A 288,358-nucleotide genomic window follows, 5' to 3' on the forward strand; every position below is an offset into this window, starting at 1 on the left:
AGCTAGCTTAGTAGCATAGCTATACCTATAAATGCAGACTCTCACAGATAAAGGGGACTTTTGACCCTACTAGTCAGTGAATAACAATTAGGACAGATTCTGGTCCTAGTGGCAGTAAATCTGGAATAAATCCACTGAATTCATTGAAACTTCAGCAGATTTACAGTAGCATAGACTGTTTTCACATATTCAGTTGTGGTACTGCAGGCTTACATTGATATAATCATATATCTTGTGTCCATTTCATTTGGAGAGAGGAAACTACAGACAACTAGAGTCAGCATCACTCACCGCCTCCTGAGACTCCCCGTAAAAGCTCCAGAACAGACATGACTTTACCAGTGAAGGTTAAGCAAACCTGCATTGTCATTCTAAACAATGCCTCCCCGCATGCTACTGAGCCATGCCGATGCAGTCAATTGCAATAACATCTTACATTTCTGTAGTACCTTTCATCCCAAAGCAGCCAGCGAGAGATCCAGTTTAGAGGTGTTGGTGGAATGCTTTGACTCTGCTTTGCTGCACAGGAGCTTATTCATTAAAGATATTTTCAAAATTGGCACTTGCAGCCTTGTTCTGCTTGCTACTGCTGGAAAGCCCTTTCCTGGAGCCCACGCAGCTCAGTCTGGAGCTCTGGGCTACAACATCACCCACTGACCACCAAGCAAACACCTCCAGCTGAAGTTGTGAATGAATGTGAAAGGCTGTCAGAGAACAGCCACACTTTGCAGGCGATAATCAGACAAATCTCACTGCTTGCGCTATACTGTGAGGCATAAGGTGGGTCATGAATCTCAAAACAATGGATAAATGGCCTGACCTATCGAATATGAAATTGGAAGAAGCACATGCAGAGACCCAGCCTAAGAGAGAATCCAGGTCAGATGGAGGCCAGGCAAAAGCTGTGCATTTTCGTCATGTTGCATTCTCAGATGATGCCATGACTATATCTAACATGGAGAGGAAAATCTTCCATGTAGGATCTGACTCTCCTCTGCCTCCACTTTTGGTAATAGCTCTCATGACACTGAAGGCAGAATAGCATTTAAGTGAATTTGATAACTAACTCTGGAAATAAGGGAATTAGACCCATTAGTAAATCTTTTCACCTCAGAACCTAGACAAACAGGATCAAATTGCTATCTGGTGTAATCTAATTGAATTCCATGGATTTACAACCACAGACAAATTTTAGCCAATAAAGAGAAGAATATAAATGTTTTATTCTGACATTTGTGACATCATAAAGTTAATATAGCTGTGCAATGAAGGGAAGATTTCTGAGCACATTTGTCTAATTTAAGTCTCATTTATAATGGAAAGTAATTAAATACATTCCATGAAATTGGAGAAAGCAGAAGAGAATGCTGAAGAATGTCACTTCACTTGTGGGACAGAGATGTACTTTGTTGTTTCCTGCTGTTTATCTCTTGCTCTGCAAGCAGGAGTTCCCATTTATGTTCAGCTATCAGCTGCCAACTTAGAGCCCACTGGAAGATGCATATCATTTCCAGAAGGATTTTAATAAACACCACCGCTGGAGAGACATTTCACACTTGGCAGTTCATCTGTCAGAGCAAGAGATAACTTCAAATTATTTCTGTGACCATTCTGAAAGTATTTGTGGAAGGAGGCTAACACCAAGAAGACAGTACTTAGGGAGTACTCACTGGTTTCGTTATGGAAGAGCACAGTTCAGCAAGCTCAGGGGTGACATTTGTCTTACCATTGATTTGCTACGCCAAGATCATCAGGCCAGTTGAAGAAACTGGAAATAACACTTCCTTGCAATGAACAGCACAGTGCTACTAACAGCATCCCACGGCTCTGGGGTGTCACTGCCAAACGTCTCCTAACCATATCATGGCAGGCAGAGCATCTGCAGGGGGAGATAGACCCAGACAACTGCTTGCATCGCACAGAGAAGTTGAAGGCGTCCTTCAGCCTCCATAGGATCCTGCCTCTGGGGCAGTGTCGGAGTGATAGCCTTCTGTTTCTCTAAGAAGCTCTGGAAGTTGCTGAAGATGCTCCAGCTTAAGGCCATAAGGTTCGTGCATGAACCCAGTGGGGAAATGTGGGAGCACTCACTCAAGCACTGCCTGTGTCCCTCCGGACTGTGCTCCCACTGCCTTGTTTGTCTGGCAATGTTCCTCTCCCCGCATTTTCCCATCTCTCCATCACCTTCCTCCACTTCTTGGATAAAAGGGAGAACAGGATGATAGCAAATTGGAAAAATAGGATGTCTGACTCGCAAGCAGGCAGCGAAGCTGAGGTAAGTACAGGTCTTGCAGCCTCTTCCCAGTGGAGAGGCAAAGGAACGGGGAAAGGAGCACATATAGAGAGTCAGGAAAGGTGTGCGTGTAAGCAGTGTATCTAAGGGAAGACATGACTGAGAGGCTCTTTCTCCTGAAGCCCTCTGGCAGAAGCTCCTGGCAGCTTTCCCCACAGCATAGCACTCCTTCAGCAGTTTTCCCCGCAGCGTGGCACTGCAACCTGCTCCGGGTCGGGCACGGGAGCAAGGCAGCTGCCTTCGCCTGGGATCGTGTACTGCAGCCCCAGGCAGCTGCTCTGAATTTTGGATCTGGTGCTGGGGAGTAGAGGTGAGAGCAGGGAAAGGAGCAGAGTGCTGGCCTAGCTTGGGTCCTCTCCTGGAGTGGGTTTATTCCTGGCGTGTATTCTTTGCATTTGGGTTTGTTTACACAAGGAGCCCAGCGGTGCTGAGCAGAGTGTCAGTGTATCTAACAGTTTTGCCCTGGTTTTAGCTAAATTGAGTAAGTGTGTCCTCTCTGACCAGGATTTGCCTTTATTTATGAAGGACTTAATGTTGAGAATGGGAGAAAGGAGTCCACCTGGATGCCCTGCAGCCACGTAGTTTTGATTTAGGAAGTAGAAGGTTGCTGGGATTTTTTTTCACACCTTACTCTCTGCTCACAACCCTGGCCAGTGTAACTGCTCCAAGCACACCGTGTCCACTCATCCAGCTTTCTTCTCAGTGCTCCTCAGTGCAGCACTGCAAGGCTGTAGCAGTTCTTGCGAAATGGGAGCTCTGTAATTCTGGACACATATCCCGGAGAGTTTATTCCTTCTCTGCTGGTGGCCACAGATGTGACTACATCATTACATTGCAAATTCACTTCTCCCAGCTACTACCAGCTGGTAACTACCTCGTATGGGGTCACACACACCACGCTGAGAAATACAGCTCTTCTCACTCCAACACCACTTTGACAGCAAGGATGTTGTGACTTTTCTGCTCTATAAAAACCAATCTTCCCATTAGCTTCCCTAGATTATGAAACTTTTTCCTGGGCACTTCTATCAGACTTGCTCCCTTCTACCAAGAGTTCATGTGGAATGCATATGAAATATGTATTTGGAAGGCCGATGAAGGTATGACAAAGCTGGAGGCTACTGAGCAATGTCTGCTTCTGTGAAATGTGAACCAATTGTATTTTTTGCCCTATAGCTAAACGTAGCCTTGAACCTCACTGACTGCTAGAAAGGTGAAGCGCAGGGTCATTGAACACGTTAAGGTCAGCAAACTGCAACAAATCAGGCTCAAAGGTGAGGGTGGTTTTGCCTGCCTTCTTTAAACCTAGGTGCTAACCATGCTGAAATGCAACTTTATTATGTAGCTTGGCAAGATTTCAGTGATTTTATTGAAAGGGCATTTTGTTATGTTTATTAGATTTGTCAAAAAGGCATTTTATGGTGTTTATGAGATAGCATATAAATTTATGAAACTTTAACATTTTTGTCAAAAATAGCCTTTACTGAAAATCAAATAATGCAAGTAGTAAAACCTCCCATCAGACAAATCCAGGCAAAACTTTCAATCAAGCAAGGCACAGACTCATCCATGGAACAATCTGTGAAATACTGTCAATGAAACCTGTGCTGTAAAGCAGTAGGAAGCAGTAGGAAGGAAGGAGCTTCTGGCTCGTATTTCGGGAACCGTACTGCTGTCCATAATAAGCACTTGTCCCTCTGGGCTCCAGAGCACAGGTGGCTGGGGTTGACATACTGCGCAGGAATGGGCCACAAGCACATCCTCCACCAGCTCTCTGCTTCTGTCTCCACTCCAGAAGCCTCTTCTGCAGGTTTTTTCCTTTGTTGCTGTTGTTGCTTTTCATTTTCTGCTGGTCATTTCTGTCTCTCTCCCCCCACTCCCCGCCCCCCCCCCCCGCCCCTTTTAAGTAAAAACTGCCTTGTATTTCCGCTCAGAGAGCTCCCTTCTGCTCCACATTGCTTTCCTTTGTTCCTCCTCCGCAATACCAAGACAATGGGAAACACTTGATGTCTTCCCTCTTCTTTCTTTCTTAGGAGGTCACTCTGACAATTGATACTGTCCTCCTTCTTGGAGACTGTGACGTGGTAGCAAGACAGGCCAAGGAGCTGATTAAGTCATTACCGTATCAGCTGGGATCTCTGTAGCAGCCATGACACTTCCAAAATGATGATTTTGGAATGCCATTCCCAAGACTCTTGCCCAGGCAGGGGAATGGTTAGCAACAATAAAATGCTTCCCCTTTGCAAAGGAGCCCTAAAAAGTTGGGAGGGTGGTGGGATGAGAGGCATTGGGAGGTTAGGCAGGAGAAATCCATGTAGTAAAGAGCTGGAAGAAGAGCAGGGATTGGGAGGGAATGCAGTCAGTCCTGCATGTGTGTTGAGGCAGGCTGTCCTTATGCTGGAGGAGTTCACCCTGGCATGAATAAGGCCCAGAAGGGCAGAGAAAGGAGCTATTTGAAAAGCAGAGGACAGACGTGGAAGATATGGTCACTTCATGCGGCAGAACAGTCCTCTCACAGATGTAGCATCGCTTCGCCAACAACTTTTCTGGACCTGCTTTGTCTTGCACTCTTGGTGAGACGCTGCAGTGCTGCTTTTGCTTCCTGTTCTCTGTTATTTCACTAGGGGACACATTCAAAGCACAATGCCAAGCAAGCTCCTGCAATAACCTTAACAGACCTAAGCTCTGATGATGCTAAGAGTGTGACTGTGACCAGACAAGAGGTATTTAATCTCCTTCCATTTCCACACATATTATTGTGGAAGATGCGGCTCATAAAATGCCATGGGATCTGAAAGCTGATAGTGTCCATCAAATAGCAAAATGCTTGTTTGTTGTCCAAACTCTCCCTAGCTGAAGTATCAGTAGACTTGGATGCCTCTCTTAAGCATTTATCTATCTGAAAGTGCTGCACTGTCATTAGTTTGATTGGGGTGGAGGCATGTGCTGCAGTGGTTAGCCTGGATAGTGTGAAAATGCAAAAGACTGGGAGAACTGGGATGTTGAGTAAGTGATGGTGTGCAATTACTATGCAAATTTTAGGGCAGTAATCATCACCAAACAAAACTTCCCTGGTATGGATGCTGCTTTCAGCAAACAGCATCAAAATGGGAGTTACAAGCCAAATAGATTGGAGAAACTGCTTAACTCTTGTTGGCCTAAAATAACATCCATTGCAGGGTTTACAGAACACATTTGTGTGCCTTCACTTATCCTTCTCTCTATAACCCCAAGATGCACCTGAACATAAAGTCTGCTATCACCGCCTTGAGAACCCTCTTTCTGCAGCGGTACAGCAAGTTTATGCTGTGTTTAGGGAGCATCTTTGCCTGGGTCTGCCCTGGCTTTTTGCACAGGGAAAAGATCCTGGATTTACAGGAATTTTCTATTCCTGCAGCCCTAGCTAAGTTGGGACAAGTCTCCTCTTTGCCACCAGCATAGGCCACAGCCTGCACACCACATTCTGCACCAAATATCAGACCCAAAACCCTGGAGAAGAAATAGGTACATGGACATTGCCAGAGACATTGTTTACAACCTTGGGGTTTTTTTTCCCCCATTTTTGCCAGAGTTTCATTCCTTCCTTATTGCGATGAGCTATATCCTAAGCAGATCCTTCTCCACTGATTCATTTTAGTATATACTCCTATATCTCCAGGTCACTCCAGGCAAGTCTGAACAGCCTGCTTTCCCCAGGTTTATGATGACCTATGACTTCTGGATGACCCCTCATGTATGCTGGACAAGGAGGTTGAGAGGCATGACATAGTATATGAGATTTTGAGAGGGTGTTTTCACAGGCTAGTTTTGGGTACACACACCACTAGCTGAATCCCACTAGCTTGACCCTTGATCCGGTGAGAGCCTACAGGTAAGCAGATGAATCAACCCTGGCATGAAGCAATATCATATGGGACATCAGCAAGAGGCCAAGCAGAAAAGTTCAAAGTATAGATGGTCCACACAAAACTTAATACACTGTAGCTCATCCAAAGATTTTCACATAAGCCATTTTTTAAATGAATCCAGTCTATGAAAAGTGAACATTGACCTGCTGTAGTTCACTGTGTGAATTCAAAGCGTTTCAGGTTTGTAAGAAGAAGGTAGTACAAAAGCACAAATAGAACAGGGCGGCCATTAGATAGCATTTGTCATGTGGCTGCAAACAACTGAGGAAAGTGTATGAGCAGCACATACAGGAGATCCACAAAAGAAAGGACGATCAGAAGGAATGCTAAAGCTTCTTCCTCTTAAGAATTTATTTAACCCACTGACTGCTTGTTTGTTTAATTCAAGATACAAGATTACTGAAAGGCCTCCATGGTTCTTGTACAATATATTGAGGACACCTTAACTCAGCGCTTTGGGCTGGTATCCTTTGGACTGAATGTGATCTTGGCATAATCCCAGTGCCTTCCACCAAGATGCACCCCCAGTGCTGATTTTGCCCTCTTTCGTTGAGGCCACATCACTGCACTTGGCAGTTATGAAAGAAGTGTATGACATAGAAATGAAATAGAAAGAAAGGTATGACTGCAGCTTCATTAATTTTACTTCAGTCTGAATAAACTTGGAAAGGTTTCTAGGCAAGGTTTTGAAGTGAAGGAATATTAAGCCACCATTTTTTTTAAATCTATCAACACTGACCCTGATTTAATATTTTCTGTATCACTCCAAACCCCAGGGTTCATAGCTGATCTGACAGGACTTTCAGAGGAGGCAATCCGAGCACTTCAAGGTCACAAAGGTGTTGGAAACCAGATGTCTGTAATATCTGGATGTTGTTAACAGTTCAGAAGAGTTTTTCTCCATTAGCAACCTCACTTTGTCTGTGGTAACCTGATATCAATTACCTTACCAAAGAGAATTTGCTTCAGACATAAAGGTGGCTGTTGCCATAACCGGTGAAGACCTGAGATCCACCGATGTTTGGAGCATCGTTTACTGTGGGAACATCTCTACTGCACTGTGCTTTAGGGCCTTTAGAAACAAATCAACAGGGATGGAGAAAAAGGAAGGCTCTGAGGGGGTCAATCAGCCCTCCCCAGTGCAGCTTGCATGCCTCATGATGGGACCAGAGTATCTGTCAGCTCGGTCTCACTTTCCCCTTCCTTCCGCCTGTGCTGCCCCAGACACTTTTGCATCCTTTCCCCAGCGCAAATCCTCTGCCTGTATGCCACCAAGCCCTTGATGCTCCTGTAAAATATGCAGAATGAGTACGTGAGAGACTGGATGGGCTCCTAAGTGTTCCCTGGGCCGGCAGCTCGAAGCAGAGCAGCTTGTAGCTGAACAGATGGCTGCGTTCAAAATACCTGGGCTCCCCGGAGCCAGGGGCTTGAGTCCCAGCAGGGCCGATTCAGCTAGCCATTCCCAGTTGCTTAACTGCCCTCCACGTTATCTTTCTGTCTCTAACGCTCTAGATAAGACCTTCACATCGTGAGGCCGTGCCTGGTTAGTATGCCTGCAATACGTTTTGTAGCACTCTTGGTGAAAGCCGGGTTTTCCCCAGTGGTTTTGGGTAATGTTTGCACCAGGAATGATCCAAATATCTAACTGGCGGGAATCCTAGACCTGCTGGGGAGTAAATTTCCTGGGGAGGTATTCAGTAGATAAGATATTCTGCCATGGATATATCAATATTTACAATTTCTAGGACCAAATCTGGAGTCTCTTACTGAATAATTGGAAGAACTCACACATATTTTGACAGTGCTAAGTAAGCACTTTGGGCCTCAACTTTAATTTATAATGTGCTTTGGGATTAAAGGTGTCCTATAAATGTAAGATTATTATTAATAACAATATCATTGAAAGTCCCAAAACAGTGAGCTAGGAATAGATACAGGGTATTCTGCATGCTTGTTAAACCAAACATAACCATGCCAGGAGACCGAGTTATTCTTGCCTTTTATTAGAATGAAGCAGAGAAGCAGTATGAACAAATATGATTAAAAAGATTCTCTGGATTAAATGTACCCCTGATTGCTCTTGCAAGCCAGATATCAAATTTTGTGCTGTTTTCCAGAGGTTGATTTTTACTCCTCAGTCTTCATCTGATTCTACAGTCAGCATTACTTCAAGCTTATTACATTTGTAACAGGATACAAATACAGCACCATTAATTTAATTTTATTTACATTTCAGAGTTATTCAGCTGGAATAAATTGAACACAATTTGATTGAAACTGTCCTGCAGGACTGACTTTAAGCACATTTAACAAGAGTGCTTTATAAATAATGGCAGCATTCAGTACACAAAAGACACCCTCTTGGACTGGAGGATTTGCAGGAGCCATTAGCAGATGAGGGAAAAGCAGCATTGCCAAGAACAGAGCTAAACCGAACACTTCTGCTCTGGAGCCCACTTTTCACTGCATGCATCTTCAGAAGAGACCTCAGCTGCAGAGCATGATGACCTTCCATGTACAGCTCCTACAGAAAGCAGTTGCTAACTTGGGTGTTTCACTAGCACAAAAGCATCAGGACTCAAACTGTTCAAGTGAACCTTGATAGAAAAGGAATGGGCAATATCAACGCTTGTTTTGCAGTGGCCCTTAGAAATCCTAGTCAATGTTGGAGCAGCTGTTCTAAAGACACTTTGCAGAACCAAAAGACCATCCCTACCTTCCAGATGTGAGTATCTAAAAGGCAGTGGATGTATCTGGGCAGACAGGGCAGTGGATAGGATGAATGGACTCCTGTTTGCCAGTACCATGGGAAGTGGCCAAACCACTGTCAAGCTCTCCACAGGCAGCATAGTAAAGGAGGGTTTTCAACAGAGATTTGGAAAGATAATGAGGGTCTTTCGCGGCTCTTTACCAAGATTCCTCCCAATAACAGCAAGGAAAAAAGCACAGAAGTGTTTCTATAAAAATGTTAACAAGTGAGAAATAGAGACTGACAGAATGATGAGAAGGGAAACGACATTGTCATAGCAAAGGAGAGCTCTTTGGCAGGGTGGGAAGGGCCTTGACAGGGAAGATAAATAGCTTGTGTTTGATGGAGTAAAGAAGAGGAATGTAGTAGAGAAGAGCAAAGAATGTGTAAAATCCTCAAACTGATGGATTAGGAGGATGATCTTTACAGCAGTATTTTGCAGGGATGTGCACAGACTGAAATTACACTTGGCAAGACCAAAGAGAAGGGTGTTTCAGTAATCAAAATGCAAGACAACTGAATTTTAGCCAGGTTAGATAAGGCCTCCTGATGTTTTTAAATGGGAAGGCTAGGCTACTACCAGCATCTTTCCTATCTTGCCTGGAAGTGAAAGGAAGAGTTTTGAAGCATTTTCTCCTTCTGATTATGATTAATTTTTACCTGCATGTGTTTTGTTCCAGCTTCTGACAGCCTGCAGCATCCATGAGACAAGCCCATTCACAGGTGTGGGAGAAGGACATGCTCTCAAAAGCTGTAGGTCGTGAGGTCTTTGGTGTCCTGCCACCTGTCCAACTGATCTCGTGTAAGCCCTGCAGGAGAGTTTGAAGGTGTCACTGTTAGGACAGGTAAGTGAGATTTGTTAGTGCCAATTTGGTGGTGCTTAATAGGTGGGCAATCCAGGTCAACCCCCTTATGGAGCTAGCAGAAGAAAAAAGGCATTCTGTTTCAGACTGCTGGGATTTTTGCGATCTGTCACAGCAAGACGTCTGATTATGAAGAACCGGAATTGCCGTGCCATGCCAAACAAATGGACCATATAGTTTAATAATCCCACTGTGACAGTGCCTGGTGAAAAGCTTCAGATTAAGTACAGGGAACCTAGCAGAAGACAAGTAGGAAATGACTTGCCAACAGGGGAAGTTTCTTTTTAATTCTTATCAGTTAGCAACTAGCCTAGGCCCTGAAGCAAGAGGGTTTATATCCTTTCATAACAAAAGAAAATATGTATTCTATTTAATGAGAACATCCCCAATTACATTATCCATATAAATGTCTAATCCTTTTTTTTTAAATCCTACTAATCTCTTAAGCTTAATGTTATCTTATGGGAATGAGCTAATTAGGCATTGCATAAAATCTATTTTCTTTTAACAGTTTTATATTTGCTGCCTTTATTTCCATTGAACGTCCCTTTGTCCTTGTATTCTGGGAGGGTGAATAGGAGCATCTATTTTTCCTTCTTTCCACCACCTACATTCTCCACATCACAGTCAGGGACCTCCTCTCCGACAGACAGCTTTCAGTGTTTCCACACCTTCCCTATTTGAACACCATATTCATGTCGTTTTGCCACTTGTATCCAGGAGCCTTATTCAGTATCCTTACCAAAACAGGAAGCCAGAGCAGGGCAAGAAGATTGTGCCATTGAATTTAACAAGGGCATTACCACGATTGCAGACTGGTTTGCCCCACACTCTAGGCAGATTAACATTATTTGCATGTGTGATCATCCCGTTATGCCTTCCCAAGGTGTTACAGCTCAAGCAAAACCCGGTGACGTGCCCGGGTACCCCCCATCACCCCTTCCGGAGGTGCTGCCCCGTGCCTGCCAGCGTGGGAATGGGCCACCGGCCACCGCCTGCTCCTGTGGGTTGCCTCTGCCATTGCTCCACCTCCTCTAGATGTGAGGAGACTCCGTGGCAGTGTCAGATCCACCTCTTACCCCTCACTTTCCCTTCCCTTTTCCACACAGTTAAACAGTGGCCATAGCAGGGATTGAGGAGGTGTCTTGCTGCCAATCTTTATCAACTTAAAAACTGATCTCTTATTTCTATGTTTTGTTTCCAGCCCTTTTGTAGGTGTTTGATGGCTCCTCCTCTCACCTTTTACCCACCTTGCCTTTTTAACAGTATCTTGGTAGGGGGTTTTGATATGTGTTTTTAAACAACCAAATAAAATTTCACAATTTGTTCACATCCTATATAACCCTGCAGTGGTGCTGGAGTCATGATAGTAAAGCTGAGTTCTTGCTAGAATATAAAGAGCCTGTATGGAGCAGAATATAGAAATCGTGAAGGATTTCTATATTCTGGACTCAGTACAGCATTTCTTCTGGCTCTCATCCAAACTTCTCTACATTGATTTTTTTTTTCTGAGCTTATACAGGAAGCCAAACAACCTTTTCATTGAACCCAAAAGTAAACTGATCACAAGCCAAAGATGAGTCCTCTCTCTGCAGCTATCTGAACCATTACAGAGGCATTGTTGAGTGTGCCTTTATTTTTCTGGTTTTAATCTGCAGTGTGCTGACAGCCCCAGAAAGATCCTTCTTAATGGACTTTAATAGCAATGCGGCACTAAACTTATATAGCACCTGCCACACCAAGGCATCCCAGTAGACTTCCCAAATAATAGAGTTTAAAGCTTCTGCTTTCATGAGCCAAAGGGAAGGCTCAAGAGAGCAAAATTAAGTTTGGGTTTTAAAATATTGACAAGCTTGACATTATTAATTTCAAGAGGTGAACTCATCACTGCTGGAATGGATTGCAGGGGAGAAACCAGGGGAGGATCAGCAGAGACAGCATTGATCAACTTACAACCACACACCTGGATGGGAACCCAGGAACGAAAACCTTTGTTCAATGTGCAACAGTTGCATGTTTACAGGTGCTTAAGCCACTATAATTAAAATAAGTCATCCAGAAAAGCGACAGGAAGTCTGAAGTCAGGCTTGCTGTATGTAATTCTGAGCTTTCATGCAGTACCTTCTGTACAACAGTCTCAAAGCATTCTGCAACTATTAACGGGTTATGCCTCCCTGGTAGAAAAAGCATTATAGCTATTGCAAACCAAGACACATAAAGATCAAATGATCTGTGCAAATGAATTCATAGTAGTACTAATAGCAGAAACCCAGGAGCTCTGGTTCTCAGATTCCTCATCTACCCCTTAGACAAAGCAGCTTTCTGAAACTCCAAGAGGCCAATGTGTCACATGCATGACTTCTCTTTCAGCTTGGTCCTAATCCTGAGAATGGTTATATATGTGTTAAGGCTACTATAATGTTAATAATTGTAGCCTTTAACTAGTGTAACACAGGTGTCATTTCCTTTTATCAGCAGGATTTCATGCTTTTAAAGCCAAGGAAGCCGAACCAAACGTTGTGTTCCCTGAGCTGTCCAGTCTTTCAGCAATAAATGAAACAAGTTGGAATCATCTTGCAGACGACCTGAAACAAGAATACCCAGAGATGCTGAAATGTTTAGAACATTCATGAACACAGTTTAACAGATCCTGGTAGGAGATTTTACCTCTTTTTAATAGAATAGGAAACCTATTCCTTAGCTATCCGCACGAACCGATGAAAGCTGCTTCTAAACTGTGGCTGCAAAGTTCAAGACAGGTCATACTTTCCAATAGGAAGTAGGGCACATGCTTTCTGAACATTACAACCAATATATACTTTTTGGTTCCATATCTTTAGAAGTTAAACGCATCTTCAAATGATTACAGCTATCTTCTTATTCTCAAGTTACTTATCACATGTCTAATAAATCTGTGAGCACCAATCAGTGCATCAGGCTACAAGTTCCCATTTGAAACTCCTAAAATATTTTTTTTATAATGGCAATAAATGATTTTGATTCAGACAGCATAAGTAACTGCAGCTTATAGATATTATGCAGAACTGAGCTTTGAAATAAGGCATTTTTATTTCTCTGCTCTAAGATTGCCCTCCTTGATTTTCAAACCATTCTCACACATTTTGCTGCCAGGCAAAAGGTGACATGTAAAATAAGCTGTTGGAAGGAAAGGGTATGACTGAGCAAAACGTATGCAAAAAAAAAAAAAAAAAAAGCCAAAAGAGCTTTTCTCGGAAAGAGAAAGTTTATAACCAAACTCAAGCAGAGGAAAAAAACTCAAGCAGTGGTCTGGGGATTCAAACTACTCTTATCACCCAATATATGAACTCCATCCTTCCCCAAGGTCATTCTCTCCTTCTGCCTCCTAAGAATCCTATTTACAATCCTTTTTTTGAGTGACTTTTGAAGGTGTGAGGCAGGACATAGCTCTGACTGAGGTTTGTCTGGCTAGGAACCAATTAGTGCCCTGCACCTAATCCCCAAATCTGCAGCATAACTTCCCTTCACCTATGGACAGAGCATCTGACTCTGGAAACCAAACTGCTAAACCAGTGCCCTTGGGCTCTCCTACAGTTGTTTGGTGTCAGGAGAATTCAGCTGGGTAAATCAGATAACAGATATCAAAGGCCCAGTTCTGTCGCTTTAAGAAAATACAGGACCACTGTCAGTGCTGTCCAATGAGGGACGTATTTCTCTGGGTTAACCAGACCCAAAATATGAAGTATTAGTGCTAGTTCCTTCCAGCATTGAGATGGGGAAATGATGAAGAGATGTGTTATTCTAAATGCCTAAGCACCACAGAGGCACAGCATAAAACATGAGGCACGCTGCATGGCAGAGCTCCCCTTGGCTCATGCATCAGCCTGCACAAGCTGGGAAACAGACAGTAAAAAAGCTGCATGCTATCTTTCCTGCCATCACATCCAAAGCTGGTGCAAATCGTCATCAAGAACAGCTGATGCTGACACTTGGTAAAGGAGGAAATCAGTCTAGGATGGGTCATGGACACTCAAAAGGATCAGACAGCAGAAGTGACAAAGAAAACTCACAGGTTTTGTACAGACTGACGTGTATAATTGGGTGGCCCTTCCTGAGAGATGCTGCCACCCAGGCAGGGGGTTTGGTGGGGGACTGAGAAGCAGGTTTTGCTCTTTGCAGCTTGAGGGAGGAGAACAGATGCTCACAGATTCTCTGGGGAAGAGCTGAGCTTTTTCTTATGTTTTATCCAGGGTTGGCACAGCATGGGAGGGCAAGAGAGGGGAGGAGGAGTTTAGTAAGTGGGTACTTTATACCAGGTTTTTAAGTGATTTTATACATGTAGAGAATTTCATGTGTTTCATTCGGGAGCCCAGTGCTGCTGGGGACTGTCAAAATACAAACCACCAGGGCAGTTCTGCCACGATAAAGTTACCAGCCAGGAACAGGGAGCGCAGAACAGATCAATATATAATGTGGGCGTCATCGGCAAACCACCTGCTTAACCGATGTCTAACAGCCTGTCTCCAGAAATAGACTACCTGAGACAAACACGGGTGTAAGAGATTCTGCAGTAAATGATTAGGGATTGCGCTACAGCTGACTACTGATGCTTCGTCTCTCATCCGTTTTTGTACCGCCTCACCTATGGCTGCAGTCTTCATGCATTTTACTTCAAACTTTATTTCCATTCTCCTGAAGAAAAGCTAGCCTCAGACCTCTCACAGGGGTATAAATTAGAGCCTGGGTTTCAGTGTAAGCTGAACCCAAACTGGACACAGCTGAAACCTACAGAGCAGAGTTTAATTTTAGTAGTCCTTCAATGCCACCACGTCTCCTAAGCCTGTATTTTCCAGCTTCTCTGTTGCCCCTCCTTCTCCAGCTTACTAGAAGCCACCTGCTTGTTTCTAGCAAAGCTGAAACCCAAAATATCACAACATGCTTCATTTCTTCACCGCTCAGCTCTTGTCAACAGCCTGAAAAGATACTACCTGAACGGGCTGCTCACTGGGCTGAGTGCTCAGCCCTGGGTGCTCACTGGCGAGAGAAGGGGAAAGAACGTGGTTTGGGGAGACACACTGACACCTGCATGAGAACAGCCATGACAGACTGGCAAATCAAAGGCTTGGGAAGATGGATGTCCTGGATCAGGGCAGATTACATACAATTAGATCATCTCAGTATTTGCTTTACAAGGCAAAGTACTGCAGCAGAAGAGGGGCCACGAGGGTTGTTCCGCAGCAAGGTGGCTGACAAGGCACACGGTCAAGTGTTGGTACGGGGTCAAAGAGAAGAGAGAACAGAGTACCTTGGGAGAGACCTTGGCAACAGGAAGACCAAAAAAGCAGGAACAGACCTTGGGACAGATTGTGCGATTAAGTGGAGCTGGAGATAATTGTATTTTAAAGATCTCCTGGGGAATGGGCTCAGAATAGAAGTAGCAGCAGGGCTGGATCTGTAGCTACGTAGCTAGCTATTGCCACATTTGTTAGCATGCAGAAGGAAATGGAGAACCGTGGACTATGTGGGTAAATTTCTTTTTAGCAGGTCAGTGCAGAGTTAGACAGATGTGCCAACACTACTGGTGTAACATTGTCCCACACAGGCTGTTATAAGTCCCAGGGCTGTACTAAATGAAACTGTTGACAGGAATACTAGTCTCCAGAGGTTAGTTGCTCACAGCCTGCTGTTTGGGAATAACAAAGGAAGCTGGAGAAGAGATAATTTTTTAACTATCTTCTGGTATCTCAGTTCAGCACCACCTGGATGTTCACCTCAATTATTCCTTATTTCTGACTGGATGCTTCCCATTTTTTTACAGAGGAGAGACTTGCTGCAAGCTGTGGTATTCATAAGCAGGATAAATGTCCAACAGCTGCCAGCTAGCTCTCCCCATTCATTCATGTGATGATCAGTCAACAGATGCTGAAGTCTCCCCTTGGAACAAATAGATGGTTTTCTATCAAAACCCCAAGAAAAGTTATTCACTCCCTGGTTTAGAGGTCTACAGGAAAATGCCATTCATGCAGGGTTTCCCTAGGCTGGAGAAGCAGTAGAACAGCTGTGGCAATGGGCCCTACATCTGATTGCCTTAACATTTCAAGCTACTCTCCTTGCCTTTTTTCCCCCTAGATTTGTTTAATGAAACCATTTGAAACCATGACAATAGCATAGGTGTGGCTGCTGCTGGTAACCAGGCTACTAATATCTTTTGAATAGGCTAAGCAATTAAACGTAGGCATGCCTAGCAAGCAGAAATACTAACTTGTGGCCATGCCATGCTGTAGGACTTAAAATAGGATTTTCTTTCTCTGCACAAAAAATAACATGCCCTTTCATTGTTTTGATAGGACTTGCCACCTCAGCCTGGGTCGGGCAGCTGTTCCGACCTTTCAGCAAGGGATTTGTGATGCAGGAAGAGGGATGCAAACAAATTCAGAGGGAACGAGGTGCAAGGCAGAAAGTGGCTTCGTACACGTGCCTGAGTACCAGGAGGGTGAGAGGGACAGGGAGAGAGCAGAGAGGAGCAGCGGGAGTGGGGAGTGGGGACAGGGAGAGAGGAGACAGGAGAAGCAGGGACAGGGAGGTACACAGTACATAGGGTGTGAACAGAGGAAACAGGACAAACAGCAGCAGCAGGAGCTTGAGTAGCTTGTCACTTAAATGACCGTCAAATGAAAACCCCAGCTACAGCACTTGTGACAGCTCCACCTCCCACTGCAGCAGCCAAGCACATCCTGCGAAGTGCCTGAGAGTGGGTGATGCTGATGGAGAATTCCACTCAAACAGGCAAAAGATGCTATTCACTGCCCTGTCACCCTCTGTCGCCACAGGAGCAGACCAGGCATCCTGCAGCCCCAGTGAAACACCGCTTGCTGTCCCGGGTCCTTTCACACCAGATGTACTTTTCTGCTTCATTGGTTAGATCAGACAGTAGATCTGTACATATACACTGCAGAAAGAAGCAAAAATAAGGAAGTTGTATACAAGGCTTGCAATGAAACATCAAAGTCATTTTTATAAGTATTAAAAAAAAGGGTAATGTCTTCTCAGCCCTTGACAGCTGTATGCAGCATCACATCCCCCCATCGCGGCATCACAGAGGGCACCCCGAGATGTCGATCATGAGGACACAGGTCGCCCCTTTGACACTTCAGTCCAGCCACGGTGCGGATGAGTGCCTTTGCTGGCTGCGTGTGTGCAAACTAGCAAGGCTTCGAACCATTTGCTGGAGAGGTCTCCTGATCTCACAGATGTTGTGCAGATGCACTGTGCTGCAGTAAATATGAGCTGCATCCAGTGGGCTTTGCAGGTAGCGTGGCCATGCCTTCAGCGCACCAGATGTGCGCATCAGCACCAGCTCAGCATCTATAAACTGCCTGCTCCCAGGTGCTTTGATTTCGGCATTTAACTTCTTGAACCAGAGCAGCGCGGTCTTCTCTTCTTTAAAAAGGGATACTCTTGCAGTATATGCAGCGCAGGGTCCCTTGTCTGGTTGCTGTAGCCCTTTTTCCCCATGCAGCCAAGGACCAGGTGAAAGACCCTGGATGTGAAAGCAGCTATCTCCCTCTCTGCAATAAATCAGCGTGGCCAGGAAGTGCCGGGGTAGAAGCAAGAGGGTCACAGTGTGCGGCCTTCCCTCGGGGCCCAAAGTAGGGAGGTGACGTGCTCATCCCAGAAATGCAGGGACTGCTAAGAATGAGTAATGACTATCAGTGAGTAATGGCTATCAACACCTACTCCTAATCATGCTGTCTGGAGGACCTGTGTCACCTCCTCAAGTGAATGAACTCACGGTTAAGGAGACCCTCCTACTAATTGCAGGTAACAACAGTACTTCACTAATAAGCACAGTCAGCTCACACCTCAGAGCTGTTGTCTGTAAGTTGCCTTTGCAGGTAGACATTCCTGGATAGGGGTTTTCAAGCTTTTCTTTGAAACCAGGAAAGCAGAAAGCTTTCGTCCCCGGAGAACTGATTAGAAATAGGCCTACACTGACATGGTCTTAATCCAGCCTTGACTATGAATAACAGAATAGGAAAACAAAGCAGTTTGTCCCAGATCCCATTTCGAGGTGTTAAAGAGAAACTGTCACATTGCTTCAGAAATAGATGCTATTACAGACAAAGCCACTGTGCCAGCTTTTCCCTTATCCTCCTTAAATATCTCACGTCCCTGTTAACCACTGCTGGGGAGGTTAATAAAGGACTGAGTAAACTCAGCAGGCAATACAAATGACAGTCCCAGCAACACTGACCAGCTTCAAGAGGCTAATTGCGACAGTTCGGGCTTGAGGATCCCTGCTCAGAAGTCTCTCAGTTTTTGTATTGCTTCCCAAGAAGCTGATACCTTCCCTTTTCCTATCCTCCTGCTACTCTTTTCTCCATTGCTATGGTTTCTGCCTGTGGTATTTCACTGAACTATTTTCAGGTTGTTAACCATTGACCTGTCCCCACGTTCACCTCCTCCTGTCTCCTCCTGTCAGCAGCCTTCGAGATGAACCCTGTAACCTGTCCCTCTGTTGAAAAGTTGTCTGTAAAATGTAATAATCCTCCTGAAACCCATTTGCAAACCCAAATAGTGACTCATCCTCTCTCTCCTACATGGGGCAGGGGTGGTTAGACATACATGATCATCCAGTGTTTCATTCCTGTGCCAGCACTCAGCTCCAAACCTGAGGGTGGGTATTCACACTGGTCTTCTGGCCAGTCTCTTACTCCGCTCATATTCTCAGTTGTCCTACAAATCCACCTATTTGTAGCCCATACAGGCCAGACGCCCTGCTGAAGTCAAAGATGGTTTTGGGAAGCTAGAAGAGACCATCTATGTACTTGGGGTGTGTGTTAGATGCTATGCAATCTAGGATGGAGAGTCGAAAAAACTTTGAGACAAGGCTTGCCATGCCTGCTGCTGCAGGAAGGAAAAGGAGGGCTGCTGCTTGTGCTATGGGGACACATCAGCCCCCCCATGAGTGGTCCCACACCGTACAGTCCATCCCTCTCTCCGCACCAGTGATAGCATCAGCAGAGCTGTGCAGGAACAAAATAAGGACCAGCAGCTGGAGTCTCACAGTGGCTCACACTGTGGGCATCAGGCTCAGGCGCTGCAGCTTGTCTCTCATCCAGTCTGCTCTCCACTTTCTGTCTCCTCTACAACTAGAGCGGTGTTGCACAACAAAATTTCTTTCTCTTGCAGCTGAGCCAACATTTCTCCCCATGCCTGGTATCTTGTCAGAAGCTTCTCCCTAACCACTGCTTCATTTCCAGATTCCTGGTCCTAACTCTCTCAGTTCCCTGGAAATCATTCTTTCACAGTTTGCTGCTCTGGTTTCTTATCTACTGCTTTGCTCTCTAGGTTGTCCTCAAGTTTCTTGCCTGACTTTGAAATAAAATGGAGTATCCTGGCTTCAGCAGTACTCTGTTAAAGCAAAATGCTTTGCAGCTTGACAGAAGGATACACAAAGACCCCCTGCTGTGTTTCTAAGGAAAATTCAAAACCTCAGCATTCTCCTTACCTTCAAAGAGCACCATCTTCTCACCCTCTAGCCTGTACCCCAGCTCCTCCAAACTGGAGTTGCAGCTTTCCCCTTGGGGTAAAAGCCTCCTTCAGATCTCAGCGTTTCCAGCCCGGGGAGAGGAGAGCAGAGCACACTGCAGTGGGTGTGTTACTGAAGGAGGCAGGACAGGACTCTCCAGCAGCCCCTCACCAACTCTCCTTCTCTTCCTCCCTCTTCAGCCTCTGTCCGAGGCTGGTGGCTGCTGCCCTGGCCTGGGGAGGACCAAGCTGCTCAAGGCCACCACCTCCTCCAACCTTTCCTGCTTGTATTCTGCCATCCTCTCGATGTAATGGGCAGAGTGGGAAATTTTGGGGCTCGCTGGCAAGCTGGAAGGGTAGCTCCCAGCCCGGGGTCAGAAGGTGGCACAGATTTAACAGAGTGGGGCAGAAGTTTTGAGCACCACCACGAGCACTGGTCAGCCCAGCAGATGCTCCTGCGTCGCGTGACAGCTGTGGTTGACCGCACAGCATCCCTGCCCGCCAGCCTGCAAGTCCACCCGGAGTCTGCCCAGCCATTTGCAGCCAACAGCTGGGGAGATGTTTCTCAGAGGAGCTCATCTGAAAGGGGACTGAGCGCAAATGTGGCAGCTCAATCCTACGGCACGAAGGAAAGCCGTCAGCGTGCACATAGCAGGGGAAACTGTGCCACGGGTACAACTGTTAACACTTTAAACTTGTTTTATAACAGCGCCAGACAAATTTGAAACAGCTGCTCTGTATGCTCTTCATTTCCAGCGGCAATGTCTTTTTTTTTTTTTTTATTTGCTGTAAAAGAAATTGGTGCTGCTGCTGTTTACAGAATTACCCAAGCTGCACTTACGACTTCTAAGCTCTGATCTTGCTGTGATCACATGGATACCATAAACGGCAAGATCAGGGTTTGCTCTGCTAACGTCGGTGCCGCAGCCCTGAAAAAACTAAATGTTGGATACGTTATGGAGGGCAGCAAGGGAGAACTGTCGGCTCCCATTTCACATTTTCTAAGACCTTTTGTCATTGAACTACCGAATACTTTCTCATGCCGCTGAGCAATTAAGCCTCCCTGACACTGAAGCGTTTATGAAGGAATCACTCCTCATCTCAGCCACGCTCAGAAACACCAGGTCAGAAGTCAGAGAATTGATAAACCTATTGAGGTGCCTGGAAATAACGTTCAGCTGCCAAGTCCCCGGTCTGACATCAGAGCAGTGGAGGAAAGAGCAGAAATAGCTTATATTCAAACAGATTGCCAGGGGCAGGCACCTTCCAGTCTAATGAAGGTTGGACTGGTTTATACTTATACAAGATGGGGATTTTATTATGCTTGTTTATCTGCGGTACTGTAGGACCCAGAAGACCTAGGTGCAGACAAGGTCCCTTTGTGCTAGGCCTTACAAAAATGCTGAAAAGAAGCCAGATAAAGAAAACAGAGGAAATATATAAATATCACTGATCTAGCTTTCCATGTAACCATATTTTTTTGGCCTAGGCTCCTTTGTTAAATGGAAGGACAAGTGTAGCGCTTTATTTATTTTTAACTCTGTAATTTATAAACCAAGTAGTAGCATCAAAGATGATTTGGGAACGCCACTGTTAGGTGAACCTGGACCCTGGGGCAGAGGCGGCAGTCTCGGGGTTGCTAAAGGAGCACCCAAGCACGAGCTCTGCAGGAGGGCACAGACTCTGCATCGGTTGCTATATTGGGAGTTGAGCGACGTGAATGCTATTACTAGATCTGCAGGTGCCTTCTTGTGTGACCCTGGGCAGCCTATTTCACTTTCCAAGGCTGCTCTCCTCCTGGTAAAACTGCTGTAACAATGCTTACCTTTTTAAAAAAAAAAAGTGCTTGGAGATCATTTGCTAAAAAGAGCTTTCAAAGGCTAAGAATGGTCTTTGCTGAGTCTGCTATCCACCATCAGGAAATGCCTAGCACAATGTGATCATCATTACACATTCATAAGTCTCCTGGTTTATAATAATAATAAAAGTCTCGGCTTATGTAGAACATCTGCAGGTTTATTTTTCTGTGAGTGATTTCAGGATTAGTCACTGTCACATCTGTGTGGGTCACTACCCACTTTTGTTTTCTAGGCATCCTCTCTCCTTTTATTAAATCAAACCTAATGTTTTGATATTTTTTATTTTAAATACTTTACCTGGCAATTTTAGACTAGCCTAGAATGTTTGTTTAATTGCACTCTATTTTTTGCATTTGTGCTTTTCTCAAAGTGCCCTGGATTACATAAGGGGCAAGAAGGGGAAGTAATACGTGTTTGAAATAAATAAAAGTAGTATTAATAATAATTGCCTCTGGGTTAGTCATATACATGCAAATTGCAAATGGCTGTGTTAAGAGTTTTCTCTTTCACCTTGGACCCTCCATCCAGCCATTAATTGCGAAGAAATGGCACTCTAACAGTAATAATAACAACAGCAATTCCTCATTTCTAAAAATGTCATCCAATAAAGATTCATTTACCAGACTGCCCATGAGATTATTATCGTTTCCATTTCAGAAACTGAGGCACAGAGAGACTTAAAATAACCAGGAGAAGAATGTCAAAGTCCTGACTCCAAATTCTGCGCTGTAACTATTTAAACTTGTCCTTTAGCATTCAAATGTTTATGTTTTAAAAAGACATAGCTACGAAAACCTTCTAATCTACATAAATCATAAGCTGATAATTCATGGCTGGTTAAATTTTTTATTTTTGTTTGCTTTGTCAACACAACCAATGTTGAGAGCCAAGATGAACTCAGCTTGCCTTCTTTAATCTGGAGACTTCCTTCAAGCAGCCAAGAAAACCGGAGTCGGATTAATTGAGGCCCAAGCCAGAGGCGAAGGTGCGGGCATTTCTCTCTTCAGACTGCTTGCATTGACACCTAACTTAAACTAAATGAATAAGCAAATCTTGAGGCATTCAGCTGGATCACACCCTACTATGCCAGGTGCATACAAAACCCACAGTATGATTTTCAAATGTCGAAAGTGAGATGAGCTATGCATCGAAGAGCAGGCATTTGAAAGCCTGGCAGCCTTGGTCCCGATTCAGCCAGTCTCAGGCACGGTTCAGTCGCCTTTTCCGGGGTCACGTCTGTGTTGCTGACTTGCTGCAGGTTAACATCTTCATGGTCTGCAGCCTAAGCCCCGGGCTCTAGCGAATCATCATAATTGTTCACCTTTATCGCTAGCTATGACTATAGCTCAGACGTGTCCTCTCCACTGCCCTTTCCCACACGCTCATTTTTCAGCCTCAATACAAGGTTTAACAAGGATGATCTTCCAGAAGAGAAGATTTCACTAAGAATATCTGCCTGCTGGAGAGGAATAAAAAGTGGTGATTATTTCAATCAGTTCAAGAGTCTCTCTAACAGATTGGCACCACATGAGTCACTTTTATCATTTTATGGTAATTTAGATCTCAAGATGAGAAGGGAGATGTACAATACTTGTGACATTCTCCACCTGCTCCACTTTATGGTTCTGCACATGTATCTCAATCGGGCAATCATGTTTATACCAAAATAAACAACCCCCAAATGTTCTGATTATATACAGGTACAACCTTTTCTAGTATATCTGGGGGAAAAAAACCCAAAAAACGACTTGAGAAACAATAGTATGTAATTGTTGCTTCTAAATCTGGTGGAGTTTTGCCTCCTGATCCTGTAGGTCTGTTGCCTCATCTAATTCTGCAATGGGGCCCTGCTGAGAATGAGCAGAAGCACCTCAGTGAGAGGTAAAAATCAGATTCCACCATGAGAACATTTTCCATATATGTCCTAAGTGTTTCTCCCCTTAGAAACATCTCTTTTACATCTGTTACTAAACTCCATGTGTCCTGCTGGCAAATACCTTCCATTTTTCTTTATAACTTTAAATATGGACGTATGGTTGTGATCTCTCCCCAAATGCAATTGTTCCCTGGTCAAACTGTAAACATTACATTTTTAAAGTATTTCAGTGTCTGTAGGCTGCATTTTGGTTGCTCTTCTCTGCATTCTCTCTGATTTGTCTGCAAAAAGATGCTTGGAGAAGAGCTGCAGGACCACTAGAGTCTCATTAAGAAGGATTACCACCTTCCTCATCTATTTCATCCATTTGGATATGTAGAACTAAAATGACATCAGCTATTTCTGTTGTCATACAGTTAAACTGTTGCCCACTAGTCCTCTTCTGATGTCACTGTTTTTTAAGTTACCTTCCTACTACCAGGCAGGCTTTTCTTCATCCCAAGGCGTGTTTACAACACGCATTTGCTTCCCAAGGCTGAAACATGCTTTGCCATATCTGGACCATATGACGACTTTCTGCATATGAATATTCCCAGCCCTATCCAACTAACACCCTGCATATGCTTCTTAAGTGCTGTTTATCCATTTGTCTCTGGATGCTTATACATTAGTTTAGAAAGCATCCAGGGCTTGGACTCTGGATCAAAAAAAGCTAGAGAAAATGCCAGTCAGTACCGAAACTCCTCAGGGAGCCAGAGGCCTGGCTCAGCAGGAGATCTGTTGGAGGAAGAGCCCACACGCTGAACAGAGGTGTGATGCCCTGTTCATGACTACGTTCATTTTAGATCAGCTGAACCAATTTTCTCTCTGCCAGTCTCCAAAGCAGCATCGCACACTGGTACTTCCCCTTGCTGCCACGCTGCACTACAAAAGCACACTTTCTGGTGGTTGCACATGGATGAATATCCATTATATGAACGGTGACGAGTGGTGTTCCTCGGGGGTCGGTACTGGGACCAGCGCCGTGCAACATCTTTGTCGGCGACATGGACAGTGGGATCAAGTGCACCCTCAGCAAGTTTGCTGATGACACCAAGCTGTGTGGTGTGGTCGACACGCTGGAGGGAAGAGATGCCATCCAGAGGGACCTTGACAGGCTGGAGAGGTGGGCCCGTGTGAACCCCATGAAGTTCAACAAGGCCAAGTGCAAGGTCCTGCACGTGGGTCGGCGCAATCCCAAGCACAGCTACAGGCTGGGTGGAGAATGGATTGAGAGCAGCCCTGAGGAGAAGGACTTGGGGGTGTTGGTGGACAAGCAGCTCAACATGACCCAGAAGTGTGTGCTTGCAGCCCAGAAAGCCAACCGTGTCCTGGGCTGCATCAAAAGAGGCGTGACCAGCAGGTCGAGGGAGGTGATCCTGCCCCTCTACTCTGCTCTGGTGAGACCCCACCTGGAGTACTGCATCCAGCTCTGGGGGCCCCAGTACAGGAGAGACATGGAGCTGTTGGAGAGAGTCCAGAGGAGGGCCACAAAGCTGATCAGAGGGCTGGAGCACCTCTCCTATGAGGACAGGCTGAGAGAGTTGGGGTTGTTCAGCCTGGAGAAGAGAAGGCTCCAGGGAGATCTAATTGCGGCTTTCCAGTACCTGAAGGGGCCTACAGGAAAGATGGTGAGGGACTGTTTATCAGGGGGGAGTGTAGTGACAGGACAAGGGGTAATGGGTTTAAGCTGAAGGAGGGTCGATTTAGAATTAGATGTTAGAAAGAAATTCTTTACTGTGGGGGTGGTGAGGCACTGGAACAGGTTGCCCAAAGAGGCTTTGGAGGCCCCATCCCTGGAAGTGTTTAAGACCAGGTTGGATGAGGCTTTGGGCAATGTGGTCTAGTGGAGGGTGTCCCTGCCCGCAGCAGGGGTTTGGAACTAGATGATCTTTGAGGTCCCTTCCAACCCAAACCATTCTATGATTCTGTGATATGAGTAAAAGAAACAGGACAAATCAAAACATTAAAAGGTTTAGAAAAGCACATATAGATTAAGATCACTGCACTAAATTTTCAGGAAACAACACTGAATGCATACATCAGTAATTCAAGTTCTGTGTTGTTCAAACAAGGTAGAAAATACCACAATTATATGAAAACAGTGTCGCACAAGTCATACTTTAAAAAAAAAAAAGACCAAATATATTATTATAAACATATGGCATGACAGCCTCAAAGCACACATGCTCCCTCTTCTCTGTCCTATAGTATTCAAATGTACTGTAATCCTCAAGATTTCCCCCCCCTATTATTTCTCCTTAGGGCATTAGTAGCAGGCAGTGTTAGAGTTGTTCATTGTCATCATGCTTATTAAGTAATAATGCTTCATGTAATAACATTATCCCTAAACTCACGCTTTTCTTGTTTAACTTTGGAGTGAATTACCACACTACTGCAGGGTTTTTAAAAATCTGGACTGCTCGGAAAACTAGAATTTTGACTATCCCAATGTAACTTTTCAAATAAACCTTTCTTGATTTTGTAACGACACAAGTACTGAGCAGAGATAGTGCTTCTCCACGACATCTCTAATACTTGAAAGCTAACTCAGCATGACCTCACTGTAGTAGCAAATAAGGACATACAAACTATCAAATCCTCTTTAAAAAAGCCAGTATGTGCTCCTTATCTGAGAAGAATTTACAGCCTCTAGTAGCAGCACAGGTAGCCAGCACATAAGAGACAATTTTAATTTTCAGTTGACTTACTGGCTTAAAGGGCTGAGTTAATGAGGCCAGGGCTATTTTGTTCAAGTACTCACTCCTCTTGGTGCACTCAGCAGTGCTGCCTCAGCAGCGAGGCTCCTCCAGGAAAAAGCTGTGCCAAGAGGAAGCTCTCATGCTTCAGCACACAGGGTGGTACGCAGCCACAGACACTTTAAAGCGGGCTGGCAGTCGGACCGGTTAATGTGTCAATGAAAACTCTCCACACACGTCCCATCTCCATTGTACGTCGGTCTTACACTCAGTAACGTTACTGCAGTCAAAGTCACTGCTGAGGAACAGCAGCAACTAGTTGAGCTACTGAAACAGTAACAGCCCGCTTGATGCATCAACAGGGAGTCAGGTAACCCCAAACTTGATAAAACAACCGTTATTAGTAAACCCAGTCACAAACCAGTCTCTTCAAAATAAGCCTGTTTACATGATTTCAATTAAATTCTAACTTTTTATTAAAAAGTTTTAAGTATGTATGTGCACTGTTACTGCTTTTTTCTCAGTCATGAATTAATTTGATATAAAATTCTTTAAGAAGGTATTTCAAGTCAAAAGGTCATCGGCAGAATTACTTAGTTGTTCACAAAGACGTACATACTCTGGACTTTATTAAGGGTGTTTATTATTTTCAAATTTAAATAACCTTAAGTGCAAAGCAGAAATCAAAGCGTAAGGTGGGTAACAGCACCCCAGGAAGATATCAAAATTTCACTTTCATTATTGCCACACCAGTATTTTTCCACATAGCATTTTTCACTTGGATCAAAAAGCAATTTCTAGCAGGGGGTCAGCAGTATTTCCACTTCACAGATAAAACCCAGGGTACAGCCAGTGCAAGGCTGTAACTTGCTCAAGGCCATTTGCTAAACCCGTACCAGAAGCACAACCCCCATTACTCAACCTTCAAGTCCAGATGCTGGAAATTCCCCTCTCCTTTCCTGTCCGTCACAGGGCAGCAGCCAGTAACCGCCTGTGCACCGTGCCAGCTGTGCGCTTCCCTGCTTGCCATACCCTACCCTCTTGCAGGTCCCTTTCTCTGGGGCCAAAACACGAGGGCCAAGGTGGCCCCCTTCTCCCGGCTTCAGCCAGCCCTCAGCTCAGTGTCCTCAGGCAGCGAGAGTTGTTTACCGCAGGCAAAGGAACCCCCCCGTACTTCACACACCCAACCGATTTTATTTCGTACTGAGGGAAACCGCGGACACACACCTACGGAGTAAGCAGGAACGAGAAGACGGAGCGGCGCCCTCTGAGCCCTGCCCGGCCTCCAGGCCTCCCTCCCAGCTATCAGGGGAGAGGCCTACCTAGCACAGAAGCAAACGGAGCCCACGGGGAACGAGGCCCGGTCCACCCCTCCGCCTCCCGCCGGAGTCCCTCAGGGGCGGCCACCCACCAGGGAGAGACCCCGAGTGCGCACAGGCCGCCCACCTCCCGACACACCGGGCTGGCAACAACCAGCCCCTCTCGGCGAGGCAGCTCCCGGTCGAGAGCCTGAGCCCCGGCCGCAGCGGCTCGTACAGGTCCCAGCCCACGAGGATAGAGGGGTGCGGACACCCCCGGCCCCGGGCACCGCGGAAACTGCCCCCGGGGACCCGCTCGCCACCGACCAACTTCCGTGTCCAGAGCCCTCCGCGCATGCGCGGTCAGCACGGGCACACCCCCCCGGTCTTCCCTGGCTGTACCACTATGTGCCTAACGCGTGGGTAGGGGCAAAAGAGGGCGGCGGCTCCAGGTAGCTCTGCAGGTCTCAGCCCCCACCAAGCCTCCTCACAGAGGAGTCAGTTCCCTTCTCGAGTTCATGGGTGCTTTCCGAACTTGCTTCTCTCCTAGTTCCCGCCCCCCATCTAACGCAACTCCCCCCAGGGATGCGCTATGGTATATGCCACTCCCAGCTGATCTGGTGGCTTGCCGAAACCATCCCGCTCAGGACAGGGGGAAGCAAGGAACCGGAGGAAGGCGGGGGGGGATGCATTGTTGAGTCAGGGGCCGAGCGGCGGGGGAGGGCGGGCGCGCCCCGCTGCGACAGCGGGGTCGTCACAGAAACCGGCGGGCGGGAGGGGCCGCCGCAGAGAGCTCCGCGTCGCGTCCCCGCTCCCCTGCGGGCCCGGCCGGTAGGGCGCGGCCGCCCCCCTCCCGCGCCCTCCCCTCCACCGCCTCCCCAGTGGTCGCGCCCGGCTCCAGCTGACCGGCCTGGAATCCCGGCTGGGAGCCCCGCGCCCCCCCCGCCCGCCGCTGCCGCCGCCCCGTGCACCGGCCCCACCATGGGAGACGCCGGCAGCGAGCGCAGCAAGGCGCCCAGCCTGCCACCGCGCTGCCCCTGCGGCTTCTGGGGGTAAGCGAGGCCCGAGGGCGAGGAGGGGGCTGGGCTGGAGCCGGCTTGGCCTGGCCTGGCCCGGCGCGGGGAGGAAGGGGGGCGGGCGGCGAGGCGAAGGGCAAGGCGGCGGGGGGCCGTGGCCGGACGGGGCCCGGGCTTCGCCTGGCGAGCAGGCTGGTCGGCCGGGGCGCCGGGCCAGGTCGTAGCCCTGAGCTCGGGCCTGTCACGGGGGCCGAGCCTGCAGCTTGCCCCGGGGCGGGGGCGGCCGCTGTCCCCTGCCGGGCGGGCCGCAGAGGGTGCCCGCTGGGGGAGAGGGGTGTCCCCGTGCCTCCCGGCGTGTGGCGGGGTGTGCCGCGTCCCGGGGGGCCCGGGCGGGGGTGGCGGTGCCTCCTGGCGTGGAGGCAGTGGGTGACCCCGGCGGGGGGAGGTGGCTGCGTTGCCCGCGGGGGGGTGAGGGGGGGCGGGGAGGGCCGGCCTGGCTGCGAGCGACGGCCTCGCCGGCCTCCCCCGCCGCTGGGGCACCTCGGCGGCGGCCTTCCCGGCAGCTCGGCGGGGGGAGGCCTGCTCGCTTCCCCGGGCACGCGGGTTTCCTGGGGAGCGGCTGTCCTTCCTTTGGGGCTGCGAGGTGGCAGGCGGCTGCGGGCTGCGCTCCGGGGCCTGCCTTTAGCTCCTCATAGGCGCAGATGAGTAATGCGGGCCCCTGGCTGCCCGGCTCGGTGTCCTGGAGCGCGGTGCCTGACACATCCCTGCCCTGCGCCCGGGAACGGGGAGCTCTCGCTGCTGGTCATGCAGGGCAGGTCAGCTCAGGGCAGGATAACTAATGAAGGAAAAAATGCTAAGGACAAAAATATACTTTTTTTTTCTCCACCTTACAAAGGCAGGGAGGTTCATAATAGATAAGGTCTTTGTTAGCTGTTGGCTGATCTCCTTTTAGAAAGAAGGAAGTAGGGTTATTCCTGTTTGCCAAAGGTGGGAAAAAAGTAAGCCTCTTCCTTGCTAAACCCCTTTTACCTCTAAAGTCATGTCTGCTGAAGATGTTTCCATTCTTGATTATGTTTTTTTAAAAAAAATAAGATGTATCATGGCAGGTGATATACTGGCAGATACACATGATCATAAAGTGCCTTTAATGTATATCACAGAAATGTTAGTCTCTAATGTTCTTATTTATGGAAAGTTCAAAGAATATGTGACTAAATGGACTTTTGAGGGCCCACCTGAGATTTACACTTGTCTGTGATTGTACCTTCTTGGGATTTATGTCACACAATTTAAGGTACTCTGGGGGAGTAGAGGCTGAGAGGAAAGAGATGCAGTAAGAGTGATTTAGTGATGTCACTGTACATTTGGTTGGTTTATTGGAGTGGCAGCATTTTAAATGAAATCCTATTTTTGAGTTATGAGAGAAGCCTGAGCTGCAACAAATGCCATGGCCCTGCTGGGAGTGATCTTGCAAGACAGATTATAAATATACAGTAAATTATTTTGTTTATTTTGTTTTGTTAGGCTCCCTTATTTGGAACTCATGCTTTCTGTAATGTAGTGGAAAGCAAGTTGCTGCTATCTCTAATGTAATGTACTGACTTCTGTAACATGATACTGATGTGAAAGGAGAGTTGCAGAAAGTTGGAAGTAAACTTTTTCGTTGGGCTGAACTTCTTGGCTAGTTCAGCATGTTGTGATAATGAGAAGAAAATCTGGTGCTTTGTGTTCAAGGTTCTGTTTAATGGTGACAGGAGGCTCTCAAGAAAACCAATTGCCTTTAAAGCTGTTACTTTTTTTTTAACATACGTTTCCCTTGGACAAGCAGCTATCCAAATGAGTGGTATTTTCTTTTTTTTTTTTTTCTTTTTCCTTAGGGTGGCATCCATGCAGTAGTGTTTCTTGTAAGATATTTTTGAAAGACAGCACTGTGGAAAAACTCACTTTCTCCACCAATACAGTGAATAAATTAATCTGTTTTTCAGTTTCTTTAAGTGTCTGCCAAGTACACAGTGGCAAACTACATATCTATTTTTTCACTTAAAAACTCCAAACAAAACCCAACAAAAACCAAAACTGTGCTGTCAGCTTCTGGAGTTTGATGATTTGTTGTACTTCTCAGTCCTGGAGGAACTTAAGTCTCTTCTTGTCCTTATTTACGTAGGCCTTGCTAGTGCTTGAAAAGATTGGCTGGTAAATCTGTGCAGACATGCCCTTCTCATGAAGTTGCATTGGCCAGAGTACTTAAGGGGTCACAGTTTTATACCAGCTTTCTGAAGAAAGTAAATCAGATGCATATAAGACTTTTTGATGTTGTGAAGTTGGAATTCTGCTGCTCTAGATGTCACCTAGGATTATTGCTAGCAACATGTCTTAAGACAGCGTCTTATCTGTGACTTTTACATGACTTCTATATGTCTGTCAAGTCATATTTTGGAATAACAGGGCCATATTTGCCCTTTATCTGCAGGACATTTAACGCTACAGAAAGTTCTGAAACTTGCAATTTAATGTACTAGTTTCCATGAAATTTGTAATTAATGTAGAGGAATAGTGTTGCTTTATGTTTCCTGGTTCCTATCAGTCCAGTGGTTGAAAATCCTTTTATGGTTGTTCTTGAGTGAGCCCAAACCATGTAGGTAGCAGAACAGTCCAGTGTCAGTGGGTCAAACAGTAGGATCTAGATTTTGCCAAGTATAAAAAAATGGTGATTTTTTTTTTTTATTTTATGTAATGCTTAGCCAGGACTGTTTGCAGTAAGATATACACTTTCTGCAGTAATCCACAAAGATAGGAAACATTAAGGAAAATACTGAAAGAAGCATTAAATTGAAGTGAGCTGCAGGTCTCTGGGCTAAAACTTGCCTATTGGTGAACAGTGATAAAAGTAGCTCCTGAGGTGCATGTTGATAGTGGTGGCATGCAAAGAGATTACAGGAGAAGACTAGTATGTACTGTTGCATTAAAGTTGGAGGAGTTCTTTTAAAATGCTTGGTTTTATATTAGAAATTCAGACCCTGTAGGTTTCAGGAATCTCTAGTGACTGGAAAACTACTAAACTCTTGATGTTTCAAGATCTAAGAGACTGAAAAATGAACAGCTGAAAGAAGGGAGTTGAGTGAGACTGTTCGGAACTTCTGAAACATCTGCTTAAGGTCAACAGCTAACATTTCCTTACCTTTTGTTGAAGATCACAGAATCCGTCCTTAAATCTTTTGCAGACTTGCCCTTCTTTTTGGAATGTCCAGTTTGTCATTTCTGCTCAAGTAAAGTTCAAATGGAGCACTGAGGTGATCTGTATATTTTACAAAATCATTTCAGTTACCCAGATAATCTTAATTGGGGAAACCTCATCTGTATTCATGTTATTTACGAAAAAGTCACATGACTTATCGTTTGGAAATGTTTTGCCCCCCTTTCTTTCTATTTTTATATCTTAAACTTCAGTCAGTTGCAACTATCTTGCTTTTTATTGGAATAGTGTTAGTGTACAAGGGTTGGAAAGGGTGCAGTATGCAAGTTGTTATTTTAGGTCACTTCATCTAGAGTTTATGCTGTGCTTAACTACTTCTCATTCTCATGATCTGGAAAAATTCTTTCTTCTTTTCCTGATTAACAGACCATGTAATGTTTGGGGGGGGTTTGTTGATATTTTGGGGTTTTTTTCTTCTTAGATTAGTGGATTTCAGAAACCTCTTTCACTTTATGGCATATATAAAGTCTTCAGCTCTAACTTAATAAATACATGAAAATATTACTATATGTATATATTGCAGTTAAGCCATTTTGCTGATTAGAGATGAGGCATAATCCTTTAATGTTGGCAGTTCCCCATTGGGTTTTAAAGGACTCCACAAAGGTTTTGCTCATGTATAGCTCATCAAAGGGCCGGGGCTTTTACTATTAAGCAGTTATATGCATAGATGAGACTTGTAAGCTAAAATACTCCTTGGCTTGGTAGAAGCATATATTATGAAGGACTATGTCAGAGAGGGTAATACTTTTACAATTCTATTTGTACTGTACTGACTGCTGCTTATTTTTCTTATGGTCCAGACTGATACCATTGCATTCAGTGCCTTAGGACCAGAAAAGGAGGAAATATGTTAATGGCCATAAAACAAATGAATTCCATTCTTGAAATGGTGGCAGCCAGCAGGAAGTTGATTGAAAACACAGTATGATTAGTTTCATCTCATCTTATTTCTGGCAACTATAAGGTACTGTAGTCAGCTAAAACTGATGGCAATATTGTTTAAGAACACGCCAGCAGGGATTTTGCAGGATGTTACCATTTGTTCTGCCTTTCTCTGACACTGCATGCCTCATATGTGTGATGAGACATTGTGCCCCAAGCATTCTGTGCAGGCCCAATCCGGAGTTTGTTTCTGAGTCTGGATTTTCCAGTCACTTATGTATCATCAGGTCCCTGCCATGCCAATCTGGCTCTTTTCTCAATTTTGTTTACTAAAATTAAACATTTGATCAAATGATGACTCATTTAACATAAGCATGATTAGTTTGTGACTGTATATCACCAAAGCTTGCTTTTAGTTTCTAAACAAATAATGACACACTCTCTCTCTCTCTTTCTCTATGCCATTAAGAAGCCTGTTCTCTGGCTAGTCTTTCCCTTCTTTTTCATGTGATTACAGCTGTTCATTCTGTATGAACTCTCAGTGACTGTCCTTTTAATAAATACTTTCTAATCTCATAGGCTGTGTAGGTCATCGTGAATGCATAATACCTTAATAAACTTAATTTTGCTTTAACCGCTGTTGAAACCTCACATAGATGTTCCTAAATGAGGCTTGAGTAAACTGTTGAAATATGTACCTTTCCCTCTGAGAGTTAGTTTTCACTGGGCTTGTATCATGCAGTTACTTAGCCAGGCTTTCACTTACTGGAGCTTTGGATCAGATGCTAGAATAAGCAATGAGTTTGTTGGTTTATGCGAGACAGTGTATTCACTACCAAATAGGTTATTGTTTATTAGACCTCAGAAGTAACTGGGGTCTTTGAGTGAATAGTGAGCAGTAAGGATCAAATAAGGTGCTTTGGGATTCCTGTGTGTGGGTAGTGCTGTATGAGGAGCAGGGTTTCTCTGCAGTTATTGATGATCAGAAATGTCAGTTATTCCCTTTGAAGTGATAAATTGATTCAAATCAATAAATTATGCTTATTTTTTAGGACAGCTAATTCTTACTACCTTGTACAAGACCTAAACCATTTTTTGTAAGATAAAAGCTTGTTTGCTTTTATTTATTACAAATGTTTATAGGCCATCTATCACAGGAAACTGTAGTTGGTTTTAATCAATTAATTAGTTTGCTTGCCGTGGTCCTTGTACTCTGTTTTGGTCTTAGGTTAAGACTAGAAATACCTGAATATTGTATTATTGTATATGTTATGCATGAACTTATTTAATACTATGCCAAATCCTTGGGTAAAATAACTGGAAGCAGTTTGTAGTTAAAGCCATCATTAACTGCTGTAACACATCTGCTAGTGTGTTACACAAATAGAAGTGACATTTAACTGACAAAGAGTCTGATGAGGAATTGATTTATTTACAAGTTTTCCTAGGAAGTGCTACAGAGGATGATAACAGGCATTGGAGAGACACTGAAATTCTTTGCTTGGATCTTAATTTTAGAAGATATTGAGAATTATGAGACATGAGAAACTTCTGTGTGAGGGGAGAAATTGGAATTTGTCATGTTCCCTGCTTGAATAAGGATATGCAGAGTAAAGAATGATAAATTGTGAAGTTCTTGTGATTTCCCTCAGTTATAATACAACTGGAAAAGCATCTCAACTAGTGTCAAAAGATACAATTTTTTTTTTCACTTTTCTATACAGTGAGCAATTGCCTCTTGCAACCACAGTTGCAAGGTACCACACTTTGGATCAGAGCTGTTTGCTGCAGAAGCTTACCTTTAGGAATAGGGGTTATTGGCATTCAAAGTAAAAGCAGATGAACTGGATTTAATACTTTAACTGTAATAGGCTCTTTTCTAGGAATGTGAAAACAGTGCTTTCTTTTGCAGTACTTAATAGAATAGACAAAACAGAAAGCAGATTTTGTTATTTAATGAAAAACAGCTGTTCTGGATCAGACCAAAGATGCATCCAGCCTGTTTCTGATTTGAGTGATAAGTGATGCCGAGGGAAGAAGCATAAGGACAGCGCAAGCATGCAGTGATGCTTATCTTGGTATACCTCCTTTGCTTCTGGCAGTCTGACATAAGGTTGTCCTCTGTTTTATAGACTTATGGCTTAGTACTTCTTACCTATTTTTTTATGAATTTGCATAATGACTTGATGAATCCATATGTACTCTTGACCCTCACACCATCCTGCAGCAAGTAGTTCCATAATTAAACCATTCTTTTTATGGAAAAAAAAGTAATGGATTTTGTTTTCTTTAATCTTGCTGTGTGATAATTCTAAGGAGTGAATGAACTCAAACAGCTGGTGTATGAGGGTGTTTCGCTTGAGAAGATCCAAAAATAGGCCTGTCTGATTAAAAATGTCTGTTAACTTCTTCAGTGAAGCCAGAATTTGAGAAAACAAACATAAAATTATTCAAAATCTTTATATATAATGTTTTAGAAATATATTCTAATTGTAGATGAATGCAGTGCTCATTATAGACAGACGTATCCAGCACCTTTTAATCTAACTGTAACTTTCCTGTTGGTCTGAATGAAATTCCATGTCATGCTTGCTGCTCCTACAAGTGGAACTAACGGGAGAGAGGTAGATTGTGTACTGCTTTTTGAAGCTTGGAGGACTTAAAAGTTACTGTGTCTATGTCACCTCCCAGGTTTCTTTCAGTCTTCCTGTCAGTACCTTTTCGTGTCTTTTGTAAACTGTGATTAGTTGAAGGTATTGCGATTTGGACATGCTAATGATTATTCCAGTTAGTGTACGAAATTTCTGTCTTAACGCTAAACAGTTAAATGTTCAGCTGTTGTATGGTAGCGTAGATATGTTGTGCTTTGTATATTGCCTCATTCATTGAACAAGCTGTGGGTTCTCAGAAATAGGTATCAGTTGTAAGGAAATCCTGCAGCTGTTCTTAACTGTGTAAATTTTAACCACTTCAACATCAAACTTCCACAGAAGTGGTAATGTTATTGCTGAATGTTGGGCTTGGAGGGCCTGGAGAGCATGTTGGGCTTGGAGAGCTGTTGAAGTGTTGAAATGATGGAAGCATCATGACTCGGCTCAGTATTTACTTTAAGGTGTTGAAGTCATTGATGGAAGGCTTTAACTTCAGAGAATGATTCTTGATGGATATATTCATTGGAGATGCTTGGTTTTGACTTGAGTATTTTCACTAACATGCTGTGCCAATTATTATTGGATTTTAAAATTATTTTAAATTAGAAGTTGTACACATAAATACACAGGCCTCTTTAGAGGCAGTTGGTGAGAGTGATGAATGTGATATATTTTCTCAGCAAAATATTGCTTATATTCTCTGAAGTTTAAAATGTCACTGTTCTCTATCTCCCCAAATATGCAACCTTGACTGACTTGGTATCTGTTACTTGTGTTCTCGCAAATGTCTTGTGAATGTTTTTGGACAGCGTTTGATCTTGATTATGGTGAAACCCTTATTTGGATTTTGGAGATAAACTTCATATTCAGTTTAGGCAGGTAAATTACATTGATGTGTTCTGCCTTTTTCCTCTCCTCTTTTGCTCAAATGGCAAAACTCCTTCCTGTCTAGTCAGTATAGGCAGGGCTCGCTAGCACGAGGTCCCTTCTCTGTTTTTGGAAGAAGAATTAAAAACCAGGCAGTAGCTGCAACATGAATTGACTTCTCTAGATGCCAGATTTATGAAGGAACTCAGGTCAGAGTATTTGCAGATATTAGAAAGGCATCTTCTCGGGACACTGGTGAGGAGACTAAATACAGCAAATGCAAAATGATTCTGAAAAACACTTTCTGAAAAGGAGACCTTTGTTTGGATGACCACAATCAATGGTTTCAGACCATAGAGATGATGTTAACATACAGTAGAAGTGGGTTGGTATTTTTAGATTCTGCAAAAATGCCCAACCATTATCTTATAATTTCAGATTTTGAAGTAACACTGTTGGTTTAATTTTTTTTTATAATAGGGATGGATCATTTATTTGAATTGGGAGAATTTTATATGCTTAAGGAGTGTGGGATTTAAACTTAAACATTTTTTAAACACATTTTGCTGAACTCTTGTAACCTGGACGTCAAACAGTGTATTGTAATACCTAGCTCCATTCACTGCAAATTATTCTTTACCTGTACTCAGGAAAACTTATTAAATGAAGAGTTTTGGTATTCCATGAATTGAAGAATGAAGACATTTGCAGATGCGTGTTTAATTTCTCTGTCAATAGCATCTGAGTAGTATCATTGTGGTAAGAGCAGTACTTGCCTGTACAGAGAAGCTGTATTAGGAAATTGTTGATGGATTTTTATGTTTAACCTGTTCTCTGGGATCTTCCCTGCAGCAAGGACCACTGCACTATGTTATTTATGAAAGAATTATAGGTATCCTGTTCACTTCCTGCTGTTTAATCTGGCCACCATATGCATGCTCTGAACTTGAACAATGTAGGTCAATGGAAGATAAATTTCATTTTCTAAATGTTGTAGTATTTTTATTAGTGGTTTAAAAAAATATTTTTAACATTATTTTCATTGGCATTATGTCCTTTAATAAATGTACTTTGGCTAGTGTTGGGTTTCCAGTGTTTATTTGGTGTAAATTAAAGAGACCAACTGCAAGTAATGAAAAATTTTGAATGGAGATAAAACCTGGTTTTCCTAAAATAATTTTAATAAGCAGTCAGATAAACTGAGAGAAAAAGAGGTTGTTTGATGATTACTGTCTTTAGTTTCTAGTTCTTTAGTCTATGTAGTATCTGATGCTGGGTGAGTTGTTTAATTTGAGGGTCAGTTTTAGTAATGTATATATTTAACTTCTGCTTGTGTGAATGTAGAAGTCCTACTTAATTCCTAAGCGCCTAAGGAAAGGGGAAAAGAAAGGAGCATAGTACTAGATTGGAAGCAGTGGTTTTTTTTTTTTTTTTTTTTAAAAAAAGGCTAGTTTCATGATAACCTCCTACTTGTGCATTTAGAAAAGCAGAATTCAAAGTCATGTCCTCATTGACTTAATTGCTAAAACACAACTGGCCTTCACAATATGACTATTACTGAGATCAGCCCTGTCGCCATAACAGCAGCATTTTGATCTCTAATTATATGGTGTTAGAGGTGTCTCATAGGAACATGCATATATATGAAGTAGGTAAAATGCTGTAATTTAGCAAGAGTCCCTCAGTATTGGAAACTGTATTGTCCTTCTAACTGTTGATGAGATGCTATTTTGGTCCAAGATGCTGTCAATGTTAAGGAGTCAAGGTTTTTGAGTAATATTAGATATTTGTTAAAGAAAAGTTTCAAAGACAAATAATTGATTTTATCAATGAAAGGCATTTTTGCTGGAGGAAGGTGAATCTTAGGTCAGGTATTGCTGACACCCGTTTGCAAGAAGAGGCATTACTGTCAGATGCAGTAATGCTTGTTCATTGTTTAATGTCCTAGTGTTACTTTTTTTTTTGTAATCTCCTTCAGTGAACTAATGGACAACAATGGTTTCTAAAACTGTCTGTGTGTGAACAAATGTTTGCTTATTCATGCAGATAGGTTTCAGGTGTTGCCCTGAATTGTTAACATGTTAATCAATTTAAAATCTAATAACTTCTATTTTTAGAATCAACTTTTGACTCATCCTGTACAGTGAAGTACAGGATGAGTGAAAGCATTTTTAACATTGTATACTTCCATAATAAAAGTTGCCTCCAATTTTATTTTGCAAGCATGTTAGTGTAATTATTCAGTTTGTAATAGGACAAATAATATACGGAAAGCATCTCAATTTGATTTTTAAAAATGCTCAAAATTTTAGAAGATTTGAAATACAGTCATTCTTTGAGGCAGCTGAAATCTTGGGGGGGTGTTATTTTTACACACATGTGGATGGACAGTCAGCTGTGCTGTAACTGATAAAGAGCTTTTAGGATTAATCCATATATACTCAGTAACTTCTCTAGGTATTAACTAATTTTTGAGCTTTCAAAATAGAGCAATTATCAATAGTATTTGAATATTTCAAATATCTTTTCTCGGTATTGGGGCTTTGTGATTAATACTTCATTGCAAAGTAATTGAAATTAAACTTACCTTGAAAATAATTAACTTAAGATGGAGCAAATTGACTTCTCATTTGATTTGAGGAATTGGACTAACTCTGCTGCTTGTAACTCCTGGTGTTGTCAAATACATGGAGTGTTTGTGATACTTCTACCATGCTTGTTTTAGAGTATATTTCTTTTCCAGAGTTAGTTAGATGTTAGAAATGAAGTGTTGAATGGCACTATATATTATTCTCTTCTTTTCTCTGTAGACACTGGGCAAGTTCCTGTTTTAACTTTCTGCTCAGCTACCGCGATTCCAAATACATAGACGTTGTTCCTCTAATGCTGAATTTTTTTTTATACATCTTACATTTATTACAAGAGTTTAGAAACTATAAACCTATAAAGATAAGAATGGTAGGATGTTCCTTTTTTTAATAAAGTCCTCTTTTTGGCTTTTAAGTTTGGAGAGGATTTATTATTACTTTGGCCACTGATGTGCTGTGTAACAGTTGGTCCTTGCTTTTCCCTTAAGCATGTTTTCTTTCATAAATGAATCATATATCACTCTTCATTTAATTCCAGAGTGTTTTTGGAGCCTTGAATCAAAGGCTTGGTAGCAAGGAATATTTACAACTTCTCCAGCTCTGTCCTTTAGAGAGATGTGTTTGTTTGAAATCAGAACTTGCTCTAGGACAATATTGACCCATTGACATGTTGTTTCCAAGGATGCTTTTATGTAGAAGGAAGTGTTTGTGGTGGGTGGAGGAAGTCTCTTTCAATCAGGACAGTTGCTATGCAATTAGAAGAGCAAGAACCGCCTGCATTACACATCTGGAAGTCTCAGGTGGTTTCGCAGCACTCTCTTGATGAAGATAGGACCCCATTATTATCCATTATTCTGTGATGCAGTCTCTCCTTTGACTATTAATGTTCTCGTGTGACTAATTCAGGAACGACTAGAAATCTTTCTGGTGAATAATTAACACTTCCTGTCCTGCTGAAGTGGCTTGTAAAGACAGATTCAAAAGGTAAAAGCAAAACACAGTCATGTATATTGTTAGATAGTAAACTAAACTGGTGCTACGTCATTCTTTCAAAATAAACTAAAATACTGGAGATTCCATTGCTTGCTGGCATAATGAGAACTCTAGCATTACCGGTTAGAATTCAGTTGCCTGAGCTGACATGTCTTCTGAAGTGCATCTGAAATTCAGATAACTGAAATTACTGGTTGCTTTTGAAAGTGCTGTAATTGGAAACCCAAACTAAACAGAACTAGACCAGGGCTTTGAGAAACTTAAACCTACAGCTTTCAGAGGTTGCTGTAATTTTGGTTTCTTTTTTGTGTGTGTGTCTTCAGATCAGGTTCTCAGCACATTGTTAGATGCCATTGAGATGGGAAGTGATTTAGCTGCTTTCTTACTAATGTTCTTTTTGTCCTTATTTTAGTTTGCTGATTTAGTATTGGGTTTCTGACTTCTGTTAGCAATATGTTTGTTGCAAACTTTAATACAGAAGTGCTTTTAAGTAGTCTTTATGTTGTGTTGGAAATGTTGAAAGTGTGTTTGGGTTTTTAAAAATTTATTTTTATATATATACACACACAGAACTTTAATTCTGTATCAAAAGTTGCAAAGAAATTGTGAAAACTGAAGTGGCTTCTTCTGAAGCACTCATATAGATGGGTTGTGTAGCTCATGACTGACTAGCACAGAAGAATGACGTGTATCAATTTTCAGGATGAAAACAGCTATGAAAGAAACGTTTTCTGTTCGAACATGACTTTGACTAGCTATTCTAATAGTATCTTTCCTGATATGAATGTCATAAAAGTAAAATTAGAGATGATCTTTTTTTTTTTTTTTGTAGTTATTTTTGAGGACTACTTAAGGCCACTCAACCAATAAATACTTTAGTCAATTTATGGTCCAAATGGATTTGTACTCTTTTTCAGGTTATGTAGTAAGATTGTGACACAAACAGGACCTCCAAAGACTTGTGTTCTTTGGGTGTCTGAAGGCAGTAGGAGAAGGGGGAAAGGGAAATGGTGTACCTGATCCTCATCTTGGGGTTTATTATTAGCTGGTTAATCAGCAGGGCTTTCCTTTCTTCTGCTTAGCTTTATTGTCCCTTATCATCTATGCAGGACAAATTCAGAAGGTAGATGTTGCATTTTTAGTAGCAGAACTGAGTACCTAGTTTGGAAAAAGTAGACCAGCTTGTGCAGACGCAGGCTTTTGTTCAGTATATGGGAAAGCTGCTCTACTTCTTCTACATATATACCCAGGTATTACCTCTGTCTCCAGAATCAGTTTTGCCTGTATCCTTAGGCCATCATGGCTGCAACAAAGCTACCACTAAGACCTGAAAGATACGTGTCTTCTACCAGCTAGCTGGACAGATGGGCTGTATTAATGTTTCTATATGTTTGTTTTCAGCTGTTAATTTGTGGATATTGTTCAAAAACTCCTGTTTCTGCTAAAATCATATAGCATGATATCTAGCAAACACTGAATGTGGTATTATCCTTACCACAAAAGATATAACTGCTAGTTCAAATTGTACTGTCTAAAGATGGATACAGATGTGTTTAATTTGCTTTGATTCTAGTTGAATTGGACGAGTGTAAACACTTTCTTTGAAAGAGTATAGATAGCATTTTACCTTCCTGTAACAGAATGCAAATATCTACATAAATTGACTTGAGAAAAATGATGCTTGGGTAGCTAAAGACCCAAGATTTTCATCTGCCAGTCTACTGTTTGCAGGGGGTAGGGTGTTACAGTATTGGGAAGTAAGGGGGCAAGAAAATAATGTACATGAAGTTCATAGTTTACATAGCTGCTATTCATTAGTTTCATAGTTGGAGATACCTTTTTTCTTTGTACCTACCACTTAATTTCCCAGACTGCTGTAGTGCTTTGGTGAAAGTAGAGAGTGAGAGAAGGTTGTGTCGTCCTCTTTCAGAAGGGGCTTTCCACAGGTAAAAGATGCAGCTGAAGAAGGTGCAGAGATGTATGATTAAAGGCTTAAAGTCAAGAAGAATTATGGAAATACTAATTTTTCTTTCTTTTATTTTTCTTGGAGACTAGAGAGGACTGAAGAGTTATGGGCTGATACTGCTGCTTGCTTTCTTAATTTTTAAAACTGCTTTTAACTCCTGCTTCTAGTTAGGATTCAGTGTTAATTTGACATAGTTAACGAAGCAGTAGACTTGCAGTTTGCAGCTGCGGGCTGTCACAGTGGTTAGGTAGTTAAAACTTGCTTGTTCTCTTTGTGTACTGAGAAGGTTACACATAGCTTGGATGAGAGCTCAGGATGAGGTAACATTACGGGGCTCATTTTTATTACCTACGGTTAATGATCACTCTGTGCTTGGTTACTGTGCCTTTGCCTAAGATTACCTTCAGAAATGTGTAAAAAGCAGATCTAACGAAAGAGCCTTTGCTGTTTGCTCTGCATGCATGTGAATGAAATATTTAACTTGGCCCTGATTTCCCACTGTCTGAATTAGATGAAATAAGCGTACTGATTGTGATTTATCCCTTCAGTCTCGATTAGTAGAGAAAAATAAGAAGTTGAGGCTTGTTCCCATGCTTTCTCTGTGTTATTTCAAAATAGGAAAATGATGAGGATAACATAATGGTTTCTGTGAGCACTGTGATACCCTTGTTTTTGTTCATGTAAATAAATCTAGGCTGTCTAACACTTACAAAACAGTAAAAGCTGCCTTGTGAAAATGACAACTGTGAAGATTACAGTTTGCGTTTGCATTAATCTGGATCACTGAAGATGGAGAAGCCAAAATACCAGTCTGTGTAAAGGTTTCCTTCTCCTGTCACGGGATGAAGGATGTGGGATGAAGGATTGTTTTTTCACTAGATGTTTAAAACCCTTGAACTTTAAAGCGAAACGTGCAAGCTGAATTCTTTCTGCCCTGGTAATTGAAATGCGATTGCCTGAGACCTGGGAAGTGTGCTGTGTGAAATAGGAGAAAGGCACAATGGATTAAGTAGGGGGTCTCATCCCAACGTTACGTCTGGCACCCTTTCTGGAAAGTGCTATTCTCTGCTCTGTCATCTGCTGAACGGCACGTGCAGCGGCTCGTTTCTCACGGCTAGATGACCAGTACTAACTTCGTGGAGAAAAAGGAGCTACCTGTACAGCTGGTCCATACTGCCCTCTGCAGTAGTTGCAGTCTGTCTTAGGGGTCTTTCGTCTGAACGGTGGTGGAATAAGAGCTCCTGACAGTGAGCTTTCAAGGCACAACATGAGAAAGGCTATCGTAAACGTCTACACTCGGGAATTAATTTAGACTGTGGCAAAAACTTTGAAGGAGGTGGGAAAGGGAGAAGGCAAAGGACGTTCATATTTTGATTATTCCTTTAGTTTTCTTGTTACCTTTTCTTCTAAGTCCTCACAAGTAGAAAAGAAAAACTAGGTATTTTTATTTTTGTCAGAGAATAACATTTAACAGTTTTGGGTGACCTTGTTCTCTCTGTCCTCCAGCCATTAAATTTAAGATATGCTGTTCTTGCATAAAGTCTACAGTTATAAATGTATAAGGAAAATGTCAAGTGGCTAGGCACAAAATTTGATCTGTCGTCTTAATTATGTAGACACTGCAAACTTCTCCATGTACTGCTTAAAACTCTTTAGAAAAAACACTCGCTGCTTATGTGCAATTTTACTATGACAAAGCAAGGTACACACTATAGAATGGTAAATACCAAAACTTCCAACAATTTTACTGTAGATGTTGAGGGAGTAGGTAGCACACTGGAGGGTAATGTTTAGATCCCGATAATTTATTTACTTAAAACAGGCTGCTAATGGACTTTATGTAGTTCAGAAGAGTAAGCTAGTGCTTGTCTTGAATTAATTGTATGAATTAACAGAACTTGCATGTTTAAAAGGCAAAAGTGGACTGATGTAGATCAAGTTAGTTAAATTTGGGAGTTTAGATTCACGGGTCACTGATTAACTCAACAGATTGGTTATGTCAAAGTTGTTTCCAAACAAGACTTATTGCTGTTGATAGCACGTTTGATTATTAAGCTAAACACTTAACTAACCCCCCTGTGATTTAGCATGCAGAGTGTTTACTTAGTTGCATTTCTCATTAGTTAGCTGCTGAGAGGAGATGAGATTAGCAGGTTTTATTTATGTTTTGGCAGATTATTGTATAACACTTTCTTGTGCTGCTGCACTGCTAAGATTATAAAATTAATAGGAAATGCTTTGTTGTTTTTTTCTTAAAAAAAGCCTTCTACTTGGTTCTTTAAGATTTACATGATTTGTTGTTATTTGTAAGTGCTAGCCATGTATATCCTGCTTTGCAGAGCTGCCACAGAGAGACTGAAATGCAAGAAAAATAAATTTTTCATTAGAACTTTGATTTTACTAGTTCTAAATTTGGAACAGCAATCATATGAAAATATTTATTTGTACTTTAGAGACACAAAGAGCCCCCTAAACTGGAAAAGATAATTTGTCAAGTTGATGTTATGTGAAATTGTCAACCGTTAATAAATCAGAGTGTTCTGCACTAGAATAGTTCAAAATCCCAAAATGGAATTACTTCCCAAAGTAATTGGGTAAAAGAGCAGTGTGATACCACATAGACTGGGAAATACCTGTGGTTAGTAGAGGCACAAATGAGTTCAGCTACAAAAGTGTAGTTATAAAGTTGGGGAAAATGCATAGGAGACTGAAAACCAAGTTATTTGTTTTCTTACTGCAAACATAAACAGAGATTTATGAATGGAAGATGTGTATGGGGAATGCTGAGTTCTCTCCACTGGGTATGTCACTTGCTACTTAAAGGAGCAAAATTTGAATGATGACTTGGTGAAAGCAGCGCGCAGGGTTGGTCGTACACTGTACAACCTGTGGGTAGTCATTTGGATTAAATTCCAGAGGAAGTGCAGAACAGTGTTGGAGTGGATGGGTACTGTCAAATGCTAGCTTTAGGGGACAAACAGTAAGAAAGGACCCAAACTTTGTTTTACCCCTCATATGTCATTAAGAGGAGTGAGGATGATCCTGGAATGTGTAAGGCTGAAAGATTTGTGAAGAAAATAGCTAAAACTTGCTTCTACACCTTGGAGCATGAAAATGAAAAAAAGAAAAAGTTACATGGATAGAGATCATGAATCAAGGGACATTTTCAGCCTAGGGAGTATTACAGTGTCAGCTTCCTGGCTTTCTCTCAGTGAGTGAGATTGTTTAGCCTTTTTGTACACTTTCAAATATTGAAAAGCTTAAGACTGAATTAAATCCACCTGAATTCTGATCATGTAACATAGGGTCTAATGTATTTTTTTTCCTTGTGAAAGTTGAGTTTTGATTTATTTACTGGGAAGGCCTAGTTAGAGAAGCCCCAAAAGTAACATGATCGGGTTAAAACCAAAAAGAACTCTTTATCTTTCATGGGTAACAAGGCAAACATAGTTCTTGTAACTGAGTGTCCTTCACTGGAAGTCCAAATATAATAAATGATTTCCAAGCATCTGAATGACTTGTGTGTCAAATCCCACTGACACTCAGGAGCCTTTGAAAATGTTACGTTACCGTCCATAGTTATGTAACGTGATCAAACAGTGAATGTAGGCTTGTAGGCGTTCAAAGCCAAAAATGTGGTAAATACCTTAGTGGGGTGATTTAGTTCAGTAGCAGAGTCAGCATTTGATAGACTTGTGCATGACTTCACTTAAGTGCATTTAAAATGCAGTTGTGTAGTCCTTTTCTTTTATAAAGCATATATATGTTTAATATTGCAGCAGTTTTTAAAAACTTTGAAATGAGTTACATGTTGGAATAAATAATATAGTTTTACATTCTAATGTTTTCCCCAACTGACAGGATAACAGAACGAAACCTGTTGTATATTTAATGTGTAGTTTGCATTCAGTCTTGGGAGTAAAATTTGAGAACATTCAAATGAAGGAAAGCCATAAACTAGGATAACTAATCATAGTCTGTCCATAGTTTGCACATGTGAAAATGAGTCATAAATACATGGTGACTTACTAGTATTTTAAATATCAATATGAAATGTTTTTCTATGGCTGTGGACAGAAATGTAATTATTTTAATCGTAGATGTACAATAATTATTTAATTTCATAAGGCAGTTGGACTTCTTACTGGTTGTGTGTTTAATTACTGGCAGGAATCATCTCGTGAGTTAAAAAAAAAATATTTTCCCCATTAGTAAGATGCATCACTCCACAGTCATTTGTTGTCGTTTCTGCTCGCAAACTGTTTTGGGAGAAATACATTCTCAGCATTATGTTCACATTCTATTTATGAGTGTTTCTTTGACAGATTTTGTAGCAGCATACCTAATTTTTGTGTCATTTGACCTATTTCCAAGCAGTTTTGAGTTGGAAATTACTTCAGATATTTGTTGAGCTTCAAAAATCTGTAGTCACTTTTCTCTGTAAAAGTTGCAGATTTGTTGCATGAGTATGTTTAGAGCCTGCAAAATGGTCTATCTACAAGTTTGAGGGAAAAATTTGGAAATTCTGTATTTAGTAGGTATGTTCTCTTGTTGCATTTTAACTTCTGTACAAGTTTCTCTGCAGACTCAATGTGCAATATGTTTAAGTATCTCATGGAAACTTTCTCCTATCCTTAACCCCTCTCCTTGTGCCTTAGACTGTGTGCTGTGACAGCATGAGGGGAGTCCTGGTAGCCAGGGGATTTTTCCTGAACAGGGCAATCAAGTAAACTGCTTGAAGTAGGGAACAAGACAGAATTATTGAACACACTGACTAGGGGAGGGTGACGATGGTAATGGAAAAAAGGTGCTTAAAATACAACTTAAGTTCAGGTATCCTGAATCAGCAGATTCTGAAATTCACATACTTTCCTGTTAAATTCAGAGGAGAGGTGGAAGGGCAATAGATGGTTAACCTTTGATGCTGTGAACTTAAAAGTAGTTTGGAATATTTGTACTTTTATCACAAGTCTTTGACATAATAAACAGTTGACACATGCACCCAAAAAAGCCCCCTTAGTTTCAGTGAGATGTGGATGCCTGCACTGAGTAAGAAATAGTCCCTTAGTCCAGCCAAGCAGTAAGCTCTTAACATTCCAGGGTGTGATGTTTGATACAGTACAGTTTCAAAAGCCTCAGTAACTTGGAAGATGAGTCCGTAATGAAGAAAATGCATTATTCCATCCACACAAGTTCCACTTTTGTAATTACACGCAATATCGATAGAATGTAAAGCTTTTTTATAGAGACGGTTGATGTTTTTAGAGGTTCTGCTTTCCTCTAACCAACCTTTGAATTATTTGAGATGCTTTATGAAATCATACAGCTTTTTTTGTATTATATACCATAAATGCCGGAAATACAGCTACAATCACTGACCTTCGGCTGTATAGTGGTAAGATAAAAATTTTCAAAACCTTTGGGCTGGATACATAAAGGGCATTGCTTTGTACATCAGGGAAACTTCACTTAAGAGTGAAAACCAGAGTATTCATCTGGTTAGTCCAATTCATAGGCTTTTAAAAAAAACAAAAAACAAACCACACCCACCATGTAATACTTTTTTGTTCCAACTGAAAATGATGACTCAAAATAAGAGCTCACCTTTAAGGAACAAAACAAGGAAAGACAGATACCACAGTCTGTCCCATTGGCAGCTGAGAGGAAGGAAGCGGTTTGTTCAAAAACTTCCCCCCCCCCCCCCCCCCCCGATCATTCTGTCACTATTATTGAGGAGGCTTCTGCACCTTCTTGTGTGCTCTGGGATGAAATGTTCATAGTGTATTACAGAAACAGAGCATGTTTCACGAGCCATAAATTGATGATACTAACAGTATCCTTATATTCTGTAAATATACACACATATATATATATGACTTTTATTGAAGCCATGGGCCTTAGTACTTTCTTCTTAGCTCAAACATTTAATCTGTACAATTGACTTAAGCAAAGAAGCTGTGTTATCTTTTTATAAACTTTAGGATATAGAGAAACAAAATTTGGTCATTTCTTGTGTGATGCATAGAAAATTAAAAGCTTTATCAGTGTCTAGCAATTCAGATAATTCTAATTCTCAGATGACTCACAAATTAAATTTTGAGGAAAATTTAATCCTGAAGAATGAAGCTTCAGGCAGTTGAAAAGTCTGAGGTCTTCACTTATGTTTTTAAAAAGGGACTGCTAAAAGAGAGTATATCTCCTGCTTTTTTCCCTGTTGTTTTAACCTTTATAGAGACACTTAAAGGCTTTGGAATTTGTTTTATCAATAGAGCTGTTGGGACTGTCAAACCACTTCTTTGCTTCTGTTGAATTTAATATAGTCTCAAGAGCAGAAGTGGGAGCTCTCGCAAACCTTTACTGAGGGAGCAGGAAGTAAATTGAAATATACAGTATTGTTCACTTTCCCATTGCTCAAGCATTTTGTGAATGACTCTCTTATTCTATTTGAATAGATTAAATATTCATGTTTGGTTTCCTGCATTTTTTTTTTTTTGGTGATAATACCTCCCAATGTGCTTATTCTCTTACCTTCTGATTTGCTGGCTCTTACGCTGAATAGAGAAGTGAGGAAAAAATAGCCCAGAACTCTTGTAATGTAGTGTAAAAAGGAGGCAAATAAATACATTTTTGTGTAGATTACTCCTATTTTATTTACTGGAGAAATTTGCTGGGTTATTTTGCATATGTGATACTGAATCCTGTAATAAGATAAGTTATAAGAGTTATCTTGTTTCTTTTAATATAGTATTCAGCATTTCCCCTTCTATGAATAATGTACAAGACCACCACATCAATAAATGTGTTTCGTTGCTATGTACTACTGATAGGTTTTAGTTGTGGGGTTTTTTTTTTTTTAATTACTATTCAAAAGTCAGGCTGTATGGGGAAAGATATGTGAAAGGTATCTGTTCGTCTCCCCGATCCTTTCTGCTCTTCCCTGGGTACAGATGCTCATACTGGAATGTAAGGGATGAATTTTCAGGCATACTGCAGTTGAGCATGCGGAAGAGAGAACAGTTCTTGATCACAGTCAGAAACAAAACAATTGAGGCATCTGACAAAGTCCCCACCACTTTGGATATTTTAACTAAGAATTTTTTATTGGGATAGCTAGATATATTAACTACCCAATCTTGAATATTTGGGAATGAAATGCTGTTGGTTTTGGAATTTTGAGAAATATAGTTTTTTAATAATATATTTTGAAGAGGTATTGAGAAATGAAAGATGAAAAAAAAAAGATAAACTCAGAATAATCTAGCATAAAAATGCCAGTGCAGCTCCATAAGAAGCAAACTGTTGTCTGTTAGATCCAATTCGTCACTGGTGCTGTTTGTCTGGTTTGTTTTTTGTGTACTGTGGTCATTCTATTTCAGTGCCTATGGAAGATACCGCATGCTTTTGACTTCTTGTTCAATGCAGTGACTGTAGTAGTGACTATGTAGCTGTGAAAGAGAAGGGAAAGATTTTATTTGCCTATATAAAAGAACAAAAGAAAAGCATTTATTTACATAATTTATATATTATAACTCAAAATACTTTTGTTTAATTGTATCCTTTTGTTTTGATTGTTTAATTATTTGCATAGAAAGTTAAATATGCAGGCATACATACAGTCAACTTTCATATTACAGAAAGTTTAGTCTTTTATCAGGTGTTTATTTTCAAGACTGAGTTTTCTCTGTGGAAGAAATTAATAAACACACACTTGTAATATATCATTTCTATTCAGTGAGTCAGGTGCATGTTATCTTGGATTAACATGTGATAAATGAAAATACCAAAGACCAGAATACTGTCCACTAAAAGAATGCATAGGATGATCTTCATCCTGTTTTTGAAGCAGCTTTACTAATACTTCAATGTTCTGTATTTGAACTAAATCGTATTGTTAGAATTACAGAAAGACAAGTATCTAGACCTATGGGCTAACCATAGTTAATGAGAATACTGAAGAAAATAACTTAGTATTTGCTGTTAGAGATGGGCAGGTTTTAAATCTGTATTTTGCAAGTAACTTTCCCTCTCCTGGAATTGGTGTGGAGCATTTAAAGTGCTTTTTTATTTTCCTGAAAAAACTTGAGGTTTTTGCTAATTCTGTTGTATTTGCTCTTGGAGATCAGACATTTGCATTCAGAATGCTTAAAAAAGCAAGACATTGACACCATGGAGCATTACATTGTTTTAAAGGTGTTTCTTATTTTATGCCACACAAATTCTGGATGCTATGGCTGTGATGTGATTTGGACTCAGGATGTTTATTTCAGTGATGCTATACTATTAATGTGTAGTTGTTTAGTCCAGTTAAATGTATTTGAAGCATTTTTCTATTCAAGGTAAAATTTAGAAGAGTTTTGAAATATCTGGATAAAGTGCAGCTGTTCCTCTTGGGCACATGAGTCATAGGATTTGAGGGAAGCAGCACGTTTATTTGCAGTCCAGTTGCTGAACTCTGCCACATCATTGAGTCATTAACTTTCCAGCATCTTTTACTTGGAAAGAGAATGGACTTTATCAGTGTGCCCTGAGCCAAGCTCACGTCTCAGAAATCACATTGAAAATGTAGGGGGGACGGTTGAGGTTTTCAGATGTTAAAATATCCTTTGTAGGCTTAATGCTTTAATCATGGCTTTACAAAAAAACCCCAAACCCTAACCAAAAAACCCCAAACAAACCAATTCTAAAGGAAAAATATCCTTTAGGTATCCTGAAGAATGTGCTGAGTGTATGAATCACAAGTGATAGGGAAGGCAGAGATTCTTCTCAGAGGCAGCAGGAAGAGAAACAAGAATAATAATGTACTACATGCTTTCTTGTGTAAAGGGTTCAAAATTTACATGGTTTGCAATGTTTGCCCTGCTAGTCGGTCTTTCAAGCACTTCCATTTCATTCTGGGTTTCTTGACTTAACTGTGCAGATTCCCCCCACCTCCTTTGGCATTTGTCTTTTAACGTGATGACTTGGGATGGTTTATAGAGCATCCGTCATTTCTAACAAGCGAAGGGTCTGAGGGCTAAAGGTAGTTTTCATGGCCAGCATCCACTGTGTCTTAGAAGCTCCTTAGAAAGCAATGTTACACCAAACACTTCCCTGAAAAGAAGATGCTGCTTTGATATAAACTATTAATGGCGCTGTAGGTAACAACTTATCATGTCATCTTTCACTGAACTAATAATGGTTGGTGTGTGGCTTCTTTTGTATTTATTTGCTTGTGTTTGTGCCTAGGTGCACAGTTAGGGAGAAAAAATCCCACCTTCTTCTAGGTGCAGATTAATATCTTTCATTGTGTAAGTCTTTCTGTTTCTCATTATCAGCCTAACTCTTGGTTATAGTGGGGGTTTTTTGGGTTTGTTTGGGTTTTTTTGAGGGCTTGTTTGCCTTTTTTAGGCAGTGTTGCCAAACATTTATGTTTGTATTGGTTTGTTCCTGAACTCTGTTGTTGTAAATTTTACCTGTTTATTTTTTTTTCCAGGCACTTCAGAAGTTGAATGTTTAACACAAACATCTTGAGGGAATTGTTTATAAGCAGTTTTATGCTGGTTAGAAATGCTATGGTCCTTGGAATTATGCTGAACTCTGGCTTTGTGGTAGAAAAAATAGAAGTTACATATGAGAGGAGATCTGAAGTCTAAATATCCCAAGTGTTCTTCTAGGCCAAAACTTTGTGTAAGATGTTAGTGCAAATATTATTTTATAACATTGATGCAGTATAGCAAGTGAGTGTCACTCTGTTTCTTTGCTCTGGGATGTTTTTTGAGGCTGAGAGTCTCTGCTCGTTGCCTGAGAGATGCAAAATTTGGTACAGACTTCTACCTGAGAGCAGTTAGGAAGTTGACCAGAATGTCTGGATGACAAAGATAGGCATTCAAACCTGCTTGTGCCACCAGCAGGATAGTTCTGGATTGTTGAAATACAACTGACAGAATTCTGTCAGAAAGGACCTTAGTGTTTTTGCACTGATTATGATGAATTAACCATGGTTTATTTAGCTTCTAAAAGTGACTTTTTCTGTATTTTTTTTCTATTTTTCTTTCTCTCTCTTCCTTTTTCTTGTCTTATTTCCCCCCCCCCCCCCCCCCTCCATTGTACAGGTAGCGCTGAAATGCTTTCTGCCAGTATAGGAGGATCTGCTTTTAGGGATGTTTTGTTTAAATAGTTAACTGGCAGGTTGCTCCTAGTGTAGACATATCCTTGATATGACTCATTTCAAATTCCTGAAGGAAGAGCTGAAGTACTTTTATTCTCTAGAACAGTATCATGAGACGTGGCTACAATTTCCCAGCTGGGAACTGAAAATGACTGTGTGTAGTCAGGTGTAGAGGCAGCACTGACCGAAGTAAGGGCTGTGTTGCTTCCTGACTGTACAATTGGGTACAAGGATAGCTGGGATGGAAGAAAGTTAATTTCCTACAGTGATCCTCCAGCTAACCTTTTGAAGATTTTACTGAAACCATGGGGAGGAAAGGGGAGGAGGAAAAACACCTCTTAAATGGGGAGGAGGAAAAACGCCTGCTAACTTCCATGCTGGTAGCTTCTTTTAGACGAGGAACCAGGAGATGCACAAGTCCATGGGACCTGGTGAGATGTATCCATGGGCCCTGAGGAAACTGGTGGATGATGTTGCTAAGCCACTATCCATCGTATTTGAGGGGTCATGGCAGTCCAGTGAAGTTCCCACTGACTGGAGAAGGGGAAACATAACCTCTATTTTTTAAAAAGGGAAAGAAGAAAGACCATGGGGACCTACAGGCTGGTCAGTCTCCCCTCTGTGGTTGGCAAGATCATGAAGCAGACCCTCCTGGAGACTATGCTAAAGGCACATGGAAAATAAGGAGGTGATTGGTGACAGCCAACATGGCTTCATTAAGGGCAAATCGTGTCTAACAAATTTGATGGCCTTCTACAGTGGGGTTACAGCATTGGTGGGTAAGGGAAGAGCAGCTGATGTCATCTACCTGGACTTGTGCAAGGCATTTGACACTGTCCCGCACGACATCCTTGTCTCTAAATTGGAGAGACATGGATTTGATGGATGGACCACTCGATGGACAAGGAATTGGTTGGATGGTTGCACTCAAAGAATTGTGGTCAACGGCTCGATGTCCAAGTGGAGACCAGTGACAAGTGGCATTCCTCAGGAGTTGCTATTGGGACTGACACTGTTTAAAATCTTTGTCAGTGATATGGACAGTGGGATCGAGTGCACCCTCAGCAGGTTTGCTGATGACACCAAGCTGTGTGGTGTGGTAGACACGCTGGAGGGAAGGGATGCCATCCAGAGGGACCTTAAAATGCATGAGAGGTGGGCCTGTGCGAACCGCACTGTATTTGAAAAATGACCTCATGAAGTTTGGCAAGGCCAAGTGCAAGGTCCTGCACGTGGGTTGGGGCAATCCCAAGCACAGCTACAGGCTGGGTGGAGAATGGATTGAGAGCAGCCCTGAGGAGAAGGACTTGGGGGTGTTGGTGGACAAGCAGCTCAACATGACCCAGAAGTGTGTGCTTGCAGCCCAGAAAGCCAACCGTATCCTGGGCTGCATCAAAAGAGGCGTGACCAGCAGGTCGAGGGAAGTGATCCTGCCCCTCTACTCCGCTCTTGTGAGACCCCACCTGGAGTACTGCATCCAGCTCTGGAGTCCCCAACATAAGAAGGACATGGAGCTGTTGGAATGAGTCCAGAGGAGGTCCACGAAGATGACCAGAGGGCTGGAGCACCTCTCCTGTGCAGACAGGCTGAGAGAGTTGGGATTGTTGAGCCTGGAGAAGAGAAGGCTCCGTGAGACCTTCTAGCAGCCTTCTGGTACCTAAAGGGGCCTACAAGAAAGCTGGAGAGGGACTGCTGACAAGGGCCTGGAGCGATAGGACAAGGGGTAATGGCCTTAAGCGGAAGGAGGAGAGATTTAGATGAGCTATTAGCAAGAAACTCTTCACTGTGAGAGTGGTGAGGCACTGGAACAGGTTGCCCAGAGAAGCTGTGGATGCCCCATCCCTGGAAGTGTTCAAGGCCAGACTGGATGGGGCTTTGGGCAACCTCGTCTAGTGGAGGGTGTCCCTGCCTGTGGCAGGGGGGTTGGAACTAGATGATCTCTGAGGTTCCTTCCAACCCAAACCTTTCTATGATTCTGTGTGTGTTTATGAACAGTGTGATGAGATAGGATTGCAGGCACCTTGTCAAAACTCTTCAACTGCTTTTCAAGTAGTGCTGTAATTCTACCGTAGCCTGCAATTCCAGATAGGTTCGATAAGGAAGGAGTGCAAAGAACTGTAAAACTGAGATTGTTACTCATTCAGGAGAATACACTGTTATTGCTGCTTTTTGTGGTGGCTTAGGGAGGTCTAGACAAGTGAGGTATCCTGCTGGACAACTTGCTCATTATTGAGTAGGCTGTAGCTCCCTACCAGTCCTGAAACAGTGATGCGTTATTGCTCTGTCCCAGGGATACTCTTTCCTCTTCTTTCTGTCATCTTTATTTCTGAACCTAGCTTTCTGTGCTTTAACTCATAGAAATGAATATTCAGAATAATTCTTGGGAGTTCTGACTCCTCCTGTCACATCTTTTGTATATAGTGTGCCTTCAATTGCTTTCTCTCTCTGTAGTTAGGGTGGTCAACACTTCAAACTCCTTTTTGCTTGTGTAATGTTTGACTTGTTAGGCATTAAAAATAGATCTCTACAACAAAGGGTGTATCTTATAATTTTTATATTCTGCTAGCTTTTGAGAGAACATTTATGGCACAGTACTTAAACCAGACTTTGTTAGTGTGTTTTGTTAATACTACGCAACAGCTTTTTTTTTTTTAACCGGTTACTAAATTGTCCTTGTAAATGTTATTTAACGTGCATACAACAGACAAGGTCTTTGAAATACTTCGCAGCGCTTTTTTTTTTTTTTAATGTCTCATTCAAAAGTTCTCACCATTCTAGTCCATTATAATGCCAGACATTTAAACTATTTTTTTGCCAGAGAAAAATAACTTTGATTAAAAAAAGAAAAATGCTTCTCTATGTTTTTGCATAGAGAAGAGACAAACTGGGCTTAAACTGAGCAAGAATTAAAAGTTTTCCTATTTAGTAAGCTACATGTAGCTGTGCAGGTCAGGAAGTATTGGGATAGGTTTCCTGGGGAGGTTTGGTAGATAATTAGCCATGCCTTTAAGTCAGGGGATAAAATGGATACTTTCTTGAGGTTTCTTCCAGCTTCTTTTTTCTAAGAATGTTCTAGTATTTAGTATATATTACTGACCCTATGGTAAAAGGAGTAACACAAATGGAATAGGCTTTTGAATGATGCTTATCAACAGAGTATTAGAGTGTCTGATCTGAAGAAAAAGATAAAGTTGATATGATTTCATATTGTAGATCTGAAGATGATGATTGTCATAGGGCAATGTTAGTTATTACCTGCAGTGCATGCAACTAATAATGTCCTTGAGGAATTGGTGGAAGGTGGGCAGATCAGAACTTTCAAAATTTATTCCTACTTTTCTGTTAAAGACCTCTTGGACTTGTATTAATACTTAGCATTTCAACCTTTTTACTGTCCTTTAAATGGTAGGCTACACATCTTTTTGAAAAAGACTTTGAAGACTTGCAGAGGAATGTTTGGTAGAGGATTCTGCTGCTGAGAGTTTTAAAGAAAGTGTAGAGACATGTATTTATGGAAATATGAAGCATTTAGCTTTGACTGGAGGGCAACAACTTTGTAAGCTAAGATAGAAACCCAATTGAATCTAAGTTCTTAAAACCTGTCTTACCTAGTTTAGATGCGTTGGATTCTTTGCAGTTTATTGTATGAATTGTTGGAGAAGGCTTTAAACTGAAACTCTTATCAGTGCTTTTGTGTCAGAGCCCATGATATGTTTTGTAAGAGTAAGGAGCTACTTCGCTGTGTGTTTTCCCCTCTTCTGTGGTTGTGCTCTTCTCTGGCCTTATTGTCAGCAAAGCACTTCTGTGTCTTTGTATAGTTAAAACATAAAATGTGCTTCAGCCATAGAGTTTTAAAAGAATGCTTTAGTGTAGCCATTGAAAAAAATAAGATACAGCTACTTTATTGGGATGCATCAGCATATCTTTTGAGTGTTGAAAACTGCCAGAAGGGCATTGCACTGGTACACAGTGCTGTGCATAAAGTTTACTCTCCGTTTCATTTCAAATTGAGGTCAGAATGATGAGGTCCTTAGGAACGTGGGACTCACTAACTGAAACATAATTTTCAGCAGCTTACCAAAAATCTTGAAGTGATAAGCAACACTTAAATTGTTTGTGGTGAAAATCAGGAGTACAAACCCAGAATACTCATATATTTTCCAAGCAAAAAACTCTGTAGTAGTAGTAGTAATAAAACCTTACTAATAACGCTTTTCTAATTGAACTATAATTCTTATCACTGAGTATACAGATATAGAAAAGCTGATGAAATAGAGGATATTGACTGCATTTGTGGGATACACAATTTCAGATTTTATTTCACTTAAAAATCTGAGTGTATGTGAATATTTCTGATTGCCAAGTTCTCTATAGGTCCACCTGCACTTGACATGTTCCACTTCTGCCCTTTTATTTGAAAAGAATTTGGCATACATCATTCTTGAAGAATAACTGAGCTACCTCAGCTTAAAACTATGAATAATTGTTTAAACTGTCCAAAAAACCTTGCCTGTATCCCATTAGCAAGACCATAAATTAAGGAGGAACTATAAATATCAAATATGCAGCATATATGAAATCAATGAGGTGACTTCTGATTTAGAAAAGTAAAATTACTTTCTCCAGAAGCTAGTGTATAGGATATAAAGAACTTTCAAAGGACGATTGAGGGTCTTAGTAGCACAATCTAATTAACCTCCTTCCTGTACAAGGTGAAGTGTTATATGCTGTAAGCAGATGATGAAAAGTGTAAGGGAAATACAGAACTGGATCAATTGTCTTTTAATGATAAATAATCCTTCTAGTCTGGTTGGATGAAAGTAAACATATGTGGGCTATGGTTTTGCTTTTGCCGTGTGCCAGGATTCAGCTCAGAGTGAATTCTTCCGCGGAGTTATAAACCCTTGCAAATTGCTTTATAATGGAAATGGTGACAGGCTATTAAGTACAGTAGTATAAATGCATTGATTTAACATATGTACAGTTGTCCTAAGTTGCCAAATACATGAAACAGTATGTGCTGAATGTATAGGGAGGAGGCTTCTTTGTATTTTTATCTAATTAATGACAAGATTCATATTATGTTAATGTTTCCTAAACATACAGCCCCTGACAATACTGGACCGGTATCATTCAGGGACTAAGGCACATTTGTACTATAGTGACACTGCAATCCCGCTCCAATTGTTATACTGGAAAGGGACCAAGAAGCATTTAATATGATGCGTTTAATCACCAGTACAATTACAGTGTCACTGAAGCAGATATGTTTGCCTACTACCAAGTCAGAGGTACTTCTGAATCATAAAGAATCATTACTAGATATGCTGGCAAACCTTGTTCCCAGTAAAAATGCAGAATCTGGAATTTTGCAATCTTACTTAATTAGCAACTGTGGCTTAAATATCTTTCAAATTGAATGCCAAATGCATGCTATATGAAAGCATTTTTTTCCCTCCAAATTCATTATTCTTCCATCCTCAAAAGAGAGCCAAACAAAAATTATTTTCAGGAGGGGCTCTTATTCTGGTGGTTTTTTCAAGCATTGAGAATATACACCTATGCTAGAATCGTTACTTATTTTTACTCTGGTGCAGCTGCACAATTCTGGCTATTGGTGGGGATTTGCATTAATAATGCTAGTTCACTATTACCTTAAAAACTGTAGGAGACCTAATACAGATCAAACTGAGCATTTTGTATTGCCCTTTGGCACTTGCGTGGCTTTAAGCTAGTATTAGTTTTCAGCATTTCTGGTTCGTGGAGTTTTTTTCTTTTTTTTTTTTTTTTTTTTCTTCTTAAAGATGGGAAGCGCCTGACAATCTGCTGGAAAATGTAGGCTTTTGTTAGAAAACCTTCAGTTTTTATTAGGCATGCCTATATTAATTTCTTGGCAGAAAATTGTTTACGTTGGGGAGGCTGAGATCAGGTTAATTTCTGTACACTTCAACTGTCTTCAGATATGCAAAATTTCCACATGTAATTTGTTCTTGAACCTTCAGATTGAGATTGTCTTTTTCGGATTCTGGCTATTCTGATCAACTATTGTACATCTAACAGTCTTATCTTTGAGATTTACGGCTAGAATATCAACTTCATTCTCCAGATGTGGTTTTGTATTGGTAAAATCATTCACTGGGAGAGGAGGAAGGAGAAACAAACTTTCAGTGAAGACAGAATAGAATGGGCATTGATTTGAATGGTACCTCATGATGGTATACTGCCAAATGGCAAGAAAGAAAAGGAATAATTAGTAGATAGGGCATAAATTTGAGTACATAATTTTCAGTGCGTTTAGTGGGTTATATAAGGCCACACCTTCAGAAGAATGTACTGGAAGTAACATGAAAATGGAATCAGGGAAGCAAGCATAGGGGCTGAATAAGAATCTTAGTTCTTTAGTTTTATTAATTAGTTACGTATCAATAAATGGGATTTGATGTATGTTATTTTTGATACTTAGTGCCTCTCACTGGCTCTCACTTTGCATTATTTATCTTTAACTGGAGATGCAGATGTTGATCTCACTGAAGTTAAGCCCTTGCAGTGGTCTGCATGTGCTGCATCTATCTGAAGGCTCAAATAGGTTTTCTTGCTCTGGAGGTTTGTAGGCACAACAGTGCAAGTAAGGGATGATAGCTTGAATAGCCTCAAATACATTTTTTATTTTTATCCTTATATGTGATTGATTTATTGCTTAAAGTATAAATATGTTATAACTTCCAGAATTTCCCATTTCTGTAAATTTCTTCCTCTTTCAAAGTCCCTATGTCATCGTTACTATTTTCATGCCTCTGTTGTTAAGGGAGTGTTTTTTTTTTTTTTTCCTTTGACAGTGGAAGCACTTTTAATACCTACACTTGTTTCAGACCAAGCCCCCGGGGAGTTGTTGCATGCAATCATTCTGTAGCCTCTGGGGTTTTCCAGCTGGCTTGAAGTATCCTCTGCCTTTAACTTGCTCTGCCACTTGACCTTCTGAGCTTGCTTCACCTTGTGGTTTCCAATCTGCATAATAATTTTGTGTCACCCTTTAGTTAAATGGTTTCTTTTTGACAGATGGAAGTACCTTCAAGTAGGGTTTAACTTTATATTCTGCCTCGGAGATAATACCATTCTATTTGACTTGATTTATACATAAATATGAATGTCTTTCTGAATACCAGGTTAAATTATGTACAAGTGGAGCTTGTAAATTACCCGTATAAAACTGACTTTCTAGGGATATTGTACGTAGGGAATATATATTATAATAATTCTGGATTAGGTGTAGTTAAGCACAAAGCTGACTTTTATGAGGGAAATCTGGGAATTACCTTAATATGAACAGTTACAAACCGTGTGATTTGATAACTGATTCATAAGCATGTCCAGTATCCCCAACCTACTGATTCATAAGCATGTCCAGTATCCCCAACCTAACTGCAGCAGAAGTGGGTAGAAATGTTGGGTGTCAGCCCAAAGACTTGTAGTCTACAACATGCAATTTTCATTGCCAGGACCGACTTTGAACTGTAGGTCCACTGTGCCTTATTCACCTTTACACTCATCATTTTACTGTATGTTCCTAGAAATCTGAAATGTATTGCTTTCCCTAAAAGTCACCTGCTATAAGTAGAGTTGGCCGCTGTGACCATCTCTTTCCTATTAAGTGGAAGGAAGGGAGGCTGTGTCATGACCAGGACTGTTTGATGCTTTAGAGCTTTAAGTGTTTCAAATAAAATTACCTCAATAAATAGCAGATACTGCAGATATATGTTATATTTGAAAAGGCTATCAAGAGCAAAGAAATTTTATATTTTGGTGTTCCTGGCTGGCAGTAGGAGTTTCTGGTGAATGCTGGAGTCACTGGGAAGCATTTAATGTAAAACAGTGATGTGGTTAACAAGACTTACTTCATCGAGAAAACAGTAATATGCAGGTTTGCTCAATTTTAGAAGTCTGCTGAGAGAACCCTTGTTTGCTGTAAAGAGGAAATCCTAGCAATGAGAGGAGGGATTTGCAGTGTAACAAAGAGCCGTCAAACATATTTTACTTGACAGACATTGCCATGAGTCTCAGACAATACCTAGTAAGTTTGACATACGTAAACTGCTTAATGTATTTTCTTCGTAAAATTTTTCCTCTGATTAAATATTGTGCTTTCAAAAAGGGGCTGATTGTTGTTCTCTAATAAAAAAATGCCATTTTCTTAGGTCTAGTTTAATGTTGATGGATCTACATTGATATTAGTGACTGTATAAAAGAAACTAAAAGATAGGGGAAAAAACCACTCAAAGTTGAGATCCTCAGACTGACTTGGATGCCTTAAAAAAGCGTATAAAAGAATCAGAGAGAAAGTGGTCCTTGAAACTGTAACAGTGAATTGAAGTTACTGAGCTCAAAATCCCTTGTCCAATAGCACTGTCCTTTCAGAAAAGCTGACTTTTTTGTTATGAGTAAATGGCAGCCTTTTTTCTTTTTTCACATAGCTGTATGTTGTGTGTGTGTGCTTTCCATTGTTGGTGTACTGATAAGTAAATATTATATGAGGCTTTGGATTGATATTTAACAGCTGAGATGGTTGATTATACCACTGAAAACATTTGTCATTGCCCGTTCCAATGTCATCAATATGAACCATCTGAACTCTGCCTTTCTTTTTCTTTGCTGCCCCTGGGGTTTAATGGCTTTGCAGAGAAGCTCCTGCCTGGCATATTGAGCTGCTCCAGAAGGTCTAACCCATAAGCAGTGAGTACTGAGCTGCAGCACACTAATGCTGTAGGTGTTGACTCACCATGCTGTTTTTAATTGCAGTTCTTTTGAAGGTAGATAATCTGTGCAGACTGTCAACATAGATATTGAATCTTTGGATGTATACCAATTTGATGATGTATTTGTATGGCTACATATGCTGTTCCGTTTTTCTTTTCCTGGGAATTAACTTTTCTTCTGTGCACATATTGTTTGCATTTAAAACTAGCTTTCATGTGTCTGTGGCTCTTGCTATAGCTGGCAAATGCTTATGTCTCATATCTGCAGTGAACTATGTTGTTCTAGAATTCTTGAGCCTGATGTATACCAGCTTTCAAATGTGCATGAATTGAAAAGCATCTGTAATGTTTTGATGTGACTAATATGATTGACTAAGTCTGGATTTACTTTGTTACTGGAAAGTTATTCAAAATATCCATTTGCAAACTCGGGCAGGGGGGAATCTATAATTCTGATAGGTGTGTTCATTTGTGATATAATTGCTTGGAAAATATTGTCAAAATTTTTGTCTTGAGATAATAAGTAGTTTTGGTTTTTATAATTTGTATGTTGTAAGATGCAGATATCATCTCATAATTCAATCCATGTTTGGCTAGAAATTTACCAAAACAAATATTTTGGTAATATCAGTTATTTTTGTGTATACATATTTCTAAAGATAAAGACGCAATTAATTTGGCTAAATGGTATTTTCCAGCTAGAGGCTGCTCTGAGGAGACAAAAAGGTCTTGTGGGCATGGAGAGTTTTGGTACAGCCTTGCCTGTCAGTATGTATTTTCAGACCTGTCAGGACAGTGTTAATGCTTATATGTAATAGTGGAGCTGATTCAGGAATGATGAACGAATCAAATATTGGGCAGTGTGCACAGAAACTGGGTTCCTCTTACCTAAAGACATTTCAACACTTGGAGAACTTTTGAGAATATTCTCCAGCTCATATTGCAAAGGAGGTATTGTGATGTTAGAAGAGAACTTTTTGTAAACTGGGAGAAACTTATTCTCCCAAAGTATATTGCTTTGGGTAGTTTCTTGGTAGCCCCAGAGAGGTCTATAGCCTTAATTTTATTTTTTCTTTTGGTGCGCCTACTGACTTTCTTTACGAGGGTGAACACTTGTGGCATAATTGCACAAACACTTTGGAGACATCTGGGAGGCTTAAGATATTGCTGTCGTTCTCCAGCTGTTTTTGTCTCAGCTGAAGGTTGCTGCCCTCGAAGTTGAGCCACACTAATGGATCATATGAGCTATCCTACGCCATGTCAGTGCAAAGTCAGCCAGGTTATTTTAAATTATTGCTGGATGCAGCTGAGGGTAGTAATGAACAGCTTGAGGTAATAACTTCTTAAGCCGTTCCAGCTAGACTTCCAAGAGCACATCTGTCTGTGTCCTTATAAGTGCAATACTTTAATCTCTCTATTGCTGTACTGTATTCAGGATTTGTCAGGACCGCAGAGCTGTTGCCAAGGGGAGTCCAATATTCAAGTGGAATGTATTGGCTCTTCCTGTCTATCATTATTATCATATTGCAACAGAAAGATCTGAATGATGGGTGTGTAACATACACTGAATGATAAAGTAAGCTTATTTTCATATATGAGGTATATGTGTGGAAGTGATGTTTTGGAAGCTCTTTAAATTGGATAGTTTGCCATATAAAGTCTCTTCCCCCTGCCCCTGTTCCTAGTTCAGCCACTTCTAGCCACTTACCTTCAATTCCTAGCCATTTAAGTTCTTACCCTCTCTGTACCCTTGCTTCATTCCCTCAAAAAACTTCCCTGTATTGATTAGAAATATAATGAATTTTTTAGCTCTATTTTTTTTTTATTTTTGCCCCAGGTCCAGCAAGACTATGAATCTCTGTTCCAAATGCTTTGCTGGTAAGTGCAGTAAAAGGTTTTGTGTTTTTGTTAGATTATCGAAACCACGTTGTTGGCGTCTCCTTTAGGATTTGTGCATGGGTTTCTCTTCCTTCAGTGTGTATGCGTAATCGGGTTTTCCTCACTTTGGTGCTTCGTTTATTTACTAATCAAGAACGTCTTCTGTAAATGTACCAATCAAGAACGTCTTCTGTAAATGTACCAATCAAACCTTGTTCTTGAAGTTTATGGAATTCTGGAACACCCTTGAACTACAGGGCTCCTCTGTCAGCACAGCTCTTATATGGATGATGTGGCTTTCAAAATGCATAAGTTTGAATTGTAATTTGGAATTTTGTATGGTTTATTTTGTAATAATCTCTGAAATATAGTATGGATAAAAAATGGAAAAGTCGATATAGAACAGCTCTTGTTCCATTTCTTTTTAACTTGCAGCCCTTGAACACTAAACCATTAGTAGCTCATCAGCAGGCTAATTCTAATTGCTACATATTATTTTCTTATTGCAAGGTCGTTACTACTGTGTAAAATGTTAGGAATTGCTATTGACCTTTTCTTCTTAGCATCTTCTAGCTTTGCCTTTCTGATTATTTAGTATTGTAAACTTATTTTTTTAACGGTAACTAAAGTGCTGTCATAGTTCATGATTTTTAATTTCTCTTGGGGGAACAGATACAATATTAAAAAGTTGAGAATTTTTTTTAAACTATTTATTTATTTTTACAAAAAATATATTTTGACTTGTAACTTTCAGATGTTGGGTTCAGCATCACTTCATTAAACAAACACATGGGAAGTAAAGATTGTCAAAGGCTGTTCAGCAAAATGTTGCATGTGTTTCTTTGGCTGTTTTCCAAAGTCATGGATCACCAGAAAGGGTATATTGAAGAAAGTGCAAGTCCTTTATTGTACTCTTTCCCTACTGACCACAGTCAGAAACAAGCTCCTAGGTCTTTGATTTGGCTAAGTGCAACTGTTATGTTCATATTAGCACTATAAACCTCTTTTTGTGTACCTCAGAAATGTGGATTTTCTGGTTCTGAGATATCAAAATGGCCCATCCCTCATATTCTGAGTTAACAGAGTACCCAAGACTTCACAGCCAGCAGACAAGATATTAAGCAAAGCATTTTTTTATTTTGGTTTTACTGGGGGGTTTTCTGTTGTTTTGTTTGTTTTTAACAAGAAGAAAAAAAATCTTGGCTTTTATTCTGTAATTCTCCTGAAATGCCATTACCTCCAATCAAGTTCATTTTTTTTCTGTTGTAAAAATACAAGATGATATCTAAATATTTGTGTGATTTGGGGTGGGGAAGCTTACGTTTTAAAAATTTTCAAGACTTTCCTTGCAGCCTGTTGATTTTAATGAAATAAGACTTTTGAAGAGTTTGAGTAACTTAAAAAGCTACTGCTAGTTAGAACAAAGCCAAGTATTGTGGAAAAAGGCAAATTTACTCTTATCTTTTTAGAGCTTAACTATGGTTCCTTCAACAAGTATTGTAGAAATAACCAGTTCTGTTTGAGTAGTAACTCAAAACCTCTCAATGTCAGTATTCCAACATAAGGTTTTTTCTTTCTTTTTTTTTTTGGTAATGTTACTGAAAGATTTTTAGCATATTTTTTATGCTGGGTTTCCAGCCACAGTATTGAAATAGAAAGATGTATACACTTGTTTCTGTAAATTGAACCACCACAGTTAGCAAGATTTTAGGCAAGTAAGCTGTTAAAAGGTGTTTTTCACCATTCCAGGTGCTCCAAAGGTACGATGTGAAAAAAGTTCCTTTTGTTTCTCTTTTAATACGGCAAGTTGTTAATTCAAATGTATTGAAGCAGATTTGTATGCGAGGGAAAATTGGGAGTTGTTATTTCTCTTGACCGTCCTTTCCTTTCTCTTTTATTTTAGAAAAAAGAAATCCACACAACGAAAAAGGTTAGTAACTTTGTTAAATGACTGGGGTTTGGTTTGGGGTTTTTTTAGAGGGAAGGGATAGAATCCAGTCTTCCTATTTTTTTAAAAAAATAATTTCAGACACACAGTATCAAAGTCCCTTACATTTGTGTAAGTATTATCTTTTCATATAGGTCAGGGGAGAAGGACAACATGTCAGCAAGAGGCGAAAACATTGTTGGGTTTACATTGCAATATGAGTTATTATGTGGAACCTTCCTATCTTTATTGGGTTTTCAGCTTTCTGAACTATGTACTAGTTTGTAAATACATGATCATGAGCTCTTCTTTGCTTCTGCCCTTCCTCCCTCCCTCATCCACTGGAAAAAACGGTCATAGTCTGATGCCTGTGATGTTAATTAGCACAGAAATGGAGCAAAGGACAATGGTCAGGGGCTGTCAGTTTGCCTTCTTGTTTGACCAACTGCTTGTGATTTCTAAATTTATTATCAAGATAAGTTCACTGAATTTTCACTCCTATTTGTCCAAAGATGAAAAAAAAAATCCAGTAAAAGCAACCAGATTATGTAGCAGGGAGACTGGAATTCCTTGCTTTGGCTATCTTTGTACATTTTCTTGTATTGAACCTGGCAATACTTTTCACAGGTTATTCTAGAGATTGAGTTGTTCAGCTTTCTATGGCAAGAGCGTGCTGGATACTACACAGATACGTGCAGCCCTTTGCCTAGGAGAGCCCAATGTTTTGACCCAAATCTAGAAGGTTCATTGAGTTCTTCTGTACAACCATAAATCTGCTGTTCGTTTGTCACAGGCTACTTCTTGGCTTGCACATAAAGGTTGACAAATACTGCAGAGGAGCTCTAAGTTAGCTATCCTCTTCAGCCCTTTTTGCCTCCTCTTCACCTGATCTGCCTCTTCCAAGAAGGAATACCTGACTTGTTTTATTTAAGGCTTGTAGAAGCAGCAGGCTCTGAAATGTTCAAGAGTCTCCCTGAAATAGTTTCAAGTTAATTGTACTTCTGCAAAGTACTTTACAACATTCTGTCTCCAATTCAGTGCTGACCACATGCTCTCAATGCCTCAAAGTCTCCAGATACAGTACAAGTGTAATCCTACATATTAAATTGCTTCAAATAAATTTGCTCTTTGGATGGTTAAGGCCCAGTTGCTTCAGACTACTTGCACATCCAGAATACAAATGCAATAAAGTGTGTGAGGGTTTTAATCAGAATATAGGTTGGTAAGTGGAAAAAATGCAAATTATGGCCAGAGTGTCTCCCTTAGTGACACCACATCTTTCGCTAATACCACAGCCTCTCTTCTTTCAGTATGGTAAACTGTGAGATCTGAATCATTAAAATACAGGACAGTGATGAGTGAAATTTTTCAAAAGTACTCTTTATTAATCTATCTTTGCTCCCGTTAGGTTTATGGAAGTTTTAATATCAACTTCAGATAGGGACACTGAGTGCTTTTGAAAAGCCACTTTTACAAAGTAGGCTCTTTCAGGCAGGAATTCTACAGGCATTCACAGAAACAACACCTGGTACCTCAAGAAATCAATTTTAATTGGAACCTCTGGGAACAGTCACAGAGCAAACTATTACAGAGTAAGAACAAATATTTAAATACAGAAAACGGTAAAACTAGAGTTTCTACTCAAACCACCCCAAAAGAATGCAGTCTGCCTTTAATCCATTTGATTGTCAGTCTAGAAAGTTGAGTTTGTGTTATGGCGCTATCAGCATTGGAAAGAGGGGTGCAGGAAATGGATTTTAGCTTTTTCAGTAGTATGTGAAGCTGAAGGTAAGTGCAGCACTGGATGGTTTCGTGGAGAGATGCGTTTAGGAAACTGGAAGAAGGTAAAATGATGATTAGAATGTTCATGGATTTGTGAATCAATTTCATTGCCCTTCTGTCTGAAGGTGTAATTGAAACATCTAGAAGTGAGTGTCCATCTCTTAATGTATCTATGCAATGTTTATTTCATGTTCTGTGAAGCACTAGATCAACGTCACTGAATTTGAGAAAATACTTCAACCATATAACCCAAGAATTCTGAGTTTTAGGGACCTTGACTCTTCAGTTTTATTTTTAGTTTGAAATCAAACATATTTTTTTTACATGCTGGTATCTTGATGAGTAAAAATTATAGATTTTTTTTTTTAATCTCCATCTATCAAGTAGGAAATCAGTATTGTTGTAACCACATAGGTATTTTCAATACTGATGCTTAGTTCTATGCCAGATTATGAAATTTTGTAACTTCAATAGTATCTTTTATTCTCCTGAATTTAAAAGCTCTGATAAGGGGGGGGGGGGGGGGGGAAATCGACACTATTCTATATATCATCTGATTCTGGAAGTATCAGATTATTTGCTATTCTGTTTCCTGAACTCAGATGTATGACTGTAGAGTTATTATATGCTTTTGTGCATCTTAACCTTCTGTTTTGTTGAGCAGACCTTTATTTTGTCATGGCTAAGTCACACACAGTTTTCTGAGCTTACAGAATCGGGGGTTTTATGTGACTCAGAGTCACTTGAATTTCCTCTTCTCTCAGCCTTTGTAAATCGTGGGAGCTATTTAGAATGCTGCCTTGTCTGTCAGTAATAACACCTACTGTAAGCATGAGCTGGCAAAAATCAGCGCTCCTGCCTAAATAGATTTTGCTGTTAATCAGCTGCTAACTTGATCCTTAGTCGAGCTTTCAGCTTGCTTACTGGAAAGCATTTCAACACGTGCATCTTGCATGTTGCTAGTTCAGATTTTGTTATCTTTGCTTTATCCTGTTGTATGATAAATGATAAATTATGCTTTATTCAGCCCTTCTGTTTTTCATAAAGTTTTCATTCCTAAATGAATGATTAAAAATCTGTTAGGTTTGTATTTTCCATGTCCTTGTAATTTCTGATGTGAATCCACATTTGCTAGAAAAGCAGCAAGCATTTTCTAAAGTTTGAAAACAGCAGCAAGTGCTAGTTTTCTTTATCTGTACTCAAAATGTTTCTTTTTCAGTATGGTATTCCCTTTGTTGGCTCCTAATGGAAACCGGTGCCTCAATTTGTTGCTTCATTAGGCTAGAATTTGTTGCTGTATTCATGTCTGCCTTTGTATTTTGAAGTACATGGACTGCTTGCTACAAAAAACAGCGCTCACTGGCTAGCACTTGAAAGTAGTTGAGCTTCATCTTCAACTTTTATTACACAGTGGGGCTTGCAGCTAAATAATTCTTTGGGAGATTGTACAGCTGGTTACAGTGGCAACAAAGATATTGCAAATTTCTAGAACTCCTACTAATAAAGAGCTATAACATTCCAGATAAAAACATAAATATTGTTTGGCATACATTGAATTTCTTTTACTCTATGCCCAAAGAATTTTTAAAAAGAGGAAGCTGGTATGGAGAAGATGTCTTAGCATAATTAGTAAACTTGAAAAGGTGAGATGTGTGCTAAGCTTGAGAAAGACAATCACCATGAAAAGGAATTAAGAAAAAAAAATTGGATAAATTACTTTAGTTGGGTTTCACTTATAAATAAGCTTGATTTGTACTCCTCACCCCAAAGATTCTTTTTACTGTGTAGGCATGCATTATTCTGCAGCTTTAAAAAAAAAAAAAGTGAAGATCAGAGTAATAGCTCTGTTTGGGTTGTTAGAACTGCGTAATGTTTTGTAGAAGGATTGGGAAAGGATTTATATGGTTTTTTAGTTGATTCCTTTTCCTCTAACCTGTCTTAAGATTTTGGAGGAGAAATACAGATTAATAGAAAATGAGTTTATTCAAGTATAGTTGTATTATCTAAGCTTAGGACTAATTGTTTTCTTTCTGTCCAAAATAGTACCATCAACCAAATTATCGAGCATATTTTTGCTGCGTGTTCCTAGTACTCAGTATATTCAGGCAAATTGGAAATACGAGAGAGAAGGATACCTGAAGCTTTCTAGGCTTGCTGGAGTTTTAAGAGTTAAACAGAGATCACATTTTGAGTGAATATAGTATTATTTGAAGGGTCCACTTTTTTCTCTGTCTATGCTGTCATGGCATGGAAGCTGTGGAGTACAGGGCTCCTATGTTCCTTTGTGGCAATACTGATAGGATTTTGCTATGCATTATATAGAAAGGCACTAAAGGATGCCATGTGGAAGAGACAGCCCTCATCTGCTTGGGACCTGGCTGTGTGAAGGCGTTGTGTGCACAGCAGTGCTACGTAGGGTGTCAGTAGGGCCAATGGCTCAGCTGCTGGTTCAATTTGCTCAATTATTTTCTCTTTTTTCCTCCTCCTTCAGCTTCCCCCACATAGAATAATGGAAAGGGCAAGCACTGATGGGGGACAAACTCATGAAGTATTTCTATTTCTGTACAATTATTAGTGGAAGAAAGAGAATTTCTTTCACAGCTGGCACTCAAATGTTGTCTATTGAGATAGGACAGGTTTTTTCTTTTGCTTTTCTTCTTTCTGGCTACTACTAACTTCAAGTTAGTGGGGCTTTTTTCAGAAACATTTTCACCAACACAGTCTAGGAAAATTGAATGCCTTTTAATTAAGATCTTTAACATTTTACAGTCAATCAATCTTATCAGCAGGCTATCCTGTAGAACATTAGTGGCTATTTCATTGGATTGCATCTTGATAAATTCAGTCTAGTAGTCTGGGGCTCATTTGTTAAAAATAGAAATTAAACTCAAACAAAAATATGACCTCTTCTCAGTACTGGGTACCTGAAAAGACTGCCAAATAGTCTTCATTTAGTTTTTTCTTCTGTTTTGACAAGTCATCACTGATATTTTTCCATATGATTGCTTTTTGTTATCTCAGGCAATTGCCAGTCCCATAGTCCAGATTGATCTACAAGCAAAGAGCAGAGCTCAGCCCTTTTTTCCTCTCAGACTTGCATTATTTTTAGTTTTTCATAGCTCTGTTTTCTAGTATGTTTTCTTCTTTATGGTAAAGCCAGTTTCTTTCTGTTTTGTTAATATCTTGTTCACCTTCTAACTCATAACCTTTCCAAATGACTCATTGAAACACCAGCCGTAATTTAGTCTCTTGTGTGTAGGTTCTCTGATGATGTAAAAAAAAAAAAATATGTTTAGAAATATGACTTAATTGCCATGATGTTTGCACATTGCCAGCATGAAAGCAGTGTTACCTATTTAGAATGTGCAACCCACAGGTTTAATTTATTAAACTTTCTTGTAACTCCATTCTCCTATAAATGTGTGCATAAGATGAGAGGGAATGTTTTTCTTTTTTTTTTTTTTCCATTTAGCAATTTGCTTGATATATAGAAAAGTCTGTGCTCTGTTTTGTGTATTTGCTCGTTTGGAAACCTTCTATAGTTTATAGAGACACTAGTGATTTGTTCCTCAGCCTCCCTGTGGAGTTTGTTCCATATTACAATCTAATTCCATGTCCGTGTCGTGCACTCCTGAGCTGTTAATTTGTACATTTCGATGCAGTTTGTTTCATCGTGTTTTTGTAATCCAAACTGAATGTAACGAGCTATGTGCTTTGGGGACCCAGCCTTGCCTTGCCAATTAGAACAAGTGGTTACTGAGAGAGAGCATGTTTTAAATAAAACATGGCACCTCTGCGTGGGACCGGCAGCCTTCGGGGAATAAAAGAGGATATTTAACTCTTTCTCTCTGAGAAGAGAGGTCAGTATCAGTGAGCACATTTTAGAAACATTCATCTCATTCCTTTGAGAAGTATGATGCAAATTCATGTTTCATCTTGCAAATAAAATTTAGTTTGTCATTGGAGATGTGTTATGCAGTACTGCATGCGGAGTATTTAGGAACACAGGAGGATAGCTGTTGAGTTGACTGCATGTTTTCTAGGATTCTAATCGCTAATGCCACATAAAAATTGTACAGGACTAGCAGCTAACCTTTCTCTTTCCCCTTGTACTGCTACCCAAGAGGTTGAGATAGGACAGGAGGAGTGTCAGGTGGTAAGAGCTATTTTCAAAATGTATTTTGCAAGGGAAGGAATCAAGAAGCAACACTTATTTAACCATAAGTAAGGACTCATTGTTATTCTACCAGTTTGAGGTAACTAGGAGAGGGTACCTCTATGACCATCAGCATTTGTGATTGTTGCAGAAATTATCCAGCATTTTACTGGTCTTTACACTAACTCAACTTCCTGGTGAATTCAAGCAAGACACAACAACGATTTTAGAAGTTAACTCTACTTTGCAATTCTTTCTTGCATTCGAGCCCCAAAATTTCCTTTCCTCTTTCTTCACTCTAACTTGCGTGTTCTACATGCTTGTGCATCTTCAAAGGGCAGAATTTACTGTCCACCAAAAACCTTCAGTTAAGGACACTGAGAAAGAAGTTAGGTGAAGAGTCATGGTGATTGACTCAGACAACATTTCAACAGTCCTTGCACATACACAAGCAAGGCAAGACCAAGAAAAATCTCCCTTGTGAAAACCTTTTAACTCAGCATCTAGGTGTAAGGGAAGTACGGCTGTTAGGTAAGCAGGTGTACAGGACAAACGTAATCTGGATAATAGAACAAAATGTAACTGATGACTTTTCAGTTGTTTCTCCATTTTATATGGAAGGAATGTGATCTAGCAGCGAGACAGCTAGCTAGGAACTTGAGACCCAGTTTCCTTTTCCCAGTCAATGAGCATTTCTTTGTGATACTAGACAAGTTGCTTTTTTTGTCTTCCACTTCCGTTCCTCATCAGTTACTGAGAGATGATAATATTTCCCTGCTTCACTGGAATGTTTGTGAAGATAAAATATGTATGATGTTCAGTACAGTAACAGTGGTTATCTAAGGAGCTGAGATAAATATAGAGCCCTAACTTGGGAAACAAAAGGAACAATATCTTTATTTTCCTTTTCCAAATCAGGCTGGAATTAAGCATGCCATTAGCTTGTATAATATTAAAATGGAAATTGGCTGTCTTCAAAGTCAGTCAAGGCTCTCAGGCTGAGTAAATTGCCCAAACTCTGGGACAGAAGCTTGATCCTTTGGTTGTATGTAATGCAGATTCAACCCCCTCCCACTCCCCCTCCCCCCCCCCCCCCTCTAGCATAGTGTTAGTGATAGTGCAGAAAATTAGCATAAAAAAATAGTGTCTGATCTTATGGAGGAGGAATTTCACAAAATTGGTAATTAAGTTGATTTTGTCTGTTTATACTTTCACACCCATATGCTCTCAAGCCCCAAAATTCATGTCTGAGTACTCCGGCCAACATCACCTGTTTGTGACGTGGAGAACAAGGAGTTCTCGCTATTGAGCCTTCACTGTGCTGACAAGCTGATTTTGGACTTGCCTTTTATAGCCTTGAGGAAGGGATGCTGTGAGGGGGACCTTTTGCTTCTTTATTTTGTCTTAGCCCTTGTAAGTCATAGGCAAAATTCTGGAATTTCAGCTCTCTTCTTTCCAGTATGTGGCTATTCTACAAGTTCAGTTCTGTTCATCATCTTCTTGACACTTTATGTTTAGTTCTGTTTGCTTCTCTTAATTTGAATGAAATCACATTATGCTGTTGCAATTAATGCATACCATTTCTTTTAAACCTTTTAATGCTGTTTCTTCTGGAGCCTGCAAACATTCCAGTCATTCTTTATTCATACCAGTCTTCATATATCTATTATAAATCTTGTATGTTCTCACAAAGTTAGTCACCAGAGGGCAAACTGCTCATGCAGGTTTAGTCAATACAACTATAAATTTATTGTGCGTTTTTTTTTTTTAAAAAAACACCATTGTCTATGAGTGAGTTTACATGTGGTATTAATTAGATGGAAAGTGAAAAGTACAATGACTTTCTTCAGAGATGTAAAAGTATTTTACATTGAATGAGAGGGAATTTCTAAAAGTTAACATCTACACTGTTGGGCTAATTTGCAAACTTTGGGGAAAAATAATCCCTCTTTAGATATTTTTTTTTCTTGTGATCACATGAAAATATCACTTAATTATTAGTCAGGGAGAATAATAGTAGGCTAAAATATTTTCCAGCAGGAATCTGACTTTAATGTTAATTGTAAGCAGATGAATCTCTGTAATGGCAGAGGAGCGAAGGGGGTATCTTACGCTGGAGATCTCTAAGCCTGCAGGACTGTAGATAAGGCCTTTCTTGAAAAGATACCCAAAATATTTGCATCTCTAGTAACTGAACATGTAAGATTTTGTTCCTTTCCTTTGCAGGAAGCATAGACTGTTGACTGAATCTGGCACTGAAGATTTAGAAAATTACAAGACAGGTTATGGTGCCATAATAATTAATCCAATCTGTGTGTATGCATCATAACTGTCTTTTAATTATGCTAAAAGGATCAAAGAGTACAAGAAAGCATGACATTACTGGCCTAATCTCCTGGTTTAAATCACAGGTCGTTAAATATCATCTAGGTAAGCTCTGTTTGCTGAAAATGTCTCCTTTCAACAGATACCCTGTCCTGATGTGAAGACACTGAGGGTTCTGCATGCACCACAGGCATTAGTATGTCTAATTAATAACCTCCCTCACTATTAAGTAAGAAATAAGGTACATGTTTTTAATTGCAACACTATAGGGATATTTCCACAGAATTGTACTCTCCTTCATTGTACTGAATAGGAAGCAATATAAGGCATGTTGTCATGCCCTGTATCTTCTTACTACAGCATTTGCACATTGACCTGAATAGAGAATAATTATTTTCTTTATGGAATTTCTTTAGAGAGCTAATTAACCCCCTAGTGCTTCAAGAAAATAAGTAATTTACCATCTTGACATTTCTGTGAGTCGAGGTGGTGATATTTGTCTTCGCTATACATAGATAAGGATCTAAAGCACAAATGTCAAACATCCACAGATACTGGACATCAACTTTGAGAAGCCTTGGGACTGTAGTCCTTTCTTAATCTCCCTCTCCCAAAGCATATAATTTTATGATGCCTCAAACATTGAAAGTATAGATCTCCCTACCTTTATGGAACTGCAAGGGTATTGAATGCTTCTGCTAGTGAGGACCCAGGAATACCTATTTGAACATCCTGAAAATAAATGAGTTGGGGGAACTTAAAAAAGTCACATAGGAATTCTGTGGCAGAGACAGTGGGTGGAATTTAGTTTTCTCTGATCTCTCTTCAGAATTTTCCTGGGGGTTAAAACTAAGTCAAGAGTCTCTAGCAGGAAGGGGCTTTGCTTTCTATAAAATTCTGATTGCACGTTTTGAACTTCTTTCATTCTCTCCAGTAAACAAGTTAAGGGTCCTCTAAAAGAGAAGTTCTGTGATTGTTTGCATGCGTTGTGAAAATAATTTAAAATAAGTTGGTCACAAATGCTCTCAGTTGTGATCAGAAGTGCTGAAGCTGAATGAGTAGTCTTCTGTGAGAGTCCACCTTCTGAGTTTGCTCTTTTCGTGTTGCAGTGAGAAAAGAGCAAGGTAGCTCTACTAATGGTCTTCAGAGCATCATGCAAGATTTCTCTCTCTCCTTTACATCAAGTCTTCTCATGGGACAAATTTGGAGACGCTAGCTTGTATATTTTTAACTACTAATGTTACCCACAACATAGCTGTTTCTTACTTGAATAAGTGAACACATAAATCTAATGACGAGCAACGTTAATGAACTTAGTGTATAAGGAGGAAACCTTGGAGCTTTCTGAACTTTATTCTGTATTTATGTACATTCATGTACATAAGCAATTCAGCAAAATTGGCAGCATTTGTATTTGATCTCAGTTCCAAAGTAACAGGAGCTTTGATATTTTGGGATTGTGTCATTTCTGCCCCTGACCTATGGAAAGGTCCCATGTAAATGGAGAGCACGTTATGAACAGCCAATAGATGTCTTGGGGGCTTGTAAACATTAGAAATGATCAAAGTAAACTTGTGCATCCCAAATACTTTAGGATTGCTCAAAGTGGACTTGGTATTCACTTGCTTCCAGTTAAATTCTCTGTATCTGAGGTGAAAGTTGTTTACAGTGAGCTAAATCAGCAGTAAAAGACGCATTTCTTCATTGGTAATTGTATAAGTTACAGGCTTTGCTCTCTTAACCAAAGGTTGTGGTTTTTTGCCTTCTGCCTGTTATTTTACTTCAGAGTAGGGAAGAAAAAACAACCCTCCATCACTTTAGCTGGTGTTTGTAGAGGTAAATACCAGAGTCTGGCTCATTTCTAGGCTGAAAATGGAATATATTTTGCTATCTACCATTGTGTTTTTTCACGATGTTTAGTATAGTGTTACTGCTCTTAATAGACAAGCTTTTGTTCACCTCTGTTGACGTGTCCTGCCCTGCAATATGTGAAGAAATAGAAAGCTGATCCCAGCATAGGTGAGTGCACTCTTTCACTATGACATTTTCTGTGCCTCAGCAAAGTCCATGCATCACTTCAAGTCTTCAGTGGAACTGCTGTCTACTGAGGAGCTTTAAACAGCAATTTAAAAGCTAAATTTTGACAACACTGACTCCTTTTTTTTTTTTTTTTTTAATGAGACTCAGTAGTATCTAGAGAAAACTGTGATAGATATAAATAATTCTAGAAATGCAGAAGCCTTTAATGGGTGTTGACATCTACCCAGTTGACAAAGGTGAGCTAATGACTAGAAATATCTCAAATATTAGTCTTTATTCTGTTAGTGTCTGTAATTATTATATTAAAAGTTAAATTTACTGTATGACAGGAAACTTTTAACTGTAAGGGTTTAATTAAAGATAAACAAGCAGTCACTTGTTTTGATAATAAGCACATGAAAATCATGGCTGATGCATAACTGCTGCTAGTCAGAGGTAACTAGATGGGTTCCAATATGAATAACTTTTTTTTTTAATTGGGGTCTTGAATCTATGAACAACTGAACTGACAAAAAGAGGGACTCTGAATCTAAAATCAAGGTGGCTAGCAGTATTCTCCAAATAAATATATCTGGTAGCTATGGATAGAAGTAGGTCTCCAGTGCATTTCAGTCCATCTTTTTTTTTTTTTTTTTTTTTTTTCCTTCTTCATCTTGGTGTGCCTTAGTTGGGGGAAAATATACAGGAATATTCATCAAAAAGGTTTAGAAATGCAGAGTGCTGGAAGCTTTTGTAACAGAACCTGTTTTCTTGGTGGTAACCAAAAGAGCTTTTTTGATGTAAAGGTCAGATTTCATGTATTTGTTACCACTTGAGCTCTTTTTGACAGAATGAAAGCTATTTTGCTCTTGATTTATAAGATATTTACTGTGATTTAGTACTGCATAAACATCTGACATTGTGAGCAACTCTGTGTTCTGCTGACCATGACCTAGTAAATGGTGAGAGGAATTTTAAGGTATTTATTGGGGCCTTTTCTGTAGGTACTGTAGCAAAGTGCAGAATGTCCATTTACAGGAGAGCAGAAGTAATTGTTTTGTTTTTAACTTGAAACCGTTTTCTCTTCCACACAGCAAGCTGCAATAAGTAATTCCCTGTAGAGAAAGAATGAATAGTCAGTTGTGACTCTTCCCATACACACACACCTGAGAAATTAAATTATACCTTAACCTACAGGGAAGGAAAACTTGTGGCTCACTCACTTTTGACTTTTGAAAATGTTGTCAGTAGGACTTAAGAGTGCATCTCCTTTTAGGAGACTTCAGAAAATAATCCAAGTACTAAACCTTGTATGCTATTATGGCAGCTTGTTCTATAGTTAGGCATACCAAGGTTTCAAATGAGAGTCTAGATGCTTTTTTTTAAAAAAAAAAAAAAAAAATAGTTAAGCAGATAATCTTATTGGTGTGATGACACATAATTTATATAAAATCAAGTTGCAGATGACTTCTGTGAAGAACAAGAACAGTTTGTAACCCTTTCTGCACTCTAGTAAAATTGATTAGAATCCTTTTCATGGATACTATAAGTATTTAGTTAAGAAGAAAAACTCTGAGGTTTCTAGAGGTTTCAAAATTTGAAACAGATTTTTGATATGTTTACCCATTATAAATGTGTGTGTGGATGGCATTTCAAGGCTTGTGTTATCAAGCAGAAGTCTTGTGTCTTCTTAGACTATGCTTGAGTAATGCCAGATTGAATGCTCTTGTTTAAATAGGTTTTTAAAATATTATTCTTCAGTGTGTAGAAAAGTACTGAATTTCTTTAGAATTTCTCTTCCCTACGGTGTTGCTCTATGAGAGTCAGTAGTAAAGATCTCTTGATCTGTACCATATTTTTTTGTGTGTCTACATATTTAGTGGGGAAATAAGCTAAAATATTAGTCTGTGTTTATATAAGTATACATGCATTTTTATAAGTATATATGCTCTCTCTAGATAGGTGCACTATATTTTATGTAAACTCTCTGAAGTTACTTTTTACTCTGAATTGTATGTTAAATATTTCCCATTATTAAGTTACTTCACTTTGTAGAACTTTAACTTGTCGCATTCCTAATCAAAATAATCCTTCAGAAATTGACCTCGGTGACGTGCCAGACCCCATGTATGTTCTTTTGAATCAACTAGCTTTTACCTCCCAGATGCTACAAAGGAGCAGATGAGGCATGAAGTTATAGAAGTCAGTGGCTAAGCACTTGTATGGAAATACTAAACTAAGCTACCTCTTGATAGAGTAACCTCTTCTGGAAGTGCAGAGAAACTATTTTATTAATTTTTGTTTCTTTTAATTATTTTAATGGTTAACATGAAATTGTGAAACAGTAAGAATGACAATTAGCTTCCTGGCCTCTTTGCTCTAACGTGTAAACAGAGGTGTTGGGAAGGAATATCATGCAGGATGGGACATTCTGAAGCAGTCATTTTTGCTAACAGTAGTAGCACCTCTAAATAAATACAAAGCATGTCTTAAAAAAAAAAAAGGCATTTTATTTAATCAAGTAATCAATTTTAAATTCCTGTATTTGTGAAGTTTCTATTAAATTCCACTTTGTATTCAGATATATTCCTAAACTATGAATAGACAAATAAGCTAGCAAACAAGAAATGCCTGACAAAACAGGACAAATACTAAGCTTAATTATTTTGTAAATAGGTGTAGATATCCTTTAGATTTTTAGTTAACAACAAGTGTTAAATTTCATGTTTAAATGTGAACAGTGACTGAGAATTAGTCTTTAAACTTGATCACCAATTTATAAAACATTTTGGTTTAAATCAGCCTTTAGTGAAACAGGATTAGAATAACATTTACTAAGTTTAAAAATCTGACAATTCTTTCTAAAACTGCCAGATTAGAACCTATTTCTTCCATTTCTCCTTTCCTAGTGAAATTATAAGGAATTCAGGGCCTGAACATTGAAGAAAAGCATAAGCTAGCATGACATTGAATTATTGAGTAGGTGAAGAAATCCTGTGTTTTGTTCTGCATTCTCCACCAAGTCTGAGGATGAGTAGCTGTAGAACCTGTGTAAGCATCTAACTGCAAGGGTGGAGATGTCTGCTGGTTTCTACCCAATCTTCCTTTTTTGCTTAGCCGAAAGGAATTCAGCGTGCCTCGGCTTTTAGACTCTCAGTGGAAGCCTTTAGCATGCATCTTGGCACGTGTCTGGATCACCTTCTACCCTCTTTGGTTCCCCATTCTCTGAAAGGCTAAGGGATGGGTAGGGGGGGAAGTTACAGTGGCATGGCATTTACTGTGTCCAAAACCTTGACTTTTTTTTTTTTTCCCCCCTACCTTGTATTAGAAAACTTTTTTTCCCTTTTATATTGTGCCTTTTATCATGTACAGCAAAAGGCTGTGTTCTAGTAGACATGTGGGCACCTTTACAAAACACTAATTCGTGTGTAACTGGGTTAACGAAGGGAAAGTTTCCTGACTTTTGACTGTACCGCAGTTTACAGTTGGAGTGTGGTTGAGTGAAACTAGTAGCAAATTACTGTCATGGCTTTTTTGGCCTGTGCTGTTCTGGCTCTATAAGTACAACCTTCTTTGCTAAAACCTTTCTATGGTAGCATTTAATATCATTTATTAAATATAGAGGCTTAATATTGAGTTGAATTTCGTGGTTAACTGCAACTCATTTTCTGCCCTTTGCTCAAGGGAAAGCAAGTAGGAGGCTTCCTGCCTCTCTTCCTGGTTTTACTGCTGATTAGGGAAACTGAGACTATAAAAGTTGGCTCTTTTTCTGCTATATAAGTTTGTGCAGCAAGGTATTAACAATCTTTCAGTTGTGCCCTGGTCTATTAGCAGGAATATACAGTGGTACAAGAATGAATTTGTTGAAAATTTTATGTCTCCATGACCTATTGTAGAACATTTGCCTGCTGCAGTGTTATTAAGTAATTTTTCATCTCCTCTTAAATTAACGTTGACGTTCTATTACTGCATTTGTTCGTGTCTTCAGATTGGAACATAAAGGAAAAAATCTTATTGCTGGAATATTAAAATTAATTGTTTGATAAGCAGTACTTTGTTTGAAGTAGAATTCTTCTGGAAAGGTGATAATGTAAGATCAATCTCTGCTTTAGATTTGCTTTCATGTATGAAAAAGTGCTTTTGGAGCATTGAAGGCATCAGGAGAATGCAGGAGGTAAGGATGAGTTGAAATCACAGTGAGAAAGGACAAAACTGCAGAAGAAGAGATACCCGCGTCTGGCCATGCCAGTGTTGCAAGGGATAGTAACTCTTCAGAGAGTTCTGCCTGTAATGAGCATTATAATAATGCCTTTTCAATAACTATTTGCTGTTTGGTGATGTGAATCTCATGTGATGTACAGAGAGGTGGGAAAGCTGTTTGAAATTAAATGTTAGTCCTGGTCGTTCAGGCTTTATTGTTTGCTTTGAAAAGAGCTTTTTTGCAAAACTGGGTGCAGGTTTGGAGCAGGCATGTTTGGAACTGGCATTTTACAAATGCTTTCACTATAGAGTTTCATTGATTCAACTTGGGTCAACCCCAACTATAAGTTATTGATAAGGAATTTCTGTTCACCTGTGGAAGACAAATTATCTTTATAATCCAGTTTCTATTTAATACTTTTATCAAAATTTCAGAATACTCTAGATGAAGCCTTTGCTTTTAACTTTAGGAAAGAGATCCATAGAGATAGAGCTGGAGCGCTCAGCATAAGCAGTAAGAGGTTGGGGTTGGGGAATTAGAAAGAAATTCTTTGTTTTTCTTTTAAGATAATTTCACCACCTTACTTGGAGACTTACAGGCCTTCAAACAAAGCTTAGGCACAAATGTAGGTGAGCTGGTATTTGACAGAAGTGGTGGAGCACAGACTTGTGCCAAGAGGGATGATGTGTGCAAGGAAAACTCTCAACGCTCTCACAAAAAAGAGATGAATGGCAAATAATTCACTAATTAACAGCCCTAGACAGAAGCACTCAATTTTCTGAGACACACTTTTGAAATCGGTCATTTCAGAAGCTCTTATATTCATTAGGCAAGTGATGATTTGCTTTTACTATTTTTGCATTTGTGTGGGTTTTTTCTTTCTCCTGGTGGGATGGCCCAGCAACATGTGATAGCTGATGAAGAAGAAAATTGTCTTCAGTCTGTTCTGTGGGACAGTTGTGTTTTTCCAGGAGTTTTTCTAGTATCTTGTCTTTCACTTGCTTTCTTGTAGAGTGGTAGTAGAATCACATAAGGTGTATATTTTAACACATTTGGTTAATGTCTTCAAATTATGTTCATCTGGCTCAGATAGAAAAATAAAACCAATATAAAGTAGCTTTCAATAGTTTTGTGCCTAAAACATCTTAAATTGGTGCAAACTGCTGGTTAAATTAGTAATGCACTGGCTGGAGAGGTAGGTTGAGATATGAAAGTTAGAGTTAGCTTCTTTCTTCTGACCCACGTTGCTGAAATTTAGACCACAAAAGGGATAGTTGGAAACTTCTCTGCCAAAAGTCTGAGTTGTGTGTCTCATCTGGTGGGACTGACTCTTCCTGTAATGGCATTTATGAAGAAGAAAGCTTTGGTTTGTCGGAAGCCATAAACTGGTGAAGTAAAACCAGTTTGATCACCTAGTCTGTGGGCAGAAGATACAGGATTTCTGATCTATTTCTGGCATGTGATGTGAACTACAGAAATTGCTTTGAGGATAAAAGGCAAATAAGTTAATGGAATTGCTTCATCTTTACACAGAACAAAGGAAAAATGCTCATTTCCCCGATGTAAACCAAATGAGATACCAAGAGGAACTGAAATACATATACTTAAAATCTGAGTATTGCTCTGCAAGAAAATAGCATTTTTTCCTCTTTTCATGTCAAACACCATATTTTTGCACTTGAGCTTGATTTGGTTCTAGAGGCTTTTAGAAAGTTTATAAAATAAGAACATTAGATTTGTGCAAACGTTAGCTTACCAAAAAAAGTGCAAGACACGAGTGTGAGCTTTCTAGGATTAAAATAAGTAAGGGTAACACTGATTTTTTTTTTTATTTTATTTTTAAATCTTCCTCCTTCCTTTTGAGAAGTGAGAGCTTCATAAGATGTTGGATATAGCTTGCCTCCCAATAGATGTAAAGAATTTGAGGCATACCTCACTTGAAAGCTGCCTTTTTTTCAAGTATTCTTACAGTGCTCTCAGTCTAACTTAGCTTTTTCTAGCTTGGCCTCATAGGCTACAATTCCTGCCTTAGCCAGAGTGTGCTCATGATTGGTCTCAACTCAGAATGAATTGGTTTTTGGTTGGTTTTTTTAAGATTTGTGTGAAAGTTCAAATTATTTAGTTTGGTCTACAGAAATGTATGGAAAAAAATGGGGGATCTGTTTGAACAGAAAAAACCCCTCATTTAATGAGGGACTGCGTTTGGGATCTCTGTGTTCCAGACAACAATGGTTTGTGCTGCCACCCACCAGGTCTACAGGTGTCTGCTGGAAACAGTTCCCTTACACAAGACAGTCTTTTGTTGTGTCCCTGTCCTCCCACTTTTTTTTTTTTTTTTTGTGGGAAGATGAGTGATAGATACGCATCTGTCAGTGCAGTAATACCTTACAGAGTGCAGGACAAGAAGGTTAAAGGAAAGCATCTGTATCTGCGATAGCTTTCTGAGAAGCAGTTTTAATCCCTAGGGTGTGATACATTACCTGTCTTGTATGATCAGTGGTAAGTGTTCCTTACAAATCAGGCATTCTGTGGTAACCTCTTTAAATTCTTGAAATCAAACCCACAGTGTTCAAGAAATGTAAAACCAATATTATGAAACTTCTCTAAGAAACAGATCTGCATTAAAATGTTAAGTGGCATACTCCTAGTGTTTTTCACCGAGAGAAAATAAGTGAAACATTAACAGTTTTTATTCTTTGTTAACGTGATAAGTCATTTGTGATAACGCTTCTCCCTTCTCCCTGTCATCTTTTTCCATGTAGGTATAAATGGTAAATGTGAGCTGCATTTTTGAAGCGGTTTTCTGCATCTGTGCTGTCTGGTGTTTAAATTGATTGGGCCTTTTCTTTTAACTCTTATAATGAGGTTTCAAAACTGGTTTAGTTTCTGTTCAAGGCTTTCAGATATGTTCCTGCTTGAAATCTACTGGGCTATGAGTAGAGTAAATATTTTTTCCTATATGTATGCTTATTACTTTTCCAAAGGAACTAAAAATGAATCTTAACTCTAACCTGGCAATATTGTACGTGAGTGATATTGGACTCTTCCATGATTAAAAATTTAGGGTAAGGTTAAGTTACTAGGTACTGACAGACAAATTGTGAAAGGTGTAGTAGCTAACTGGATGAGAGTCCATAGAGAAAATACACTCACTTTTGAAAATTTTTAATATTTAATTTTTCTTTTTGTTCTGGCTCCTGGGTACAGTTGGGGGGAAATCACAGCTGTAGCTTTTCTTCTGCCAGTAGCCAGTGAAGTGGCTATGCAGAGCTCTATCTGTAGGACAGAAGAGATAAGAAAAGTGTGCAAAATATAGAAATATAGAAAAGTTTGAGAATTCATATTGAATCTTAAGATTCAGTCTAAACATCTTAACAAAAATCTGAGTTGCTGTTTGTTTACAGTATGCCAGTATGTCAAATTTCTTGAAAGCCCTAAATAATAGTGCTGTACTCATGTGGAGTCGGCAGCTGGGTTGGAAAATCACACCACTCCTTTGGAACTCATCAAAGCTATTCAGTAATTAGTAAATTTAAAAATAATTGAGCCTGCATGAGTGGGTGGTACCATGTGATACCACTGGAGATGAAATGTTATTAGCAAGCCTGAAAAAATTCTAGCACTCCCTAGTGCTCTAGTCACTGTAATAAATCTGCTAGATGGTCTTCAGTGAAAACAACAATAAAAACTGGATGCTAATTCCAATTTTGTTTTACAATGACAATTGCATTTATGGAATTTTGTTGTGTGGATTTTCTACTATTTGGGCAATTGGCATTGTTATTTCCATGTGCTTCAGTCAAAACCAGAGCTGTGTACTGTACAAGTAAAAGTGATGATGCACAGTCTGAGCTCAAGTACGACAGCTAGGAGATAAAGGCAATGTACTGGGGAGGCAAAGGCCACCGGGAAGAGGAACATGCAGACAGGGTTCTTGCAGTGGGAAAAGTCCTGTATTTCTTGAAATCCCCTGTTCCATGTCAGTGGCAAAAACTTCCATGCATAATAAAATTCCGAATGTTGGATTTTAAGTTGAATTATTAAAGTTGTTTTCTAATTTTTAAAAAAATTAGTATATTTAATAAATCAAAGCTACATTTACATTTTTAGTGGAAAACATAGAAGAAATTTTTACCTAGCTTGTGTCTGCTGTGGAACATAAATAACTGAATTATGTTTACTTTTGGAGTTCAGAGGCACAGAGTAGACTTCCTTTAACATTGAAAGGGGGAGAGAGGACAGGTGCTTCATTGGAGCTCAGTTCGTGGAGTCACCTTGCTTCCAGACCGTTCTTTTCATCGGCATAGCTCAATGACCATTGATCTTCTCTTAGATTGTGATTCTGGACAAGTAACACGGAGAAGGGAAATACATAACTGAAGAGAGTGTGGAGAAAGGAGAAGATTTCTTTTTGAAAGGATGAGTTCTCTTTTTTTTCCTCTCAAGGTGGAGCTCATGTGGGCTTTTAAGGGAAGTTTCCTGCATGGTACAAGAGACCAAGATGAGTTTTGATGACAAATGTGTGCTTGCTTTGAAATACCACCTTACAAAGAGCTGCCTCTTTGTAAATGGAGGTAGCATTTTCTCTCTTCCTTTTTAACTTCCGTTGTCATACAGAGGAACAATTTATGAAAAATGTGAGTGCAGGTTAAAGAAAGTCACAGAACTCACTGAAGACTCTGCAATGGATGCAGGATTTTTACTCATGAGGTAAAACCTGGAATGTTGTGAACAAAAGCAGTCAGCTAATGCTCCTGAAGTATTTAGGCATGTACACATCAGATTATTTTTTTTTCTTGATCAGATGGCCCCATAGCTAGCACATTTTGGATTTAAAAAGAAACTTCCCTTTACTTACTTTCTGAACAGTAGGTCCTTTAGTAAGTGTTCAAATTTTCTTGCGTTCACCAAAGCAAGGAGTTGTCAGAGCAATGGAAGTGCAGGACTCCATATAGGTGGCACTGGGGAAGGGCGCTCTGCCTGAGGCTGCAAAAGCCACGCTTGTCCTGTGAAACCATGGAGGTTGCAATAGCTTCTGGAAACACTGAAGGTGGCAAGCCATTGAAACTGTTGCCCTTTTTTTCTTCTTAAGGCACAGTGTATTGTGGTGGGTTTTTTTTTTTAACTCTGAGAGCAACTTCTTTCCGAAGACTGTTCATTTGGCATGATTTGATAAAATAGATTTCTTTCTGGTTTTCAAAGATATTAGACTGTTGTGGCTGGCTTAGGAGAGATAAGGAAGAGTGCATGCATGTTTGTACATACATTTATTTATATTTGTTTCCCTCACAGTTATATAGAGATGTTTTCAAACCCTTTTTCCCCCTCTGTTTTGGCTATATTTCCATAGAAATAAGTGACAATTATCCCAATTTCAGTAGAAAGAGGAAATACTCCTCATTTCAAGTTTCATTCCTTGACTGAAGATACTCTCTGTTCTAGAGTAAATACTGGAACATTTTCTTCTTGTTACCTGTTGTTTTGCATTGCAGTAATGAGAATGTTTTATCACTAAAATACCTTTTCATCTGCTTTCTAACTTACTTCTAACAACATATATGAAACACTTGACAGAATAACAGAATGTGTTTATAGTTCAAGTCTTACTGGAATTCCAGTGTTTTTTTTTCTCCTGGCAAAAGGCTCATCAAATGTGTTTGTGTATGCAGCTGTTTGAAAAGGGAGGGGAAAATGTGTTGAGCATGGCCTGAAATTGCATCCTCTGCTACTTCAGCAGTTCTAAAAGAAAATCTCTCTCTTGCTGCTAGTGAAATAAGAATTGATCAGCTACATTGGATGTGACAGTGAATGAATGGGCGAGTGAGAGGTGAAAACAGAAAAGGGAAGGTGACAGCATCATAATACTGGAGACATTTGTAAAAGAATATTAGGTCTATTGATGCACTGTCCTGTGTCAGAGCCATAGTGGAAGCTATTGACTCTTGCACGGATTCTATTAACCAGATTTTTCTCAATTTAGGAAGCTTTTCAGTAAGATTTAATTTGTTAACCTGATACAGACCTTTGCCTCTGTTGAATTGGTGTAAGGAAATTAATTTGTATCAGATGCTTTATTCAGAGTTTTAGTTCAAGTTCTTGGAAATTAATCTCTATTTCAGTTGCCTTAGGCAAATCAAACTAAAAATTTCTGCAGTGAGTTCTGTTTGGCGCTGTCTCTAGCATGTGTTTATTCTGCGATGTGTGAGCATACATCTTAGCTGCTAACAAGTTTTCTCTTCTGGAAGGTATGATGATAATATAACTAATAATTAATAATTCATAATATAACTAAAACTGTGCATTTTACTTTTTAGCAGCAAATTAAAAGATAAACTTACACTACATTTGTAGCATTTGAGTCTTACTCTTAACTGTGCTAACAAAAATGAATGTGTGGTTAATATTAAGTATATCTATAAAATATTTTCTGTGTGAAGAGAATGTATGTTTTTGAGGACCAGAGATTCTTATATATACATTTGCTTTAATTTATCAGTTGCCATACCCTAGTATTGAATGTAGAATATGGGATAGAATGCCTTTTGATATGAAGTGTTAACATGCAAATCATTTGCTTTGGTGAAAGCCTTCAAATCTTACACTTCCACTCCATATGCTTCTAGTGCTTGTCAATATTACAAGACAAAAATGAGAGTTAGCTTCTAGTGTAATTGATGTGAAACAAAAAAATACATAAAATTCCGTTTTAACAGGGGAGTGTATATAAACAAAAGGGGAACAAGTTACAATTCATGAGAGAAATTAAACAATATTAAATGGTGTCCTTGAGAAAAATCCAGAGACATTATTTAAAATGAACTCTCTGTCAATACTAAAGCATTTGGATATTTCTTTTTTTTTGGTACTGTTGTCTTTTGTTATGGAATATTGTAAGAATTACAAATACTCTTGCCTGAAGTGTTTCAAGTGTGTCTATCTGTATTTAAATATCTACAGAATAATGCTTCCAAGCTATTAGAAGCCCTTCATGTTCATATTCTACCCAGCAAGAGTGCAGGTGCTCTCCTAATTCTCTGTGGCATTGCATGTTCTTCTAGAAGATACTGTGTTCCAGCATAGCTACTTGTCTGCCCCAAACATTGTGTTTTCATAGTGCCCTGGACTGCTAATTGTGTTGGCTCGAATGTGGCATTTTCTAATGAATTTACCTCCTTGGTATGGGTTTTTGTTTCATACATAGTTCTCCTTATTGTAAAGCCGGAAGTTAATTAAGCAATGTGATTAACATCTGTTATGGGTGGTTTGTTCGTTCTTTCCCCAAGGTAATCCTGTAGGGCTGTTATTAAATATGTTATTTTATTCTCTGCTCTATATTTACGCTAGTGAAAGCCAGATCACCAAAGTATACCTTGTCTTTAAGAAGATAGTGATGATATTTGCATTGGTTTCAGTTTGTGTAGGAATTCATTACGCAGACTTGAATTGACTGTGGGGAAGAGTTTGTGCTATGCAGTTGTGCCTTAGGCAATTCGTGGTGTGTTGGTTCACTGCATGGTTCTCTTCACATGCCTTCTAGTACCATGTTGGCAGATAACTGGGTTTCACAAAGGTAAGGTCTGAGATCTCACCTGTATTTCCTCTCTGAGAAGCCAGTACGGAGGTATGGACAGGTTTTAGGTACTACTCGCAGTATGATGATGACTGCTGTATTGTATTCAGAACTAGTTGTAGTTCCCTGAGGGTTTGGGCTATCAACATTGCTGTAGAGCATCCAGGGTATGACAAAGCTGAATGTAGTTGAGGCCAGATCATCGCCATCTGATGGGATGCAGCCTCCCCTAATGCAGCCATTTCTTAGAGATCATATTTACTTGTAGGTGTTGGTATATAGATTATTGTCTCCTGTAAGTTGCCAATAAGAGGTCATCCTTGATTTTCACGGATGCTGTTGATTTGATATTCTATATGGTGCCCAAATCTTTTGTTTGTTTCTATTCTTATACAGTAGCATCAGGAATAGAGTCTTAGTACTGCCAGACAGCTCTTTCAGCAATTAATGAGAACTGCTTGGCACAGAGAGGGATTCTTCATCATTGATCAGACTGCTGCATATTTCACAGAATCACAGAAGGGTTGAGGTTGGAAGGGACCTCTGGAGATCATCTGTTCCGACCCCTCCTGCCCAAGCAGGGCCATCTAAAGCCTGTTGCCCAGGACCACATCCAGATGGCTTCTGAATATCTCCAAGGATGGAGACTTCGGAACCTGCCTGGGCAACCTGTGCCACTGCTCGGTCACCGTCCCAGTGAAAAAGTGTTTCCTGATATTCAGATGGAGCTTCCTGTGTTTCAGTTTGTGCCTGTTGCCCATATTTGAAGGAATGTGGATGTCAGGGCAGGAGCAGGATGAGCAAGTGGTCTAAATAAGTATAGTTGCTATTACAAAATAAATATTTGTGCAGAAGGAGGAAAAGTATAGTTAGATTTTTAATTGTTCAGGTTGCTTCAAGGAATATTTATTGCTTCCTTGGGCTGCTGCGTGTTGAAGCCATTATGTGGAAAGAACAGCGTTTTCAAAGTTCTGTTAGCTTTGATATGGCCATGTATCTAAATGCATAAAGGTATACCAACCAAATCTATCACTGAATCTTCTTTCTGTGCTGCATAGCAGTATTCCTTTTCACCTGACTTGTGTCTTAATGCTTAGTCAAGCAAAAGCGTAGTTCCTGGTTGATGAAAAAATTGTCATTTCTTGAGGGTTCAGATGTTAAAGGCCAAATGATAGGAAGCACAGGAGAATTTGTCTTCATACCTCCTAAAATGCAGTTATTTAAAGCAGGAGTAATTTTACTTGAAGGTTTTAATAATAATGAACAGCTTTTCATCCTCTATACTATTTACAGGGATCTGAATACATTAAATCAAATAATTAGGCTAGCTGTAATGATGGATTTCAGAAGTCACCTCAATTTACATACAATTAGTGTGATATACATAGTTAATAAGTTGTAGCTTGCCATAAGGCAAGCAATTACTTTTGGTAAAATCAGGATTTGATCAAGTTCTCAGTATTTTAATTTTTCCTGGCAGAGGATAAAAAACAGTGGCTCAGTATTGTGTATTGTCATTTCCAGGAGCTATTGAAGCATGTTTATAAGAAGAGGCAAAAGTTGTTGTGTAAATTGTATACAACAGGCACAGATAGCACCAGTGTAAAACAGTACTTCAGCCTTTTTCTCTCCTCCTTGTGCTGACCAGGATTTTCAGTTCCTGGGTTCACGCTACTGTTTTATAGTACCTTAATGTGCCACTGTGCTTTTTTCTATTACCCATTAACTCCATGGTGTTTGTCGTAAAGAAACAGTAAGGTGGATGACTGACACTCTCCAGCTCACCTACTAAAGATGTAACTGTAACATTTGACACTAGAAGAACAGCTAATATCATTTTAGCTTTGTATTTGAATGGCTTTGAGCGAGAATGTATCGTGCCCTAGAGAAAGGTCAAGTTAATCCTCTGCATTGTGGATACTAAGTAATTTATATAGTGTTTCCAGTAGAAAAGCAGTTTAATGGACCTGCAGGTAATGTTTAATAACTGAGAATGTAAGTTAAATTGACCATCTGTTACATGTCTCTGCACTTGCTGTAACAGCGTGTGAGATAGTGGAGAAATTTCACACTCCTTTTGTTTCAGATTGTTCTAATTGTTTCTTTTTCATGCAAAGCATGAAAAGGCTCTTGCAATTAAGAGAATGCCCTCTCTAAATTAAATGTAAACCTAGAGATTTAATCAAACTCATTTCCAAAGTACATTCACTCCTCTTCAGTGATATGCCTTGAAGGGATGGTATGTAACTTCATAACTGAGTTGAAACAGGACGTCGTTGCAAATGGTGCCTTTGAGGTGCTTACTGAGTTGCCTCTGTCTCATTCCTGGACTGATTTGCATTGGTTAGCAGATTACAGTTTGTACTGGATTGTTTTACTTGGATAGTTGCATAATAACTTGCACAATTCTTCAAAATCCTGGTAATTTGCCTTTACATGTGATTTTTATTTATTTATTTAAGTCCTGTGTTTGAGGTAACAGGACTAACTAGAGATTCTCAGAAGAAATCAACAGGAGAGAGAATTCAGAAGAATTTTGTCCACATACAGAATACGATGATGAAGGTGTTAATTTTGGAGGCTCTAAATAATTAGAAAGTGGTGCCATCCCTTGGTAATTCTTGTGTTCCTCAATGGACAGCAGAAAGGTTGCACCATATGCTAAGGGAATAAATAGCGCTTCCTCATTATGAGAAGCTGTAGCATCTCAATGTCAGCTAATTTGAAAAATGTCCAGAATGAAGTCATGCACCATAAATGAGAGCCCTCTTGAGAAGGTGATTGCTAACTGTAATACAAGAACACTTTTTAAAAATCAAAGTTACTTCAGGGATCAACATGTGAGTTGAAAAGTGCCCTCAAGCTGACATATATTGGAGGGGAAATCAATGTTTTAGCTACAAAGACTCTTTGGAAGTGTTATCAAAATAGCGTTCATTTCTTCAGTGTACCTAGAATTAAATGGAAACCTGTCCATATATATATGCTATGAGCATAGTTCATCTTACCCAATGTTGAACCTGAGTCATTAATGGTTCAAACACATGCAAGTGAAGTATATAAGGGGTTGGTATGTACAGAAGCTAGCTTTGGCATAAATATGAATTGAATTTTCAGTAATGTTTCTTTTTTATTAACTATCTATGTGGTTTTAAGTGCTTTATAACTGAGAAAATAATGTCTTATTAGGAACTAAGCATGCATTTTCTGTTATTCTGTATCAAGGAATTAGGAGAGGGGAAAACAACAAAAAACCCCCAAAGCACGCATTCTTGGTTGAAGTATTAAATAATAACAGTTCTTATGAACTGTTTTAACCTAGTTTTAAATTGCTCAGATAATGAGTGAACTGGCTGTACAATATAGAAAACTGCTCCCAAATCAATTAAATGTCACCTGTATTTAGTTCAGTAGCACTGCAATCGTGGGAAGGAAATATTTTTAAAACACATTGCTGGTTTTGGGTGAGCAAAATAAAGGTACTTTTTTTTTTTTTTTTTTTTTTTTGGAAGGTGTCTTTTAGAGGTTTCTTTCAGAATGAAGCATTGCTTATACTGCTTGATTTACTAGAGCAAAGATTATCAACCCCTTAAGGTAAATTTGCTATTGATTGTTTCACACTTGTTATCAAAAGTTTCCTTTACTGTACATTAATGTCACACTAACAGAAATGAGTGGAAAGTAGCTGCATCCGTGCCTTCCAGAGCTATGGACAACCGTCATTGCTATGACAATTCTTATTGTTCATTTGAGTATTTTTATATAATGCCATAGGGAAAATATTTGCTGATGTCCAGTGTGCAAATGACAAAAGCAGTGCCCTATATGGTCTCTCTCGCACACACTAGTATCTGTTACTTATAGATTTCACAATCCATCTCTATGGAGTGTTATTCTTTCCAAAACACAGCCATATATCTGTTGACAACAGTATTTATCTCCCAGCTCACCAAATGCAGGTCAAATACACTGCGATTTGTAATAACAGGTGAAACGATACAACATTTTTAAATCTCTATTTTACATCTGTTGTTTTTGCAGCAACCTGCCAAAACAGGTTTCTGTGCTTTGAGACCTCTGTTGTGGTCCTGTAAACTTGTAATTCCATTTAGGAAATCCCAGCTTTGTCATCTGTCGCCACGCTTCCTACTACTAATGTGACAAATATTTGGATGGTTAACAAAAGCTTTTCAGCTGCACTGCTTTCCTTACTTGAATTTTTGATTTTGTGTTATGCTGGTTGCCAATACATTTCACCAACTATGAATAATAAACAAATCCTAAAAGTCCTATCACTGCTAAAGAACGTATGTACTGTATACTTTAGATCCCAAAGTTTTCTCCCAGAAAGCATAGTTTATAACTTGAGTGACAGCCAGCACTGGACTTTGTTCTAGTATGCTAATTAATATGCATATGGTCAAGAGATTTATCTTGTTGTTTTCATTACTAGCTACTAATTCTCTTGCTTCTCGTATGTCTTCTCGTGGCTTTTCCTTGCTCTTGGATAGTGTGGGAGTTTTTTGAGAGCAGGAATGACCTTCCAGTTAAGGAGCTAGATATGTCTTGGGTTCTGCTGTAATCTACACAGTGTTTATCTGCTAATTCCCACTACTCTGTCATAATTGTTTAAAAATACTTTTTGTTGACCAGATCTATTAGAGTTTGTATTGATACCTGGGACACATGGTTTGATTCCTTCCATTCTGACTTCCATCATGTGACATAGTCAGGATTGTGTGTTGAGCTCAGGTAAAAACATAGTTATAATAACGGCAGTACTGCACCATACCTAGTGAGAATATGCTTGGGTATCCCAGGTTGGTTGAATGGCAGTTGAATGAGGACTGCGGCTGTGGCTTATTACTCATGTGGACATGGGAAAAACAGAGGGAGGTCTTTCTCACTGTTCTGGATATAAGGAAAATAAAAAGCAAATGTTTACTATAGTGCTTCTAAATCTAAAGAAATAGGTTTGATCCAGATGCAGAATAGTTCAATAATTGTGAACTTTATTTTTAGAACAGTGGGTAACACTTTTTAAAGCAACCAAAACAATAGAGTACTTTTGAGAAATATAACCCGTTAGCCTTGTGCATGAAATAGTTCTGAAGTTCCACTTACACGAGTTTGTGTATATTAGTTTTCAATACGATAAATTAGATTGAGGGCAAATAGTAGAGACTTCTGTTGTGGGTTTTGTGGACAAGCAGATAGGAGTAATGGAAAAATAAGCTGGTTTTCCTGCTTGGCATTCATTTAGTTAGGCTGTATTCCCATTGTAGAGCTACTCCAGCTGGTATTTGAAGTCGGTTATTAGTGTGCCCAGCCAGCCAGCCATGTATTTGGTGCTTTTAAAATATAGTCTTGAAAGCTTGATCTGCTTAGTTCCACTATATCAGTGTTCCTGGTTTTGGAAACACTGAACTGCCTCTCTTCACTGTGTGTGTAGAGGGATTCAAGATAAATTCTGAAATGTATATTTATTCTTAAGGCTTTTCTATTGTCTCTTGACAATGTGGAAGCAATAGGAGGAAAACCAAATTCCACATCTTTGTAGCTATTGCCTAAACTGAAGGGAAGAACGGAAAATCACAGAACCTCTCAGACGCTGTGGAGGTTACTGCTCAGATTTCTCCTAGTTTTGTCCTTTGAGTTGGACAGACGACAGGATACAGGTTTCTCAGCAGAGAGCGAAGCAACACTATGATGTGTTCATTTTTTTTATCTCAAAGATAAAACCATCCTGTACAGACATAATGTTATGTTTCAGGTTACGACTTTTTCTGTAAATCACTTTTAGAAGGCCTATACTGTCTACTGATTTAATAGCTGCTTTTATCTAGTATCTGTCCTCTCTAAACTTAATTTTTCTGATTTTTGTTTTAATTTTGGACATTATCTTACATGTCATGTAGAATTAGACAAATGGTGGTATGGATTGCTTTGTTAGACTTTTATGTATTTCGTTGCTCTTTCCCATTCTTACCTGCTGAATAGTAACTGTGCTTTCAAGAAGCGCTTAAGCTATTGAGTTGTCCAGTCTGCTCTTTAGATTTGTCAGCCTTGTTTTTGTTTTGTCAAGTTTGTTGACATTTGGGCCAATCTTGCTTCCCTCCCCCTGCCCCCACCCCCCAGTAGCTGGTTCCAGGTTCAGTGTTGGGAAGTTTCATCTGAAGCTGTACATGATTAAGCTTTCTGTGTTTGGATGAATGAAGTCAAGCTAGCTTAAATTTAACTCAAACTTTAAGTTACACTTTATAGAATTCTACGAGCAATATGAACTGGTATGGGTAAACCAAATTAGAAAGCCTGACTTGCTGTTTCCCTCTGCTGGTTTGGCTCTTTTGGCCACACAGTAGACTGAGCTGGGGGAAAAATAACCCGTCAAAACCCAAACACCTGGATGAGTCTGTATTTCAGTATATTTTACCACCTCACAAATAGCTTTGAGACAACAAGAGAAGGGGCAATTACACATGGGTCAGAATGGGTGGATAGTGGAAATTGAGTTAATTACAAACTAAGGATATAGTGTCAAATTGTCTGAAAGTCAGTTTAGGAGGAGCTAGAGATGTCTTACTTTTGTCATCTCTGCATCCTAGAAAAAAAGGAATCAATGCTAATGACATGTTCTAACATGTTTTGGACCAGGCAATGCTTAGAGATGCCTTCCAACCAAAGTAATACAGTAGTGAAAAACAGAAGATAAAAATAAATTTCTGAATTTCCTTCATTATTGCTGAGAGGAATTCAGGACTATCATGGAAATGGCTGCACTGAGACTGCATTCAGAACCTTGTCTGGAGTGGGAGGTTTCCAGGACTTTTACTAAGAAAAGGAGCAAAAATATTATCTAGAGTGCAAAATGCACAACCATCTAATAACTGATAGCAAAAGGAGGCTTATTTTTGACCCTTGTTGGCAACTGATTTCCCTCTGGAGCATGAGGGTTTTATTTATAATTTATTCTTTTAGATAGAAGCATTGCCAGTGTTGTGTCTCTTAAATCTTTCTAAAGTGCTGGCTCCCCTGTACCTCTGGCAAAGGCATGCATGGTTACAAAGAAAGGAATTTTGTCCTTTAGCTAAAAAAATGGAAGAAGGGATATTTTGTGGAAGATGTGTGGCTGATTTTAGAATGTTTGTTTCAAATACTTAACTGTGTCAGAGAGGCAGTAATACTTGCTTATAATTTGTAGAGTTATTTCTGAATGAAAAGTATATTGAAAGTCTTATTTGAGACTGTCATACCAAAGGATAAAGAAAGGCATTCTAAAGTTTTGCTATTAGAAAGCTGATTGAGCTGCATGGAGAGAGGAGAGGAAAGGTGTATGGTGTTGATGTACTATCTCCAAGTTATAGCACTGTTCATGGGTGTAATTTAGGAAAACATTCCCATAAAGCTACCAAAGCAAAGATAACTAAGTTACCGGATTTTGCAAACAGGTTCAAACACCCAGAATGTGACTGCTCTGAAAATTGTCACTGCTTGCTCTACAGATACATGAAACTGAAGCCAGGATTTCAAGTACGTTTCTTCTGCAATTGATACAGTTCCAAGGACTCCATGTTTTTTGTTCCCTTCTCAGTGTTGCTCCCCAAGTTCTGTTGCGTAGCTGGACTGGGAACAGCTGTAGGTCAGCCGTGATGCTGAGCAGAGTGAAAAAAATTGACAACAAAAATGTGCTTGTTCTGATGTGTGAGGTTCTTTGGGATGAGAAGTGCTGTTGTATTTTTTCCAAATTCAGATCAGTTTTCTAGTGTGGTTCATCACACGGTAATATCGGTACAGCTGCAGGTGCAGTGTAGGATGGTCAGCTGAGGAATATGCAGGGAAAGGTGCTTAAACTGATGCAGCTGTTAGAAGTTTTTCTGAACTGTGGTGTGTTTCTCCAAGATGAAATTTTTAAATGATGTAGTCATCTTGATTTGGATACATTTTTGTTGGAAAGCGCTTGGAGTATTTTGCATTGGACAAAATTTCAGACTTTTGACTCATGTAGATAATTGGGTGGGATAGGTTTAGTGTTTGGTGGTTTTTCTTGTTGTTTTTCCAGTTTGAGGAATAAAATAATCCTCAAGTAGAGATTAAATGAACTGTATTTGAAAAATGACCTCATGAAATTCAACAAGGCCAAGTGCAAGGTCCTGCACATGGGTTGGGGCAATCCCAAGCACAGCTACAGGCTGGGTGGAGAATGGATTGAGAGCAGCCCTAAGGAGAAGGACTTGGGGGTGTTGGTGGACAAGCAGCTCAACATGACCCAGAAGTGTGTGCTTGCAGCCCAGAAAGCCAACCGTGTCCTGGTGTGACCAGCAGGTTGAGGGAAGTGATTCTCTCCCTTTACTCTACTCTCGTGAGACCCCACCTGGAGTACTGCATCCAGCTCTGGAGTCCCCAACATAAGAAGGAGATTGGAGTGAGCCCAGAGGAGGTCCACAAAGATGACCAGAGGGCTGGAGCACCTCTCCTATGAGGACAGGCTGAGAGAGTTGGGGTTGTTGAGCCTGTAGAAGAGAAGGCTCCGTGAGACCTTCTAGCAGCCTTCTGGTACCTAAAGGGGCCTACAAGAAAGCTGGAGAGGGACTGCTGACAAGGGCCTGGAGTGGAAGGGTAATGGCCTTAAGCGGAAGGAGGGGAGATTTAGATATTAGGAAGAAACTCTTCACTGTGAGAGTGGTGAGGCACTGGAACAGGTTGCCCAGAGAAGCTGTGGATGCCCCCTCCCTGGAAGTGTTCAAGGCCAGGTTGGATGGGGCTTTGGGCAACCTGGTCTGGTGGAGGGTGTCCCTGCCCATGGCAGGGGGGTTGGAACTAGATGGTCTTTAAGGTCCTTTCCAACCCAAACCATTCTGTGATTCTATGAATTTTAAAAAGTGAAGGGGGGGTTATTTTTGCGAATGGTGTGACCTTTTTTTTTTTTTTAATGTCAGCACTTAAAACACTTTTCTTTTTCTTAATGTTACGTAAGAAGGGAGTATGGCAAGGCTTACTATTAGCTGCATAATTCTAAAACTTCAGGGAATGCTGTCTATTTATACCATTATAATATTTGAGGGTTTATAGACCAGTGGTGTAGTTAGATCTCTTATCTAAGTCACCACAAAGACGGAATCCCACAGAAATGTTGCAGAAGACTTAGAACTTGTGATTTCATTACAATATGTGAAGCACGCTGTAATATCCCAAATATACTTTCTGCAGCCTTGCCTCTGCATGTTCTGCTTTGTTTACTTGGTATGGTAGAACAGCAGCCCTGCCCTGTTTGGGCTGCTAATTATTACTGCAGCATGAAGAGATAAAGAATTGTTTTTTTCTTATTTAAGCATGTAGTATGAGTGTTTTGTTTTGGTTTTGTTTTTTAATCATTGTTGGTAGGTCTTTCTCTTTATTTCCCAATGCCAGTAGTTGGTACAAGTCAATATACTGGTTTGCTTTTCTGTCAGTGATTACAATAGGTCTGACAGTGATTGAGGTTTGAATTTTGAAATGGTCTCAATGTGAGAGACTATCATTTCTATTACAGCCACGTTCTGAAGCGTCTGAAGAAAACATGATATGGTGGCAGTGTTATTAACATGAAAATCTCCTTTTAACTCAAGCAAGTCTGTGATACGCTCTATCCAGGGAGCTTACAGATCTGTACAAAAGCATTTGCAAAGCAGAGGTGACGGTTTGTGCACTGAAGCAACAAGGCTAAATAAAATGACTTATGAAATTAAAATCTGCCATCTCCTTAAAGAAATGCATCTTCTCGTTTTCCCTCTCCCAACCTTTCCAGTCTTACATTGTCCAGATTGCTGTGGGTCTCTCTGTTAAATGAGCTTTGTATCTCTCAGTTAATTTTCTGCCAGCATCACTTTAGGCTGATGACTGTGGGTGTTTGTGTATCCATTAAGCACGCTGCCAGGACATGTCCACCACTTGCCACCTCTCCCATTAAGCGGCTGTCAGCAGGTTTACAAAGCTGCTTTCTTGCTTTGCATTAATTGCTGCAACTCACTAGATGCAGTGAAAAACGCCTATAAAGAGAGAACACAGAGTTTGCCTTGAAATTTCTAAAGGTAAATAGAAATGCCATGAGCAGTTAAGTCAGATTTCATATATGATCATATCAATATGATTAGAAGGAAAGAAGTGTCACTTTTTCTTTTTTCAGCTAACCTTTCTCCTTGAGCTCCCACCCCCGTAAGGAAAATACTGCAAATCTAAACAAGTGCATGTCAGCAGATTCTTAGATGAGACTGTCTCACTGAAGTTGTATATAATCCCATGCTGAGATTTACAATTGGTTCTGAAATGAAAATCTGTTAGAATTAGATCAAACATTATCCTAGCTGAGATAAGCAGTGTGGGGAAGATTAATGATTTGTCCATGAAAATCAGTATATAGTAGAGTTATCAGTGTAAGGCTTTGCAAGAGGCGTACTAAACTGGAGAAGGAGTGCTAGGTTAATTTGGTGGGCTGCAGCTAGTTCACTGCATATTAATATGGTATATTTTTGCAGAATACGAAATTCTGATTCTAGTTCTGAAGACAAAGAAGCTTCTTTTGGATTAAAATTTCTTTAGTACTATTGGCAGCAGTAAAAGCAATAATAAATAATAAAGTAATAAAGTAATGAGTTTGTATATCCAGGCTTGTATTAAAACATTCAGTGTGGAAATCTATGGTGAACGTGCACAGAAGGCCAGTGGAAGACATGGGAAAACTTAAGTGTATTGGCTGGAAGTGTGAAGTTGAATCTAAAGATTTGGTATCTCTGAGAAATTTAATGTGATGCTTTACTTAACCTTATGCTCAGTGACTTCAGACTTTTAATTCATTTTAATTTAACTTTCCTGAGCATCCTTTGTAAGTGACTTCTCAGAGAAAATAATTTTGCTGATGAGTTTGCAAGCTAATTTGATAAGATCAGCGTATGGAAAAAAGTGAAAAGAGACTTGGCTGAAGTGACTTGCGCAACATCACCCCAGAAGTCAGTGTTGGAGAGCAGAATAGCTCCGAAGTGCTTTGATATAAATATGTATCCTCTACAATGGATGGTGCAGCCTGCTAAAAATGGCTACAGTAATTGTTCTTCTATTCATTCTTCTATTCATTCCTCTTTCTATGTCTTCTCACACTCTGCAGGACCATGAGTTTTTCACCCAGTGATGTTCTCTTTGGAATCTGTGTTCTTTATACTCCTTGCTGAGTATCATTGAATTGGTCTTTTGAGGGCTGTTCAGTGTTGCTTTTCAAGCAGCCAACTAAGGCTTCTATTGAATGATCAGATGCCTCTCCTGCCAGACCTGCTAGGGGTAAGCTTTCTGCTTCCACTGGTCACGGCATACTGGTGAAATAAGCAATTTTGAAAGATGATTAAGATCTGCAATACCTTCTCTCGGTAATTTGTGTGTTCTGTGGTTTATCCCTATGCAGTATTTCTTTCTACCCAATGTTTCTATGCTGCGTACAAATACAGGTATAAAAACCTAATCCTGGTGTAGGACTAAAATCAGCTTTGTCACCAGATGTGTTCTATTCTTAGTAGTTTCTAGGCCTCTTGAAGATACCAGTATAAAACCACATTAATCATCTGCCTTAAATATTTTGAGTTCCTTTCTGCTCTTCAGTAATCACTGCATTGTTGCTCATAAAAAGTTTTGGTGAAAATTCACGCAGTTGCCCTCACTGTGCTGTAAGACGCACTTAATTTCCAGAGTCATTGTCGCTTTCACAGAGGAAAAGAAAAAAACCACCCCTGCCTTTTAAACATGTAATTGTTCTTAAAAAATCTGATGTCTCCTTTTTCCACCTACTCCTCCCATTCTAGTGGGACTTGCTCTCTTAACAGAAAATAAATACGATCTCTTGGGTTTTCTGTAATTTTTCATAATTCTTGGTGCTTTTACCCGTTAAACATGGCTGGTGATTTGTTTCTAGCCTCTGAGGAAGCTCATAGTTTAATGGGTGAAACATGATAGGTAATGAAGAAAAATGTTTTGCTGCATGCACCAATTTTGAGAATTGAATGTTATGTACTCAGATTTTGATAAGAGTGAAAAAGGACCTCTAAATTTTGTTGGACATGCTTAAAAATTCTGTTGTGCTCTACTCCCCTATAATTAAAAAAACCACCCCAAACATACAACAAACCAACAAAAAAGCACACAAAAACCCTTTAAAAATGCTAACTTTCAACTTTCCCATTTTCTGCTTCACATTTTCCTGTAAACTGGTATTGCATTACCTTTTTCCTGGTTTATATTTCCTCACAAAGTCTTTGGGGTGCCTACTATTCAATCTTGTCCAGCATTAGTTAGAATTAAATCAGTTCTAAGGCACATTTGTATGACCTTTTATTTTATACAGGCTTCTTTACGGCGTATCACTATATATTTTGAGCATTTTCCAACAGTGCTGAAAAAAGTATGATATTTTCATGCTGATGATTCACTTGTCCTTTTACCTGGAGTAAAATCATGTGCGGGCAACGTAAGTGTTGTTTATTTGAAAGGTTTCAGGGAAGGGAAGGGACTGGGCAGGTGAAAGGATATATATGTATGTTACGTGTTAGAAGGGATAAAATCCATACTTTGTGTATGTAGCGGAATGAAACGAGCTGGTAGTGGTTCCTTGTTCCTGAGGGAGTTCAATGCAGATTTTTGGTGAACAATGCTGTCTCCATTACAGCTATCTGATTTTTTTTTTTTTTAATAATAAAAAGTATTCTGTTACTCCAGAGATCTGTCAGCCACAATGTCAGTGCCATCTCTTGCAGAACGCCTTTAAAGGTGGACGTTTTGAATATGATCCCAACAGTTCTGGAAGCTATAAGAGTAATAAAGATTGATTTAATCCCACAACACCCTCTGGTGTTTGAGCAGATGTACCTATTGTGTATCCACAACTATGTTCCGGTGTATGCGTAGAACATGTACACGCAACCACAACCAGGACTGTTTTCCACTGAGATGGAAAAAAGTCTTCTGGCCAGTAGAAAATGACAGCCATAGTAAGTGTTGTTTCCCATTGATGAAGTTCCCTGGAGGTGAAAGCAGAGCTCTTTTAAATGCAATCAAATTGTCCATTAGGAACAGAAAAGTCACATTTCCAAACTTGACTTTTAGATTTCTTTAAAGATGACAGGACGCACTGGTTTGTAGTCATTTAGGGTCTCTAACTTTTATTTTTCCTTTTAGTGTGGAGATATATAGATAGATATATAGATGTGTACTCACTAATTAGGGTATTATCTAGGGACTTAACTCTATAAAGTTATGTTAAACTTGGTATAGTAGCAGAAAGAAATGCAAGTAGGAAAAGAAAAAGATCCGAAGATGTGGGATTAGTTTGGAATTTCCCACAAATGGCTCTACTACTCTGAACAAAGTTATTTAGTTTTTCGACTTAGGGCTCATTTGTAAAATGTGTATTATGAGGAATCAGTGCCATTTAAATATCTGGGATGGAATTTCAGGTCTGAGTACCATGTAATCAAAAATAGAGTGGTCCTTGCACAAGACAGTGTACCATCTCAACAAACAGGAAAAAACCCAGTTTCAATATTTTCCTGTATTCCAAACCTTTATTTCTGGCCCTGTACACTGAAGGTTGATATATGTTAGCTACGTGGAGATCGCATCATATGTTCAGAATGTCACTGGGGCTTGAGGAGAATTTTGAACTCTGGAAGCTTTATGCAAGAGGGGTTAAGACTTTCTAACACATAGGTATAAATAGCAAACCATCAAATTACAAGTATGTTAATCAAAAATCTTTGAGACTCTAGCACAGAGAAGCAAGATACTTCACAAGTACAAGGACTTGTTGCAAAGTTGAAAGGTACTAACTCAAGTTAAACCTGTCTGTGTTTAGGTGCTTGTAACAGAAATCTGATGAATGTTTAACAGAGGTTTGACACAGATCCATGTATTTACTGATTGTAACTTGGAAATTGATGGTCAGATCTGAAAGCAAAGTATTGACTCCAAATGTCAGACACGTTCAGTAACTTGTCAGTTCTGAGGATTTTATCAGCATAATCACAGTATTTGTGTGTTTTCCAAATTGCTTTTCTTCCCCTTTCCTCCTTTTTCATCAGACCATAACTCATAATTCACCAAGTGCTGTGAACATGTTATGGCTATGTTAAATGTGAATGTCAGAAGATGTTCTGAATAGTTAAGTTGCTTTCAAATTTCAAAAATCTGCAAGTAAACAGTGTAAATGATGAAGCAATGAGTGGCAACCAAGAAGTTACTTTGAGTTCTTTTGAGTCTGGTACAGTGAAGAGGGAAAAAAATAAATTCATTTTGGAGGCATGTTTTTCCTTAACATCTTAAAAGTGTCAAGCAGAGTTCTTTGCCACACAGTATCTCCTAAAGCATGTTTTTTGTATATAGAAACATTTTGAAATAATTTTTTTATCCTTATAATTAAGCATATAAAATATCAATGAACATACAAAAGATTAAAATCCCAGTGGAATCCTGTAGCTAACTCAATGTATGCAATATTAGGTGGAGCCACAGAAAATAAAGTTTTGAAGAAAACCTGTTTTTCACAGCTGACTGCCTTTGCAGGTGTAAAATGTTAATATTTCTACAAAAGACTGCTCTTTGCAGTGGGGACTATACAACCAGTATGGATACCCGAGGGGAAAGGTTCCTAATCAGTGAAAGTAAGATGTCATGAAGTCAGCATAAACAATTCAAGTAGTAGAAGCTTCTGAAGCCAAATGTAAATTGCTGCTCTTTTGCACTTCTTCATTGCTCTGGCTTCTTTTCACTTCTGTGGAAAAATTCAAGTTTTGCATTTGAGTATGAACTTGGATTTTAAAAAGGGCAGAGTAGCATCTCTTGTAATTCTAGCTCACGTATTTACTAAGACAGTATAATTTGACAGTATAGTGTGCATCACAGTCTCTGATAATAACTGCCTGTCATGGTACTGGATTAAAATAACTTGATGTTTTTTGGGTTTCAGGGATATTTTTTTTTTTGGTCTTTTTCCAACATGTTGATTAGAAGAAGCAATGTTATACCAGCTAGAGAGCCCAGTAATTGTTACCTTCTTGCTCAGTAAAGCCCTAATTAGGGTGAATGAACATGGAAAATAGATACTAAAATACAGTAGACAAAGGTAATACTGTGCCACAAGAGAAAAGCTTTCTTCATTGTGACCAAATTCTGACATATTTAAAATATTAAGAGGATTAAATGGGCAAATTAAATAGTTCTGCTCTCACGCACCATTTACATTTGAAAAGGACGACTCTGGTAGAGCTCATACGATGTGTCCCAGCCTGCTTAAAATCTCTGCAGGGACAGCAAAGAAGAGAATGAACCTACAGGATCTCCTTACAAAAGTTTTCTTGCTAAATCATTTTTAGGAGAGCAGCAGATATGCATAAATTTAAGAGAGATTTATTGATGCATTTTGCTTTAAAGTGAACTAAACAAACTAAATGGCTTTTGTGGGTAGTTTAGTGAGTGCTTTTTATATATATGTATATATATACACACCACTAATAATTTTGAATCTTAATTAACCTAGAACTATTTAGTGCTTTCTTAAAGATGACAAATGAGTATTTTTTTAAATAAAAGCAGTATGTAAATTGCATGCTGTTATTGCAATGTCTCATCGTGAGGCCCATTCTGGTTTTTATTTTCTGATAAAATTATTTTCAAGTGCATGATACCTCATGGTATAGCTAATTACTTGGTATAGCTAATTACTCTCTATTTATTCTCTCTGCTCTCATTATATTTAGTTGTTGAACAGCACTTTAAATGAATATAATATTTAGGTTGCACTTACAGTTTTAGTTGGGAAAAAATACTTGAAGTTGCTATCACATGGCTGCTTTTCCATTTGTATCCACAAATTTCTAATAGATGAATAATTGAATTATGGAGTAATCTGGTGGGTTTTTTTAAAGAAACTGCATAAGGTATTGGTACATATTCTGGACATTTTCAAGAATAGTGACTGTTCTTAAGTGGATACATATATATTCTAGTGTTGTTTATTTTTCTGATGTGACTTCTACTACTTTAGCTTAGACAGTATTTCCAAAAATCTGTTTGCAGCTGCATACAGAATAGATGTTGTCTTTTGCCTAAACAAGGCATGTAACCTCTGTTCAAGAATTTCAGAGATTCCCAGTTGTGGACTTCCTACTTCTGACTCCTTCTGGAAAACTGAGCGAGCGTAGGTCCCGAGCACAGGAGCTTGGAGGAACTTCTACACATCAGCAATAGGTCCATGACATAAACCGCTATGGACAATTTTTCTTCTCTTGCAGTATAAAATAACTTGTAACTTTGTCAGTAAGACAAAAATCTGTAAACTAGTGTAGCTTGGCATTTTGGGATCAGTTTCATTTGAACTTCGATTAGACAGTCATTTTGTATGAGAGTAGAGCGCTGTGGTTCCAACTTCTATTTTTAAAAGCAGGTGTTTTTGAAGATATTTTAGTACTAATCAGGCATCCAGGTGGGAAGCTACAGTTTTCTGTTCTTCACCGCATGAGATTTGATGAAAGCCTTTGTCTGCTGTCATTGGGTAACTAATGAAGATGATAGAAACTATTTTCTCAGCATCAGAATAGCAAGCTAAGATTTATTTCCTTAAAGAAACTATGAAAATGAGTTCGGAATAGCAGAGGGATATCTCTGTACCTTTACTGAACTTCCAGATCTTCCTAAACATGACACTGTCAGCATCCTCTGCTTCTGGGAGGATTCAGGTGCATTAGGACTGCTTTGCATTTGCCTCGTGTTAGCATGTTTTGCTAATAGAGCATGTTAAGAATAAAGTAACTCTTGCTTCTGTCCTTGTTTTTTTTCCCTTGTACTTGATAGCAAAAGTAAGAGAATGACTAAAGAAAAAAAAAGTAGAATTATGCTCAAGTGAGAAGACAATACAAATATGACTAACAATAGTCTTAACTTCCTTTTTGTAGAATATCTTTAAGACATCATTTACTTGGGGATATTATCAAAAAGGAGGGAAAAAAAAAAAAGTTGCAGGAAGTGTCCATCAGTCCAAGATCTAATACTGACTCCCTAAAAATAAGACATGAAAAGAAGACATCTATCGCTAAGATAAAATACCTTTTGCAGCACTGAAAGAAGTCCAGTAGGCAGGTAATGCAGGGAATTGTAAACATGAGTCTTGAATCTAGAAGCTGGTGACACATCATTCATGGGCATGTACAACTACCACTCTCCACTGACCCATGCCTGCCTTGACATTTAGCATGAATTAAGCAGAAAGCTTGAGAATCCAGCATTGCAATGAATTTGACAGACAAGCCTGTTCTAGCAGCCTTTGTGACTGAAACAAGTTTAAAAAAATCATTACTTTTCTGCTACTTAATTTTGGTGTGAAAACTAGTCTGAAGAGTCCTAAGAGTAGTGCCATGTCTTCAACATGGACTGCTGCAGATTTTCAGACTGATGCAGTTATTCTGATGGCATTGCAAATCAATATCACTGTGCAATTTTCTTGTAAAGCAAGTTTGACGGGAAATACAGACTGTGTAAATCGTCTTTTAAAATGACCAGAGAACATAAGTTTCATGTTTCTAAAACTACTTTTTTGAGGGAGTGTGGAGAAGGGAACCGATTTCAGGTTTGATAAGCAAGAATAGAAGCTCTAGAACCAGAAAGTGGTAATTTTTCCATACATCACGATAAGCTACTTCAGGGCCCTCTGGAAAAGGAGGACAAAAGTCAGGGACTGAAAAGCTCTTGATGTCAGCCATGGCATTACTTTATTTGAATTTATGATAGTAGCTTTGCTGTTTGCAAAATAACAGGCTACTTCGGTATTGTGTAATATTTATAAAGATGTTATAAGCCCTGTTTCTTTCCAGAAGGACTGGGTAAGCTCTTTTTCAGAAATAATTTTAAAAAAACAGGTTTTCATTTGTCTAGAAGAGTCAGTATGATTAAGCAAGATATAAATGGCAAACCTTACAATTTGCAAGCAAAATGACTAATCCCAGAATATTCCTATTAATTGATGTGAGTTCTTCACACAGTGTATTCCTAACTATATTCTTTCTTTGCTGATTTCTTTTCCTCTTTCCTCAGCTGCATTCTCTTTACAGTGTTGCTTGTTCTCTTCAAACTGTTTCCTGTGCACAAGTGAACAATTCCTAAATAATTCATGAAATGGAATAAAAGAATGTCTGTACAGGCCCAGCCAAAGCTATGACTAGCCAGCACCCTGTCATCAGTAGTGGCCAAGAGTACCAGACTAGAAAACAGGGCAAACTGTTTTCAAAACTTCTAAAAATACTCACCAAAAAGCCCCCTTCCTAAACTTGAAATGAATTTAGGCTTCCTGACTTTCATGCATCTCCAGCATGAAACTGGGCAAGTGGCTTAATTTTCTTCATACACAGCTCTTCCCTATTTCTAAAGGCAGTTGGATATCCTTACAAAGTGATTATGAAAATGTCGCAAACAGCATTGAAAATGTATTTGCAAATACTGAAGAGATTACTCAACAATAAACACAAACTTTACCTTCAGACATATAACATGGGAGAGACATTTTTCACTCTAAATGGCATACAGTTCAATATAAAGCAGCTAGACATAATCCAGCTGAACATACTATAGAAGCTTGGACTTCATCTGTCACCTCTGCCACTATGGTCTCTTTTGGGGCACTGATTTATTTGTCTTTGTTTTTCAAAAATTCTTTTAAATTTGCAAATTTAAATCTACTAGTTCAAGCAGCATCACAACCAGAACTTGCTTTGCTGGTAATTTAATAAAGCAGAATTTGACTTGGGACAGACCAGGCAAAGCAGAAATAGCACAGCTGTTAGTGTAAATGTCTGCAAAATACAAAAATGAGTGTTCTGCCTAAAATGAAATATGAGGTATTGAAATCTTGTAATTGAAAGTTGAGCTTCTGTTTATCCCAGATGCCCCTGACATGTTCTAATATGGCCTGGGGAACTTGGAAATGAAGGAATAAGTAAGAAGCCAGACCAGTGTCGCAGTCAAGATTGAATTATGTTCTGAACTGGGAAGTGGAGGAGATTGTAGATTGAAGTTCCAGAGTGTGTCGCAGAGGTCACAAATTAATTAGCAAGGGAGCATGCTGATGGAATTGAATACATGGGTTTCATATCAGAGTGTTTGTAGTGCTAACGTGTTCTTAGTCACTGCTGAACTTGCCAGGCAGAAGATAGGGCATAACCAGGAGCACTCTTGGATCTTTGTGAAATCAAGTGCAGGAGACTTGCAGATGAAACAAGATTTAAGATTCAAATTTTCAATCTTAACTGGATTTGAGTTCCTGTGCAATACCAGTGCAGTTAACATGCAAGTCTACAAATTAATTTCTTGGTTAAAATCTTGGAGAAAACATACATCAACTTGGAATTTAGTTCTAGGAAAAAACCCTCATGCATTATGCTGTGGATTGATGTAATCATGAGAAATACCTCAATTTTACTCCTGTTTTCCATTGAGCTGACGCTATTGTTTGCCAGAAATCTTAATGTATTAATGTTCACAGAAACATTGGACAAGTAAAAGAGAAATGTTCCTTAAAGTTGACTTTTAGAATTTCTAATGCAGCCCATTTTTTATTTAAATAAACACATAAAACATTTTTGTGTGTGTTTGTAAATAGTGTTTCTAGAGATAACCCAAGCCCATAGTATGAATAAAAGTAATGGTTCTAGTGTTCCTTTCCCATGTAGAAAAAAATTCCTTTTTCTTCCATTTTGGCCTGGACTAAATATATTTCTTTTGTTGAAGTTTATTGTGTATATATAGGCATAAAATATATCTAGTGTTGTATCTGTCACTATGGTCCTACTATATGATTATGAGAATAAAATCCATCCTTCAGAAGAACAACTTCTGAAGTTGTTTGCCTCAGATATTTTAACATACAGACAATTAGGCAGCATTAAAATGTTACCTATATTTGAAGTGATACACACAGGAAACCCTAATGCTGTCTCTCATCTATGTTTGTATTTGCTGCTGTTTTGAATCTTGCAGGAATTAGCTGTTCAGCTCTGTAGTGTAGGAGCATAAAATTCTCCTTTTTCAAACACAAGGGGGTTGTTTTTTATTCCTTACATGTGCAGATAGGTGGAATCATTTTAAAGCAAGATGGCTGGGTTGTGGGACAGGTTTTTTTTTTTCCATGCATAGCTGCATTGCCCGCTGTAGTCAACAGAGGCAAGTAAGTATTTCAAGAGAGTGATTTAGGCACTTTATATTGCAGTAGTTTTTCTCTTTATGCTGGCACTCTGAATCTTTTTCCAGAGGTGTCTGCCTCTGTCCCCTCACACTTGTGCACAAATCAAATGCCTGCAGGTAGACGTTGTTGGCACCACTCCTTTGTCTTTTAGGAAACTGTGCTACTGGTTATTCCCACAAATTTATACAGCAGAATTTACCAAGGATGAAATGACATCAGTCATGCTTCTGCAACTCCCTCTCTTTTTGTCCTATTTAAGTTATGTATCTTTCAGTTCAGCAGATCATCAAACTTGATTCATGCAAGATAGCAAGGTGATGCCACTTCACTTTTTTTTTCCCTACTGAAGGAAGTAGTAGTAGTTTCAGTTTTGGAAAAAAAATGTGTAATGGTCCCCAGTCATATGGAGGATAAGCATTTTTATTGTCTTTGTGTTATGGGTCAGAAAGAGGATAAAGAGCAGGGGTTTTGTTGATTGTTTGAGATGGAAATGATGGATTAGTTACCAAGTTGCTTCTGTTAAATAGAAGATCAAATTTGTCATAGCAGTAATTAGCCTAAAGTGGATATACATAACAAGAGACTCTTCAAAGCGTCTTTACAGAAAGAAGGAAGCTTGTTCCCTACTGATGATGATTAAATAGCATAGAAATCAATGTGCAGGGAAGGAAGTTTTTGGAAAATGCAATATAATAGAACACCTCCCTCTGGCGGCAGACGTTGCATAGTTTAATCTGCTGAATCACACCGAACTGGAAGCTTCATGGAAGGGGATGCCTCTTAGACTGCCCCTGAAGAACGAGCAGATTTTTTTAAAGATAATTGAATTGCATATAGGGTTTCCTGCCACTCCAGCTATTTGAGTATGCTGGGGGAGGGTTGGGCTGCTTGACCCAGTTTATTCTGAGTTTGTCCATTAATGAAATTTTTCTGCTGCCCTCCCCTCTTGCAGCTGGAATTGGTTGCATTTTGCCATTTTTTGCTGGGCTGTAAGGGTAGGCTCTATAGATGTGTTTTCCTTAAGCAGGTAATCAGAACAGCATGCATGAAACAGCTAATAGCTTCTAGCAATCATGTGTCTCTTTCTGCAAATTTATTCGTCCTTTAGTTTATTCATATTTAGTTGTTTGATCTGAATTTTATGTGCTGGTCCTCAGTTAGTTTCCAAAGTAATGCCTGTAATTACTTGTACTTGAAACACAATTAGCCACCCTAACTGGAGGAGAAAGGTGGTTGTTAACTGTTTATCTTGTAATTTATTAATACCAAGAAACAGGTAATTTCTAAGATTTTCTCTATAAGCTTTTCAGGGGTGGGTTCAATCTATCAGTCTAGAGAATGTGAGCTCCTGAAGAGGCTATATAATTGTTATTTCTAGCTCTGTTTGAGCATAACAAATAATTCTTGAAAGGATGCTTTCAAATGCTTCTTGAAAGCATATTGTAGTTCCTTGCTTTTCATGACCGTTGCACTTCAGAAGGTGAAACAAACTAGCTGAATCTGTGAGAATAACATTTTTCATCCTTGTTTTCATTTCTGTTTAGTAAGCATTTTAGGATGATTTTTCCTGTTGTTCTTTTGGAGCATAACAAAAACAACTCTTCTCCCCCAGCCTAGGTTGAACACTGAAAACAGTTTTTGGGTTTTTTTGTATGTCTTTAATAGAAGAACCTGTGAAACCTTGTAAATATTCTCTAAGGCTCTAGCTGAGAAGCAAAACAGCTGGGGCCTTTCTGTGCGTAGGAGTCCTAATTCCATGGCCGTGACACTTGAACTCGTAGGAACAAAACTTGGAATGTGGAGGACTGGCCATAGAATCTATTTTCATGTGCAGGATCCCAACGTTACCAGCATTTAATTAATGTTTTGTTCAAGGTCAGCACATTGCTGCTTTGATTTAGAGATGGATGCTTTGCTAGTGGAGACTCCCATTTAAGGGATTCCAGATCTGTTATGCCCAGTAACAACCATTTACAACCCAGAGCTCTGGACTAGCACTGGTGAAAGGCTAATTTTCTCATCTCCGGTAACTTGCAGGTGGTAGCACAAGAAGTCAGATCACATCAAATCACAAATTGTAGATGTGAGAAACAAAAGGATCATTTTTGTGTTATGTTTTTTTGTTTATTGCACTTTCTCTTTATTTCCATATTAAGCCATAGACAAGAGTATGTGTTTTTAGCTGGTTTCAGCAGTGATCCTCCAGCACTGACAGGCAGAAGGATCACTTCATCATCACAAGAGATACTTTAAGTTCACACGTATTTGCTATATAGAAATAAGTGACTTGAGGAGAAGTGTATTTATCTATCTTTTCCACTGGGGGGACAAGAATGCATCATTCCGAGGAGAGTAGTTTTCCCATTCCTTTTCCTTTTCTACAGTTCTTTTAATGTAAAGGAACCAGAGAAGTATCTAAGTATTGAAATAGTCATCATTTGTAAGAAAAACCATTGAAAAAAAAAATCCATAAGCTTTAGATATGAACTCACTAGATGACTTATTTTTGCAGCCATTTTATGCTGATTTCAAATTTTGATATGTGCTCCAGCTATTTTCTTTGGGATTAATTGGCTAATAATGAAAATGCATGTTGCCATTGACTTGAATTCAACATTTCTACCATCTTCTTCTAGAAGACAATTTTAATAAGTAGGGAAAAAAAATATTGTTTTTATTAACTCAGAACTTCAGCATGTTTTGTTGCTCACGCAAAGGCCTAAGCAATATTTATTTTAGGTAGGCAGTTCTTTGATATCTCTGCATATTCATATTTTTTGTTCCTAGAAGACTGTAAAGGAAATACATATGTTTCAAGTTTGCTGAAAATAACAAGAGGTGCTTAAGTTAGGATTGGGTTTCTGAGCCATAGTGTTGCATAGTCAGAATTTCATATAACGCAGTGGTTTTCAGCAACCACATGTAGGGAGAGGTTGCTGTGTTCGACCTTTTTGATTCATAAATCTAGATCAGCTTTCCTTTCCATGGTCCTTGAACTTCTGCAGTTTTTTGTTGACATGTTGAACACTGTTCTTGTGCATTTCTGTGTGATTACAGAGTAGGATGGAGAGGATGGTAAGTGGGAGAGTACAGCTACTCCCTTAAGCTCCTGGACTCCTTTGGGAAGTTAGTAAAATGTGGAGCTTGAAGGTAAGGCACAAAGGCGTCAGATGAGTTTCCAGTGAGCTCTCTCACTTGTGTGATTAAAATGTGACCTGGGTTTTTTCATATTATCATAGACTATTGCAGTCACAAACTACTCATATAAACTCCAACTATGGCAAAGGTTTTGCCCACCCCCGCAACTGAGGACTGTCTGACTTGAAGTTTCCTCTCCACACTTTTCGCTAGCTACTGCATGTGAAAGGCAGATATTTATTACAAGAACCATCAGATTCCAGTAAGGTTGGGAAGAGTGGGAAGGAGCTCAGCCCTTACGCTTCACCTCGCCGTTCATTGCTTCGATGGTAAAACCGAAATAGTGATAAAATACTAAATCTTCCTCACAGACACACATTTCAGAGGGTTGGGTTGGCTGTGGGAAAGTGAGGCCGGGAAATAGGAGTGCTTGCTCTCCCTTCTCTTCCAGAACGGTCTTTAGCTCTGCCTCTGGGCTGTTCAGAGGAGACTGGGGAAAGGAGTCTGATAAAGGAGTAATTCTGAGGGATGTTTTAGAGTTTCGGTAACGGTAGTTATTAAGGTGCCTTACCTGGAGATGAGGGAGAGGGAGCTGATGAGGGGTTTGTGGGTTAGTACTAGAAAGATTTAATTTACCGTAGAGGCCTTTTATCCCTTGGGAGAATCCTGACGATTTATAGTATAGTCAAATATTTGGGAATGCTTGAACTATAAATGTGAATATTATTGACAGAAAATGAGGCAAACATTCACTTTAATTGGAACCACATAAATTAGACTGGAGAAATTAATTAAAAAATAATAGACATGTGCTTTGAAATTGGAGGCTTCTCTCTAGGTATTGCAAAGGGCATGATAAGGTGACTTAAAAGATAGCTCCAGTACAAGAAAAGCTAATTGAAACATTTCTTTTATTAAAACAATATTAGTTCCTACGTGCCTGGTGAATGAAGTGTCCAGAATAAATATGAATGGTAATTAAATTCTATTTCTATCAATTAACAGTCCCCTTTTCAAGATCTCTCATTTATTACAACAGCACCTCTTGAAGTTCATTTCATTAGTTTACTTCGTATGACTCGCTGCTGTTGCAAAGTGCTTGGTTTATGGCTTTATGGATCAGATTTTTTTCATCAAAATGAATGTTTCTCCCCCTTTAGGAGCATAAATTTTTATATATCATCGCTCTGTGAATTTAATTTGAAATAGCACATTTCTTATTAATTTGTTTAGTTGCATAAAGGGGTGCTACTACTAAAAGAATTCTAGAGATAGATACAGAAGTGTTGGGGAGTGATAGAGCTGCATTTTTTGTAGGTTGTGTGCTCCTTTAATCAATTCTAAACTTACACTTTTGAGTTTTTTCTAGAATTTTGTCTTGTCTGTTTTTGAATGCTCATGTAACAGGTTTTCCAAGTCTTATTTTAGAATAAATTCTGGAGATCACAGCTGCTTAGATGTTTTCCCCAGGCACTTTTTTTAAACTCGCCTATATTTAATTCTGTTATACCTCCACTGTTGTATTGCCCTCAGATCATGTTAAATGATTGTTCTTCTTAAGTGCCAAATGGATATAGCTGCAGCCTCTTAGATTTACAGTCTAATTCCATAACTTTATATCAGCTTACTTTTCCTGGCTGTTGGGTACCTGAATTTCTCTTCTTGTTTCTCCCTAGAGTTGGTCAAATTATTGTCATTGCCATCTTTTGCAGCGGCAGCATGTAAGAAGCTGTGGCAAGCTGCCCACTCGGTGTTTGACTAGCGGTCTGTTTTGATAGATGTTCTTCCTAATATAATTGGATATTATTGAAAATATCATTGAAAAATAAAATATTTCTTGCAACCATGATCAAGGACCGGTTGCTTTGTTTTCCACTGCTTGTTTAAAGTTCATGCTTCCCCCTGTGGATTGGATTATCACCAATATCCTTTGATAGCGATTCAAGAATCCATACAGTCTCAATTAGTTGGGTAATAAATTGTCTTAATTTCCTAGCTCCCCTGTCAGATGCAGGTGCCATATATCTAGCCCCTCATTGGTTTTAGGTTTTGCAATGTAATAGTACCTTTATATACTACTTTCTCATCATACGCTCTCTATAATGAATTAAAGTACGAATGCTAACTGCAGACCTGAGGGATTCTGTAACAGGAAATTTAAAGTGGATTGTTATAACTTCAGTACTTTGGATCTTTTGATGACAGGCAATAATATTTATTCTTCTTTATGTTGGTGAGTTTTATGCAATAACCAAATTTTAGTTGAAATAACGTAAGCATGCTACTTTAAGTAACAATAGGAAATGTGACACAAGGGGGTTTAAAATGTTATTTACAGGGGTTTTCAGTGGCCTCATTCCTGGTCAGTACTGAAATAGCTATGGTAAGCAAGTTGTTACCAGGCAGAGCAAGGAGTGTTCTGTGGGGAAGCCGCTCTCCAAGGATACTTTTGTAGATGATAATGAAATTCCTTTTTCATCAATTCAGGATTTTGCAAGTACTTTGGAGATGGTGGGATCGTGTGCTGTAAAAGTGGCATTTTTTTTCATGGCAGTCATGTGAAGTGCTAGAAGCCTGGTTAATACAGTTACTGTAGATTCTTCTACTCACTTTTATACAAAACTGCATTTCTCTTGCTTAAAAAGATGCCTGCATATATATTTATAAATGACCTGGATCTTAAGTTGAAGGTCATCCATAATAATGTTATGCTTGTTGTCTTGCTAGCCTTTGTTTATTAGTTAAACATGAAATTTCTTGTGAAATAATAGGCAAAATCTGGTAATCAAATCTGGAGCTTCCTTTGTAGCTTTGGGGGAGAGTAATTTTATAGAGCTAGGAGAAAGAAGACCTATTAAAAAATGTCACCTTTAGGCAAGGGGTGGGTGTATAATTTTTATTTTTTTTTTTTTTTTTGAGAGAGAAACACCTCAAAACACAAGGTCATCAGACTTCCTGGGGGAAAACACCAAACCAACAACAAAAAAACCCAAAACAAAACCCCCAACCAAAACAGCCCACAAACAAACCTAAAAAAAAAAGAAGAAAAAAAAAAAAAGGAAAAAGCCCCACCAGCCCAAAAACTTGTTCATGTTAGACATCCCAGCATCCCAGTAATTTTACAAATATGGCAGTCTTATTATATAACTTGATCCTAATTCCTGAAGAATAAATACGTGTAATTGCAGCCATGTTCTCACACTCTGTTTACCACCCTTGCAGATCCATCTTTTTATTTTTATGTTTATTTTGCCCTTTTTCTAGTGGTTCTTTTGCTTATTTGAAAAGAAAATGCGTATGAAAAGCTCAGTATATGCAACATGCAAATCACAATATTATTTGAAACTCTTATTAATAATGTGTTGTCATTTTAAAAAGTATAGCAATTATGAAGGATAACTGAGCATAAAGAGCTCATTTCAGTTTTTCTTCGTATTGATGAAGAAAAATTGAAATAATTGAAAAAGTTGTATTTATGAATAAACCCCCTGAGGGCTGAACAGCTCATGTACCTCATGTGCTCACAATTCTAAATAAAGTTCAGTTGTATAGAAAATCATCTTTCTAATATTTTTGCTGGTTTGTTACTTCTCCCTGTACTTTGTGCTTAACTGTGCAAGTGATGAGCTCTGCTGGTAGTTCATACAAGAATAGACTGCAATAGTTATTTCTTACTCTCCAGTCTAATTTTCAGTTCAGCCACCTATTGTTGCTATTATTATTGTGGATGTATTAAGAAATATCTTTTTGTGTATGTGTATACATTATATATAGTTTATATACAATTTATAAATATAATTTTGTACAGAACTTACCTCTGATTCTATTTTCTGACTTTGGTTGTCTTCTCCTAATACAAATGCTTGTGCAATTTCTACAATGCGTTCCTGTGAAGGCAGGGTGTCTGTGTCTCTTCTGCAAGTGGGCTAGGGCATCTTTCTGTCTGTGTGTTATTTAAAAAGAAAAAACATAAAACTCTTCTCTTCCCAAGTGGAGTTTTATTGCCAGCCCATTATTGGAGCTTCAGATTGCATTCAGATATCGACTTAAAGGAAAGGTTTTATCCATTTCACACCAATTTATTATGCAAAATGTAGTTAGATATGAATGACACTTGAAATGCCTTCAGTAAGCTATGAACCAGAAAAGTCCAGTGAAGAGTTTTCAATAAATAAGTAAATAAAATCTTTAGGACTCGCAGTACTATTCCATGGCCATATATGAACAGTTTTTCCCAGGCATGTGAACAAAAACCCCCAAATGATACAATAGCTTCCAAATAAACATTTCACTGTAGCAGTTTCAATGTCATAATATTTGTGTTACTTCCCATAGAGTACTTTCAAAATGCATTTTCTTTTAAGCCTGGAACTGTTTTCTGATTAGAGTAAGGTAAAAGTCGTTGTGTAGATTGGGCTACTACTAGTGGACTAGGAGACATTTGATATGACACTAACACGTTAATTTATGCTCTGTAAAAGAAAAAGATGCTCTAGTAATAAAAAATGTGCAAGTTCCACATTTAATGCAATGTTAGAAGCAAACAATCTCCAAATAACGTTTTGGTCAGTTCACACTACTAAGTTATGGGAGCTGTAGGACCAAAGAGTAAAGGAGTGGTGTAATATTGCCTATCAACCACAATAATTACTTTGAAGACCCTAATTCTCTATCTACTCTTAGCATGCTGTTTACTCTGACGCTTCTTGCAACATCAGTAATTTATTTTTTTATTTTTTTCTAATGAAAACATCTGTTATGGACCAGAGAATAAGAAGTGTTTGTAACCTTGACCCTTAAAATAAGCCAAAAGGAGAGCTTACATTTAAGACCCTTTGGGAGTTTCATAAAATTTGTGATTTTTGTACCATAGCATGAGTGCAAATGAGAAAAAGCTCTGGCTTAGTATTAAATCATTTCATGTAATATTTTGACATGCCTGTCTTTTTCAGAATAAAATGCTCTGATATGCTGATATTGCTCATATTTGCATTTACTGCGAAGTTTCAACTGGTTGTAATCACATAAGTTACTTACCAGAAGCTGAAGGGTTGTTCCTTGCTTAGTTACAGACCCCTTACCGTTAAGCAGAAGTTGAGGGCTCAATATTTCCTTAGGCATTTTATTGGATATTGATGGCTAAACTAAATACTGGAATTGGGAGTGCCTGATTTTATTTGTGTTACAGAATCAGGATTATTTTAGGTGATGGAAGAGGTTGGGTGTTCTAAATATTTGTTAGTTTGATCTCGAGGTAATGGGTGAAATGAACGTATTGGGAAGATGGGCTCTTGCTGGTTGCTCGCCCTGACCTGGGAACAGTAACTGGACAAACGTACGAGGGAGTTTGTCCTGTGCAGAAGATCTGATTTTGTGTGGCACCTCTTGTTTTATGGGTTAGAATTGGAAGCTGTAAAGGTAATGGCTTTCATTATCAGAGTTATTTTATGAATACAGGTAGATGAAAGATTGCCTTGCAAAAGAACTTGTCTTCTGAAGTCTGGGAACAAATCTGGCTTCTTGCCTTTCTTTTAGTCTAAACTATTTGAATTTGTTGTGGATATCTAGAATACAAAATATTTGTATTGTGTCTATATATGCACATAGTTGTCGTTTTGCTTACAAAGAAATCCAAAGTAACAGAACAAACCCAACACTTTTAACTATTAACATCCAGTGCATGAGAGCCCTGCCTGAGATTTTCTGCTCCTGCTCGGCTAGTTGAGATGCTGGGTGCAGCCCTTAAACTCAACAAAGCAAAAGGATTTTGGAGTTAGAAGACTGGCAGTGTTGCTCCTTACTACTAGCAGCTTCTCTACTCTGCAATAATAGTTTATTGGATGTATTTCATGCATTTTATTGAGAGATCTTTCCTTCTGTTATTCCCCTGTGCAGGAAATGGCTAATTTTCACATTTTATTTTGGTGCTGGCTCCACCTTGTAACTAACACCAGGATATCCTGCGCTTTAAAAAAAACCCCCACAACCACCACCACCACCAAAAAAAAAAACCCAAACCTGAAGGCAGTGGAGAAAAGGGGACAATGTTGAGAAGAAAAAGAAAACATATTTTCTGACAAATGGAGAAAGTTTATTTCACTAAACCTGTGTACCCGTTGAAGTTTCTGTAAAAAGTTGAAGTTGCATCTCATTAAGTAGGAAAGGGGAAGGTGGATTTGATGGATTTTTGCTCAGACATTGTGCATTTTGGCACAGGTTTTGCTAACGTGGTGAAAGTCTCAGTAAAAATGTAGGAAAAAAATAATTTAAATGAAGGTGTTTTGCACGTATCTCTAGTTAAATAGAAACTTCTGGAAATGATGATTAATGCCTTGCCAAATCTTGCTCTGTTTTTTCCTAGTTGAGACGATTAGGAGAGGTCATTGTTCTGTCAACAGAATGACATTCTGATTTTAATCAGAATAAAGCCTCCCCTTCAAAACTTGCCAGGGTCTTGCCTGTATTGTGTGTGTATTTTTGTTTTATTTGTTAAGCAGTTAAGGCTTAACTGGATTTATTCAGACGCATCTCTCCTGTAATTGTTGCCAGTTTTTATTGTGCTTGGGGGGGAGATCAAGGTGATCTGTAAGTTATTTGTGTTAACGAGTGTCCTGGTTAACAGAAGCCGGATGCCGTCCACCGATATGCACAAGTATAATGCAGCTCATCCGGTCTGTCATTAGATATGCATTTGTATCAGGTAAATACTCAACCACAAATCATAAAGCAGTATTTCAGAAACCCGTTGATAATTTAGGTCAAATTTATGCTATAAGCCATGTTATTGAATAGGTCCTGTATTGCTGTTGACGCCACATTACTAAGGCAACTGTTAATAATTTGCTGCAGTGTAAGTAGGTAGTACAACTCCAGTTACAGTTAGTGTGTCTCAGGCACTCGAGATCAGCGGTCTCAACGCTTTCCTCAAGTACTCGTCTGCAGTGAAAAAGGGGTTAAAAAGGGGGGGACGGGAAGTGTTCTCAGGTTCCACAGAACTGCACAGTCTAAGACTTTTTGGAAAGTTAGATGATTTGCGGTCTGAGTGACAGTTACTTCTCACCACGAGGTCCTGGATTCATGAAGGCGAAGAGCGTAACTGCCATGGTGGATTTTGCTGCTGTGTGACAGCTCTAAACTGTTTCAAGTAGTAAGCTTGCTGGGAAATGATGTCACTGAATGACCATTTTTGACAGCCTTTTATGCTCTCTTTGAAGCTGGAGAATTTATCAATAGGTTGCAAAAGTGAGTAGTTTATCAGGGGGGAAAAAAAAACCTTCCTTGGTCCGTGTGCTCTTAAACTTGCAGCTTTGGGAGGCACAGTGTAGCGCTAGCACTTACCATGCTATCATTAAAGGGCTGTCAGGACTTTTATTATAGAGATCATTTTGTAAAAATGTTTTATGTTTTTCTGTAAATGCCTTTTGTGGATGACACTGAGCTAGTGCAGCCTGAGTAAAGTATTTGCAACTATCTAGCAAAAAAAAAAAAAATACAGGCTGAGAATTTTTAACTTTCTGAATTTTAATATATTTCATAGTGTCTATTGCTGTCCTGTAACTCTACACTTTATTTTTAATGCATTTTATAGATTGCTTACAGTGTATAATATTGAGCATAACCATTATTTTTGCTCTGCTCCTTGAAGATGGAGTTGCTCCCATTTCTGATATATGTATACAACGCAGCTTTACTTCTGTGCACTGCCTTGAATGCAATCTCACGTAAAACACTTAAAATCTTTGTAGCCACCTTGTATTTGCAGGCAATGTGTGAGATTTTCTTTATTTTCTGTACTGGTTATTTATAGATGGGCAGTTCCCAAAACATCTCCAGCTGTGAGCTCCCCTTCTGTCAGGACTGTGGGCTCAGTGGAGGTGTGAAGAGTTGGGTGTCTTCTGGGGTGGCGGCTCCAGTTACAATTCCTGCAGCTGTCCGATTGTGGCTGGTGCAGAATCCCAAGTGCTTGAAGCTTTCTTGAGTGCACAAACACACTAATAATATCCAGGAGCCCAACTTGGGTGAAACATTGTTCATGTCTAGTGAGGCCTGAGTAGGACATCTTCCGGGGTCCAGGAGCTCATCCCTGACAAAGAGCATCCCACCGGTTTTTCAGAGCTGTATTGTGGAGGTGGATGACTTCCTGTCTGCTGACTTCCTCCTCCCTGGCTTTGAGCTTGTTCCTCTCCAAGCTGGACTTCTGGCTGACTCTTCCACAGCAGAAGTTACAGCTTAATTTCTCTGGCAAATCACCCAAATACTAAATCAGCATTTGTGGACTGTTTGACTGTAGTGTGTCCCAATCCCAGTGAGTCACGTTGGCGACCCATGCTTCTAACATGTCACCATCTGCAAATATTTATGGACTGCTCTGTCTTCTTCTCTGTCATGACATAATAATGAGCAACTGAATACTGATTTACTATGTGTTTGCATAATGAATAAATTCTGCCTTTGTATGTCATTTTAAAAAACAAAACAAAGTATTTAGGAGTACCAAGAGGTGGTGCGCCTCACCCTCAGCTGTCTCTTTACAAGGAAGAGGTGCCTTTGCATTGTGAGAATAACTGTATGTTAAGCAAACCGAAATCCACTTGGCTTGGAGGGATTTTCCCTGGGGGTATCCGGTGGCAGAGCTGTGCCGGATTGAAATCCACTAGTGTAGCTGGTAGGAACTGAGACTAATGCTGTAATCAATCAGGTATCAGGACTGTGGGTTTGGGGAAAAAGCCCTCAAGGGAGGATTTACACTTAAGGAGGAAAAAGACTGTTTCCCCTCAAACCTGAATCTGCTTTGGAGGCAAGGTAAGCCTGAGGATGGCATCTGTCAAAGACATGGAATTTGGACTATGGGGGCAGTTTGGCGATTTAGTGTGACTTGACACTTGCTGACCAAAAAAAAAGGAAAGCTTTGAAGCCAAATCATTGGTACATAACTTCAATGTATAGTAGTGATTTACTTCCCATATCTAACTCTATGGTCATAGATCAATGAGCAACTTTTAATACCAGTGTTGGAGCAAGAGAAGGAAAGAGGAAGGAAGAACTCTACACACACACACGCATACTCCCCAAGCCCTCATCAAACAAATGATGCAAAGGCTCCCCCATGCTAACCTAGAACCATCGCTGTCTACACTAGCTTCGCCAAAACTGTTACTGGTGGGATTTTATGTAACAGCAGTGAGTAGTATTGTTTTTAGAGAAGTGTAACCTTTCCTTATACTTGTATTACATGCCTTGGTTCTTCCCTCATCAAATGTTTGCTCCCTTATGCTTTTGTACGTGCTTTGTGTGAAGTATGTTTAAAATTATGCTGTGTACTGTATACTGATACCTGCAGAGGTAAGCTTTGGATGTTCTTGAACAGCTGTGGAAACAAGGACTTTGTGTAGTTCTGAAATTGTTCATTGTTCTTTAACAAAAAAAACCCACCCTTTTAAGATACTTGTATCTGAAATAAAAACTTGAAGGCCACTCTAACTCTGTGTTGTAGGAGATAAATCGTGAGAATTATGACACCTTTAGCAGTGTTTTGGGGTTATTTTTGTTATGCTGGTTTTTTGCATATAATCAAGTGATTAGATTGAGCAAGTGGGATGATGTATGAAATCTTGGTTTTGATAGATTTCCAGAAGAAGCAGCCAGACGATGACTCTACTCCCAGCACAAGCAACAGCCAGTCAGATTTGTTCTCTGGAGAAACGAACAGTGACAACAGCAATACCTCTCTAACCACGCAGGCCGCTAACTCCAACCAGCAACTTTTGACAGAACTGAATGTAACTTCACCGAGCAAAGAGGAATGTAAGTGCACAAGTCCTAAGGGACAGCAAAGAAGGCATAAACGTTTTGTTCTCAGGCTTAGCTTTCACTGACTCCCTTTGTAAGTAAATGGCCCGTCTTTTGGGGCAAAGGGAAAGGTTAGAAGTTATTCACAAAATAGACATTGATGGCTTTAACTGAAGAACAAGTTAAAAGAGGTCGCAGGAGTTTCTCACTATCTTTACAGCTGTTTGAACTGCAGTATACAATTTAATTACAATTTTGAAGTACACTCATTTTGAGAAACTCCTCACGTTGCTGGTAAATGAATATATATATTCTAGGATAAACACCAGTATATTGTGAAATTTGACTTTAAAAACTTTGGGTTTTTAATTACTGCAGTTGCACAGAGTACTGAATGTAATGCATGTTTATCTAGACTGCTCCTAGGTTACTTGCATAAAACTTAAGTTTCATATGGTAATCCATCTCTTCTTTCATGACCCATCTTTCTTCTTTATTGAACCCTGTCAGGCAAAAATTCTCCCTCAAGGTAAGTTAAGATGTTGAAGATTATCAAACACAGTGAGATAAAATTGTCTTTTTAAAATTATTCCAAACCTCTATGTAAGTTCATCCTGTGTCTAATATATTGAGTTTTAAAATCTGCATTCTACAACTTAAGCGCAAATGTGTAATTTGTAATTTAATTTTCCTCCAGCTGTAGCTTTGTTTTAGAAGGTGCTGAGTGGAGAGAATCCCTCTTGACCTGAGTTTATTTTGTCGTGGCTGGTGAATAGACGTACATGTTGCAAGAAAAACATGCTTATTTTTTAGTAGGAAATCTGAGCGCGCTACTCCAGTTACTCACATTGTTATTTCCAGCAGTTGCCTCAATGTTGACAAAGCAGTAGGACTAAAAATCTTTGATATGCTACCCTTGTTTTCAGTTGTGTTAACTATTTGCATAGGATGGTTTTGCTGGGTTGCTGAAGTGTTTATTCTGTTTACAGGTATGCAGAGTTTGCATGCATATTCTTTTTATTTAGGCATATTGACTGTGGACAAAGCACAAAGTGTCATTTTGGGATTGTGGTAGTTTATTAGAGTAACTAATATAAAATCTTTAAATTGAGTTACTGCTTTCTGTCTGGATGTGAGAATATTGTCAGAAATACAGCAGGGTTCAAATGTGAGCGTTCCGATACCAGCTCTTGTAATGAGTAAACTTGCCATGTAACTCTTCTTTCTCCTTCGCTTATGCAGTTGCTGCTGACCACCCATCATCTCTTCCTTCTGCGCAGCGCTTCTTCAGGGGAAACCTGTAGCCTGCTGTAAAAACAAAGCCTTAAAACAACCTTCCTAGAGAACTCAGCAAAACATTATGCTTCAGCAACACAGCTGGGCCTTCACAGGGCAGGGGGCTCCAGCACCTCTGCTGGCTTATTAGCCAGGATCCACTACTTGGTGTTACAGGGTGCTTCTCCAGTGCTTACTGGATCAGGTTTTCTGAAAAAATGTTCAGTGAGGAATTAAATTGTGTTACAGCAAAGTGTTTCTGTTGTGGCTAAGGAGGACTTGGGGGTAAGCAGGAAGGTGATTACAGGGATGGGAAGGATGGAAGGAAATTAAATAGTGTCCTTCGTCCTGAATTGCTGTAAGCTTGTGAACATACATTGAAGGTGATGGATATTAGGCAGCACAGCCTGCAGAGCATTTGAAAATATTGGCTATAAAAAAAATTCTTTATGACTTCCTGCTGGGGTGATTTTAAGTGAAATACAGTGGAGAGATTTATTTACAGCTTGAGCTCTCTGTCTTCTCTCACATCCCCACTATCTCTTTAATGAAGCTTAATATCATTTATCAGAAATAATTATACACAGATGGAGCTTTTCTGATGGATAATGGCCTCAGCGTGGAAGATTCTTTCCCGTAATGAAGAATGTCCCAACTTTAGATGTCTCTTTGATTTTAATTTGAGGGTGTCTTTTTCTGCGCAATATTTATTTATTTTGCAGCAAGTCCTATAAAACATGCACTGCTCTCATTACAGCAGTGTTCTTCAGAGATTGATATTTTGCAGTGCCGTGTCATGATGAACAGCTATGTGCTGTTCTGAATAGAATTGCGGTAATTCACCAGAAATCAATGCATGGGATCATTATGCTAATCCCTATCAAAGCGTGGAAAGATTGGAGTACTCCGGAAGGATTCTCATGGTGCGTTCCACTCCCTTCTCTTCCCTTTCGAGCTTTTGAGAAGAGTCTCACTTCAAGGCATTTGCTATTGTACTTGAGTCCATAGGGTAAACAGATTGGACAGTCTTGCAGCAAGTCCTTTAGGCAATTAACAAATGCCATTCATGTTATGACAACTGAAGAGAATCTTAGAAATCTCATGTGGTAAGATTCATGAAAGGGAATTTTTTGTGTCAGAGAAAGGGGGTTTTTTTTGTACTCGTTTTCAGGTAGCTGTTTCCTTTTTTTAACACAAAATGATGACGTAGGAGGAAAGTTCCTTGGACTGGATTTTGCAGGAGTTCAATTTGACAACGTACAAGTATTTCTGCCTTGTTATGTTACTGTTTTGATTTTCTGTGAGAGTTGCGTTTCCATTCCTGAGTGTCCTATGTACACAACCAGGTCATAGTGACTTTCCATCTCCTGCCACCCTCAGTTCTTGAACAATCGCCTACCTCAGTGACTGCTTTGCTGTTTAATGTCTCTCCCCCTAGTAGATGAAAGGTAGTTCTCACAGTTACAGTCAAAAAAACGTGTTGAAGATTTATGCTGAGAGAGTGTGATGCAAGCTTCAGGACTTTTTTTTTTTTTCCTCCTTCACATTTTTTTATGTTAAAAAACTTTTGTTTTTGTGAAGTATTACTCAGCACCAATTTAAAAAAAAAAAGCTGTTGCACTTTAGGGGGTGGAAAAACATTCTAAGAATTTTTTTTTTTTTTCCCCCTCCCACATATGCTTCTTGAGTTGCCTTTTTCTATCCAGAACCTTCAGGTCTCATCAGTTGCAGTAAGTTTTCTGAAATAAACTTTTGTAAACAAGGAGTACATTGGTATTGGTATAGGTTTACTAAGTCTCGATTTGTATGGAATTTAATAATCTGTTTCTTAACAGATGGTTAAACTTTTGTTCTGCTGCTGCTTTATGTGCGGATGTTTCCCTGTTCAAGTTTTTGTATAGTTTTCATCTATTCTCATTTTTTCCTTCCATCCCCTCTCTTTATGTAGGAGGTCCTAATGGTAGTTATGTCAGTGTCAGTCACCGTATGAGCTGGTGGCTCAGGCAAAGATTTCCTTTTCTTAGTGGGCGGGCAGGGGTTTTGTTTATTTTTAACATACGGGGAAAAAAGGATTTGATAATGGCATTCACTTCTCTCTCTCTCTCCCTACCTCCATCCACCAGCACTCTTTAAAAAAAATTAGCTTATTAAGGAAGGTTCTATGTATTTTGATAAAGAAAAGGTCATGCTGCACATGGAATAATTTTGCTTAGTTTCAGGCCTTCATTGCTTTCTTTGGGGCTGTCACATTATTTTTCTGTGACTATATGAGTAGACCTGATGCTGTGCAGGTTTAAAACTAACTGTGTTGTTATGTGACAGGAGAAATGTCAGTGCGAACAACTCTGACTCTGGCAGCTGGATCAGATTTGATATTTCAGTAGTTCTTAGCTTTGGTTGACATGATTTTATTTTAATTATATGCTTAACTCTTCCTGGCCTCCTTGAATTAGCAAGAACCACAATTGAAAAAGGACAAAAGGAATATCTGATGTTTCTAGAACAGTTAAATGCTCTACATTTCTACATTGAAGACTTTATAAGAGGATACACAAAAATGTGAGATATTGCTGTAATTGTCAGAAAATACACTGGAGATTTCAGCCCAGAAAGGTGGTGATGATCACTGACCATACCTTACCTCTGAATTTTAGATGCCTAAATGTGAATTTTCAGGACTGAATGCCTTTAAATTTTGGCTCCAGAATTTGAATTGTTTATGTTTAAAAAATCCTTAGTTTATGTCAAACACTTAAATTTGCAAGACAAGTTTGAAGAATGCTTTAAAACATTGTTCTATTAAGCATTTGCATGTGCTGCAAGTACTGAAATAGCCCCAATTACGAAATTATTTTGGTGAACTTACTTTATGTACATAAAGCACACTACATCTGAGACAGACATGCACCAGGCTTCTGTAAAAGATCTCTGGCAGAAAGGTGAAAGATTGTTTTTTCTACTGCACCTCTTGGATGTTTGTACTCTGAATTTCATGGCTTGTTGAAGCATGACTGGGTAAAAAGCCACATAGACTATAATACTAGAAAAGTAATGATATTTTTTCTGTCTTTGGAATAATAAAAAAAAATCTTACATCAGTTTTTTCAACGTAACCTTATGAAAAAATGGATAAACAAGGGCATCTTTTGTTTTCTTTTTGTCGAATGGCCTTCTCTCTGACACTATGCAAAAGGTTTCTACCAATTTATGACGACTTCACAGTTTTTGCATTTTGCCTGGGTTTGTCAGCAGAGATGACAGCTTTTCCTATGTATGCTCTGAAAATACTTCATATATTGAATTATTGTCGTGATATCCTTAATTGCGTTTTTTGCCTTTTAAATAAGGACAGTGATTTCTAAAATGACAGTTGCTCATATATGCTGTCCATTGTATGCTTTTCGCAATGGTCTGGCTTTGAGAATTCAGTCGCTCATTGCAGTAAGAATCAGTGTTGTACAGCCTATCTTCTTTTTGAATTCTGGCTATGGGTAACTTTATTTTCTGGCTCATCCTTGGCTGGAAGTTATATGCATACCCACTTCTATAAAGTATTAAATGTATAAGCAGACCAATCTGGCTGCCTATTTTTGTCTTAATTGTCATAGATGGTTGTAGAAAATAATTTGCTTTGTTGCTAACTTGATTTATTCTGATACTGATCTGTAGGTTTTTCTCTGATCCAAAAGAATGCAGTAACTGTTAAAATTATGCTGAGCTACAAAACTAGCCTACCTGACCCACATGATTTAATATTGCAATTAAACTTGTACCCAAACATAACTGAGAAAGCTGCAGCTAGGTGATGATGAATAATTACAATTTTCCTTATCAACTCACAAGATTGTCATGTGTTCTTTCTTTCTTGCACTTAATTTTGTGGGCTTTGTGTGAGACTAAGTGGGGATACACCTGTAATATAGAATATGAACATGGCTGGTTTTTGATATTACAGTCATCTTTGGATTTCTGTGCCACAGAATAAGAACTAGTTATTTTCTCAGGCTTTTTATTAGGTTAGATAATAGTAGGAGGTGTTTTACATCTTCAGATAGGTTTTTAGCCTTGTTTACATTAGATGCTATGTACAAATAGCCTTTTGGTACTGTTTTTGATGTTAAAATTCACAGTAACTCAGTTTTTCATTTGGACTATCATCAAACCTGGATTTTAACTATCACGAAATGTGCGCTTTTTTTTTTTTTTAGCATCAATGCAAACACTTTTTCTCCGGGAATTTGCAAGAATGCTTTCAAATATAAAACCATAATGAGTTGTGGGCTGTTTGAGTTGTCTTTTGAGAAATGCCAGAACAGAACATACAGGCAGTTAGAAATTTGAACAAAATGGTGTCTAGTAGCAGTGTCGCCTTCATCATCATTTCATGGCATGAGGATCTTTCTGTAAGTTTAAGTCTCATCCCTACAGTCCCAATTTCATTTAAAGAACACTTCTGGTTCTTCTGACATCTTAAGCAAAGATCTGGTGTGTAGATTTATGAAATAAGCACTTCTTTCCACGTCTGTGGCATGGTAATTTTGAAACATAATGAAGACTAGCAGAATAGTAGCACTGTTAATTGTTCACTCTGATTTATAGTCGCTTCACACTGCAGAGTAGACAGTGTATCCTAGGGTCCCATTTATTAAAGTGAAAGGACCCCATAGAATATGAAACAGAAACACAGTCACATAAGAAAAATGTGGGTTAGAGCTGCACGGCTATCAAGGTTACATAAAAATTATTTGTAAAAATATAATTTAACTACTGGGTTCAAAAGCACATTTTTACACTTCACCTTGCACCTATAAAGTAGGAAAGTGTCGTGTCTATTTTACAAATGAGGAAACTGAGGAAAAGCAGGTAACGGTGTGAGACAATAGCAGGGGAAAAAGTGAAATCTGAGTCCTGCCTCTGTTTACTTCCTTAGAGTTGTTAAATGTACCAGCTGTTCAGCACCAGCAAGGAGCCCAGGTTTCACTTCCTTCTCCAAAAGCTGCATGTAGATAAGAATCCACAAAAGTAAATAATGGTAGATATGCAAAATTTAATAATTTAAAAAGTATGTGTTTGTATGTGATACAATCCACTTACCTGTTCAGTAATGACATAAGTTACCATGCAGCTTGCCCATTCTGCAGCCAACAAGCCGTTCTTAAGTGCTGTAAAGTTCTTTTGCTTTTTTCCTTTAAAGAGAGTGTACTCTGCACAGCCCGAATCCAGAGATTTATGTTTCCATTTGTTTATGTATTGGTGTTTGTAATCGATGACTGTTTTCAAACTCAGTTGTGTAGAGTAGTTAGACCGTATCGCTACCGATTCAGGAAACGCACAACTAGATTACTGGTTTGGACAGGTTTCCAAAGGTGGGTTCTTTCCTTATTGCAGATAGCCATGAAATTCTCCCCGTCCTGGCTATAACACTGCTATCCAAGGAAGTTGCCTTCTTCCAGCCCGTTGCGTGCGGGTGTTGCTGTGCTTTTCCTGGGAAGGAACCATCACAGTACCGAGAGCTCCAAGCAGTGTTTGGGTGCACTTATGTCACTCAGATTAAGTGCTACTGAGCTGCAGGCTCCTTTGCTTACTTTTCACGTTTGTTCCTTAATCTGGCTCGCAGTTTTTGTGTTGCCTGTAATCATTTCAGTGTGTTATTGTAATCTTAGGCTTTGTACTCCTGTACCAGCTTGGTTTCACTCCATTCTGCATCTCTACTCAGTAAGTGCTTCTGTGTGCTGTCCAAATACACCTGAGCAGTATGCTGGGTTCAAACTTAGCACTTCCTTGAACAGCAAGAAGAGAGGCATTCCCCTGGTACTTCCCTTTTTCCTGCGCAGGAAGTTCTGACTGAGCGGAGTCACTTCACTTTACAAAAGAGTTCAGGCAGGGGAAACAAGAAGTTACCCTGAGTCAAGGTATGTCCTGCAGGGCAGGTGCTACGTGGCAATTGTTACCGTCTTTCAGGAAGGGAGGTGAACAATGCAGAAAGCTGTTCAACAGGTCAGTTTAAACATATAGAAATTATAATTGTCTATAATAGTAAACAATAACAATACTAACATGTATGTATAAATATAAGTAATACCTAAAATTTTACTACTTTAGAGAGTTAGAGAAACAGGGTTTGAACCTGTTTTTCCAAATTGATATATTTAGAGTACAGGTAACAGTAAGTTACAGAAGAGTAGGGGTATCAGAAGCCAAAACTAGCAGCTAAATTAACAAGACCTTTTGTTTTAATGCATAATAATGTTGAAGTTAAAGGATCTTGTTTTGTCCTTTGTTAATTCTGTTTTGAATTTGCAAGCTCGGTGATTCTCACAATTATCCTATTTTCTTTGGTAGCTTTTAGTATTTTTGCATTTTTAATCGTCTTCTCTTGGGATTACATTATTGCTGGGCAGTGGCTACTTTTGTTTGGAAGTGGAGTTGCAAATGCCAGAAGCCATAGACTGGAAAAAGATAGGAGCAGAAGCTATTGTTTAATCTGTTAATTGGATATAGAGTAGAAAGATATCTTTATTCTTCCATTTTAATCTCTTGTTTGTGCTGAGAAAAAATAGCGGTCGGCAGCCCTGTGGGTCACGTTAGAAGCTAGACATGTGTGGCCTTTCACTGTGCACTGAAGTGTTTTATGTACCACAGTTAAATTCCCTTGCAACACTTTATTTTTTTGGGGTATGGAGGTGCAGATATATCCTGAATCGTGCTAAGTAATAAGCCTCCCTTTGTGTATCACCAATGACTGGTGGTCTGCTGTTACCTGACTTCTTTTTTCTTTCATGCAGAATTTCTATCAAAGCTGTGGGAAATATGCTGCCCTGTTTCCAGTCGTACAAAGATGCCTGCATTAGCTGTTATGTGTACCAAAAGAGTCAATGTAATGACTTCCACCTAGAATTGCACAGCCAAGCCCATACTATGTAGTATTGAATTATGCATGACATTTTTAATGGTGGAACAAAAACAGTAGCAGAAGGAGGTGCTGCAGAGGACACGCAGCCTATGCTGGTGATTAGGCACTGGCGTACGTGCATGCAGATCCCAAGATATTCTTTGTTGAAATTCTGGTGCTGTGCTATACAAATCAAAGCAATATGAAAGTAATACCTAATGAGGGAAGATTAAATAAAAGAAAAACTCTGACACAGGGAGGTGCAGAATACATACCAACTTATTGTACTTTAGAGAGTGAGAATAAAGAACTTGTGTTTAGTTGGATGCTGAAAGTATCAACTAGTGTAAATATTTACTGTACACTAATTGCAAGGATTAGTCTTATTTGATAGTCCGCAGCGATGATGCCTGTCAATGTCTATTCAGTGAAAACTGGGAGAATGTAACTAAAATTATTTAAAGAGGAGCTGCTGCATCTTAAGAGGCAGCTGTGATCTAAAGTCAGTTCATTGAAATTTCATACCCTGCTGTATATATTTTGATATATTCCATACCCTGTTCCATATATTGTTTACTTAAGTTCTATACTGAAATGAAATACTGTATACCTGGTCTTTGGCAGTCAAAACTGACTTAACAGACCTGCTGTGTAATTTTTTTTTTTTTTTTTTTTACTATCTAAAAGGTTTCAATAGAAAACTTGTTAAGGGTTCTGTTGCAGTATTGATTTTCTTCCCAAATGCACCGAAGCCTAGACTAGGTGTTTTTGCAGCCTTTTACAATGGCATGACTAACATTGATCAAGCTGATATTTTCATGTTTTATATTCTAGCCTAGAAAAAGATATGTTGTGAAAAATGGTTTGAGCTTACTTGACCGCTTCTGTTGCAAAGCAATAGTTGTTGCTTGCCAATGCTGTCATGCCTGGAATGGGCACCAGTGTGGTGATAGCTTGATCCGCCCATCCGGGATATTTTCCTGTTGGCCAGGGCAGGCATCTGCCCCGCGCTTCCCAGCCCTCCTCACCACAATGGCAAGCTTGGCTCTTCCCGTATGCGGACTGGACTCTGCAGAGAGGTCCCCGGCACTGCCCTCCGCTTACCTGTGGACTTCAGCCATTTCTCACCAGCTCCCTCCTAACCAGCCTGCAAAATCAGCCATCCCTCACGATGCTGTCTCTAACTTCTGCCAGCTGCTGATGGAGCCGCCTGTCGCACACAGCCGGTTCCTAGGTCGTGTTGGGTAGTTTCCCGTGTCCGGTTCGCTTCCCTTAACCGCAGGCCAGGGCCTAGTGAATGCCATGGGGTTTTGTAACCACCACTTTAAAGATCACCTGTTGCACAGTTGTGAAACGGTGTATGTTGCCGGAGGGACTTCTGGGGAGAACAGAAGTTTATCGGTCCTCTGGAAAACTGGAAGCATCAAACTTGTGAGATCTTTGCTCTTTGAAATCAAAGGCACTGAAATAATTCCTTCACATCTTTCCTTCCCAGTTGGCAGAAGTTTCTTTTTGTTCTCGTTGTGTTACAGTGCTATGAGTTTTACGGGGTGGCGAAGTCACCCAAGACCTGGTACTTACTGAAAAATAAAAAAGAAAAAAAAAAACCAAACTTGAAGGGGGAGCATCTGGGAGAGAAGCAAAAAGAAATAAACAGTTTACTACCAGTCCAGACTTGAAAATATTTGAAGAGAGAGAAACATTGCCAAAGCCACACTGCTGCTTTCCAGATATGCAAAGACTGAAGGAAAAAGAAGAGGGAAAGTATTTTTCAGGGGGTGGCGACCTATGTTAAAGCTGATCCTGTCATACTAAGCTCTGTTGTGTTGCCAGCAGTCCAGCGCAAACTTGATTATTGGTATTTTGATAGCCAAACTCTACTAGATCTAACTTAATTTCAGGCTTTCTAGCATCATCCAATTTATAATATCTAATTATCAAAGCTATGATGTGTTATTGCTACCAGTAATGCTACTGTCAATTCGCCTTGGCATCATTATGTAGGTTGTATTTTTATTTATTTATTTTTACTGCAAGTTGCTGAATAGACTCAATTGGTTGCTACTTTAACAAGATCTCTGGAGAACTCTTCAAAGATGATGCATGTTAAGAAAAAGCCAGAAAGCAATTTACTATCAAGTGGATACCAGATGAGTGGGCAAGAGTTCAGAGTTCAACAAAAACCCACCTGAAAACGTGGGAAGAGTTTGTTAGCATATGCTCATGCCACACTTTGAAAACATAATGAGAACAAGATAAGAGGCAAAGTCCTTATCTCACAGGAGTCCGTGACAAGATTTCTGTTAACATGAGGGAAGCGATCGCTTTGTCTCCTGTGTTGCTTGTGGGTTAGATAGATATATTTCTAGCTCTGTTCCAACATAAACAGCACCATTGTCAACACTGGAAAAATTGTGACTACGGTGTATATTTTCCTAAAACTGCCCCTTGAAATATTTCAAAAGTGTAACGTAACTTGTCTTTTTTTCCCCCCAACTTCTCATCTATTTTTTCAGCACAAGACGTATTTGGATTTGACTGTGAAGGACAGAATAGTAGACTATCGCCATATTTGCTTTCCAAAGACAAGTGCTCCTCAGCGTTTTATATTCCTAAGTATAATCTTAGTGTGGTTGTAAACGTTAACTATAGGTGGTATTTTGAGACATATGATCTTCTCTGTTTCCAGGTGGGCCATGCACAGGTACAGCTCATGCCTCGTTAACCACACCTACCAAAAGATCTTGCGACTCAGGTATGTGTTTTGTGGGGGTTGGGGAATTAGATTTTGCATGATATATAGCTCTATGGCTATAGTTTAGTAATCAAGGGTAGTAATGGTATCTGGTGTATGCCAAATTAAAATAAATGCTGTTCCTTTGCTGTCAGAAACGTGTATGTATAAAAGGATTTGTATGGCAGATAATTCATCTTAGAGTCCTCTTAATCATAATTCCATAAATATATTATGTTTTCAGTTCATCTTTGTAAACATAACAAATACAGGAGTAATTGGTTTGATTTAAGTCTAATGAGAGTGATATTGTTCTGGAAATTTCCCCTTTAAATGCAAAGTATTGAGTAGAAAACTGTTCGGAGTATATTGACTTTACTTTCCCTGATGGAACATGCCGTATAGACAGCTGATATTTGCATTGAGACTAAATTTTACCTGCTTTGGGTCCTTTCGATGACTTTGTTTCTACATGGAGGGTATAGTTGAATAATCTCTCACAGAGCTGGTGTTATTAGTGACACGTGAGGTCATTGCCAGGCTGAAGTTGCTGCTTCTGCAGCAGGTCTGTCACGAAGAATCACGTGAGCACTCATTCAGGCAGGCAGCCAAGTTGCCCGCATTGGCTCGGATCTTCTTCAGACTTTGGTTTTGCAGTGGAGTCAGGAGAGCTTGTCTGATCCTTTCCATCAGCACCACTGTGGGAAGCCGTAACCTCCTGTGGGGAGGCAGTGGCAGGCATCTAGGTAGTGGTAATGTTCTAGCAGTCTCTTGTTTCCAAAATAATTTGTGTCTATATTTGCATTTCTGTACAAATTTAGCTGTATGGAGTGTGCAGAAAGGAAGGTTATTCCTGTCTAAGGGCTCTTACTCTTTCAGGAGATAAAGGTAAATTTCCTCCGAAGTCATTCTTTCAAAAAGCGTTTCAAGTTAGTGCGTGTTTAGCTGAACCGTAGTTATTCCATGTGTGCATGTTGTTAGCTTGCAACAAATGTGTGATGATGCAAGTTGGCTTGTTCTGCAGTGAAGCAAGGTTAAAGAGAAGCTGCGTTACCTTGCACTCTGTGCAGGTGTAGAGCTCTCAAGCGATGCCTGGTCATCTGTGACAACTCTGTGAGTATTGTTTGCCAAAGAACCTGCTAGATTTGGCACTGGAACATTCTGGATCCAGCTTCTCCAGGAGCTGAAGACAGGATTTTCTTTTCTATGTAGCCATGGAGGGGTGTACCTAAACAAGAAGGAGTGTTTGCCCCTGTATCCCTTGCCAACTAATCTGCTTTGCTCGTGGCATTGTTAAATTGTATTTTCTTTATAAGTTAGTTGTTGTAATGTTCAACTCTGGTTTTCATTGCAGGGTAATTTAAAAGCTTTCTATGATGCGATAGATACTGAAAACTGAGAGTACCCTATGAATATTTAAAAAAATGTGCTTGTGATTAGCAAAAAGGCAAGTAAGTCCACTATTTGGAGTGTCAAATGGCAACAGTAAAAGCTGTTTAGAATAAAAGCAGATGAAGATACTAGACATGTTGAAAAATATCCATTAAATGGTTGGCTAACTTTTGCTCAGTAGTTCTTTTATTTTCGGTTTATGCTAATGTTTGGTCCCTACATGCTTGTATGTTAATTATTTGGTGTGTTTAGCAAGGAAATAAGGAGATCTTAATTTAATGGCACAAGTTTCATCTTCAGTCAGTTAAACCTAATGATTTTATATTACCTCATTTTCCCCCAATGTTTTTTACATTATTTGCTCAGTGATCTGCATATTTTGTTTGTAGTCCCTTATGCTAAGGGACTACAGGACTTACAGTTTTCTTCTCCAGAGCTTGAATTTTCAGCAAACTTTTTGTTTTTAAAATAAATTACCATGTTTTCAAAATCAGATGAATATGCAAATTGACAAGAAAACATTGGCTACAAAATATTACCCAGAAATGGTGTGACATCTTCAGGCATAAGCAGCAGACTACATAGGTGAATATTTCATACTACATTCACTTCAGCTTAGTGTCCCTTCCTAGGAAGCTATTTCAGTGATACAAGCAATATTTGTCAATACTACACTTTGCATATAAGTCTCATTTCTGTAAGTATTCTACATTTCTTCTGCTTGCAAGAGCTTTGAAGGAAGAATGTTTTGGTGGAATTAAACTGTGTAAGTTTTTTCCCCCCTTCAAACATAGTTTTTCCCTAAAGTCTGCCATATATCAGTATTTGAGACAGAAAATTAGAAATTTGACCTACTTATGTTGTATGCAGGTTCCCATCAGGAGGATATTAAGGAAGACATAAACCTTTCATATTTTATTAGCATTAATGTAACCATTGAAGAAAGATCAAAACAATAAATCTGCCAAGACACAGGAAAAGTTCTTGTACAAAAAGAAGAGTTTTTACCTCATACGCTTGTCAACTTGCATGCTGTAGGAGCTGTTCAGATAAAAAATTGTAGTATGACACCAAATAGTACGTTTTTTCCTCCTCCTGTTCACCAGAATCATCTCTGGTAAAAAGTATTTCTATTCCAAAGTGTGCCCATAGGACAAGGATTATAATGAAAAGAATGAATAAAGCTTTGCAATCATTAGTTTGGATGATGCCTCAAAGGTTTTTGAGAGCCAACGGTCTGAAGATTTTGTAGGAAAAAAGATGGGATTATGTGGCCTAGGGTATAGCTGCTTATGTATTTTGATTTGTTTCTTAATGGTTAGGTAATGTTACGATTGATGGCATATACTGTGAGGCTTTTTCTACTCAGTAGGGCATCCAGATCCCATTTATAGTGGGTGCCCATGCCGTGAACGTGCAGTACTGATTGACATAGTACTCTTTCTACTGTACAACTTAAAGATGATTTAATACGCAATTCTAAACAGCCAGATTTTAAAACATTTTGATGCAGCTTAAAGAAACCTGGAAAAAATCAGTGGAGCTGTGTGAGTGCATTCAGTTAATTTTTAATTGTGTGGTAGAGAAGGTAGTAGAAACAGGCAGATAAAATGCAGTAATGATGCAATCAATTCATACATTACATCCATAAAATTGGTGAGTTTTTAAGTACTTTATTTCTCAGTAGCAGTAAGCAATGGGAAATGTGCATCTTTAATATTCTGTGTAATTATATGTGCAGATAGCTCACATTTTATGAGGATATCTGTCCTAGCTGGGTGTGGTGGTATTTTTATTGTGCGAGATTACAGTATCTATCTCATTGCTCTATGCTTTTTTCTAGTTTAAAATGTGAGTCTGGAAGATGCAAATAATTCTTCCACTGCTTGAGCAAAGCAGTTAAGCAGGTGTGGGGTCCTTTTTGTGGTTTTGGGTTTATTGATGTTCTTATACTAAGGTGTGTGCTTGATTGTAGCAGTGCCAGAAATCTAACTCCTTTGGGGCTGAACCTGTACAATGGAGAGGACAGCCTTTTCAGAGTTAGAGGAAGAGCAGGTTGTGGAAATAAAAGTACACAAACTTTCAGCCAGGGCCAAAACCAAGAAACCATTACTTTTTTGTATGATCATTTTTTCTCAATCTTTGTGTCGAGTAAGGACAAAAAGACCTGGTACATCATTAATTAGGTTTTTTTAATTGCTCTGAAGTGTTAAGCTCCTGAGCAAAAAAATACACAAAAGATTATTGAAGGGGGTTTATAACACTAAAACAACTTTGAGGTGTGTTTTTCGTTGGTGTTCCAAGGGACTTTTAAGGTATTCTTTAGTGTTTGACTTCTGGAGGGCATTGTGTTAGAAATCCAACCTTCTTGGAGCTCTCTCACCGACAGGAAAGTGATGATAGAACAGCCTTCGAGCAGCATAATATATCACCCAGCCCTGGCAATAATAGTGCCCATTAGGGACGCTCTTTTTTTTTTTTTTCTTTTTTTTTCTGCCTTGCTCAGTTTCCAGCTGTACTAATAGAACAGCGCATCAAGCAAGGCTGTAAATAAAAGTTATAACCTAATAGGTGGGCGCTGAAGTGGAACGGACAGGAGCTGAAGCATGGAGGCCTTATTACTGCTCATCAGCAATTATAAACAGGATAAAGTGGCTGGGACTTGCACGGATGCAGCAAGAGCTAATAGAGGCTGGGAGATGACACTGTAACATGATCAGATGATGTATGTTGATGGGTTTTTACTATCTCATCTTATTGCCTATTTCTGTGATGTGTTGTGTTATCTGTTCTGTGCTTCCATATCTATCTGGATGGACAGATTGGATTCCTCTCCTGCTCAAAGGTGCTGGAGCACATATACTCAAGCTTGCTTTTTTGCAGATATACTTTGCATTAGTTGCCAGTACTGGTTATCTAAGAGCCTTCTCAAAGTGTTATGATTACTGTAGATTAAAATCCTCCTAATGGTAAGGATCATAATAGTCGTATCTCTAAACAAATTTGAGGACTTGCTGCAATTGCAAGATTTATTTTCACTCTCACCTTGCTCAACTTTACAAAATCTCCCCCATTCATTAAGAAGAGTGGATATGGTCACCTGGACTATCTTTTACACTAAATGCATCCCATGCATTTTAGACTAAACGTGTTATAACCAGTGTGGCTGGAGAATCCAAAGAGATGGGCTTGAGGTCAATATATCAAAAAGTTTGTTAAAAGTCAGCCATAGCTGTGATGATCTCTGCCTCTGAGTTATAAAAACTTTAGCTGTTCCTGGGAAGGTTTTTAAGAGCTTGTTAGCACACAGTAATTGGTAATATTCAGAAAAAAGTCTTTCTTGATCTTTTATCTGTCACAGAGTGTCTAGCACATTTCTGTGCTACACATCTTAAATCATCTCTTTACTAAACCATAGTGGAAAAAAATGCCTTGAAATTTAGCCTGTACTTGCTTTAATCTAAAGAGAAGTTTTGCAAGCATCTTCATAGTTCATACATTAATCACTCATGCTGTTTACTTCTGAAGAGAATTTTCTTCTGAGTACTGGAAAAAATGCAACATTCGGAAATGAAAAGGTGTGCAGCGGCATGAGGGCATGTGAAAACAGTGACTCCTATCCTTGTCTATTCAGTACAGCCAGGATAAAATAAATAGATTATTTTTCTATCATCTTATGACATTAGGACAGGAATACTTGCATCTGCCTGTGTTAAAGTACACTAAGCTGAGATGAATGGGAACTCATCCTTTTCATAGCCGGTATTTCTTTGAAATTAACTTTCATACTTACTGGTTCCCAGGTGTTCCTTTCCTTTGCCTAGAAAGCTAGATAGTTGAAGTGGCCAAAGGGACAAAAAACGTAATGTGACTGTGGAAGCCCTATTTCACATGCTGTGTAGATGAATTAGAAACACCTACAGTGTTTTGAAGATGTTTATAGAATGTGCTAGTAATTCCTACTTAGGAATAACTCCTTTTTCTAATTAATCACCATTCATGAAAGGCTTTCTGGTCTTAAGAAATAAAATTGCTGTTAGGGAGCAGGATAAGTAGATGAATATGATAATTTATATCAACATAGAATGGTTTGGGTTGGAAGGGACCTTAAAGATCATCTAGTTCCAATCCCCCTGCAGGGACACCCTCCACTAGACCAGGTTGCCCAAAGCCCCATCCAGCCTGGCCTTGAACACTTCCAGGGAGGGGGCATCCACAGCTTCTCTGGGCAACCTGTTCCAGTGCCTCTGGCCTGGAGTGACCCTAGTGACCATCACAGTAAAGAATTTCTTCCTAATATCTAAATCACCCCTCCTTCAGCTTAAAGCCATTACCCCTTGTCTTATCACTCCAGGCCCTTGTCAACAGTCCCTCTCCAGCTTTCCTGTAGGCCCCTTCAGGTACTGGAAGGCTGCTATGAGGTCTCACCAGAGCCTTCTCTTCTACAGGCTCAACAAGGCCAACTCTCTCAGCCTGTCTGCACAGGGGAGGTGCTCCAACCCTCTGATCAGCTTTGTGGCCCTCCTCTGGACTCGCTCCAACAGCTCCATGTCCTTCTTATGTTGGGGCCCCCAGAGGTGGATGCAGTACTCCAAGTGGGGTCTTACAAGAGTGGAGTAGAGGGGCAGGATCACCTCCCTCGACCTGCTGGTCACGCTGCTTTTGATGCAGCCCAGGATATGGTTTGCTTTCTGGGCTACGAGCGCACATGGTCAGCTCATGTTGAGCTGCTTGTCCGCCAACACCCCCAAGTCCTTCTCCTTAGGGCTGCTCTCAATCCATTCTCCACCCAGCCTGTAGCTGTGCAGGACCTTGCACTTGGCCTTGTTGAACTTCATGGGGTTTGCACAGGCCCGCCTGTCCAGCCTGTCAAGGTCCCTCTGGATGGCATCCCTTCCTTCCAGCGTGTTGACCACACCGCACAGCTTGGTGTCGTCGGCAAACTTGCTGAGGGTGCACTCGATCCCGTGTTGCCAACAAATATGTTAAACAGCACCTTTTTCTTATGTTAAACATAGATGTTAAACAGCATCTTTTTTGTATTCCTGTTCCAAATTATTTTCCGTAACGTAAACTTCAGGGAATAACTAATGAGACCAGCATCTTGGGATAGAAGATTGAAAAAGAGCTGGATGTAAGATACAAGACAGTGCACGTACTGTTGCATCCTCTGAGTTTCATTGATCTTTCCTATATCTCCCTTTGTGTAGATCTGGTCTTTGGTTCCGGTTAGTGTAGATGCTTCCCAAATATCTCCTTTCAAAACAGTAAGAACTTCCCAGTAAAGCAGCCTGACTTTTGATGTATTGTAGACGGCAATCGGGTGTACAAAAATTGTCTTCTATGCCAGGGCTGCTTGGTTTTCCCGCACAAAAATTGCTAGAAAAAGAAAGACAATCAAAATATAAAGTAATTTTTAAGCTTTATTTAAAACAACTGATTCATAACCAAGTGGGTTTTGAAGATAAATTAGCTGTATGTTTCAGAACCTCCTCTCAATGCATTCAGTAAAATTTTTATCCAAATACAAGAGCTCTTAGGTTTTTTCCTTAATATTAATCAGTTTTAGTCCTTGGAATTGTAGTCTCTCATTGCAAGATTTCTATTGCTAATGGCATCACTGAGGTTCTGCAGTTAATGACAAATAAGTTTTTTGAAAGATAAATATTGAAAATATCTATTTTTTCACTGCTAGCAGGCAAGAGTTCTTTACAATTCCTCTTCTGAATCTGTGTGTTAGCCTTGGAAAACCCTCATTACACCAATGGGGGGGAAGGTGCACTATGAAAAACTCAGTGTATGAATGAAAAATAACAGAACAAGTAGTTTCTATATAGAACTGGTTTTAGGCTATTAGTTTGAAGAATTACCTTCCTGAATGCTGTATACCATCTGATTGATGAGGACATCAGGAGGAGTATACTACTAGGATTTTGAAGCAGAGCAGCACTGCTTATTTATGCATTCTTGAGCCGACTAGCAAATATGCAATATTTATAGTATTATCTATTCTTGTTAATCCAATATTAGAGAATTTCACAAAGCATAAGAGGGCTCTCATTAGTCAGCAAAAACAAAACTATGATATTGTTGAATGCTTTTGAATTTCCCGTTTTGTCAGAACCAGTGTAAGTTTATCTGTATGTGTTTGTGCATACATATTCATAATGTAAATATACATATTTGAATGCTAGTAAGTAGTCTTCAGGTGCTGTGGAATGGCCAGGATGTTCGTGATTTGCCTTCATAACTTTTTCATCATGTATGTTCCTGTGTTACAGCTTTTTTCTTCCTTCTTATGTTTCTGTTCTTCTGTTTGGCTATGTGTATTTGTGCATTATTCCCTTACTTAATAATCCTGTTCTGATTATTCAGGCCACTTACGATATCATTTGTTCTTCAACTGTCACCAGAATCTGCCTTTGTCCCTTTCCTAACCCTATGCTGCTAAAATACACAATTTAATAATGAGAAAATAAGTTCAAATTGACAACTGTAAAATATTTTTTTGAAAACTAGTTAGTTTAGCATTGCAGCCTTTTTTTCTCTTCTGGCCTTTTGAAGGTTCGTTCTTTAGAATAGTCTGAATATATGAAGGGCTTGAGATGCTGTTTGCCAGCTACTTAAAAAAACCCAACCACCCAAACCAACTTCCCTTAACATCCTTAGAATAGTATCAAGCTTCTGCACTGCATAAATTGCCCCAGAAATCAAGACAACAGGAATTCAGTCTCGTGCCTGCACACACTAGCAGTCACTATCTGTGTATGATTTTGTTGTCTTAAACATGGTCTTCAGGTGTTTCCCCTCATAGCCAGCGATGGGCAGTGAGCAGCGGGCCCAGCACTCAACGGGACTGTCCAACCTGTGCGCTCTCCACAAACTCATCCGTCGTCGTGGGCTCCGGAGGTTTACAGACTTGGCCCGTGGGTGTAATTTGGGAAAGGAATTACACCTATTCACCTGGTCTTCTAAGTAAACAAGGTCCTTCTTTCAGTCAGTAGCAATAGGGGTGGCCATTGCCTTAGGAAATGTTTCGACTAATTGAAATGCCCTAAGTTAATCCATCAAAGGAACTGTATAGTACAGGTGCCTGAATAAATTTAAATATGTACTTGTTTGAATCAATTGGGTATATAAGTAAAAATGAGAAATAAATGAACATTTCCATTCACTAAAGACACGCTGACATCAGAGAGTATAGGGGGGAGTAACGCAAGAATTTAACTATAAACCAGATGTAGTTTAGGAACCTAAATATGAGATGAAAACTAATTAGCTTTTCACCTAATTTAGCAATTATGCAATTTATTGACAAGAAAGGATAATAGGCATTTTCACACTTTTTCTAATTAAAATGTAGCGAAAATGCATGCAGTAGCCTACGTAGCTCACTATTTGTCATACAATTTTCAACACGCATTTCATTCATCTGGGCTACTGGCACTAGATTAGTCTCTTCCGTTTCATTAGAGATGGTAGTTAATAGCCTCATTAAGTTACACAGCAGTACAGTATGCTTCCTTTTTTGACAGATGATAGTACCAACAATACAGGTTCAGAGGAAAACAAAAAATGTGAGAGGTAGGAAGGAATTAGTATATAAATTTTTTTTTGTTGTTGTTGTTTTCCCATCCATGAATCTCAGCATTACAGAATGGCTGAGTGTGGAAGGGGCCCTGGAGACTGCCTGGTCCAACCTCCTTGCTCAGAGCAGGGTCACCTAGGGCAGGCTGAGGGCCGTGTCCCATCAGGTTTCGAGCACCTCCAAGGATGGAGCCTCCACAACCCCCCTGGGCAACCTCTGCCAGTGCTGGGTCCCCCTTACAGTAAAAAAAACCGTTTTCTTCTGTGTAAGTGGAATGTCACTAAAATTACATGGTTATGCTCCCACATTTTTCTGTTTTCCTGAAGTCATATGCCAGCAGTAATACATGCATTAATACTCATTCACACACATATTTAAAATTTTAACTAGAGAGTGTTCAGTTTTGAAGTTTGGTGATAAGAAACACAAATTAGGTTGATGCACATAAACCACTGGTGTGGGGGAGAGTAGTTGCCTGGTTTCCTGAGGAAATAATGTCCCCATAGTTTGTCCCACAATCCCTTCTAAATCTCTTGAATTATTGTAATCAAATTTCACAAAAGTATCAAGGTCTCGAACAATCTAATCCCACATGCAGGTTTTGTGAAAGTGGGCAGCTTAGTACTCTGAGAGAGTATGTGTGTGACAGGACACACAGCAGTGTCCCTATTGAAGTAACCTCCCCTCCACATCAGGCCAGGAGCCTTTCTGGGGGTGGCTGGGGGACCCACCTTGCCTCGCCTGTGTTTCAGGTCCTCCGGAGGCAAGTCAGCTGGAGCCCCCAGGCTGCGTAGTTGTGGTTGCTCAGCCACAGCCCTGTGCTGTGTTAGACGCAGCATGTTTGCTTAAGCCTAGTGCTGTACTTGTGCGCTGTAAGACATGCTGGCAGCCAGCCACGTGCGCAAGTCTTGTGACGCTCTGGGGTGGGCATCTTTGTCTTGTACAAAGGCCTGTTCTCACTGTGCTAGCTAAGTGCTTGGTACTGCACGAGTGTGATTCTCCTCTTCTTTCCTTGCAACGTGTGCATCACGTGTGCCAGCTCTCATTTCGGGGAAATTAAGCCATGCCGTTGTTGAGCTCAAAAACAATGCTTACTCTCAAAGCAATATATATGCTAAATTTCTTTTTATTCCCACTGTTTTTAGTGTTCATTAAAAAAACCCAAACATTTTAAGTCACTGTCTGTAACGGAGGCCTTTTCCTTAATCTCTATTGCAAAGAGGGACAGAGAGTTTTACTGGCAGAAACTGAAGCACATCAGTGATGTTTCACATTTGAAACGTCTTGCAGCAACTCTTTCCATTATGTATCGCAAACAGCTAGGCTAAAAGTCATTGGGGTTTGTTGTTGTTTTTACTCATTAGGGCAGGAAACAACTACTGGTGAATGGTTTTGGTAACTGATGTAGAAAGAATAACTTTTGTAATGCAGCTTCTGGGGGTTATTTCTAGCCTCCAGAATGATTTCACAGGGAGCCTCCTGGGGCAAAGAAGGGTCTGACAGGACTTGAGTTCCACAGGGGCTGCTCCTATACAGTCTCTCCACTCCACAGGGTTTAGGGACAAGGAGTTTCAGTGCAATTGCTTTTAAACTCGGGGGGGGGGGTGGGGGGAATAAATCAGTGAAATGGCGATGCTAAGGGTACTGTGATGATACTAGGAAACAGATTGTGTGGTTAAATGTTACCGAAGGGTTTATGGAAGAATTTTTGAGATCTGTCTGTAGTGTTTTGAGAAAAACTGAGGTGAATTCACAAAATAAATGGATTTCTTATGAGCAGGAGTGCTTCCAAAGAGGTGCATGCTTAAGTTTCTGACACAGCTTTGAGATGCAGTCTTGGTTGTGTGAGAGTATGAGATGTTCATATCAATGTTCATATCGGAGTTTCAAAATAACTGTTTCCACAGCATTGTACAGCAACAGGGAGGAACTGAGGTGGTCACAGTCGTCAAACTTGGCTCATAAGATGTTAATCTTGAATTTCTGTCTCTTTATTAATAGTCAATAAGCAAATGGGGTTTGGAACAACTGTGTTAATTTTAGGTTCATTTGAAGTAGAGGAGATGATTTGAAATGATGAATGTGGTAGGAAAGATTTGTAAAGAGGCAGTTTCCTCTAGATGAAATTTCTAATGCATAGTCAACATGCCAGGGAATTAAGCAATCCCTCATCTAAAAATGGAATAATGAAGGAAAAAATCCAAACCCCTAGAAACTGGCAAGAAGATGTTGCTCAAACTTTAGTTAATCCCTGTTATGTAGTTATTGTCTGTGACCATGCAAGTTTCTTCATGGGCAGAGGTTTTAACAGCTCAAGCTCCTCTTAAAATAGTTTCAAGAGAAGATGGCAGTGATGTTTGAGGGTTCATTAATTATTGCTCTTACTGGTGTTTGCACAGGCAGCTGAAATCATAAATGTCGGTCTGTCAGTGTGATGGGTTCTTTATGAAAAGAAAAAAAACCCCTGAGTGCCTCAAAAGCTGTCATCAAACCAGAGATTAAACAGATTCATCTCTTTCTTGAAGCAAGCAGCAGCAGGGGGGATCTCTTCTTTCTCTTAGCACTTTCCTGTCTCTTCCTTCATTCCTCCTTCCCTGTTACATTTTCTCAGCCCACGTCTCTGCTGGGCTTGGAGCTTCCCACCCTCTCCCCAAAATGCCATGAATGAGCCGTCAGGATTTTTAGTGAAGTCATGTGCGTGCTGCCTGCCAGCTCCTCCATGGCAAGAGAGCAAGAGAGTGGGATTCGGCTCTGACAGTTGTAACACCATTTGGAAAATTTCAAGGGGAGAACATGAGTAATGAAAATGAGAACAGTGACAGTAAGGAACAAATGTGAGTTTCTGTCCAAGACGTAAGAGAATTTTTAAGAACACTGCTTGTTGTTTCCAGACAAGCCTCCAATTTCAATCTTGCTCTGCTGAATTACTTCATTCTCTCATTTCAAGTGGGAGCTTAGTAGTCACTACAATTAGAAGAATCTCCATCATCAGATAAAGATTAGAAGAATCCTTATTTCTTAACTCCAAATTAAAATTGCGATGGGAGATTGCAGTTACTCTGCTGAGCAATTTCTTTTGTGCAATTTTGGGAATGTCTTATCTCTATTTCTCTTCATTTTTATAGAAAAGTTTTATGAATTTTGACATCTACAGGTCAGAGGAAAGTGCTTTTTTTTTTTTCTTCAGACTGAGTATTTGTTAGTTTAGGTGTAATGTGAAAATGCAAGTCTAGCGTGGAAAATGTTTCTTAAAAGCAAAGCAAGAAGTAATTCTTGCTGCACGAACCGTCCTTCTAAGGAAAACCACTGTCAGTCACTGGCAAAAGAATCCTCTTCTCCGTAGCCATTTTTGATTTACTCTTTAGTTGTGGCACTTCACTCTGTTCCCAGGGGTTGTTTTTTTTCTGCAATCCAAGTAGGAAAGCTACACACAGCAATTTCCTTTTGCTATCAGGTCTCTGAAGCTTCATGTTGCAAGATTCCAGGTGCTGGAAGGTGTATGTTGCGTCCTGTATTGCTTGCGTCAGTACTGTGGAAGGTAACGTGATCTGGAAGAAATGCAGGACTTAATCTACAAGTTCTGATCTCTAATCTGTGCTTTCTCCTCACTCTTTGTACTTGCCCATGAGAAGATGTAAGCACGTGTACTGTTGCTCTGGTTTGTAATGAGTGTTAGCTTGTGCTCGCATGTTCAAGGCGCTGTGCTGTCCGTGATCGGATAGCTGGTGCTGTCCCTGAGAGTCCGGCTAAGTGTTAACACTGTTTAATTTATGGGAAAAAGATACGCATTTTAAAAAATGAGATACCTAAATTTTCATTTCTGTCATATTAACCAACTGATGTTAATATTCAATTAGTCATTACCAATTAACAGGAAATGTATAATTAAATATTTTAATTATAGGACTACTAGCCTGACTTGGAGTAGCTATTTTTCTCATTAAGGCACATGGCTTCATTAAGTGATTAGACACTGGTTGACTCATGCACATGAATCCATTAATTGGACTTTGTTGTAAGCAGACCTCTGTGGTTTCCACTGGCTCAATTCAGAATCCCAAATTCACTTCTGAGAAGTACCAGAATGGCTTACGTTTCCAGCAGCAAAGATGTGTGGGAGGTAGCTGTTTCAAAATAGCAGTGCATCTGTTTCTCTGAGTAATGAATAAAGTACAAATGGTGTATTTCCCCATCTTTGACAACAGGGTAGGCTGGAACAGATTTCTGCTGAACCCTGAATCAACCAGGTTACAGCACGCAAGCTGCCTGTTGAAGGGTGCACCCTGGTACGTTCAAGGCTCTTGTAGGCACTCTGAAAACAAGTGTCTGTGTGATAGGACTGTTTGGTGCCTTGTTGGAGTATGAGTCGGGATCTCTGCAGTCTCTTCAGAGGATCTTTCTCTTGGATCATCTTCTGCAGAGATTTAATTTAAGACAGGATAAGTTGTTCCATAACTGTATTAATTCATTGCACGCTCCTTTCTTTCCCTTGTCAAGGCTCCTGCACAGCCAGGCGTGCAGAGCTGGAGTATGTTACGTACTGAATGTTGGTTTAGGCCTAACAGATGTATTTTGTAAGGTGTAAGTGGTAATCTATGACATTGATCAAAAAGAAGGCTGTATTGAGGCACACATCAGATAAAATTATTGCAGCTTAATAAAAACTTATCACCTGTATACTGTGCAGAAAGCAGCTCACTTTTCTATTAAATGTGAGCTGGCGGGGACTTTGTACTTATTGAAAAGCCAGGCACATTTTCAGCATATCTTAGGAACAGTATGACAGAAATAAAGTAGACCCAAGTGAACTAGGATGTATATTCATAATGCCTGTAATGTTGGGGTCCAACAACTGGAAAAACACTGTGAGATAAGGTCTGAAACACAAGTAAGAAAGGTGGGTTAGTATATGCCGCATGTGAGGAAAAGTTAATAGAGCATACCCTGGAGGGAGAAGCTAGCAGGTATTCCTAGTCTGACTTCATTTGATATTTGGTCAAGGAAAGGCATGACATTGAGCAGTGGATCAGATAAGATCACTGAAATAACAAGGATATGGACAATCTTTTCCCAGCTAATCCAGGACAACTAACACAAAGTAGACATGTTTTCCATAAGCACAGAACACCATGCAATGGAAACTTAAAGGTAAAAACATGTTCACTAGACTACCATCCTGCCAAAAAGATCTTGTTGTTTGTTGGATGAATGTCCTTTCAAAGTGGATTTAACTGAACTAATTTTTTTTCCCCTTGATCACCATCTTGCACTAGATAGACTACCTGAAGTAACACTTTCCTTGACTTCCAACTTCTTTGGGTTTTCCACACACTATTTTCTTAGAAGCTGAAATTTATGAGGTTATTAATGCAAACAGTATTCTGACTAATTCTTTAAAAATGGCTGAGCGCTTTGAATTTATAGCATGCATGTACAGGTTGGGGTTATTTTCTTTGGGTTTGTATTGTTGGTGTATATTAATTTAAATTTAAATTGCTGTCCACGTGGAATGAGAGGGAAGCATGGTATGGTGCTCTCATGTACCACCTTCAGTCATGGGAGATAGAGTTTACATGCTGTGCCTTAAAATGTCCCTCCTGCCTGGGGAAGAAATAGGTCGAACCTGCATCTGGTTGTTTTTCATCAGCAGCCTACCTCAGTTTGTGCAGGGAGAAGGAAGGAGGTGCACAGGAGAAACTAAATGAGATGTCAGATGAAGCCTGCAGTTGTTTGGGATGCTGTGTACTCTACGAGGATCTGTCTATGACCCAGCCATGGCTGGAAAGAAGCTAATCAGTTTGTTTTCTATTCAGTATTGCCAGCAGGAGGGGTTCTTACAGGGAACAAAGCTAATTTGTCCTTTACTTGATGCACATTTTGATTGTCAAGAAAACGTGTCTATGCAATAGAATGGGAAGTATCACACTGCTTGGTGGTGACCCCAGCTGAAAGCAATATACCTTCAATCTGCCCAAAGGGATGCCTCAGCAAGGAAGTTCTAATATATTTCCCAAAATATTTATTGTGAATACAACAGATTCACAGTCGGAGAGTGAGGCTTCTCCTGTGAAACGGCCACGGCTACTGGATGACAGTAATGACAGGCCTGAAGAAACCAGTCGATCCAAACAGAAGAGTAGACGCCGATGCTACCAGTGCCAAGCAAAACTGGAGCTAGTACAGCAGGAACTGGGATCATGTCGCTGTGGTGAGTACCATTTGTCAGTAGTGTCCGGCTTTCTAACACAGCCATGCTGGGATCCACATCAAAGGTGGAAATACAGAGAACACTTGTGTTTTCTATCTTTCAAAGATACTTTAAACAGAAGCTATAGCTTCCACTGGTAGCAAAAAGTTATAATTAGTTCCTGTCTAATTTCTCCTTTAAAACTTTGGCCTTGATGTACTGCCTTGTCTCAAGAGATCTCAGATGTTAATGAATTTAGCTTCAGAAGTCCCTGTAAGGCGGGAGAGTGTCATACCCACTTGACAGGAGAAGAAACACAAAGCACATCAGTAAATATGCAAAGATGACAAGGTTTTTACAGAGCTTAAAGGAACATAGGTCAGCATCTACATTCTGCATTTTATAATTACATTATTATTAAAAAGTTAAAACCAAAACAACTTCTCACTGAAAATGTTTCCATTCTCACAGCTTTTGGGGGGAAGACTTGTGGTTCACCATAGGCTTAAAATCATCCAACCTGGCGCTTCCGAAGCTGATGGCACTGTTCAGCTAATTGAATTGAGGATGATAATCTCATGCAGACAGCTAACTTGGGGTTTCATATTACATGCAAATAATCTTTCTGAAATAATAATTAATGTGAGTAGATTCCAGAGGAGATGGTCTCTCCTTCATGGAACAATTGTGCTCATAACTGATTTAAATGTGCTCATCAGACCCAGTGCTAATGCACATGGTAGTTTTACCTGCTAATTATATTTTTGTATAATCATGTATTGAAAGCTTACTCTTGCGCTCTCTGACCATGCTTGTATTGATATATCTGGAGAAGTTTAGTTACTTTATTGTGTCTCAGCAGGGGGATAATTTCCAAAGGATTTGCATAGATGATAGGTGCAATTCACATGCACCTGTGAAATCTAGAACATTGTATTAAAATGTCTTCTGGATAGAAGACGTGTCCTTTTAAGCAGCAGTGGGGAGAGAAAGGATTGGCTAAGCTGATGAGAGAGACCCAGTTAATGAATTCTATATTGAATACCTAATATCAAGTGAATAAAAGCGATAGAAAGCTGCAAGGATTCCATGTTATCCTTTGTCCTTTTCTTCAGTGTCTATCTGTCTTCAGCCTTTAGAGGTTACTGTTGTGTTGTGCTCTTTTGGACATGAGACAGGCTTTGTTTCAGGTATTGGAGCACTGCCACAGAACTAACATGCGTTACCTATTAAGCCACCAAACATGAAATCAAAAGCTTTAATGTTGAAATTCTTTTTATGGAAATCATGTGTCTGGATACTTTGAAGTATCCAGTAAGATTTTCATCAAACTGAAAAAATTCAGCACTGTCAATGACAGAGTTTGGTATGGCTCTTTCTGCTCAGCATGGTAGAGGCAGGAGTTTCTGCTCTTGGTCTGCTGCGGTCACATATGAAATGACTGAGGCTGCTCGCAGGTACTTGACTGAAATAGAAGAGTCCTCCCTAATACTGTGAGCAAGAGTGTTTTACAAGTTTGGGGAGAATTGGAGAAAAGACAACTTAGCGATTATATCGTTAATGTTTCCTGCGTTCTGCAAAATTGGAGCTATGTAAGAGCAATGAAGTTGAAAGCAACTTTCGAAAAGTCCTTGCATTGATTAGGAATGTTTTTAAAATTACTGGCCTTTTTTTTTTTCTCTCCAGAAACTGGATGACACATACATCTAGTTGGTTCCCCTCAAATTTTCTTGAAGTAGTTCCATAATTCAACATTGTGGCAATATAAATGTCACAGGAATTATTCTTTAAATTGTTTCTACTGGATATATACAGCTTTATGGAAATACTTCTGTTAAAGTTCATAAAATGTGTTAATAAAACATGAATATGAAACAAAAAATTCTGAGTTTCTCAGCAATAAGTGAGGAAATGAAAATTTACATTTCTACATTACATATTACATCCAGTATAGTTTAAAGGATGTATAACAAACATTTATATTCCACACATTTAATGAGAAATGGGAGGCAGGAGTCCATTTCCATGTTTACAACACAGCTGAAAAGACTGGAGATTTTTGGTTTATCTGTGCAGCTATCATGTTTCATGAATACTGTATTCAGTACATGTGTTATCTATAATGAAATGCTCTTGTGATGTGAAGTAGGTCTACCCTGCACTACTTAACTTTAATAGTAATATTAATAAGAAGCAAACAGAACCCTACCACTGAGCAACACAGATCATCTCAGCTTCACATCACCTAAACTGTTTTACCAACACTTACCAGCATGTAGCTTTTGTCATTTTTTAAAGAAGCTGCCTTAGAAACCATTTGCATGAACTTTGCCCTAATATCTGTAAAGTTACGTTGCTTTAGGTCATGAATGACAAGCCAGATCAAAAACTCTGGGGAAGGGGTGATGGAAAATGGGACAGAATAAAGATATTAAAATTCTCATTCACTTAAAATGTTTTATCAATCCATACGTGATCAGGTTATCTGTTTAGTCATAATGTGATCACAGCTAATGGTGCCTGTTTAACTGGAAGTGTTGGAAATATAATCAACTGGTGTAAAATATGCACGTGTAGTCTTCAAAAGTAATGGTCAAGGTAGAACATTGTTTGATCTGGACTTTGCATCACTGTTATTAAATTCTTGGCATCTTAATCCTTAACTGAAGAAATGGGAAAAATCTGGAAAAAAACTACTTTAAACATTAAAAGAAATTCTGATAGATAGAATCAATAAAAAGGTAGACACGATTTTTAGAAGGACAACTGTGTGTGTTTGCTTGGATGTAAGGAAAAAGGATTAACCACATAAATATTATGTTGTTCCAAGGCTGTGTCTGAAACACTGTTGTTAAAGTCTAAATTAACTCTTTAAGACTCCACAGAGCAGCAATTTTATTGTTTGCTGTTACACATCTTTTTGTCCTAATGTTAAAAGTACTGGAAATCATCTCTTTTGCTGATGCATTCTGGTGACTCTTCCAGTGAGATTTGTAGTGAGACAGAGTGGAAAGAAAAATCTATACATACTGGGCAACGTTTTAATATACCTATGGATATTAATCCTTGCCCAACAGGGCACAACCTTCTTAAAAGGGGACAGAGTGAGTGGGCTGCTTCTTCACAGCAAATTCGGAGGTCTTTGGGAAACTGCTGCACTGACTCTACTGCCTCCTGTAAGACCTGTCCAGAGAGAGGTGATGCTGCTGAGCTCGTTCCCTTGACACTACGTGGCATTTTAGACAGATTTGACAGTGCTGCAGGGCTTTGCCATGAAGAAAAACAATTCTCTACTGAGAAGGGAGTTCCAGTAAGGGTTCTTCAAATTGAAAGGCAACATTTTTCAGCTCTAGAAAGATTTGTTTATTTTCATACACACATACATGCGTACTCTCAAAATGTTTCTTCATTCCACTTCCACTCTGTACAAGTTATTAAATGCTGACAAGAAATTCACATCTCATAAATAATGCTTAAGAGCCATTGCTATATAAATTGAATGTGTTATGAATTGTGATGGGCCTTTTTGTAGCATTCTATGCCTGGAGCAGGAAGAACAGAGGATGTCATTTTCATTAATTTCTAATGAGGTGCCAATTAAAGGCAAGGAAGGAACTCAGAAGGGAAGAGTCACCGAGCTCCCCTGAATCCTGTACCCTGGGGCTGTCAAATGAGCATGCTGCCGAGCCTCCTCTGAAAGTTCCAGTGAATTACAAACTCATCCAGAGCACACACAGACAAATTCGGCTTCCCTTTGATCTTCAAAAGAGCAATTTGTAAGACGAGTTCTGAGCCTTTTCACATGGCGAATTGAGAGAAGTGATAGGAATTGTTAATTGCTGATGCACTTTGCAAGCTTCAGTGAGAGAGAGAAATTTTAAAATGAGTTCTCATTTTGTGCCTCTCTGACTGGATAACCTTTAAATCAACACTACCTGAACAAAACCAGCTTCCTGTGAAACGTTTCAAGATGACAGTTACACCAGGCATGTTTTCCAGACAGCGATGTTCTCTAGTTTTGGGTGGGCCTTTCAATAGTTTAGTGTCTTATGATGGATAACAACTGTATTGAAATAATGTATTTACTTAATATCAGATTTAGTAGGCAATTATATCATCAAGGAATTGCAGGAATCATTCTTCAAGTTACATTCTGTTACAGCATTTCTGCTGGAAGTGTAAGCAGTCTGAAATTAGTCGTCTGGGATCCTTGATCTGAAAATTGTCAGTTCAGTGATGTGATAAGCAGGTGATTACCACAGACTTGCTTTAAAACTAGGGGCAGTGAATGTGTGAGTTAAAGTAGCTATATAATACAGAGATCTGGTAATGGATTTTAGAAAAAGACAGGTTGATTATCTGCAAATTACACTATAAATTTATGGGCCTTGTCTTAATTACTTGACTAGGTGTATATCACTACTAAATAAGGTTGTGTACATTTTTAAAAGATACTGAGCTGTAAACTTCTAAGCCATAGAAATTATTTGCACAGAAAGCATAGCTTAATTTTATGGCAGAGGTTTAGTATTTTAGAGAAAAAATTAGTTCTGGCATCACTTGTTGTGCAAAGCCAACACACAGAAATCTGTAGTGGTCTTTAATATTGTTGGAATTGCATAAGTCCGACAAGGATATTCTAGATGATGAATAAAGGAATTTTGTATTAGTCATGTTAGATTCAGTCCTAGTCAGCAATTGAAGGAAAATTAGTGCAGTGTGCCAGCTCTTCAGCTATTTGTAGGCCACAGCCTAATGGACACGTCTGAAACTCAGGCTTCACCGATCCAGAACTCTTGGCAATTAATGGGTTGGCCAAGATAATGGGCCCTGGAACGCAAGCCTAGCTTTAGCTTCCAGTAGCAGTGCTTTAGAGAGATGCTCCTGATTTGTTTCTGTGCTTCTTGGGTAGCAATCTCAAGTCTTTCATGTTCTTTGGCCAGAGTAGATGCTTAATAGGATGGGAAGATGTTGAAACATTCCAGTTTGATCAGATTGTATTAAAAAGTACTGCCCAGTCGTGGTGCAACCTGATCAAACAGCTGTTAGCAGTATATCTTGCCTGTGCGGACAGAAAATATTTTCTTGGAGTTTTACTGGCCTAGGTTGTGTTGTAACAAGTTATAATTTCACAGAATGAGGACAGACTTGAACAGTTACGTATTCGTCGCTGCTCTTGATGGAGACTCTGCAGTAACTACTAACCTTGGGCATGGGTGAAGGCAAAAGGTGATGTTTTGCAATTTTTATTTAAGATGTTGGCAGTCTGTTCTTTGCTTTGAAGGGATGCACATTCACAAGTGGCTTCCATAGCAGGAAGATTTTGAGTCAGGAAACGAGTCTAACTTTGCCAGTTAGCCCAAGCGCTGCCTTCCTGTGCTGAACGTGTGGAAGGAAGGCATAGCACGTTGTTGGAGCACATCACAGACTGTGCCTTTACTGGGGCATAACTTTCCATCCTAATTAGTCAGGAACTTTATGTGGATATAACTTTATCCACATAGATCACTGTCCACTGCTCATTGTGATTGAGATCCAATGGCTAAAGCATGTCTCCAGAAAGGATCCAGATTTTAGTCTTTGTAGCGTACACTGTGCTAGGCTTGTTGGAGATGGTGCTAAATGTGGCTTTAATGCAAACTGGATAAATGCCATGTTAAATTTTTATTAGAAGTTGGTGAAATGCCTCATCAAGATGTGATCAAAGTGGGTAAGATTGTCTTGATAAAATGGTTTCTAGTTCTAACAAGTTCAATAGCAAACTGCTTGCTACAGCTTAGCAACACAGAAAATCAACATGTCTGAATAGTTGATAATTCAATTTGTACTTGACTACTTGTGGCTTGTTTCTCGTGAGGTTAATGCATAAAAACATTTAAGATTCTGCATTCTTTGCTTAGATTAGAGGAGGGACAGGAAAAATGGAAAACAGAGGCTGTAGTAGTACAAGATGTACATATTGCATAGTACAGTTGGCTTGGATGACAAATTCATTCATATAGCAAAATGAAAGAAAGATAAAGGAGAAGCTGAACTATGAAAGAGATGAAATAGGGAGGTGAAGCAACAGACAAGTATTTAAGTAATTTTAAGATTACTTGCCTAGAGGGGGAAAAAAACATGTAAATGAATGTTTAACTACATTGATTGAAAACAAACAGAAAAAATAGGGGCAATGGGACAGTCAATTATAAATGCCTATTAAGTAGATTAAAGAAGTCATTGACAGAAACAGAAATACTCTGGTTGATTATTAAAATAAGAGGGGAAAAAACCTTAAGACAGCTCATCAAAAAGCATATGTCCAAAAATGCATGTGAAATCTTCAGATTAATTTCTGTACAGGTATGAGTGCACTACGTTCCTTTGTATGTGAACAGTGATCATGAGGGAGGTTACTCATGGGAACAAAATTACAAATTTGAGAAGTCATTTGAAAAAAATAGCTCAAAGGAAAGCTGACCTTAAGGTAATGACAGAATAAACCCACGGGGAACACATTCATCTTGCACTAGAACAGTGTTAAAAACAAGCTGGCATTATATCTCTTACGAAATATCCTACATTCTAAACAATCTCCTGACTTAAGCCTGGTGCATTCTAAACATGATTTGGTGCTTGCCAAATTATATATATAATATTAACAATGAAAAGGACTTTTAAACATTAATGAGTAAATGCAGATTAAAGGAGGTCCACCATGAGAAAAGCATTATAAACAAGTTGTAAAAATCTCTAATCTTGGGACAGGAACAAAACTTTTTTAAAATATTTGGCAAACATACCTTCTACGCTCTTTCAGAAATTTGTCTCACCTGTGTGTGTATACATATATACATACATGTGTGTATACATATGCCTGTGCGTATATATACACACAAACACATATGCGTAGTCAATAAGTATAAAAAAAGAGAGTTCTGGTATATTACTATGCTTATTTTTCCACGTACCTACTTTTAATTTAGTTCTGTACAAATCTGTAATAACCTGGCGGAATACTTTTCTTGGGTTTATCTAAAAGTGTCTGTTGCTTTGCTTCTGTTTTGGTCTTCCACTAAGCAGAGAGGTAAGAGGCAGAAAAGAACAGACTTGTATAGAGCACTGAGCATTTCTGTTAGCCATCGGAAACAAAATGCATCCACACGTAAGAGACTGTACCTTTTTCACAGATACTGTGGCAGCAAGTCTCAGTGTGATTCTTAACTTGTGTAACAGAGCTGCTCATTCATAAACATAGGAGATGAGGCACTTGTTTGGATTGTGCCAGAATAAATTTGGACTGATTTGATTTACTCAGTTAATTTAGAAATTATCTTCAAAAGGACAGGAAGAAAGAAACAAACTTGAATAGATCAGCAAAAAAAAAACCCCAAAACTGACAACTTTTTCATTTTTGTACAAAGTAGTCCAACTTGTATTGAAATTAATGTTTCTTTTAAAACTCGGTAAAATATTAAATCATGGTTCCATTTCCAGGGAACCTTTTTCCTGTGGAGAAGAATTTGTAATGGCACTGGTAAATTCACTTTCTAGATGGATAAGGTTTATCTGGTACAAACCAAAATGGCTTCAGGACATGATTATGTATTGGTATAACAGACATACTTCCATTGATTAAAATTAAATTAAATATGTGCACTGCTGCTGGAGATTGAGTCAACCAGTTCAATAAGAATTATTAAAGGAAAAATAAATCTTATTAGTAACTGGTTACATACTATAATTCTGGCAAGTCTTCCTGCCAGGCCTTAAGATGTACCATATTCAGCTGTCTTCTGTTGACTGTTCTCCCAAGATAGTTGCTCCCAGAATACTACTTTTGCCTCAGCCATGATGCCTTACATCTTAGCTTATATTGATGCAAGTTTTTTTTTTAAAAAAAAAGGAAAGAAAAACAATAAAAACTATTGACATTTGAATTCAAACTCAAAAGATTTTTTTGTTTTATTTTACAAAGATGTTATCCTATGACTGTAATTTAATTGATAGGGAACAGGAGCTGTTAGTTAATGTTGGTGTCTGAGTCATATGTATTCTGAAAATACTAAAAATGGAAGAGTTAAAAGCAGTTGACTAATTGGCCTACCATGGGTTCCAAGGATAGGACCCAGACAAATGCTTTAGTGTCTAGGCTTCAGAAAAGCTGTCCACAGCTTTAAAGTGTAAATGGAGTTCATGGTCTACGTATAATTAAGAATCATGAAATACAGTTTGAAAAGGCTCTAGTATATTCCCCCAGCTTGTTCAATTAATGTGGGTTTCTTACAGCATGTACCGATTTTAATCTCTTCCACTGTGCTACCTAAAGTTCTGCAACCGACGACTCTCTTGATTTAGTAATGTAAACTGAGACCTTTAGTTACTGTCCTATAGTCCCAATCAATACATGTAATTGAAATGGGTCATTGAGTTCTCCTTCAATAAAACAAGTTAGCTTGTTCCTTTCAAAAACAAAACAAAAAATGAGGTTTTATTTTGACACTTCTGATGTGGTAAGTCCTTCAGTATCTAACCTTCAGGTGGCTTTTGCAGGGATAATACAGTATGAGTTAAAAAATAAGCATTTCGTTGGTGTGCTACATTAGGTCTCTTCTTCCATACATACTTGCACTGCAGTTACAGAAGAAAGCAGCATGTACATAAAGTAAAAGATGCAATTTTTAATTGTCCCATACGCACAAGAGACACGTGGCCTAGTGAACTTCAGCGTAAAAATCTAGCTGAGAGTATCTTATTTCCAGGTCCATCTTTTTCAATACCTTTAGGGAAGTAATTTGCTCAGTCTTTGAGTCATTTTTTTCTTATCAGAAAAATGAAGATAATAGCCACCTACCTGCCAGATGTTAAAGGAAACATTTTTGAAGGTTAAAGTGCTCTACCTTTTCTAATCACAATTCTTTCTTTACAGTGTTCTTATTTATCCAGTCTCACAGGCAAACATTACAGCTTTACCAGGACTGCGCACTTAGAAAGCTTCTGCTGGTCAGCAGGTAGCTGCAAAAGGAAAGACACTGCCTCAAGAGCATCCCCCTCAAAGTGAATCAAACATACTTGTCCATATGTTAACAAAGAGCTATGCACATAAGTACTGATTTTACTAATGTGCTTGGCATTTGAAGTAAAAAGCCCCAAAATACGCTATAATCATCTGACAAACATTGAAGCAACGTTACCGGATAGTTCAACTGACTATGAAGTAAGTCAGGTAGGGAGGAATGATGCCCGGTGAATTTTGTTGGTGAAAGTTTAAATTCTTCTTAGGAAGAAGTGGGGGAAAAAACCATCACACCAGTTGCTACATCAGGACTGGGAGGAGAAAAAGCATATTATTGAAAGGAATTGGGAAAATTTATAATGAAAAGTCAGGATTCTTTCCAGGAACTAGAGGGGTGGTTTTTTCCCCCCTACAAACTAACTAAGTAAAATATTACCTAAAGGAAAATGCCATCTGTGGTCTTAAATTCTGTACCTAAGGTATAAGAAAGTGTTAAAGCTAGGTACTGGGACTTGAGACTACCTGGTTCTCTGCTAGAGTTCTCTTTTAGGTTGCTGTGGGCCTTCTACGGAAATGGCATAAAGATCAGTGTGCATCAGTTTTCACAAAAGTTAAAAGATTGATGTTAGTCTGTGTCAGGGACTTTTGATAGAAAGTGTTTCTGGCCTTGGAGGAAAGTTTCAAGGGCTGACAAACTGTATTTATGGATATTCTAATCACTAAGGTATAGTGTTTTCTTCAGTAATAGATTTATTTAACTGTATCTTTATATGTATTGAAATGAAAATGTTTACCTACAGAGGTGTTCAGAGTTCCTGAGTTGCTGAAAGTTGCTCAAATCTGTGCATAAGTGGTATATGGGGGGGGGGGGGGAGGGGTCCTGCCATATTCCAGACAAGCAGGAGCAGGGAATGTTGTGTAAGTCTTTACACCCAAAAAAAAGGGGAAGGGTGGAAGTGTACATCTCTCTTAGGCATTTGTTTACCTTAATGGTATAAATAGAACCTCTGAATGGAGCTCTGTTTCTCTTTGGTTAGAATAATTACTCTTGACATAGCAAGAGGCTACAGGAATAGAAGACTTGCATGGAGCAGAATGTGTCATCTAAGAGACCCTGGACATAAGGTGTAAATAGAGGATAAAGACATAAAACAAATTTCATTTAAGTTTAAAAGAAATAGAGTTGCTTCTCTCCAGTGATTTGGCCAGCAAGTCTAGCTGTTATCAGACTGTGGATCAATATGGTACAACCTCTAGAAAGCTATTTAAACCCAAGGCATAAATAATATAATTCAGGAAATACATTGAAAGTCAAACCTGGGATCATACTCAGCATGTGATTTTTGAAGTCAAAATACATGCAGAATCCAGGAGAACAGTTAGAATTAATACAACACGTACAATATCTTAGTATAGACCCTTTCATTATTCGTTCCAGTTCTTTATTAGTAGTCTTATCTTTCCTGCATTTTCATCGGGCTAAACAAAATGATACACACACATTATTGAATCACTCAGTATTGCTTGCTGTTTTAATTAAATTACTGGGTACACTTTGGCTTTTAATTAAATCCTCAGCTTCTGGGAGAAGTGTATTAGCTCAGGTGGGCTTGGTGTAGAGAGAATTCTAGAAGTATTAATACTGATGTAGCTCTCTTGAAAATGTCACTCTGCACTGAGGCCCTGCACTGATGCTCGGATAGCTCTGTCATCCATGTGCCCTTTCTCAGGAGACTCTTTTTTTTTTTTTTTTTTTTTTCAAGATTTCACACTACTATCACATCTATATGTTCTGGGTAGGAAGTAAGTACTTCCTTTTATGCTCGTATAGCCTATGGAAAATTTTGTAAGAGTACTATTTGCAATAGTGTTACCTATTATCATGGTTTCCCTCTATTAGGTGTCTGCTCTTGGACACTAGGATGCTCTTTTGGCATAATTCTGCTTTTTTACTGCATATCCTGTTCTTTGGATTTATTCTCCCACATCCTACAGGACATAACCTTGTGAAACTAGGAATGATATGGGAGATGCAGTGTTGTTTCAGTGTGTTCTTGGCCCCACAAACATGGCAGTGAGTGTTCCTTTTACAAGTGTAGCAGTGATATTAATTCCTCCTGAATATATCATTGCAAGATCACATGATTATTCAAAAAAGCAAACTCTCTTCACCTACCTAAAGTCTAAACTTTTAATTTTCAACCTAGCTTTTCCTCTCCCTCAAGTTAGTAGTACATTGGTGTTCAGTGTCTGGCACTGCTTTTGATGCTGCAAGTTGATAGGAGCAAAATGGTTCCTTTGAAAATTCTCTTGTTGAATTCAACTTTAACCGTTTTGCCTTTGTGCTTCAACAAATTGCGCAAGTCTTTTGGAGAAAAATACTTCTTTCAGTTATATTGAGAAAATATGTGGCAAATTAAAATGCTAATTTCTGTGAATTTGGATCTCTCGCCATAGATGAACTGGGATCATACCCCAGGTCTGTGAACGTTGCGCAACAGTGGCCGCCCACCATTTGTGCTAGGTGGTAAGTCGACTTGTGGGGTCACAGCTACTGCTTGTGCCTGACTGCTGTGGATTGCAACCTGGACAAACAATTGAGGACAGCGTGTAAGGTTGAAAGGGGAGCCTACAGATGAAATGTGACTTCTGAGTCACTATACCTCAGTGACTTCTGAGGTATAAAGCAGTTTAGAAATGTGTATTGCATACTGTATCCCTAGGAGTAATCATGTACCAAAGTTGCTCTGTTACACTGTCTCAGCTATATGTTGACCTTAACTCATGAATCCATAGTGGGGTGAAGAAGTAGTGATGTACAAGTAGTTATGCTAATGTGCACGTGTTCTGTAGAGCAAGGAAAATATTTGGTCCAAACCAAAAGATTTAACAACTATTATTTTGTGGTACATGGCAGAACTGAGATACGAACCTGACTGAGACCTGCAGTATTTAGTAAGACCTGACCCACAGTAAATTCTTTTTAATTGCAGTTTATATTGCAAAGCAGGAATGCTGTATTTATCACTTTGATTCATTGAGGATCTTTTGAAACTAAGAAATAACTTCCTGAAAACCTGAGTTCTGTTCCTGAAGATGCTCCCTACTTCTGTGGAGTTGGTATGCAATAAAGCAAAAGCAGGATTTGAATCTAGGAGAGTGCTATATCTTAATTTTTCCCACTCCAAATACACTGTCTTCAAAGAAACAGGAGGACACTGTTTCTTTTGAGTTCTTAGTTCTAAAGTCAAGGAGTAGAATAGTGTCTTACGTAGAACCTCCTTAAGAATTGTTGATTCAAAAAACTACTAAAAAGTCAACATGTGCTCTGTCCTCAAGTGATATAAATTCTCTGTTCAAAATTTGTGTCACATTTAATGTAGGAAAAAATAGTTTGACAGCTTTCTGTGCAAGTAGTAAGATAAATAGGAAAGTGAATTCGAAATTAGCACAAATTGGGATAAAAGGTCTGTTTGCAGTCTGCACAGTGCAAAACCACATCTCTTGTGTGCTCCCTAAAGCAGCTTCCCAGGCTTACAATCTTCAAGAAAAGAGACAGAAGACACTTTGAAACACAGGTTTTACGTGACTAAACTTGGCAATACAAAGTCTTTGCCTTGCAGTCTAAAGAATTCTTGCAGAATCTTTAACCATACCTGTCCAGTGGCTGTTACAGGCTTAAGATGATGTCATCTTTCTTTTGTATACAATTTCTTCCATTCATTTTCTGGGCAGTTTTTTTCACTAACAGCTTTTTTGTCTCTAACGCATGCCCCTCTTTGTGGGAGATAGCAAAATAGAGCAAGAAAGGGGAAAAAAAACCCCAAAACCTGTTCCCTTCTTTTCTCCTGAGCATAAATCCAGTAGCAGAAATATAAAATGAATCTACAGCGTCTTGTAAGCATCCTGATTCTCAGACATAAAATTTAAGTAGCATCACAGATGTCATGGAGCTGTGTGCTTCTAGATTATGACTGACTGAGGAGCAGGATGGAAGTCCCAAGTGTACATCCAGTCCTGGGGACACATTCATAGATTAAAAGAAAAATTCTAAAATGTCTTAGCAGCACCTCTTTCCTTTTCCTCTTTTTGATTCAGTTATTGATCATTTTGGTAGTCATGACTAAGTATAGACGATCTATATAAAGAAGAAAATACTGAAAGGCGAGTTGCAGTGACCATAGCAAATGGTTAGAAAAATAAGTAAATAAGTTATGTACACTTCTTCCTACTGTGTCTTTCCTGAATCTTTTGCAGCTGTGCTATTTGTGAGGGAACGTGGAACTGAAATGCCTTGAGAGGACAGTTTTTAAGATACTGTGCATTAATATTTAGAGGCTTCTAACTTAGAGCACTTAAGAGGTTAACGTTCCCCATCCACTCTTCTTGGAGTGGAAATGATAGAAAGGACTGCCTCAATCTATGTTTTGTGGAGTTTTAATAAATACATCTATTTGGTTAGAAAGCTTCACCATACTGTGGTTTACTCCTCTTTCCCCTTGGGAAGGAATCACAAGATTCCTAGCCAGTTATTCTGAACTACTTAGCTCTTAATCAAAGTCCATGGCATCTTGCAAGCTGGGAAAGGGAAACAGGACAATAGTTTAGCTCGCTTATTTACAAAAGATTGTTGTTTAGCTTGTCGGGATTTGGTTTGGTTTTATAGAACATGTCAGTAAAACTAAATGTTGTGTAATGAAATCTGACAATGCCAATGCACAGCATTCCCCACAGGAGAAAAGAGATAATTAGAGCATGTGCAAGAATGGAGCTGTCTAGAAGGAGAATAATACATCAGCAGACTAGAATATACTGTAAAATAGGAGTGCATACAAGCTGCACTGGAAGCTTTGCTATACTGGACTATAGGACACTTTTATTTCCTTCCATTGCTGGACGTTTTTTTTGAACAACCTCCAAAATATTAGGGGAACAAGCTAGAATATATTGAAATCCAGAGAGCAAGTGTTTTCTGAGGTACTGGATGCACAAGTCTTTGGGATCTTGGCAGGTATTTGTTCTACTCCTACATTCATTTCTTACTTATTCCATGTCTTGAACAAAGACAAAAAAATTTCCCTCCCACACTTTTTAAAGTAGCTTTATTGTTAGCATCATTTACAACGCATTGTCATCTTTCTAGTTGGAAGGGATGGGGTAGAGGCATAAATGTTGTTTTGGGGGTTACTAGACTCTTTCGGGGAACAATATCCAATTATTCTGAACAGTGCTGCAGCAGCATGTATCACTGCATGAGCTAATTATGAGTTAATCTGCCTGGTATTGCTGTGTTGTATGATGTCCTGTAGATATGTTCAGATTTTAATGTATCTTTAAAAGGTGCTCTTGCACAGAAATCTGCATATAGACTCACATGTACCTGGTTAGAGAATACATCTTTGGTAGAGAATTTTTGCAGCGCTTTCGTTCATCTCTTCAGGTTACAAAGTATTTTTAAGTTGTTTGAACCTCTTGTCAATTAGAGTTGCAAATTAGCGAGAAAGGTAAAATTTCTTGAGAAGCACTTGAAGAAGCCAAAGCACAAAGCACAGAATTCTGCATAGGAGTAAGTCCATGCCATTATTAAGACTTCTTTTGAATAGACTTTATATAGGTAATCTATACAAACATAAGTTGTTTATTAAATAAAATTTGGAAATGCCTGCAAATTCTGGCAGTTTTGAACTTCTGCCTCTTCACTTGGAAATAAAGATGGTAAACAGTGATACTAGTGGGCAGGTAAGATGATTTTAAAGTGTCAGAAGCTCTGATTTTGTACGGTAATTGTGGCAGCATGCGACTACATTTTAGGTAATACACATCAAAATGTTTCAAATAGGGACACTTTCAAATGTTTTTAAGCCACTTTGTAAATGTGTAATCTGTATAAATGTTTAATAAGCTTGTTTGGCACTTTCACCGCCTCTCAAAACATGCTCACAAACAAACCAAACAAATCTGTCTTCCTTTAGCAGCTTTTGGAATGTCTCATCAATGAGATTAGGACCAGAATCTTGAGGTGGGAGAAAAAGGAGCTTCTTTTCTATCATGATGTTATTCATGTAACAGGGATTGTTACATTTATTATATATCTTACAGTGTATGATATGTAACAGTGTGGTGTTCTCCAGCAGTACATTAGAAGTGTCTGGAACTACTCCATGCTTGGCCAAGGATGTCCACTAGAGTAGTCCCACCAGTGTGCTGTGCTTCTCCATTGGTAGTTTGCAGTACTCTAATTATTGGGCATTTGTGCCATGTTCCAGAAAGTCTGACCACTCTCCGTTGAGTTAACAAAGAGAAAAGGGAAAAAAACCACCAAAATCAGGGGACCCTCCAAAATTATAATTTGGCTTTTGTGTTGTGGATTATTATGCCACTTAGTTGAATTGTTTCTGATGCTTCACATATCATTTTGTTGGTATTTTAGCAGCTTACTGTTTTCAGAATTTGAAGACAGAAAGTTAAGAATTAAATGCAGGTTTTAGTTGAAATATTTGCTTATTGTCATTCCATACTCCCATCAAGCCAGTGCTCTTGAATGTAACAATGAGGAGAATGCAGTCCTTTTTCATCATCATCATCCACACCGAGTGAACTGCAAGTCTGTGGTATTCTCTGGTCTTGAATATGGAAGATTATTTTGTTTTCTGTCCTCTCTGATTGCCTTTTCCCAGCAGATTCCTCAGGAATGATGAAAGCAACTTCACAGTTGCCTGTGTGCAATCTTAGACTTCCTTTGAATCATGTTTGTTTCTGTGTCCTATGCAAAAGACTCATCTGTACAAGTAAGGCAGAGAGGTACACTGCTTTATGGCTTTAGCCAGTTTTGCTCTGGTGATGAAATGGAAGTGAATTTTTGATGATATACTGTGAGGTAGTTGCTGGGATGCTTAGAGGAGCTCAAAGGTTTTGAGGCACTAAATAATGTTTTTCCAAGATGTTTGCATTAGAGGCTTGAGGAGTAGGTGATTCGCAGTTTACTTCTAAGATCAGAAAGCCAACAATTGCCATGCTGTGAGGTGTATTATTACATGTACTAGACTGAAATTTCTGTGCTTGGAGTGGAAGTTTGACATATTGTTGGTTGATGACTAGGGTAAACTAACTTTAGCTGGCAGATAGATTCTCTTTTCCAATGCTCTTTCCCCTAGCAGAAAGTTATTTATTTTGTCTTTTATTTATAGTGTGCTAAAAGAAGCATTTCTGCAGTAAAATCCTTTAAAGGAGACAACCTGTAGTTGACATCTTCCTATAATGAACTTAACAGTAAATACACCACAAGAATTCATTAATCTAACTTGCTTTATAACCGTAAAAGCAGAGTTCTCAGGAGAAAAGGTTTCACCTCTAAATCTGGACCGGTTTTAAGGATCAAAATAGAAGTACATATATTGGCCTTCTGCCCCAGTGCACATAGGTTAATAACAGAGCTGTTGTGAAAACTGATGGTCTCGATACGACATCAGGCACTTGTGCACACACAGTCCACAGGATGTCCACTCTGATTTCCAGACCAGTGAAGAAGCAAGGAATGAATATAGCAGTAATAACTTAATTGAATATATCCACTCTGAACTAACGAAAAAAATGTTCAGAACTACTGTTACTCAAGTAGCTACTATATAACAGTATTGAAGTCCTTTAAATTTCAAATAAAACATACAAAAAAACCAAGTTCCAATCTTTAAAGTGACTGAGGCATTTGGAACAACAAATCTGAAGTCTCTTTTGGAAATGAGACTTCCAAAAGATCCCCATTGCTAATTCAACACGAATAAACCCCCTATATAAGAACAGCCAAGAGATGCAAAACTATCTTTAGTAATGTTCAAAATGTGCTTTATTTCATTAGGTATTATCAGTTCTAATTAGCAGTACGTATTTAAATAGATATATGAATAACAGGTTTAGATTATTTAGTTGCTGAAATTAGAAATACTTTTCCCATAGTCTTGGAAAATGAAAATCACCTGCTGTTCTTTGTGGGCAGTTGTTGAAATTCTGTTCAAGAATGCATAAGGAAATACTTGACAAACAGAAAAAATAAATAATACAGTTAATCTGGAATAAAAATAGCATACAGTACAGCTTTTCCTACATGAAAACAAGTGCTCTAAAAAGAACTAAAAGGTGTTGAAAAAAGAAATAAAGATATGGCAAACCACAGAATAGATTGTACTGGGGGGGGGGGTGGCAAAATAGAAAGCAGCATCATGAAGTCACATTGGTCTACAAAAGGCAGGAGGCTTGGTAGAAGGTGAGGAGATGGGGCAATTGAAAGGTGATGTTCCAATGTGATAAATTATGTTGTATATGTATTTTCTTATTAGACTTAAAGAATTGTCACAAGAGTCTTGCTGAAGTTGTGTGATTTGTATACATGTTCAATATGTCTTTTAGATAACATTAAATAGCATTTCTAAATACGTGTGTTAACCATGTGGAGAGGATCTGTAAAACCATCAGGATTTAAAACCCATTTTTTACCTACAAGGGACTGAAACGACTTCAGCCCTATCCGTATGTGCAGGGTTTCTGGCGTCTGCTTCTTACACATCCATTGCAGATAAGATGAGGAACTTGATTTTTGAGCTCATCTGGTTCAGGTATTTATGTATTCTTGTGCCTGCAGTGGACGTTGGTTCAGTAATTGGAAGTCTTATTTCAAGAAATAAGGGAAGCCTTCAGTCCATGCTTTCTGTAAGAAAGAATGAGTGAAATGCTTGTTCAGTACTGAAACTGTGGTCCAAGGATGTTTTCATTTTAACAATCAGACCTTGAATTTTTGGCACCTCAAGAAAGATATTTGTCACATTTGAGTGTGGTATGACCCAGATAGAGATTGAAGTGGAGGCAATGATCACAAGGGGCGAGATGTATATCAATTCAATCTGCATCTTTCCATCCATATTTCTGAATTGCATATACCAATACAGAAAACTTGTCTTTTTTGCTTTGTTCTAGAACTGGGTTTCAAAGCCAACCACAGATAATAGACGTGTCCTTTCATAGCTGGTGCTATTGAAACAAAGAGCAAAGATAAATCAATTTTTTCTTCACATTATTTTTTTAATAATTCCATGTGTGATACTTCTTCCTTTTTTTTTTAACAATCATACTAACATAAAGGTAGCCTGTTGTTCTCTCCTACAATTGATGTTTTATAGTCCAGGAGCTTGAAATACTTTACACACTTTTTTTAATATATATGTGTGTGTATATATATGCACAAACACACACTTTCTCAGTCATTCACTCATTTTTATCATTTTCCATCTCTGAAATATCATCATTTTGTGGTTTTAGTATCTTTAGAGCATTCAAGGAGTAGCAGTACATAAAGCATTCAGTGAGAGGCAGAGTGATGCTCTTTGCACCATCAGGAAAACAGTGCGGTGTAGGCGATATCATACTTTGTTTCATATACGGTGGACTACATGAACTCTCTAACTGTATGACTTTTTTCCCTACTATATCATCTTAATACTACTTATTGCTATGTAACGTTCATTTTAGAGGTAGGAAATTTGCAGCAATTTCTTTACTGTTACGAAGTGTAAGGGCCAAATAAGAAAAAAAGCTGTCTGTCTTTGTAGACTAGAAGGAGGTGGCTACTGGAGGTGCCCTCCTCACCTGTAGGAAAAAGTATTGCTGTGTGTTTCTGAATCACATGCTCCCTGGCAAACTGAATAGCATTGACTAGCTTTAGACAAAGAGACAATAACCTACATCATCTCAGCTTCAGAGCAAGATGATGTGGCATAACATGTCCCAATGTCAAAAGCCTGTTCATGTGCTGTGCTTAGTGTCAGAACAGTTCATGAAGAGAAGCTTCTGAAAACTGGAACAGTAGTGGAGCAGTGAACTCTCCTGCAGTTGCTGCCAACTTGGGGTGCTTGCAGTAGGGAGGAAGTAAGGTGCTTAGATTTCACAGTTCTGACTTGAATGCCTGCTTGGGAGCTAAAACTGAAGTACCATAGGCATGAATTTTCAGAAATGACAACCATCTCCACATAAAGTAGAAAAGATTTCAGTGAAGGTCATTAGCTTTTATTTTAAAACATTAGCTTTGTTACTATCTGGGCATACTTAGTTTTGATGATTTTGGGGGCTTCCTCTGTAAGATGAGAGGACGGCAAAAAAAAACCCCAAACCTAGTATGACTTGAGCTTTTACACTGTGTTCATAAATACTCAAGAAAATGTAGTAAATAATCAGATATTTACTGATTTTACTTCCTTACCCTGTAAGGAAGATAAGTAAAAACTTAAAGCTGGCATTAATCTTTGAGAACTGAGTAATCCTCCAGTAGGTGATCCTTCACTTCTGATTCAGGTAAGATTCTGCCATTTTAACAAAGTCCCTAACTGTGGTTTGTTTTTTTTTTTCTCCCTTTCCATGGTAGGTTATGTGTTCTGTATGTTACATCGCCTGCCTGAACAACATGACTGCACATTTGACCACATGGGACGTGGGCGTGAGGAAGCCATTATGAAAATGGTGAAACTGGATCGGAAAGTAGGGAGATCTTGCCAACGCATTGGCGAAGGATGTTCCTGAGTGCAAGACTGCAACCAAATGCTGTTCTCTTAGTTCACTAATGTTAGCCTTATTTAGGACAAAGTCAGCCAGACACCTTGTACTAGGCAAGTTTCAGACTACAGCCAATCAGTTTCCTTTCTTTAGCCAACCGTCCTGGTACTGTAGTTTAGGGGTTGATGGTGGTTGAAATTGATTTCTGGCTGGTTACTAAGGTGCCTGCTAGCCACCGTATAAAAATAAAACATGAAGAAATATTATTTTTGAGCATGGCTAGTGGATTTAAAAAAACCAAGAAAAATCCAAAGGCTTCTGTTATTGCTGGAGTCACTCTAAAAGCCTTACGCTGGAAACATTCCAGCTGCAGAGTTAAAACATATAGTTGTATAGAAGCTGGTGTAAAAGTTTGCTATGCACATGGCTTTCAGACAAACTGTTTAATGTGCAGCCTTTCACCTCTTCACTGCTAGTGAATCCTGAGGAGGTGAAATACTACTAAAAGCAGCAACTGCAGCTGCTTAAGCCCAGAAGACCTGACTGGTCACTCGTGCCTTCATCGCGTGTGGCTTTTGAGTTAGGCAGTGTCACCAGCATCAGGGATTCTGTTGGGGTAGGAACATCTTTCTGGTTCTTTCCAGGAAGCCAAAAAGAAAGGGGGACAGAGATTCTTATGAAAAATTTTTATATCTATCTTACTATAAAGAACCTATCAGGGTTTTTTTTTTTCTTTCTTTCTTTCTTTCTTTCTTCTCAGTTAAATTATGATCTCACTTTAAAGCCAACTTCATCCCAGAGCAGTAAATGGTGCATACTTTTTACATGGCATCCACGGAGATTCTACGAGTTGTGTGAACAGATTCCACATACCTTGAGCAGTGCAGCCATTCCCACTGGCCGAAACCTGATTGGCTTTTGTTTGCCTTTTGCTAAGTGCAGGTATCTGATAATTGATCAAATAAGGCTAATTCACAGCACAGTAGCCATGGCTGGATTCTACAGACTGACTTTCTGTAGCTAGACTTATATATTGGGGGAAAAAAAAGGACATTTTGTAGCAAACGGAATTCAGTAACAGTATTGGGGAACAACCAGTAAAACACCCTTTATCAGACTGAGTTTGTGTTCCTCACTTCCAGAGTGTCAATGAGATAATCAAATGGGCTATATCAGCCCTGTTTCTATGCAGCTGAACGCTCTCATGAAAATCTCTGCCCGCCTCTATCGCAAAGCAAGTATAGCAAGTGAATGTGAAAAGCATTACGTGGAGTAGAATGTTTTGGATCTGTTTAGACCTATGGTTCTGTATTACGGTATGTCATGTTGAGCTGAGCTGAATTGCACCAGTCTTGTCGGTTTGGAAACAAAAAAGCAAACATAAGAATCGGCATGTCTCCTGCTGCATACGGGGTTTATGCAGGTAAAAAAGATTTGTATTGATGTGGCCCAGCTTAATCCTGAGTGAACTTAGCTTTTCAGTCTGTTAGTAAGGTATTAACAATCGGGTAAATTTGTAAGAAAACCTGAGAGAAAGATTTTGTCTCATCTTCAAATACTGGGCAGATATAAAACATCAGAGGCGTGAAGTAAGGTGTCATTTGGAAAACCCCAGCGTTTTGGGAGTAAGCTTGTATGAGTCATCCTCCATTCTACTTGCTACAGGTAACTAACTCCTTATAGGCCAAATTATATTTTACTTTGGTAGCCAGATAGGAGCATTTAACAAGGAGATAACTAATTTAAAAAAAAAAAAAAAAGACTATATATATGTGTCTACACACACACTCTCAGCATCTGACTGTATTAGCATTAATTAACCATGAAGCAAATCAGAAGTGTCCCATCATTATAAAATGCAAGCTATCCAAAAGGCAAGCTGTTTTTTTTATTATTATTATTCAAGAATATGAAACCAGCAGCAAAATCTTCTGTAATGTGCTGCATTTTCAGGAAATGGTCCTGGTGAGAGGGACTGTCCAAGGATATTATTTACATTTGCCGTGAGGAGTTTTAAAAAAACATGGATTTTGGCGGCTGCTGTGATGCACACTTTCTTTTCCTACAAAATCCTATCATAGCATTTGATGGGCATTCTGATTGATACACAAGACTTTTCTGCATTAATACTGAAGATGCTATTTTGTTCCTCCTTAATATTCCCTTTAATCTCGTTACAAGTGCACAGATGGTTTCAAGGTGGCTCTTGAGAGAACACTACTTAAAGTTCATGTGAATTATGGACAATGTTCACTTTAAACAAAAAAGTTGGGGAGGGGGTTGTTCCTTTGCAGTATCTGTTCTGTGAAGTTTGTTAAACGTAAAGAAAGCTTAAGTTCTTGTATCTTAAAAGAAGATCTTATTTAACCCTTTTGTGTTCTAGATTTACTTACACATGTAGCCTAGAGCTCAGTTTTAGTTTAACATTGTGAAAATATTAAAAGAATCTTGTAACTTTATTCTTTTTCCTCCTGCTAAAAAAAAATTAAACCGATCAGATTAAAGTTTGAATTCCTTTCTGCCTATTCCAACAGGTCTTGCTATTTTGCACCATTTCTGCTGCAAGTTCATGTAAGAAATATGAATGGGGAAAATGCCAATGTTAGGCCAGTAACTTCAAGCTGAATTTACAGTTGGTGGAAGGATGGACAGTATTTTCTGCCAGTTTGGAAGGGGAGGATATTTCTGCTGGGTTCAAGTTCAGTGATTTAGTTTGTAAGCAAATCTGGCTCAATCTACTGTAGCCTAAGTATTGGCCAACTTAATGTTGAATTTAGATACAGTAATCAAATGAACAGGTTGTTCATACTCTTAAGTCAAATGCATACTGTGCACTGTATCGTTGGCATCAAAGTTTTAACATGTCTTAAATGTTCTTTCATGCATTTTGACAACTTCTGCACCAAAAGTAGCAGTATTCCAAATCATAATGGGCTGTATTCATAATGGATAAGTAGAGGAATAACTACTGTTTCTTAATCGTTTAGATGCTAGAAACACAAGGCTAATTAAAAAACAATGGAATGTATTAGAGGGAGAGAGAATATCAAGGTGATTATTTTAAAACAATTGTGAAAATTGCTTGGAATTGAAATTATGCTTGATTCATGGGACATGTTCACTCATTTTTTTTTCCCCCTCAAATTAGTATGGTACTTTCAATTATAAAACTGCGTCTGATTCTTGAACAAGATGGCTGTGTTCTAGTAAAGGTAAGTTATGTAAAACAGCTCTGCCTTTTCATCAAGTTTCAAACCTATAGCTGGGTGTGAGCCAAGGCTTTGAGGAAAAATAAGAATTGCCCATGAAGGTTGCTATGCCAGAGCCTGTCCATAATTGCACTGGTTTCTGTTTTGAAGCAGTTTAGTGTCTTGAATGAGAAGCAATGTAACTGTAAAATGAGGTACCTGAGAACATGAACTACTCTTCAGTAGTGCACAGGCAGCACCTTGAAAAGAGTCCTGGTGCAATTTTAGCAGTCCAAAAGTAATATTAACTGCTTTTATTTATTCTGTAGGAAGGTGATAAATACATTCAAAACTTGAATTTTACATGACTCTCCTCTTTGGGACAAGTTATAATGCCCTGGTCTCTTGACCACAATATCCTGTTTATATTTAACTTTGTATTCATTGTGGTGTTCAGTACCTTATACAATCATAGCAGTTCCTTCTGTAACTATGCTCCAACTCTGGGATAAATTTCTAGGGGATAAAAGCATTTTATTCTTTTTTTTTTTTTAATCTTACACTGACTGTTTCAGTACCAACACTTGGTTTTTTTAATAGACTCCAAGAAATGCATCAGTGGAATAATTGACAACACCTATGCTCACGTTTGATTCGTACACAGTTAAGTGCCCAGACAAATGAATTAACATTCTCTTTGTCGTAGTGTAGTTACTGAAATTGTCAGTCATCAGTGGAACAGCAAAGAGAAGGTCTAATCAAAGTAAGCCCTTAATGTCACAATGAGATTGTAGCCAATTCGTGCTGGAAATAATTTTGTATGCTCCTGGGAACTTTTATACCTAGAAAACAAATGGAAGCATTTAAGACAACACTATTTGAAAATACCTGTTATTGACACCAGATGTTTATTTCATCATTCAAATACCTGATTAGAATTCTGCACACAGAACAAAAATAATATAAGCAGTAGTAAGCTGTGGTTCAACACAAAAGCTGATGTGGCAGGAGCTGCTGTGTAAGGATACAGTTCTAGTGTAACCACTTCATAATGTTCTGTTTAGCTGAGACTGTGTCTGTAGATACTTTGCTACACGAAGGACCACACTGGAAAAACAGTGCATAAGACTAAACTGTTCAAAAGTATCCACAGAGCACATTTTACATGGTGAACTTGTGCAATGGTGGGCTTTATCTCTTGCTATCAGCAGCTTTTCCAGGAGAACAAACGTTAATGCTGCTGAAAAGAGCCACTCTTTGAGAACTGTTATTTAAGATATCAGTGAGAAGGATATATTTTTCTTTTTCTTCCTAGTCCTCATTCATTTTTCCTTTTTGTTGAGGCAGTCAGCATGTGCAGTTGGGAATTTGAAAGTAGTTCTGCTTGAATGTTGCTCTTTTTGGCTTTTCAGTACTCACCACAGGGAAAAAAGCATCAAGTCTGTTCTTGCAAGCCCCTGCATGCTAGTTCAAGCAGATTAAAATACAGGCAGTCTATAAAGCAATAACCTCCTTGTGTATTTTACTACAGTGATAGGCTGTTTCTTCAATTAACTGAAACTTAATGCAGACATGATTTACTTGTTCTAGGTGTTAGGCTATGGGTTTTATGAACAATATCACAGCATTGAAGTTCACATACACCTTCCCATAAACTCTGTGTGCCTCATCTTTCAATTTGAAGTTGAGTCAGGAGAAGAAAAGGTGTGAAAGCAGGAGGCAGACGATGCAAATTGACAAGTCCTTAGTGATCACATCCACCTTCCTCTTCTAGTCAGCTCAGATCATAAAATGGTAAAGAGGCAAATAATTACTTGCCAAACAGCACCAACTTTCTTGACTTGGTACTGCAGAAAACTTCTGCTGTATCTTTGTGAAAATACCTGTGTAGCGTTTGTCTGAGTCAATTCTGCAACATATGTTACGTGCAAAGAAATGAAGCAGGAATGTCAGAAAACATTTTTGATGGATTATTGAGTAATAACTACATATTTTGCTACAGGACCTTCCTATTTTGCAATATGCTGCTATTTTCTTTGGAAGAAAAACAAGCAGAACTTTTAAGACTAACTAAATTATTTCAAATTCAGTACATGCATCTGAAGCATTAGGAAAAGATTACTGAAACTATATATAGTTTTTAAAGATTATGACTGCATCCTCTAACAAAAGGGTTTTGTTCTTCAGATAGTAGCAAGTGTTGATGGCAATGGTTTGACCATAAGCAGAATGTTCCTTTCTGCTAGGTTTGTGCAAAGCTAATAACATGCAATAGGATGCTGTGAGTTAATAACTTGTAGCACAGTGCAGTGACTGTGTAAGTAATGAGAATGAAATTAGGGAGACCTATTCTTGTCTCTCGGCGAAAGGACAGATGGCACCCACTGTTTCCTCATTGCTTAGTCCCTTTGATTCTCTGAGCTGCAGAAGATGCTTTCCTTCCTTATACCAGGTGTGCTCAAGGAGGATGGAAAACCACATTCTAAATAGAGTTCTAAACACTTCAGGGTTTTTTTAAAAAAAAAAGAAAAGTTGAGATCTCTGAAAACAAAGTGTTGAAGTCACCCACTGTATCAGAGATGCAACACCAGATGGAGCTCTCTTTAGAGTTCTTGGAACACTTCAAAATGTTGGGGTTTTTTTCTCATTTCGAATTGTTCAGGATATCTTTAAAGTAAAGGAGCAATCTTTATTAAAAAAACAAACAAACATGGCATTGTATCATCTTTTGAAAGGAAGGCCTGCATGATCAGCACTTCTACATTAAGAAAGCTAAATGAAGGTTCATTGTTAACTACTGAAATGCTTAGTCTCATCTCTCTACTTTTCAAAGGAGCAAATAAATGCAAGACTTAGAGGAGGGAGAAGAGAATCTGAGCTTTCTGCTTGATAAGCTAAATTCAGAGTTCATTCTTTATTCCAGCAATAGTTTGATTTTTTTTTTCTTCTGCAGTGTTTAAAGTATACTACATTTGCTTTAGATTCCTGAAAACTTTAGCTTGACCAGTTTCTGGAGAGGTCTTTTAACATACTACATTTGGCAGCAGCATGAGGAAGATGATGAGCTCCAAGAATATGTTAAAATTTAAGTTAACCACCGTTGGCTAGCACAACTGTTCTGGTCTACACTAGAATTTTAAAGTGATGGCTAGCTAAAAATGTTTTAACTGATTCACCTGTATTAGCTTTGCATGAATCCTGCTCCTTTGGATAGTCTGTCATCTGCACATCAGCCAGAGGTGTTATTTTTATTCTGTCTGCATGCAGACTTTCCCCTTCATTACCCCCCATGTTTATGTAGATTAAAATACTAATAAGGTAACCAGCAGTTACAAATTCTACACTTATTTTCCAGTAACACTGCACACTCCTTGTTTTCTTATTCTGTTTTTGACTGTTTGGTCTCAGGTCTTGTAAAAAATAATAGTTCCAAGCAGATCTTTCTATACACGGACACATACACACACACGTCTCCTGGGACATCAAATGGCTGAAGCAGAATTATGCTGCTGGGCTAAAAACAGCTTTCATTTTCTGCACACCCACATACATATAATCAGTCCTTGTCTGGCTTGTCTTCTGGGGAAATGTCTCAATTTGCCTGTTTAATAGTAGCTGTAGTTTAATCGTTACCAACTATTATAGACTTAGTCCTGGAAGCACCATTATGCTCATTTGCAATTCTATTAAAAATAGTCTCCCCCAACAGCTGAGAACTTTGAGTGAATGCTAACAGTTGACTTACTGATACTTTTCAATAGTCTGTCATGCTATTCCTAGGGGCATGGAGCTCTGTGAAGGGTGTGTACCTGTGTAGGATCAGCTAGGTGATGCTGACCATATTCCAGCTGCTACCTTAATAGCAATACTTTGCCTCTGTTTGAGGCAGCAGCTCCTGCTAAATTAGTGGGAGCAGGGAAATATGTGCTATTTGAAACTTACTTATAATCCCATACTTCTGTCAGCCTATCTTCTAGTGCATGTGCAGGCCTTCCCTCTACTCCCTGGCTTCTCTGTTCGCTGTAATTTCTGCAGGCTTTCTCCATCATGCCTTTTGCAAATTCTCCCTCATCAGCGACGATGCCCCACCCTCAAATTGTCATGTTCAAAGACAAGAGTCTATGTGAAGACAACATAACAGTAGAGATGATCACATCTAAAGATATTGAGGCTTGTATTGCCAGTAGCTGTTTCCATTTGTAATGAAAATGTTATTTTTAAGCATTAAATGACTGCTGCTGTTTAGTCCTAGAGCTGTCTTAATACACTGTAGCAAATAACATTAAGGCTGAGTTGTACTTCCAGTTCAAACCCCTTCTTCATTGCTCTTAACTTTCTCTGTGGACTTTCTCAATACAAGGAACCTTAAGGCTAGCTTGATACTACAGCCACTAGAGATATGCAAGCACTGTTTAATGGTACCTCTACAGGTACCAAATACCCATCCAGACCATGAATAAAAAAATTCTTTGTTCTGCCTTTCTTTATATTGTTAACCCAATGTTGTTATTATGTGGATAAAATATAAAGCTATCAAACACTTGCCAAGTAATGTTAAATGTTTATCAATCACACTGATTGACTTAAAATTACTGGCATGTGGTTGATACTGTGGGTTGGTTTGGTTTCTTTACATCAGGCTTCATGAAGATAATTCTCAAGTGCTACAACTACCGAAATGGGCAGATTTGATTGACATAGAAACCCTGGGCCAAGTAGACCCAAGCCAAACTTCTTACATAAATCAGAACCAGTTCCTTTCCTTTGCTGTTCTCAGTCTGGATAATAAAGACAAAGCCTATTACGCTGCCTCAGCTGCATGCATGTGCAAGTTGTCCACTGGCTCGGCAGCTGCAGTGGTGGTCTGCACTGTTATCCCAATGCCTGAAAGATCTCAGGATTCACAGAATCTATCATCCATGAGTCCCTGAAGGCAATCAAGTTGTATGTTGTATCTGCTCTTTCTAACCACGTTTGTTGTGTGAAACAATAAAATTGTTTATAAAGAGATATAATGCATTAAAGAAGACAGTGCTGATCTGTGATTGAATTGTGCTTTCTGGGGTGGCTTTATTTTATCAGCCTTTGGCTGATAGAAAGGTAGGGAAGGACATTCAACAGCCTATGGCACTTACATCACTCCACAGGAACTTGAAACAAGTGTTAGGCCCTGTGCAGTTTACATACATCCAGCAAGGCAGAAAGATTAATGCAGTCTTTAACCAGTTATTTCACATCAGCCCTGATTCAGTCACTTAACATCAACAGGGATCAATTTTCCTTAGCCAGCATTCAGCACCTTTTAGAGTAAAGGCAAGAAGGATCAACTATTTTGAGAGCAGTCTTAAGATAAAACATACCAGATATAATAGATATTTAGCACTAAGGATTATACAGTTATGTGTAAAATGTACCAAAATAAAATTCTTATACTGACATGTGTTTCAAATACAATGCTACATTTCTGATTTCTCAGAAAGCACCATGGGAGCTCCAACTGGTGCATTAACAGCGGAAAGAACAAAAGGCAACAGGCTTTCTGTACCGTGTAGTTCTTCACAGTAAGACAGCCTGACCCTTGCTGTTCTCACTCTTGATGGATTTCCTGGTGTAACTTTCTGTTTGAGAGTGCTTATCTGTGAACTACAGTTTGTGGATACTATGCAATTCCTTTATTAGATAACTGCTACTCCATATGAGAATGAAACCATTAAGTCTTGGAATAGCTAATTTTTATCCTTTATTTTAGAGACTATGGGTAAGGGGTTAATCCCCTAAGTAGAGAAAAAAAGACATCCAAAGTAATAAATTCTTCCAAGGAACCTGTGTAAACACTTCCTGCACAGAATTCATCAGCGTGTTAATTCAGAGCTGCCAGGTAAATAGTCTTCAGTTTGAAAAAAAAAAAAAACAAACCCAATGGTAAAGTGACTTGCTCACGTCAGCCAGAAGCACGTTCTTCATGCCATGCTTCTGTTGTGTGCAAATTAGTCTGCTATTCATGACTACTGCGGCCCTGTCTGTGCCAGCATAACCAGACAAAAGTACAACATTGCATGCTAACTCTCCCAGTCAGTGAAGGCAGCTGAACTTCAAAAGTTCACAACAGATAAAGGATTTACACAATGCTGTTCTAACCAATCTTTTCTATTACCTCTCTGCTGGTATGTAGGCCTTATGGAAAAAGTGTAACAACTTGTTTTGTATTGGTGAAGCACCAAGGAAGCTAAGACATAGTCAAAAACCACAAACAAACCCCCCCAAAAAAATTAAAAAAGAAACATCTTTCCTTCTTGAGGATATGGAACCTGGTTGCATTCCTCAAGTTGCAACAGGCCTAGGATACTCACAGGATAGTCTCACACACAGAGGTGTTATTTGATCAGAGATGACAGACTATGCAACCTTCACCTGGAGGCAGTTCAGCAATTTGTTCACCTAATTTGGCAAGGATAGAGAAGTAATACTGGGCCTTAAGGTATCCACTTACCCTGAATTTATCTGAATGTGGTAGCCAGCTCTGCTGCAGAGTTACAGTCCAAACCCACCCACATATAAGAATCAAGCTCTATTTGTGTATTTGTCCATACCAATTATGCCAAACCAGTAAAAGAAGTGTTATCCCCATTGTGACTGGCATACAAGTTCCTCATCACTTCAAAGTCACAGGCAGCATCAAGAAGTTCACAGTCACTGGGCCAGGCTGAGACCTCTTGGAGAAAAGAAAGAAAACCCCTGCTTCTGTGGAGAGAAGTCACCCTGAGCTTTCCTGTGCCATCTTTCATAGATAGATAGGCAAGAGGAAAGGGTAGTGATGTGTAAAGTACTAACAGTACAGTGTTTGTGCAGTGCTGGAGCTAAAGAAGCGTCTCCTGTGTCAGTTTCACGGTCTACGTCAATTGGCCATGATCTGCCTGTACTCTGGAGACCCCTTCTCCAGCAGAAGGAAAGGGCTTAAGACCTCCTCTGCAATAACATCCACCCACTTTCTCTCCTTCTCTCCTCAGACAAGTGGCAGATCAACACTGTGGCAAATGGTAGATCAAAAGCTCTAGAACAGGGGGAAGAACAGAACTCCCCACCCACCCTGGACTGCTGAAGTCCATGATGAAACCTTTCTTCTCCCCATCCACCAAGCTTTGTTCCAGATCCTGAACAGCTGGCAAGCAAAGATCAGTGAAGGGACACACATGCTCCACACAAGCTTCCTCCTTACATCCCACCAACTCTCAACCAAAGTTGCAGTGGTGGCTTAGTATTTGATGGTACTGGGAAGCTTGGTGGGGGTAGGGGGATGCAAGACTTGGGTGGAACGTCCTCCTGGCATGCAACAAGGGAAATTGCTTTGCTGTTATTTAGGATTAACACTAACCAGCCTCTCTTGGAAGCCAGGCTGAAAGCAGAATCTAGCAGTTCATTTAGTGAACCAACAGTGCCCATTTTATCATCTCGGACACAGGGCTTCCTGTAGAAGCTAGTTTTAGTTACTGACCAACCTGTGAGTACAAGGCCAAACTGTTCCTCAGGAACAGAAACAGTAGATCTCTCCGCCACAGTTTCTTTCTCAGCTCAAGATGAGCCCTGCATCAGTGACTGCACAATGCCAAGACACAACATAACATATCTGACTCCATGCTGAACTAGTGCTTTGGCTCAGTATTTAACTTTCACAAGAAATGAAAAACAAATAGACATGGAAAATTACTGAAAGGACAGGTCAGTAGCCAGGGTGACTGGGCTCTACACTGGACTGACTTCTTCATTTAAGCTTCCTAAGGTTAGCTGGAGTACTATTCTTCTCTTTCTTGCACTAAGAGGGTGTTTGATTTTCCTTGCAATGTTGCAAATGTGGCTGCTTCCTCCCAGAGGTATTTGCCCTTTGGGAAAGGGATCAAAGCATGCAATAATATTTGTAAAGTACTGAAATACTTGAAAAAAACCCCACGTTACATACAGACTATTAAGAGGCTGTCTGTCATCGTTGTTAGTTTCAGAATAGCATAAAAATCCCTTTTCTATCAGAAAAAAGGTTGCCTGCGTTTAAGAGAAAGGGTCACACACTAATTCATTTTACTAAGTATAAATAAAGCCAGTATACGTAACATGAACAAAGCAAACCCAGAAGCTGAAGGTCAGGGTTTAAAGGACTTTCCTTTAAGTTTTAGCAGCCTAGAAAGTAGAAATTCTCCCCCTTCTCACATGGCTACTTCTTCCATAGATCAGGTCTTTGGTAGCACACCAATTTCACATCTATATTTATCTAATGATCAATGGACAAAATTTATTGAACTGCAGCATTTAGAAGTTGAGAAGTAAAGCTGAGAAGTAAGAGATGTATCAAATAACTATGAAGACTTCTGGTATCTGGCTGAAATGAAACTTGTTCCTAGATAAACTAGCAGCTCCTCCAGTCTGACCATTAAGATTCCTTCCCTTCCATTGGTATTAAAAGAAAACCTCTCTGGAAATGCTGCAGCATCAGAGAAACTGCTTAAAACTTCTGTAAATTTCTGGGCTAAGAACTTAAAAAAAAAAAAAAAATCCAATGCTAAGTGCCCTGAAAATGAGCTTGCTACCGTCTCTTTAGGCAAAGACTACACACAATGTCATTCTTCAAAAAAAGTTTTAGTTTTATATTGCTAATAACAATTCTGTAGATAGAAGTTAAATGCACAGCATTATGCAACTGTGATACAACACTTCAGTATAAAGAATTCTAATTAAGTGCTGTGGGAAATAAAGCGAGCAAAAGAAGAAACACTTCTTTATAGCAACAAGAGGATCTGATGCCAGGAGAGAGGCAGTCATCCTAAGGGCCCAACAAGCAGCTCCATAGGTACGGTTGTACTGACCATCCTGCTACACCACGCGGATGCAAAAGGAGTTCTGCACTTCACTGGAGCATTGCTCAGTGTGTGTTGCTTGGCTTGCAAAGGCATTGATCAAGTTAGCTTGCAAACCTGGCCAACAGTGATAAAGCTGTTTACAGTAAGTCTGGTTGAATCCTTGCCACCAAGCTAAATCTGTGGGTCTTGGACAAGTCCAACGCTAAGATCTCCTGACTGCAAATTTGCTAGCCATACATTGCTCAACAGCTCAGAAGCACACACTACCACCACACAATAAGGACATCAACAGCAACACTGACCAAACTTCAGTAAAAACTTGTATTATTTCTTATATTTGGCAGAATTGCCATTTTGGCAGCTAAACTGTGCCCAACCTTACCCCACTGAGCCTCATGGCCTACTCTCTGACCTCAGTATAGCCGATGTTTTGGCATAAAGACCATTTCCTGTGGGAAACTGGGCAAGGAGTCTTCTGCTCTAAGATCACCAGGCCACACTAGCCTGCAGCTGCTGAGCTCTGTCATCATCTTTGCTTTTAAAGCACTCTGGACAACCATGTTGCTGCGAAAACCACACCCATTTATTTAGCCAAATGACATTAATTCTGCTATTACATTGATGCAGCCAAACTGACATTTTTATTGATCCAGGTAGCCTGTTCTATGTCCCCTCTTCATTATTTTCCATTTGTCCAATTAACGTAAAAGGAGAGAAGAAAAATAGGCTGACAGGACCCAAAATCAGCTAGACTATTCACGTGGAACTACTCCCCACCTTTTCTTTCAAATGAACACATCAAAGTACACCAAGAAGCTCCCAATCTCTAAACTAGAATATGTTCTAGTTTATTAGTCTCTAAAATAAGCCCTCTCTTCAAATAGATGAAAAAACCTGAGGCGCATGGTAAGGCAGTCAATAAAAGAGTTTCAAAGCAAATCCTCTCTTCCCCACCACTCTGTCCTTGTGGAAAGAGAGAGGGACTCTGTCTCTTCTGTTGGAGTTTCTCTACCCATGTCACTGCTCTTCTTTCCCCCTAAAAGGTTTTCATAACTGAGAAGAACGGCTGTTTTTTTCTGAGAGAAGGTGCAAGTACTTCCACAGAATTTCAGCAGCTACAATAAGTGGGCAGCTCTTTCTCACTGTTACAACACACAAGACTTGAACTGAACAAACCAAGCAGCTGTTACCCTTTGCTGCATAAGCCCTCCACCTGGTACCATTTGCATCTACTAAAAAAAACAAAAACCAAGAACTGTCCTAGCACAGCTCAGATGATGTGCCCAAAATCTGCATTACTACAGTACACCCAAGATAATGAATTTCTTGCAGCCAATGGTAACTAAGAAGTCATTTAGCATGAACAGAAGACCTGGGAACAACCAGCTAGCTAGCTAAATTAAATATATAGTGTTAAACCTTGATTTTTGTTGTCAGATTTGATGCACAACTTAAAAATAAGAACTGCAAAGACAATATTCTTCTTCCCTTTACAAAGAAGAAACTAAACAGAAGGCAGCTACCAATAAGGTATCATTTGTTTTAGACACATAAATAACATCTTCCATAACCTCCATTTCTTGATGTCAACGAATGACAGTAATAGAGAAAGTGAGGTAACGGCAGGTCTCCATGAGCCCAGAGGTAACACTGGCTCTCAAGTGATGGACAGTCGAGCACTCTGTGCCAGATGGCCTTAAAACCTGTGCAGTGGCTTGGCTCATTCTGAATGGCTTCTCTTTACTGTAGAATGTAAATGGTACTTGTTTACTACACTGTGCGGGAATCTGAGGGAGATGGTTTGTGTAACAGCTCTATTTTTTTGTTTTGTTTTTAAATGAGATGTGTGAACCTGTAATCCAAGTGTTCTTAAAAAGCTCTCCCTTTTTATAGCTTCCTTTCCCAGCTGCCAACATGTTTTACATCAATCACGACAATTCTCAAAGTTTGTAGATATAATAGCTTCAACAGCAATTGTGGGGTTATTTGATGTTTATAGATATATCCAATTAGTTAGCATGGGGATGGCTTCAGTGCCTAATTTGTTCCACTTCTGACTTCTCCAATGCATTTCCACTGAAATCAGAATAGCAGAAACAAACTGCACAAGCCAATCAATGTCAGATGCTGAGCCCTGCAGATGAAACTGTAAGAAGTGCCTTTTGAATAGCAAAAATAGATTTTTTTAATTTTTTTTTTAATTACAGTTATGCAGCACCCTTCTCTCTCTCTCATCTCCCTACCATCCAAATAGGACATCTGAGATGGAGTACTTTCACTAGGCTCTTTTCTCTCATTTGGATTAATTTCACTGAGTTTGTTAAACAGGCACCCAGCAGGTAAAACAATTACACAGAAGGTTTCCCATTCAAAGGCAAAATAGGTTAACCTTTGGCCCCCACCCTCTGTCTCTCAAGCAACTCTGTCATTCTAGATGCAGGTGAGAAATCAGTGCAATTAGTCCATATTTCTCAGTAGCAGCTGAACTGTCCTAACTTGTATATGCAATTTTTCCTCCTTGGTCCAAGTGCATAAGAGTACCTTAGCTTCAGCAGTATAAAGGGAAGATCAAGTCAATTAGTGGTGAGAGGAAAAAAAGATTAGGTGGCTCATTACATTCTTTTTCATCTTAGATTTTAAAAGGTAGCAAAAATGCTAAAATATCATCAGAAGTATTTGCTATGAGTCTCTACAGTCATACCGAAGTCTAAATGCAACAAAGAAGTATTAGATATCCCACATGAAACCTAGGTGCCCAACAATTCCGGATCAGAGAACTGAAATGCTTCACATGGCATTTAGAATGCCACAAACATCAGAGAGATGCCCTTTGGAGATAACACAAGGCATCAGTACATCTCATTATCCTTCACACTAGAAAAATCCACATGTTCACTCCACTACTGAAATTTTACTGCTAGACCTACCCTCACTTGCAAAGGGCTTAACCACAAAGAATGCATTCTTACAGAAAGAAAACCTCAAATATGAAGAGCATTTTCCTTCTGCTGAGTTTCCTACATGGAAGCAAACAAAGCCCAACCCTTTTCACACAGAAAAATCATCAAACACATGGATTAAACACAGATTAATCATTATCCCCCTGAGCACACTGGCAACACTACACATTTCTTTGGCATGGAGAAAACCCAATCATGTCCAAATGAGATTGCTGTCTCCATCCAGACTAAGACTGCAAATAATGGAGTTACCATGGCGTACAGCGAATTACAGCTTGTCCATGGGGTAACACTAGCCAACGCCACATAGGCCCTTAACCCACTGCAAATGCAAAGTAAAAACACTTCCACCTGGTTTAAGCTAAAATCTTGTACTAAGTTACCATTTATCACCAGCGCCCCAGTAACACTTCAAGTGCATTCTCTTGCAAACATAGTCCTGCACACACAGTACCTCACACATTTGTTATCATATGAACTTAGATTTAGGGAGGCAGCACTGAAGTTGTTTACAGGGAAATTTGAACTGGCCATGCAGAGTAAGACTCTCAGTGTCTTGGGAAGTTTTCAACTGCAGCATAAACCAGATGCAATTTTCACATCATGCATGAATGCTAGCACTTCCAGAAGTTATCACACCAAAGTGCTGTCTGCCCTTAAAGAGAGAGGAATGCTAACTCCTCCATCAGAAACCAACACTCCTTGCAGCTCAAGATTTTCCCTTAGCATTCTCCCACCTAAGAACTGACCAAGCTTGAACCTGTATTACCTCACAGAAGTTAGCGGAATCACAGCCTGTGGCAGTCTGCCAGCATGCCAAGTAAAATACTACTCTGATCTGTGCAGAGTCTTTCTTCCAGCCTTGGCTGATTGCTTTTGAGCTGGATCCTCAACTCCAGTGACATCTTCAAAGAGTCAACAGCTGCAAACCAGCACTAAAATGGCTGTGGAATCTCACTGCATCAGAATGAGACACAGATATTGTAACCTGACAGAGAGATGTGAACTGGAATAGACAAACGAGACACGCAAAAGGAACACAGCATTTGCTGATGTTAAAGGGCAGTCACCCACAGTGTCACCCCTCTATTTTTTCACCTGTGCAAGTCTCAGCCAGATCCAATAGCTTTCTGTAAGGTCACTAGTTGGAATGAGAACGAACCAACAGCCAGTGTTTCTAAGTCAGCCTGACCTGTTACATTCAAGGGCACAGCCCCATGTTTACATTGTGGCCATTATCCTTGGGTTGGAAGACACCTCCCTAGACCACAAAGTCTCTGGGATTCTAGATTAAAGCCAGGGACAACATAGCAGAACGGAAAGAACATAGACTTTCTTAATTTCTTAAGCACAGCCATTTTATATGAAACACACAGAGAATCCCAGACCAGGATTCACAAACCCCAGCCCGCTGATGATGCTAAGGAAGAGCACAAAGAGCTAGACCTGCACAAAGATTTCGGCAGGTATATGTTCGGCCTAAGTCCCAGGCTGCAGCCACTGAGGCAGGCCATAGCAGCAAGGTTTGCCAGCTGTAATGGTGTGGAATGGCAAAGGGGCCCATGCTAACAAACTTGAGCTAACAGGCTGTAACCAGCACTGTGGGGGTGTGGTGGCAGCAGCCACAGCTACAGTCGTGGCACAAAGGAAGCCTGACTTACTGTGGGAGTCCTGGGCGGTGCGGAGGATGGGAGAAGCAATGTGAGTCATACCTAAGAAACCCTTGGGATCCAACAGTCTGGTTGGCAGAAGCGGTGTGAGGGCTGTGAGGGTTTTCTTTTGTTTTAACACAGGTACTTATAGTCTACAGAGGGTTGTACTTTCAATGTTACAGGTTTCTGCGTATCTGTCCTCTTACTTCAGGGATGACCTGGGCCTGTCTATACTGCTGAAAGGAGCTAGACAGTAGCGGCAATTATTAAAAAAGCAGTCTGCTGCTTAGACTGGGACAATGAACCAAATTCTGCTTCAACTTTACCAAGAGCAGCCAGGTGACTGGAAAACAAAGGCAAAAAACAGAGGTGGGGCCACAGGATGAAACTAGAGGAAGAGAGGTCTAGTCCAACAGAAGCAGCACACAGGAAGCAGAAACACTGTCCTCTTCCAGGTGTTTTCTGTACTCAACAGCTGGGAGCAGAGGTGCAATCTCTACCCTTTATAAGAGTTAGGCATGAGCACGTGCATCTCAGAAGTTGGGGAACAGATCTCAGGGTAAACTGGATAAACTCTGCTGTAGATGCTCCTCAGACTCTGCATCTTGAGAGACCCAAGCTCTAAAGTATAACCCCAGTTAGCTCGGCAGTCAAGGAGCTGTAAAGTGAGAGACGTTCCACTTATCTATCAGCTTAGCAAGAACTCTAAACAGAGCATGAGTGGCTCAAATGCACCTCGCTCCCACCTGCCTGTAGGGGTCAGATCTATGGTAATTCCTTAACTGTCAGTGCAGGGGGTGCTCTGAGCTAATCACTCTCCCCTACTATCCCAGGTGTTAACTGCAACTGGGCTAGGAGGAAATTCCAGAAGCAAGTTCCTACTTCTCCCAAAAGCAGTGCCCCACTTACTAGACTACACAAAGAATGCAAGGGTAAGCCTGAGTGACATGCCAGAAGACTTAAAGAATCACTGCAGCCTAAAGATGCCAGACATTGCTTCCCAAAATTGCTTCTGCAGTTGTTCAATCATCAGAAGAGTTCTCTTCACACCTGCTGCAGTTTAATTGGTTTGACCACAGGTGACCAGGCTGTATACAATATTCTACACATGGTGGTGTAGTCCTAGTACTTTCCTTTTTCTGCTGAAAATTCCTCACTAAGCATGTCTGGAAACAGGAATACAAAATAGAGATCATCACAGGGTGCAGGTACAGTGAGCTCTGTCGTAACACCCACTATCCGCATTCAGTTCATAGACAGCTCTGTTAGGACAAGGGGCTGGCCACTCTGTTTTCCTCAGTCCACTGGTTCCATTTGCATTACTACCACACAAAAAGCAACAGTTTTACTCCTTCACAGTTCAGTTACCTCCACTCTATGAAATTTTCTTCTAATATTGAGGCAAATTTAATTGGTCATCAAGCCAAGTGTGCCTCAGGCATACCCTTCCTGTGCTGCCCTTTAAACATGCAAGTAGTCACACAGTAAAATCCAAACAGCCATTGAAAAAATTCTTCAGGTCTCATCTTCACTGCACAAGATACGTGACAATGGTGGGACAGACCACTGTTCCAACACTGGTCACTTCCCAAGCTGCAATTTTTCCCCCCCTTCTACTATTACCTGGTGTTCCTCTGGCCTCTTGTATTCCTCTCCTATTTTTCTATAATTGTCTAAACGTCTTTGGGACAGGGCTTAACTTTTCATTATGTACACAGTAGAGTCTTGAGTCTGATTGGAGCTCTTAGATGCAACAATACGAATTAATAATAATAGCTGCAGAACAGTGATAACACTCTCCAGTTGTGATGGGCATGCAGGAAAGATTACTTGATGTTTATAAAGCTCTTTGATACTCTTGGATGAAAGTCAAGCTAGTGATGCACAGGATTTATTATTCTATTCAGCACTTCAGTATCCAAGGCTAGCATCTATTCTAGTTGAAAAAGATTTTTACTGCATTGTAAAATGGAAACAAAATGAAATATATACAGTGTGTGGTGCTTTATATATAAGGCACAGGCAGCACAGAAACAGAATTTCATTATTGAAATGGATGTAGCTGAAGCTGTTACACACAGTAGGTAAAAGACCAGATTCAGTGACTTCTTATTCTATTTAATCAAAACTGTTAGTATATGGTTTTCCAAAGGCCAAAGAAAATGTCGGGGTTTTTTTTCTTTTCTTTTTTCTTCATCAGGTATTTCATCAGTTTGTAATAAACCTTTGTAGTTGCTTATGATGTCAATCTCAAGCAGACTTGACCAGCAATGAAATGAAAAAAAAGTGGATATATGTTTAACAAACAAACCCACAGTTCTTTAATACACTGTGCATTTAACCACCAGATCATAACCATTCAAAGAGGCTGCACTCCCTCTTCCCCATCACAGGCTTCTGCTCATTTCATAGCATCTCCCACTGCTCTATTAGACATGGGTCCCTAGTAAGCTCCCCCCGCCTCCAGTTCTGCGCTTGCTGAGCACAGAGGATAGACGATGCTGTTTTTAATGGTGCTAGTTATGCTACATGTGGTCTTGCTGTTTCTAGGAATAGACATGCTCAGACATCAATTAACATCTAATTGCGGGAATTAATCTTGTTCCTCTGTCTCAGACACCACAGAGATCAAGCCCATTTGCAGCTCTATTTTTAATTTAGTGTTTTACAGTTTTTCCATCCAGTGAAAAATAATTAAGTGACATGCTGTCCAGAGAATACACAGTTCAGGGATCAGGCTGTTTATAAGCAATGAAACAAGCAGGAAGAGATCATAACTGTTTGTGCAAAAGGAAAAGCATCTTTGTTACTGCAAGTCTTTCCTCTCTTCACACTTTCTCAGGAGTATTTTCTTCACACCTCCATGCTTGAGTGATCCTCACAGAAACAGTGAGGATTATGAGAGTAGTTTGGGAGGGAGCTGAATTTACCACGCTAGTGGCTAATCCCTAATTCCCAGGGTCAGCCTGTGCATAGGGGCAAAATAAACATGGAAAGAGGATAAAACAAGGAAGCGGAGGGAAAGGATTTAAAAACAACAACCAAAAAAAAAATCAAGCAAAATGTTTTTGCAGCACTCCTTTAAAGCAGTCACCTATCTTCTTTATTACCTGCTGAAGAGAAAAATTGCAGGCCACAGACAAGGCTCTGTACTGTATTTGCAAGTTTTTGTACTGACTGAAGACAAGCAGTTTTCAGCAGACAGTTCCCAATCTAAGCTACTGCCCCAGTTTCCTATGTACATGAGCAAGGAAGTCTTGAGCTTGGCTGGTGAAGTTAGGGTGGAAACAGACTGGATTATTCAGAAAAAAAAAAAAAGAAACCTGTATAAGATCAAACCTGCAACAGATACCAGTCAGAAAGCTATCTGAACCTGACTCTAAAAGGGCTGTGTGAGATAACTCGGTCATGAAACTACACTCTGGGACTGGGTCACAACACCTTCCTATATTAAACCTAAAGCAACTGCAGCAAGCGTCCACTTACAAGACAGACTAGTGACCTATATTTCTTACTGTATGGAAACGGACTTTGATGGCTCTTCCAGTTTTCAGAAAGAACTGAACCACTCCTTCCTCATTCCTAGGTTAAATTCCAAGGTCAATTGGCATGAGGTATAGCTTCACTCATTTTTACTGCCTGTGTCAGTCCAGTTACTCTCTTGGCTCCTCAGCACCAGTGGCTAGATCAGAGTTGATCTCACCTAAGGCCATCACCCCTTTGCTTCCTTTTTCTGTCATCTGCCAAATACAGCATGCCTAGTAATGAATACCACTGAACTCATCCTTTTACTTCCTCCTACTAAAGATGGATGTGGAACATTCCCACTTCAATTATTTTATAACAGCTCAAACTTCCTCCAGAAATGCAGCTTAAGGAAAAGGTGCATGTGTGAAGCTTTCTGGTACCTTTACTGTAGGTCACACCCTGTGTGAGGAGCCCATTTGGAGTGGGTGAACATCAGCCAGCCCTGCACCCATAGCAATTTCAGAATTTACCAAGAAATAAACAGAGTGGTGGAGGAACACCACCATTCCATCTGCTCTCATAGACTTTCAAATCCCACTTGCTTACGTAAAAAAAAAAAAAAAAGGAATGGTTCCCAGAGCTTTGGCAATCAGACCCATCTTTCCCACATTGCATTGTAGTCCTAAATGTGACAAGTGTTGGTGGAGACTTGCCACGTGACACCTGATTCAAGAAACTTCTGGGTCCTGTAGGGGGGGAAGATGCTCAAAAATGAGACTCAGTTTGGCAAGACTTTCCTAGGAACAGGTCAAATTTACACACACTTATGTGTGAGTGAAAGGCAGAGACATGCTGTTTGTAGCAATCTGCAGCAAGAAGACAAGAAATCCAAACCCATTTATTCAATGCACATCATTAGTTACTTAATTTACATTCCTACCAAGCAGCAATAAACATTTTTCTGCTGCTTCCCATTCCCCTCCCCCCAGCCTTTCCATTAGGTGTTCACCTGGAGACAAGGAAAGAGTGGGAGAGGAGAGAAACAGAGAACCTAATTCCATAAACCAATTCCTAACTCTCAAAGTACTGATACATAATTCTGCCAATATGTGTCAACCTTGACTTATAACCTCTGTGCCCCCTGCAGTCCTTACTCATTGCTGACAGAGCTCCAAACTAGTAACACCACATCTCAAGAACAATTTGACTGCTTGCCACTTCTACTACTACGTTATTCCTGGTGTTTTCCACTATCCTTCCTAATTGCATCCCCCCAAATCACTCCTCACCAACAATCCATACCATTATGATCCAGTACTTTTCTGAAGCAAGGGGAAGTAATGTGATCAGTGAGAGAGCTGCAAATTCATTCCATGTTGTTTCGTACTGTCCTGCAGTAAACATACTTTCTTTAGGAGACTGACATTGCAATAAAACAAAAACATAAAGAAAAGTGAACCCTTCCCGGCACAAAGGTCTTAATTCTCTGTCCAGGTGAAACTCCCACAAAACACATAAAGCAAGGACCATTCTAACCAGATGGTAATCACCTCATTTGCAAGTTACACAGAATTTTCTGGTGAGAAAAAGCACTTACTATCACCTTGGAAATCTATCCTATGGTATGGAAGAAAAGAAATAATACAGAATTAAAACTCTCAGATAAAGAAAGTAACCTTAATGTAAACCCTAAGCACAGAAACAGTACTTTAAAAGGCAAGCCATGCTCAAACAAAAACATTCTCACATTCAGAGATCTCATTTCTTTCTTTTTTCACAGACCTCAAAGGCAGATAGAGTGCCACCCGGATCCAGGAGCAATTGGCTTACTTCTTCAGAGTAACAGATTCACACCTGAACTCAACAGTAACAAATACTTAAAGTGGTGCAAACATGAGAAAAGAATTCAAACTGCTAAAGACAATAGTGGTTTGTGGAACATGCCACAAACACGGAAGTAATGCTGAAACACACCAGCACTTTACACAGTATTTGTAAATAATAGCCAAGATTTTACTGAGTAAGAGAAAAAGTTGTTCAGATGAAAGACTGCAGTATCCCACTTCTGACATAAGTTGCAAAGCAAACCAAAACATGACTTACATTCCTACCTCAGTTTCCCATTTATATAATGATGATACTAATATTCAGAAACCTTTTAAAATAATTTTACTATCTTTGTTTGACAAATGCAACATTAATTAAGTTTATTCATGCTAGTCACTTCTATCATACTCATTAGCTCTACTTGAAGACATCACAGCTTTATTAGAGACACCAAAACTGCTTCATAAATTTCAATTACCTAGTACAAATCATTATTACTATTATTTTATTAACTCTTGTGTAATTGCCTGTTGTGCATACAATTACAAAGTTAATATATGCAAATCCCACTTTAGGAGATTTTCCTGTACCTTTCATCTGCATGCTTAGCACATGTGTGTGCTTAAATAGTTTTTTTCATTAGTTTTAACATCCCTATCCTGAAATTATCACTGTGCTTACACATACTGGTGTGATTTAGACATTCAAACATGATTTTTTTTTTTTTTGAGATATTGCTTACTTCCAAAGCAGTCATTTATGTCACTGAAAAAACAAAAAATCATCTTACCATTTATATGTATGCAGAAATATTTATATTTACAGGAAATCTTGAAAAAAAAAGAGGATCACATAATTATTTCTTTCTGGTATTTTTTGAAGAAGAAAACAAAGACAGCCACCTAATTGAGTCTTAGGCATAAGTATTAAGATCCCGAAGTACTAATCAACAGCTTTCACTCAGCTGTTGCCTATTGGTGGCAATGGTCTGCTGTTATAGAACACCTGAGGACTTAAAATATGCACCTGAGAGAAGGCAGCACTCAGTTTTGAGCATTACTCCAAGGGCCATTATTAATTGGTAAAATGGCCACGTGTTTCCTGAGGCAGGGATCAGAAATTTGAGTTTCCAGGTGATTCAAGTACTTCATGTGGGAGCCAAATTTCCTTTTTCTAGATATTGTCTTATGCATTGATGACACAGCTTCAATAACACTGGTAGCAAGTACTCCATCTCTCTCCCAGTAAGCTACAGCCTGAGAGTATTTCTAGGAGCAGAGATGTGACTTTGAAAGTTGTGAGGCTGCAAAGAAAACAATCTCTCACTTTCTGCATGGTTTCTCTGACAAGGTGTTATATACCAAGGTGACACCTCCATCTCTTCTCCTACAATGAGGATACATTAAGGAAAAAATAAAAGCTCTCTTCTCTTTGAAGGCATCTCTGCTCAGTAAAGGACTCCAGACGATATCCCAAGTGTTTCTGAATTAAACACTTGAACTCTAGAGAGACAGAATGGATGATAAACCTTTCCACCCACAATTTCCTACTGCTTAGCTCTGTCCTGTGTTCAAAGCACTGTTCTGGAAGTCATTTTGATATACCTAGCTTTTCCTATACCCCATTCAAGGAGGGCAAGTGGAATTTGATACAGGTTTCAGATTCAAATCCAGGGACAGGTGATTAAAAAATAAAGCATTCTGGTATTTAAAGTGCCATACTTTGTTGTGCTGAATTGTTTTCAGTCCCTGGAAGCTGACGTGCTGAAGCGTACTTATTTGCCTTGCTTAAATTAACAAGCAGCTGAAGGTAAACACAGTGAGTTGTTTAAAAAAAAAATGGGGGGGGGGAAGGTACAAAACTAAATTGGTACAAAGCAGAAAACACAACATAAGAAGTTATTTCAGGTAAGACTATAGCAGTCTTACCTATGTGAGGGTGAGCAGGTCCTGTACAGACCCATGCTCTTCTCTGGAACATGGCACAAAGAAGTGAATGCCACCTCGGGAGCCATGATGCATGGCAGCTCTGATGAATTAGATGGGAAATTACAAAGCCATGATTGGAAAAGCAAGGAAAACAACAGATAAAAACTGAACGAATCACAGGGCATCTCTTGTAAATAAACATAACGACGATGGAATTACTGTCAAATCAAATTATACAAATTACAGATCGTAAGCTGTGCTTCCAAAGCAGCCTGATTGATTACTCAAAATGAAACCAGAAGCAGGAGGAGGACACCTACAGCATACTAAGCAGCTCCTCACCCGACAGCTGCAGCTCCAGCAGCACGGCCAAGCCCAGGAGCAACCTGGGGATGAACAACCCGTAGGCAACCTCATTTACAGCCTGACGTTAACAGACTACACGTTACTTTTAAGTCTTGTTTCTCCCCAGTGTGGTGCAGTCCTTGGGTATGGGTGCAATTACCCGGCTGGGAAAGCACTGATGAGATAATGTGTTAAGCAACGGGCACAGGCCATGGCAGCGACTGCGACCGACTGCAGTATGCCTGCCTTCTGCTACCGTGGTGGAACTGCCTAGGCTAAAGAAAGTCGCTTATTTAACCAACAGAGTTACAACAAGGCACAACGGAATCCCAGCACCACCACCTCCTCAGCCCGGCGGCCCCGCCTTACCTCAGCCACGGGGCCGACGGTCTCCGGCTCCCTCTGCCGGGGCCGCTGAAATCGCCTCCGCTGTCCCCGGCTCCGCAGCTGCAACCCCCTCAGTGGGCACCCCAGGCAGCGGGCCGCCCCTCCGCCCTGCCCCGTCACGGGCGCGGCTCGGGCCGTTGGGGCAACCGTTAAACGGCCATTGGAGCTATCTCGAGCAGAGCCCGGACGTCTGTGGTTGGCGGAGAGGGAAAGAGGGGAGGTGCCGGGCAAGGCCTGGGGGTCCCGGGGAGCCCCTCTGAGGGGACGGCGGCCTTAGGGCGTCTGCTGGGGGGTAGTGGACACGATCGGGGGGCGGCCGCTGGAAGAGGTGCGGGCTCTGGAGCCGTGGGAGAAGAGGAAAGCCAGTGGCGATTTTGGAAGTGCTGCGGGAGAGGGGTCAGACCCCTCGTTTGGAGCCCAGAAGACAGAGCGCTGCTCCGGGCGGAGCCGGGATACGGCCTGACGGAGGGTCAGCGCTGTCGGTAGCGGGGTTGCTCCGGATAGCACCCCTCAGGTAACAGCGGCTCTCCAGGCGTTTCTGGGCAGGGCCCCAGCTCTGCTGTGGAACTGCGGGAAGTGCTGGAGGTCGGGAGATCGCCTCTCCAAAGGAATTCCCTTCGGTCCGCCCGGCCCTGGCCTTGTGAAGGTCCTCTAAGAGGTGCTGCTGTGTTCTGTCTTTCATGGTGATATCTGATCAGAGTAAGATACCTCTCCCTGGGACAGATAAACCACCTTTCTTGTAAAAAGTAATCTCGTTTTAAATTTGAATGGCCTCCTTCAATAGAATAAGTTGTTTTTGCCGTTTATTCTGTCTGTACAAAGCACACCAGATTTGTTGCTAGAGATAAAGCTATAGCAAAGGACAATGTTTAACAAAGATACCAAAGGATTTTTCACAAAGCGATGCTCAGTATACACATCATGTTATTAATACCAAGGAAGGAATAGATGGCCATTGTAGATCATACATCTCCAGAGGGAAAAGGACTTTCCACAGCAGGTTTTTATGTAAAATTTCATCCGGTGCCCAAAGTCTGAGTCGGTTCTTTCAGCTGTATTTCACTGAGTATCGTAGAACAAAATAATAAACCCTTAAATACATGATTGGCATTGAGCTCACAATGTCAAACTTAATATGTCACTGTTACCCATCTGCCTGGGTGTGTGGAGATCTGAAAGCATTAAATAGTTTGTAGGTTGCTTTTCCTTCACTCTTTGCTTACCCAGCAATTTGGCAGCATTTGCTTGGGATACTCTGCAACAAATTATGTGAAAGAAGCAAAACCAAATATTGCCTCAGCTTCCATAATAGCGTGAAGCTCATACTGTAGCTCAGCTAAATCTTCCTTTGAGGTCTTGGCCAGACAAACTGTTATTTAACTCACCTGCTTTTATTTTTTTAATAAAATTGTCTTTAAAATGTATGAGGTGCATTGGAGGGGACAAAGCGTACAAGGACAGAAAGTGCACTGACAGCCAAATAAGCAGCTAAATGCAATAAATAAGTAACGAGAGGAAGCAGAAGGCCCTGAAAGACAGACCCATAAAGACGTGGGAATGCCCAAGAGAGCAGTCTCACAGAAGAGCAAACACTACAACTTTGCTCCCAGTCAGCCACCCAGCACAGAGGATGTGGACGAGAAAGCCACCACTACTCAGGGCACATGCAGTAAGACTCCAAATGCAGGCACAGGCACTTCCAGGGCTAGAAATATTAATGCTTTACATAGAAGTCATCAGGCAGATGCTAATTGCAGGTCACAAGGGAAAGGAGAATCAGTTCCTACTTGCAATGATGAGCTCTCTGCGACTGTCCTAGAGGGATCAGACAGTCTGCCATTTCAGTTCTCTCAAAATCTATGGCATTGCTCAGTAATGACTGAAGCCGATTCAGGGAAATCTGGAATTGTCCCCTCTTCTTCCTTTCCCTTCTGCCAAGATGAGAGGGGCAAGACTCCCGTTCCCTAGTGCGATGTGTCCAGCAAGTTGGAGATGTTACGCAGGATTTCTAAACCCTTACAGAATGGGCAGTAAGTAAGGTCCCCTCGCTGCTTGCTTGTTCATAAGAAGAATTAAAGTGAAGATGGGGGTGGAGGGAGGGACATGACTGTAACCTGCCACAACTGATACATACAGAAGTACACAGGGAAAAATCCCGACATCCATTTGTTGAAAGTGACACTGTCATGAAACTGTTAAATCTGAGTTGATGCCATTATTCCCAAGCATTTCATTGATTTGTTATATCACCAGAAACATTATTAACTGCCTGGATCACTGTGTGCCCTTGGCTTCGCATTTCTCCATTTAAATAGATGGAGACTGGGGGAGATATTTTCAAATAGAGGAGCTGTAAATTTAAGCACTATTTGATTTTCAGAGGTGCTGAGATTTCTTAACTGTCGGTGAAATGAATCGGAGGGGCATTTGCTCAGCACTGCTGAAAATTAGAGTAGTTTTATTTGGGTGGTGCATCAGTTTGAAAATAAAATCCTAGTTTATGCACCCAGGTCAAAAATTTTGACTATGATTTTTATCAAGCATCAGTCTAAGGCCAAGTGCAAGATTCATGCGGCACATGGAAAAAAAATTCTCATTTCGTTATTTACAAATATTAAAAGCAGCAATTTTGACTCAGCTTTTCTTTCTCAGTAGCACATGGTGCTCTGGAGATTGATGGGCCTGCTCTATTACGTTACTACTTAGATGCTCATTAACAGACTTGTCCCCTTTGTGGGCAGGGGGTGGGGTGTGTGTGGGAGGTTGGTCCTGAGGGCAGATAACTAAAATTTCTGACACTGGCTGTGGAAAGCCCTTTTCTCTGTTCCTTAAGAGGGGAAAACCTATAAAAAGATTTGTTTTACCATGAAAATGCAAAAGGTCTTGTGGTACATTAATTTTTCATATGGAAAAGACAGAAACAGGTTGCAAGTTTAAATAATTTACTTAGAAGAGGTAACCATCCTCTCTCTTATCTAAAACTCATCCATTTTTCACACACAGATGTGTCTGAGGAGCAGAATACTGCTGGCTCCTGAACAGTTTGTAGTGGGTGTGGTTTTACCAGCTCTGTGGAAACCCCAGGTGATAAACCAGCCCCTAACACCAACTCATCCCACCACAGCAGGATCTGGTGAACAACGGGGTGAGGGAGAAGAAAGGCCCCATTGGCCTTCTGTCTTAAAATTTACAGGTGAAGCCAAATAAACTATCCCTTAAAGCAGCCTAAATCCTTACAGTGATACCAGTATGAATTTATTCTTGAACTGTCTAGAGTTTATATTATTCCTGGACTCCCACTTATTAGGATTTCTGGGATATTCTTTCACACTGTAGTTATTAGGTGAACGGCAAGCTTTTTAGTCATCCTGCTTTCTGTGGTTAAGCTCTATATCAGGAAGAGGAACACCTCCCAAACCTTCTCCGGCTACGTAGTGCAGTATTGTTGAATCTGATAATTAGGATTAATGCTATGCAGAGGGTTATGAACGCAACGGAGCTAAATAGAGAACAAGAACAGAAAATGTTTGAAATGCTCCAAAAACATTCAAAATACTTCACAACAGCAGAAAAATGGGAGACACTCTATTTACAAGCAGTCCCATCTTTCAGAAATCTCCATCCGCATATCAATGTTGGAAGCCTTTCTTTGGCCAAGAATTCACTCTAGTTAGAGACTGAACTGGAAAACAAAATCTCCTGCTGCTTTCAACATCTTTCGCAACAAGAAAGAGCATTACAAGCATAACAATAAAGTGCATTTTTTAAGTCATTGCTCTCCTGCTAGGAAAAGCAGCTTTGGAAACACCACCACCTTGAGCCTCTCACCACGTCAGGAACGACATTAGTGAGGAAGCTGGCAGAAGAGGAGTGTCTTAATCTCCACTGAGTGGTGTTGGGGTGTAACCACTCACAAAGGTCTTTCTACCATGCAAGGAATTAGATCATTGTCTCTCATATCTCTCATAGAATGGCCTTTTTGAAAGAAAAGTGTAGAAAAATAATTGTTTTCAAAATTCCACATTACAAAACCATCTGACAGATGGCAGCTGACAGAGAATGTGGCTGTTTTATCCTAACTTACACATTTGAGGAGCAAAGAGCATTCTGCACTTTGGATGGATAGTTAAATCATGCTTATACTGCTTGCTAATGATTAGTTTGTGAGAGCTGATTATATTAGATACTAGCTATTTTCCAACAGCTATATGATCTCATGGAACAAGCCCATATCAATCTGATTTTAGATTGCAAACATTAGAGTGCCAAACAGTGCTGGCTATGAATATAATCCCTCTGCTAAAATTCCTTTGCACAAAATTCTCAGTGAGTAGCTCTGGGTGAGAGATCCACTTATAGAAATTGTTACCTGCCCAGAAACAAAATTCAAACTCAGCGGGTAAATAGCTTGTTGCAGATAGCTCGGGTAGATTGACAGTGGCAGGCTGGGCATACTGTCACTGTTCTCTGTACCCACAAAAATGACTTGTAAGGGTACATGCTGCAGATCAACATAAAGGACAAGCGGAACATTAAGCATTTTCTTTATGGAAAAAGTGAATGCGATGCTTTTCTCAGCTGCATCCAGTAGACGACATGAAGCTGTGGGCAAGAAATAGGAAGCTCTAACAGAACAAAGCTTTTCTAAAGGGCAAGTCAAGCAAGCGCTCTCTAAAATTTCCCAAAGAACATGCACACGTTTTGCAGGCAAATCTGCTGTCTCGCTGGATCTGTTTACCACCTGCTTTATCTCAGAGGCACAGCTGAAATAACAGGGATTTTGATGCTGGCGAGTTGCTTAAATGTGGCTCATTAAAACACAGGGTGACTTGGGAATGTGAAGTATTTGCTATAAGACACAGTAATATCAGTGTCAGGGACTGACATGTAAGAACAAACACCCTCGTTGCTGGCCATAAGCAACATAATACAGTGGGGGGTGTATGCTCGAGGGGGGTGGACTATGACTTGGTTTTACTCTGAGGAAAGGGCTTGAGGAGGATATGTGAAAAAGGGGAATATGTATAAATCCAAGAAGCTGCAGATGGACATCCTAGTCTACATCTATATCAGTGTCACTGTAATATTAGATGGTGGCCAAGATAAGATTTACTTTTCCAGAGCTTTTACAAGGAGCTGAAGCTTCCTGGCAGGCTGGAGAGAGAACTGCTATGGGACTGGGTACGACATGGCGCTTTTCTCATTAAAGAAATGTGATTAGCCTGTTGCTTACTGTACTTCCTAACCTTAGTGATTAGAAATCTGTTTCATGCTGACCGTGCCTGGCTATGATCCCAGTGCACAGGAGCTTGCTGTGAAGGGAGTTGGCTACCCAGGAGGGACGATTAGCGACTCCTCCCCATCACCCTCACCCAGAAAAGGAAAATAACTTATCTGACCTCTGCAGAAAACCTTAAGCCTCCAGCAGCCTCGGCAGCAAGATGAAATAGATAATGATCAGTAGGAATTGCCACTGGTATCTCTGGTCCAACCCTGCAAGCCCTCAGAGCACACTTGGCTTTTGCACCCTTTGAGGAAGACTCATACTTTTCTACCAGTTCCTGAATCATCTTTTTGTTTTCACAAACATAACAGAGCAAATGGGCATTCACTGAAGCTGGGGACCTTTAGCCAGGACTTTTCTATTAACATTCATTCTGAATCCTTATCCACAAAGGCGAAATGTTGGGCTCATATTGTTTATTGCTTCACGTTAAGTAAAACAATTGATTCTTCATGGACGTGAAGTACTGGCACAGAGGTATCAATCAAAATCCTAGTCTCTAACCCACAACTGTGTTAGCATGTGGGAACCTGAAGAATGTGTCAAAAGAATCAATGTGCCTTTACCCTTCATTATATAGTAATAAAGAAGAATTTCTGAATCTGTATCTGACTTGCTCTTCTTCCTGTTGTCTCTCTGAAGCAGGGCAAAAGAACATACACACTCTGAGTTACCCAAATCCAGTATTTAAGACAGCAGAAAACTGATCATAATACTGTGCTCTGCCAGATCTCCAGAGATCTTACAACAGTTCGTGATTGCTAATTCAGCCTCAGAAAACCCAGTGAGATAGGCTGGAGCCATTATTTGCATTTTTAAATATGAGGAAACTGAGGCAGAGTGAACGGCCATGACTCATAGATTATTGCTTCAGGAAGATATCTTAGAAACACGGAATTGCTGCATCAGAGCAGGCTGGTTCATGAAGGCTTGGCCTCCATTCTCACTGAGCTCCAGAACAGTGTGCTGGCTTAGCTTAATGGTGTTGGTAACACATTGGCAGTTGCCACCACCAGATAAAGCAGAGGAAGGTGTAAAATTCTAAGGCATAAAATCCCACCATTCCTAGGGCATACACTAATCACTTTTATTAAAAAAAGGCTCCCTCTTGCTTAATTGCTGCATATACCTTACATTATTATCTGTACAGCAGCCAGAGAAGGGTGCCTTCTTCCTCCTGCTTTCTTTATGTCATCTTATGGCACCCTCCTGGAAGATGACTGTGAGGGTCCTTCAGATGGAGAAGCAAGAGCTTGACTATCCAGATTTCTAGACAAGTGCTACAACTGTTTATTTTTTTACAAATTAGAGGCACCATCACAACCACAACATTTTAATGAATTTATGACTGCAGTGCTGAACCCAGAGCTACTTCTATGATTAGATATCTATCCTTGGTGCCTCCTAGATGAGGCCCAACACCTGTTGTGTCTGGTTCCCATTTCATCACTTTGGGCATTATAATTCTGGATATCCTTTAAAAGGTAAAATGAATTCTTCCAGTGGCTTTTTGTGTTCCCAGGATTGGACAGGCATTGGAAAAGGAGGTTGGTTTTGCTTTTGTTTTCTGCAATTGTAATGTTGGACATTACATGAAGTGCCTGAAGTTGGACACCTAAAAGTCCTTTGTCCTAGCTCATCCTGAGTCCAAAGGAGAAAAGAAAATGGTACTTTACGTTCAAGCTCTGTGAAACCGGAGTAATTAGTCCTTTATTAAGAAAAAAAAAAACAAAAAACCAACCCACACTTTTAACTTCAGCTTCTGTGTTTTTTCCAAGAACATCTAGAACTTGAAATCCCTAATATTTTGGATTGCTTGCTTTGTCTAAGAGCTAGTTGTTTTAACTCATCACCCACTACAATCTTCTTTGGGTCCTTTAGAATATATCAAAGGGATGAAAAAATGAAGTAGTTCTTGGGGGGGGGGGAATGGTGGTGTTCAGTTTTCCTTTACCCATTAGAGAATCAGGACAGTTTATTAGTGCTGTTGTAGTGAAAATACAGGTCTCCTTCAAAGTCTTTAGAATGACAAAGGAGTTGATTTTAGTGGTTGGTTACACTTTCATTTTAATGGAATTTTCCTTCCTCCCTCATTAGCCGAGAAGGGGAATGTTCAGATTACCACTGTCCCCCACAGTTTTTGGTGTTCTCCCAAGGGGGTGAATGTATCCAGGAGGCAAATGAAACCTGCTTTGGTTCTCTCTAAATATTTGAGTACCCAGGGTTCCCTTCGAGGGTTTTTCATTTAGCTGCCTTTCCTTCTGCATATACATTTCAGTTGATCTAAGAAGCTTATCCTATTTTTCCACTGAAAATACTGATAGTCATGTATCTGATTTACCATGACAGTGTAGAAGACAAGCATTTTTCCATGCTCAGCTCAAGACACCTTTGCAATCCATCTTCTCCTGCACCTCCATTTCATAGTCATCCTAGCCTTGCAGAACTGTAATTTGCAGAAATTAATGCCATGGACAGTACTATACAATCACCTCTTTGGTTTCTGGGATTGGATTATTCAAATTGTGGTTTATCTCTAGCATGGCTGCAGAGGTAGTTGGCTCTGATACACTTTATGTTATAGCTATAATATGAACTATTGATGCAGTGGTAGAGAACATGGACACTTACTTAACAGGCTTGGAAATCACAGAGCTGTTCTGTGTGGCATGGAGCCCCACCTTGTTAGATTCAAAGCATCTCAGCGCCTGCGCCACACTGGCAGGACCATGTGGGCTGTCAGGAACAGCGTGCAGGGACCACGTCCAGAGCCCCAAGAAGTAAGACGGAGTACAGCTGTGCACAGCAGCTCTGCACAAGCTGGATCTGAGCTAATGCTGTGCAGCTCCGTGCTCCTGGTTCCAGGACTTGTTCATTCAAGGCGTGATGTAGCGGCAGACGTAGATCTGGGCTAGCACTGCACTGGATTAATGAATCCACTCTCTGGAAGACTGGGGAATGCTAGCATGGCTGCAAGAGCCAACCTAGCTCTGATATGGCCAGATAATAAGCTTGACTGAACTCAGACCTGCACTGGTCACACACATTGGGTATATTATATTGTGCTCTCAGTAGTATTTGTATAAGCTTCTCATCTCAAGAGTTTCCCCATTACCTTCGATAATGGAGATTTTACTATAGGACCTCTTTCCCATCTCTTATCCTATAGTATTGATGTATATGGGAAGAAGAACAAATATGGCAGCTGAGATCTGCAAATTTGCTGAACAGTGCAAATGCAGCAGTTCAGTACGCACATTTCCATTCTTAGTTAAATGCATTTTGCAAGAGATTCTACAGATGAAAAACTGTCCAGATACGACTTTATCAAACACAGCTTCATTCTTGATTCATTTGTTGCCTCTAATGCTTTACTTATTTACACACAGACAAGGGAGACAGATTCAGCCTGGAGTAGTGCCTGTCTTACATTTCCAAGAGGCTAGGGAATGACCAGGCACAGTGCCAAGACTGAGGATGCTACTGGAGAGGCCACCTGACACAGAGAAAAATGGACTGGTTTCTCTAGCGGGGGTGCTAAATTAATTAACAGTAGTTTGTAATACCTTTGATATGCTTTGCGCCTTTCACGTTCAGGAAAAACAACACTTTGGAGGGAAATAACAGTACATAATTTTTGGAACTAGCTGATTATGAGTACTATTTCTCCACTTCTAGCTCTGCTCCTAAGTCCTTGGCTTTGGCTGCCCTTTTTGCCCCATTTATGTGTGATTTCATTCAAACTGATTTAATAGAAAGCATATTTGCACGCACATTTCATTTCACTTCAGTTTCTCCAAAACTAAGCTTCTTTGGGATTTTTTACCTTCCTGTATCCGCTTTTTGCCACAGCTTCTCAGTTTTCGCTTTGTTTTGGCTGAAATACAAAATCTGAGATTCTGAGCAACTTTACTTATTGAGGTTCCACTTTTTGAAAGAACGAGAAAATAACTCAGTTTTCTTCAGGGAAGTTCTATCGGCTGTTTTCCTTTTTAAAGCCTCTTCCATCTCTTTCTTAAGGATCTGTACTGCCCTTTTTATTTATTCCAGTTCTCCACATCTCTTTTTTTCCTCCTATTCTTCCTCACTTTCCCCCCTCTAACCTTTCACTCCTCTTTCTTTCCAGCTGCTCTCCACTGTAGAGTAGAAACTCCTTTTCTCCTCAGTCCTGCAGGGTTTTTCACTTCCTGTGGTTTGCATGAAAAGCCTTCCACCTTTAAAATACCTTCCACCTTTAGAGCAGAAAAGTATACCTTGGTGTCAGCTGTAATATTTGAATATAGCATGGGATTTTGAGTGTTATGCTTCAATTTGAGTATCCTCTGCGTTGCCTCCTCTTTCTATGTGACATTCTCCAGTATTGTCCTAACTTCTTGGGCAAGCCATGAGGAGGACACAGTCATGTTTCTTCGGAAGTCCCACTTGAGAGGTGAAGTCAACTTCATGGTTTCTGGGGTTTATAGGAAGTTTTGAGGTGGTTATTAGTTGATTAATAATAGGAGAATGAATAATCTCCCTAATCACTGTCCTGCCAGTAGCATCTGACAGGCTGAGAAACCCATTTGAATGCAGCGGTATGTACGCAGATTCACCAAACAGGGCATTTCAGGGGTGGGTGTTTAAAAGTAAAACTATGTTTTGGGAAATAAAATTTACATCAATAAAATGTAAGCCTGTAACTTTCCGTCTGCTGTCAAATTACAGTCATAGAAGATCCTCTACCGGACTGCAGGGACCAGTCTGGTAGTCAGAAATGCAAGTTTGAGTTTCACCCTTGAATCTGTTGGATGAGGCATAGCTTTAACCAATTCTGAGCTTGTATCCTACAGAGAATTTAAACTGTCCTACAGCTGTAGACTGTAAATCCCTGACCTGACATTGTAGTGAGGGATACTTGTTTGCTGTTTCCCTGTTAGAACCATCAGAGAGTGCTTTGTCTTGATCAGAGTCCACAAAATTAATTCCTACAGATCTCAGGCTAGCTGGTGGGTTAGTTAGCCTCTTCTCTTTCTGTCATCAGAAGAAGAGTATAGCATGAATAGAAAGAGGCCACGAACACGGAGAACAGTGCAATTATTTCAAGTTCATATTTTTACCAGCTGTTAATCATGCCAGCAGTTTCCTCCCACTCTGCTTCATCTGCTGAGCTTCCTCATTTCCTTTAATCATGAATTACTGCACTTGTCAAGCAAAAAAGATTCTCACAAAGTTCAAGGCTTTTCTGAATTTAGTGATTGTCAGTCCTGACAGCCTTTCAGCTAAGTTTATTTGGTACATTTTAGCAACTCCTTTCAAGGAAAAACAGTTTGTCACCAAGCTGAGATACCATATTGATCCTTGCTGTTTATACTGTGGGATAGCCACTTTCCTGACCCATACTAGTGCCAAAGGGATACTTGCACCAAATACACGCCATAAAATGATTGCCCAGATGAGCAGCAGCAAGGACCAAGGAGGAGACAAAAATATGCAGAGCTTAGAATTTATTCATCTAAGATACCCTGTTTCGCTTGTTAGTTTCTCCTCCCTCTCAGCAGTTTTTTCCCTTACCATAGATGTTCCTTCCCACCTGTGGAAATTGTACATCTGACGTCCCAGACTGAATTTAGTTGTGCTGTTTAGTGGAAGCACACCAAGCTGAGCATCAGTACAAATATACAAATACGCAGACTTCTGTAAATGTCTTGATTTTTTTCCTTAGTGAAACCATAAGTCTTGTTTGGTAATCTAAATCCTGCTAACGGAAAATTTAGACAAAAGAGTAATTGAAGCACAGATGTACAATAGTGAAATATGAAAGGCAGCTGTTACAATCTCTTTTGCCTCTAGGTATGAATGAAAAAATAACCCAGCACCCCGACTTAAGTGTCTCATGTTGTCAGACAGTTGCAGAAAATCTTGAGTAAAGGCCATCCCAGGATGGAATATACTAGCTGCTTTCTCTAGATTTAAAACTGCAATGCAAAGAGGATACTATGTTTTCTACTGAGAGAGACTACTGTTCTATTTTCCATTTTCATGTAATAGACATTTGGGAAAGTCCCTTAAAATTCATAATCCAGTCTCTGGTGTATAAAAATCAACTTATTTTTCATTTGCTTGCACAGACTTAAGTGCTTTGCCACAGACCTGTCTATTGTTTTGCTACCTTATCTATTATTTTGTGTTTGAAACTAGATTTCAAGTTCCTTGAGATAGGAATCCCACAATGTATTTTGCACTGTAGAACTGTTTAGAATATATTGAGGTAACTTAAAAAAAAAACATAAAAAAGAAGAAAACATAACATGGCAATCATTCTGAATTTCGCGGGCCTTCATTAATGCACATCTCTACCAGTTTTTGCTTCTCATACAAAGGATTCTGGGTTAGACTTGGAATTAAAGATTGCAGGTGGGCAAACTGTGAGCAAAGAGCGTAAGCATAATGTTTTTACAATATTTTAGTTATACGGATCTGCTAGTAGGCTGTCACTCATATAAGTAAAGACAAATCTCTCCACCCAGCTAACCGATCAGAAGAGTGTTTTCACCACAGACATGACTTCAGAACTGCAGTCATTAGCTCAGGAGGCTTTTTATAGTGTTTCTTGAGTATTTAAAGATCCCTTTGTCTTGTGACAGTACCAGCTCTTTGGGAAAGAGGTTGCCTTCAAGCCATACATGTTCCACTGTTTCTGTCTTTCTCAGACACCTAATTTTGACACTGGTATTTCCTTCTGATTTTACACGGGGATTTATTCCAAGCATTTTCTGTAATTCTACATTATAGAAACTAATGTCGATTCAGCCATAGAGCTTAACGTTACACTCTTAACTCACTATGCCTATCTAACCTAGCTAGGCACAGGCAGTCCTCATTCCTATGGTACCTGAGTGCCCAGGCAGAAAATTCCACAGCAGTTTTCATTAAAAGTAAATAGAGAAGTAACCAGAAAACTGTGCAGGTGTGAGATCAAAAGTGTCTCTCAAATGTGCCTAGAATCCACACTAGCTGTGCCACTCTCTTGATTGCTTTTGCCAGAGTTCATTTTCTGGGTGACACAGGGCAGCAAGAAGCAGAAAGAATTTCTGAGAAATCACTGCATTCTCAGTCTCTGGGCAGTGACAACAGCAGCACAAACTGACCTTATCTATCACTGATGAAGGGTCCCCATAAATACAAACAATGCAGGAAAGCAGCTGATATTGCAACTTCTTTGGTAAAACTCTGTGATTTAGTGTGTAATACGCTGGCTCTTACTGTGTAACTTTACTACAGAACTCCAGGATTTACAGCGGTTCACACTGTGCGAGAACATTGCCAAACACTGTGATTTGTGCAAGGCAGAATTGGAAGAGTAGAAACCGTGGGTAAATATCATACATTGTCTTTGCTTGTTTTAGCTACTTTGTTAGAGCTTTGATATGTATTTGCCGGTTAACTGAGAGACTTGGGGAGCTGGATCAAAGAAAGCTCTCGTATGTGTGTGTACCTGCTTTTTTCATACATACATGTGCTGTAGCCTTATTTATCTAGAAAAGTGGGTGAAGAATTAGCCAGGCTTATACAGTAGTAGTTGTACAACCAATATCTATAACCAGTTGATTATTCCCAGAAAAAACTCTGAAGAGGTTTTTTTTAATTTTTTATTACTCTACTATCCCTATTTTTATTATCTTAATGCTACTGTATATCTGATGCTTTAGAGGTGTGAAGTACTAATAGAGTATAGGCAATAACTATAAATACTGCATATGCCACAGACCTTAGACTATACCTTCCTGATTTACAGCCTTTGGGTACCCACCATCTGCCTGATTTTGACTAACAGGAGGAGGGAGAAAGGAAGAAGAATGGATTTGGGGGTTGAGGGGCAGAACATGACAGTTGTTTATGTATTTTCTGTTTTGAAACCACATGGAAAATAATCCAAAGGCAGTTAAGGTAATAAATTTCTCATGCTAATGTTGTTTGTTACCATTAATTCATCTTTGTTGATGATATGCATACACTGTACCTCTCAAAATCATGGTGACATCTTTCACGGTGTTGCTTTCCAGCATCGGATGCCATTGTAATAAGATGTTATATGAAACTCCTTTATTACTGTGGCTAAGAATGGAAAAATCTAATAGATGTCTGAATAATAAACATTTAATGTGATAAACCATACTATGCTGTGCTGTGACGTCTACTAGGAACTGGAAAAAGCAGCATCTACTTTGGTTTGATTTTTTTTTTTCAGCTGTGCTCTGAATTGGGTCTTCTTCAGCACTGGAAACCATTGCATAGGAGCAGTGTGCCGCTCCTAGCCTGAAAAGTCCCATGTGGTTTGCATTTCTTTGGGCTCTGTGTTAGGATTTGTTGTCAGCATGACTTCCTGGCTTCACCAGCCCCTGCTGCCTTCTGCAACATGAGCCGTAGCCAGGCCAATGCACTTGTTCTCTCCCACTAGAATCACTACAGCACTGCCATGGATATTCCCTCAGTATGATGCTGTGAAAAGGCATGGGCCTTAGGAAAAGATGAGTGAGACAGCAGGACGAGTGCTGTACTATGAACAATATCTTTTAAATTGTGGGGTTTTTTTCCTTTTATTAAAAATCTTCTGAGCACCCAGATTTGACTTGGCAGTATCATTAAGAAATTCATATTTTCATGTTGCATGGGCGGAACTACATTACTGTAATAGCTCAACAAAGATCCTTGAGCATGTAGCACGTTGTAAATTTCTGTAATGGAAGAAAATATTTCTGGTCACTTAGAGGGAGGGGAGGTCTCTTTGCTGTCATTCCCCAAGTTTTGCTGTGGAAATCAAGGCATAGTCAGCTGCAGGTAGTAGGAAGTCAAAGCTGCCTGCTTGCGATAGCTCCCATCTCTGAATGTTCCTGTTCAATATACGATGCCTTCTGTTCACTCTTTGGTGTTTCTACAGCTTTCACTATTCAGATATTCGACTTTAAATGCCTTTCCCAATTTAACACAGAGCCCCTGATGCATCTCTCACTAGGGAGGATAATTAGATGAACCAGGCACACAACAATGTTCCACTAAGGATGGTCTCTGTGGCAAACCTTTGAAAAGCAAAAGATAAACTCCCACTGGAATACAGAAAGAAGCAGTAACCATATGGGGATTGTGATGTTGAATATATCAGAGAAATCAAGAAAAATATATCTCAGGATAAGTCAACATATGGCAGGCATCAGCAAGGCTTAGACATTCTCAGCTTGGGCTGTGTGTTTCTTACACAGGTCACAGAAAAAATGCTAATGCCATGAAAAAAATATGAGAGATCAAAGTCTGCACATGAGTTAAAAGCAGCTCAACATGTGGGCACAGCAAGTAATCCATGGAGCAAAATGAGCAGCATAACACATTGCAAGCTGATGCTTCTAACACCTGATTGCAGCCACAGGGGTACAGCCACCTCAGATCCCCAGCCTGCCTCCTGGTCTTCTGACCACCAGTATTTGCATCATGAAGAAAAGAGTAATCAGACCTCATATTGCAGGACAATCAGTCATCACATGAAGGGATAATTAGAATTTCTCTTTGCCTGAATCCTATACCATGCTGATCACCATGGTTTCTGAAAATGCGCTTTAAACAAAAATTAAACTGTTGGTTTTTTCCCCCCTATCTCTTAGGAATTGCTTCCTGAGTCTTTCTCATCTTCTGTTCAGGACCACTCAACTCAACAGGTCATGTATGTTTCAGAGAACGCTTCCCTTCAATTGAAGCATCGGACACCAGTCCCTGCCAACAGCAATATAACTGATTTGACAGAGCAACAGATGGGTGACAACATCTATGCTAGGAATAGTTTCCTCTCTTTCTGGAGGCAGGTCATACATTCACAAACTGGTCAAATTTGTTTTGTAATGCACCGGTCTATCATTCAGTGAAAGTGAGTTAGCAATTTCCAAGGCAATTCCCCTATTTCCCTGCCAACAGCTCTGACAGGAGCCCCTGGGGAAATAACCATTAAGCAAACATCTGGTACTTCCTATCTGTCAGCATCTCAACAGCTTCAGAAGTGGGGGCTGACATGAAGGACCTGCCAGCTTCACCAGAGCCCAAAATCTGAGGCAGCTGAGATCAGCAGAAACTCTGACTCAACACTGATAAAGACCCAGAGATATACTGAACTGCACAAAGTAGCAAATTGCTGTTTTCCTAAATGTATTATGTTCACCTTGATACAATATATGTCAATTTTTACAATAAAAATCTCCCTTGAGAACCTGCTGCAGGATTAGTATTGTCATCTGTCTAGTGTCATCTGTCTGGTGATGATACATCGTATTGTCATCTTGTCAAAATGATTAAGTGAGCTAAAAAGCTAAAATTTTAGCACTTTCATGATAAATAAAATGCATAAAGGGTTCTTTTTGTTTGTCAGCATCTGCTATGTTTTAGTAATTTGGCTCTGAAGGAGGATGGAAAAGGAAAAACATGATGGGGAGAAAGACAGGTAAGGAAAACCATTAATCTTGAGAAAAATAAGACTGCGATCTGCCCATCACCCTTAAGATTAAAATAACTCAAACACCAATGAGCCAGCACTTCCAAGCTACACCTGAAATACACCTTTGCATAGCACCTAGCAGAGAATATTGTCTTCAGTTAGACCACTAGTGAAACTGCGATCTTATATTACCCTAAATATTTATTAAAAACGGGGGGTGTTGCAAGTGACATTTGTGATGGAGGCTGTACTGTCGTTATCTTGATACAAACTTGCAATCAAGTTGAAAACATTTGATATTTTGGATTTAGATATTACACAAGCGTCTCAACTGACTGAAAGTCAACCATTAAATTTGATGTAGGACTGCTACAGGCAACCGTGGGGCATTCTCTATGGCATCTTAGATTTATGTGCCTACTGCTATGTCTTGCCCATGACAGCATGGTTGATTTTGCCTGCCCGCTACTGCAATCAGCGGAGAGAAGTAGAGATCGTATTTGATACACATAATATAGATATTTAGCAACTTCAGTGTTCAACCTACTTCCCACTGACTACATGGTGGGCCAGGATTTGGCAGCCTTGGAAAGCAGACGATCTCAACTATTTTGTTATCTCCTGATCTTAGAAACTGTTAGAGACACCAACCTTACTTGTAGGTCAGTTGGTTGATGTGGCCCCGAATATTCACGTTTCATCAGCTCCTTTCTGTCTCATCTCCTTCACACAGGTAAAAAACCTTGCAACCATTACAAGAGCATCTCCTTGACTATGGGTCATGAGAGCCTAAAGTGAAGTGCCAGGCCCTTTCATGAGCTCCCTCACATATGTAAGTCTGGCCAAAGGATCATTTTCTGAAGATGCATAATAAGCCGCCTTCTTCTTTCCTTATCCCATTGAGAGAATATCTGAAATGCGTAGCAGTTAAGCTTAGAAATCATTGCTTTTAAGTTATTGGGACAGTCATTTCCCTAAAGAGCTACCACTGGGAGCTCTTCAGAGTTAATGCTTGGAAAACAAGAAAGAAAATGCCCTGGAGTATTAGTAGACTTGCAGCTTGTGTTTCTGAGGTTGCCGGTATTAACAAGGACATGATGGGAATAATGGCATCCTCTTTGAGCAGATGTTTTAATCACCCTAGTCATGTACCGGAACCCCCACATGTTGGCCCATCACCCACAAACATCACGTGCAAGTGCAAGAGACAGCAGTTCTTAAACACACCATCAGTCAAACCTGAATCTGGCAAATGCCAGAAGATTACTGGATTTCTTGCTGTAAGTCATGGGTCCTAGTCTTGTTTGAAACAAAAAGAAAGGTCAGTTTAACGGGGAATTCAGATCTCATAAAATATGCAGACTAATAGATGCACGCTTATACTATTGCTCCCAATTCCAGAAAAGTAGAAAGAACACTGGAGCTTGCTGGCTGTTCTAATCAGGGTCTAATACTAAACCACAATTGTGCCAAAACTTTCCCCAGTTAGTTTTTAAGACTTTGAAATGACCAATCCTGTATTCAGTGTTCTCTGCTCAAATATTTCTACAGGTCTGCAGTTGGGAACGATGCTTTTGATGAGGAAGTTACCTATATTTCCTTCCATTTAAATAAACCTTTTCACCAGTCCTGTATGAGAATCTGGACAAAGAAAATGTTTGTGTAGTAATGACATGCTTTATTTCCCTTTCAGTAGATTTAACTTGAGAGTCAGAGAACAGAACTGTCACCAGTAGAAAGCCTTCCACGCTGGAGTTGTAACAGCACAAAGGATGAAAGCTGCCGGGAACAGGACAAGAAAGCAGTGCCATTAAACATATGGGAAAGAGTTAAGCGTACATATCAACAGGAAAGCAGTTGACTGGGAATATTTGTATACCCCCTACTGTTATCTCCTGTGTTTTTGCTGAAAACCACATTTCTTCTAACAGCCTCAATTGCAAAGGCAGTGCTTTTTTATCCTCCTAGTAGGTTTTAACCTAGACCATACTATGGCAGCATCAAAAGCATAAGTAATTCCTTTCCTCGTTCCATTCACTTCCAAGGGTAGTAGTTTCCATCTGATAGTATCATTAATAACCAGGGAAATCAAAATATAACTATAATGTAAGCTTATATATAGACAGAAAACTTCTACTGATGCTATATACCTTAGAACATGGCTAAAAGAGCATCATGACATTTATTTCATTTATATTAATAAAACACCATTTATCTATTTGTTAATAGTGAAACTATTAGCTTAAAAATACATCTATAAAAGAGTCACTTCCATTATGTGATGCTGAAAACTACACTATGTCAGCACCTTAGCAAAAATATCGTTTCACCAAGCAGTTGATAAAAGAATGTGATAATATCATATCTGAATTAAAACAACAAGGCTATTTATGTAGTGGTCTAGCACAGGGCACGCAGCATAAAGAACACACCTGTCAGAAATACATCTATTTATACCACGTTCTCATTTCTTAAAATGCACATTATACGTGTTCATTTCATTAGACTGTTAGAAAGATTTTGAGATCCTTGTAGTGGCATCAGTTTAATACATTCCAATGATGGATTGATAGTAAATTGCCTTGTTAAACAGAACGGACTTGTAGAACTGCAGCAGGGAGCCTCAGGCCTGCCTTAAGCAAATTTCTATTACTCTTACCATGCCCCTCCGATATATTAAAGTACATTTGTTTGTGCGTGATCTCTTCATATACATTGTGCCTAGTGAAGCCATGAAATCAGGCTGCAAAATGGCTATTTATCAAAAATAAATACCTCTGACTAGAACTCAGACGTGGTCTCATGCAGTCTCCAGGGCAAAGGCAATTAGGAGTAATTGTTGCTAGAATCACTTTTACTTTTATATGGTTTTCAAGCAGTAATCCTGGAATCTGCAGCAAAGTTTACCACTAAGAATACGACAGTCCACATTTTCAAAGCTCACAAGTTCTCTGAATCAAATTAGGGATCTCTCATTAGCAAAGCGTGTGCGTGAACACAGCTGATTTGCTTGTAGCCATTTGCGTACATCAGGTATGCAGAAATATGTGCAAGTATGCATGACCTACAGGCAAAGAAGTCTTTATATTAAATAAGCGGAGATGTGTTTCAACCTGTGGTGTTGCCCTGCGTGTGAGCTCCAGGCAGCAGGTCACACAATTAGAGAATAACCGAGGCACGAGGCAGCAGCTGAGGGTAGGCAGGGGAGCGGGCGCACTGGAGAGCAGTTACCTCTCCGTGAGGAACCAAACCCCTTGGCTATTCCATAGCTGTGTGTCCCTGGCTGGGGCGCAGGTCGATCCCCTGCACAGCACGTGCAGGCCCCGAGCAGCAGCTCCTGTCTTCTAAAAACCACACCACAGGTGGTAGTGAAGGACCATGAATGAAACTGGGGACAGACAAGCAAGTCTCAGGTAAAAGCATCTGTATGACCTGACGGATCTGAAAACGTAAAAGCTATTCCCCAGTGCACGGAAGCATGGGTCATCTCTGCTTCCTCCTCGACAAACACACAATGGGAAAACTCAGGATGGCTTTTGTAGAGGAAATATTTGCCTTACAAATACATTCAGTGCCTTGAAGAAGTCAATGGGCGCAAGGATACCAGTGATCTAGTTCATATATTCAGGTTTCCAAAAAGCTTTTGATAAGTTTCTTCACAGAATCTCACTCTGCTATGGGCTACCATCAGAGACAGGATACCAGAGCAGGGAGACTGTGTCACTCACCAAAAGCTCCAAGAAACTGAGTTGTCACAGGATATAGAACGTTCTCTCATAAAGAAATAACTGTTCAAATGATAGGAAAACAAATATACCCTTTATATTCTAGTAATACCTCCTCTTGCCAATTTGATTTTATCCCAGAGATGGTGGTATTTCAGTGCTCAGCAATACCGCTGTCTCCCGTATATGCAGGCTGTGAATCTTCACATTCAAAAAACACCGGGAGAGGTTTGATCACACAGAGCTACAGCAGCGAGCGTTTCCACAAACACGTCGATAACAACCAGCCTGCGTCCTCTCTGCAAGTCAGAAGGGAACCTGTGCAGCAGTCAGCGTATTGCTGAGAGGGGTGAAGATTTGTGAATATTTCAGTTTCTCCCCGAGTGACACAGTCTTCAAGGAAAAAAGTTAACAATTTAAACGTCAAGCTTCAAACGTAACAACATCTTAAAAAGCAGACAACAAAGAACAGCCATTCACAAATGGGACTAAAGTTGGCACTGCATAGACTAGAGACGTGCAACTTCCCAATGACTCAGCTGCATTAAAGGATATTTTTGTGATGCATCCACTCTTATTAAATGGGATATGCTTTTTTTTCCTATATACCTTGGCTCTTCTGATGCTTTTGGGACAAAACCCACACACTTTTCCAGCTATAGAAGGTCGGCATATTAACGAGGGAGAAAAAGGGAAAGAGAATGGCAAAGCACAGAAATACAGAGACTCAAATAAGATTTTATACAATTATTTATATTTGGTCTTGAGCTATAAGGCAACCATCATCTACTTTCCAGATTTAATTTGCTTAGCCCAGCCTATGAGGATATTTAAGCAGCAGTTAACAGAGGGTAAATTACAAAATGACTAAGCAAGAAAAACGTTCCGTTTATGTGTATTTTGCTCCGTATAGCGAAGATCAAATGATTGTGATTTGATATGTATCTGGTCTTTCCAGTTCATACTCCAACGATGTATCACAGTGTTTTAAGCTTCAATTGCTACTGCTCATTAACAAGTGAGTCCATCACTTAGAATTAGAAACAACTTTGAAATAAATCCCCAGGCTGTAGCATCCAAACTGACTCTGCTCTCTGCTACTGTTTGGAAAGGCAGCTCTATTTCCACTTCAGTCTGCACTCTCTTCATGATCCCTACACCTGTTGATCATGATTTTACAAGCCTAAGGACAAAGATAAACTGGATCCTTACCAGAGCAAGGAGAAAGAACATTTCTTCTTAGTTTTGCTCTCATCCAACTTTTTTTTTTCTCTTCTCTACCCTTTGTATTTTTTCTTCTAGTATAATACATCAAACACTTGCTACGAATTGCATTATCTTGAACACAATCAAAATTTTGCCCGAGGGCTGCAATGGAAATTTCCCAAAGCCCTCAAGAGGCCTCTGATTTGTCAAGACAGAGCAAAAAGCATTTACCTTCTTTTTAACTTGGACACATGGCCTGGGAACACAGATGGCTTCAGCACGTGCCACCTCTCATTGACTGGGTTATCCAACTCTCTGGCTTACTTTTAGCCTGTACCCTATCAGGCGAACACCATTTCAAACATAACGCTTCCTCACATCAGTATTCCCACATGTTAGACGTGTCCCAGTTTAGTAACTGAGGCGAGTGGCAGCTTATGCTCCAAAATCCACGCATCCACTTTTTAAAACGAACAGCAGGATTGGACACTTAAAACTCCCATTTTTAATAACAAAATTTAATAACAACAGTGAAACGTACTATTGTATGGCTAATCAACGCACAAAAGACAACAGATCTCATTATATTATGGCATTGTATGGTTTGCTGTGGTACCTCAGCTTGATCTCAAAACTTGGTACTGTACTTTCAAGTTTGACCACTCCACTTTCTAAGTAACAAAGTTTATATACATTTATGAAAGGAATAGCATGACATACCTACAACTGCTTAAAAGATTACACGATAGAGGAACGTGTTATTACTGGAGAACAGTCACTGCTTTAGGGCATGAAGTTCTGAAATCCAGGCAAGACTTACAAAAATTCTCATCAATATCTGTGCTGGTTTGGGCTGGGACAGAGTTAATTTTCTTCACAGTAGCTGGTGCAGGGCTGTGTTTTGGATTTGTGCTGGAAACAGTGCTGATAACACAGGGATGTTTTCGTTACTGCTGAGCAGTGCTCACACAGAGCCAAGGGCTTTTCTGCCTCTCACCCCACCCCACCAGCGGGATGGCTGGGGGTGCACAGGGAGTTGGGAGGGGACACAGCTGGGACAGCTGACCCCAGCTGACCAAAGGGATATCCCATACCATATGACGTCATGCTCAGCATATAAAGCTGGGGGAAGAAGACAGAAGTGGGGGATGTTCGGAGTGATGGTGTTTGTCTTCCCAATCACCATTACATGTGATGGAGCCCTGCTTTCCTGGGGATGGCTGGACACCTGCCTGCCCATGGGAAGTGGCGAATGAATTCCTGGTTTTGCTTTGCTTGCATGACTTTTTCTTTACCTATTAAACTGTCTTTATCTCAATCCATGAGTTTTCTCACTTTTACCCTTACTATTCTCTCCCCCATCCTGCCATGGGGAAAGTGAGCAAGCAGCTGTGTGGGGCTCGGTTGCTGCCTGGGGTTAAACCACAATATGTGAGGCTGATAAAGCCAGGCAGACAAAGGCCTAATATTCATGAATCAAACACTCAGTACTCCCATCTTTCGTGGTAGTCCAGAGGAAATCAAGTGCTAAATACCTCTGGAAAATCAAGCCTTTTTGGTTTGTTTGAAAACAGATTCCCTATCTCAAAATATTTGCCCCCTTTTTTGTGGAATAAACCAAAACGCTCATTCATACGCTTCTTCCAGAGAGTTCAGCGGCACATTCTGGTAGCAACCTACAGCAGCTGTTGCTCTCACCATTCGCAGTAGCTTCACGGATGCCCACTAGCCTGAAAGTCGCTGTGAAAATCACCAGCGTTTTCTATGTTGATATTAAAACTGCATCACTATGAGTTAGTATATCAATGATGATGTTATTAATTTCCTTGTCATGCTGGGAAATCAATCCAATTCCGCCAAAACTCTTCTATTCTCACATGCGAAATGTGAGCAGCACCAGACAGGCTCTACCATTATTTTAAGAAACTACAGACAAGCAGTTAAGCACAAAAGATCACTTTATTTCTCAAATCACACCCCTCTTGTTCTTGAAAAGGTGCATTTCTAATCGTCACTATTTTAAATATATTCTATATTTTCCTGTGAAGTTAAATACTTTAAAGGAAAATCCCCAAACAAATAAATAGAAAGCACAACAGTTTCACTTTATGATTTGCTTTGAGCATTGTCTGGTCCTTCATCCACTCTGGCGAGTTCTGCTGTTCTTTGAAACTCTTAAAAAAGAAATCCAGAGCCAGCCTTCCTTGCTCTCCAGAACCCTCTGCTTAACAGCTGTTAATACAAACTGTTACTACAATGCTAGAGCATGCACGGAATAGCTTATAGCAGCTTAATACTTCTATAGCTTTCATTACAAATACACACATTGTTATATATAATTGTGATGCTTCTTTTTTTAGACGCTCATAGAAAACTCCATGTTACAAAATGCTTGTCTGATGATGCGTGCGTCTGCTGGTGAAAAGGAAATCAGTACTAACAAGGTTTGCCGGGTTGTTCGATGGATAACTTACAAAACCAGACAACTCCCAAAGTTATTGATTGCATCACTGCAGCACAATCTGCAACCATCATTTTACCTCAAACCTAATTAGCCCAAATGGTTGGCAATGCGCATCCCTTGCAGTATAAAACATTGGCAAGGTCATCGGAACGTGCCATGTGGGGTTTATTCTCATATGATGAGCACAGTCCAATGCAATAGCACAGCTCCTGCTAACGGCCACGAATGGAGGTCTGACGATGCAATTTTTATGACGGTTGTCACAGTAAAGGAGAGGTGAAAGTAGTCCAGTGCAGGCAAGGTCACGTTCCTTCAAAGAGCTGAGACCAGAAAGTCGAAGCACCTCCCATATCAGAAATTGCGCTCCTGAAACGTTTTTCCTGAAAGAGGTACCGGTACGAGCCTGAGTGGCTGTGGCTGTGAATTCATCCCAGTTACCTGTCTTACTCCAGAGACAGTATTCCTGAAAACGCAATCAGGGGCTGGCAGGCTGATTTCGCTACATATACATGCACTTAAAGAACATTCAAAGACTATGATAAAGCATTCACTTTAGCTGAAACTTGTACCTGTTCACGACAAGGTCTGAGGTAGTTTAGAACCACTCTACGTTTAGTAAATGGGAGAAAGAAGGGATTTAATGCACCTAACCTTGACGCTCCAATGGTAACTGCTACAGAGAAGGGAAATGTAACCGTATAGTTTTAAGCTACTGTCTGTCAAGAAAGAGGAGCTCTGACAGAAATGAGTGAAAAAGTGCATTAAAAGATGAACTTCTGTTTAGCCTGGCTCCTTATATTTAATTTATGATCTTTGAAGGAACAACATTAACATTCCCTCCAGAAGGAAAACCGATGATGATAATGAAATTGAACAAAGCAGAGAGAAAATTTTACAAGATATTGGACAAGGTTAATAGACATGGGCACAGAATTGTGAAGTAATGTATACTTCTCAAAATGAATCCATGTGCTCAGTGTGATGTCTGAATCTCCAGACAGCTGAAATACCTTCCCACAGGAACGCTGAAAAGTTACAAATTCTTTCAAGGTTCACTTTTGATGATGCAGTTTATTTAGAAAACAACACTTATGTACAACTAACACAATGAGCAATGCACAACTAACAAAGGGAGCATATATCTGAGCATCACGGTGAGAGAGAAATACTTAAATTTGTATTTATACTTAACTTAGATTAGTAGGTCAGGCTCTGTGCAAGCTTAAGTCAACAGAAAACCTCTTAGTGATTTTTCTCTTAAGGGTAACAAACAGAGTGCAAACAGATTACGGAAGTACCAAGCTCTTGTATTTCCCATATCCATAGACAGCCAAATCTAAATTTTGCTCGCTAGCACTTGACAGCCTAGTGGTAGCTGCCCTTCAAGTCTGATGTGAATGAACTGGGACCAGGATATTCTATTCAGCATATGACAAAGAGGTAAAAATAAATACATTTTAAAAAATCCTTAATATATCACAGTTTGGAGGAAAGTTCCAGGGAACACCACAGCAACAGTCATATGATGCTCGGTAGGGATAAAAAGAAAAGGAGTAACAAATAGAACTAGCTCAGACCACAAGAATCATATCTTCGTGTTGCTCTTCCCATAAAAACTGCTAAAGCCTTGCTCCCTACATTCTCTTTTTTTTTTTTTTTTCAGTGCTCACATTCGGACGAGTGCCAGATTCCTTAACAAAATTCCCTACATTAAGAAAAAAAAAAAGGCCATGTAGAAACACATCTTTGCAAACAGTCACTTCAACTTGGGTAACACATACATTTTCTTAGCTACATATGCAGAGAGGCACACATGTAAATCCGTCCCAGTCCCTCCCCCAAAGTGCTCCTTCCAACTCCAGCTCTTGCCATAAGCGATACGTTTCTAATCTAATCATCTAAGCCCCGTGAACTTTGTATTATTGCATAAAAGCATTCACTCAAAGTTATTTACCTCTCAAAATGACTAAGTTACATCATTCCTGAAATAGATCCAAATCATACAACACCGATGCCCTTTTTATTAAAAATGCATAAACAAACTCGCAGAACTACCCAAACAGGATCCTGGCCTATAGAAAGCCGAAGAAACCTGCCCCTGTTCTCCAGCAATGAACCCACTGTGATTGTTTCAAAAGCTGTTTCTCCACGGGACAATCTCCATGAGAAGTTACTGTGAAGAATTCTACCATCATTTAGCAGCTGAAAATAACTAAAAACCCCAACGGACGGCTACAGAAGATGCCAAAAAACAATTCTGGGGCCTGACTATGTTTCCAAAGCACAATCTCATTTTTTTTTCTGTGAAGATAAAAACCTCTTTACATCTGTTGTTAAACACATTTATTGGGTTCTAGGTATTAAACATAAATCACCTAGTGATGATCGCTCAGGAGTACAGAGACAACAGATAAGGTGATGTAGACCAAAAATGATATGAAGGAAAAGAGGGATTTCTGGTCGGTGTGCAAGTTCCCTGCTTCCTCTGTAGAAAGAAGCTGCAATAACTACTATTCACTTGGGCGACATGGCACATAGTTTTAGATGCACAAACCCTCATCCAAACAGTAAGTAATACAGCCCGACTTACTCCATGTTTCAGGAGTCACCTGGTACTTTTTGGACACACAGCATTTGCTGTAATAGAGCATACAGGTCAGTTTTGTAAATTCCTCAGACAATACAGACTGAGGGATTGATGTATCTGCCAGTTTTCGGGAGTCACTGGATAATTCTGAAAAATCATGAGAAATGAAGTTACCTTCTTTTAACTGAGGGATGAGGATCAGCACAAAAAGAAAGAATGTGTCAAGATGCTAAAAATGAAATAGATGAGTAAAAGTTCAAATGAGGAAAAGTACTTACATTGCACCAACAGTGCAGTTCTCCTCCTCTATGACAGCCCAGGACCTAAAGTAGCAGGAGGCACCGGAGAGGCATGTTTACACCTCTGCCAGGTGAAGTCATCACTCATTCAGATTTTTAGCCAAAATAACCTGAATTTCAATTCCCATGACGTTTAGGTAATGAACCAATTACCCTTCCTCCCCGCCCCCAGCACTGGGTTGTATATTCTATTAGGCTGGAAGGAATAGAAAAAGAAATAATTTGCGGATGTCTAATGCCACAAGCGTGTTATTACTTAAGTGCAGAGCTGATTCTTCACTTCCACCACTTGTATATATCATAGTAATTAAACATACACAGCATTACAAAATTGATATGTAGTTGCGCTGGCACTCAATCTATTGCTAAATGGCAGATACCTGCAGTTTCTTCATATTGTACTGCAGCTGTTAATTTGGCCTTTCTTTATCTAAGAAAAGTTGCAGGGTGATCTAAAATCTATTTTAGTAGTATGCATTTTTATAGTATGCATTTTCAAAATCAAGCCCAGATCCAGATGCTATCATGGAACATGAGCAGGACTTCGACATTACCTCAGCCAAATATTTGTAATAAAAGCTTGCGATGGGCCAAAGAAAAATCTGCAGGATTTTTTTGAGCAGTTAACAAAAGTCATATGAAGGCTTACTCTGTAAACACTGCAAGGCAGAGCATACGAGGTCGCTAGGAGGAATATAGGTGTGGTGTTTGGCCTGCTCCCTTGTCTGAGATGAGCATATAGTTTGCTCTATTTTATACACTTCCCTACAGCCAAATGACCAATACTTAACAACTGGGCAAAGCCAGCTTTGGACCTGCTCCCCCATACCTTGTTTAGATACTTGCACTTTTTAAGCAACCATAAAATAGAGCCAGCATCCTGCCATACCACAATGGTAGCATTTCACAGAATTTTTTTTTTTAATTTTTTTTTTTTTTTAGAGCTTTAGAACCTGTTCTAAATTCAAGCTAAATAATTAGCTACTAGCTCAATTGAATATATTTTTATATATATATATGTGACTATTTAGGTACTCCTAAAAATTGACCCAGGACTTTTGTTTCTGTATCCTGAACAAAGCTTTGTGGAGCTTCTACATCTGAGTTAACCAGTACAACTGACAACAACAACAATCAGTTCAGAGAGAACTAAGGGTTCTAATCTAAATACACCATTAACTGAGAGTTGGAGATGGGAACCAGGCCTCAGGCATCCTCTGGGATCTACAAATTATTATTTTTGATGCATGGTTTGTCCTCTGGCAACTGATATCCTGACCTACAAGCCTAAATGTTTACTCTTAAATACATGAACTCTTACTGGCTCTGATTGATTGCTCACTACTTCAGCCACAACAAAATTACCAATGTGTTCACTTGCCCGTTTGATGGTATATTAACATCTGTCAAAATGTAAGCCAATCAATACCTTCATAGAGAAAAAGCAATGTATAGCATGTCTACTTTCTGTGAAATCACATCTAAATTCCAATTCCTTATCGAGTGTCTCTGAGTGGGCGTCACTGTATAACCAGAACTATTAATGCACAACAATCAGACAAAAATGGCATTAACTTTGTCTTCTAATCTTCGTGGTGACTCTAGATGCACAAAACATCGCTGAATAATGAGTAGATGCTCTCATGCATTTGGTTGGAAAACTTAATTTACTTTGAATGGAATAATTATAGACATCTTTTGCTTGCTTTCATGGAAACCAACTCTCATCAAATCAGATACTAAACTAAAGTCTCTAATTTGATGTTATTACTAGTAAAGATGAAGATGCATTAAATTAATTTGAATTTTTCAGCAATGCAGAGAAGCACTGAGGTCTTTCATGAGTTGCCATAATAAACAAGAACAACTCATTTTCATGGGGGGAAAAAAGAGACGTGGAGCTCTAAAGGAAGCAAACTGCAATGAAGAACAGTTCCTTCTCGAACAAAATTGGTGACTCCTCCTCTGTATTGTCTTTTACATTAGACTTGGATTAACTTCTCCATTGTGATTCCATTTAACATGCCATCTGAACTTGTTTTAGAGATGATTGGCAATGGCTTGAAAACGCAGCTGCATTATTTTTGCTCACTTCAGAAAATAATGTTCCCAGATAAATCTGTTTTAAGGAGTTGATATATAGCTGTACATTTCTGTGAATAAACATCTTTTAAATGCATTTTAGAAAGAGCGTTGTTGAGCTCCATATGAGTCAGGCCTAAGCCTGAATTCAACCTATGGAAGAAAAACTGAGAACATGAGGCCTGGGGAATTTAAAGATAGTAATTACCATAACTAAAGTACTAAACAAATAATGGCTCAATAGTGACAGTATAGTTAGTTCCATTACACAGAAATCAAAACGCAGGTTTATTTTATAGTTTCTGACAAGAAAGCAATGAATACCTGGTTGGTTCTGCTCTACCTCTGTTGCAAATAAAATATGAGTACGTGATAACACAGTCCTGAATAATTACAGTATTTCATCACTCTGTTAAACCCTGATAGTATAAATGCCCTGATGCTAAAGCCATAACAGCCCAACTTATTTCCACTGAAAGGCAAAAAAAAAAAAAAAAGAAAAAAAGAAAAAAAAAGAAAAAAGAATATACAAGAACTACATCTGAAATTGGGAGTCAGTAAGTACAGACAATAATTAGACAGAATGGGAATATTCACACCAAACCACAAATCAGTTTTGTGCGAGATCTTCCTTTGTCACTAGTAATATGTTGCTGACCCAATGTTTAAGACAGAGACCCATACTAGGCAATACAGCTAACAGAGGTGTTTGCTGGTGGGTGGTGTTAGAAGACCAAGCAGAGTTCAGGTCCCTTAAACATTTCAACATTATTTCTTTGAATAAAACTGTAAAGGATTCCCACTAGAATATGTGAAGTTGTGGCCGGGCTTGTGTTAAAAGCCTGGGAGCTCTGTGATCACGTTGGACTCACCTCAGTGACAAGGTGCCAAGAGTACCTCTGACAGAAGAAAATAAAGACTGTGAGAAAGGCCAGGTCTGACTAAGAATCAGTCTAACACTAAAAATTTTTATTCACCTGTATGAAGGGACAATGCAAAGTTGTTTTTTGTTTTGATTGATATTTTGGGGTGGAGAACTGGGAGGTCTACAGGGCCTGGTACTTTTTGCTTTGGGAATCTCTCAGATCTGCTCTTTCAGATACTTGGCAGAGAGCAAATGTCATGGGAAATAAATAGACATTTTTGCTCAACAGTGAGTCATAGGACAAAATAAAAAAGATCTGCAGTAGATTACAGTCTATAAGACTTATTTGTATCATGAAAATTAATTGTGCACAAAGATTACAAACTGAAAATCCTGTGCTTTCTCTGAGAGCCTCAACTCAGAATAGCTGGCACAAACTTTTTTTTAAACGTTCTCTACAAAGAGGAATACTAAAGACTAACGGTTAGGAAGTTACGCACTTTGCTTTTCCACAGCTTGAGAAAAGCAAACTCGTTTGATCAAATTGCAAAGAAATACCACCACTGACACAGAGGGACTTACCTACCAAAGACAAGACATGCTCCATGCAGCTCAGTAGTTCCAGCATGGATTACAACCAGAATAGAAAAGTTTTCTGATTTTACTTTTAAAAGGGAAAAAAAAAAAAAATCTAACTCTTTGGACGTAGACTTAAACAAGAGAGTTGTGTCCCCAGTCGCTGGTCTCAATTCTTTCATTCTCCAAAGGCTGTTAAAAGCCCTAAGGCAACCAGCGCCCCGGCCTCGGCGCGGTGCTGCCCGGCACGAGCAGCGTCCTGCCTCAGAACTCCAGACCGTGTGAGGCAGCCGTGGCACGTGTCGTAAGCTGGATATAACGCAATGGGCGTGCATCTTCACCCACAGACTTGCACAAGCAGCGGTGCAAGGGAGGGGGCTGGATGCAAATGTCAGAACTCAACTGCAATTTGGCAATGGAAAAATACTGTAATGTTGTTGACAAACCCTAATCAATTTTATTTGAAAAAAGGAAGCTTTTCTCCTCCAAAGTTTCTACTGATTCATTGCCACCCCTTGTTATATTTCTTCCTGTTTTTAGCACAACCAGTATCCAACAGGGAAATTCTTTCAAATTAAGTAGTGTGATAAATTAACGTACTATTTGCTATGTTGATATAACTCATTTTATCACTATGGTTATGCAAAGGAAAACCGTATTTATCCTACGCTAGCTTTGTTTTCTTCTGACAAGGCTATCTGTCACCACAGAAAATTCCAAGTTCATAAAACTGGATAGCTGACATTTCCAATATAATATACTTTGTGAGGAGTAACAACCCTCCTAATCAATTTTGCCAATTACATCAGTGTTTGTCTTCATACAAAATCACTTTATCCCATACTGAAAGACCAACATGGAGCTCTTCCTGAAAGTCACATAGATCTGGAGAGTAAGAGACTGCATCATCATCAGTGTGGGAACTGAGAATAAGCAAAGTAGCAGGCAATGTAACCCAGACAAACATAGATGGATAACAAATTCTGTGATTGTAAAGTAAGCGCCAGATCTTTTACAAAACAGTGTAAAAGCATCATATTTTATGAAGATTATGAGAAAAGTTTACGCACACACAGTCTTTGAATTTTTAGCTCCAGACTGTAAAATGTTTGTTTCTTGGGGGGAAGAAAAAAAAAAAAGTATCCAAAAATTCTTCTTTTTGTACTCTGAACAACTGCTTGTCAGCGACCAGATGCAGTTCCGCTTTTCTAAAGCCAAACATTTTTGATGATCTGTTGCAAGTTTTCTTAGAAATACAGGTAAAATTTAAGTAATCATCTTCAGGAGTGAAAAAATATGTTTTTCTTCAAGATGGATGCTTGATTTAGGAATTTACTTTTGAGTGTAAGAAATAATAATTTTGTACTTTGAAAAGTCAACTAAGGTCAAGACTAATATAACATCCATTAATTAGTTTGTTGATATCATGAAGGCTTTTTTTGTCATGCCACTGATGAATGAGGGAATTTGCATCTCAGCAGGTAAACGTGTTTGAGACTTCCTTAATTTACTGCACAGTATTTGCTACAGCCAAAAATGAGACATAAAGTGGAATACAGAGTCAAAAGAATTTAGAAAACAGATTACTAGTTACAAAGGAATATGAATGAAGAATAACTTTTAAAAATAACATATATTCTGGACTGATGTGTTCCATAAACATTTTCTTTGCTAATGGAAGCCTTCAGGGAACAAATACTTATTTCATATGCCTTCCATTCTGCTCGAGTCATTTTAGATTTCCACTGTAGCTCTGCCTTTTATTTCCTTCTGTTCTCCTTGCCTTGGTTAGATTAGAGAGGTAGGGTGTTAATGGGGTACTTGATGAAGATTGAAGACCTATTTTCTCCCCCCTCGGAGACCAGCCTAATTTGAACAAATTGAGGAGAGTGAAGCAGTCTCTTCATGTCCTTGGGAAAAGCCTTTTCCATTTCAGCATTTCCAGCTTTCAGACATGGTCCCCTTTGTTCACAGAGAAAAAGAAAGAAAAGGTGCCAGCACAAGAAGGTTCTGAATAATTTCATATAATGTCAGCAGGGCTGCAAAAGCTCCCTGTCAATCTCCTTTAGGGCTGGTGAGCATGTGAACGCGAGGTGGATCCAGGAGGGGAATGCAGGGAACTAGTACTTGCAGCTCGAACAGGGCGAGAAACCAGCTGTTGTCCACCAGTCCCCACCTCTGCTGTTGCCACTTCCTTGCTACTACTCTCATCCTTGTGGGTACTGTTTTGGGCTGGGCACTCAAAATGCACGCAGTGAAACACCTGGAGAGAACAAAAAATGAAGATAAAGCAACACAGTTGAATGCTGGCAAAAGCATGATCGATGTAAGATGAAATCTATACGGAAGTATGCAGGCCAGATCAGTGCCAAAGTACTTAGTCAAATTAGCGTATTTCACCATGAGGTCAAAAACGTCTGTCCATGGGGTATAAATATTATAAAGTGACACAAGGGAAGCAAGAAGAGGCCTTCAAATTATACCAACCTTTACATATGGCACTAAAAATCAGAAAGATGGTTCCAAAGCGGATAGACATATTTGTAAATTATTTTTTCTTTGCCAAGTAGCATAAATATGTACTACATGCTATCGGATGACAACAGCAATTATATTAATTGTCTTAAATGTATCTTATGATCTAATTACTTCCTCAAAAGACTGAATGTTCATACACACTAGAAATGAAATTTAAATCATTACCAATATGATTCTATTTCAAGATTGCCCTCTGCTGTAATAGCAATGGTAGCTCTACAGACAGATCCTGGAGCATGGAGAAAGGCAGAGTGTCCAAGGAGGCTGCGGCTTCATCAGATGAAATATTCCATTTCAAACAGTGATCATTTTCTGATGTTTCAAACAATACCTGAGACCACTGTACAGGTGACTGTATCTTAGAGTAAGAGGACCATCTGTTTAAGCATTTTTTCCAATTTATTTTCTACTTTACTTACTCTTACTTCTACTTGTTCTTGAAGTGCCTGGGAGGAGAAGGGGGAAGAACTCTTTAAAATTGTTACAAAGCTTCTTTCCACATGATTTCTCATTGCTACAAATTGCACAGCTTTGCCACATGCTAAACAATTCTTCACTAATACCAATCTAAAATTTGCCATTTTCTCATGCATTGTAGTTTTATAGTTAAAGCTTGATGAATATTAAAAACTGAATTTTAAAGTTATTGTTTTAACTTAATTTTATATGCTTTTATAACATCTTGTATCATTCTTCTTGCAAGTAGATCATGTTGTTAAAGCTCTTTTCACAAACAAAGGTAATCTCTTTAATCTTAACTGCCCTTTCCCAGACCCTTTCAAGTTAATGTAGGCAAAATCAGATACCGTAAACAAGACATGGGTATACAACATATTCATACAAGACTACAGAATATTATATTTTCTATCCCTTCTTCGACACAACTGAAAATCCTGTTATTCTTTGTGACCATCCCTGCTCAAGCGCACATTGAGCAGACGTCTGCAATGACATGTCTGCAATAGCCCCTGGGTCTTTTCTGAGGACGTAGCTAGTTAATTCAAATTCTGACAGCAGACGTGAAACGAATTAAAAAAATATTCAGTCACTGGGGTTTTTAATCCCCATTATATTTTCTTGTGCCTCTCAGTGTAAGAATTCTTGCAGTTTTTTATAGCGATGCATGTTTATATTTCTATATATACACACATGCTCACATAGAGATGTATAGCTATGCCTTTACATATACACATATGAACAGATTACGAATCTACACCCGTACCCACACAGATGTGTGCACAAAATGGTTTTTCTCTGCATTTCTTCTGGTGAGTTTTTTTTCTAAAGCCGAACTAATTTCTACAGTGGCACGAATTCTCTCCATCTGTTACAGTTCTTGAGAAGCCAATTTTCGCATTCAGCTACGCTTCTTGAGAAGCCCCTTTTATACTCATCCCGCTCCCATGTTTTTAAAGTTACAGCTATTGTTGTTTTTCCAGCTGCACTTATTGGCATCAGGATTTGCAGAAAAGAACATTATCTCATTAGTGCACCTCTGTAAGATGCTGCTTTCCTTGAAAGGCAGCACAGTTTAATGAATGGGATGGAGGTCTCCAAGCATCCTGGTTTCCACTGAGAGTTAATTTTCTTTCTAGTAGCCAGTATAGTGCTGTGTTTTGGATTTGGTATGATAATAATGTTAATAACACACTGATATTTTAAGTTGTTGCTAGGTAGTTGCAGTGTCTACACTAAGTCAAGGACTTTTCAGCTTCTCAGGCCCTGCCAGGTGCACGAGAAGCTGGGAGAGCACAGCCAGGACAGCTGACCCAGGCTGGCAAAAGGGACATTCCCTGCCATATCATGTCATGCTCCAGATAGAACTGGGGAAGCTACCTGGGAGGCAGGATCGCTGCTTGGAAACAGACTGGGCATTGGGGTTGTTTTTTTCCCCTTCTGCACATTGTGAGCAATTGTATTTGTGCAGCACTTGTTTTTTTAATATATATAAAATTATTATTATTACTATTATCTTCCTTTGTTATCCTATTAAACTGTCTTTATCTCAACCCATGAGGTTTTTGTTTCCATTCTCCTCGCCACCCCACTGGGGAGGGCAGGGTGAGTGAGCGACTGCATGGTGCTTGGTTACTGACTGGGGTTAAACCACGACACCAAGTCAGAAGATTCTGTATTTCTACTGGATCCCCCACCAATAGTGTTTCTCATTTAAAACTTGACTGTACATAGTGATGCATGCTTTTTAAAATATAGTATAGATACCACTAAAATTTAGCTAATAGTTGTCTATAAAGTCTGAAGTACCCGATTCTTGAATTGTAACTTTCATTTTTACTGGTTCTTTCATAATAAATTCTTAATGCTCAACTCAGCATCTGGCACATTAACAAGCCTGTGATTTTACAACATTAATTTCAGTGACTCTGCCACTTCAACATATAGAGAATACAGCTTGTGAGAGAAGCAGAGGACAGTGAATACAATTGAGCTCATCTGCTTCCTCCAATATCGGAATTACATATTTCAGAACAGTTTACTAAAACAAACAATCCTGCATGTGTTTCTCTGAAAAGGCAGAGCTGACAGTGCAGCATCATCCTCTGAGCAACAGCATGTTATAATTCTCATGGATATTTTAAGAAAGGTCCAACATACAAAGCAGGAAGGCCAAGTACATAAACAGTGGTGCAGTAATTTGTAAGAAAAAGCTCTCACTTTAGCAACTAGGTGTCCTTTCCAGGTCACTAATACTGAAGAGGAATAACAACATAAAACTTACACAGTCAAAGTATCAGGTGACCTGTCTGACAAATACATGATGATGAGAGCTAAGGAGAAATGATCCTTTTCTTTATAAAAATAGGATGTCTGGAAACTCAAGAAAAAAAAAGTTACACTTCTGTCATGTTCTAACATACCAAAACATATTCACATGCTTGGGAGGAGAAAGAATTAAAAAAATATCCGTGAACATCATGTCTTTCAAAACTTGGAAAACATGGCAAGGAAAAGATGAGTTTAAAAGATGAAATCATTCACAAAATGGAGAAATTTTATGGGATTTTTTTGCAATTCCAAAAATCAACTCTTCCCTTTGAAAAGTATAGATTGTGCTTTTAAGGTATGTGTTTGTAGAACAAGTAGGGAGTGGTTTTGTACCTATTACAGTAAAAATCCTTGATGAGAATATGCTGCCATTAGCATATTTTGTTTAAAATGAGAATGGTTTGACATAAGATACAACCAGCCGTGGACAAATAATTCTGGAAACTACTTTTGTTCTTACTGAAGAGACTACCAAGACTATAGACTCCAGAACAAACCAAGACTTTGGTTACACTGTTATTTAAATTGCAAGTATAAAAAAAAATCTTGCTGCCTTCTTTGCAAAACGAAAAATTATGACAAAAAATGTTACAGATCATCTGTTTTATATCTGTCAGAAGAAATGTAATTTAGAAATATGTGCATGCTGATAATGTTCCTCATCTATAAGCTTTAGAAGAAATAATTTAAAAAAGCGTTGGGTACAGATTTTAAAGACAAAAGAGGAAAAGACCTAGAACAGCAGCACGTGTTTATAGTTCCACTGAGCCACTACATGCATAGCTGTAACCTCAATTTGCACATACCGGTAGTATGGTGGTCAGCAATTATATTTGTGGATCACCTGTTATGATCATCTTCCTTTGTTATCCTATTAAACTGTCCTTATTTCAACCCATGAGTTTTTTTTCCATTCTCCTCCTCATCTCCTTTGGGCGGGGGGTAGTGGTGGTGGTGAGCAAGTGGCTGTGTGGTGCTTAGTTACTGGCTGGGGTTAAACCATGACAAATTAGAATTATGTTTAAAAGCCCATCACTCTTCAGGGCATAAAGCTACCTTTAAGAATTAAAAGTTGGAGGTAATGTTTCTTGTAGGCTGATTTTCTAAGTTTACGCAATGCATCTCGTTTTTAATAAAGAGATGAGAACTTACACAGACTGGCATGAGAGCAAACAAGACTGCCTATATGGATCAGTAAGGCCAAGGGCTCCTTCGTGCACGTACAACAAGCCTGGAGGCAGCTGCTGACTCTGTATTTCTAAGAACTCATCAATTAAGACTGAACTGTACACCGCAAGAGACAGTGCTTAGAAAATAAAAAAATAAAAATTTGTATTCTCAGTTCAGTTGACTGGTCAGCTTCTTTCCAACTGTCTGCTGAGAACTAATGTTGACATCTGGTGGTGCATATGTTTGCAATAATTGCTCTAAAATTGGACATAAACAAAGCTATTTGATGATTCTTCCAATGTTTAAGAACCAGCAATCCCATATGCTAAATATGATCAAAAATCCTGTATCGTAGAGTTCACAAACTCTAATTACTACAAACATAGCAGTGCTATCCAAAGTTCATTGTAAAGCATGAAGTACAACGTTTTGTGGTGAACTACATGCGTGGGATTTAGACATGCATGCATACACACAGAAGCAGCAGCTTTTGGTGCCTTTTATAATCTCATCATATAAGGTCCCAATCTCACAAAGACGTACATATATTCTTAAATTCACATATTGTAAATTGTTTCACTGAAGTCAGTTGTACAATCTGGACTTCATCTGAGACAATACACAACAATTACGAAAGACAAGCACAAGTAAACAAAAAGAGAATGATACTGCACCTGGTCAGTTAGGGCAAAATATATTTTTTCTGCATAAGATGAATTGAAAAAAGTCCCGGTTCAGCCACTATTGGTTAACTGATTTACCAGGTATGAAAATTAATTATAAGAGAATCTTATGCAAATAAGATTTTCTGATGAAGAATGAGGTTTTTCTTATGCGTTATTCACTAAAAAGATAATAGAAAGGTGATAAAACCAAGCGATCAGAGACTACACACCTTTCTCTAGTGCACTAAAATGGTACTTTCATCATTCATCAAAATAAGGATTAATTTAAAACCAAATCCAATAGGAATGGCACTGTGGAAAGGTCAAACCAGAAACACTTTACTGTACTTTGTCTGTAAAACTCCCAAAATATCCCCCAGACTGGCAACAGCCCTTCAACTCCGTAGGGAAGACAATAACACAGTTCACAAATACTCAAATAAGAAAAGCATTCATTCTTATTTTGTTAGATTGCCAGAGCAAAAAAATGAAGCAAGTACATTTCAGAAGGCATTATCAATTTCATTGCAAGATATGAAAAACTGTACTGTTGTATATTCATGAAGAATATAGGTTTTCTTAACAGGTTCTTACCTCATTAGCTGTGTTGTGAGTTCCAACTATTCTGATAAAAGATGCAGGCTGTTTATCAAAAGTGATTGTTTGCCAGGATCTACAAAAAAAATCCAGAAAGACGTACAAATATTAACCACTGTCAGAATGGCTTGCAGTAAAATGTACAGAGAATCCATTCAAGTGACAGTACGTACTATTATCACTTAATAGGGCAAACAGAGAAACACTTTTCATCACCTGAATTTCCAGTACTCCTTGTTCATTTTTATTTTTAAGTGCGTTGACTCTGCTTCTGTGTTTTTATACGTACCTTATACTACTATCATTTGTATGCAGGAAGAATACTCATATTCTTGCTGAAAGTTAAGAAAATGGTAAAAAAAAAACCCCAACCTGAATCAAAGTCTAAAATCCTTGACTAATACTGACTGTATTAGATAAACAAAAGATCAGATAAATAAAAGTAAAGGCACCCATCTGTTAACTACTCATGAGAAATCATCAGAGCTTGGTTAAAGAAAATTACTGCTCTATGGGAAAAAAATTCACCCAAACCCTCAAATAAACTCCTCCCACTCTAAGTGGCGCAGTGGAGGCAGAGGAGCCAAGCTTCCCTTGTGTGGGCCAAGGTCCTTGCAGTGAATTAGGAGTGACAGAAAGCATTCCTCGCAGTTCAGGTTGTGAGGATTTCCCCATCCTGACGCAGAGGCAGTGGGGAGAACAGACCACCCGCTCCCAGAGCTGGGGCATAACTTTTTGGGGTACACTGAGAACACTTAGAGGTAGATTGGGACCACTGTACTCTTCCTTCCTCATTCATACTCTTCTGATCTGGGTGGGGTACAATACCTCAAGCAGCAGGAAAAGGACACCAATTCCTACCATAGCTTTGTGCTTACAGAACACACTGACAGCAAAACAGAAGAAACAAGAGTAATCGGAACTAGAGGTTTCAGTTTGATGCCGGTCTTCCACTACACTAGATTAGTATTTGATCACATTAGAATTTAAATTATTTTATATTCATAACGCATGAAAGCTAGATACAGAATTTAACTTTTTAGCAAAACTAGACTCTGTCACAGAAGGCTTCAGCAATAAAATGTACTTCAGTATAACTTGATTAACTCACTACAGAAGAAGAACATTGGATAGTTTTCCTGAACGTGTTCAGAGTACCTTCAGAAGTGTTCCTATAAGAAATAAGGGACCAAAGCAAAACTGGAATAAACCACCACTCACCACCAGTAGACTACCCCAAAGCCTGGCAGTATGAACAGCTTGGATGCTGACTATTCGTCAGGCACTCGAATTTTCCCTTAGTAGGAAAACCTCTTTGTCACAAAGATAGCGTCTCTGGGTTTAATTTAGTCGACTATTACTTTTATCACTGCTGTCAGGTTATATTTGCTTAAAGAAGATTATGAGCCCAATCAAGACCTAATTTCAAGTAGTTCACTGGTATTACTGCATGAAGTAATGGATGTAATTAGAGTTACTCATCATAATAGAAAGGTGCGGTCTGTGTCAGGTCTCAGAGGTACAGCAGTTATCTATCTAATGGCATGGTTTATTTATATCCGTTATGTGGCTATGGCCTCCTTATTTTAAAGTTCAGGCTGTTTCTTCTAGCTCTAAATAAAATATAAAATGAGAATGGACTATTTTGTTGACTGTCTCAAGATCTGAAAGATTGCTAGGATTTAAACATTTTTTTCCCTAAACAGGAGAACAATTCTTCTTGAGTTTCCCTCTCATATTACTCTAGTACAGCCAAGTCAGTTAATCTTCATGGCCAAAAGTAATTTGTTACTTTGAAGTACAGAGTCCCAAAGATGAGTGCCTGGGACAATTAGATGACTGCAACACTACGTCTCATAACAAAGAATTGCCTTAGTTTGCATTATGCATATGCTTTTACATTTACAGGCACGCACTTTATGCAAGGAGAGTGATGATGTAAAAATCAGATTTCCCTGTTTAGCGATCTGGAAAATAATCTAAAGCTATTCCAAATAAAAGAATTTGAAGTCCTAAAGAAGCTATTAAGAACAATCTACGCCTTCCTAGCTTCTAAGGTAGAGTTTGTGTTCTGTGACGAGAAAATAGGTCAATTCAGGATCATAGACTAGAATACAAATGAGCCTGTATTTATTTATAGTACTTCTGCACACTGGTCAAATACACACTGCAAGGGCTCAGTGTAGATTTTCCACAGATGGCAGTTAATGCCATTGTCTGTTGTATGAAGTGACAACAGTGAAGCTGACACTTCTGTTCAGGAATACAGCTGAAGAACGTGATAGGTACTAAGAGAGATTGAGAACAAGGCCTCTGAAGATCCTTTTGACAGCACACTTCTAAATCAGCTCCTCCAGGAAGCTCCGAAGTTCTTCCACTTCCCACTGCATTACAAGTCCTTACTTTCTGCCACAATGCTGTTATTAGGATTGGATTATAATCACCCTTTTAATAATATTAAACATGACAGAAAATAGTAAAGAGAAATAATTATTGAAGATGTGAGACTTGAAGGGAGATAGGGTTTTCAATAAATTTGATCCTAAGAATATTTCCTGTTTTGGTATGTGTCCATTTTATTCCTTTCCCATTGGAAAAAGAAAGTAAAAATTACAGACAATTTGTAGAAGAGTTATTAAAATTCAAGTTATTAAAATTCAAGATTATTGCCACTAGAGAATTAGTACTTGATGGGATAATGAGAAAATTAGGTCTCTTAGTTTATTTCCCTAGCGAAAAGGAAAAAACCAAAGTAGAAAACAACCAAAATGGATTTTGAAAAAAATAACCTTTGAAATAAGCAAGGTAAATCATCTTCACTAGAAAGTTGCACTGATTTTGACTGTAACAGTACATTTGAGAACATCGGTATATACAAAGCAATACCTCTCTAGTACAGATATAACTGTGCAGCAAAGAGATAATTTATGCAGTGTAACTATACCCATATGGGAAAAGAGATTCCTGACAGAACATTATCAAGGCATACCTGCCCTCTTCTCACATTTTTTGCTGATATAACAAATTCAGTAAGACTTCTATTTATGTATCTAGCCATAACAATTGTTCAGTGGTGCCCCTCGATTAAGTTAAAGACATCATAGGTAAGCCTTAAGTTTCTTTTTAATCTTCTTCTTTTACTACTAGTTATCTCTTCTAGTACTATTGTAATAATTTCAGTTCCGCTGTAGAAATTTTATTTTGCAAATTATTTTGTAGTCATGCCATGCACACGTGCTTATTTTATACTTTCCTCACAAGAGCTAGTCTTTCTATCCTCAAAATCGCTTTTGATGGTCTTTACAAAAATTTCCTCCAAGCTTTATACATAGCTCTGATATTGATTGATACATAAGACACTGTATTCCAGGAACAGCAGCATTTAAACATATCAAAAGCACCTAATTTTTGGTCTGGGATTAGATCCTTCTGTGTAATAGATGCCATTTCTTCACCTTTACTCTCCATATGCCAAGCAAACAAATCTTTCAAGCTGGTGGCAATACTTTCACCTTCTCTACCTAGGACGCGGTCATGAAGAAGCTATCAGAACTTACTTCTCACATAAACTGACAGTGTTATCTTTGGACTTTCTGCATCTCTGTACCCCTTATTAGTGACCCTATAACAAATTGATTTTTCAGGCTTTAGCTTTTTAAAATCTTCAGGAAGATTTGATCTTTTTTTCAGCTTTCACATCTGCCTTGCTGGTTGATTCATTTTAGATTTGCGGCTCAATCTGCAGCAGTCCTGATCATCACTTTCACAACAGAAATAATCACTACCTCAAGCTGAGGTTTACGTCTCTAAGAGAAGACTCGGGATTAGCAGCCTACTCAGATTTATACCAGGCTCCTCAAGCTGAAATGCAGCACTACAAGTTGTTTGGCTAGCAAAGGTCCCCCGATACCACAGCTCCATTTTCCAAAAGAAATTAGCCTTGTTACAGTCCTTCGGTGTCTTATTTAACACTCTGCATCTCACCTCAGCCACCCGACTTCTAACTCTCTCGTTCTGCCCGACCCCCCTAAGGAGATGCAGTAATTGATGATTAGCATTCCAAAGCCATGCTTGCATCCTGTGAGCCTGTCATATTTAATTACATTTTAACTATATTCATCTTCTATAATAGCCTGAACATAATTTAGATAATTATCTTTTGCTCTCTTATTCTCTGACTCTGCCTGTCTCACTTAGAGCTCCTTGCAATGAAAATCACTTTCTCTGCTCAAACATATAAACAGACTCTTGGGCCAAGTGCTTTCATCTCTCCAACAGCAACAGCTGTCACTGAAAACTCAATGGCTTTGTGCATCCCACGATCTCTTCACCATATTCTATTCAGAGGAAGAAGAAAATCATTGGAACGCCCTACGCTTTCATGTTTCTTCCTGTCTTTTCCTTTATTAAGGTATTGCAAGAAGAATGCAAGAAATACTGATGCCCAGGTAAATGATAACAATAGCTTGCCATTGCTTAAGCTATCTATTGCTCCAAAATAGCAATTCACCTCTTAGAGAATTTAATGGCTTTTCACAGCATTTGGAATCCTTGCCTAGTTATTTCTATGAAAAGCTGCTATCTTTCTAAAGATTTATTACATATAATAGGATATAAATAGTGACCCTTCCCTGTTATTTCCTTCTCTTCCAGAAAGAACAAATTAAGAAAGAAGTGGAAGCTTATCTTTGATTGAGGTTTTCTAATGAGCCACTGGCACGACAGAATACTACCACACTGTGGGATCACCAGAGCAGCACTGATGAGAGCTGAAACCAAGTTCAGGCCAAAGATGTAAGACGAAAGAGAAAGCTGTTACGCGTAACTAACATTCATTAAGCCGTAATAACCATAACACATTCATATAATGGCTTGCTTTAGGCTAAGCACATACATTTTGTGTGTGTGCACGCTGTGTCTCCTCACTTTCCAAGGAGACATACAACCTCCAATTTTGTTCCTCACTCCAAGAAGAAAAGCAAAGCAGAGTTGGAAACAAATGTGGAAATGAGCAACATACCCTGAAAAATGTTAATTACCAGCAAGTAACCTCCATTTTGCTTTCCAATGCTTGTCCACATATGCCTCGTTCTATAGTAAGTGACAAAACGCTCCTTAGCTTATTGGGGTGTGGACTTTTTCAGCTGTGATTACATATTTTTGTAATGAAATACAGCATTGATTATGATGGAATAGTAGGAGAAATTTGCAAAAGCAGATGAAAGGAAAAGGAAAAAAAAGTTGCGGTCTTTCCGAACATCAGTCTGGTGACCGTACTGCTGTAAACAAAACAGCAAGGAACTAGCATGTGATGCTGCCAAATAAAAAATTGCATGCACACATAAGCAGGCCAACTGAGACTCGAGAAGTACCGTAGTGTGTTCTGCATTGTATGTATTACACCCCTTGTTCTATTAATGAACACCATACTAACCTCTACTATGGAATACCTACGAAATAAACACAGAAGTGTGCACTAAAAAAGCTGTAACAGTTATTGCTATACAGACATTTTTCTTTATAAAATACCAAAAAGGTCTACAGCTACCTCATAAATTGCCTATAAAACCCATGTTTTCCACCATAACAGTACTAAACAATAAAGTGAAGTAATACTCCCTCTCCTGTTAAATCTGTAATTTAACATACTAATTCAGAGAGTCAGACCCATAAAGTCAGTCAAACTGGGTATCTGGCCCAGCCTCCCCCCTTCCGTCCAGCCTCCCAAGCTACTGAGGGAGAAGACAAAGCGTGAGAAAGAACACATTGTGAGGAATCAAAGGCCATCTACATTTTGGTTTTTAAATTAGAGCCAAATTAAGTGCAGGTCTGCCCTGGTCTACTTCAATTTAAAACTGAGACTTAAACCTGAGTTTCAATCTATTCTGCTGTCACCATGACAGCACTCTCTCAAAAGATGGCCCATCAAACTTCTAAAGAAACAAGGAAGGTGCAAGCTAGAAGTAACAGCTTTCTCTCTGCTGCTCTCAGGGACAGAGACAAAACTCAACTAATAATGCATCTTGGTTATATTTATGCTATAGTCCACTGATGACATAGCGACAATACTTTATCCAGTCTGCTAAGGAAAAAAACCAAGAAGGACTTGAAGTACTAATGGCAGAGGTAATAAAAATGGTTAAGAGAAATATGACAGTCTAGAATAAATGTGAGAATAATAAATACTAAAAACCACCTGTTGCAGTATTTATTACATAACTGCTTTATGTATTGACAAGCAAAAATATGAATTCCCACCTTTTGGGAAAACGCCCTTCAAAAATTTTTATTCCAAATATATTTCCCATAAGGAATGCATAATTTTGAAAGCATCTAAACAAAATTTGTAGTTACTTCAGCCCTATGATTGGTCCCTCCCACCAATCCAAACAAAATATCTGTCCTCTATGAGAACACTTTACTGAACTGCTATAAACGTTTTATTGTATATAATTTATTGTAGAAACCAAAGGTGGGCTTGATAAAGCAGATCTATTAGAATAAAAATTCTGACATAAAATAGATTTAATGAAGTCTATACTGACTTTCTGACATCTTTATAAAGCTTCTAATGCAAAAGACTCCTTATAGCAACCCTTGCTTTCACAGCTGACATTTTGCTGTTTTAGAAAAAATATTACATAAAGAAAATGTTAAAATACAGTCAAGCTGAGCAATGGTAAAACTGAATGTAGTAATTACTTTTCTAAATAAATGTAGTAACCAATTTTCAAATATATCCACATGCCGATGTAGGCCTCCATTAGCATTTTTGTACTGCATAAGCTGTCTACTCTTATAATTTACTTTGCTCACACATTTTTTCAATTTCAACAGGTTGTCTTCCTGTACTTCCAGAAATATGGTTATATTTAAAAATCTTACACAAAATGAAATTATGAGCAATTTGCTGGCAACTGTCTGGCAGAATGCCATAAGCCAAATTTCTATGCCGTGTCAAGAACTGTGCATGCAGCATCAAGACATACATCCCTGGAGGATGGCAGCAGTGGCAGACGGAGGCTGTGAACTTGAGCAACTCAACCTATGAGTTCATCTTACACACTTTTGTGTACACCAAAGCATACAAGCAGAAGACAAGCATGCACAAACCTAGAGGTTGAATTGGTTTTGTTGTCCTTACTCATTACCAGTAGTTACTGCCCCGATGTTCATGTAGACAGCGAAGATTTGGAAAGCAATCCAACGTATTAACATACCCAGTAATGCAACTAGTAGGCTGCTTTTAACGTTGAAGACTACTTCCCCCCATAATCCTACAACAGTTTGTAAGCTATTTTTATTATATAACTCTTCATACAAATGGAATGGTTGCTTAACAGAAAATATATAAACAATATTTTTAGAGATACGAGACAGAATCATGCTCCCTATTAATCAGTTCCTTTGTAGCATGTAGACTAACACTGTATTTATCGGACTTCTCTCTTGCATTCCCTTGGGTGTGATTTCATGGCCCACTCGTAAAAACTTCACATTTACAGCAACCGCCCTTCTATTACTGTCGATAACATCTAATTGACATGTCAAACCTCCAAGGAATGCAGTAAATTGAACCACAGTCTCTAAGAAGAATAAAACATTGAAAAAAGTAAATCAGCACGTGCCTCCTCATAACAGCAATGCAAACATACCGAGGTTTTCTAATGGAAGGGAGGAAAACTGTAACCCTTTCTACTACCACACTGAATTATCTATTAACCTCAAGTCAGAAAACAAAGCCTTGCAACCTCAGACTGAAACTCACCTAGAAAAAAACCTGAACCTGCATCCATGACTGCAGTAGACATGAGACTAAAGCGAACTAAGACAGACAAAAATGACAAATACAACTTTTGCTTCTGTTACTGTGTTATAGAACATAGAAAATGTAGCTCCCCTCCCAATAGTTTCTGATAAACTAAATATTAGTATTTAATTTGTAACTCTGTACCCTAAAAATGTATAGACAAAGAGCTGGGTAAAATTCATAAATATCATTTTACAAGCAGAGGAAACTTGACTCATGATGCAAGAGCACAAGATAAAGTCAGGCAAAACTTGTCTAAGTAGCGACTGAGGTAACAAGAAAACAGCAGGATGACTTTATAAATATGTAGTGGAAGCATATGAAATCCATTAAGAAAGAAAAATTGGTTTACAGGGATAGAGAAAAAAAGGAATGAAATTAGGTAATACGACGTTGAGTACTGGTATTGAGGAAAAAAAATTCTCACTGTGAGAACTCATGTGCTAGAAAAGCAAAGAGCAGAATGGAAGCACCATCCCTTCAAGTATATGAAACAAACTGATGGAGCATTATTCTAAAAAAAATACACCGCATACCACCTAGTGCAGAAATGCCCAAAGGATGAACCTAAAGATACAATAATTCTTTCACTTTGTGATTCATGGATATAATCTGTCCTGGTAAAAACATTACTGTGAATAAATCAATGGCTTACTACTGCATATATCTCAATGCAGGATACAGTGAAAAGGGATTCAGTAACGTAGGAATCGCGTTACCCATTCCTAGAGAACACTGTGTATTTGGAGAACTCCCTGGGATTTAACTTTGGTGGGCTAAGGGTTTGAAGTTCTCCCTCTGCTTATTCCTTCCAACCCAGAAAAGAACAAATGTAATTCAGCTTCGTCAGCTCAGCTTGGCCCTTCACAGAGTTTTTCTTTTATCAAGCTATTTGTATATATTAATGATATACTTTGGGATAATTACTATTTCAAGTTTCCTTCCCCTCCCCTTTCCAAAATGTATTTTTTCCAGATGATATATTACAAAGTAATGAAACATACATCTATTTATATCATTACCGTGACAATTTTTACAGGCCTCCAAAGAGACATTCAAGTCTTCGATGGCATGCGAGAAAAAAACCAATATCTAAAAGAAACAGGTACTGATACTATGGGTATTACTTGGTATTGCTTATTTTCTCTAAGGTGGAACTGAGCTAAAGTCCAAATTGATGTCAGAGTGACTGATGTTTTCTTCGGTCTCCTCACAGTAATGTACACGAAGAGGAGCTGAGAACGTCAGCCGCGTGGCTGGGAGCAAAGTCAAACTTCAATGCATATGGCACATGCAGAGCTGCAAGAAATGTATGGCAAAGACGTTCAAGGCAGACTAAGACACCGCAGTTTGCAACTCCTTGCCACTCTGTTCAAGGCTCCTTCAAAAGATCCACGCATATTTGTGGCTGAAAAGCAGCCACAAGGAACTGAAGGTAAAAGCGGAGAAAAAAAGACAAATAAACAATTGGAAAAGCTTCTTCTGATCCTGAATCACTATTAAGAAATATAACTTAAAAGGAGCTAAATCTTTTTTCAATCAAACTAGACTCAGCTAAAATAAAAGCCAGCAAATGAAATGTTAGGCGCAGAGTTTTCACGCTTTTGAGAGGCTCCTAATGGTCTGAAATAGAATACAACTCTGGTTCCTCCCTGAATCTTAATTCTTTGTGCTTAATAAGGCAGGTCTGTGAAGCTGGAGCCTCTTTCTTCTTTTGCTTTATTAGAATCTTTCAAAATGTGAGCATGTAAACACAAGGAAAAATATGTACTTCAATGCCTCTATCGTTCAGGGCTTTTAAGCTCAATAATTACACAAAATGACCCTTTATATCTGTCTGACTTGCTCCAGTAGGCATTACTAGCGGCATAATGAAGAGATTAATGAGAACCCTCAGTTTATTTTTGTGAAGTGAGACTTGAAATTGAGCTTAACAATGTAGCAATTTCCCAGACATCTTGCTTGAATATATTTCATCTTTGTGTTGTATGAATGTGCCTACACCGAGTTCAGCAACACTGGAGGACGCATTTGGATTTCACAGAGTTACTGTGAAATTTGCTTCATGTAAAACAGGATAAACCGTGGTCAAAATATACTCTGTTTGACAGAAGAGGCACAAGAACAGTTTTGCTGTGAAATTAACTTCATGTAAAATCGGATCAAGTGTGGTCAAAATACCCTGTTTGACATAACAGGTGCAAGGAGCAGTTCCTTTTATCTTGTTCCACCCCGCCACTTGGGAGCTCAGGCGTGAAAAAGAATTAAGGACTATACAAAAATTAGGAAAAATGTTATTTTTTCATTCTAGGTATGACAGGATAGTAGATGCAAACAGTACTGATGGGAAGAAACAGAAAAAAGTGATGTGAGCATACAGGCAGTTGGAAAGAAAAGAGGGCTGAGAAATGTTCGAGATGTTTTATTATGAGAAAAAACAGTCCTATGAAACTGATTAAGGAGAAGAATGGTGGATGAAAATGGATGTGAGGGAATTCTAGAGATGGGATCATAGAGTGAAGTGGAGCAACTAGAGGAGAACAGGAGAAAAAAGCCGCTATGTTTGAGCCTAAGTATAAGGAACTACACATATGAGTACATAATGTGCCACGTGCAGTTATGAAGAAAGGTATTTGCACACTTCAATTATCTTTATAGCGAAAGAAACAATCACATCATGACAAAAGATTAGCTTGGTTTCACAAAAGTATATCCAGAAAAAAAATCCAAAACTGAGTTTGCAACTAATATTGTGTAAAACAGAAGTATTTTCTCACTTGAAGTCCTTAGACAACATGGAAAAGACTCTTCTGTACACCTAAAAAGTGGCTTAGAACTGTTCAGTCCATGACTTAGATCTCTCTACGTGTTCTTTACCTGTGATATATTGTCAAAGGAAATACAGCAGTGCCTGAAAACTAGAAATGCACGTAGTATATCATAGGATAGAAATACGAAACACTGGACAAGAGCAGTAAGCCTCAAAGTTGAAAATTATTCTTGAAAAATCAATCAGAAGACAGTTAACAAATTTTGTTAATGAATCTCGCATCCACATCCCAAAGGGCTTTTCATGTGAAAGTACTAAGTACGTTCATACAAAAACTATAGCAAAAAAACTAAGGGGAACTGAGCTGAAAATTTAGGATTTGAAATAGCTATTATATAATACAAAGATAATGAGCAATGGAAATGTGAAATTAAGTTTGGAAGTTTTTAAACATTTAGCATAACAGCATTATACTCTGAATAACAAGCAAGGAGTCCAGCAGGAAAAAAAAAAAAAAAGAAAAAAGACATAATGCAATATGTTGAAAATGAAGTCATGCCTTCCACAAGAAAATCCTAAAACTGTCCCAAAACAGCCATATAGACAGTTGATAGCAACTGCTTTAGAACTGCCCATCAATAAATGTAATTCATTGTCTCCCAAATTCTGTCAGAGTATTAGACCCTTTTTTCCTACTGGGGAACTGAACACGGTATGTCTGCTGCCAATGGATTAGATCCATTTCACAATTACTACACACAAGAACTTTAAAGAATGGTACTGAGAACTGATACCGTCACGACGGCCTGTTTCATATTTGTCTTTACAGGGCTTATTTTATCAAAAGTGTCATTAACTCTGAGGTCTGACTGCTATCGGCCTTCGGTATCTTCTGTTTTTCATTTGACTTTCAGACTCTCTGTCAGCAAATTCTTCTAACAAGCGCAGGTCTCTGTTGCTCGACGTTGACACGCTCAAGCCCACTTACCATAAATGTTTTGAAAACTAGAACAGAACATGACTGTTTTTCATTACTGTCATACTGCGTAGAGAAAAACAGCTTATTGTGGAAAAGAAATAAAAAATAGCCTCCATAGAGCATTTGAAAATTGACAATTACACAACCAGTATGCATTAATTGGCTCCCACTTAGGGAAGGTAGGGAAGCTTCCCCTGTGAAGATAACAGACAACCAGTTTCTGTCTTCAGCCTTTTAAAACTGGGAGGAGGTTAGGAGTAGCCTGTCAGTTCCTGGCTTTTAGCATTGAATTATTAATTTATACAAAATATCACATTAAAAATACCATTAAAACAACCCAAAGCAGCATACTGATAGTTTAAAGGGGAAGTTCATGCTTCAGTAGACTGCCAAAACCGATATCTGCTATTTAAACATAATTTAATTTTCTTTTTATCATTTTGTTTGCCACTTTCTAATCATCAAAGGTGTCCGTTGAGGTCTGTGTTTGCTACCTTTATGGTTCGTCGTATCCCTTGTGCCAGAGATTCAGCAAAATGATTTGGAGATCTCACAGGACACTTGTGAGACAGCACGCCAATGACTTTCACAAAGGATTGTAACTCCGTGGAAAGAGTGGGTAGACAGAAAGCCAGGCAGCAAAGAGAAGAGGAAACAACTCTTATCCACATGTCTTTAAAGACAGGAAAGTGAACAGAGAATATTACTAGCAAAGTACATTTTCTCATTGCAAGTATTCTGTCTCTTCAAACACAGGCCCCTGTGAAATTCTCCCGAGTTTTAACTCCATCCACTTTTATTTGCTACTGCAGCATATCCTACACATGAAAGCAAGTGAGTTATTTTTCTGGAATCTACTGCAGTATATCAAACACAGAGCTACAGTCAGAAGGGGTAAACCCGGGATTTCAAGACCATATCAACCACTCAGATGGCACTCACATCTCCAAAACTTACAAAAGCATCAGATGTAATTTGGAGCACACGTTTTGGAAACAATTCATATTGCAGTCTCGCACAAATACATGTATAATGATTCCTAGTTCACTGTTGCTCTGAGAGGTACTTGTAGTCAAACAGCAAACATAGTCCCAGGCAAGAATGTATCTACTTGTCATTTTCTTTAAACAAAGACAAATAAGCCTAAGTGATGACAATTTTTATACCAATGTAGAATTGGTACCAATTTCAGGCAGGGATGTCCAAGTATTCATCAAAAAAATTAGGATTTGGCCGAGACAAAAAATAGTTGAAAAATTTGACCACATTAGCAAACAATTTCTTTTGTTTCTCCCAGGTGAGAGAGCGGTGCAGCATTCACAAACATACATTTGGGAATGAAGAGACGAGGGTACTGTCGCAGCCACTCTGTTATGCTGTAACCTGGTTAAGTCAAATCGCTGAATGCAGGAATCTCTCTCTCTCTGCCTAAACCTGATGATGAGTCAAACCCAGGCAGAGAGTACGAGTTTGATTCTTGCTTTTCCTTGCGGAGTGCCTCAATCACTTGACTAAAAGGCATTTAGAGGCAGATTTCTCTCTGCTGGAGCTGTGCTGTTTGCATAAAAATACCAAGGTATTCCTGGTAAGAGACAGAAAAAAAAAACCCCAAACACAAAAATCTCTTGCATCCAGCAGGAGTATCTTTACCATTACACTATGACAGTAAATCAGGCAAACTGTACCACCTCCGCCTTACTACAGCTATCTGCTAATTTTGGTTAAAATCCAACTCTTCATCTCCTCTGGTGGTTGTTGTTGTTACAATTACATAAAGTGAAAACTGTTTGTTTTCATGGCAAAAAATCCATGTTTTCAATTTATTTTTAGATGCTTTTTAAAAAAAAACCAAACAACCAAACAAACCCAAAACTTATAGAAACTAAACCAAAAAGTCAGTTCTTCATATATTCCTACCAATGACTGGTTCAGTTTTCTCTTCTTCATGAAGATATCTCCATCACCATATTGAAACCTTGCCCAACAATTTTAAAGGAGGGCCTTCATTCAGTGCACAAGTCACTGAATGGTGATGTCTACTCCGTTGTACATTCAACTGGTTTTGAGGGCTAAGAGTATGGCTTTTTAGGTCATAGTACCACATTTCAGTATTTTTCAGGAAAATAAAAGTGGTCCAGCTCTGACTGTATGCAATTATGATCCTCTGTACTTTACAGACCAGTCCTAACATTTGTAGCATTTGGCATTTATATAGTATTTTATATACTTATTTTACATATTTAATATATAAAATGTATAAATATACATATATCATTGTATGTATTTATTTTTCTAGATTATACATACATGTATTACATAGTATTTATAGTTATCAACTTGACATTACAAAATAATTTTTGAGCTGAAGTCACTTCATCATTTCTGCAAATCGCATTTGAAAAGAAAATTAAACATATTTAAAGGGTTTTCTTTTCTGTGGTGGGGTGACTGTAAATAAAAAAAAAAGTCCAGTTTGGTGATCATAAGGGGAAAGAGACTTAAAGTGAACATGAAAAAATGCTGTCAAATGCAAAGAAATCACCTGAAAATTTGGGGAGGGGAGGCCACAAACCTTTCAACTTATCTCAGTTACAGATCATACAGTATTTAAATGTAACTGCAGAAGACAGAAAACTTTCAAAGAGAAGTAAGATTTTTCAAATTGATGCTTTTTCTTTACAATTTTCTAGTCCTTGTTAAATTGAATTGTTCTGGAGTCCACTAAGCTTTTGTAACTGCAAGTCTCAGGACCTTGTATTTGTTTAGAGCAGATTGTTGCAGGCAGTGCTAGGACACTGTAAGTCTGCAGACTTCAGGATTAAAGACTGGGATTTTGCTAGCTGGATGCGTGTCTGTCAGAGCATGAAGTTAGGCAAAATTCTCTAATGCACATGAAAAACAGTTCCTGCAGCCACAGCTTTGAGAACTTCCAGAGCACCTATGTTTTGAATCAAGATGTTGAAGTATATCGTGAGAAGGCAGCTAGCTTTATTTCAAGGATGCACCTATACTTGTCCAAGGTTAAGGCTTTGAAAAAAATGTGTGGTTTGAACATGGCGAGTAGATACTTGAACTGGGCAGTCAACCAGCAGTTCCACCTTCACTGTGCACAGTTAAGTGCTCCTTTTGACTGTTATAGGCTATTGGTATCAAAATGTACAAGGAAAAAGTGCAAAATTATTCTGATTCTGAGTCAGTCTCTCTCTCTCTTTTTTTTTGTGGTTTCAGCCTTTTAGTGCTCCCACTGCTGGAGGCAGACAAAAGGATGAATGTATCTATTATGCTGAGATGGCTTTAAGAATGAGTAAGTCTCCTTTACTCTTTCTCCAGACCTGCAGGCAGAATGCAGGTTTTCTGCTCATCAATACCCTGCCCTTTACAGACAGTGAAAGGACGTGTCAAGTTCTCCTTCACCAACACGTCTAGCCTGCATTATAACACATGTTTGAATTGCACTATTTGTTAAGAGACGGAATATAAACTTTAGAAAAACGTGTATCAGCAGTGTTGCTGGAAAGGACTGAATAACTCTCTTGTCTGATGTGACAAACTGAGATACATCTCTGAATTTGTAAAATCAATTTTGTTGTGGTTGGCACAAATATAGGCTGGGTGGGGGCTATGCCCATAGGAGCTGATGACTTCAATTTTGTCCCAGGAAAGAAAGCATATCTTACGGAAAACTGACTCGGGGAAAAGGAGGGAAATAAGATTTTTATAAGTCTGAGCTTCCCTAAGGATCAGCCAGGCGATCGTATCCTATCAACATTCACTGAATACCTGGCTTCTGGATATGTAACGTATAAATTTGCAGCCTATATTTTCAGCCCCGTGACAAATATCTGGATCATTCTTTACTTGGAATTAGAACTATGAAATGGTTTAAGGTGGCTATCAACATTGAATTACTCTTCCGTACTAGAAGAACGGGGTTTATCAGCAGATCCAATAACTACAGAGAAGCCAATGGAGAGTATACACGTGGAGAGTATTCATGCCCAATTTCTCCTGACTGAAGTATACAACTGAAAATGAAACAGTTTTTCTTTCTTTTTTATCTCCTAAGACGCATGGTTTTTTCTATAGAAGGGTCCTGTTCAAAGGCAGAGTAGTCAATGCATATAGGTGAGGTACTCCGCTTTTGAACAAAGTCAAGCTTGGGTAACTGGTTGATCTGTTATAGTTTGTTCCACAACCCTCACTGTCCCCATCCCCTTCAAATATCATACAATGCTTTATGGGCTTTGGTAAGGGTGAGATGCATTTGATTAAGAAAATCCTTTCCCAAGCATGCTCTATTTCCTCTCCTATCACATTTCTCAAGGAGGGGTGATTTGACGCCAGGGTCACGATAGACACGTGAACTCAGGAGAAACATGGTTTAACTGCCAGTGATCACAAACCCAAGGGTATGGCAGGCAGACTCCTTCTGAGAACAAACAATCAAACTGATTGTTTGAAGATCCAGTACTGATGTGGATCTTCAGAACTTGATTCTGGCTTGAAAGTCTAGATACTCAACCACACTAGAAGCCGCTACCTCCTAAAGTTGTATTTACAAGGGTCTAGAGTTAGTAATCTACATGTTACAAAATGATCGTTCTTTTCACAGCCAAAAGTTACCTATGTAAGTACTGAACAAAACAATTGAAAAAACCCCAAACTAAACCAACAGTTTTCCAATTCTGACTTCGTGCAAATAAGTGGAAAAGTTAAACTCACTTGCAGGAAATTTTTGTGCGATCAGCCACCATAGTCCACTGCTGCTGATTCGTTGAAACCTCAATGTAGTAGCTGTAGCTCCGATCATCACAGTCCCAAAGTAGCAACCTAAGTATGAAGAAGTTGAGTGGTAAGTAAAATAAACATTAAAGCAATCTGCTTAAGTTTTCCAGTCCTTCATTTCCTCCTCTTAATCCTTTTTAAATTTAGCTGTTTCTTTTGGAATGTGCCTTTAACACTCAACAAGGTCTTTACTGTTTCTGTCATTTCAAACTTGAGTGTCTCTACTCTTATTATCCTAAGGCCAAAATTAGGCCACTTACAGGCTTATAATAACTATCTTAATAACATTAATCTATTACACTTATCCAATTACTTTTAATTTATTTGATAGTCAATAAATGAACTAATTTATTTGGCATGTGGCATTGCCTGTTTTAAACCTGAATCAAAGATCTGTTTGGAAAGGTCAGTTTAAGAAGGGAAAGAAATATATTCTGGTGACTAAAAAGATTACACTGTCTTCTTAACTGTATTTTTTTTTTTTTTTGGTAAATACATCAGAAATATTTTTTAAAAAAGCAAGTAGGAAAATGGGAATTCCCAGTCCTGGTTCATCACAATATGAGGAAAAAGGCACTGAATTGTTGACCAAATTGCTAAAAAGACAGAAGAAGGAGGAAAAAAAATAGAGGTCTCAAGGACTCATTCCATACACATTCTAACGAACATGCAGCTCTTCAGGAAGGGCACTAGATGACATAGTGAACAGCCTTCAATTTCCATACTTGACTCACAGAGAAGATCTAAAGTATCAGGGATGTGATTTAACTTAAGTATATCATTCTCAGAAAACACACCTGGCAAACATTGTATCCTCTCTACTCCTCTTTATATGGGGATTATCTTCCTGTTGCAAGAGATGTTTGAAACCTCAACATCATTCCTCAATTTCATTTTATTTTTAAGAGTATTGTGGTGGGTTGACCCTGGCTGAAGGCCAGGTGCCCACCAGAGCCGCTCTCTCACTCCCCTCATTCACCAAACAGGGGAGAAAAGGCATAACGAAATGCTTGTAGATCGAGATAAGGACAGGGAGAGATCACTCACTAATTATCGTCACGAGCAAAACAGACCAAACTTAGAGAGGGAATTCATCTAATTTATTACTAGGCAAAACAGAGTAGAGGAATGAGAAAATAAAATCAACTCTTAAAACACCTCCCCCCCCACCCCTCCCATCTTCCTGGGCTCAACTTCACTCCCGGCTTCAACCTTCCCCCCCTCGGCGGCACAGGGGGACGGGGAGTGGGGGTTATGGTCAGTTCATCTCATGGTGTTTCTGCTGCTTCTTCATCCTCAGGGGGAGGACTCCTCTCATCGTTCCCCTGCTCTAGCATGGAGTCCCTCTCACGGGGTGCAGACCTTCAGGAGCAAACTGCTCCAGTGTGGGGTCCCCCATGGGGTCACAAGTCCTGCCAGCAAACCTGCCCTGGCATGGGCTCCCCTCTTCACAGGCCCACCGGTCCGGCCTGGAACTTGCTCCAGTGTGGGCTTCCCACAGGCCGCAGCCTCCTTCAGGTGCCTCCACCTGCTCCAGCATGGGGTCCTCCACGGGCTGCAGGTGGAATCTCTACACCCCCTCATCCTTCCTCCATGGGCTGCAGGGGGACAGCCTGCTTCACCATGGCCTTCACCACAGGCTGCAGGGGGATCTCTGCTCCGGCGCCTGGAGCACCTCCTCCCCCTCCATCTGCACTGACCTTGGTGTCTGCAGAGTTTCTTACATCTTCTCACTCCTCTCTCCGGCTGCAAAAGCTCTCTCTCTAAGTGTTTTTCTACTTCTTAAATATGTTATCACAGAGGCGCTGATTGGCTTGGCCTTGGCCAGCGGCAGGCCCATCTTAGAACCGGCTGGCATTGGCTCTATCAGACACAGGGGGAGCTTCTAGCAGCTTCTCACAGAAGCCACCCCTGTAGCCCCCCCGCTACCAAAACCCTGCCACGCAAACCCAACACAAGTATCAATTAAAGCAAAACCAAGATGGGATTGGGATATGTGTACCTAAGAAAAATAGTCAGCACAGAAAGCCGCCTTTAACAAAAACCATGAAAAATTCTATCCAGCATGTTTGTGAACCAATACGGAGCATCCTTTTTGCCAATGAAGCATCCACAAATGACAAGAGGGTATTTACACAACTTAAAGGGGAAATGGACTGGCCAGAACAGAGGCAGACACTTCCACAATTTCTTCTTTACAAGCAGTTAAATGTTGTCCATATTTTGATTAATAGATGTGGTTTTGCCTGCATTTTACATAAAACCATTGGATAGTGTCATTCCATTGATTAGCAGGGTACAGTTTAGAAAAATTAACTGCTGTTCTTACTGTTTTCATATAAACTCAATGACAAATACGAGATCGAAAACAAAATTTCAAAAATCTTTTCTATTTGAGTTAGAGGTGACCGGGGGCAGTTTTTGAATTGCAATATTCTATCTGAACAATCCACATTATGTCTGTCACGGAAAATGATGTTTTGCTGATTTTGTTTTTGTTACAACTCTTATTCTCTAAACCCTTACTCAGTACATCAACAGAAAACAAATACTCTACTGCAATATATTGGCTGTTACCAACTGCTGCCATCTCTTGATCCTCAGGTTCTTGTCAAAGTTAGCTAACACTTACCAGGATTACAGGTTAAATCTGACTATTTGTTACAGAAGCAAATGAAGCTGCTGTAGTCAAATAACCAAAGTACAGCTACCTATCCAAAATAGCTATAACTGCAATGATGACCTAGATGATCATTGTAGGTCCCCTCCAACTGAAATATTCTATTCTATTCTAAATGAGAATCACTACAGGCACACGTACAGAGAACTGTGAAAGCCCGGTAATACAGCTAACCTGGTTTCTTTCTCCAGCTGAGAGGAAGAACTTCCACAGATCCACATTTTTCAAAGTGCAATAGGTAAGAACCTGTTAATTGCCAATGAAAATAGCTGAGACATATATAAAAAGAAAAGGAACTTGTGCCACACTGCAGACTTTCCCAGGCACAGAGTTTCAAGCTGTCTCTCTAATCATCTTTTAGAAGAGTGCCCAAGTTTTATATTATACATTTCTTTCTTCCAGTTCAGGAAGTATTTTTTGCTTTCAGCTGCTACCTCTGCTGGGAGGAATATAACTGCAAAAATTATTGCTCACTTTTACCATTTAAAAACCCAATACTGCTAGAGGGGGGAAATGACCTAGCCGGTTGTGGAATGCAGATTCCTTCCTCTGACAGAGAGATGCTGTCCCAAGCAGAAGCTGGACTGTCTTCAGAATTTAGTTATTAAGGACATGTGTGTCTGTATCTTTGCTCTGAAAAACAGCGCTATTATCTTCTTTTCTAAGCAATCTAGTTTAGCTCTTTATTTCCCATTTCTGAATCCCAGCATTCAAAGTGGAATCGGGTCTATTGGACAAGCAGATTTAAAATAAACTCCCTAGATGCCGTCAACTGAACCCAGCTCATTAATATTATCAGAAATAATAAGCTATCAGAATAGTTTTAAGAAGCTAAAATAAAACACTTTTAACAGAAGCCTTTTAGCACATATTAATACTGCAAATTAAGAAATTCAGAGCTGACTTAGTAAAAACTAAAAATAGTTGCCTGTGGCATGATGAAAGACTTCAAAAAAACCCAACCAAACCAACCTACACTCCAAAACAAAACCACCCAACTCCAACCCCTCTCCCCCTGCTTCATCAGATCGTCGCCATTCTGCTTTTCTATAGCTTGAAGGTCCCCAAATACTCAAGAGACTGAATGAAGCACATTTTTCTATTAAAAAAAAAGTTTACGGATTAAAATCCTGGATTTGGTAACTACTAATAATCAACAGAACCTGAACAGATTTAACATTTATATTTAAACCAAGTCCTCTAAATGATAAAAAGAGGGGAAAGCAAAAAACATACGTAAATTTGTTTTCTTTTAAAAAGGCTATTAAAATGTAGCTAATTGTGCTTTTCAATACGATACTTTTCATCCTGGGGGCTCAGGGTTGTTTCCTTGATTCATGTTTTCAAAGCTATGATCAAAAGTTTCAATATCAGAAGCACACTGGTGACTAATTTCAAAAACACTGTAATTAAAACACAACTGGCTCGGCTTTAGAGCAAAAGGCTAACAGGACTTACGTATTCCTTTTAAGAATGTGTATAATTGCTCCCTTCCAAAACAACCTAGTTAAATAGGTTTTAAAAAAGCATATGGCTCGGAATTACAACAAACCAAACAATGAGTGAATTAAAGTTGGCAGAATCTTTCCCAAAGTGACCTAGCATGAATGCTAAATGTAGATTTTTGTTTCTTGGGGACTTGTGAAAGAAAAGAAAAAGTTCTTTCTTCACCTTCCTGCAATAGCTTTTTTAGGAGAGACTGGGGAGGAAGACAGATGGCAGAACCTATTTGGAATTTTATCTGCATGAAATGCCTTTCTGGATAAGCAGGGAAAAACTTTCAGGTGATTACATGAATATTCACCAGCGCACACTGAGCACAAGGGCCACTTTTTATGCCAGGTACAGTAATCTTTGAAACACATTCCAGGCAAACTACCAGGCTAAACTTTTGTAGAGAAGCTAATGTTTTGCTAAGATAGATATTAAATGACAGGAAGTAGAATATTCCACTTAAAAAGTCAGCACTATACTCATTGGAAATGCATCTGTTCATAGTAAAATTGCCTGTGTTCCTAGGACTTCCCATGTTAGAATAAAAAGCTAAAATAGCTTCTTAGTAAATCTTGCCCTCAGGATTGAGAAGGAAAAACTGAATGAAGCTTTATCCAGCTCACTCCCTGCAACATGGTGAGATTTAAACATATTTCTCATATCCCACTTCTTTGGGTATCGAAACTCTAAGCCTGTTAATCATTTAATATGGTACTGTTATTTACATCACATGTTGAAAATGTCTCATAAAATAAAAGCTTTTCAAATAAAAATAAAATTTCGTATTACAGGTGTAGGAAACTGATTATATTGGCTACTTGTTCCATCAAAAGACGCTGCAGTACTTTTTTTAAAAGTATTTCTCTAAACGTCATGTGTGTCCCTATGATTGATTGCTCTGCATTTATACAAGCATTTTGTGCTGCCTCTGCTTGCTTTTTATTCCTAGATTTCTGGAAAAAAAAAAAAAAAAGGAAAAAAAAGTCACTGTGAAGTTCAGACTGCATTATAACCACATACACTCAAGGTGTTAGCAGAATACCAAACACTAATAGTCGTGCACCTGACAGGATGATAGCTGCTTCCTGAATACTACAAAGTCAGTAGTTACCACATGCAGTATAAATATTTGATAGTACCATGTTCATAAACTACTTGCATACTTATAGAAACCCAAAAGACAGAAATTAAAGCATAAGGTACTGACACTTGTTGAAAGATGGGGAAAAAGAAAGAAACCCAAAAACTGTATGGAAAGGATACTTTTATACAATTGTCTTTGCATTTTTGCCTCTGGTTGTCTACATGCCGTTTCATTTTCTACAGATATTTATTTATGTTTGAGTAGTTATCTTGCAGGAAACCAATCTTTCTTCAGGATCCTACAAAGGAGACAAAATTCCTGCATATTTCCTATGTGCTTATATGATCATTTATTCTGGGTTATGATTTCATTCTCAAGTCAGGCAAGCACAGAAAATGAGCAGCAAAGAAAGAAGAACATCAGCAGAAGTGGTATGGAAAATTAGAAAGCATAAGAGATGTATATGATGATGGTATAAGAAAACAGAAAACATTAAAGCTAACCAATACCATTTGTTAATTTAAAAATTTCTCTGAATATTAAAAGCAAAATAGTTGGTTATCATGTATTCATATTAGTAATAAAGTCTTCGAATAGATTAAACCAGGATAAGTGGTGAATCTACTTTTACAAAGATGCAAAATATTCCTATTTATTTTAACATGAAAACCACTATGGTACAAAAGAATTCTGTGTCCCTCCACCATACACACTGTAACAAACCCTGTTCCAATTTTTTTCTTTTCTTTCTTTTTTTTTGAAATTCATAGGGGGGAAGAAAACCCCAACTATGAAGTTATCAGCCAAAGATTGCAGCATAATAGTATATTTCTATTCCAGATAAATGCAGGGAGAGTTAGACAGAGAGCTATTGTGATATGGCAGTGTTTTCAATATTAAAGTTTTAGCCATTTAAAAGTTAAATTATGTTTACTATGTTAAACACACCAATTGCTGTCTTTCTGTTCCAAGTTAAATATAATAGTTTTTCTGTCATTGATAAGGGCCTTTTCAGAGAGGAAAAATAGCAAGGTTATTTTCTGTCCAGACAGGCAACAACGTGGAAAAACTACCTAAAGTAACATATTTTGCCTGTTAACTCTTCCAAGTATCTTGTAAGCTGTTCCAAGCAGGAGTCTTAATAAAAGAATAAACCTTTTAAATCAGAAAATATTTTAACTTCTATAATCTAAAAGACAATGTTTAGTTGCAATAATTTTAAAATAAAGTGTTTTCCAGGTCTTGTCTAGTAGAAAATACTATTAAGCACAGACTATCACTACATCTGTTTTAGAATTTCTGAGTAAACTTTGAAGTGGAATTCAAGAGTCCAAAATTTATATACAAATACCTGAAGAAGTATTTGATATTAACAAGGTTTCAACATGGTCTCCCATAGCTTCCCTGTATCCAAGTCGGGATATTACGGTTTCAATGGGTAGACTACGACATGGGTAAAAATTGGCTAGATTGTTTAGTTCAGCAGGTAGTGGTTAACAGTTCATCATCCACCCAGAGACTGGATGCAAGAGGAGTTCCTCCAGAGTCTGTTCTGGGACCTACTCTGTTTCATGTCTTTATCAACGACCTGGACAAGGAAATGGAACGAGCTCTGATGCAGCCTGCGGATGGCAGCGTGCTGCAGGGTGCAATCGATACACTCGAGAGTATGGCTGCCACGCAGGAGGACTGACTGCCGGCCTCCGGGAAGACGAAGGCCGTGGGCAAAAATGAATCTCATGAAATTCAACAAGAACAAAAGCAAAATCCTGTACCTCCTACAGACTAATCCACTGCAGTAGTAAATGCTACAGTCTGACTGGCTGTGCTAAAAAAGACATGGGAGTCATTCTGATCAGAAGATGTCATTAGTTGCCTGTGTGCCTTCTCAGTAACGAAGGCTAGCAGCAGATGGACCTGTACCGATAGGAACTGAGCCAGCAGAACAAGGGAAAGAGATTATTCTCCCTTACTTCACACTTGTTAGATCACACCCAGCATACTGCATTTCATTTTGGACCCAAATACAATACTGATAGATCTGTGCAAATTCAGCAAATTCATCAAGATGGTCAGGAGGCTGGAGCACATGCACCATGCAAGAGGCTTCTGAGGAAATTGGCTTGTTTAGCTTAAGAAGGCTTGGAGTTGGGGAGGAACCTAACAGCACTTTTCAATACCTGAGAGCAGGTTATCAAAAAGACTGAGCCAGGCTCTTTAATGAGGTACACAATGGGAAAACCAAAAGACAACAGACAAAAATTGGAACAGGACATTCCAGATGGATTAGAGGCACAGGAAAGCAGGAATTGCATGAAAAGAAAAGCAAACAAACAAACAGTACATTGTGAGGATAATTAAACACTGGAACAGACTACCCAGAGAAGTTGTGGAATTTTCTTCCTTGGAGGTTTTCCAGACCTGACTGCATAAAGCCTTGAGTAGGATGGTTCTTCTTTCATAGCTGACCCTGCTCTGAGGAACAGGCTGGGCTAGATGTCTTCCTCAAGTCCCTTCCAACCTGAATGATTCTAAGATTCTAAGAAAATGGGATTAATTTTGCGGAAAGCATGCATACAAGACATACCCCTGAAACAGTAAGCTCTCTATGCATTTCTAATGCATATTTGAGTACCAAGAGTTCTTCATACTCAGAATTTAGTTGCCATGGTAACATGTTCTGTCTTGGAGGCTCTCTCCAGCAGTATTCTGATTTCCATAGACTAAAAGCATCTACTACCCTTTTCTCAAAGGCTCATATGTTTACTGTCTCTGATACACATATATTTAACTGCACATTCATGTCTCTGAACTTAAAAGATACATACTTGAATTCCTAACTATTCATTTAGGATCCAAACCCACTGGTCTAATGACTCAGTTTCTGGGGGTACAGCAATTCATGTCATTCTGCAGTGATGGTGTACAGCTAGCCTAAAGAAAATGCTCCAGGAAATCTTTTTCTATTAGGTGAGAGGATGAGATCAAGAGTTTTCAAGCAAGCAAACAGCAGGAAAGCAGGCAATGAATACAGTTCAATCAGTTGTGGAAGAATTTCTGTTCAAAAAAACCTCTTGCTTAAGATGAAATATTAAGACTTTTTCCTTTAATCTCTGTTTATATGTAATTTGATTTCTGTACCAGTCACAGATTTCCTGGTGCTAAATAAAGACACCACTGTCAGCATCTTTAGCTAGCACTGCACAGTACAGGACATCTTCTGGACCCTCGTTTGCCAAAGCTGTAGCTGCCACATAGCGAAACCTCACTTCCCCACTCAAAGGGGCATCTTTCCCTTGGCTGCCCATGATCTGCAACACACGTGGCTGCAACTCAAAACACTTGTTCTAGGCAGAACACAAAAAGGAAAAGATGACATAGTGCTAGCATTTCTGTCTCTAGGCAATGCAGGTAGTCTCCTCTGTCAGAAGATACCCTAGATGATGATGTTTATTATTGCTGTTTTTTTAGGCAAGCTGTACATCTTGTTTGTACTATACACACAGGAAAGCTGACAAAGAAAGATGAGATTCTGTATCTGTACAATGCCACACCACAGAAATGCCTATTAGTTTTTAAATTATATAATGTTTGTGGTTTGGGTTTTTTTTAATTGGCTCTACACACTTGCTGATTATACAATTATCATTTCTTGGCAACCAAAAGTCTAGTTCACCTCACACACTATTTAATAATGAGACTTAGTAAAAATCTTCTTCTGCTCAAGAATAACTACTAGCATAGTATTTAATATGGGGAAGTCAATTTTTTGCACTGACTTGAAAAGAAGGTATGACTCACCAACTGAAAGATAGCAGAAAATGGTAAGAAAGGAAGACAGAGACTATAAACTGAGAAACTATTCATTTTAGTTAATATATTCTTCTCTTACACTTTCATGTGGCCAAAGCTTCTGCTGCTACTTGAATTTAAGTTTAAAGTGGCATGAAAATTATGTAATTACATTTTCAATTACCTCTTTTAAGAAATCTGAGTACTGCGTCTTTCTGGTTTTCTACTTGAGATGCAATGCTTAATTGAACATTAAAAACACCAAACTCAAAAGCATAAAACACGGAGGGTGGAAAGCTGCCAACTATACTTATTCAACTTGTCTCACACAGTGAGAACAATGCCGGACTTGCATTGTGCTACAGCACAGACAAAACAGTACTTGTGTTAGGTTAGAGATTTGCCTGGAGGTCTGATTTTAAACTTTATCTTCAAAGTTTTATAACCATCACAACAATGCCACAAGCCAAAACCAAAACCCAGAAACCAGAAATCGGCAGTTATAAAAGAGCTTTCAAGCCTCACTTCCTCATCAGTTTGAAGAGGCAACTCTAACAGGCGGACGGCACTGAGCCAGTTGCTAGCAATACGTACCAACATACGTGGTCTCTGTTGCGAGCCAGCACCTCACCCGGGGTTTCAACCTTTGCTGACTGGTACTCTAACTTCAGAAACCTTTCCCTTTTTTTACATCATCACAGAGAATACAAATTCAGTTCCCAACAACATACTCTAAATTTACAAAGAATGGGAAGCCATTAAGACAAGGTTTTGTACGTCAGAGAATCTGAAGTTGGCAAAATACGTTTGTCTTTGCCCGTAAACAATCCTGCTCTCCAATTGATTTCCAAAGTTTCTACATTAGCCAAAAGTTTGCTGTTCATATGTATACAGACAACCACTGTAAAAATAGCCCAATGAACTTCAATCCAGATCTAAACACATTCATTAATCCACATTGTAAAGCAATATTCAGGTTACTGTACCCTTATTATACATTCCATGTTCAAGTAAGAACTGGTACTAATTGTATAGTGAAAAGGAGACCTGGTTGACTCTAGATGGTGGCTTTCTTCAATAAACATTTCTGTTTTCACAATGAGGTGGATAAGAGGAACTGCACCTACTTTGACCACAAGCGAGGCTGCAATTAAATTTCTATTTTAATATAAGTATATACCTTTAATCTTACAATTTGACTATTACTATTATTCTGCCTCTGAATTGTAATATTTTCTGGAATTGCACTGCTGTATCTTGACACATAATTCACATATTTAATTTTTAACATGCCATTATACTTAAGAAGCCAAATGACAATTACTAAACTAGTCCCCTAATTACCATTGTTTCCAAATGTCATATATTCTAAAGAAAATAATGGTGCTCAGCAAAAGTTTCACTGTTGCCCTTAAGTTCGAGAAAAATAAACCCTCTTACCGTATTGATCCAATCATGTAGGGCTGTGCTAGCTGTACCACAATAGCTCCGCTCCCAAGCTGATGGCACGTGTAACCAGAATCCCAATCGTAGTTTTTTGTGTCTCCATTCAATAAGGCATTGCGACTGCGACTTACACCCTCAATCACACTGGCACAGTCTGCAATTGTTGCAACGTTTTCAGTGGGAACTGCGAATTAAAACACAAAGACGACAGATGTACAGTCAGAAAACACTTCGGATACTAATGGTCTTTACGTCTGGTAAAGAATTGGGAAAAAGAAGAAAAAAAAAAGATGAAAGTATGATCAACATAAGGAAATTTAACTCTTATTTAACATGAACTATGAAGCACAACCAAGTGGTACACGTGATTTTTATAGCATTGATCCCTGAATAGGTTGGTAAATTAACAGATGGATTTCTCTTTTGGTGATATGAAAGCACTCTTAATACAATTGGGGAAAAAATTCTTGCCCAGCAAAACTTTTGAAATTTTCAAATAATTTCTTCCTGTTTTCGTGATGAAACCTCCCCCACTCTCTCCCCCCCCCCAAAAAAAAAAAAAAAAAAAGAAAAAGAAAAAAAGAAGAGAGAAAGAGAAAGAAAGAAAGAAGTGGGAGATAGTTCAAAGCACTGGTCTGGACTGTGGGAAGTCAGGACTCAGTCTTTGAAACCAGGGCTTTAAGTATCACGGCTCAGGAGATTATAATCAACATGTACCTGTTGGTACTTCTGACAGTCTTTCTGACTATGATCAGAAATTGCACCCCAGAATTAAGAAAATGCTTTTTAACACTTACAAAATCCTTCAATACAAGTATTGGACTATAAGAGGGAAGGAGAGACCAATAGGTCTGCCACACAAATGGAACAGATAGTGCAGAAGTTTCTCATTCAGTCAAGAGTCAGGAAAAAGGTATGATTGAATGCCACAAAAAAAGAAATTATAATATCCCAACAGCAAAAGAAACTACTTAGAACCCATTCTCTTGAAAAAAGGAAGGCCAAAACACAGGATAATGACTTTTCTCCAGGAGACAGTGAGGGAATTATACAGCTCTCCGCCCCACCCCCCCATTAATTTCGCCAGAGATCTTTTCTGGATGATTCTTTTTTGTATCCTATATGCAGCCATAAAAAAATGCCAGCATGCAGTAGACTGTTATGCCAAAGAAAGTCAAAGGTATTACTGCAGACCAGCAAATTTGCCTTCTTTCATTCACGTTATCTGCAGTTATTTGAATATTACAGGGAAAACGAGCAAGTTAGTGAACTCAAAGAATTATCAAACTAGTAAAACCGTTCCTGGGAAAACCAGGATAAAAGGAAGAGAGTTTCAGTTCAAAAAATGTAAGATCACAATTCCAACTGCACAGGCCAGTGCTAACTGCTACCTTGTGCTGCAACATCTATAATGAACTCTTTCTTTCATGTCAACAACCCCTCTTAAAATCAGTGTATATATTCCACACTGTGGTTCATGTGTTAGCAGCATCCAACTTCAGCTCTTCCTTCTCCTGGTACATACAAAATGAATGCTCTAACTTGGAGACTGCTGTTATAAACTGAATTAGATAAAGGATAATGTAACCCTTTACTAGTCGTTTTTAGAAGAAGGGGAACATTACATACTCAGCAATAAAAAAAGTGTAGTATTGGGAGTTCTTCTTTAGCGAAGGACATCATAACTTTAGTGTTGGTTTCTAGAAAAGCTTCCAAGGAGAGGAATGCTCTCCTTGTACTGACTTAGTCCTGCTTAATCTGATTTAAATCCAATGCCAAGTAGTCTTCCCCTTCCTTTCAAATCAAACAGAATTCATACTACAGTTAGAGCTTGACATAATTTCAACAATTTCATCAAAGATCAAGACAACAGCAGCTCCTCTGGGAGGATGCTGTAAGAAGGAGGTGTATTTTCTTGTGCAGAGAGTACTTTTCCAGCACTGTTTCATCAACATATATTTGTGGAATTACCTATTATTTTCCTTTGTTAACATTTAATCAAGTATGGTACTTTCTTTTTGTATGTAATTCAGAAAGAATCCCAAGGTTTTTGAACGTCACCTTCCAGCAAGACGACAGACGAACATAAAAAAAAGTTATTTAAGATGCCCTAGTCATCATAAAAAAGTCCAGCACTTTCCTAAAAAGCACAAGTTTTTAGCTAACCTCCTCAACTTTTCAAATATATACGTCTCTCACTATTCTCTCAATCAAAAAAAATAGTATTGACAAGGCTGAAAAATGATGCTCTCTGAACATGTAAAAATCAAGGTTGCCTGTTGAGTCTTCAGGGTTTTTTGGGAAAATGTTAAAAGCATTGATTATTTTATCTAAATGTTGAAAAACTATTTTAGCACAGGCTGTATTAAAAAAAGCTAAGATGATGTGTGTCAACTCTGATAAAAAACAGCCAATCTTTGCGGCAGTGCCATTTAAAAGACAGAGGAAGAAATAAGTTACCAAAAATTACCTGAATGACAAATCAATTCAACAAAATTTCCAAATTCACAATACCTCATACCAAACATCTTTGAAAATTAGAAAGACAACAACAAACAAGCACGGCACACAGAAATTTAGAAATACAAAAGAAGTACAACCAACGTTATTTCAATTTTCACAAGAAACCAAATGATGTATAGCACAGATACAAATGTACCAAATTGAGCCCATGGCACACTGATAACCAGATTACATACTTTTAGTAGTTGTCTGTAAAATATACATTTAAAATACTACAACATCTGAAAATGGCTGAAATATAGCTATGTGAAATTTCAGAGCTAATTGTAAGAGTCTCCAGCACTCACAAAAGTGCTAATTTTCCATGAAGAGCTAGGATTCTGTGGTTTAAGTGTGCTAGTGGTGTCACGAGCACGATCTTAAGAAAACCACCAACCAACCAAAACATCATAAAACACAAGGGAGAAAAAAGTGCAAGCTCATTGCCAAGTAGCAATCCAAGGCAGTGGAAACGCAATGGCTTCTGAAAAATCTACTCCACTATCATCTCTGTTTGCTCATAAAAAATTACTAAACCCACCATGTTATTATGCTAGAAACCTCTTGATTCCCTATTACAGAAAAGAGACATTCAGAAATTCCCAGATCCTTATGGGGAGCAGGTGGTAGGCATTAGAAGTACTTCACTGGGAACAATCTGAATAAAGCAAAGACTAACAATGCAAACTAACAGTGCTGGCATCAAAATAAAGTTTGTTTTGGCTTCCTGCTCTTGCCTGGCAGTAGGGGAACATCTTTGAGTATCCATTTTATACAGGCATTAAAGCATCTTCTATATATTGCTGCTTTTTGTAGAAAGAGGAAGCTACTGAAATCTAGGTTAAAAAACAAAACCAAAACCAAAACCAACCCACAAAAAACCCAACAAGTAAAAGATGAAGTGTCAAAACCAATGTTAATGTTAAGGCTCCACGGCATATTCTGGATACCCTCTGAGCTATGTAAGGCATTAATTGAACACAGTACAGCTCAGTTCATCCAATCTTTTACCTGCATGCCCTCTGAGCATCACCCTGCTCCTTCTCACATTTACATTTCGGCACTAATCCGTGACTTCCTAAGAAGGTGTTACCCTGATTAGTCAAACTCCTTAACAACCACACAGAAACTGTCTTAGTGTTTTTTTAATATAATTCTGTGGTCTTCCCTACAACAGTTAATTAGAAAGTAATTCTAACTAATTGCATTGTGCAGAAGGTGCCATACTGTTCCTTCTCTCTAGGGGGGGTCTGCCACTCCCTATTTTGAATGTTCATTATCATCTTTTATATCCGCTTGATAAATTTATTAAAAATACCATCTGGTAGGGACTCTGCTCTGTGCTGTATCTTCAAGTCTTCTGCTCCTCTTCCTTTTTCCCGTTAGAATTTCTGCTTCAATTGAGGTCACTTGTTTACAAAAACATACTGCCAAAACCAAGTCTTGTTTCTTTTTTTTTCTTTTTAATCCACCAGCTATTCAGCTTTTCCAATAACCAATGTTGTAACAGAAAACAAAAGCAGGGATTACAAATACGGAAATTCTTTTTTTCCACTGTTCATACAGCACTTTTGCTCTGACAAATCTGATTTGCTTTTATGCAACAGAAAAGATAGGCGTTAGCAAAGAAAAGGAGATGATTGAGGTTACAGGACAGCAGCATCAAAACATTTATTAAAACTTATTTTCTTGTCTCCTGGTCTTACGCTGCAGAATGCAGCAATGAACAGCTTGGCAGTGTATTTAATTCTAGTAATAGTATTTTTATAAAGGATTGTCATTTTCAAGGCATGGCCTAAGGGCCACCTATGCTGGCTGTATATAAAGATAAGATAGATATGTTATTCAACTGCCTTTAGAGATTCCCCAGGAGAAAAATGTACCAGGACTGTGTGGTAGACCTCAGTCCTATTTATCACTCCTGAAGGTTTTTGGTGGTTTTGGGTTTTTATTTTCTTAATTTTTAGCAGACTTTATTTTCCACAAGAATTTTTTTTCCCCCTGAAGTACTCAGAAAAAATTTATGCAGCCATTAACTGGCTTCCATATCTGAGTGTAAAATGCTTCCTTTCATCTCCCAGACTGGACAGGTCAGATTTTGCTTTCTGTCCATCCACTGTAACTTTGCTGCAATCAGTTGGCTAACATGGGGGGGGAAAAAAAGACAGAAAATCCTCAAACAACTCTCTGCAACACAGGAAGGAACAGAACAGAGTGGGGTTTTGCCCCAGCTCACAAAAAAAGCCATTAATGAACCTTAATTCAAATTACTCAGACAGACAGACAGTAGATCTACTGAGTAGTCTTATTTTATAGGAAGGGAGTAATTTAAAGCATTATGGACTGCTTGAATATATTTATACTGCATTCTGGGCAAACAGTCAGTCAAAGGTTCTCAGCTAAAGTGTCATCACAACTGTTCATTTTACTGAATTCTCTTAAGACACAAAACTATCACTTTGTGAAGAAACTATAAACAAGAAATTATATTAGAGCAAATACATTTTTGTGTTAGTTAATACAAAGAAGAGGTTTTTTTCTCTCATGCTGACAGCTGTTAAATGCTCAGCTTTCATTTGCTCCATTTTTAATGGTAAAATTGCATTCCTTTTCTACCTGGCCATCTACTGAGCTGACAAAAGTTTCCTCACTAGAAAGTGATGGTTACAAAAAAGAAAGCTGAGAGCAAAGAGAAAAAGGAAAATAGAATCAGGGATGTCACTATTATTCCAGTGTTCAATTTTATTGTATTAAATAATTAAAGGGATGTTGTGCATTTTGCTTTCATTATTTTCCACACACCAGAACATTTGTTAAGTCTAATCTTTATTCAGTATATGAATTAGTACTTGTTTATTTGCCACATGGTAGAAAATATTGTCTACAGACTTTACTGCTAATTAAAAGTACAGTCACCAAGTCCCGTCTCCCCTTCCACATATTCTTTCTTATTTTCTTGAGCTGAAACTTGCTGATGACATTGCTACATTTCATTTGAATCTTCAATCAAGAACTCAAGAAATATCAACTTCAAACAAGTATCAACAGCATTTCTGCTTGTTCCAGTGAAAAGCTTTCTGCAAGACCTATTTAGCTGGAAAAGAAAACCACACTAATATTTGTCAATGTCCAATTGTCACTTTGGATTAGAATAACTTCAGAGAAGGTCGATTTGTCAGTTGGTATCTGCTAGAGCTCATGATTTCTGATCCAGTAACTGAGAACAAAAGCATTCAAGTCATTGGAATGGGCCATACTTTTAATTGCCAACCAATTGGCTGGCTACAGGGCTCTTTCATTAAACATTCTGCCTGAAGAAGGCTTTCAGAAATAGCAATTGTTTCAAAGGAGCCCTAGGAAGTATGCATCCTTCATTGCAGCACTGCAAATAGGAAGAAAAAGGAGGAGGAAAAAAAAAAGTAACTAGAATCATCTGAACAGATCTCTGTTGAAGAATGGGTAGCAGTAACCAAACCAACCATATGGCTGTCCTTTCCTGTATAAAAAGAAAAAAACCTGCAGTGTTTAGATTGTCTTCAAATTTTCATATTTTCCTAAGGCTATGCTTGCAGCAGAGCTGACTTACATTGCTGGGTAAACCTGCATGGTTTTGAAAGAAGGCTAACCTTTAAAAAAAGAGAAGAAACAAAATATGATAGCTTTGTGTGGGAGTCAACATTAAACTAGATGCAAAAATAGCATCTCACTGCTTCCTTGGGGAGAGGTAGAGCAATCTTTTACAGAGCCGAACCACACACTAGGAAACCGATATGACTGGTTTCTCTCTGTTATACATTTAATTTTATTTTTTTTTAAATAACTTCCAGTGAATAAAATACAAGTGAGTGATTACTTAATAATTTAATTTTTTCCCTTTTAAAAGGGAAATGTTCTGCTAAGGCACTGAACAGCACCAAGTGAAGGTTCACATGAGGGCTGAACAGCATTCCCCAGAGGGTGACCAAGGACATTCCAGTGTTTTATATCCATCTTCTGCTCTTCAGTCATTATTCACTGTTCTCTCTTTCGTGCGTAATGTACAAGTTACAAGATAGTCTGATAGACTGAGACAGACCACAGATAAACACAATTTCATATAAAAGCCTTCCACATCGCACTCCCTACGACCTTAACCAGGCTAAAAATAGGACGGTAAGCTGGTCAAACCCCACATGCCTGCATAGTCCTTGACTGATTGAAGGACTAAGCGAGGTTATCAATTTTTTCCCTTTGAGGCAGCAAAAAGGATTTATTTCCTGTATTTAGATGGGGGGGGGGGGGGGGCGGGAACAAACCAAAAAAGGCATTGCATAGAAGCAGCCCCTTACCCACTGTTGTAGTTTCTTGCCACTGGGCACATTAGAAGCTTTTACAAAACATGACATCACACCGGGTACCACTTCTGCCTCCAAAGGAGTACATCTCTTGCTTGTGAAAATTTTCATTTGTTTTGAATTCTAGATTAAATATTAATGACTAAAGACCACTCAAAATTTCAGAAGCGGAAGTTCATGAAAAGCAAACACTATGCTTTTGAGATTTAAAAAATATTTACATCTCTCTCAAATTAAACAGTTAAGTCAATCTTGTGATTCTAATATGTAGAACTATTAACTTATACATTTAGAGATAATACTATGCCAAAAGGAAAATTACATCTCAACCCTAACATCTGCGTTAGGGAATAATTTCATATCATTGAATTAATTTCTGTCACTTACCTCGTTTCACAAGACAACAAAGTGTAAACCAACACTAAAACACCAGACAGTGCTAGAAAGAGCATTTCCTGCTACTTTTACTTCAAAACAGCTACTCAACTCCCAACGGGTCATGTCAGTACCACATCCAGTATTGTATAAAGTAACTGTATAAATCATCTTCCATATTAACTTTTAAATGTAATATGTCAAGATAATAATTTGTCATGAAAACCTTGCACGCAAAAGCACAGCAACATAAAATTGCTGTTATCATGAAACGGCGCTTCATTTTTATTCTTTGTTTACCAGCCTTCTAACCTTCACTTTACAGTGACAGTGATTACATAGATACTAAGTATCAGTAGTAATACATCTGATAAAATACCCTCTTTGTATATACAGCTTTCTGATCAAATTGAATAGGTTTCACAAAAATTAAATAAATAATTACTCTTAAATCTCGATATAAGATCTCTAAACAAATACCTCAGTGGCCTTATTTCTTTGGAGTAAGGTTTCAAATGACAAACTCTGCATATAATCTTCAGTGTTGTTTTGGTAGAAGTAAGGGGCACAAAGTCTTTCTGAAAGGACCATATGGCCTCCAAGGGCTGACCAACATTTCATTGTCTTAATAAAACGAGTTATAGAAACAGCAGCCATTTCTGTTCTAACCTAATACCATACTGCATAAACAATGAACCCAACAGTATTACCTAATACTGCTTTTCAAGGCTTGAGGATGAAAGCTTCTATACTCAATCAAGCTTAAAAGCAACCTACTCTGATTACTGCACTTTCATATAGTTTGTGGAGCTTCCCTAACTGCTTTCAGTTCACTTTACCCTATCCAGTCACTGCAGAAATAGAAACAAACATTACAAATCCTCATTAGAGCAATAAAATAAATCTGTGCCAACTACCCCGCTGGTAGTCATATAGACTTTTTAGAGAAGTGGAACTGGGACAGTCTGCTTGATCGAGGGAGCCCGATAACATTCTACCTTACAGTAACCGTCACAGGTATGTAAAACAAAGCACTAAATGGATATAAGGTCACTTTACTGGATCAAAACTGTTGAGAGTATTTTTGAATAGGTAATGTCCATGACCATAAGTTCTGGTGGAACAGCCTTTGTACCCCTGCACCATTTTACAATGGGACTGCCCTCAACTACTCCCAAAATCTTTCTACTTGTCCCTTTGTTACCTTAAATTCTGTAAGGTCATGTATCCAACTGTTGCTGCCTCATTTACAATCGGAAGTTGGTCCACATCCCCCTTTCAAATAACTACTCGCTGAATTCCTACTCTTTTAATTTTCTATTAATTGTATTGACTACCATCCCTTCAATATAAAAAGCTCTACAGGCCTCTCTCTGCTTAATGTAGATCACTTCCAATAACTTACACATACAACAGCTTGATTTACCCATGCTGAATGACAGCATAGTTCCACTCATCACCATGAACAACAAGGGATACCTACTATTATGATTTACCTGTAAGATTCTGTAACTACAGATAAATTTTAATCAAGTCATATAAAGTCTCCATCCCCTAGACTATCTTTGAAACTCATGAAATGCTGAAACAGTTCAAATAGTTTGTCTCACCAAAATGCTCACCAAACTACAAAATATTGCAGAGTATCTGAAAGACAAGTCAATTATGGTACAAGTACACTTCCACGAACATGCATGGATTCACTACCTTGCCTACTATTACAACCAAACAATCTTTGAGTTAATACACACACACACAAAAAAAGCAAATATGTTGAGTCCTAATCAAATTTATATAGATATATGCATCACTTATTTGCACACAGTAACTCTGACTTTGTATGAAGTTTATAGACGTTCATAGCTGACAGTGCTAAATATGAAATGAACTCAAAGGTTTTATCAAACTTGAACTACTTTGTTGCTCCTCTAACTAGCTTACTGAAGGTAGATGTTTTCTTTAAACATAGCTCTTCCTTACTGCTTATTCTATTTTCTTGTCAATGGCAACTGCAATACTACTTGCAAACTGCCTACAAAGGGAAAACTCTCTATTTGCATTATGGGACAGCTTGTACACTTTGGGGCTAAAGAACATAAAAATTGGTAAAGTGTAATTTGTCAGGCTACTTATTCTATGCTTCTAAAAAGACATCATGAAGTTACACAGCAAACCTCATGAGATCGAGTGTAACCATGCGATGCCTTTGTATAATGCATGGGGAACAGAGCTGAAGGATTATTACAGTTTTCTCACAAAAAAAAACCCCAAATTTTTTTGGTACATACTTAAAATTTAAATATGTGTTTAAAACCAGCATGAACTCTGGGAATTTTGCTGATATTCTCAATCTCATGACAGAAGTAACAAACTGTGCGAAATCCCACCTAGATAAATACTAAAAGTTGCACAAAACTCTTCCCAATGAATTTCAGGATCTCACTTGCATGAGTTTATATGGAAGAAAGCACAGAAATCACCCTGTTTGGACTATTAAAAAAAATCAGTATTGAATCTTACTTTGACATAGTTTATCATTCAGTATTGTTCGTCTGTTGGGGACTTCTACCTTAAGTAATGCAGTACTATGTAGAGGTACTTAAATCAGTAAATATATATTTGGAGCTGCAGAGGTAAGAGAGCTCCATCAATGTGGCGTTCTGAGAATAAGGCTAGCCAATATAATGTCCTGCCATGGCTAAGCATGCCTATGACTCTTTGGGGGAAAATCAGCACATGAAAGTTTACTTTCAGCAGCTGAAACTAGGCTGTGTAAGAGGCCCTAAATGCCCAAATCCATCTTCACTGCAATAAATAGCTCTGGTTACTCCATCCTTGTTACAGAATTCAGGCTAACCTAATGGGACGCAAAAGCAACCGTACTATGACATGCAAAGAAGAATCAGATTAGCAGCACAGAGTGATGCAATTACCAGTGGTTTTGGCAGCAGTGGTTGATTTAATTTTTATTTTAGCATTCCAGCATCATCACTAATTAATCCACAGAACTGGAATTTCAAAGAAGTCGCAAGGACTAGCCAACTCATTCTAAGCTTACAGCATCATTTAACTCAAGTTAGAGATTTCTGTGTGGAAACAGGAGTGACAGTGCAGCGATGGCCAGTCTTACAAGGCAAGCATTTGCAACAGTAAATGCATTCGCAAATGTAAAAGGAAAACAGTTTTATCTCTTACCTATCAGACCTTTCTCAAGAGTAAAGGTTTTGTTGGTGAACATGCATTCAAATGCCACAATATGGAAAACTTTGTTCACTGTGTTGTGGGTCCCAACAATTCGAATATACCTATAAGGGGGGGAAAAAAAAGGTAAGCAGCGTGAGTTAAGCATGACAAAATTCTATGGACTAAAAGATAAATGATTCAGTTGGACTACATTGTGCAGACACGTAAGAACTGAGTAACTGTTAAAAAAATAAAATTAAAATAAGAAAAGGAGTAAAAAAGAGTATAATTTTCACATCCAACTTGCATCTAGTCAGGATGCTGGCTCCAGTACAATTTAAGAAAAAAAAAATTATTTAAAGAGCTGAGAAACCTATCAAAAAGTCTTTCTGGACTAATTTGCCAAGAAAAGCAAAATGAAGGACGTTCTGTTTCAGAAATGGTCTGTTAGTGCAAATGTGTGCTCAGGGAGACTTTAAATAACAATAACAAAAAGAATCCCTTTACCAACTACTTATCACCACAATGAAAGATTTCACACAGCCAGGACAAACCCTACAAATCAGTGAGGCTTCTCTGCAGAAGCCAAAAATTAATTCCATTTTAATATGACTGTTTCTAATTCTAACACTGTATGTACAGGCTATCAATGTCATTGGCAGTGTATCTTTTATTAATGACAGAAAAAAAAAATAATCCAGACCAGTCAAGTGATATGAAACAAAGCTAGCTCTGGGTTTCATTCCTGGTTGTATAACGTATACTTCCACACTGTAACTGAAAATCAAATTGAGCTGCTCTTGAATACTGTGACCTATTCACCTTCTGTATTACCCTGGAGGCTTCACCTTCCATAAACAGCCATTAACCTTGATTCAGTCTGATTCCCGAATTTTCTGAAGAGATCCAACAGTTCTTACTATAAATTTTGAAAATTCCTACATGAAATGTTGTACACCGTCTCAATAAATGCTGAACGAGCAACACAGAAAATTACCTAAAACACATACCATTACCCCACAAAATGGGTTATCCACACTGCAGAAAGCTGTGTATGAAATGAACTCATTTCAATTAAGAAGGATCAGAACGTATAATTTGTAAGCAATATCCTTGGTCTGCAGTATAAAACAACCCTTCACTTACGTAGTATAATCATAGTTCCAACACAATGGCCATTCACCAACAGCATCATTTTGGCTTGTGTTCTTCATCATACCAAGTTGAAAAGATATACAGTTTTCAGTCCTGAGATTTTTTTTTAAACAATAAAAACCCTTATACCTATTTACCATACAAATGTTCAATCTCCTCCTACACTTCAAGACTTCAGTACCTTATGAAAGAGCTTTTATAAGCCTCAATGACTGTTATTACTGATATCCCTTTGTCTTTACCATACATAAAAAGAATCTTCTAAAAAAAAATTCTTAAAAATCCACCTATTACATGCAAATGACTGCAAGAGACAACTAAGTTACCTGAATATTATGACATCACTAAAACTGCCAAAGTTGTTGACCTCTGCTCCTTTAGCTTATATACAGTTTCTTTCAAAAAACCAACTATTATACATTTTGATTAAAATTACAAAACATGTACAATATGCTCAAAATTTCACTTTAAAAAAGTGATATGCTATTTCACTTTAAAAAAAAAGAATGACATGCTATTCCCTAATTAACGTTAACTCACAGATCAATTGATTATCACAGTAGCAAATTTCCTGCAATTCATTCTATGTAGAAAAACTTGCATAACTGGAGAAAATATTTATTTTTCATAAAGAAGGTGAACCTGATTTTAAGAATAAAGCAGAACTTAGCCCTCACTATGTAACTGTGACAAGTGCCTGCAAAGAGCATCGCAGGAATCTTGGTTGACAGTCAGGGAAGCAGCAGTTCTTTCCCCAGCCTCACCCGTGTGCAGCGGTCAGTTGCTTGCAAGGTGATACATAGAATGCCGTATTTTGAGATTCACATTATGAAGGCAAAACTGTATCAGCCTCAGTTTTTCTTAACGCACTGAGGATAATTTGCAGTGTTTTTGCAAGTGACACACAGTCAGATACAGCCCTAGCAAAAGCACGTGAGATGCACAGGAGCAAGACCCCAAGGTTTCTACTCACAAAGCTGACCTTCTGCAAAACTGACACTGAAGATCCACTGAAAAGATGATAATCAAATTACTCAGGAGACTGATGGTTTGCTGTTCAGAGAAAGTTAACCTGACATTTGAAAGAATCTTTCAGTTTTAGGAGGCCTATTAGACATCTTCAGCTAAGGGTACCCCTCCACCTTGAAGTTACAGGGACAGACATTTGGTCCAGTCTTTTCAGATTATTTTCTGTCAAGTCACGAGCACAGTATGAACCCTAAATACACAGGCAATGACCAGGATCCAACAACAGTAATTGTTCTATCCAGCATCAGAAATGCAGAATTCGACTAAACACGGGAACAATCTTGGAAGATGTATAAGTGCAGGCAGAGGCTGGCTCACCATAGAGACTCCCTCGTCTCTCTCAGGCTAAAAAGGTATTGATTGAGTTGCGCTGCTTGGACAAAACACTCTCCAGGCTAACCAACATGGCATTACTAATGGAGGTGCTTTCACATACTGCAGTTACGCTTCTGTGCTTTAAAGAGTTTAGAGAACAAACAGTAACAATATTAATAGGAACACAAGAAACTGCTTCATAATTAGCTTAAGAACTAATTTATTTAGATTTTTTGTGTTATGCAACTGTAACACTAGAGCAAATTTCTTGACTGTTTTTGGCTTTTTTTTTTTCCTTTTTTTTTTTAATATATCAAGAGACTGAAAGACACACAGACTTGAATAGTTTGCTGTAGGAAAAGCATCCTTATCATACTGCACATGCAGGTTAAATAAAGTATCACTCACTGGTTAGCAAAGTTCTCTGCCAACAAGTAGAAAGGAACAAAGCTTATTCCTCATGCTAAATAGCCTATCAGTTATTTGGAACAATAGATGACAATGTTTCACATTGCTGGGAAGCTGAAATTCTGTGGTAATGTAAAACAAAATCTCATGTATTAAAATAATCATGTATACATTAATCTTCTAAGGTATATTAGTTCTATAATATTATTGTAATATTATTGCAAGGTAGAACATAACGACATGACAAACCCCATCCTTTCTCCCCAATACAATACATATATTTTAATCTTTCCTTATCTCTCTCAAGGTGAATGATCAGAATGATTACCTGTCTGAATCTTGCATTCTTCTACTTGGTGGAAATTAAAATAATGCAATCTTCAAAATTACTTTAAATGCCCTAACTTCTAAAATCACATTCTCAGATTTTGCATAAAAATTGTAGCTTATTATTCCACTTGACGCAAGATACTAAAGCTGCCATAGCTTGAGACTGCAACCTTCCTTCAAATAAGGTAGAATTTATTAGAAATGCCCAATACCACTAGGTAAGCAAGCTGTATCTGAATTTCAAATATCACCAATGAAGAGTAATATTGAAGGCAGACAACCTGTTTCAGAAGAGTCAAATGAAGACATTGTAAATACTGTAGTAGTACATCTTAATGAGAAGAACACTAAACAACAGGCTGAAAACCAAGAGTTGGCTCAGAAATACGATAGTGAGGAAAAACTGCAATGCGGACAACTTCAATAGGAGCAACAGAGTTTTAATTCAAAGCATACAGTTTTCAGAAATTTAAAATGCCTATTATAGCTCATGGCATGCTTGAAAATTTGTAAATTTTCCTAAGCAGTTTTCTGCCAGATGGAAATGCACCAAGTCATGATTAAAAATAAAAGTATCCTTCAGGCAATCAGACTATGTGTACCATCTCATCATTTTCCTGGAGCAGTTTATTAGCTGGAATATAAAACTACAGGTAACAAAATTAATATGAACAATTATTCAGCACACGCAACTTTGAGAAATGCTTAAAATGCATGGACTGTGTTTTATGTGATCACTCACTAAGTTTTCAAAAATTACTGCACTGGTTTGGGCTGGGACAGAGTTAATTTTCTTCACAGTAGCTGGTGCAGGGCTGTGTTTTGGATTTGTGCTGGAAACAGTGCTGATAACACAGGGATGTTTTCGTTACTGCTGAGCAGCGCTCACACAGAGCCAAGGGCTTTGCTGCCTCTCACCCCACCCCACCAGCGGGATGGCTGGGGGTGCACAAGGAGTTGGGAGGGGACACAGCTGGGACAGCTGACCCCAGCTGACCGAAAGGATATCCCATACCATATGGCATCTTGCTCAGCATATAAACTAGAGGGAAGGAGGAGGAAGGGAGGGATGTTTGGAGTGATGGCATTTGTCTTCCCAAGTAACCGTTATGTGTGATGCCCTGCTTTCCTGGGGATGGCTGAACACCTGCCTGCCCATGGGAAGTGGTGAATGAATTCCTGGTTTTGCTTTGCTTGCATGTGTGGCTTTTGCTTTACCTATTAAACTGTCTTTATCTCAACCCACGAGTTTTCTCATTTTTATCCTTCCGATTCTCTCCCCCATCCCACTGGGCTGAGCTGCCTACCGGGGCTAGCCCACACCACCATGGGGCTTTTGGCTCTGAGTGGCAGTGCAGCAACAGGTGAGGCTCTCCGACTTTGCTAACAGGCCTAAGGTACAGACAACTGAAAATTAAGCACCATAAATCTAACAGCCTTCTGGTTCCCACAAGCAAATCTGCATCAAGTGGCAAGAGTATCGTATCTGGAGATAATTAGGTCACATTGACAGAGATGAGATGAGTGAGCAGGCTCTGTGTACAAATGCCTACAGCAAGCTAGGAAGAAAGTGCTCAGGCCTTCTCTCCATCAAGCACAGGGAGATTCTTCTGTGACCTTGAACTCCTAAGCTGGGACCCTTTTCTGAGGAACTGCTGTGAACACTGGTGCTGATAGTGCCTCTTTCTATAATGGTCTGTTCTTTAAGGCATATCCACAGAAAAAGACTGAAGTTCAACTCCTTTTTGTAATAGGACTCCAAACCTAAGGGGAGGTCCCCACTCATAGTCCATCAGGCTGTGCTGTGACACCGTGTTCTCTGCCGCTGTGCTACACACAGCAGACAAGGTATTCACATCCTATACATAGAATCATAGAATGGTTTGGATTGGAAGGGACCTTAAAGATCATCTAGTTCCAACCCCCCTGCTGCGGGCAGGGACACCCTCCACTAGACCACATTGCCCAAAGCCCCATCCAACCTGGTCTTAAACACTTCCAGGGATGGGGCCTCCACAACCTCTCTGGGCAACCTGTTCCAGTGCCTCACCACTCTCACAGTAAAGAATTTCTTTCTAACATCTCCTCTAAATTGACCCTCCTTCAGCTTAAACCCATTACCCCTTGTCCTGTCACTACACTCCCTGATAAACAGTCCCTCACCATCTTTCCTGTAGCCACTTTAGGTACTGGAAAGCCGCAATTAGATCTCCCTGGAGCCTTCTCTTCTCCAGGCTGAACAACCCCAACTCTCTCAGCCTGTCCTCACAGGAGAGGTGCTCCAGCCCTCTGATCAGCTTTGTGGCCCTCCTCTGGACTCGCTCCAACAGCTCCATGTCTCTCCTGTACTGGGGCCCCCAGAGCTGGATGCAGTACTCCAGGTGGGATCTCACCAGAGCGGAGTAGAGGGGCAGGATCACCTCCCTCGACCTGCTGGTCACGCCTCTTTTGATGCAGCCCAGGACACGGTTGGCTTTCTGGGCTGCAAGCGCACACTGCTGGCTCATGTTGAGCTTCCCATCAATCAATACCCCCAAGTCCTTCTCCTCAGGGCTGCTCTCAATCCATTCTCTGCTCAGCCTATAGTTGTGCTTGGGACTGCGCCAACCCACGTGCAGGACCTTGCACTTGGCCTTGTTGAACTTCATGGGGTTCACACGGGCCCACCTCTCCAGCCTGTCAAGGTCCCTCTGGATGGCATCCCTTCCCTCCAGCGTGTCGACCACACCACACAGCTTGGTGTCGTTGGCAAACTTGCTGAGGGTGCACTCGATCCCACCGTCCATGTTGCCGACAAAGATGTTGAACAGTGCCGGTCCCAGTACTGACCCCTGAGGAATGCCACTCGTCACTGTTCTCCACTTGGACATTGAGCCGTTGACCACAACTATTTGAGTGTGACCATCCAGCCAATTCCTTATCCACCGAGCGGTCCATCCATTGAATCCACGTCTCTCCAATTTAGAGACAAGGATGTCGTGTGGGACAGTGTCAAATACCTTGCACGAGTCCAGGTAGATGACATTGAAAAAGTTATAGGCTGAACGCCCTGCCCCCCCCCAAGGCTCTTGTTATGAAATGACTATATTATGATACATCATCATGGCATCAAAGGATATTTAATTAAGACTGAAGGAGTGAACAATTTCAGTAACTGTGCATCTTTCAGAGTCCAACTTTGGAATTTTAACTGTCATAACATTTGTTTTCTATTTACATATTTATACAAAAACTACATCTTGTAAGAAAACAAATGAAGCTTGGATAACATAATATTTTCCATCTTGCAGCTAAGGGAAAAACAACAGGTAGTTGCGGGATTGGAACTGCTGAAGTAACTTCTCCGCACTCTGTACCTTCTGTATGCTATGAACAACAAATCCATCCATATGGAAATAAACCAAAACCTTTTACTGCATCATAAAACATTTGATTTCATCTCAATTCTTTTAGACACTTAAGAATAAGGTCACACTTTGCATAGTTTTGCAATTACTTTTCACCTGTTCAAGTAGTAAGAATAAATATGTTCACCTCTAAGATGAGTGGTATTCTCCTACCTCCAATACTACAGGCTTGCAATTCCTGTGGTCCTCTGAATCAGAAAAAAACAGAGGAAACAAACTAAAGATTATATTTTTAACAGATGACATTTCCTGAAATACAAGTATCTTTTATGCTGATTAAATTAACATAAAGGTGTATACTAAATATTTTCGATAGCCACACAGAGTCATTCTGCTCTAAGTTTCTGTGCTTGGCAAGCATAACATTAATTAAAAAGGACTGCTGACCAGACTTACTTGTGCATCCTGAATTATAAGATAATTTAAAAGCTTTGATTACCACAAGATGGAAGGGGGAAAAAAAAAACAGCAGAAAGCTCAAACTCTAAATGAACCAAAAAACTTTAGAGCACTTCGTTAGCGGGTGACACAAGCTTGGGCAAGCCTGATTAATCTGAGACATAGGAATGATGAAGAATTAACTATATAATCAAAAGCCTGGTGCCAAACTATGAATTTTAATTATATTACTCACTGAGGAAGAGACATGGCAGACAAAACCAAGGAGGATGGACACTAAAAACACTACAGGTAGTTTCTCCAGTGAAATTAGAAATTGTTCACTTTCCTGTCAGGAACAAAGCAGCTTTATACACCAAGTTATCTATACATCTTTGTGTGATAGGAGAGTAAAAGAACCACAATTCAAGGGCTAGACTAGCTCCTCTGTCAATGGACTTTAGTCTCAACTGATAGACTGTGGGGGGGGAAGACAAACGAACCCTGAATTGTTCTTAAAAAAACCCCCAACCCAGAACTACAAACCACCAAACCAAAAAAAACCTCCAACAAACCAAATAAAAAAAACCAACCCAAAACCCAAAACCCACTTTGATCACTCTGGGGGGTTTAAAAGTACTTCCCTGGCAGGTGAACAGGACTGCAGCATGAGAATTTTGGCCCTTTATAAGATAATTCTATTTTGTTTTCTGGCCCTGTTTGAGAATAATGGATACTGATAGTATTTAAGTGCTGCAAGAGTTTCATTCACGTGTCACAGACTTCTGTAGTCACAGTTAGTCACGCTACACTTGGCCCTGAGACTCCCACGGCAGGAATACCAGAAAAACCCGCATCGCGCTCTTCTTTTTTTTTTTCCCCCCACTAAGAAGAAAATTATTTTGGCTAGAGGGAAACGGCATGTTCTAGTGAATCATGGTAGAATCTTAAACTACTAAAATTTGAATGAACTACCTGGATTGATTAATTAGACAGCCACATGGCAATGCCCTCATCCATCCCCTATTTTTCCCAGAGCAATTCTTCACCTTTACACAAAACTATGACTTGGGCACTCTGTTGCGACTGCAGATACTCACATTTCTGAACAACTACATTATGTTTTACTTCTGCTCTTTACATTTGTACAGCTGACACATTTAATTTGGATAACAGCTGCTGCTGAGCATACCATTGATTCTGTTGTGGATACCCTGGAGGACTACTAATACCAATCCCTTGAGAATATTGAGACAGAAGACTAAGTAAAGAGAGGTAAAGGAAATTACCTGGTATTTTGCACTGATATCCACTCTAAGTTACTATCAAAGCAACCCAGAACAGCAACAGTGAACCAAAATAAAGTACTAAATTGAATATATACAAAATGAGCTCTTAAGAACTTGGCATTTCATTTTCCTTTGTGGAACATTCAGTATGAGGTGCCAGTGCTAGTCCTACATACTTCATATCTCCTCTAACTGCTTCGAAACCGCTAACATTCACATTCTGATCACTGCCACAGAGATGCAGGAGATACAGCCCTGCACACAAGGGCATTAGAAGACATTCTGTTTGGCTTTTAGTGGAAAAGGAAACACTGCTATTCACCGCCATCCAAACCCCCTTTATTGACAACTCTGTAAAACGTATAATCCTTCAGACTCACACAGCTGAATCAACAGACTCATGGCAGGAAGAAAAAAAAAAAAGCCAGGAGGAAAAATTTACTGCCAGAATTAAATCATGTGGAAAAACAGTGGACATAAATAAATATATAAAATGAAGAATTAAGCCAGAACAAACGTGGAAAACATTTCTATCTTTTGACAGGAGACAAGTTTTCCTGCACTTAGATGAGAAAGTCTATTAGAGTCTATTTCATACCAAAGGAAATCCCTGCTGCAAATATAGAAAACAACAGTAACAAATCAAACAAAACACTTACAGAAGACAAAATCATTGAAGTCTAGTAGGAAAAGCATATGTAACACCTGCAAAGCCTGGACAGTAACAAACCTTTTCACCTTCACTATTGATGCAAACACAAGCAACAGTGTAGCAGTTTGAAAAGACAACACACTTCTCTCTTTAATTTGCTAAAATGTGTATCCAGGTATTTTATGCTGTGGCATTCAAGTGGCTAAAAACATTGATATACACTAATTACGCAGGATATGTAATTCTTTGTGTACTATATATAAGCAGCACATCAGCCAAGCAACCAATGTTTCTGAACATATTTAACCAAATTAACACCGATGTGCATGGGAACATAAGTAACGTTTGCATGATGTGATAATACATTTTGTATTCTATATGCAAGAATAATGAGCTTACAAACTGTATTTTTTTCATTCCTGGTTTCCAATTTGTATTTTATTTTTTTAAAAACAGAAAACCCCAAATTTGAGGTAAATTTGCTTGAATCTGAATCTTCACATTGTGTGAATCTCTAGTTCCATTCAATTTCTCAAATCTGTACTTGGATCTGCTGGTTTTGTTTCAAGTCAGATGGCAGCCCAAAACAGTTCTATTTCCCAGAACCTGCCTAGATATGGGCAAGAATCTGTCATTTCACCTGATCTCATAACAGACTTTTACCACATGAATTCAAAATCTGGTAGGAGAAGATAGTATGATTCTGATGCTATGAAATCTGTATTTAAATCCTATCCCTAATTCAACTTTGCAGCCATTATAGAAATTCTTCCTATAAAACTGTAGTGAAATATACAGAAAATTGTATTTAGCTCTGGTGTCTAAATATCTGACAGACAGTGGTAAAGCAGGGTGGATTTTCAAAAGAGGATGAAAATGATGAAAAAAAGATGGCAATTACTGAAAGAATCCTTTGTACATAAGGTTTGTTTGGATGCATCATTACTATGTAGAAGTACAGCAACTCCAGGTATTTGAGCACATAAGCAGAAGACAGTAAGAGAAGACCTCCAGGGATCTCAAAAAGGGTCCATAAATGCACATGAAGAATGAAATGTTAAAATAATAAAAAATAAAAATCAAACAAAAAAATCCCCCACAAAGAGTATAACTTTTTACTTACTGAGAAATATATCCAAGGATATATGCAAGGAACCCACTATTTGCTATGTTAAAACTATACTGGAAAACTACTAAGCAATACTCTAGTGGAATCAACAAAGTACTGGTAATATAAAAATGATTGGATACATCTTTTTCATCAATATTTTTATGATTTGAAAATTGTACCTATGGATACAACTCCTTGTAGTTGGAGGTGGTTAGAAAATCAATGCAAAGTATTGCTGGCTCAACTTGTAATTTGCTGTGCAAACAATTTTGGAACGCTGAAATGTGAGGTAATTCATTAAGCTGAGTCTGCCTTATACATTTAAAACATTTATGATAAAGCATTTAGTGTTAATATTCATGCGGTTTAGATCTGAGGCAAGGATGGCTTTGTTAATCAGTTCCTTGAAGATACGATCATGCAGTTATTAAACCCCTTGTATATCCAGTGATTTACAGATTTAGAGTGATTTACAGATGCCATGCCAACAGCAACTATATCACTTACAAGAAACATGAACTTAAATTCTTCAACAGTAGGAGCAATGTTTGTAGGAGCAAAAACAGTAAAAAAGAAAAAAAAATCAGAAGTAATGCCCTACCTAAAGTAGTAGAATGTCACTGCTGATTGCTTTGGTGTTCCTTTCTAACATAATTAAAGTATGCAACAGCTGTTCTGCTCCTGACAACACACAGCTCAACTAAACTGTTAACTATGATCATTCTCTAGAGTCATGTTAGAAATTATTTCATGAAGACTCAAGTTCACATGAAAATACCTATCAGACACTGTGAAATGGAAGAGAAGCCTCGTTGGAAATTATAAGACCTGTTTCTCATATTGGTTAAACAAATGTCTGATGTGAGACAGATCAGTGAAAGAATCAATCAATTATTTCTAAATTCACTAAATTTTGCATTTTAAGAGAGAAATCTGACATGGTATCGCTTAGCAGTATCACCTGCTACACACATATATATATGGTTGCTACTTGAGTTAATCAGTGTCTAATCTACATTGCTTACAATTTCCAGCATATTCAAGACCTAACTGCTAAGTACTGCAAGCCTGAACTGAGCTATAAAATAAAGGACAAAAGAAATATTATTTATGGAACTGTTCATCAGACATGGACAGTGCAGCAGATTCAATCTCATAAGCTTCATAGGTCTAGTTATTTTTAAATCACATTGTATTTTACTGGAAATAATAGATAACATGGAGAGAGATGATCATAAATATGGATTACAAGTAGGCCTACATTAACCCGCACAAACACTCCTACACAGCTCAGCAGCAGTGAGATGGCAGAAGAGAAGGGCAGTGACTTCCAGTATCATCGAATCACAGCATGGTCTGGGTTGGAAGAGACCTCAAGAATCATCTAGTTCCAACCCCTCTGCCACGGGCAGGGACTGTTATACAGATAATAAGACTGTATGCAGATAATAAAATCTCCAGAAGTTCCTGTGAAAAGAGTTGAATTATGGTTATTTTAAAGACAGAGAACTAATATAATGAAAGTATTTCTTGTTCTTGCTGCTTCTCTTTTTCCACTTTTCTTATTTTGTGATTTGTTTTAGCTGTAGAACAGAACCACATGTATCATATACAATTTGCCACATTTATCTTGCTGATTTAATAAGCAATCGGGAGAACTGTTTGATTAATTCAGAACAACATCGCAACATCGCACCAATTCAACTGATTACAATGGCTATTAGCTCACTGAAACATGACCATCACGCTGGAGCGGTACATTGGGTGCCATAGCCCCAAGAAAATTTTATCGTTTTGTTGAAATGCAGTTCCTGGTCTCCTACGATATGAAAGTAATTTGATATGTCTATGAACTATGCCACTAAAACTTGTGGCAGATCTGCAGAAGACAGAAATATATTTATTGAGCTACTGAATTCAGGTCCCTTCAACTGGTTCCTGAACCAAAGAACAATTTGATTTAATAACCAGTCATATAGTTCCCTTCATATGGTAAAACATCTAAAAATAATAAACTGTTTTAAATCTAATGTCATAAATCCTAAAATAATTTTGGAGGCAATGGAAGAACAACAGAATAAATGGTAACCAGAAAAATAAAGTAAGACTTCTCTTTTAAATCTTATTTCTTTTAAGTATAATAGGAAATAAAGTTCTCACCTGTCCAAAATTTGCTCAACACTGAGTGAGCTGCAGATAGGTTTCTTCTAGGTGATACTTATCCATCATAATAAATAAGTACCTTAAAATTAGCCATGAAGTTTAATTCTATTGAAACAAAGAAAGTCTAACAGCTGAAGTTGCTATGCTTTCCATAAAATGATAAAAATCGTTATATTTCTGGAAATCAGTTTGGGTTTGTGTGCTCTTTGGCTCATACCTTTTCTTTAAGCTAATCCCATTTTGCACTGGAATAGTTCGCTGATGATTCCAGCTCAAATGAAGGGTGACTGAACATCTTTACCAATACATGCAGTAACACCAAGGCACAGTAAATCATGCTTCTGCATGTAATTCTATATTAATGTAACTCCTTCAACCATTCACCAAAAAGCTTCTGCTATTTCTGTCAATATATGCAGCTCAAGCCATATGAGACAAGCTGATGCTAGAAGTACCTAGAAAAGCGAGCTGAATGAAGGAATTACCTTTCCTTTTGTCTCAAGACATTAAACAACATATTTCCACCGAAACACCAAGTGAGGGTGTATTTACGTTCAAACAACATTTCACCGCAGTTATTGGATTTGTCCAGGAAAACCAAAGAGTTACAGGTTGTCACACATTATCAGTGGTGGAAGAAACATCTCACCGGGGTGAATGCAGCAATTTGTCATTTATAGTGCAGCTTCAGGTCACCACAGCTGAACCTAAGAGGACGCTAACCCCACAACACACAATACACTCAGACTGCATTGCAGTGAAGAGCATCATCACTGTGAATACCACTACCGAGAGAATTTTATGAAAGCAACCGAGGACTGAGAGGATCATATTGCATATTTGTGTCGGTAACAACAACAACAAATCTGCCTTGATCTTCCTTTGTAATACCTTTCAAATACTTAATAACAGATCCCACAGAGCATTGAAAGGACATGAAAAAGTCAGTACCTGCCAGCGCACATATATTTCTAACAGTTGCAGGATGACTACTTCTGCAGTGAAGTAAGTTTTACGGCCACAGAAAAAACCCTAGAGTAATAACTTCCTTCACTATGAACAAAAAAATCTTTTATTTGGGAATCAAAGAGAGCTTTGTCTGGATACCTACTTAAAGACAGACTGCATTAAGCCATCATCCTTTTAGCTATCTATAGATTAACGAGTGCCAGAGAGAGGTTTCATCACCTGTTTCAAAAAAGTAACATAAACTCACTGCGTATATAAAAATTGTACTGAAAATGCTGAAAGTTGCAAATTGATAGGCTCAGAGCCAAGTTATGACAAAATAAAGGCTTCTTAAATAATTTTAATGATCTACCTAGGATCCTCTAATGGAAGAAACTTATTTCTTCTCCATAAACCTCTGCCTTTTTCAGTCCAGAAGACATGTAGTACTCAGAAAGCAAAGCCTTCTTTTCCCAGCTTAATGCTGTCACTGAAATATTTCCATTACTCATGAAGGTACTGTAGTAGGCCCCAATTCAGGTAAATCTTTTTGGTATTTTTTCCTCCATCATTAAATTTGGTACTATGTTCAAGATGAAAGCCACTCAAACATCAATAATTTTTTTCTCCCTCTGTAAAAAGAAAATGCGAAAGAGATTTTGTAAGTGCTCTGATCCATCTAAACTCTTACCACAATATCTCCAATACCATCTTATTAAATGTGGGTCCTACATCTGTTTTGTCCTCGATAACAACTGGAAGAAGAATTCTGCCCTTACAGCACATCTCTAGCACTGACAAACCAGAATTCTCGAGTATTGCTGAATTTACTTAGCTAACACTTTAAAATGTGACTCCTCAGTGAAGAAATAAACCATTATACTTGAACCAGGAAAGTAAGGTAAAAAAATGGGGGGGGGAGGGGAAAAAACCAAAAAGGTCTTTTTAATAGTCCTTCTCCTGCATAGCAGCTGAGATAGTGAGAATGAAATTAGTGATTTAAGATACTAGCTCTAACAATTGTACAGCCCATCAGAAACCTGCAGTTACACATTTGTGTTGGGGAAAAAAAGTGCTGAGCTGGTGTATTCACACGCTTGTTTCACCATACCTACCCTCAGGATATCTGATAGCTCTGCATTGTTATTACCTTGTATCTGGTCTTCCCAAAGTAGCTAGGAGTATACACAGCTCTCACATTCAAAATCCAATTAGATCATTACAACATTACACTGGCAAAACTGCCATCGAAAGGCATTAGTTTGTATCGTATCTTCTTCAAGAAGATTTTTTCCTCTAAATAACACGATTCTTGCCTTAGAAGTGACAGCAGTGCTCTGTGGTAAAGAGTATCTTTTAAAAGAATCTTACCATGCAGTTATGGGAATCTTGATTCTGTAGACATAACCTTCTTTAGCACATCAATTCAATTTACATGAATGTGCTGGATTACCTTTTAAACCATCTACTTCACTTTATTAAGCTGATAATTTGAACTCAGTACAGCATTATTTTGATATGCAACTAAAAGAGAAGTTTATGTATTTTACTGTTATATATTAATGTAGTGAAAACATGTTTCAGGAGGCAGCTCTTCATTATACTTCAGTGCTTTATTTCTAGCTGTAATTGATGTCAGTTATGACTAGGAGGCTATTATCAGGCGAATACTATCTTTTCCTCCATAATATTATTATTCTCAGTATAATGACATAAATCTCTGTTTGGAAATAGAAGCAGTCAATATTATTTATTGCTGTATTTTCATTAACTAGAAATTTACAGGGGATACAGGACTGTGACTTATTTTTGTCCTTCATATAGTAGAACCTTTGAACTTCAGAACTAATTTTTGCCTTTACCTATGCCCAAAGTCAAATTTTCACACTTCATTTTCAGATCTCTTACTATACCTCCTCCTCTCAGCTCACACCCACTTCCCTTCACCGTGGCAGCTCACCTAGTGTTAGTGTTTCCCACTTCCCTACTAGGTCACATATCCTGAAATAGATGATATATTTGATATATTCAGAACGAATTTTGATATACTTAGAACATAGCCTCCAAATTTTAGTTGAAATCAGTAACTAACCTATGTACTTTTCACCATAAAAATGTTTAAGAACCCTACTGCCTCCATATTTAGCAGGTAATCGTGGTATTGAATTATGTAATGTTTGTCCTTTCATGTATAACCTATCCATCTATTTCATATCTGATCATAGAGCTTTCTTGACTTCCTGCAACTCCCAATGGCTCAACTATATCAACACCAAACTCAAACATCCTGATCTTTTTTTTTTTTTTATATTATTTTATATGGCTTTTAAAAATATTACTGCAGAGAAGGCTGGTCAGTGTTTCTACTTAAATACACACAGCTGACTCTCAGTATCTCACTTCCAGATTTTTAATGTCAACTCAGGAAAGGGACAGATAAACCAAAGCAGTCAATAGTGCCAAAATGTAAGCTAAACACTGGTTTACAGAAACCTTTTAAACTAGTTTCAGAGGAAGCAGTCCAGGAGCATGCTTTACTTAGCAAAAGTGACTGAAGTATAGGGAAACAAAGTCATGGTAATTTTAATGCCCCAGTTTTAGACCCTACATTGTGGATTACAGCACAAGTCTTACAAAGAACCCCCAATCTCAGTAGCTGAAACCTGCATCCCTAAAACTCAGCTGCTATTATTATCCACAGTAGCGAGATTAAAGTTAAAATGTGCATGCCTAACTCATGTTAGAATCACATTTTCATTTTGTTATACACACAAACCATAGAAATAGGACTTTCACGTGATCAACCTGCATTTAAAATCATCTCTCATACTCAGGTATTATACTGTATTTGCTGATTTTCCACAAATAAATAAGTAAAAAATATAGTGGTTGGACATGAACAAATTTCACCTCTATGTTTATGTAGCTGGAATACTAAAAATCATTTGCTCAATGTCTGATTCCATTTTCTATGTGTAATGATCAAGTCCATATATTAACCACTGTGTGAAAACATTACAATTATATACTATTTAAAGATGCATGTCCATAGATGACAAGCACAACAACCACGTTTGAGTTTACCTGGTTGGGACCCACCTGTGCCCCATCAGGCCATTACAGAAAGCATAAAGGAGCATTACTGCACTACTTTTGTTTCTCACGATACAAAACTTTGTTCTCCCGCACAAGTGCGGCATAATTTTGAAAATAGCTCATCAGGTGTGCATTGCCAATGTTAATTTGTAAGAATTCAAAGATTATTTTTATTATAAATAATACACTATTGTTGCAGAATGTCAGTATTCTAAAAGGTAAACCCTGCGCATATGCTTTTAGTTCCACACCTACAGCTTTGGTTTTCCACCTCTGTTTCAAAGCAGTACCGTTGCACATACATAAACAGAAAAGGACATCTACAATGAATAAATAAAATGCAAAAGTATGTTTTATTACACTGCAAATGGAGAGCACTGTAGCTGCACCTGTACTACGACTCTAGCCATGTTTGTTTTGCATTAGTGAAGTCTCTGAATGTGCCTATTCTACACCAAAAAGTTCACCTTCAAAATGACTCTCACATTCTCATAAATACTAATGCTAAAGGCCTGAGACACATTTAGATTAGAGCTCAAAGTTAAACCTTCATGACTTTTGAAATATTAAACCATCATCATCAAAAATACATTTTTAGAGGTATTACATACATTTTATGCTGTGATGTCCCTTTCCAGAAAGGGACATTCCAGACCTGCACTTCAATAAAAGGTTTGGACTATAGACTGAACTTTATTCCAATAAAAGGCTGAGACTGAAAACCTGGTGAACCCTTTGGGCTGGAAAAAGTAGCCTTGCTTCTACAAGAAACATACAGTTTCACCTACTAATTTTTGAGAGTGAGTTCATACATAGCTAACGTACCCCTCTCCTTTTAAAACAGAAAGATTACTTGAAATATTCTGTTACCAATTTTCTTCTTTATTTATACACGTAATAGTGCCATAGGATCACAACTAAGCTCTGCAACAGTAGATCAGGATAAGCAAGCCTGACTTTCCTTACTGACATTTGATTAATACTCTTTGGCTCTTCTTTTTTAAGAACTGTCTGTTCAAGACATGTTTAACATCAGTATTCTCCACAGTATAGAGAATTCACCATATTATTGATAACCAATACAGGCTTACACTGGGTATTCTTACTCTATAATAAATTCAGTCTGAAAATTAACATTAAACCTGTCTCACTGTTGGAGCATGTAGTTAACAAAAAACCCCAAAAACCTTTCTGTATCAGTAGAGATTAGAGCGATGATATATGCTAAAGGAGGATACATTTGGGATAGAAGTCATCAGCATCAGAAGTCATCAGAAGGCACTAGCCAGCCATCATCAGCACGCTTCCTACGCTGAGGGCAGAAATGCACCAATTCTAACAACCACCTTTGAAGTCCACACACTTGGTATTTTGTTTTAAACTAGAACATTTACTCCATGGTCAACATATTCAAACATAAAGAATTTCTACAACTATCTGAAAACTAACTGGCGGAGACTCCTGAAGGGGGAAGAATTGTGTCAAAGCAGCAGCACATCAAAAAGTGGCATCATAAAAATTTCCACTCCTCCCACTCATTACAGAATATATGATCATATTCACTGAGGTTGCCCAATGAAAATTAAATGGTCTGTATATATACACACACGCATATATGTACATATTTATACATATGCCTAAAATCGCTAAAGAAGTCAGCACAAAGCCACAGTTAACAGCTAGAATGGACTTGACATATTAGCTTATGAGCTTCAGATTTCAAAATAAAAAGTTGATTTAACATAGCACTCAATTACAAAGATCCAATAAAAAATGTTTTAAAAGCTTGAAAGAACAGTATTACACACCTCATCTGCTCAAGGGTAAGCATAAACTAAAGGATGCTCATGTGATGAAGGTTAAAATGACAACATGCAATTTATGATTAAAGGAACTTTGTACATATAATTCAGGCTCTCTGATGTTTTTGAGGTGGAAAAAGGGGAAGTCTAATTTCTACAGAAACGTGATTCAATCAAGGAAAACTGAGAATATCAGATACAAAGATAAATCATACTTGTATATTATTGCTTTGATATTATATTTCTAAAATATTTTTTCAAGATTTTTGGTTTGCCTGCAGGGCTTTGTTTGGCTTGTTTGTTTTGGTTTTTTAATAGAAGTGTCTTGACTCAGAATGGATGAGTCATACAAAACCATGCATTAGCCTCTTTCAAGCAGGAATGAAGGGTAGAAGGGACATCCTGGCATTTATTTTAATATCAATAATATTGCCAGTTAATGTCCACATTCAATAAATTTGTAAGTTAAAATATGGAGCAGATAACTAATATTTGATGCAAGTTAATTTCAACTTCCCAAATATATTGATTTTGACAGGTCAAACCTATCATAGGAAACAAATTCATTCCCTTTTAAGGACATCCACACAAGGCAACAAAAGATGTGCCAGAATCATAAAAACTTCATTTTATTTAAATCCTAAAATATATGACAAACTTTCTAAGCCTACCACTTGACAAGAATTATGTATTACGATTATTTACTAAGTGTTTGGGCTTTTGTTATCCCCCTCAATTGAATTAATCGTTTTATGAAGGTACACAGCCTACGAGTTTAATAGGACAGAATAACAACAGACAACAAAAGGGGAAGTTTTCAAGTACCAATATGAAATTTCAAAGCAAACTGCCTCCTCCAAATACATACATTACATTGTGCAGAAATCCCCAGTCACAGAAGCAGGACCAGAGATTATCAAATTTAAAGGACAAACGACAACGATCCTGTCATTCTCAATCTCACACAAAAGAGAACATGATAATGACTTAATCCTTTTTAACTATATTGGGTTGGGATTTTTTTGCCAACCTTAAAATATCAACGTAGCTCTTATTCAATTCAAAGTCTCAGGCCCCTTCTTTTTTTGCTTTCTAATCCTTGCTCTGCTGAATTTAATTGCCTTGGCAATGCCAGAACACTGCCTGATCCTAATAGGTCAGCATTGATCGCTCTAAACCAATTGGTTCCTTCATTACAGAGAAAATGAAGTAAAGAGAAAAGGCAGGTGTGCTCTCATACAGTCAGCTGGACTTCAGCTTCTCTTGCCCTTCTTCTCCCTCATTAACTAGCAACCAATCGATCAGGAACCTGCTCAGAACCCACAAAAACTATTCATCACTTCTGACACGGAATGGTTTTAACAGGTCACTAAAGTAAAGAATATTTGAGGTATCTATCTTTAGAGCCTTTAGAGCTCATACGGTTTTTCATCCGACATCCAAGAGAATGGAAAATCGAAGCATTGCACTTCTATGTAGTTCTAGTCTAAACCACGAATCCAAAATAAAATTTCTGTTACTTATTTGCCCAAGATAAGAATCTGTGGTGTAGGTTACCTAATTTTAAACGTCCTTTGTTGTGAAGAACTTTGATGGAAAGACCCCAGCTGGGAGAAGAGCGCAGATGGCCCCACTCCCCGCTTCCAGCTCATTCTCTTCTGCACTTCCATGGTCTTTAGTTGAACAAATTCAAAATGCTAGTGAATGTTCATCCTAAAGCTTTACACATCATTTCTACCTCCACCTTTTAAAATATTTGAGCACTGCTTGTATTTCCAACCATTTCACATCACTTTTTCCAAATAGTCCCTTTCCTATCAAGCTCCATACTTCATTTGCCCATACAATTGCAACAGAACCCCTTTATCTCATTTGCAAAAAAATTACTGTTCAAATTACTCTTAAAAATTATTCTTCTTGAAAAGTTATCTGTACTGATTAGCTTTTACTCTAGTCAGATATTCATGTTGTTTCTTCCCTTTCTCTAAAGATAAAGTCTGCAGAATATGCCTTGTCACTATGCGTTGTTCACTAAAATGGGTTTGTAATTTCACATTACTATCAGTTCAAACTACTGCCACCAAGGCGATTCAGGAGAAGAAACCAAAGAGATATATAAAAGCAGGAAACAAGATGTTAGAAAGGGGGTGGGGGAAACCAAACAAAACCCAACCAAAAACCCCATAAACCAAACCAAAACACCACAAACCAAACACCTCAAGAAGAGCTTAAGGGGACAAGAAATGAACAAAGGGAAGAGGCAGCAGACAACAGAGTGAACACGCAAAGGAGAGCGGCTCCGCTTTGATTAGGAAAAAGAACATTCCAATGGAAGATATTACATAAAACAAACAAACAAAAACTTTCTTCTACTAAAAGAACCAGAAAAGAGAAACAGAGAACCAATATGTCACTTTTTGATACAATGAATGGGAGGAAAAATTTAAGATGGCAGAACATAAAGGTGTAATCCTTTTATTTGCATATCAGCATAAAAGCCATTTCTCTCTCTGTTATGTCTATTATCTCACAAATTAAAAGAAAAGGTTTAGATTATTATTTTGAACAAATCCACAGAAATTAATTGACTGAATCCATAGAACGTCATCAGGAAAATCAGGTGTTTCATCTGTGTTCTTTGTAATAGAAACATGATATGACCAGTGAAACTTATTTCAGTTGGGGAAAAAATTATTCATTATATCCTATTCATCCCAGACTACTATAACAATTGTTAATTATACAGCAAAATGGCATTACCAAGGACAAATAAATTATCAATTTGGCTAAATGTTTCCTCCTCTACGGTAACATACAGAATCAGCTTGCTTTTCACCCTCTCTTTTTTTTTTTTTCCCTTCTCTTTTTAAACCTTTGAAGCAACTGCCTGTGTATCACTCAAAAGCCATGATTTCTGAAATGATATTGCTATTCAGGAACATAGTCTCCCGTGAAGCAAATCAATTTACCAATACAGTTCACTATATAAAGGGCTATTCATGTGACCTAAGTTAGCAATTTGGATTCTATCTGAGCTCCAGAGGATATTCAAGTTCCCCAAGTCTTGCTGGCTTATTCTTTGTCATTGAATCACACACACATGTTCATGAGCAGGTATCTAACTTGGGCAGAAACTGGATGATTACACCTGCTGTGACTATTCGGCAACACATAAAAAGTCATACAGATGTCGAAAGAGAAGTATGAGCACGCTCAACAATTATTTTAAAGACTGTCTCACGAGGGAACTTAACTGATCTTTCCGATAAACAGTAAGAAATTGTCTTCTAATAGTAAAAATACATCCCGGTAGATTTGTGACAATCCTGCTTAAAAATATTTCAAATTTTACATACTACTGCAGAAAAAATTGAAGGACCACTTTTCCTTTGGCATTTTTAAAAAATCAGTTAAATCAAAGATTCCCAAATTCTTTGGACAAGATGACAGCAGCAATCCTCCAAGTTTCTTGGACCTGGATACTCTATCAAACATATTAAAATAATTATCTTATGAGTACCAGAATAAAAGAAGCCTGTTTTTCTACTGATGAGTATCACAGACTTAATCGGTTTTGACACATGCAAACTCCAAATTAGGTTTCTCCAAAACTGGGAAACTATTTATAAAGTTTTTTGCTGTCTCTGTCTGACCCTTTTCTGAAGAGAGATCCTATGCTGTCTGATAATATTCAGGCCCTTTTCCAGGGAAGGCATTAACTGAATCTCTTTCCTATATTTGGTGTCTGTCAGTACAGATTTCATCTCTTATGGAACCAGGTACATACACTATAGAAGAAATGTGCTTCACCATACTATGCCCCCACAAACAGTAATCAATAAATCAGAGTTTATATACTATGGAGCTAGATTATCCCATGAATCACTTCCAACTTATGCTACACGTGTACCGCAGAGGTAGATTATCCCATGAATCACTTCCAACTCATGATACACGTGCTGACAACCAGAATGCAGAAGAAACATCAGCTTTTAAGAAACAATACTGTACTGACCTTACGGTCATCACGCTGCTTCTACTCAAACTACCAATTTGCGTCACACATAATCTAGACATCAGAGTCCAGAAGTCACAGAAAAAAAAGCTTAAAAGAGAATTTAAGATGTCATTTAGTCCATCCCTCCTGTCACACTGTCACAAAGAAACATCAAACCATATTTACTACACTCCAGACAGATAAATATCTAACCCCTTGTTAAAATTCTCTACTTATGAAGCTTTCACAGACAACCTGTATTTTAGCCAGTGTGACAGTGTTTCTTAGTGCCAAATCCAACTTTTCATTGCTATGATTTATGCCTATTACTTCTTGCCTTATTCCTTATGAAGATGAAGAATAAATTCATCTCTTGTTTTATATAAGTTTTTTACCTCTTGAGAGGTTTTTCATGCCTCCCCTCAGACCTCTCTTCTCTAAACCAGTCAGCCACAAGTTTGTCCATCTTTTCTTGTAGGTCAAACTGTGCTGGTTCTTGGCTTTCCTTTCTAGACTCTTCCCATGCTTCTTGAAGTATGAAATGGTAATTTCCTCAAAGGTCCAGAATTAGCAATTCAGATATGACTGAACTGCATAATAAATGATGCTGATTCATATTACAGGCTGAACTCCTGTTTGTATATTCAAATATTATTTTTTTGCAACAGCTGATACTGCAGTCCCACGGCCAGCTTGGCATTCACTAAAAATTGCAGATCTTTCTGGTGCTGAAGTGTTATTCAACCATTTGCTCCTTTACCCTCATTCTTTAAAACATATTCTTCTGTACAAGTACAGATTCTCACACTTGTTCTTAGGAAACTGCATTCTATTCATTTCAGACTGTGTCTCCAATTTGTCAAGATCCTTTTTAATTCTAATTTTGTCCTTTCGTATAACTGCATCTCCTCTCACAGTTTCATGCTATCCTCAAGTTTTAAAAAATACGGTAGGGTGTTTTTACCAAAGTATTATGCATATACTGAGTAGTACGGAACACAAGAAAGACCCCATAAAAATCCCATTTTCCATTTCCACATAACTATGATTACAACAGGTGCTGCTTCAGTTTTATATACACTTTACTAAATTTTCTTTTAGACCATGTTCCCCTTGCTTGCATACTGAAATACCATGTTACTGTCAAAAGCTTTACTAAAGACAAAATATAATACGGACTGATTTATTTATTTTCCATGCCCTGGTTTTCTGCTTCAGAAGGAAACTAAATTGACTATCTGTTTTTGACAAATCCAGTTTAGCTGACAGTAATTTCTTTATCTTCTGGTGCCTACAAACAATTTGGTTCAATTACTTGCTCCAATATTTTTCTGGAAAGTGAAGCTGTGCTGTATGACACAGTTCCTCAGCTCCCTCTTTTTGCTCCTTTTAAAGATGGGAAAAGCACAAACTTGGTGCCCATCACCTATTTTCCATGAGTTTATAAAATCAATAACTTTTCCAAGCTAATAGGTATAAGTTACAACTACTAGTTCAAAAGCTGATTTCTGGGGATTAGAAAGTTAGTTATATATTTATATAAATAAAATGGGAATTAGAATATAAATTATAAGCACCAGAAGAACAACTTTATTTCTGGTTTTACAATAACTAATTGTTAATTGCAACTATTACCGCCAAGAAATTGGGGGCTTACATATTATAAGTTTTCAAGGACAATATCTGATAGTTGAAGTTTAGCTTATTAGGCATATTTCCCAAATTGCATAAAAACTTAATGACAGAACAATTACTTTCTCTTCCCTAACATGCTTATTGCTCCTTACAGCTTGATGGTGAAATAACTATGGAATTTTGGAATTAACTCTTGCACGTCATGAAATTACGTATAGTATAAAATTAAACAAACTTCAGAACGGAAGAGCGAAATTATGCCCTTACTAAATAATATTCTCTAAGGGGCGTGAATCAAGAACATATGCAAGAAGAGGTAAACACAGTGACAATATCTTTTTATCCATTTTTCTTTTTTTTTAATAACCATTTGGAAACACTTCCTTTCAAAGGAAGTCCTTCAGTGAGAATATTCAGCTCTAGTATTAAAGAGTGAACATAAGCCATAGATGCCAATAGCTGTTTTCTAATTTAATATGATGCAATAGTGTCCTTAATGATACACCACTGAGGGCCTTTCAGAGACCTCCACTGGAAGGAAGACAAGGAGGAGGAGGAAAGACCTTAATTGAGAGCCTGGCATATTCTAATCTAACCTTCCTACAGAAAGGATGTGGATACCTCTCCTCTCCTCCTCCCCTAACAGAAAGATATAGGTCTCCCTGCTACTTACACTA

The 288,358-nt window shown here is 39.0% G+C and overlaps 2 protein-coding genes across 8 annotated transcripts in view; one reads left to right on the top strand and one right to left on the bottom strand.

Annotated features, from left to right (window-relative positions):
- The first annotated feature begins 27,758 nt into the window (after window positions 1-27,758).
- On the top strand, window positions 27,759-167,341 carry ZFAND3 (zinc finger AN1-type containing 3). Of its 2 annotated transcripts, XM_054819506.1 has the most exons (8): window positions 28,100-28,143; window positions 60,132-60,184; window positions 62,045-62,085; window positions 63,989-64,015; window positions 119,067-119,246; window positions 130,088-130,153; window positions 145,150-145,320; window positions 164,706-167,341. In XM_054819506.1, exons 3-8 carry the CDS (start codon window positions 62,058-62,060, stop codon window positions 164,858-164,860), a joined length of 627 nt encoding a protein of 208 aa, XP_054675481.1. In that variant the 5' UTR covers window positions 28,100-28,143; window positions 60,132-60,184; window positions 62,045-62,057; the 3' UTR covers window positions 164,861-167,341. The 2 variants fall into 2 exon arrangements, with proteins under 2 accessions (XP_054675480.1, XP_054675481.1); XM_054819505.1 differs by lacking the exon at window positions 60,132-60,184 and having other exon boundaries at window positions 27,759-28,143.
- Window positions 167,342-212,042: 44,701 nt separating this feature from the next.
- Window positions 212,043-288,358, bottom strand: part of BTBD9 (BTB domain containing 9) — a 136,161-nt gene continuing 59,845 nt past the window's right edge. For 4 of the 6 annotated variants that reach the window (XM_054820155.1, XM_054820156.1, XM_054820160.1 and 1 more), the window contains 6 exons: window positions 263,979-264,088; window positions 253,567-253,756; window positions 243,014-243,121; window positions 226,730-226,808; window positions 221,933-221,959; window positions 212,043-221,238 (listed from right to left, as the gene is read on the bottom strand). In XM_054820155.1, the coding sequence (XP_054676130.1) occupies window positions 221,041-221,238; window positions 221,933-221,959; window positions 226,730-226,808; window positions 243,014-243,121; window positions 253,567-253,756; window positions 263,979-264,088 (712 nt within the window). In that variant the 3' untranslated portion in view covers window positions 212,043-221,040. The other 2 variants (XM_054820157.1, XM_054820159.1) reach the window with 2 other exon arrangements.

Source organism: Grus americana, chromosome 3 (genome assembly GCF_028858705.1).
Source record: "Grus americana isolate bGruAme1 chromosome 3, bGruAme1.mat, whole genome shotgun sequence".
In the NCBI taxonomy this organism is placed as follows: domain Eukaryota; kingdom Metazoa; phylum Chordata; class Aves; order Gruiformes; family Gruidae; genus Grus; species Grus americana.

Bases quoted from the DNA above. Each gene is read 5' to 3' on its own strand.
- ZFAND3 (XM_054819505.1), top strand. From the start codon at position 28,073: ATGGGAGACGCCGGCAGCGAGCGCAGCAAGGCGCCCAGCCTGCCACCG. The intron at 130,154-145,149 runs GTATGTGTTTTG...TGAATACAACAG, and splicing joins CAAAAGATCTTGCGACTCAG to ATTCACAGTCGGAGAGTGAG. The intron at 145,321-164,705 runs GTGAGTACCATT...TTTCCATGGTAG, and splicing joins ACTGGGATCATGTCGCTGTG to GTTATGTGTTCTGTATGTTA.